Source organism: Callionymus lyra, chromosome 2 (assembly GCF_982586985.1).
Source record: "Callionymus lyra chromosome 2, fCalLyr1.hap1.1, whole genome shotgun sequence".
NCBI classification, from domain to species: domain Eukaryota; kingdom Metazoa; phylum Chordata; class Actinopteri; order Syngnathiformes; family Callionymidae; genus Callionymus; species Callionymus lyra.
In genome coordinates this window covers 43,602,372-43,865,423 of record NC_141819.1, presented here as the reverse complement: position 1 = coordinate 43,865,423, position 263,052 = coordinate 43,602,372, and the positions used below count along the sequence as shown (strand labels likewise).

The 263,052-nt window shown below is 38.9% G+C and overlaps 7 protein-coding genes across 25 annotated transcripts; 2 read left to right on the top strand and 5 right to left on the bottom strand.

The window, feature by feature from the left end:
* Positions 1 to 14,554: 14,554 nt before the first annotated feature.
* Positions 14,555 to 17,420, bottom strand: fkbp2 (FKBP prolyl isomerase 2). Its single transcript, XM_087783123.1, has 2 exons — positions 16,906 to 17,420; positions 14,555 to 14,779 (listed from the first exon to the last, which is right to left on the bottom strand). The coding sequence occupies exon 1, from the start codon at positions 17,353 to 17,355 to the stop codon at positions 16,939 to 16,941; it is 417 nt and encodes a 138-aa protein (XP_087639249.1). The 5' UTR covers positions 17,356 to 17,420; the 3' UTR covers positions 14,555 to 14,779; positions 16,906 to 16,938.
* A 516-nt stretch (positions 17,421 to 17,936) lies between these two features.
* LOC148087212 (protein NCBP2AS2-like) lies at positions 17,937 to 18,628 on the top strand. Of its 2 annotated transcripts, XM_087783122.1 has the most exons (3): positions 17,937 to 17,963; positions 18,073 to 18,088; positions 18,138 to 18,628. In XM_087783122.1, exon 3 carries the CDS (start codon positions 18,144 to 18,146, stop codon positions 18,447 to 18,449), a length of 306 nt encoding a protein of 101 aa, XP_087639248.1. In that variant the 5' UTR covers positions 17,937 to 17,963; positions 18,073 to 18,088; positions 18,138 to 18,143; the 3' UTR covers positions 18,450 to 18,628. The 2 variants fall into 2 exon arrangements, with proteins under 2 accessions (XP_087639248.1, XP_087639247.1); XM_087783121.1 differs by having other exon boundaries at positions 18,073 to 18,628.
* An 815-nt stretch (positions 18,629 to 19,443) lies between these two features.
* meltf (melanotransferrin) lies at positions 19,444 to 27,383 on the bottom strand. The gene is made up of 16 exons (XM_087783120.1): positions 27,331 to 27,383; positions 26,616 to 26,770; positions 26,222 to 26,321; positions 25,883 to 26,068; positions 25,120 to 25,273; positions 24,553 to 24,614; positions 24,318 to 24,481; positions 24,085 to 24,250; positions 22,880 to 23,025; positions 22,719 to 22,815; positions 22,462 to 22,656; positions 22,179 to 22,332; positions 22,044 to 22,111; positions 21,480 to 21,667; positions 21,217 to 21,409; positions 19,444 to 20,006 (listed from the first exon to the last, which is right to left on the bottom strand). Exons 1-16 carry the CDS (start codon positions 27,377 to 27,379, stop codon positions 19,948 to 19,950), a joined length of 2,136 nt encoding a protein of 711 aa, XP_087639246.1. The 5' UTR covers positions 27,380 to 27,383; the 3' UTR covers positions 19,444 to 19,947.
* Positions 27,384 to 28,101: 718 nt separating this feature from the next.
* LOC148087210 (discs large homolog 1-like protein) lies at positions 28,102 to 115,790 on the bottom strand. Of its 2 annotated transcripts, XM_087785412.1 has the most exons (23): positions 115,553 to 115,790; positions 111,782 to 111,952; positions 109,653 to 110,334; positions 109,252 to 109,327; positions 56,527 to 56,580; positions 53,357 to 53,407; positions 51,747 to 51,871; positions 50,409 to 50,578; positions 50,212 to 50,348; positions 49,022 to 49,166; positions 48,737 to 48,869; positions 46,882 to 47,038; positions 46,394 to 46,496; positions 39,458 to 39,572; positions 35,654 to 35,839; positions 35,517 to 35,580; positions 34,396 to 34,411; positions 33,350 to 33,400; positions 32,317 to 32,418; positions 31,943 to 32,115; positions 31,769 to 31,878; positions 31,472 to 31,563; positions 28,102 to 30,148 (listed from the first exon to the last, which is right to left on the bottom strand). In XM_087785412.1, exons 1-23 carry the CDS (start codon positions 115,569 to 115,571, stop codon positions 30,042 to 30,044), a joined length of 3,039 nt encoding a protein of 1,012 aa, XP_087641538.1. In that variant the 5' UTR covers positions 115,572 to 115,790; the 3' UTR covers positions 28,102 to 30,041. The 2 variants fall into 2 exon arrangements, with proteins under 2 accessions (XP_087641538.1, XP_087641540.1); XM_087785414.1 differs by lacking the exons at positions 109,252 to 109,327; positions 109,653 to 110,334; positions 111,782 to 111,952; positions 115,553 to 115,790 and adding an exon at positions 71,591 to 72,090.
* Positions 115,791 to 122,214: 6,424 nt separating this feature from the next.
* lrrc7 (leucine rich repeat containing 7) lies at positions 122,215 to 206,019 on the bottom strand. 14 transcript variants are annotated; one of them, XM_087785401.1, is made up of 34 exons: positions 205,872 to 206,019; positions 195,312 to 195,604; positions 150,841 to 151,043; positions 149,104 to 149,221; positions 148,745 to 148,823; positions 148,404 to 148,493; positions 148,265 to 148,321; positions 147,631 to 147,694; positions 146,886 to 146,960; positions 146,680 to 146,824; positions 146,498 to 146,570; positions 146,304 to 146,321; positions 143,531 to 143,660; positions 142,972 to 143,087; positions 142,244 to 142,313; positions 141,224 to 141,323; positions 141,034 to 141,158; positions 139,829 to 140,077; positions 139,637 to 139,759; positions 139,423 to 139,534; positions 138,769 to 138,985; positions 136,776 to 137,282; positions 135,690 to 135,914; positions 135,395 to 135,623; positions 134,796 to 135,140; positions 134,211 to 134,456; positions 133,386 to 133,598; positions 132,405 to 132,572; positions 131,409 to 131,528; positions 130,993 to 131,335; positions 130,674 to 130,933; positions 130,396 to 130,491; positions 127,205 to 127,279; positions 122,215 to 125,779 (listed from the first exon to the last, which is right to left on the bottom strand). In XM_087785401.1, the coding sequence occupies exons 3-34, from the start codon at positions 151,027 to 151,029 to the stop codon at positions 125,669 to 125,671; spliced, it is 5,088 nt and encodes a 1,695-aa protein (XP_087641527.1). In that variant the 5' UTR covers positions 151,030 to 151,043; positions 195,312 to 195,604; positions 205,872 to 206,019; the 3' UTR covers positions 122,215 to 125,668. The 14 variants fall into 14 exon arrangements, with proteins under 14 accessions (XP_087641527.1, XP_087641523.1, XP_087641521.1 ...); XM_087785397.1 differs by lacking the exons at positions 195,312 to 195,604; positions 205,872 to 206,019 and adding an exon at positions 176,408 to 176,698 and having other exon boundaries at positions 141,040 to 141,158; XM_087785395.1 differs by lacking the exons at positions 195,312 to 195,604; positions 205,872 to 206,019 and adding an exon at positions 176,408 to 176,694.
* Positions 206,020 to 210,043: 4,024 nt separating this feature from the next.
* Positions 210,044 to 214,225, bottom strand: LOC148087208 (histone-binding protein N1/N2-like). 4 transcript variants are annotated; one of them, XM_087785392.1, is made up of 14 exons: positions 214,076 to 214,225; positions 213,772 to 213,822; positions 213,596 to 213,706; positions 213,323 to 213,403; positions 213,112 to 213,215; positions 212,186 to 212,238; positions 212,060 to 212,130; positions 211,903 to 211,976; positions 211,370 to 211,558; positions 211,149 to 211,315; positions 211,022 to 211,093; positions 210,903 to 210,965; positions 210,356 to 210,520; positions 210,044 to 210,208 (listed from the first exon to the last, which is right to left on the bottom strand). In XM_087785392.1, exons 1-14 carry the CDS (start codon positions 214,111 to 214,113, stop codon positions 210,170 to 210,172), a joined length of 1,278 nt encoding a protein of 425 aa, XP_087641518.1. In that variant the 5' UTR covers positions 214,114 to 214,225; the 3' UTR covers positions 210,044 to 210,169. The 4 variants fall into 4 exon arrangements, with proteins under 4 accessions (XP_087641518.1, XP_087641519.1, XP_087641520.1 ...); XM_087785393.1 differs by having other exon boundaries at positions 210,401 to 210,520; XM_087785394.1 differs by lacking the exon at positions 210,356 to 210,520.
* Positions 214,226 to 215,578: 1,353 nt separating this feature from the next.
* On the top strand, positions 215,579 to 260,751 carry LOC148087207 (glypican-5-like). Its single transcript, XM_087785390.1, has 11 exons — positions 215,579 to 215,838; positions 219,524 to 219,685; positions 223,824 to 224,371; positions 224,449 to 224,631; positions 226,650 to 226,816; positions 226,959 to 227,018; positions 227,458 to 227,580; positions 238,607 to 238,727; positions 244,400 to 244,541; positions 257,507 to 257,610; positions 258,247 to 260,751. The coding sequence occupies exons 1-11, from the start codon at positions 215,661 to 215,663 to the stop codon at positions 258,337 to 258,339; spliced, it is 1,881 nt and encodes a 626-aa protein (XP_087641516.1). The 5' UTR covers positions 215,579 to 215,660; the 3' UTR covers positions 258,340 to 260,751.
* The last annotated feature ends 2,301 nt before the right edge of the window (positions 260,752 to 263,052 follow it).

Below are 263,052 nucleotides of genomic sequence, written 5' to 3'. Positions count from 1 at the left end.
GAATCCCACACCGGCCGTGAATCCTTGATCAGACTAATGAAGCAGACAAATGTCTGAGAGCCACACATTATTCATGTCTTTCCCTAAAAATATTAGCCAAAACATGATGACCATGTGTATCTAGGTCGCTCTATTACAGTATTTCCATCCAAATAAGACTTTTGTTTATGATGCTGTTTTTTGCCCCTCGTTGGTCCATCAGAGCTTCTTAACACATCATTTAACGAGGGGTTAAATCAGAACTGTATATTTAGAGGAGGAAAGAAATGACACAACAATCATTATGTGTATCTATCCATCTACAATGTGAATTGATTATTTTATTCTACATTGTTTCTTTTTTTAATAATTTTTTATCAATTTATGTGGTCGTAATTATGTGATAACATCACCATCTAACTGATGGTTATGGCACATGTATGTAAATGAGTACGGGGAGGAGTGTTATAAAAGAAGCTCTGCTCAAAAACTGTTTAGGCTGCTGACTTTTCTATAAATTGACGCACTGATTTAAAGATCCGCAAAATGCAGTCTTTTACTGCGACTGGGTTCCAGACAATCCAGCTATGAGAGAGGAATCCAGGGCGAGGAGAGTTGGGAACGTACTCAAACTGACTCTCCTCCTCTCATTCATTTTATTATTTCACCTAAATGTAAAAAACAAATTAAACAATTTCCCGAAGGAGACCTCCTGAGGGATCAATAATAAAGTTCTACCTAAAAAATGTTCAACCTTTCAATTACTTTGAATTTTTGAAGAATTTTTGTATAAGTGTGTTATGAATATAAGAGGTTTTTATCCATTGTCATTTTGAATTCATGAAAGTTTATACAAGTTTGATTTGTGGACATATATTTTAGACTTTTTTCACTTTTGAATATTGACGAATTTTCTTATGCCACTTATATTTTAGTATAAATAAATAAACAATACAAACAGGGATTTAGTTCTGTTGCAGCAATAGTGTAAATAACATTTTTAAATAAAACAGAAAGTTTGGCCGAATCTTGATTTGTATCAGGAGAGACCAACCTCTGCAGTGCTTCTGTACGCCTATGAGCGCCGAGTTGGAATGAGCTGCAGGGCGTCGCTTCATTTCCCCACTGATGCGTCCAAGTGCCAACATTGATGAAGCTCCCACACAATCATATCCAGCAGCAACACCTATGATAACTGGGGTAAAAGACAAGAAGCGACACGCCATCATATGTGATGACCACCGCCGAGAACAATGACTCAGATGCGCGTGGAGCAGTGAGATGTGATGAGAACATACTCACACACTCCAACATAAGGCTGTTATCTGTCGCCGCTTCACCAGCTGACAACACAGAAAGGAGTCACTGGAGAGTGCAAAACGATGGACGTATTATAGAGACAAATAGCAAACAACCGGGAACCGTTCCTTCACCTGAAAAGTCCTCAGACATTACTTCTTTCCTACAACTTCTTAATACAAAAAGAAGAAAGAAAAACTTGTGAAAACGCAAAATATTGGTTACACTTTGAGTCTGACCATGGATCACTGGGATTCTATCTTTTCTTCAGCTCGACAACTCCCTGTACCTGTAATCTTGGCCTTTTACTCACTAGGCACAATTGATGTCCACGAGTAAGAGTAGATATCCACTGCAAAAGGGAAAACTTTGAGTTTTGTCTCAGTTCTTTTTTAAACAAACACAGACTGATACAAAAGTCTATGTCCTCGCCTCACTAGGTAAAAAGTCTGTAGGGAAACTGCAGCGAGGAATGTCTAGACCAAAACATAAACTTGAAATTAAAAGTCGCCTTCCTCAAAGTCAAACAGAAACATTACCTGGAGAGGAGTGCTGGATTATTTATATATTTTTGAAAATAAGATCAGAAGTGAGAATATAAGAATAAGTGCTGGAAGAAACATACGACCTGTGTTGATTGTTCAGTTCAATTGTGGAGGTGTTCACTCACTAAGATAAGATAAAACACTCTTATCTGTCGTTGTGTGTGTGATGTTGTGGTGTGCTGGGTACCCAGGTTGGTAAGGTCATCTAAAAGATAGTGCTTTTTTAAAAATTCAGAAAACAAGGGCATCATACGGAATTAGAGAGACGGGAGTGGATCAAATAAAAGCTCCTGGACTGACAACATTTCACATCTTCTGTGTTTACTCGTCAAGGACTTGTGTTTGTTTCTTAACAAGATTACTGAAGGAAATAAACCAGAAGATTGTCAAAAAATAAAAATAAAGACAAACCACGCACCCCCCGACGCCACGCGTTGTCTTGATGGATTCTATGTTTGTGCATGATGAAATTAATTTTCAGACAAAATGAAGTCATATTAAATTGTGTGAAAAATCAATTCACACACAAGAGAGTTTGTTTTCACGTGAAGTTAATTGTTCCTGGAACTGCTGCCTTGAGACTCTTGGATCAAATATTGTGTGAGGAAAGATAGGAGAACAATGATGTGTAGAAGTTGGAAACGGTCACATGCTGGGTCTTTAAAATGTTCTGTGTCTCACATCACATGGAGTGAGGTAAACAGGCTGGCCTCGTGGTGCAAAGACAACAATCTCCACCTGAACGTGGAGAAGACTAAGGAGGTCATTGTGGACTTCAGGAGAGTGCACACCCAGCATCCACCACTAACCATCGACGGAGCTGTAGTGGAGAGGGTGAGCAGCACCAAGTTCCTGGGTGTACACATCTCTGAACATCTGTTATATCACTGGCCAAAAAAGCCCACCAGCGCCTGTACTTCCTCCACAGACTGAGGAGAGCAAGAGCCCCTCCACCCATGATGCTCACCTTCTACAGAGGCACCATCGAGAGCATCCTGTCAAGCTGCATCACCGTGTGGTACGGCGCCTGCACCATGTCCTGCCTGAAGACCCTGCAGCGCATCGTGAGAGCAGCTAGGAGGATCATTGGTGTCTCTCCCTTCCCTCCTGGACATTTATAACACCCGCATCACCAGCAAGGCCATCAGGATTGCTGGTGACCCCACTCACCAGTCCCACAGCCTCTTCAGCCTGCTGCCGTCAGGGAGGAGACTACGCACTCTTCAGGCCAGAACCAGCAGGTTAAAGGACAGCCTCTTCCACCAGGCTGTCAGGAGACTCAACTCCCTCCCTGTCTTACCATCACTCTCACCTCCGCTTGCACTACCTGTGCATCAACTTTGTTTTTTTGTTGACATTATGTTTATTAGTTGATTATTTAAGTTTGTTGATTATTTATTTCATTTTGTTTGTTACTTATTTTATTTATTTACATGAATGTCTTAATTAATGTCCTTTCAACTGTATTCAAGTTTTGTATCATGGGTCAGAGAGCACAATTTCAATTATGCTGTATGTCTTAATACATGCATATTTGACAAGCAAAGAACTTTACTTGACTTGACTTAATGTCCTTTCAACGGTCTACCTCATTTTTTGCATCGTGGGTCTGAGAGGACTACAATTTCATCTATGCTGTATCTCTTGCAATCATGTATATTTAACAATAAAAGAACTTGAACATGTTCCAAACACATCATCATCATCAAGCTCTGTCTCCCTCAACTATTTAGCTTGCAACTTATATTCAGAGAATTCAGTGTGTGTGTGTGTGTGCGTGTGTGTGTGTGTGTGTGTGTTTGTGTGTGTGTGTGTGTGTGTGTGTGTATGTGTGTGGGTAGGTGTGTGTGTGTACAAGTGAGATTAAAGAAAATGGATATTTGAATGTTTTTATAGTTGTTTATTTTAATCTCTGTAATACTGCATAACAGTCAACATGCATTTTTGTTCTTTTTATTCATAAAACAGCACTTTATCTTAAGTGGAAAAGATTATTTAAGGTTAATATTTAAGGTAGATTTGTATAACAAAATTACATTTTTATATGAGAGCAGTTTTTGTTGATGATTAGTACATTTTTCTTGTCTATTTTATTTATGCATTCTTTCTAATCGTAATGTAAGCCAGCAACGTTTCTCTGGTGCTAAAATAAATAAGTTGTTTTTACCTTTTTCCCCTCTTTAATCAATCACTTTATTTATGTTGAAATGAAAGATTATTTTTTCTGTAATGTCACATTTTATAATTCTCACATGTTCTTCTGATGACAACCACTTTCCAATAAAACTATACTTCAAAATTGGAGTTTTTTTAATTTACTTTTTCTTTTTTTTTGTTTAACCTTCTTAGTTGATCCAGCTTTTCACTTAATGTAAGAACAATTCAGTTTAAGGTTTTTTAGTGATGGCCCAATAAAGCTTCATGAGGCAGGAAGATGCTCCATCAGAGATGATCCTTTCTCCTCTGTCTAGTTATCATATAGTGCAAAAGCCTCTTGGAGGAGCTGGTGAAAATAATTGCCTTATTCATACAGACATCTGTTGTTCTCCCATATTGATGTCTTTTTGTTCATTAGTGTTTCAACAGATGGGTGATTCCTGAAATGTAATGCTGAATTCATGCGAAAGACGCTGCTGGTCCTTTGACATGCCAGATATTTACACCAGCGAAAAACAGATTGCCCCCCCACTGCTTGTCCTGTTTCCTTTGCTCATGTTAAAGTTCAATTCAGTTCTATTATTGTAGAGGAGTAGTAGAACTGATACCAACAAAACTTGCATAAATCTTGTTGCACTGTCAATTTTGTTATCTAGTCCCCCCTGATTTTAGCCTATACTGAGGATTCAAGTTATGTAGTTGATTTGTACTAGTATGACCTGTTTATCTTGACCTATTACTAGCCACTTACCAGCAACAGCTATTAAGTAGTCCTATGCAGGGGATCCCTCAAACATCCCTCACAGTGTTTAAAGCCATTTTTTTCTTGATGATTTGGTGCAATTTCTTGGTATACTTCTAACTCTGCAGGATCCTTTGAAGCTTAATCATTTCACAAATCCTTCGTGGATTTAAAGGTGCCATTTGAGTATCTGGGTATCCAGCTATACCAGCAGTATGGGACCAAATAGCCCATTGGTCATTGGTGGAGGGTATTCTGAATTTTCTTGAATATTTTATAATTTGTTTTGTGTGAGGCATTTAGACTGCCTGAAAGCAAGCCGTGTCTGGACATTAATGTCATTGTATTCTACGTGTGATGCTGACCTTCCATAAGAGGAGAAAGCCTATTAGGATGCATGGAAGAAAACAGTAAACATGTAAAGCAGTGAAAATATACTCTGTCTGTCCACAATTTCTCTTCTTTTAGTTTTAGGAGTTTGTTCCTATTCCCAGGGCTCTTTTTCATGCACAAGGAATTTATTCTCACGTCCTGAAATGGAGCTGAATATTATTTAGCCATAGCTCACAGCAGTAATAGATTTAACTTTCAGCAGAAACGTGTTTGAATTGGGGCTATTTCACCTCTGTGTCCTTTATGGTCCAGTTTAGCTGATAAGAGATGATGAAATTTCATCTTGCGACTCATGATGGTGACTGTGCACAGTGATAATTGGATTGCTTATGAGCAAATACAGGACTTGGTAATTGGAACTGACTGTCGCTAGAAATGAATGTCATTTGGAAACACAGTTTTAAACCATCAACGCGCGACTGAAGTGGCTGTTCTGGTCACAATGAAAAGTGGTTAAAGGTCTTCATACTTTTAAACCTTAAAACGTTTTTTTTAGTTTATTAAGAATTAATCTTTTTCCTCACTTACTCCCATTTTACAAATGATTCTATTTGTATTAAGTCCTATAATCATTTTGGCTAATTTATTCTTGCTTTTCAATTGTCATCTTTAGAATTAATGTTTTACACCATCCCAAGCATCCGCAGCTGAAAAGTAGGTGTTGTCAGTGATAGAGAGTCAGCAATCGAACGCTAAAGCCTTTCTCACATCTTAGAACACATTAGCACTTTGGAAGTCTGCACCAAAAATAGGAACTGTAATAGAAGCAACTACAAAATCGCAATTAAGCTGTGTGTCTGAAAGTTAGCAGCCATAAACTTTGTTCCAAACGTTGTGATCCTTTAAACATTGGATGCGCTCAACAGGTAGCAAACTCAACAGCTATTTATTTGTGCAGGCTTTTTTCTTAATTTTATAAGGGTTTCCTGTGTTTGCCACTGTGTTTAAGTTAGTTTTTTTTTTGTATTTATTTTAACTGTCTATGTTTTATTGTTAAAGTGCCTTTTTTTTACTTTAACTCATCCATGTGTCTGTCCTTTATTTTCCACCATCACGTACGAGACTGGGGAGGGGTCGGTTCACAGGAACACAAAAGGCGCTTTTAATTACTATCACACATGGCCTCCCTATCTGCATGTTCTTACACAAGCACACACTAGAGATCTGCGGTCAGATGTTGGTCCTCAATGGTCTTCACTTGTCCCAAACAATTTACATCTTCCTTTGATTTTAGTCCCTCTTCAGTTTGTGTTAAACAAACACTACAACTTTCCAAGCCTGACTAGTTGAGACATATTTGAAACTTTTGTCAGCCTCACTTGTATTATTCCTTTATCTGCCCAAATCTGCTAGCTGGTGTTCGGGGCCATGAGGAGCAGCTGGTTGATCCCAGCATGCATCTGAGTCAACCAGCAGCAGGTCGATGTGATGCCTTCCTCGGACTGTATTTACTTCAATCCCACTAGTGAATGTAAACAAGCTTTCGATGAGGATTTAGACCTCCTGCCGCTTTCAGTGATGAAAACAAACTGATTCAGAGGATGAGGTTGGAACTCTAAAGTCATTGTGCAGTTCTCACATCGCCCTGTGTGATGTTTCACAGGATTACAGATTTACTCCTCAGCAAACAAGAGGTGTCTTCTTTTTATCTTACCGAAGCACCACAACACAGCAAGACTGCCTCACGTGGTTTTGTGTCAAACAAGGTCATTTTTTGTATTATCTGAGTTTGGATGTTCATTTGGTGTTATTTTTGTTCAACCTTGGGCATGACATTCTTCTCCTCTTTATTAGTGATTACATTTATTGATTCTCTGTTTTAAAAATCTTTCATTCAACAACCCTATTACTGATTTTTTTTTTTTGCCATTCTTTATTTAGTACCCTGGTAAGACGTATTTCTTGATAGATTTCTATTTCCATTATACTTTTTTCTAAGAAATCTTGTTTCCTGTTTATTGTTTTTACCCTTGGATATCTGATTCTTTTTTTATGTTATATCCTTTCTTTTTTTAATTTTATTATTATAAATTGTTAAGACTTGGAAATCACCATGTCATCAGCAAACCTCATCATCCATAAACACTCCTCCCTCATAATGTCTGTCCATCACTATAAGCTCAAACTTAATTACAAATATAATCTTATCTTATGTCAAAACTTGATAACCTTTTTATTGTCTATTGCGCAATTAATACAACCTTTTCTTGTTTTTTTGTTTTATTTAAAGTTTCTGAAAATGTAATAATTAAACATGCTTCTAAATTATTATTTATATTCTTAGCTTCTAGTGTATTATTGACTGAGTTCCTTGATGCACCATTGGTTTGCTGTCCATTAATGTATTTATGTTTGATTTTCATCATGTTGTGTATATTGTTACATATCTCAAAAAGTAGATTGTGGAGATAAGCATTTTACAGATGATCACCAAACCACTTCCATTCACTTGCAGAAATAAGGCATACAAAGAAAGACTCTCTTCCCATGTTTATCATCCACCTTGAACACTTCATCTTTCCGCCTTTGCCTGCCAAAACCCAGAGCAGCGGCAGTGATTTCGACTTTTAATTGGCCCCATGTGGAAGCAGCAAGAGGATTTTGTCCTGTACACAACCCCGACAGTCCGGACGGACAATTCACAATAGGATGAAGTCAGGTCTCAGGGATTCACAGGCTGATTGAGTTAATGTGAACTCCGAAGACAAGCGCTGTAGGTTTCTGCTGCGAATCTGTGTAGTTCGACCTCTGGACCACCAACAAGTTTCTACCTTCATGTTGGCTAATAACGCCAATCTGCTGATGAAGCACATTTCAGATTTTTTTCTACAAAAAAACTCCTCTCCTGTGATTTCTCCTTCCCCAAAATAACTAACAGTTACTCTTGAGATTCTTCTCACGCCTCAATTTAGAGATTTATTACAGAATAACAACATAAAGAGAAGACAGGAAAAACAGTAGAACATACAAATGGAAAAACAATAAAAATTGATGAAAGGATATAAGACCAGGAAGTAGAAGAGGAAGAAAGATGAAAGATACGGTGAAAGACATAAGGAAAGCCAAATATTTGAAACAGAGAGAACAACACAAATATAGGAAACATTACATACAGTGGCCTGGCTAGAAATGTGTTTCTGCTCAAAGTAGAATTTAACTCGACTCATGTGAGAACCTGTGAACCTTGACATCAACATGTTTTCACAAAATTGAGAGAACCAGTGAGTCCTCATCTTCGCCCATCATCAACAGTCTCGGAGAGGTTTTGCTCGGTGTCCTCAAACGCGCTGGTATCATTAGAATCACAGTCTCGTTGAGCTCATCGTCACGTATGAGGGTTGAATCTGCAGTCACCGTAATGAAGTGCTAATTCATTCTGAGCTAATTACTCCATCTATTAATAGAAACCTCGGTAATAACATCATTTGTTGCTGCTCGTTTACACTTACAACAATTACATTTCTGCCGCTGGCTGAGCATCTCTGGTCAGATGACTTTTTTCTGTTCCAGAGACAAATTTCTCACAAAACTTTCATTGAAACTCCATCAGATAATGAGGGAGTTGAATGAGAGGCTAGTCCAGTAGTAAGTCCAGAAGTTAATGCCTTCTTTTGGAGCTCCGAGTCTTTCCTAGAGACACGTGCAGCACTTTATAATGAAAAACAAGGCAGTGGCTCTACACTGAGTGTCTCTTGGATGATTGAGATCTAACTTCCAAGAGATATCAGCAGATATAGCTCCTTAACTGAACCCTCCGTCCCTCAAGGGACCACTCCTCCAGTAAAAGGAGATGAAGGAAACACAAAGCTGTTCTCTATATGTACCACGTCGACATCACTTCCACCAGCAGGTCTGAGCTTCATCAGGTTTACTGGACCTGTCGGGTTTCATTCTCCCCTCAGTCCACCACATAAGCAGCTCATTATCTGGATTCTACAGAGCCGTGTTCGTTCCACAAATCCATCCTCGTCTTTTTAGGAGAAAAGTCTGTACTCCTGCATGATTATGGCTGAGAGTCGCTGAGGCGTCACACAATCTGGACTCCGGTGATTTACAAAAATATCCGTTCTGGTCGTCTGGTTCTCAAGAGGTCGAGTGAGAATTACCCGAGTCGGCGGTAATGAGTCGTGAGAGGGCTGTTTGGTGTACAGAAGGAACGAGTGTGAGTGGAGTGAGAATGCGGGAGAGTAAATATCACAGTCAATAAAGAGTTCAAGATATCTGTGTTTGTCTTTTCCTATTTATTTTTTTATATACTTTTTGGTTAGGTTTTTTTTTTTCGGGTTTTTTTGTTTCTCAATTGTTACAATAAAATAGGATGTAGACTATGCTTTTTTAATCTTATTTTTATTTTACTATAATCAAATAGTCACTTTTTTGTGACATTAATGGTGTTTATCTTCCACCAAGTTCATTAGTTTTTAAATTAATGGATGGTTGCATTTTCTTCTACTTTCCAATTGTTATTGTTTGTAATAATATATTGTACAACATTAGACCTTTTTCATCTTTTTTCATTTTTCATCTTTTGTTTCCTCTTAGAGGGTGACAAAAAGGGTAGATATTCTGAAAATGATCAGTTTGATAAAGATCGTTTTTGTTCACGTCAATGTTTCATGTGTGGTGAAAAAAACAAAACATTGATGTCAGATTAAATAACGTTTTTGAAAGCAATTTGTAACTGATAAATAACCAAAATGAGCCTCAGCTTTTTTTTTTCCATTCCAAGGCTTCCTTTCGATCCTGGATTAATGTGCCCTTGCTCACCTCTCCCAGTGAAGGTTGTTCCATTACTTAGAACAGCTGAAGTGAACTTCATGAAATCCCCCCTGGAAGGCGGTGGAATCATGAAAACATGATACATCAGAGATTTACAGTTGAAAGTAAAAAAAGAATTAGAATATTGTGCAAAGGTTTGTTTATTCCAGCAATTAGATTTACAAGGTGAAACTAATGTATGACATCTTCAATTTCAATTTGATTTTATTTAAAAGGACAATGTGCAGTTCCATTAAAAAGATGGCTGCACCAGATTTAGCACAATGCTACTTTCCATCTGTAGTCCTCAACAAAGCAATGCAGACAGTTTACATACAACATCACATACAAATAAAGCAAAAACACAATAATATACAAAAACACAGTACAATCTAATAATGTCAATGAGGGCCAAATACCCGTCTGGTATTATTAGTGCGAGCAGGACTGTCTAAAAGCCAGTCTTTGACAGCCTGTGAGAAGCGATGAAAATCTGCCTTGTTTACTAGATTGTCTAGGAGCCTGTTCCATTCTTTGATGGTTTTGTATGAAAAAGGCTGATTGAGAGAACGCAGACTTTCTTTTGGGAACATTGCAGTCACCCCTGGACACTGACCTTAAAGCTCTGCTTGTTAGTTGAGAGCGTGGCTGTACATAGGCCTTTAGGGGAGGAGGGGCAGCATCATGAAGGACTTTATGTACCAGACGGATGTTGGAGAATATAATAGAACATAGGTTCATAACATGCAACTCAGCCTTCATTTGATTAAGAATCTAAAACAATTACAATATACACATACAATTAACAGAGAGCGATTTCAAACAGAGAAATATTGTCCCTCTTAAAAGATTAATCTTACATATGTACTTGGTTTGGGCCCCTTTTGCATGAATTACTGCGGTGTGGCATGGATGCTATCAGCCTGTGGCACTGCTCAGGTTTTGTGTAAGACCAGGATGCTTTGATAGCGGCCTTCAGCTCTGCTGCGTTGTTCAGTCTCATGTCTCTCATCTTTCTTTTGGCCATGCCCCATTAATTCTTTATGGGGTCCAGGTCTGTTGAGTTTGCTGGCCAATCAAGCACCGTTATCAGATGGTTGTTCAACCAGGTTTTGGTACTTTTGTCAGTGTTGGCAGGTGCCATATACTGTTGGAAATTAAAGTCAGCATCTCCATAAAGCTTTTGTGCTGAAGGAACCATGAAGTGTTCTAAAATCTTCTGATAGACAGCTACGTTGACTTTGGACTCAATAAAGTACAGTGGACCGACACCAGCAGATGACATGGTTCCCCAAACCAACACGGACTGAGGAAACTTTACACTGGACTTCATGCATCTTGGATTGTAAGTAAGTAAGTAATTTATATTTATAGAGCGCTTATCTAGACCAGGGTCACAGAGCGCTTAAACAATCCAAAAAAAAAAAAAATACTCAAAATGATATACTATACAGATCAAGATAACACCGAGAACAACTGAGGAGTCCCAGAAAATCAGGGAACAGCCTGCAAAAATAAAAAGGTCTTTAGATGTTTCTTGAAGGAGTCAGTAGAATCCATTGTGTGCATCTCCATTCTTCCTACAGACTCCGGGAGCTTAGTTTTCATGATACATGATATATATATATATAAACCAATATTGATTGGTTCCATTATATTATGAGCCTCTCATTTAAACATGGAATATTGGGCCCTAACACAGTTAACACTAAATGTATATAGTTAACAATTCAAGTTGTATCATGTATTAATTTAGATTACATTAGATAAGATTAGATAGTTTAATGATACATTAGTTATTTCATGATTTCATTATTTATTTTATATTTGTCCTGCTTTAAGGATCAGGAAATAAAAGTTCCCTTTCTGTTAAATACATTTGAATTTTATTGATTTAATGACACTGCTCTCCATGTCCTGTTCCACAGACAGACTGAAAAAAACGTTCTTCCTTCAACACCTGAAAGAATGAACTATACAGCTCTGGGAAATAACTGTACCAACCATTATTTTTATTACAACACTCTATTATAGCACATTTTTCTTCTATGTTTCCGATTTTTATTTTAGCGTCTTATTGATTTACATTTGCACAAGAATGAATATATTGTGATATATTGTGGTATTTGTTCAATGCCACATTATGCATTCCACAACAATGTGTTTTATTGAAATAAACATTTATCTTATTATTTAACCAAGTTAATTACATTGTTTTTATTTTTGTCTTTTGGATCCCTATAGATAATGAACGCAATAGACTTGAATTAATCGACAATTTCGGTTGAGATGAAGTCATCTGCTGCCACCTAATGGCAAAAATGTGTAGTTGGAGTTTACTTCACGCTTTGTCTTGGGAAAAGTCACAAGATCAGTAACACGTTTAATTAATATATCCAAACCCTACATTTAAATTAACACTTAAATTAATTTCACATCAGGGCGTGGCATATGAGGTGGTACTGACCAATTATTTCATTGTACTTGGACGCTGGTTCAATGACAATAAAGGTGATCCTTAATGAATAATATAAGTAAGCTCATTCTTTTATTAAATCCAGGAGGTCAACCAGATAGTTTGGGGAAAGGTGGGGGGCTTAAATCATTGATGGTGAGAGGTTGTTGTTAAACTCAGACTTCAGAGTAGAGCTGTTGCTTCATGAGCTGTTGCTATTATGGTGGCTGAAAATAGAGGATTTGTTTAAATCTTCATTATTTTTTCACCTCCCCTTGAACACTTCATATTGCACATTTTTTACACTTCACACACCCTGTTAACAACTTGATCAAATCTTTTGTGACCATGTCCATGCTGTTCATTTCTGTTTGTTGTCGTCTTGTTACTTTCCCGTGTGGCCTCTTGTTCTATTCTGCTTCCTCACCTCCCGGAATTAGTCATGGATGAAGCTTGAACACATAGTTCGTTCTATCAAATACAACAAGAAATCTAGTTTGTCTTATTAATATTAGATTAAACCTCAGATAATTGATGCTAGTCTGAATACTAGAAAATCCATTCAAGGATCCTTCTGAAGATCTTGCGCTTTCCTTGGAGGATCGAAAAATACACTTGATTTAAGAGAAATTTACACAACACTGGGCTCAGTAGGAAAATGTTTAGCCACCCTCTATCTATCTTAGGTCACACTCGTGCATTCATGATAAAACGTCATAATAATGTTAAAGATCATCATTCAAATTACAAATGAAACACTGATGATTAACCTTGTCTGACTCTTGTCTTGTCTAGATCACTTAAGAACCTCCACACTAGCAGGCACATTCCAGGAGCTTGGAGTTCAGTGGTGTCACAAAACACAACCATCACATGATCAAGAGTTGGTTGCAGATATTATGAGCCTCTCATGCCATCGTTCATTTAGTCTGCATCCAAATCAACTTGAGCCAAGATAATACCAATAAATCTCACTGGTGTCAGGTCAGAAAAAGTTTTACATGAAGGAAAACAATAAACCAATCATCAATGTCAGAAATAGCACACTTGCTTCATTTCCTCTGTTGTCCTAGGGCAGGTTATGACATTAAAAGGTAAAAAGAAAATCAGATTCAAATATCAGCACAAGTCACACAACAGTACACAGAAAACAATGTTTTAACAAACAATACATACAGTACTTAAAGTGTACAAATCAAATAGCTCGCAGGCAGTAAGCAATGGAAGACGAACAGTATGAATTGACGACCAGTATTAAACTTTCTCTTTAAAGGTTAAATGGTTATTCCTCTTTCTGACTCCTGACTGGTAAGCTGTTCCAAGAATGTGCACCTCTTACAGACGCCACCCTCTAGCTTAACATTGTTGTACGCCTCTGGGTTTTTCCGCGTATACAGTATTTAGTTGGCAGCAAGCCCAAAACTTGAAGTTGAAACATTTTCCTGCCTTCTTGATAATAGATGTGGTTGTTTTATTGCACCTAATGGTGTGCATGACCAAATTTAACTACAGTATTTTATAAATGATTTTGCTGACTGTTGTGAGAAAAGGTCTAATATGACAACACATTTGTCTGTCTCGGCTAGTTGGGGAGAGAAAGCAAGAGGCACCCTGGAAAGCCATCCAGTGTAGCACAGAGCAGATAAAGATGGACCAAATTTATATACTGTACACACCCATGCAATTATATACGTCTTCAATAATCCTCCGCGTTTTGGGATGAGGAAAGACGGGGAGGAAACCCACACTGAAAAGGAAGAGTCAGTCTTTAAACATAAGGTTATCGCAATTTCACCAACATTTTGGAATCATATTCTTTAAGGTCTATATCGTAGAATATAAAGTATCCAGCAACAACAGAACATTGCTCAGACTCCAATAAATGACACAAGTCTAGTCACTTTGTCTGGTTCCTAAACAACGGTTCTAATAAAGTGCTCCATAAAGGTCGCATATGAAACATGCAACGTTAAACTTTGTGTCCGAGGAAAATGATTGTGAATGAAACATAACTTCAATTCAATGAAATTGTCAGTATAAAAATAAAGAATGTTAAGGATTTTTGGACATGGATAAAATAAATAAGCAAAGTCCATATTCATTACAAATTCTGAATATTTAGACAACATCCATTAATTGTTATAATAAATAAAGGTGTGCCCAGAATACTAGAAATGTGATTTAAAGACACTTTTCAATCTCACAAGAATGAACTCAGACCACAGGTTTTCTTTATGATGTTTTATTTTACTATAACAAATCAAATATTCAAAATTTCAATGAGTAAAATTCACCCTTCAAGAGAGTCTGAGCTTTTTTTTTTTTTTTTTTAAAGAAGAGATTACAGAATATCTTCCAATACCAAAGTAGCCATCAATTCTTCGCTTCTCTCCATGTGGTGGTCAACTTCACTCCCAGGTCTGGTCAGCAGAGGCCATGCGGCAGAATCTCCTGCAAAATTAAAACAAGTAGAATATGTTAAAAATGAAGTCACAAGGAAAAATGTTGGATTCATTTTAAGGTTTTTAAATGACCTAATAATATATTATCCAGCACTTAAGATTAACAGAAACAATATACATTTAGTTAAGAACTGTCTAGGTTTTGAAATGAAACAATCGTTACAATGATTCAAAAGCCAGAGCAGTGAAAACTGATATATTAAAATAAACTTTGCTTAAGTCTTTGATCTCTCTTTAAACAGTCACACATGTTACATTAGCTCTCGTCAGTCAACACGTTTAACAACTTTTCCAGGATATTTAACTACTGCTCATTTAAAATTAGACTTCAAAAGGTTTCCAAGTCGAACCATAACTCAAAGAATAACTGCAAACTTTTGTTTCCGAGTTACAATGATGATGATCCAAAAAAAAAAAAGTAGACTGCTCTATATGTTTTTTTTTTTGTTTTTTTTTGGACTTGACCCAAGTTAGGGGGAAGATCGAGCGTCTGATGGCTTGACAGATCGACTAGAACCATCAGCGCTCTGTATCTCTATCTAATGGTGAAGGAAGCTACAAAATCATAAGACGTCTTTGGAGATATTTTATTTTAAAGGCAAAAGCTTGATCTTCCAGGCAGACTGGAAATAGTAACACTGATTCTCCGCCAGGACCATCAACGCATTGTGTCAGGATGTCTCCCGTGCACCTCCCTAGAGGGCGGTTCCAAACAACTAACTTCTTTAGTACTAGGTTGCCAGGAGGAAACTGTCAACACTTTCACCGTTTACTGGTGATACGTCGTTTACAAGCAATTTTTTATTAACAAGTCTTTAAAATCATTGAAAACATGAAGTATTAAAGAGCGACTCAATTATTTCAATCATGCACACATGTTTCTGATTGCTAACAATTGTATTTCGTTTATTTTTAATGATGGCTAGTGAATAACTGAATTAATTAACTTAATATAAATAGCTAAACGTCTTCTTTTTAGGACTTTTCTCCAGAGCATTTATTGGCTTACAAAACCCATTAAATGGATATTTAAAAAATGTTTTTTATAAATGTTGTATAAACTACAATGCAATTAGAATTTAGGATATGTGCGTAATTACCAATCTCTTAAGATACTAATACTTGACTACACTTATCCATCATATCTTGGCCCTTCTCTCCTTTCTTCTGGATCAATTGCTCCTCCTGCTATATAATGTGGCCCCTGGAAAAATCCACTTGCCTATCCGTGATCTACACAGTATAGCAGAGTTGAAAAAAGTTTCTCTTGGAATGTCATCTGGTGCCACCAAGTGGTTTGGCACTAGAACTGTGCTGGATGAATTAAAAGACTTGTTCTTTTTGTTCCATTACTGTACTTAGTCATTATAATTCTTATGGATAAGTGTAATCAAGTATTAGTATTTTAAGAGATTGGTAATTACACACGTATCCTAAATTCTAATTGCATTGTAGTTTAGACAACATTTATAAAAACATTTTTAAATATCCATTTAATGTGTTTTGTAAGCCAATAAATTCTCTAGAGAAATTCGAAACAATTTCCCTAAGGAGACCTCCTGAGGGATCAATAAAGTTTTACCTTACCTTACCTTATAATGATCTTATTCGCCCATCAATACAATTTACTTCTAATACACATCAGATGTTTAAATTCAAATATATTCATTTGTCATTCCCATAGACGGACAAATGCATTTTTAAGTCGGGTCTTGGGCGACCAGAGGCAGATATTTAACAGGATTCTAGCGAAGATAACTTGACTTGAGAGCGTGAAGTAATAAAGTAAGGTAAGGTAAAACTTTATTGATCCCTCAGGAGGTCTCCTTCGCTTCGGGAATTATTTTTTTTCCAATAGCCAATACATACAGCAATTTTTTTAATAAAAAAATAAAAAATAAAATAAGAACAAGAGAAATAAAGAGAAAGAACACAATTACACAATCTAAGTCGTAGTATATCTTATATATACTAGTATAGTATAGTATATATATAGTCTTATATATATATACAAGTAGTGAATATCAAAAGCAAAGTAATGAGTTTTAATCGATCTGACACGATAACATTGAGTTAAAGTGAATAACGGTGTAAAGTTTGTGAAAAAGAAATTACCATCGCTCAGAAAAGTAGCCTCTTCTCCGGCCATCAGAGGTCGGACCTCCGCTCGATGCTGAGCAGCTCCACCTCGAAGATGAGCGTCGCTCCTCCGGGGATCTTCGGCGGAGCCCCTCGGTCTCCGTACCCCAGCTCGGCGGGTATGACCAGCTTCCTCTTCTCTCCCTCGCACATGCCCAGCAGACCCTGGTCCCAGCCCTTGATCACCTGGCCGCTGCCGAGCGTGAAGGTGAAGGGTCTGTCGCGGGGGATGCTGCTGTCGAACTCGGTTCCGTCCTCGAGCTTCCCGGTGTAGTGCATGTTCAGGACGTCTCCGTTGCGGGACTTCATGGCACAGTTGTCCACGCGCTTCTTGATGCCGATCTGCAGCTTCTTCCGCTCGGCTCCGCGGACCAGACACAGGCTGAGGAGCAGCGTGGCCGCCGGCAACAACAGACCCACACGCATGTTCGGGTTCGGGTTTGAGTCTGAGATTGTTGGGTTGACGATCAGTAAGATGACGAGGGGGAAGTTAACAGGAAGTGACGAAGCTAAACCGGAAAGTGCATTTTGTTTGCTGAGCCCGGAACGTAGGTAAACATTTTATAAAATTCAAAACAACACATTTAGTCCAAACTTTATTTTCTCCAAATAAAAATTATTTAAAAAAAAATGTAACAAAAAAAAATTAATAGGGAACCCAAGTCCGAGAGCAAAAGTGAAACTAAATACATATTTGATTTATACATTTTTTGCCTTAACCTTTCCCATACTTTTCTTTATACTATATGGGTATCTTTCTAAAAGAGATATGAAATGAACAGTATACGTGGAAAAACTTGGTATTATAAACAGGATACCCTCTGCTTAAAATATGATATTGTTCGTCTTCTTTACATTATGATTTGCTATGCGATCCAATTTAAAAAAAATAAGCTTGACTGTGGATTCAGTGAATTGTTGTGTGTTTTAGTATATCATACAATAAACAAAATGTGCCCGGAACCATTTAATGCTTTGTTGTTTTCGGGGAGTGCATTTCTGACGTGCCAAAACCTACACTTGGAACCCTCCAGGTTTGTTGTCTGCTTTTTCGTGTATATAGACACAACGAATTCGAACATAACGTCGATGGCCGGTTGAAAACGAAACAATACTTATACATAACTGTGTCTTTTCCCCAAGATTGGAAATCCCGGGACGTTTCTGTCAAGTTAGCAGGGTCAGCTAACCGTGACAAGGACGTCTCCTTCACTATGATCATTCGCATCCTGCTCCGGCTCCTCAACAACGCCCGTCTGGTGGAGCAGTTGGCGGAGTCTCGTCCGATCCGCAGGGCCGCCCAGCTCACCGCCTACGCCATCACCAAGGCTCAGATAGCGGGACGGGACGCGTCGGGGCGGGTGTTGAGTTCACAAACCATGCGGCAGGTTCGCAATGAATCCGGTAAGCTCCCTGAAGACATGGGAGAGTTGGGCAGAAGACTGCGGAAAGTCAAGAACACGTTCGTTCACGAAGTCAAAGAAGGTTGGAAAGACTCATCAAGAGGGATAAAGAAGTGATGAACACTGACCGAATAATATTTCTTTTTGTTAAATCAGCCTCTTCTAAGTGGACCCTTTCTCCATTTCTCAGATAATCAAACCTAGGGCAAACTGAAGATGGGGAATAATGTAAAAGTTGTGTGAGGATATATTACTGATTTTGTGGAAATAAAGATTATTTATGATGAAAAACAAGACACATGTGGCGTCTAGTTTAAATTATGCTTTATTTTCTGTTTTTTTTCTCAGTCATCTATTGCCACATATTTTAAGATATGACCATGCTTTAAATAAGTTTGTAGCTAGTTTCTGAATTTTTCCTAAAACCTAAAAACCAGGAATATAAATGACATCAATAATCAGATAATTTAAAGAGTGAATATGGTATTCACAAAAAGTTTGTTCTGTACCTGAGGTACATTTAAATTATGATGCCAATAAAAATAAGAACATTGATTTGGTGTACCCTTTACCTGCCCTAATTACTTTAATCTTTGAAAATGTTGTGTAATTGACCCACTTACACAACAAGGATTCTTATCAGCTGTTTCTCAAATGCTTTTGTCCTCTAAACTTGTTTATCAAATCATGTTGGCCTTAAAATCAGTGTCGCACAACCAGGGACAATTACACCGTAGGTTACATTCAACTAAGGCCTGGGCATGGGAGGTCTTTTTGTAACGACATTAAGAGTTATTGTTTGCTGGATTACATGTACCATGAGATGTGTCTGAAGTCATTCTGTATGCCTGGGAGAGTTTTAAATGTTTGACCAAAATATAATTCAATATTATTTTAAGTAATTATAGTGTAATTCAATTGATATATATAACTACAGCACTAATAATGAAATATATATATATATATATATATATATATATATATTTCATTATTAGTGCTGTAGTTATACTGTTATCCAACAATTATCTATAACTTTGCAGACTCTGGGGACGATTTTGATTGCATATATGTTTGTTCTTCAAGGTAAATGAAAACACAAGACCAAAGTAGGGATGCTTTAGATTCCTTTATTGAAAATAGTAATACTTGTGCAGACTCACTGGCCTGGCAACTAAATATTAGTCACTATGACGTCATTTCAAATTGAAATAAAATCTCCATTGTAGAAAGAGAAGAATAGTTTCTGGCTGCACGAGTCAGTACATATACACTGATATGGCACCTGAACTTCATATAAAAATACATCTCTGAAAATAAGAAAATAAACATTTAATCATCAGCTTCAGAACAGGAAGAGACTGTTAAATCGACTGAAGCTGTGTGACGCAAGGTGGCTGCCCCCACTAGAGCAATGTAACAGGTGGCAGCATACACACTGATATGGCTGGTCACCTTCAGTAAACATGAAAGTGGCGGCAATCCACACGTCAGATACATTCAAATCACCCAAAATGGGCTTGATGAGAAAACAAGAAATGTGAGGTGTGATTATATTGCTATGCATGAAAAGAAAAGGAAGAAGTGATGAGCTGTTTATCCCTGATGTGTGGAGTCTTTAAGACCAGACCAAACAGGCGAGCAGTGGCAAGAGCAGCATCCCCAGCGAGGAAAGCACTAAAACACAAAAAAACATTTGTAATCCGTCAAATCTATCCATCCATCCACCCCTTTTGCATTCTTATCTGAAGGCAGCATGCAAAAGCTAAAGCATAGAGGCTCAGACTCCCTCTCCCCACAAACCTTTATGCTAGCTCATCTGGGAGAACACTGAGGTGTTCTAATGCCAACTGGGCGAAATGGTCTCCACCGTGTTCTGGGACATGGGATCCTTAAAAGCTACCCATGCCACCTCAACTGGCTTTTCTCCATGTTTAGGAGCAGCAGTTCTACCATTTAGTTTCTACAGATTGACTCAGCTTTTCACTTTATATGCGGGAGAGCCCAGACATCCCATAGATACAAATAAGTTTGACCGCCTCTATATCTATGTTCTTTCAGTAACTGCTGAAATGTCGCTTCAAATTTCAACTTTTAGATTGTATTTCTTGTTTGTCCGTGTGGTTTTTAAATTCAGAGATTGTCTTCATTGACTAGGGATACATTGGAAGTAGTTTCTGGGGGCCTACATTAACAGCAATACAGCAATTGTTAAGAGCACCGATGTTTGGCAGGAAGAGTTTTGTCTCCATCAGCAGGCATTGTTCTTGTTAAGTTTCGGTCTGCCTAGTTCCAAGCTCTGTTATTGTCAGAAAAGTTGAGATCTAATAGTCCACAATCGTGCTGTAATGTGCGTTTTAAATCAGGAGCTCTAGAACTTGCTGTGTTGACAACCAAAAAAAAAAGGGGTGGAGGAAAAGATCGTCTTCCATTTGGAACTGCCCAAGAGGGTTTGGGAGGGTCATTCTGAAAAACTAGATCCAGGAATAAGACCTTCCTATTGTGATTATTGAAATATACATTGACATTTTTAGAGGGGAAGTATAAAAGCCACACTGCCCTGAAGTAACCCACGCTAGCACACAAAGATCACACATTCAATCCACAAAGGAAGGAATGTATGGTAGTACTCTAAACTAGATAAACATTTCAACAATTCAAACATTTTATAGGGCAATTTTAATTTGTCATTTTTTTATGTTTCTTAAAAATAGTTTTTTTGGGAAAGTGTTCATGTGTTCCAGACATTGAGGGCCAACCCTGCCTCAATAAAGTTCAATTCTAACTCATATTCACTTCAAACCCAGCCTTGCACTTAAGACTTGATGCAGCACTTGTACAGCCGAACGAGCCTTGGCAAACTGCTACGATAATTGTGTAAACTTACCTGCATTTGAGGAGTTACACTGCATATTGACCAGGGCCTCAAGGTAGACCTGGCCGAGCCACTCCTTGTAGGTCTTTTTGTCTCCGACTCCCACCAGACGGACGGTGGAGTCCTTGAAAATGAGGTCCGACCCCTGATAATCCTGCGAGTCAAACATCTTGAACTCCGTCCCGCTGTCACTGCCAAATAATTTCTGTGCAACAGCACAGGGATTTAAAACAGTTTATCAAGAACAGAGCAGAGACCAGGGACATGACTGGTACCTGAGCCTGGTCCAGAAGTCCATAAACGGCGTGGATGTTGGTGTCGGGTCGAACCATCACTGCGTGTGAGGGGACTCTAGCTAGATGGCAATATTGATACTGGTTGATTTCAGCTCTGGTTCCTTCTGGGCACAGAAGCTGGTAGTCTCTGGAGTTCAGGCCAGACGTCCATGGATCAACAGAGTTCCCTGGACAACAAATTCTTGTAATTTTAGAAATGGTATACAATCTGTCCACTTTGAGATTTTTTTCTACATTTTCTGTAAAATGTATGGTTAACTCTTCTTTTATGGACTGACTAAATTTACTTTTTATATAAGGGAAAATGTTTTTGCTGCCTTTTTCTCAACTTTTTGATTCTAATATTTATTTGTTTGTTTTTGTTTTTCTTTATTCTGATAATTTATGATTGTACATCATTACCTTGGATATAGACTGATTCCCTTTTAGTTTTACAGACCGTTAACACAGCAAAACCACAGAAACAAAGATGCAGTGGAATATTTGAACAATGCTATAAACAATGACAAGGAATCAAACTTAAGATCAAGTCAAGTCTTTTACCATCAGTGTAATCAGGGACAGTTGAATGTTTCACAAAAGCCACTTCTCCTTGTCCAACAGCCAAACACCTGAATAAAGTCAGTGTTTTAGAGGAGAACAGGATTCTAATAGACATTGATTTGTTTGCATAGATACCTGAAGGCCCCGCTGTATCCGTCGTAGCGGTCCACACCTTTCTTGCATTTGTTCAGACCCGCGTCATCTCCTACACAGAGACTGCAGAGTTTTCCTGGAAAGCCCTTCTGGTCAGCCCCGGGCACACAGCTCTCTCCAAAGAACTCGCTCATTGCTGAGGCATCATGTGTAAATGAAACAGAGGAAATCGTTTGCAGTTTGACTTTTGGTAATTCCCTATTTTCCATTCAGATTAATTCCAACTCAAATCATTGTCTGCATACAAGTTCTGGTCGTAACTGACCTTGAGGCATCTGACAGTTTTTCGGGGTGATCAGGCCTTTTTCAATCAGCACTGCCAAGGGAATGTTCCATCCAGCTGTACGATTAAATCCTGTGTGACAGGATTTTCGGCCCCGTAGGTCTTTCAAAGAATAAATATCACGGTTGCTTTTTTTCACCACCATGACAGCGTAGTACGTAGCTCCATCTTTGTCCCCTAGAGCAACATCAAATCAGTAAGAAACACTGGGAATTAGAGAAGGTCTCTGGTCTCTTTACCTGTGTAGCTCTCTCCTGAGGCAGGAACCAGGCCGAAGTCTTTACCTGCTGTGTAAATGTCTCCCCCGTCCAGAGTGATGGCATCCGCATCTTTGTTCTGTATCACAAAAAGATTGTCAGACACATGAGGGCATCCATCGATGCTTATGTTGACTCTAGACCTTGATCTTCTCAAGACAGTCGGCCACAGATGCGCCAGTGAGACACATAATAGTTGGAGACAGTCCTTTGTTCTGGAAAGCATTTGCCATCGCCACACACTTCCTTTGCTCGTAGGGGGTCAACACACACCAACGCAGAGGACTCTCTGTAAACAAATGGAAGATTCTAATGATTAGGTTGGAACATTGGGATTGAAAGAAAGTTTGTCTGTGGAAATCCCAAATAGTAACGCGGTTTTCGAGATGTTTGTAAATAAATGTTAGGTAGAATGTGTATTAGAAAGAGACGGGTGTATAGGAAAAGAGAAAATATGTAAGTAAGTCTATACAAGGGGTCAGCAACCTTTACTCTGAAAAAGAAATGAGTTTGCTCATCTACTCTGTAAAATCATTTGGAGCTGCAGGAATATAGGCTTAAAACATTTCTAATATTTAAAAGAAAAAGATTATTTTACTTTTTTAAAAAGCAGAATACAAAAAAGAAACAATGTAATCCAGAACCCAGACTGATCATAGATGGACTGCTGCAGCTGTGTTACTGGCAACCAAGTAAGTATATTTTATGAAGCTGTCTCGCTAAGCTCATCAATTTTGAAAGCAAAACGGCTTGCTGACCCAGTTCTAATTGGATGATATTACTATATAACCATATAGTTCTGCATATTAAAAAAAAAAACTATAATTCTGTATCTGAATCCTACTCTGAATCAGCCAACTTGTATCCTGATATGGTCAGTGAGCAACACAGCTTGTTTTGGCTAAGGGACTCTGATCCAAAGTTACTTTATAGCCTTTGTACTGAAACTATAGTTTTCCTATTGTGGCGTTCCCGGCTGAGAAGGCTACAGGTAGGTATGAAGTTTTTTTTACTCTATTTGCACTAATGCAAAGGCTGCTGCTTGTCACACACAACAACACAAATAACTCTCAATCCTTCGCCTTATCCAGGAAACTAAAACACACTTTCTTAAACTCCAACAATCAGATTCAGTAATAGACGACTTCACTGACCTGTTTAAAAAAAATGTTCATACAAAAAGTTGGACTTCTTTCAAGCTTTGTCCACTAAATGTTAAGTAATCATTTAGAATATCATGCTGTAAAAATGATGTAGGTCATTGAGAGTGTATAAACTGTGTTATAATGTGGAATCTGTTAACAACATTTATAAAGTTTTTATAAAGAATGCAAGGTAAACATTTTACCTGCTGGTTTGCAGTCCATGGCTGCCAGCACGTTGTAGTACTGAGCACCCATCCAGGATATGGGGTCGGTTGATGCAGGTGCCAGAAATGTGGTGGAAGAATTGGAAAAAAGGACTGTTCCTCCCCCGTAGAGAGTGGACGAAAATATCGGAAAGCCAGACTTTTGCTGCAAAGAGATAGTCACAGTTGAGGTATCTCATATTGGAGATATTGTGTTGAGGTTTTCATCGTACCATCCCTTCGTCAAGCATGTTGTACACTACTGTAGGTTCGATGTCATCACGGACTACAACCGCTCTGAATGGGATCCGCACCAGATGGCAGTTTCTCCACTGGTCAACTGGAGCTCTGGTTCCATCCCGACACAGCAGCTGGTAGTCTGATGGATTCAGACTTGCTGGTGACGGAGGAACATCAGCAGGTGAGCTCCACACACAGGAAACAGAATATTAAATATCAAGAAGATACCGTTGTCCCCAACTGTAGTGTGCTTGATGAAGGCCACATCTCCTGCACCCTCTGTCAAACACCTGGACAAAAAACAAAAACACTGCGCTGATGCTTCGGGCCTTTAACGTTCCATCAAGATTTTTTGTGGCTTGACTTTAGGCAGGTAGACTGGTCATTAGGACCGAAGAAGGTTAAAAGTAAACATGTGTATACATGGGTAGAAAAGTAATTGGGTTTAAATGAAGGTACGAGGAAAGCAGGTGGAGACCAATGGAGTGTGTTTTGTAACAGTAAAGGTTGGCTGTTTGACATATACAGTGTATGCAGGAAAGAATGGAAAAAAACAAGTTCTCCAGTGATGTGGGTAAATCAAATAGATATCATGGTCAAGGGTCCTGCATCTACACCCCACAATGACTAATCTGTTACGTTTGCGGTTTTAACTTAGGGAGCCACCAAACTCTGAGGAGCGGAGTTGAACAATCGTCATCAGCTTCATCATAAATGATTTTTTCATGACCTCTATTGGATAGGAAGCCAGCACTTACCAATAGATAGCAAGTGTACTGTACTAATGTCATTCACCTTAAAGCTCCATTGTAGCCAAAATATCTCTCCCTCTCACTCTTCTCGCATTTTCCCTGTCCGGTATTATCACCGACACAGAGTTGACACAGAGACGGAGGATCAGGGCTGGTGGATCCTGGGATGCAACTGGCATTGAAAAACTGTGACACACCTGCTCGCACACACACAAAACAGCAGCATTATACATTTTGACAATTTTGTATTTAGTAACAAGTACCAGTAACAACACATTTTCTCCATGTTTTTAACAAAAGCTTCTGAATGGGTAAGCAAAGCTGGAGATGCTTCAGTTTCCATGACAGTTTACACTGTTCTAGTCTACAGATCAAACAGTCGGCTGTGCCGGAAAAAATTGTTAAATCGTCTTTAGTGATGCTTTAATGCAACTGTCAAAGAACAATAGTTTAAGTCAAATCATCGTCTATACAACAAGGCAACATTATGCTAAGCTACATTCAAGTTAATAATCATGTTATATAAACTCAAAACATACAAGGACAGGGTTGTAACACAATGATAGTAATTGGTTCATTCTAAATGTATAATTGTTATGTGATGAAACACATATGATTATGCAGCATATCCTATTATTGACTTATTGACGAAAGACATGAGATATTACTACAAGTGTTGATTTATATGAAGCACTTAATACATAATGTTTTGTGGCAGTAATTAAACAATTCATGTTAGGGTGGAGATTATCAGATATTGCAGCGTCATTTCATCATGAACGGTTCTATTGAGATCTTTTTCTCACCTTGTGGGATGTCACAGCCCATCACTGACATGTATCCCTGGTCAATGAAATATCCAATTGGCATGGTCCAGCCGGCGGTTCGCCCTTTGCCTGTGTGGCAGCTCTTCTTCCCAGCCAGGTTGTTAATGTTGATGGCAGGGTTTGCCTTCTTTACCACGGCGACAGCGTAGTACGACGCCCCCGTACCTGAGAGGATGTACATTTCAAAATATATACAAAATAATGCTGTAATTACTTTATTACACATGTCCGGAATCTCACAAATCTTTTGGTTTTTATCTCTTTGGGGTCACTCACCCAGTGTTGGAAAATATTTAAATGTTTTTTTAAATCTCTCACCGTCATTCTTGGACTCAGCAGCTGCAATCTTGAAGGAATACGTTTTCCCCAGACTGTAAACTTCAGTGGCGTACACGGAGAAGGCATCCACTTCTTTATCCTACCAGGAGAAGATCATTATTCAATAGGAATATATATAAATATAAATATATTTCTATCTAATATAATAAGTCCAATAATGCCTTATGCTATCTTAAATGATAAATAAAACAAATTATTAAAAGATAAATTAAAACACTGTCAGTCTGAACAGAAATGCATTTGCTGACCATTAAGGGGTGCAGTGTTCAATGTTACCTACCTTAGAAAGGAAATATGTAATCTATCTTTGACCTTAATGCCCTTTTGAGACATTATTTGAAGAGAACATGAATAGAATCTTGGAACTTCTCACCTGGAGTTTCTGGGCGCAGCCTTCAACTGTACCCCCTTTTATGCAGCTGAGTGATGGGCGAATGGCAGCACTGGCAAAGGCCTCAGACATGGCACTGCATTTCCTGTCCTCAGCATCAGAGATGGTGCACCAACGGATGGAGCTCTGACCGCAGACTGAGAGATGAGGACATGGAAAATTAACTAAATTTTATTATCAGATTTTCTAGCCGATTGCATCCATGACACAGCTATGTTGTCATCAACAACAACATTATTATTTATGACCTATTTTTTTCCTAATCGTTAAAATACTAGAAGTTATTACAAGAAAGTTAATTTTCATTTAAAATATAAACAAATAAAGTTTGCGGATATGTTCTGTGTCCAACAATCTTTATTTTAAAATGTATTCATTTAATCTTGTATTCTTAATTTACAATATAATAAATAAACATTTTTCTTTATACTCTAGAAAGTAAAATAAAAAATCTATATATATTTTCTAGTTGTAACACATAAAACATCATAAGAAAATTAAATTAAAAGACTATTTTAATTCGAGATCTAATTTGAAAATGAAAGAATGATGATAATTTATAAAAAGAAGATACAAAATTCATCACAAAGACAATTTTTAACAACTACAATTTTATCATCTTTGCTGACTAACATATATTTGAATGAACATATTTATCATGGAATGACATATCAAAATAACTATTAAATGTATTCACCAGTCTGCAGCAAGAGCAGGAAAGTAGCTGCTGTCCTCCACATCGTCATGTCTTCTCTTTCTCTAGGTCTCGTCTTCCCTCGTTTCTTCTTTATGTGACCACGTTGGACTCCAAGGGTCAACTCTTATCAGCAGCAATGGGCACAAAGGTCTGATGAAATGTGCTGCTTTCACAGCTTCCCGAAAAGTCCAAAGAAACATGGTGGGACCAGAGACACGTGTGACTGGCTGCAGACCAAAGCTGAACAGAAACCTCTTTGATGGTCCAGACCCTCCTCAACTGCCCGACACACGGAATCTTTTCCACTCACCAGGAAAAAAAACACTAGTGAAACCTAATGTTAGTTTAAGGTGCAGTCGTAAAGAAGTAAAAGTTTAACTTTGATTATCAGTTTTGAAGGACAACTGCTCAGCTTAATGACGAGAATCACAAGAAGTCTTGTGAGTCACTCAATCATAAATCTCTTCTATGATACATGGAACATTTTACAGTGTGCCCTATATTCTTGTGAGCAATCCTTTTCCTATGATCTTTTCCATACATACGTACTTGCCGCTGAATTATTTTCTGTTGCTTTTATCGCTTGTTAAAACTGTCAGAACCAACTTGCATAACAGTACTGACATTCAACAAGGGTTTAGTCTTCAGCAGACTTTAAAATATAATTTTCAGTTGAACTTAATTTATCTTTAAAATCTTTAATCTACGGCATGGAAACCCAGCAATGAACCAGGATATGGATATGTGCCCCTCAAGGAGAATCAGACTCAAGTTGTTTTTATTTTTTTTATTTTTGTACCAAAATAGGCAGTTAGAGCAGGGATAAGTATTAGAATATGTTAGATATCGCTCCATCTCTGTAATAAGATTCTTTGCATCAGTGCTTTTCTCTAACAGACTGTGACATGACCCCGGGACGTCAACACAGAGTCTCACAGAGATTCCAAGTCTGAGACGCATGCTTCTCCACACCACCTGTAACTCTGGAGGCAGGAAAGTGAGCTGGACATTCTTTAAGAAGGTGATATTAATCCTTCCTATAAAGGAGTGTGAGAGCGACAGGCGCTGAACAGTCCAAGATCCTCTGTGTCTCTGGTCTCCATCTGGAGTTTGAGGGTGAAGGATGGGAAAATAATTTAAAGTTGTCCAGGCAGAGGGCTGCTGTGTTCCTAAAAGCATCTCAGTTATCTTTGAGCCTTCAGATACTGCAGATGTCAAAATTGGTTCTATCGCCCAGAGTAGCTTTCTGTAAATACACTTCCACCTCCCAACATTGCTAGCATTTCCTGAGCCAACTTGACTGTTGAATAAACTTATTTCTTCATTCAAAGCCAGTTCAAATCTGGGAGTAGCTGGGGGATATACTCGGGGATCAGTCCACCACAGGAACTGGAGGAGGTATCTGGAGCTATCAACTCCAGAAGTTCCTACCGACCTTGATTATGACCCACGATAACTCTGCTGAGATGCTTTGAGGAATAATCCAATATGAGTCCAACTACAGGGGAAATTTGGGAGTTATAGCGATGCTGATTATGATCGTGATGATGATGATTAAGATGCAGGGTTTTAAAAAACATTTCACTGCGTTAGAGAGAGGGTGAGGTGACTAAAGACTTGGGAATAGAGAGAGGGCTGTGTGGTGGATTAAAAGTCCTTTTATGTAGTTTTATTTTGATAGAGCCTGAAGTCATCAAAAGTGTGAAATGGTTCCAGAAAAAAATTATTAGACGGCAATCCTTTATAGGGTTTCAAATATTTAAGGAATTGCTTATTAAATTATCATAGGCAAGTTGAAACACGACAGTACCTGTGGTATTTCAGATATCTCTAATCCAAATTTTGTTCATACTATTTTCAGATGGCAGTTATAACTGATAATCCAACATATTTATTTGCCCCCCTTTGTATTGCAGAAGCCATCCCTATGAGTCAAAAGCATGAAAATAATCCATTGAAGTTTTCCACATTTTATTTCCTTTTAATATTTAAACTATTATTAAAAAATATATAAAATTAGTTTAATCTTGTTTGCCAACAAATATTTAAACGAAGTACTGTGTAAAAAATTTGTATTGAAATACTTTACCCCACATTTGTTCCGTTTTGATAAATACAGGCTTATTTGTTCAATTCAATGTTAATATTAAATATATATTGGCTTATCAATCTTTCTAAAATACTATAATCAATTTTTTCACATGTTACACCTTTTCTTTATCATAAGGGCAATCTAAAAAAAGAGAGTGATGGATGAATAGAAAGAAGGGCTGGAGGGGAAATTCCAAAAGAAAGAGATGGCAGACGAGAAAGGTAGAAGTATTTGTCCCAAAAACATGCTCTTAAAGCTACAGCGTGCAAAAGTCTGCCTCTTGGTGACAATATTACCGTTACAAACCCAAACATGAATGCATCACCCTTTGTTAATATGAAAACAACAACGACGACGACAATAAGAAGAACAAAATCTGAAGATGGTGCGTGTCGATTGAAACCGCCTCCTTAAACATTAAGGAACTGAGCTGCAGGAAGATCCGCTAAGCGGCTGTTGGGCCAACGAGCTCCCTGCGTTTATTCAGGAAGCAGCATGGCCAGAAAAGTCTCAGCCTTCCTCGACTTCAAGTGTGTGTGAACATCGAGGCGTGTTGTGTGTGAGTGTGTGAGATAGGAGGATAACTGATAACAGAAGGAGGGAACGTGTGATGGGTTCTTCAGAGTCGATCCTTGGTAGGAACCCAGATGTATGGACCCGACTGCTCCTCAATGATCAGCTTCACCTGCGAGTACACCTCCTCCAGAGTTGAGCCCTGGACGATTGCTGCAGAGACACAACAGGAGTTCCAAAAAGTTACATCCTGTACCAACTCAACAATGTGAGGTCAGATAGCTCCTTGCTCACTTCCTGCAGCAATAGAAAGATTGGTTCAATAGATGATTATTACAGACCAGCTAGTTATACTAGTTTTACAGCCTGCAGTTAAAACTCTGCAACGAGAATTCTGACCTGCTCTAGTAGAAGAACTCACATTTCCCTGATCTTTAAAACTCTGCATTGGCTGCAGGTTTCAGAGCTGTTCATGGTCAGTCTCTACCTTACATGAGTGATCTGATCCAGCCTTACACCCCAGCTCAGGCTCTGAGGTCTGTGGATCAGAATCTACTGATGGTTCCTCGCACACGGTTCAGGACCAGAGGAGAGAAATCCTTCCAGGCTGTTGCTCCTAAGCTTTGGAACGATCTCCCTCTTCCTATTCTTTTGATGGAGTCTACTGACTCCTTCAAGAAACATCTTAAGACATTCTTATTTGTGCAGGCTTTTTCCTAATTTTCTGGGACTCCTGTGTTTGTCTTATGTCTTGGCCTTTGAGAGTTTTTCTATCTGTAGGTATTTTTAAATGTGTATTGCTTTTGATTGTTCAAGCGCTTTGTGACCCTGGTCTAGGAAGGCGCTTCGCAAATAATTATGACTTACTTACTTACTTAATATCAATGAATTGAAAAATACCATTAAACATTATTCTCTTAAAATTGATGTTTTTTGTGCTCATTGACCAACAAATGTTCTTCTATCGTGTGCTTCTTTAAAAATAGAATGCTACTCTATCCTTCCTGTAAATACCTTATTTGAACAGAGAAGCTGTTAACCTAACAATAAAATAGGTCTCAGTCCCCTTAATGTTTATAAAACTGTCATTAACAACAACTCTCTGCTAAAAAGTTTAGAAATTTAATTGTTTGGCCATGGTTTTTAGCATGACGCTAATGACAATACATTAAGATAGACGGAATAAATCATCGGAATCGCTAAGTAGTAAGTCTTCCTTACTTTCTACGGAAACCATAAACGACAGAACTAATATAAATGAATGTACTGAAATTCCAACAAAACAACCAACCACCAGGGAAAAAAGCAACACTGACAAACAATGGTATGATATTTAAAACTTCTAAAGTATGGTGTCGTTCTATAGGTGACATATCTGTTGTTAATTCTACACTTCATCTGTGTGTCTGATTTATGCACACTTTAGATTGTAAATCAGTCCTGGTGGAATATTTGCTCTCTAATGAGCAAGAAGAGAAATGGATGCTGCCTCCTGGCATGCAGGGGTGTGTGTGCTTGTGTGAGATTAGAGCTAACCGGTAAAGAACTCTGTGAACTCCAGCTCCAGTTTGACAGCTCTGTCGAAGGTCTTCCTGGCCTGCTCCTCGCTCAGACGCTTGTTCATCTCACTGCAGAGACACACAAGACTGTAAGGAGGTGCCTTCTGTTGTTTCCCTGCATGTGTTTGAAGAACATTTCTAATCAAAGCTACTATCTATATGGTTGACACAATAGATTCATTGAAATAACATTGTAATAACACCACTTACATATTCACAAGAAATTACTCTAAAAGTACTGTTTACAATCACAACCTTTGTCTCCCTGACTTACAGGATGTTGTCGACATTGCGTGGTCTAATAAAGATGGCGATGGGATGGAGGCTGGCCAGCTGAAGACGCTTGATGGCGTTCCCTGATACGTCCAGTATACAGTGTTTCCCCTGCGAGAAATCAAGTGGAGACATCAAGCTTCCTCCTCCAATGAGTGACTGTTTTCTTCCTCACCTTCTCGGCCACTTCCTTCACCGACTGTATGCTGGTTCCATACAGATGGTTGTTATACTGCCCGGCCTCAATAAACTTGTGTTCCTGGATCTCTCGTTCCATAAGTTCTCTTGAGGACATGAAGTGATAGTCTCTGCCGTCTACCTCATAGTCTCGCCGTGTTCGTGTAGTATCTAAAGGGAGAATTTAATTTTGTTTACCTCCACGGCATAAGTGACCTATTTTACAAAACTGTCATTGTCAGTGAATTTAGACTTCTTGAGTTTATGAAGCTGACAAGACAAGAAGTTCGTGTGACCCTCAATAAAGATCTTTTACAGACTTTTTATGAGGCATTTCATGTAGGCATTAATTGACATTTTCCAAACACTCACGTGGGACGCACGAGCCAAACTTGTCAGGGAACTCAGAGATGAGGTCATCGTTCACTCTGTCCTTCATTGGACCGAGGATGATGACCGGCCGTGTGTAGTTGACTGAGAAACAAAAGCAAAATGAAACAAAAATTAAAGGAAGATATGTTACACAGGTTTATGTACTATACATCCAAACATTTCAAAAACCATATATCCATCTATGTTTATGTCTATCCATTCATTAATATATCTCGTCTAGCTAGCTGCCTCGCTAACCAGGTAGTATGTGGTCACTTCTACTAGTCTTGAAAAGATTTACATGCAATCCTCACATATAAGTCAGATAATAAAAGAATATAATATTTTTTTTTTTAATTTGGGTTTTTTATGTTCTTGCAGGCAAGTTCACTAGTTGAGCAAATCATGTTTTCCCATTCAATGGTTCCTCTATGCTTCTATTTCTCTGTTAAAATATTTTCTGATTAAGAATACAAAATATAGTCAACTGAATTTGAGGTTATGTGATTTTCAGAGCATACATTTAAAATTGCCTAGCTAGCCTTGTGTTTGAGCAGATATTTTCTGTTTGATGCAAGTTAATATCTTATTACCATTTCTGTACATTTATATCCTCTTTTATCTTCATTAACATGAACAAAAATAAAGTTAAAAAGAATGGAAAGTATTTATTTATATTTCATATAATGTAATTTATATACAGAGTACATAAAGCCCTGGCTCAACAGATTTACATTTGAATTACAAAGCCTTTGAATAAGATACATTAACTTGACTTCATTCAAGTTTCATCACATTCCTTTTTTGTGTTTCAGGCATCCTGTCTATTGTTGTAGCATTTTGAATGAAGGCTTCAGATATGGCCCGTCCTCAAAAGAAGGCATGTAAGTACATGCTTAATTGAGACAACATCCTAACAAAACTACACAACAAAGTATGAAAGAGATCCAATACTACAACAATATTTATATAAGTTGAGGTTTAGGTCACAAAGCGTATAAGATAATCATTTACTGTGGGATGTTGGACTGACCTTCTTGCTGCATGACGGGTTGATAGGTGAGGAAAAACTCATCGTGTCCAGCTAAAAAAAAAAGGATCCTCTTTATATTAATTTGTTTCAAATAGAGGTTCATAGTTCAGCAACATCTCTGAAAGGAGGCTGAAGAAAAGAGGAGCTTGTACAAACTGTTGCACACAAAAACACAAAAACTGAACCAGCACAACACACAAGTGCAAGGAAGGGTGAAGCCCACATTGAAGTACGTTAAGATTTACACAGAAAGAGAGACAGATGACGGATGGAGAGAGCTACAGGCCAGAGACTTACAGGAACTACTCTCACTATCGCTGGTGCCAGAGGTTACCAGCTCTGGAAGGACAAGACAAGTCAAAGTCAGCGACACACAAACATGGAGAAGCAAAGACAGGCGGACAATAACATTTACGCACAAACACACAGACACACACACACACACACACACACACACAATTGAACTGAATCATGAATCATTACTAGTCTTAAAAAACAACAGTAGGTAAACAACCATAATTAAGGGGGGGTTGATGTGGTTTCATGATACACTGTTAAAGTACTTTTCTGAGCTCTAACTCAGTAGGTGGCGCTCTCAGATTCAAATAAGGTTCAAATTAGTGGCTCAGAGCAAATGATTATGCAGCAAAGAGATGAAAATGATTAAACTACATAGTGAAACTTCATTGTCTGTTTCATGAAACCTCATCAACCAATCTCTAGCCTTTGTTTTATTTCAGGGTCAAGGTGACCTGTTCACTCCAAGGCATTATAATGATCTAAACATGTCATACTCACACTATATTGAATTATTATATTATCAAATATCATTTATTACTATGTGTCGATTTGTTTAAATATATGCATGTAACCCAATAATGTACTAAACAACAATGATTATTAACGGAATCAACTCTAAATCAATAATTTCAGTTATTCTTTTAAATTGTAAATAAAATAAAATGTATATGGAATCGGCCAATCATGTTCAAAGTTGTAGTGTAAGTGTTTGGCCTGACGTTGTAACTGTTGGACGGAAGACTCACCCTTGTCCTCCTGGTCCTGCAGAGGGAGGTAGAGAGAAGGAATAAATCAAGTCAACATGGATTTGTACAAACTCTTGTAATCTTGTTTACAAAAAGGAATTCAAGTAATTAAAGAAAAAGAAAAAAGTATGGTCATGACAGAAAAGTAGAGGCTATCTTCATAAATAATGCACATCATAAATAATTATGATGTGCATCAGCGCCAGGTTGGTTGATGGTTGCCTCTGACATTTTCCACCAGGGTTTGGTGAACATGTGACTTTTAATCAGAGCTGAGATGAGGAGACGACCTGCTGTGTTTCACAGCGACTTTGGATAGCTCCTCTTTGGTCTCACTGTTTATTCACACAATGAATCAGCAGCTTTGTGATCCTTAAAAAAAAATATGCATGCACACACACATCATAATCTAGTGTGTGTGAAAGTGTAAGTTATATGAGAAAATAAGAAATAAGTTGAATTGTGTGAAATGTATTTTTGAATTCCATGTCATTTGTTTTGCCCACCTTTGAGCTCATTTGATTCCCACTTTGAAAAAGTATTGTGTGTTATTTATAAAAAAAACTTTAATGACTAATATGATGAAACATTATGTATCTTTTAAACAAGTGTAATAGTGTTATAATAAAATAAATTATGAGGGAACTATTTATATTATGAAAGGTAAAAAAGAGTCATGAGGATTGTAAAATTGTATTTTTGATTGTGTAACGGATTATTTCAATTACATCGTTTTCAGATTTTTTCACGTCCACCACGTCATCGGATCCAGAGTTCTCTCCAGCACCTCCATGGACTCTTCTATACTCTCCTCTCTCACTGTATCCTCCCTCACTATTCTCTCCGTCCACCTGTCTTCCCCCCATCCTTCCTCCTAGCCGATCACAGCAGAGGGCCGTCAACAATGAGTCTGGTTCTGCTCGAGGTTTCTGCCTTCTAAAAAGTTTTTTCTCGCCAACGCCACGCTGTGCTTTACTCATTATTGATTTGCTGGATCTGTTTTTGCTTTCTCCACTATATGCTTACTTCAACTGTAAAGTGTCTTGAGATAACTTTGTTATGATAAGACACTTTAAATAAAATTGAATTGAAAAATTGAATTGATTTTAGTTTCAACTCACCGATCTTTCCTGAGATCTGCTCACTCTGACTGTCTTTAACCTGGAGCGCTCCTTCTTCTCCGCCCTGCACATGGACACCAACCTCAGAAACATTCAATACATTCTAACGTGATGCTCTTGACAGAGATAGCCCTCACCTTCTGCGGCTCGGGATGACCCCGACTTCTGGGCAATTGGGAGGCGGGGGGCTGAGGTGGCGGGCAGGCCACCACTCCTCTTCGCCGGCGCTGCTCACATGTAGAATCTCCCCAAAGTGAAAGGGAAGGACTTGGTTGGGCGGGTTACTCTGGTCTGTCACGCTCCCGTCATAGTCGAACAGAGCTCTGCAGGGAACATTGTCAGTAAGACACATATCAGAGAGAAAATATTGAAAATATTGACATTGGGTAAAATGCTGAAGCTTAAAATGTAGTATCTTACACTGCATTATGCTTAATTAACAGCTTACAATTGTGTGGATCCGTCTAAACAAGGTTGGTTGACTAGAGACAGCTGAGCAGCCGCACTTGACCTGAGCGACCAGGAGTGCGATTCAACACACTGTTAGTGAGAGCTTACATCTGTCTTTGTGAATGTGTTAATCTGTTCCTGTGACCACAAACTCATCCAGAGGGAGAAGACTGTGAAAAGTAGGGCAAGAGTGTGTGTGTGTGTCTGTGGGTGTGCGTGCGTGTGTGGGGGTGTTTTTGTGTGTGCAAAGTAAGTAGAGCTTAAATAACAGGCTTCCCTAAAGTCTTCCTCGCCTTCATCAATAAAACAGAGCTGAGACATGAGACTGACAAATCAAGAAGAAATCAGGGAGACAGGCAGTGAGATTGACGTCACAGAAGGAGAAGAAGACGTGTTTTAATGATAGAAAACAAAGAGATAAAAACCTCCGTGAGACACAAACAGCCTTGAACAACCAGATCTGGACACACAGCTGTTCATGACTGATTATGTAACGAAGAGCAAGCGATCCGATGAAGTCTGCAGATCAGCAAGCGACCGGATCTGAACTAAGACAGCAAAAGAGCAAGAAGTCAAACAGAACTAATCACTAAACTACAGGCCAAGTAAGTCCAACAAATGAACCAGTGGAGGAGCTGTGGAAGTATATAACCTACTATAGGCCGAGGATCGACACTTGAAACAAATGAATAAACTGGACAAAAAACAGCTGCTACACCAGTCAAACATTTTTCAAACAGCTAACCCAACAACGAGCACCTTTCAAACACAAAGACCTGTAGTTAAGACCAAGACTGGCGAGTGTAAAACCAAGTTAACCTACCTAGTAAAACCTGGAAATGAACCAACAAGTAATTCAAACAGATGAAACACCCTCACCACAAGTCAACCACTTAATAAGACCATCAACTTAAGACAATTTCATTATCTAGACGTTATTATTCTGGGCTGAAAGAATCTCTTTATTCAATTCTTTAAAACCTCAATTAGCATTTAAACCCCAGGCGCGTCTTATTATAAGACATTCAATTACACGTACGAAGGAGCACAGATGTTTTTACGACATCTTAACACAGAACCCACAATATTTTCCAAGTGTGGTGCCTCCATTTTTACCAGTACTTGCACAGTCAGCTAATTTTCAATACAGCTTGTGGTAATTATATACACAGCTACCTTTGATATATGTGCAGGAATGAATACAACCTGACTTAAATTTTGTAAAATGTGTAGAAGCAGTAAAAGTTGTTTGGAAACATGATGTTGTTGATAATAAGGAGTTGCAAAAAAAAACATTAATTGTGATAATTATTGAAAAAAAAAGGAATTTGAGGGAACCTATGTTTTGTTTTTGTTTTTTTCAATTTAATGTATTATTTAAACAAAAAAATGTTGGCAAGTGTAATACACTGTACTTTTTTGAAAAAACAATATCCAAAAATAAGCGTTGAAAAAAATTATAGCAAGGAACAAAATAACTACTTAAAAATTAAATATTTACATAAAAAATAGGTGTTAGGTAAATTGAAATGTTGTAACAGAAATTAAAACAAAAAATAACATTTTACTCAAGCCAGTAGTCGCTCATATCACAGTTTTTATTGAGAATGTTTATATTAGTTTCAACAGATTCATTAAGTGTGTTAGTCAAACATCTGCTTGACTTCATCATACATTGATTTAACTAACTGCAGTGATGGTAGCATTTCTGCAAACAGCTCAGGAATCGTTTCAAGGTCTCAGGTATTTAAGGCAGTGAACCCATGACCACCTGGATCATCCATCACTGTCAGAGGCCCACTGGCTCTTGTATCTGGTTACTGCCACGCCTGACCAATCATCTTTGCGAGTGCTGGCAGCTGATTGGTTGAGAGGAAGCAATTGGTTGTGCAGGATAAAGTGCTGCAGGCATCAGTGTGTGTGTGTAAAAGTGTGTATCTGTCTATGGCTTTGTGTGTGTGCACCGGTATGTAAGGAAAACTGACTGATTCTCAGAGGAGTTGTAGCTACAGTATAACAAGGTGACCTATGTATGGCTGAAGTGAAAAAGTATGTGCGTGTGTTTGTGCATGTGTGTGTGATTTACCCTCACTAAGAAGGACATCTAATTCAATTTTATTTTATCTACTGTTTAATACATTACAGGATATCCTCTACATTGCTCAAATAAACATATATAATACAGAATGACTCCATAAGTTTCTTATTGACACATATTACTCTTTTTTTTTCGACATTTTCCTTTTTTATGCAATAAAAACTGAGTTTGGTGATTTTTTGTTTAGCTAACCTCCTTTTTTCCATTAGATTTTGACTCAATCACCATCAGAGTGTATTTACCATTGCGAAAAGGATATTCGTTTTCTGGGATTTGGTAGATGAAGGAGAAAAGTCAAAATCACAGGGAAAAGAATAAGGCGCCAGCCATCTTTTTGGACTTGGAGGAACTGTTTATACCTCCAGCCAGCTGCTCTGAGAACCTTGAAAATAACCAACTCTCCTGTATTATGGATATAATGGGTAATAGTTTTCATCCTTCAGCTAGCACTCTGTGATGAGGGAATGAACGAATGAATGAATGTCTTTTTGTATCACCTTTCCCTAATGAACTAATGAACTAATGAAAAGCATTACAGAATTTAACCCTAACCTTTTGTTTATTCTACCTTAGCAATCATTCAAATCTGATTTCCATCTAAAAAGGGAAAGATGACTGTATGCTGACGCTTAATGTTTAAACTAATATTTGATGATAATGACAAACTCTCCTCAGACCTCTGCGTGACATTAAAAACTAAAGAGAACCATGTCAAGCATCTGCGACACCACATGTTCTCCTCGGCTCCCAAAAGAGAGGGCTTGTCTCTCTGTCCACACAAAGATGCAAAATGAATACCAGACCTGACATCGACCAGTGTGCACAACGGCCCGGACAAATAAAAGGGTATCAGATTAAATGCCAGTCGACAAACAAGCAGACGACAATTCACAGATGAGCAGGTCTGACCTTTAGCTTTTCCATGTGTTTGTGCCTCCACTCTTGATTTATTTTAAACCAAACCTTTGACATTTGAACGTTGAAAAACAAGTACACACAAATAGGAAAGGTAAGGAGCATCCATTCGCATGAGTTAGCACTGAGTCAAGAAGTGTCGAATGTAATGAAGTCTATTTTTGTCAATTGAAATGCACATCGTAAACACTATTGTGTTGAGCATGATAGATTCACCCGAATGGATGAATTTGTTAAAAGTTATCGGAGAAGAACGATGCAAAAGTGTTATGTTTGCAAGAACAGTTCAAACCAAAAGAGTAACAATCAGCAAAGTGTGTGAGACATTGAGCCTTAAATTGTGATTCCAGTGGTGATAGTGTCTCTTTCAGCCTCTTGCACACACAAAAGAGGATGTGTGGACATTGCCGATAACAATGATAGTCGCTGTGAAGGGCACTTGACAATCCCTCACCTCTGGGATTCTGTTTGTGCGTACCTGACATAGAGTGTGCGTTTCTGTGTGGAGCGCAGCGATGTGGAGCTGGAGCTGATACTGCTGGTCATCATCTGCTCCCTCAAGTCGTGGATCTTCGCCTCAAAACGACTGTATTCTGAAAACACAACAAACATCAGAACACAAATAATCCACTGTGGACCACAAGTTATCAGATTCTGGTCACAAAATAAAACGTGAAGATATGAAATACAAAACACAAACTGAACTGTCAAAATCAAAATACGTTTAATGATTATTTTAACTGGCAGCATGGTGACCTTTTTCCTTTCAACACTAAACTATGTTACTGTGTTGCAGGAGCAGCTGGCAAAGTTACTGATCAAGATTGTTCTCTGGATATGGAGTATCATTGCAAATTCAGTATCTCCTGGATTAATTATATCCAGTCTCTTCTAGACACATTAAACTAGTTTCTGCGTTTATAAACTTATTCTAGTGAGCACTGTCAGTACAAGACACATAAATAGACCCAGCGGCAGACTAGCAAGCTCTGGCAAGCCAGAAAAGCACGTGTCGGTGTTGAGCCATGTTAGACAAGTCTGATGTCAGCCGGAAGAACAATCTATCTGTGCTGATGCGCCGGCGTTTGCATTAGACACGCACGCTGACTCCTACACGGGGAAGTTCAGCGACAGAGTAGAGTCGAGAGCTTTGTCAGCCGGTGAGCAAGAGAGATGACAGGGACATGGCAGGGAAGACACGTGAATCAGACTTGATTTTGAGCAGAAAATGTCATGTTTTACTCCTTTACCGTTTTGAGAAAATGGAGAAGAAAATTGGATGAGTCATCGTGTTAAGGCAGTCATATGAAATTTCGCAGAAGGGAATTAAGTAGCATAAAAAGATGAAATACTTTGAGGGAATAGCAGATATTTTTGTCTCTCCATGACCTTATCACAGGACGCTTGTTACAAAGTAGCACGACATTCCATGGTGCTGTTTATAACATCTTCAAGTCGTTCATAGCAAAAGCATAAATAAAATGTTCTCAACTCATTTATGGTCCGATATTTGAGGGATTTTTGTTCGATTTATAGCTACTCTACACAAACTTACGCCTAAAAAAAATAAAATAATGAATTTCATAAAAAAAAGTTATTCATAACTTTTTGTTCAATTTTCATGATTTGGGTGGAAGTTCGTTGTCCAGGATTGCATTCACTATTTTTTACCATAGACATCTCTTTCTTTAGTCAAACCATCATATGCCTTGACACTCTTTTCGTGGATATTAATCAATATTTATTCACCTGTCCTGTGCGTGTGGAGTTAAAGTACATGGAAATGTTCTAATATTGTTCTGTGCAGCAGCTACACTTCAATCTCATGACCCAATTTTATCTCAAAGTGGCCTTAAAAATGCCACAGTGCCTCTTCAATTATGTGCATAATTCACAGACACGCTAAAAGTGGGGAGGAAAAAGACCGCATACATAATGTGAATAGAACCTTCTAGTGACGTCAGCAACAGGGAGGGTTAAATATACAAGAGAATAAGAATAACGAAAAGAGAGTCACATGTGGTAACAACATGGCTGCAAAGAGGATATTAGATCCTGAGTGAACTTGTGCGTGTCCATGAACCATAACCACTGACAACAGAATCTAATTAACCCCTAGTAATTCAATCAAACCAGAAGTACACACACTTGATAACAAACCAGCACACTTATACACACACTCTCTCATTTTGAACCCCTCTGCTTTATTTGCATTTACATTTTTTTTAAATTCCCCCTGCAATCTTAAAAACACGTACACTGACCTATTATCTCAATAATTTGTTACGTTAGTCAATGCAGTGAAACCAAACAGATATTAAGACAAAGAAATTTACAGTTTATTTTTTAAAGCATCTAGGAGTATATATTGTTTAACAATAATAGTAACATACAGGCAAAACAGAAAAAAAAAACTTGAGTACATGCTACATTGTTCAATATTAACCAAATAGGATTGTGTATTGGCAAGAATCTGGCGATAGGATATGTATCAAGATACATGTTTGAGGTAAAGATATAGTGTGATAATGTAGTAACAACGATATATTGTGATATATTGCGATACTGTACTAGCAACAATATATTGTTTCTTTAAAATAAACTACACTTTTTCTGGCTTTTACAGCAAAAAATGTTTGCATGTGCAAAATTGAAATCCAAAATAACTAATTGTTAGTAACTTAGATGTAAAAATAAGCTGTGGAAGGGAAATCTAACTTTAGATAAGAACGTCACAAGCATTTCTTCATCACAGCTTTTTAAAAATAACATTACAAAGCAGAATCAACAATGGCAAACAAACTAAAGCACATGCTAAAACATGTTTTAATTAGCTGAAACTAACATCAATTACTGTACAGAAAAACATGGAGAAAGCGAAGATAAACCTAAGGATAATATGATGGATATTTAAAGAATAGAGATTAAAAAGCAGCATATGAATGGAACAAACCTGTGTGGAGATTAAGAAACTGAATTAAGATAAGATGAATGAGCTCATTTTGATTCTTTCTAGCATCACTAATCCGTATTTTGTGCTCAAGGTAAGCTCACTAAAATCTACAAATCTGAAAGAACAAAGCAACATTACAAACTCACCAAATATAAACCAAAACATCAGCAACAAGAAGTAACGCAAACATTACCTAGCTTATTTAAAGTGCAATTTTATGAAAATACTTCATTGACCTCACAGAGTCTGGGATCTACCTTAGATTAGGCAAGTATTATAACCAACCATCCCATAACTTGTCAAAACAATCAAGAGCTTCACCAGCAGAGTTTGACTGGCTTATCTCCATGTGATGGACGGCTCTACTTTGAGTCTCTCCAAGATCGTTCATCTCAAGTCGGACACACTGCAAGTCAAACTGGGGAACACAGGTGAGAGAAGAAACCCCTTGATAAATGAAGAGCTTCGTCTTTTGGCTCAGCTCTTCCTCCAACATGAGAGACATTTACTTAGTTCTCATGACGTAAGACACTGATCCATCTGTTCATCCCACGCTCTATTTTTCCTTCACAATAACAACTTCAAGTCACCAATATAACTCAAAACAATTTGTGTGTGAAACATTTAACTCAAGAGCAGGTCAACAAAAGAGGGATGAATCATAATCTTAAAAGCACATTTCTACTCCAGATGTTGAAATATGTTCTGACTACTCAACTCTACACAAACACAAATCCGTAATTCTGTCCAGTGAAAAATCATTGGCTATTGAGCGAGAATCATCAACAAACTGAGATGTCTGGAAATTAATCAAGCAGAAAAAAAGTCACAAAATCACATTAATCAACAGCCAAGTTCACGGATCGGAGCTCAGTCGTACTCACACGCTGCTCAGAGGCGTCCGTGGACTTTAGGGAAGAGGAGAGCGAGGGAGCAGTGAAAGAGGAGTTGATGGAAAGGATTTAATATGAGCGTGAGGAGGAGAGTCAGAGCGTAAAAATGTGCGGCAGTGCAGATGCTCTTCCTGCCTCTCTCTTTCTACTACACTTGTCCTTTTCTGCTTCTGTGGTGTGTTCACTGACTCCTCCCACTATTTTACAGCCACACACACACATTATATCCTTAGGTCACTCATGCAGGAAGCTGAGTCGATGCCAGGCTCTCCTGCCCTACTTTGGCCACACACATACACACAATTACACACACACATGGCAATCCAAAACCAAGGCTACTTCATGTTGTGCTTTCAGGGATGCTTTTTTTGTCAGCCTACTGGTTAGATTTTCCTCATTGATGGGAACAGTTTTTCACTTCAATTTGCATTTTTATCAGTTCTTTTTGAGGCTACAGATAAGAAATGAATTTAAAATCGGCACAACCATCTTTTAAAAAAGATAAAAACTGCTATGGTATTCTATCATCTAATAATGTTCACATATTAACTTAATTTAATTAAAATAAAATTCTTTAGTTAATTATTTAACTTTTTTAAATGGATGTTCAGATATTTTAAGCTAATCTATTATTTATGAGGTCTTTTATATGGTTTTATATTGTTGTTTTATTGTTTTCATATTTTTCAAATGCATTTGCAGATATATTTCCTATTTAAAAACACAATTAAATATTTTGGTTTTATTAACAATTTCATATTAAGTTTAATGTTTTGTTGTTTGTTTTGTTTCATTTTACTATCAATGTTAAATGCATCATTTAATTCATCCTATTAATTAACGCAAACATGTAAACTATATGGTTTTATATTTATTGTTTATTATATGCTTTAGTGATTTTTTATGTTCTATTTATCCAATGTATTACAGTTCAATTAACTATTCAGAAACTAAAATTGCATTATTTGAAATTTCCTATAATTTCAATAATGTATAATAATTAACATATAGTGGCATAAAAAACAATGAAAGGATGAGAGGTGAAGAGTGGAAAGAGAGGAAAGCAGTAAGAAAGGAGGGATGAGGATGAGGAAACAGACGAAGAGTAGGGGGAGGGGTGAAGACAGAGACTAATGGCTGTAAGGCTCAGGTTCACTCTCTGCTTCCTCTCTTCATTCACCTCCACAGTTCCCCTCTCCCTCCCCAGAAGAGCATTGTTCCCCTCGTTCTCTGGTAGCCCCTCTCCTGCACCTCCACCATCAAGCAACTTCCCTTGCAAGATGGTTCACGCTGGAGAGGAATTAATGCTGGGAGATGAACGATCGCCTGCTCACTAATATTAGAGAGTCATTTCATGATTGTTATTCCAAGTTCAGTCAGATGTCTTAAGTGCAGCAGAATCAATAGAAGGCAACATATCTTAAAATAGCTTTTGCTGGATGTCCCTCATAAATAATTTATGTGACCGTGTAATCTATACTGATGAGTGGATATATATCATGAGAATCCAACTCAAAAAATCTGAATCACAGTGTGCTTCCAAGACTGTTCTGGTGAAGGTGGTGAATAGCTCCATCTATTGTCATGAAATACAATTATCAGCTAAAGTCAAATGAAATTGCAAACAAAACACATGTTAAGTAGATCTAATGCATACTATTGCATGTCTGCATTTACATTGTGTTGTATTGTTTCAAAATGCAAACTTAATTATTCATTAATGACTGCATTAAACGTGGAGCCAGCCTCTTCTTGCAAAGCTGACCAACGCACCTGACATAATGTCATTCATAAAGGGCTCATGCAACATGTCACATTTAACTAAAACCTCAGTGGAATTATTATGAACCATCTTACAATAGAAATATGAGAAACATTCTAAAAATAATAATTGTGTGACAGATGAAAAAGAGAAGTCATATGAAGTGACAGAAAGCGAGGGAGACATTTAGAAGAAGCAGTAAAAGTCTTGTAATCTCAGACGTAACAAAAGGGAGAGGATGACAATTATCCTCCAACATCACCACAGAGTTGCTGACAGCATGCACGTGCGTGTTTATGTGTGTGTGCTCATGACTGACAGTCACAGCAGTGTGAAATGCCAGTGATACAGTCAATACCAGCGACACATAGGAAAATGTCACATTCAGACAATTATTAGCTTCGTTTGTGGAAGTAAACCTAAACCCCATTTATTAATCATTCATTTATTTTTGCTAGGTGTTGGTAGTCGTTGAGGTTTAATGATACACTGTTTTCATTTATCAACACCATTAGAAAACACTCTGCTACAATTTCTGTCTCTAAACTGATAATAATAAAACATCACATTATTTTAAACCGTGAGCACCACCTACTGAGCTCTAAAAATGACTACATTGTAAGATTACATTTCATTAGCTGTTTTATGAAACCTTAAACACCAGATGTTAGGGCTGTACTCAGTGTACTGTTTTCCTTTTCTTAAATTCCTGAAATTAATCTTAAAAATCAAAGTCTTTCACTGTTCCAGAGCTGCAGGCAACAAAGATGACGCATTTTCAATTAAAAAAAAGGCGATCTAAGCGAAAGAAACCTGCAGACTTAATGCAGCATGAGTCCATCTGGTGTCCTGGAAATAAACCTCCGGATCTATAACTGCTGCATCAGCTAAACTCAGCACACACAAACACACACACTCACATACACAAATGCACACTTATATCTTCAGCATGCTGTAGCTGTAACTATATTTAACATGAATAACAGACCTTTTCTCTCCTGGTCATGATGAGTAAGTCTGTCCCTGGCAGGAAGTGAGTGTGTGTGTGTGTGTGTGTGTGTGTGTGTGTGTGTGTGTGTGTGTGTCACTGCTCTATCGCCACAGGACCTTTTCATCAGCAAACACGTAGATCACAGCTCAGCGTGGACAGAAGGTTGCACATGAACGTGGGTCGTCTGTCAATATTGTTGTCTGCGGGACAATCACAACACATGCACACAAACATGCTCACACATACAGTGCAGGCTTCTGGGAGCTGACCAAGGTGCTGACCAAACACAAGGCCAATCGACAACACTCACGCTGACCTCCAACTATTTTGACAAAATAAAAACATATTAAGGTTTGAATGGCTGTAAGGACAAACACACTTAAAAGTAACCCACACATGTGTATACGAAGGCGCACACACACAAACACATAATCATTGCTATTAAACCACAAAAATGATCACAAACATAAATTGGAAGATGATGCACGAACATAGTTGCAGCTGCACACATCCAAACTCTCACAAAGTAACATCAGAGATCAAATAATAAAAACAAACAGGCACACAAAATGTGGCTTGCTTACATACAATTTGTAAAACGCACAACAATGCACAAAGGCACAAATATACATTTACTCACACAAATAAATGAATCCATGAACATAGACACTTACATGCGCACAACATGAGCTTATGCAAATGAATTGCTGACAAAAGCAGCTTTCTGAGCGCTATCCATGGTGCTGACCACAGATGTGGGCAAACATATATATATATATATATATATATATATATATACACACATACAGACTCACCTTCGGGTCGATACTGTGCCACTATGTTGACGGTTTGTCCAGCGTTCTTTAGCGCGGCAGCGGCCTGTTCATGTGTTGCACTGGACAGATCAACGCCATTCACCTGAAAAAAGTGTTTGTAAATTTGATTATTTTTTTAAATATACAGGTTAAATTACGAATATTAGATATATTTCAGTATATTCAAGGTTTTCCAGCAAATTATAAATAATATTATCATCAATTAATTGATCATTCTTAATCAAGAACAATGCTAAATGAGTATTATATATCAAATGAACCACAAAACAATTCACAATACCACATTGAGTTAAAATAAAATGACATTTTATTTATGTACTTTTAAATATATAACTTGTCTTGCACTTTTATAAAGTAAATTATGTTCACATTATTTGTTTTCTTGCAGCATGACAACTCATTTATTATACTTAATTGGACAAAACTAAATCCAAATTAGTAAATGAATCAACAGAGTCTGGTCCTACCGAGAGGATCCGGTCCCCCTTGTGCAGCTCTCCACACAGATCTGCTGGACCTCCGGCCAGGATGAAAGAGATGAAGATCCCTTCTCCATCTTCACCCCCCACGATGTTAAAGCCCAGACCGGTGGAGCCTCGCAGGAGAACCACCCGTCGTGGATCCCTAACACAAAGCCACAATCATTTAAACGACAAACACCTTACTTGTAAGCCACCCTTTGTCCTGCAGATGTCAGTGTTGCATTGGTTTTCACACACACTCTTTAGAGCATGTGATTTAATTTCTGCCTTTCCAAACAATTCAACCGTAATTCGGACTTCATGAATAAATAGCAGACAAAGAAGATGCTGAGAGACCACCATCTTTGAGCTCTGTTGTATGACTTAACATCTTGAGTTGTCAGGTAGTTTGGTTGTCGAAAAGATTATGTATGAGACTCTGAAAAAGCGAACGTTGAATTTCAAGTGCAAACTAGGACATTCAGCAAATGATTAAGTTGATGATTAAACCAAAGCAAATATCTCAATAAAACTACACTTGTTACAGTGTTTCTTTCATACATAAGCTTTGTTTGAGAATAATCCCAATGATCCCAACAGAAAGAGAACAGCTGCCTAAGTCAAAGTTGTATAATGACAGTTTCTCAACAGAACTTGTGCCAAACGGAGCAGGAACACACATTCTGCTCACTTACAAAAAACATATGGTCATCAAAAATACATATAGAGATATGGAAAATACATATATGATGTTGTGTCAACAAGTTCAAAGACACACCTACACTAGTTAAGGTCAGATTGGAAAAAGACATGCAAACACATTTCACAGATATGTGAAAACGCAACCCACATGTAGTCAACAGTGAACAGCAATTAGATGTTAAAAGATGCAAACAACACTTTCTGACCTGCTAACACACCATAATGTAGAGGAACACAACAGACATGCACATACACATAGAAAAAGCATTACATAAAAAAACACTTGTTGCCACAAAAAAATTGCAAAAAAGAGAACATAATACACACTTTGCAAACGTAGAAGAGCAACAAACAGTTGTTGAAAAGTGAAACACACACATTAAAATGTCTTCAAAAGCAGAGAGATATACACAATGTGTGGGTGCGACTCTGCTGAAGAACTACTCATTGATCAGCTCTGTCCTCCACCTGAGACTCAGAGAAGAGCATCATATTCTCCACACACACAACAATTGAGAGCTTGACTCTTCAGTGAACAACTGTCTACAGTCTACAACAGGATCGTCAAGCAGTCATCACAAAGACAAACAACTGACTCTTTCAAAATAGAACACAAGGGTCAGACATCAAAATGTCCATTCAGCAGTCACTCGTCTGCAGCTTATCAGATTTGTTGTCGTCAGAATGCTGCGATTGGCCAGAGAGTTTGTGATGGCGTGAGTCACGCTCTGGTCACCACGGTGACGCTGCTGACGACAGATTATAATCTGTCCATTAAAGTTGGATTAAAGACAGTGGAGCATCGTGTGTGTGTTTGCATATGTGACCTGAGTATGAATGCCAGATAAAATTCAGAACTGCCATCTGCCCTTTTCCTGCCAAACACACTCTAATCACACACACACGGCAGTAACAGAGGTCAACCGGTGTGTTTATTTTTGGCTGTCAAGGAGAGAACGCTTTTTATCATTATGTAACAGTTCTCACCGCAGGTACAAACTTGTGGCTTTCTGTGTGGAGTTTGAATGTTTCTTCCTTCACGCCTGTTCTTATGTTCTTATATTCTGTGGGCGTATCTCATGTATTGAGTCATATCATCAGTTTCCCCGCTGATGGTGTCTTCTTGGTATTAATTATCGTGAGAGAGAGAATTTCTCACCTGGAAACGTCTTCCTCTCCAGTCATGGTCCTGGACAGCGGCGAGTATCTGGGAGTGGTCAGTGGGGCTGGACTTACAGATTGACTCCCGCTCGTGTAGGGACTGACATGGTTGTCCGGGTGAGGAGAGTACGCTGGAATCACAAACACATCCTGATCCTTCAACACTTTAGACGTCCGTGCAGTAACTAGAATTATAGTTGACAAGTCGGTGAAAAAAGTTCAAATAGATGATAAGGTTTTCAGTGACAAGAGTAGAAACAATACAAATATGTATGGCACTCACAGTTGGTGACATCAGGAGGTGGAAAGTTGTCATTGATGAAGAGGGAGGTGTGTTTGCCCACACGCAGGTAAACCACATCTGGGGTTGACTTGAGAGCCGCAACAGCGTCCTCGTGACTCACCTCCTCCAGACAAGCACTGTTCACCTGCAGACACACATGGTAATCACTCATTGGGATGCGATCACTAATCCAGCTTAGACTCAGGTCAGAGCCAGACACACCTTAAAAAGCAATCTAAATCATCTACAAGAAACATGTTATAATTTATATAACATTCATTCATTCATTTATTTTCAATACGCTTATTCCCTTATGAGGGTCACAGAGGGGTTAAACCCTAAAACCTTCCCAATAAAATCATAAACCTTCTTTTGCCTACCATAGTCAATCAGCCAGGGTAATGTTTGACGCAACAGATAAAGGTAAAGATATGTAAACAAAGAAGGTGTAGGGTTTACACAGCTACAAATGTCATGAACTATAGACTTGAAAATGTAAATACACACCATCAAAGAAGGAGGATTTAGAGTGACTCTCACATTTAAAATGAAAGGCCTCCTGATAATGAGACGGCAGCATCACTGCAGTAGTACTGTATATGCCCCTCACCACATTGAACCTTTGAAAACAATGTGCAACGCTGTTTTGATTTTTCTTTTAATATCATAATAGTTATTTATATCATGTATAATAAATTATTTTCATCGTCATTATCAGTAGAAGTATCTGTAGAAGATGTTATTTGTCTCTCTGTAACCAACAAAATGTTTGCTGCTACTTAAAATAGTATCTGTAATGTTGAAAAAAAGAGTGATTGCAGTGATTACAGACTTAGACTTACGTTTAGCAAGTTAGTTAACAAAATTGACTTTGTTGAAATGTCAAAACATAGAGATATATATATAAAAGAGGATGACTATTAAATGAGAGTGTACATAAAAAACGTATATATTTCATCAAAAGTGGAAAAAAGCATTCCAAAATTTTCCCAAGAAATAAACAAATCCCCCAAAATTTCACATCAAATTGGGTAAAAAACAAGAACAAGTTTCATAAAAAAAACAGTTTAAGTTAAAATGATTGACCCCATCAATGGCATTAATACAAACAAACTATATATTACAACTCTCTTTTAATACTGTGTGTCTGTGACCTTTAAAATAAAATAATGACGTTTTTGTGCTCTTACCCCCATGAGTTTGTCTCCGATCTGCAGCCGTCCATCTTTGTGTGCAGCTCCGCCCTCGATGATCTTGGTCACGTAGATGCTGTTGTCTCCCGGAACGTGCTGGTTCCCAACTCCACCTGCAATGCTGAAGCCCAAACCTGCGAGAAAAACACAAGTAGAATGTAGCGACTGACCTTGAGCCAACTTGACCTCCTCACCTTTAGGTCCTTTCACCAGCTTTATGTCCAGGACTCTCTCAGCATAGCTCTTCTTGCGTCGTATACACAGTCGTACCAGACCTCCGGCGTCCTTCAGCGCCTCCACAGCACCACTGTGGGTCACTTCCCTCACATCGGCCTCATTTACCCGCACTATGCAGTCGTTCACCCTAACCAGTTATTCAACAAGGAAAAACATAGACCTTACTTGTTTGCTGTGGCTTTTTTAAATAACTTTTACAACACTTAAGTTCTGACGAGTTATATCAATAAAGAGAATTAATTGTGGCTAGCTTGTGGTGCAAATCTCAGGCCAGGTAAATTCCACATAAGCTACTGCAGCATTTCTGCAATGCAACATTAAACACCATTTCAAATTCTTTTCATGCTTGAAAACAATATTATCAAAAATATTACATTAATACCGAAGGACCAATGATGCATTCGGATCAAACCATTTATAATAATACAATTTCAAACAAGGTTGATAGAGTTACATTACATTATTAATCCCAAAGTGGGAAATTAGAATAGTGTGCCTATACATAAGAATTAAAGAAATTGTAGTAGACAGAACGAACAAACTCTTTCCACTTGATAAATTAAAGTTACAAATACCTTTGGGAGGAAGAAAAATAGTTAAGTTAAGCAATTATTCGGCAAATGTGTTCAAGTGATTTCTCTGTTATCAACAAATGTTTGCTATTTTGAAAACAATTTTTTTGGAGATGAAATCCAGTTTACAATAACCACACCAACACTGCTGTGATTGGTCAAGCATCAAGGTTTGTCATCGCATGTCATCAAACCTGGAAGTCTTCACCTCCAAGGAATTTGTGAAGCCATTATAACGTAAAATTGACTTTGCTCTCGTAACCTCTCATTCGCCGAGATTTCATACTAGGGAGAACTTATAAAAGTGATAGCTTCAAAACATGGTCATGATGAGGGACTTATTGCATCTTGGAGAGGAGGACTTCAACATTTGAAACATGTGAGTCAGTCAGGAGAGTAGAGTTTTCACATCAGTTGCCCTTTAACATGCGTTGACATGTTAAAGGGCACATATGTTTATAAAATGCTTAAATAGCACACACAAGTGTGACTCACAATTTAGTATATATTAGGTTTTTGTACAAGCTTGTGATAAACAAGTGTTAATAACACAGAGAAGGGCATGTTTATTGTTTCTACATTAGTCTTGAATTAAAAAGTTACTTTTAGTTTTATATCAATATGACTCTTCACTTCATTCATTCGCTCTGTATAAGCATGTAGCATTGTTAAACCCCTGATTTGCAAAACCAGAGGTTTTGACAAAATAAATCGTGTTTTTACCTGAGCCGTCCATTTTGGGCTGCAGCGCCACCTGGAATGATCTTGGTGATGAAGATGGAGGGGTCTTCTCCAATGTGGGGGTTGTCTGTACCTCCTGCAATACTGAATCCCAAACCTGAGTTACCCTTGACACAGAAAAACACTTTCAGTTAGAGTCACAAGAAAAGAGGAAAGGTTCAAAACTTCTCAATTTAACTTATTTTGTTCATCATCATTAGGATGATTAGATATAGAGATCTAAGAGGCACAATGTCTCACATGTCTCATTTACCACATCTATTAGCCCTAGTGGATATTTTTATTTTTTCCAAAACCTCCACATGTATGAGCCATATCATTTTGTGTCTAGCTAGGACTTCCCAATTCACTAATGCTACACTCACTGATTTTCGTTTTCCCACTCTTTGTTGATTAAGAGCAAAATATACAGTTCTTAAAATTGTAATTTTCCATAAACCACTTTTTTTCTTTCTTATTTAAATGCTACACAAGAGGATAAAATCTGTAAAAAGTAAAATAAACAATATTATCCACATGTTTTTGACATGAAATGAGATGAATCATAGTTTCTGCTATAGTTTCTAATAGTGCAATAAGACAGTGTGAGTGAGTGTCCCCAATCTATAGATGGGGACAATCTAGAGACTACAAGTCCCACTCTTATATAAGTGGAAGAAACAAATGGACAAAGTATGTAATGTATCTTGACATAGTATCTCAAAGTTTATAGATACAAGGGACTTTTCTGTGAATCAGTGACTGCTGTCATCACGTCTTCTCTGCTGCTGCTGTGTCACTCTGGATGAAGACACGCTAGTATATCTGCCCGTGTGTGTTTTTAAAGCAGTGCCAGTCAAGCAGACAGAACCAGGTCACTGGAGAATAGAGTGCGAGAGAGAGGGATGGAGCTTCAGGGGGAATACTAGTGAGGGTAGAAGTGAGTAAAAATGGTAGGATGGGTGAGGGAGGGAATAAACCAAGTCACTCATGACTGACAGCAGAGTGTCATGATGTCTTCCTCAGTCATTTTATTTTGTTCTTCCACTTCCTGTTTTGCCCACTATTCACACTGCTGACATTTGTCGAAGGCGGTTCCAGACAGTTGGTAAGCACTTTTTAGGAACTACCTGGTCAACTCTGGCTTGACTTTGCACTACGCATGATGGTCATGGATTTGTTCCACATATTTGTGTTTCACCACAACTACGATTATTCAACTCACCAAACTTGCATAGTTTTTTTTTAAAAACAATCTCTCTTTTCTAACACATATTAAAGGATCATTTTTTTCTTGTAAATTACTAGTGAAAATCTGACAATGGTCTCGTCAATGTGTAGGAAACACTGGATAAATGTTGCCACAATAATTATAGACAATAACTTTCTGAATTATAATATATATCTGTAACCTATAATAATGTATTGCCGATATATGGGGCTGAAAAGAAAAAGTCAACACATGTATTACTTCCAGTGAGAGCATAAAACAACAATTCACAACTCATTTGTATAATATTAGGCCCAACTTATTGAATCATACTGATTCAAATATCTCGTTCAGATTTTTATAAATTATTATTAAAACACAAATCTAGAAAGCGTTTCCTCACCCGCTCCAGCGTGATTTCCTCATACTCATAGTCTGCTTCTGTTCCATTGACCTGTTGGAGAGAACACAAACAGTTTAATTCATGTATCCTTATTATAAACACATACTTGGAGGAGTTTGGTATTACACTTAAAATAATTATAATATTGGAAATTCCATTTTTATACTATTAAACAACAGTGCAAGTGATGGATCCAAAAGAAAGAGAATATTTTAATTGAAAGTCAAAGTCCACCTCAGACTTTTTAATATTGTACTAATAACAAAGTATTTGTTTGTGTTACTCTATTAGTGAAACATGTGTATTTAAGGTGGAACTTGTTCAGCTTTAACTTGCCTTTCCTGGTTCATTGAGGTCTGCTGTTTTTAAGCTTTAACGTTACAAATTTTAACACAGTCAAGCAATGGAAAAGTGCCCTAGAACTTTCTTCGAAGCTCAAATGATTGACATATTTCAAAGTAGTAATACTTTATTTATAAATATATTAAAGTTTATTTATATGTGAAATATAAAGTATGCTGATGTACCTTGCCTAACCCCATGAGCCAATATTGCAAAATCAATCAACCATGTACATTTTAGTCAACTGGAGTTTAGATAAAAACTGAGGGACAAATATTTGCAAGCAAAGTGGAAATGGGACCAAAATATCAAGGAGTGTGTTCATTGAAGCATACTCTTCCATCCATCTATTTTCCACTTATCGGAGGGTCGTATCCTGAGGGTAACAGCCCATACAAGAGGACAAAAACTTTACTCTCCCTAGTAACCTTTTCTGGGAGAATTCTGTGGCTTTTGCAGGCCAGGAGTCACAGTCTCCCCAACATGTCCTCCGTCTGCCACTCCATCGATCTGTCCATCTCAAGGTCCATCTTGTCGTCACAAAGACACTTGGCACTCCTTTACATTACATTTGTGTGTTTTGTGTCAAAACACATACACTATTCCTCCTTTACCTTAAACATTAAATTCCCTTCCATCTGCATATATTTTTACAGTTTATCTTGCAGTTCTTCTTTGAGTCTCAACAGGTATACCAAATAACGAAAAACATTTTAGATTCCTGTAATGGTGATCTCTTCTCTGTTCCCCCACATGGGTAGAATTTTTCAGACTGTAAATCACGGCTGAAAAAGGCAGATGAGATCCTGGGGTCACCTAAACTGTATTGAGAAATTCTCAACTCAAAGAGTTAAGCTAAGTTAAGTTATATCTTGAAAATGTCCAACAAAGTAGACCTGTGTGGACCCTCAGAGCTATGTTTTCTGTTTAATTGCACTGACTTCTCTTTTTTTTGTAAACTTGTTGAGATGTCAAATATTCTCTTATTCTTATTCTGACGTCCTAACCAAACAGCATATGGCCCTACATTGATCCTCTACTCTCTCTATCATGACAGACGTCATGGGCTCATTCATGAATGATGCACGCATGCCAGATTAAAATGATAATTTGTATCTACTGATGATGTATCTGTGATGTCACACATAAGAATCGTCCGCCGGCCAAATCTTAATGTTTCATGACTGAATGAAAGCAGCACTGATTTAAATCTGATCTGAGCAGACTATGTTTTATTTGTGGTCCACCCAACCAAGAGCGCACACACACACACACACACACACACACACACACACACACACACACACACACACACACACACACACACACACACACACACACACACACACACACACACACACACACACACACACACACACACACACACACACACACACACACACACACACACACACACACACACACACACACACACACACACACACACACACACACAGTTGAAGTGGCATCCCAATGGCCCGTGTAATCCCTTTGGCTGTAATCTGTGTCTCTGTGCAGTCAGATTAGTTGAGATTTTGAATTTCTGTCATTTCAAACTGAAGGCTCTCTATCTGCTGCAATATTTCAGTGTAACTTTTCATATTACACACAACCTCTTTTTTTCTATTAAATTGTCAAAAAAGTGCTCTGTAAATATACCAGTAGAGGCATCCAGTGAAAATTATGTAAAATACATAACAGGCAAATTTAATTGAATTCAACTTTATTTAAAGTGTCATATCATAACAAAGGACACTACAGTGTCAGTTTAAGTAACTATAAATGCAAACTCAACAAACTTCCAAGATAAGATCCACTTGTCACAAACCTTGTTTACTGAAATGTATCTCTACTTATTTTATTTATATTGAGATTGTTTTGCAGAAAGGTTATGTGTAACTTAATTCCACAGAAATGCATGAGTCATGAAGTCAGAAAAGTATGAAAGTTTTACAAGATTTAAAATATGACCAAACCAAATAAGAATATATGTTGATAAGAAAAGTGCAGAGGGAAAAGTAAAGGCCAAACAGAGCTCTCGGCATGGAAGACTTCTGCACTAATTACAAAATAAACTCATCCAACGGCTGCAGACATGAGTTCTGTGCAGCAGCTGTCCTCCAGTGGAATCGACATCTGGAGCCATCTCATTCTGGACAAGTGCTGTCTGAAAGCTGCTGTCGATGGATTAGATCGAAATGTGGGCAGTTTGAGGATATTAATATACTCGCTCTGCTACACAGTATGTCTTTGTCGATAATGTCTCATTCAAAATGCAGTAATTGCTCCGACATGACCAGATGTTTTAAATAAATTGTAATTATAACTTGGTGGTCACCACTATTGGAAAACATGTACAACAAACACCTAAGTGAGAACAAAAACTAGAGACACCTTGTGGGATACTGTGAACCTGAATTCATTAGGTCCATTTTTAATTCAATTATATATAATTGTTCTGTGTGCGTATACCAACGTCACTCGGACCTTATTAGGTGCAACTGATATAAAGATATGAAGCTTCTAATTTCCCTTTCATATTATCTGCTACTACAACGTTAAATCCAACGTACATCCAAAAGATCCAAGGTCAATTTTCTCTCACAACAACTTCATGTTATCAAACCTCAGATGGACTAAATGTTGTTCAAGTAACCAAGAGAAAATAATGGGAAACGCAGAGACCCATAGTGCGACCATTCTTGGACCCTTTGGAGTTAACAAAACCTTGTTCTATTCCATGATTTTTGTAGGGAAAGACAATCCAGTATCGCTAGCCTGTGACAAATGAATGCAAAGCGAACGCTATCTTCATGGCAAGTACTTACGTATGGGGGGGCATCGGCGCTGTCTGCGTTGACGACCACTGGAGGGGGATTGGCCTGAAAGACACAAAGAAGTGACAGGTTACTTTTAGGAATAGGTAACAGCCAGAGCACACAGCTCAACACTTACTCGTCTCATGTTTTGGTAGAGCATGTTGAGAACATTTGCTACAGATGACTACCATAAAGAGACTGCAGACACCGCTTGACATACTGCTGGGTCCTTGAAAGATCGACCGGACTAGCTTAAGAGCGCTTTGTCGTGTCTAAACGACCTTTTTCGAAGCCGAGTCTGAGCCTCCATCCTTACACAAGCGTGACCTATAATAAAAAGTTTATAAAAGCAATTCTGGTCTCCCTTCCATCGGCAGCTTTGGTATTTCTCCTCCACAAAGTATAAAGTTGTGAAATAGCTCCCAAACAGTCGTTAGCCACCCAACATGCTAGCGGTCGAAATGGACAGCACGGTTGTGCATCAGAGCTGCATCTATCCCTCTAATCTCCTTTCACTCTCATCCTTTCCTACTCTCTATCGCTCTCTCTAGCTCTCTCTCGCACACACACAAACACACACACACACACACACACACACACATACACACACACACACACACACACACACACACACACACACACACACACACACACACACACACACTCACACACACACACACACACACACACACAAACATACTTTATCAGACTCTATCTCTCTTGACACCACATGTCCAACTGCCTGACGGTCGTGTTGAATGGAAGCTTGATCCCACATGGGAACAGAAAGTGAGAGAGCAGATCAGCGGGGATTAAAGGTGTAGTGGGTGGAGTCTGACCTGCAACATGGCTCTGCAACTTTCATTGTCAACAATCATTTTCAGCCTTTCTTCTGCTAACACTGATTCATCCACAGTCAAATGATACAATGAAATAAACAGGACTCCATATTTTTCATGGCATTGTGACGCAAATTGTAAAATAAAATCAGTAGAAATGATGAATGAAAACTTCCAAATAGCGAAAGTCAAGACTGTAAAATCTAAAATAATATAACACTATAGTAAAACACTCAATTACTTTAGATCAAGAAACATTACATACATGAACATTTAAAATTAAATTAAAATTAATGGGAAAATAGAAAATTCCATTAAGAAAACCAATAACTGTAGCCCAAAGCAAACAGTTTTGGTAATGTTTTAAATACCCCTCACCTGCACTTGGCTTCCTCCTCATATAAAGACCATGAAATTATTTAATGATATTATACATTTTCTGTATATTAAGTTTACAAAATGAAACTCAGATAGCACTAGTTATTGTTTAATACGGTACAATTCTTGCAGCCACAACTGTCTGTATCGGACTTCAAAATCAACAGCATTTCATGTCAATGTTCAGGTAAAACAACAACCACAGCTGTCAGTACTTTATTGTTTAATTATACCTTCTTTTTTTAACAGTGATGGAGTTTCTCTGACCATCGAGATGTTTAATATTATATTTTTTGAGATGCTTTAATGTTAGATGCATTCTGATTAAATGTAGTCAGATCTGCACTGAAAATCAAATAGTTTTAGTTTTTGTCTGCTATATGCTTGAAGGTGAACTTTAAAGGCAAACATCTGTGTTCTTTGTTGGTCTTGCAGTCAATAAAAGCTTGCAAATAATCAATACATCAGGTTACTAACTCAACAGTATTGAAGGAAGAACTTTGAGGAGTAAGTTTTGAGGTACTGTAAAATGATTTGAAAAAATGTATGGGTTTGTTTTGTACACGACTGGTTCTATTTATCAAAATGGTTTGAATCTGAATGTAAAGCAAATGGGATGAGGATCAGAGATTGGTCGGCAGGGGGCCGTATTGCATTCGCTCTACCTCACTGTTGTGCGTAAAAGAGAGCTGAGCCAAAAGGCAAAGCTCTCTCTATCAATCTTTGTCCTCACCCTTACCTATGGTCATGACGGAGAGACAAGATCTCGGATACAAGCGGCTGAAATGAGTTTACTACGACGGGTCGCAGGCGTCTCCCTTAGAGATAGGGTGAGAAGTTCTAGCACTCGTGAGAGACTCAGAGTAGAGCAGCTGCTTCTATGCATGGAAAGGAGTCAAATGAGGTGGTTCGTGCATCTCTTGAGGATGCCCCCTGGGCGCCTCCCTTTGGAGGTGTTCCAGGATAACCAGCTGGGAGAAGACCAAGGGGTCGAGCCAGGACCAGGTGGAGAGATTATATCGCTTCACTGGCATGGGAGCATCTTGGGATCCCTCAGTCAGAGCTGGCAGATGTTGCTCAGGAGAAACGCATTTGGCGATCCCTGTTGAAGCTGCTTCCCCCGCGACCCGGTGACGAATAAGCGGATGACGATGGAGGTTGAGTGGATTTAATCAAAGAACATTAAATAATAATAACAATAAGAGGTTAATATTTAGGAATCGTTTCATTGTATTTATAAGAATTCAAGAGTTCAAAGAATAACATGAAATGTTCAAATTTAATAGTTAATATATAATTATAATAATAATATAAATGAAAACAATGTCATCACTGTTTCTTTCATACATAATTACTTTTTTAACTAACAATTTGCATATGTGGCAAAGTAGAAATATGCATTTTTAAGTAAAACATTTGAAAAGCAAAAACATTTTTAAAAACATGCGTAATTCTGCGAAACAAGTGTTAAGGACACAGCGAGGCTCATGTGACAGTTGCAGATGCTCAAATATTGTGAATGTAAATGAGACAAATGCTGATAAAATACAGTTAACCTCAGTCGATGAACTAGCAGAACCTGCTACACTATGTTCACAAGTTCATTGGCACCATATAATCAGGTACTTCTGTCTCTTCATCCGCCTTTTTTCTTTTTTTACTTTGTTGCTTGTCTAGAGCCATAGACAAAGGATTTCATTTACTCGCTCACATCACAGAGGTTGTATTCTGAATAAAAACATTGCTTCACTCACAGAAGAATGTGTTCCTCAATCTGTTCATACAATTGTCATACTTAGTAGGGCTGATTATGTAATGCTGTTGTTTCTGTTTGTGTCACTGACTTAAATCCCAACCTTGGTTCTTGACCAATCACAGCAGAGTGGGTGTGGTTATTCTAACGAAGACTTTAGCTTGAGAAAAACGAAGTGTTTTTAGTGGGCAGGGCTTAAGCACATTTATTAAAAGAGAGTTTTGTACAAACAGACACATACTGATGAGTACAATACAGGTCCAACATTAATTTAAGAGACACTAAATAAAGACATTAGTTGCCCTTTAAAGATAAGTTATCTTTGTGTTTTATTAGTTTTATTTAATTCTAATGAATAACTGTCTGTCTGGACAGCTCAACCTTTTATCAGAGAACACATTTGAACAGATAACCAACCACTCAAACACACTCACAATTTTTGTATCATCCTCCCAGATCACCTTGAACACCGGCACACAAGCACTGAGAAAAGGCAAAAACTCCAGACAGTAAACAGTATCAATCCAAACCCAAAATTTCCAAAGTTGAATCTTGTTTATTTCCTTTCACATACTCCTATTCTTCCATGAAGTGAACAGGAGACACACATCACCATGTGACGGTATATGTTTTGTTTATTAAAGTCTTCTTTGGGATTAATCCTGTACTGTCATGTGACTTTTAGAGCAACCACCTGCATGACCCGATTCTGTCCATCGCACCAACATTATTCTGAGTCAACCACTTCTTACCATACATTGCTTCAAGCAACTCATGTCACTAAAGTTAGTGATGCATATAGCTATAAGATCAAAGTCACCACATCTTCAGGGATAATCCTGTAATAATAGGTATATACCAAAAACATATCTAAGATAACTCAGGGGCGGTTCACACATTAGGATGGCTGAAGGTGGCTCAAGTAGAAGTATTGCTCAACATCAAGAAAAGCCAGTTATGTTGGCTCTAGAATTTGTTTTAATTATTTTTGCTACTGAAGTGTTCTGGGCCACTAGGACACAGTTCATAGTCAATGTAAGTTGATCTGGGATCACCTTCTTCAAAGAAAGGTACCAGAGGAGAAGAACATTTAATCACAGTGGAAATTGGATAGATGGATGTCCTTGTAAGTAAGTAAGTAAGTAAGTAATTTTTATTTATATAGCGCTTTTCCAGACCAGGGTCACAAAGCGCTTAAACAATCAAAACAATATTCAATAAAGTTTATACTTTAAAGATCAAGATAAAACTGAGAACACAACAGGAGTTCCAGAAAATCAAGGAAAAGCCTGACAAATAGAAACGTCTTAAGATGTTTCTTAAAGGAGTCAGTAGATCCATCAAGCGCAAAGAGAGAGGAAGATCGTTCCAAAGCTTAGGAGCAACAGCCTGAAGATTTCTCTCCTCTGGTCCTGAGCCGTGTGCTGTGTCAATAAAGCTTAACTAAAAGTCAAACGCCAAGCACACTCACTAAGTTAGGAGCAGTGGAGGATTGCCTTTTGTCTCAAGAATCTATCAGTGTATAAATAAACCAGCCCCTTCTGAGTCCTGGTTAATCGTTTTCCTAGGTTACGCTAGGTAACAGTCATACATGTCAAATGGGTCTTCGAAAACACTATACTTTAAAGGGAAACTACTCATCAGTATGTGTATGATTGTACAAAACTTTTAATTCATTTACTGTATATACATTAGAAGATGTGCTTAAGCCCCGCCCAATGAAAATCCTCATTTCTCTGTAAATGTACTGTTGTTTACCCCAACCACATCCCCTCTGCTGTGATTGATCCAGCATAGTTTTTTGTTTTATAAAAAAAAATCGGGGGATCATTACAACTGGCTGGAGCAGGAGGGAAGCCCTTTATTACATTATAATGGGTTTAGCTCTCTGGATCCGTTCATAGAGATTTCAGACAGGGGATAACTTTATAAAGTAATAACTTCAAAACCTTGAAATGATGAGGGACTTACTGCATCTTGGAGAGGAAGACATCAACATTTGAAACATGTGAGTGAGTCAGGAATGTTGGGTTTTCTCATTTGTTGCCCTTTAATCTTAAATGCAAGTAATTAAGTCATTTTTATTTGGAAAGCGCCTTTGCAATGTATATTTTAGGAGGAATAAAAAAAAAATCTTTCCCCTTCTTACCTTGGCAGGAGTTTGTACAAGTGGGATACGTATGAGAGGGTAAAACGAAGGCGTTCCAGCTGAATGAGCATTCCAGATGTAAGTGTCAGGGGGTATGTTTTTGCCCCCAGCTTTTCCTTTGCCTTTACCCTTTGTTGGGCTCTTCTTCATTGAGTCTTTAAGGTTGTGGGTCTTTTTATTGGCTCCCCTTGTGGCAAAGTTGTTGGGAAGAGTACTGTACCCACTCAAGCCTTGACATAGTGATAGCTGTGGCGAATGGAATGGATGGATAGAGAGGGACTGTGAGGCATGAGGAAGGGTGCCAAGGTCATAATGGTGCTGGCACTGATGAAATGACGTAGGGTGGCTACAGGGGTTGACGTGCAACTGAGGTTGATGGTGACAGAGTTGGTTGGTTGGGGCAAGCAAGCAAGTTTGTGAAGAAGGAAAACGGTAGCTTAGCTGACTTTGAGAGAGATGGGGCAATTGGCTATGGCTGGGAGAAAGGTGGAGATGTTGGTGGCTTGAAGGAAAGGAGAGTTGTTGATGACTTGGAGACAAGTGCATCTGTTGATGGCTTTCAGACGGGTGCATCCTTTGGTAGTTTGGAGACAGATGCATCTGTTGGTGGCATGGAGACAGGTGGATCTGTTGCTGGCTTGGAGACCGGTGCATCTGCTGGTGACTTGGAGACAGGTGCATCTGCTGGTGACTTGGAGACAGGTGCATCTGCTGGTGACTTGGAGACAGGTGCATCTGCTGGTGACTTGGAGACAGGTGCATCTGTTGGTGACTTGCAGACATGTGCATTTGTCGGTGAGTTGGGGACAGGTGCATTTGTTGGTGGCTTGATGAAGGCATTAGTAAATTTGGTGATTGTGGGCGAGGCTGAAGCGTGGGTGAAGGTGGAGCAGCTTGACGACTTGGTGAAAGTGGTGCTATATGGTAGTAGCTGGGCGAAGGCGAAGGGAGCACATGTTTCGGTGAATGAGAGTGGCGCTTTGGCGAATGTGACGGAGAACGATTGGTACGGACTTGCAGCAATTTCTGGTTTTGCTTTGAGTGGCTTTTACTCAACTTCTTGCCCTTCCCAGTTTTCCCCTTAAGGCTGGGCTTCTTGGGGCTACAACAGAAATCATTGCTTTTAAAATAAGTTGTCATAGTTGCAGGAGACAAAACGCTGGTAAGTTTCTGTCTTGCTCTCACTTTTGACCCCTCCTTCTCATCTGTCTGTCAAAAAGGAGTAGCTTCTTAAAATCTCTTGTGTCCACATAATGTAGGTCATGCCATTCCAGATCAACCACACATCGCCGAGCTCCCGTGCAAACTCTAAATGCCTTTCCTCTCCGGTTGCAGCTGTGTGGTTGGAATGTCTTATTTGTTTAAAATCAAAATAGATATATTCCTGTTTTCTTGGTATTCATTTCTGTTATTCCAAAAACTCTAAGAAGTGAAAGTGTCCCCTCTTCGTCAGCCTCCTTCCCTGAGAATCAGATCATCCACAGATACCATCCTGATTCTGATCCCAGCCTGGTTCTTTTCTCCTGACAGAGATCGACTGAACTTTTATCAAGGTTTTCTCGCAGCGATCCTTGCTTTGTGAAGATTGATTAATCCAGTTATTTTGTTACTTCCTTGCAACACAAGACAACGTTAACATCCCAAATGAAAAGTACTTTCCTGAAGAGAGTTTTGGTCTGCATCTATGTCGTCGGGGTTTCCTTCCAGGACGGGTCTCTTCCTCAGCCTCTCTCATCCCTCTGTGCTACCGCTCCACTTGCTCTCTCTCTGTCTCCCCCAGCCATCTCTACAACTCTCTCACTATTCCTGGACTAGCCAATTAGGGTCTTTCCTGAACTCCTGCACATGACAGCAGCCAGGCATGACTACTCGATAGGGGGCGGTGACACAGGCTTTCAGTGGCTTGGCCGGTGCTACTATTGGAGGAGAGTAGTGTCTTCCATCCAGCTTTGTTTGGCTCTTTGAAAGCATCACATGACCCACTCGGGTCAGCTATAATGCAGTCCAAGAAATGCTCCCTTGGTTTTGTGCGTTTCTTCTATGCATTGACCTAGATGTGTCTCTGTGTGCTTCACCTCGTTAAAACGGTGTGTTAAAGGATGATCCAACATTGTCAACAAGACCAAAGTATGTGTGAACAGTTTGTGGACCATTTCTGAATGGGGGTGTATAATACTATTTTTTTCCAAAATGTTGAGCAATCAAAAAGTGATCTGAAAATTCCAAGTAGCAATAATTTCAAGCAATGTTACATTACAAATGTCTATTGAGAAAATATCTTTCAAACTACAATTAAAAGGTAAAAATGATATTCAGAATACAATATTTTTGTTGATTGAGATGATCCAATGAGGTGGGTTAGGGGGTCCATCGTTTAATCATACATTTAATTTGTTTCATACTTTGAGTAATTGGCATCTTTAAATATAGACTCCATATAAATCTTAATAGCAATTTTCACATTTAGTTATACATCCTTAATTTATTAATCTTGTAGACATGATTCTATTCAATCAACCTCCATACCAAAGTTATTCAAATAAACACACACTCTGTGTGAACAACCAGAGCACAAAAACGCAAGTGAGGGTGGCTGTAAGAAAAATATCCACTGTTAGTGTGTCACGTTAAGTGCTGTGGTGCCGCTGGCCAAGAGCTGATGAGCAAGGAGAATGGACCACAAGACCTGAATCAAGTGGCGCTAACATGGAATGCTGGAACATTGACAGTCATGTTAAAGGGAGACGGAGATGAGGATGTAGAACCTACAACTTTGGAATTAATGGATGCTGGTTCAGTTATTTATTTCATAGTATTTGTTACTTTTACATTTGATGAAAAATATATTTCATATATAATTAAATTAAATTCATAGATGTCACAGGACGACATTTTGAAGATGGAATATTGCTCGATTATGTTGATCCAGAAGAACATGGCCAAATTCAAACTGAAGTAAGAGAGGTCGTACAATAGCGCTCGCAATGAAGTGAGATGGTTTAAGAAACTTTATTTTTGGTGACACTGATGATGACAAAAAGGACCTAAATAAAAGCTAATTCATATTTTTTAAATGCTGAGAATAGATTTCAAGCATGTTTTCCATGATGAGTAAGTGCTAGACACAAATCTGATTCAGTGTGTGGCATCAACTTGCGGGGTCTCAAGGACCTGACATATATCATCTTTCCACCATGACACCGTCACCCTGCTTCCTGTCCAGTTTGATTCAGAGGCGCTGTTTCTGGAACCAGAGCTCACACTCGTAAATCCACTGACAGCTCGCTGAGGCCAAGATCCCGCTCTGCAGGGAAGTCGTTAAGTGGTTTCATTCATTAGGGAACAGGAAAGTGCTGAAAAAGCTGACTCTGATGCTGTAATGTGATGAACGAAGTCTTTTCAAATTAAAATAAATATTCATCAGAGAAAAAATAATCAAGTATCAAGTGATATTTTAAAATAAAAACATGATATTCTGACAAGCTATTTAAGCGTTATGGTAAGATGGATAATAAAAAAAAAAAGAAAAAAGAACAATAAATAATAATAGCAATATTGTGTGATACAAATAAATACAAACATATAGAATTATTAAAATATGATTGACAAACATACCAATGCAATTATTCTTGACATTAATAAATAATATTATCTTTTTCATTTATAACTACATTTGAAAGAAACAGGAATGACAGTATCTTTATGGAACGCTTTTGTATTTATAAGCAGAAAGTGAAATGACCAACATTTTTGATCAAACCAAAAAAATATATATTTTACAAATAAAATGTAATTTATATAAAATGAAATTAATACTGTGAAAATATATGTAAATACATTTCTGTGTAAAATGTTACCATTAAAAAAGAAAACAACAATATTAATAAATATTTAAAATATTTTTAAAATAATATTTAGAAAAAAATAACATTCGGAATAATGTTTAGAATGACAGCAACATTTACAAAATGATACAAATGTTACCACCAATGTTAAAATGATTAAAATGTATTTGTATTTTTTCCATGCTCCAACTAAACTCCAGGATCAGATTAACAATCTTCCTTTATTGTATTGATTCAAAGTCGTTAGAAAGCAAGCATCATTCTCTGCCCACAGAACAGTGATCACTGGGGAAACATATGTGCCTAATATTGTGTTTCCCACAGAGGTTTAATCTCTCCGTCAAGCTAAGTAACTGTCTGCGACCACAGCTAAGACCCCCTCTAGTGGACGCCTTGGAAAATGTAAGAGAAGTAAAGGCATCTGAGCACAAGCTCTAACACAAATACAATATTTACAATCTTCTCAATACAGGTGCAACCTTCAGGAGAGCTGCAGGTCATCACCAATGACCTTCTGTTCAAGAGTTCATGCTGAAGTACAGAAAGAGAATAGGCTGGAGGTAGGAAACTTAACTTGTGTGTGTGTGTGTGTGTGTGTGTGTGTGTGTGTGTGCGTGAGAGAGGGAAAAGGAGAGAGCTGAGCATCTTCCCACACACACTGAGGCTCAATGACGGGCACATACAAACACACAGAGAATGTGACACAACACACACCATCTCCAATAAATGTGACCAGCTGAGTCTGTGGAGAAGACAACACAAACACACGCCTCTATTTCCACACTGTGCCTCTGTGGTCATAGATTGCCATGACAACCATGGATGCGGTGTTGCCGTGGAAGAGCGTTGCCTTGGAATCCAAAGATGTAAACGATAGCATAAATTCTGCCTACTTAAGATATAAAGAGCTCTATATTCTCATATATGCTATTTCTCTCTGTCCTTCTCCCGAGCATTAGCAGAAAAACTTGCAGGCAGAAACCTTGGTGCCCAGAGCAAGCCAAAGGCAGATCTAAAGTGAAATAATCATGTGAGCTGCGCCCTGCTTCTACACTTCACTCCTCCACTTATACATGATGCATACATTCTGCAGTGTGGGAGGTGCAAACTCCCACTTGTGGTGCGAAGTTTCACAAAAAGTATTACAGCAGATGTGATCTATAGGCTCATCAGTGCGTAGTGATGACGGAGTTGAGGGAAACAGAGAAACATTTCTTCACCATCTCTGAGCATGTCGAACTTCACAGCATGGGCATTCACAGACCCATTTTCACACATTCTTATAGGGAATAAGAACCAGGTCACCATTATCTACCTTATGCCCAATGACTATATCTTCAAGTGCCTCAACAAATGACTGATATAAATGCAAGCTGTGGTCAACGCTTTGATTGAAGCCTGATACCTGTAGTATTTGTATTTGTATCAATTTCCTAAAACTTCTGTCCTCTTGAATATTTGCAGGAGACGGACACGTTCCAAAATTTGTCTCATTCTAGATACATTTGAACTGGTGCTCCCTTTTTTGTTCACATAGTCACTTCCCTCATGTATTTTCAGCTTTCTTCTCTTTTCATAACTTAATTAAACAGAAAACTAAATTAGCCTCTCTGTTTTTGGATGTCCAGATATGGTCCAGTAGTCTGAGTGGACCAGGGTTATTTCATCAGGAAATGGAAACTTTCAGGTCAATACCATCTGAGAGACTCATTAAGTCAAGTGACTCAGCTCTGTGACCTGATTCATGAATCTTCAAAACGAAAGTGTTTCACTTCTGTAAATACAACCTCAGCATAATCAATCACCAACGTATTGATGACGACGGAATAATTAAAAATATGAAACATGATCCAATAGCTCCGTTGATTCACGTTGTTTATGTTTTGATGTTGAACTCAATGGAGTCCACTCTGGTCTGATAGGATATACGATTCCTCTAACAGTCTTAATCAATCACTAATTCTCTTTCTCCTCCTTTCCATCCCTCCAGCTGTCTGTTCCTGTCCATCTCCCATTTCCTGTGACCACTAAACATCTCTTTAAGGCTTTTAGAGCTCTACCAGAAGAGCCTGGACGACTTTCATACCTCTGCTTTACCACTCATCAATTATAGAGAAGCCAGCGGGGGCTCAGCAGGAGGTGGGGGCTGGGACTGCTGCACAACAGCAGCGCCCCACCACTGTGATTATTTCAGATCTTTAAACAGATTTTGACAGGAAGTGGGGTCGAATCTAAAATACTTACTGTTGTAAGAAGCTCGGATAACCCCTACGAGAACTTAAAAAGACTGCTATCTTGTTTCAAAAGTCGATTTTACTGTCACAGTAGTGTTTTTATACAAATACACGTAATATTTCGATTTTGGTAATATTTATCAATTATTTGGTTATGTGTTGACGTCAAGAAGCTGACTGACTTTGACGCAGAAATGTTTCAATGAACTTTGCGGCCATGTTCAAATTATAGCATAAATTACATTGTTGCCTGCACCCGTCAACATGAACAACACTAACATAGATGAGATGATGAGATATAAGTTATTAGGACTTACATTAGTTATAACTTATTACTGAGTATTATTACTATCCTGAGGGATCAATAAAGTTTTACCTTACCTTACCTTACCTTACTTCTAATGTCATAAGAGTTACGCAGTGGAGCTGATGTCACATGTACGCACCTCTGCAGCGAGAGGGATTTTCAATACATTTCCATGCATTATAAGTGTCATTCTGTTCAAGGTACATATCTTTTTGTTTATTCAGTGAAATAAAATATTCCATGCATTATAAGTGTCATTCTGTTCAAGGTACATATCTTTTTGTTTATTCAGTGAAATAAAATATAAGCATCTAGCAGTAGTCAACTTAAGGGTTAACAAATCGGACGTACTTCCACCAAGTAAACTTGATCTGATCTTGGAGATTCAATCATCCGAGTGGAGAATGAGCAGATTTATGAACATGTGCTTGGGTTGAAAATATCAAGCATGACAGCGAGAAGTCACCGCTTTACTGGATCATTGCTTGAATTTAATCACTGCCAGTGAGGATGAAGAAAGACAACAAAACAACATCATGTGAAAATTAGCACTCCGTCTGTCATCTCTTCCTTCCAGATGTCTTGTACTCCGACCCCGGACGTGTTTATGCTTCAGTTTAATTCATCCAAAATCCAGAGAACCCCTGGATCAGCACATTTCACATCGATTCACCAAGCCAGGCATCCATCAAATAGTTAAAAGACTTGTTTTTTATCTTCCATCAGAGCTGGAAGCTGAGTGTTTGTGCCCTTCAGTGCGACGGCCCATCACTCAGCAGCAAAGTGCCCGCGGCTCGGGGGGCAGCAACACCTCTGGCCTCACAGCCAACAAGCCCAACTTAACTTCCTGTGTGCCAAGCTGTAAATCTGAAGATTAATATACATGGAGAGGAAGTCTACTCAGAAGTTTCTGATCAATGAGAGTGAACTGGCTTGATTAAAGCTGACGGTGCAGGAATGCTAAGAAGAAAAAACCTCCATGCCTCTGACCGGTTGCCTCTTAACTTTACATGAGAAATTCATTCATTCATTAAACCTAGTAAATCTAACTATTTGACAGGAGACTAAATTTAGTCCTGACTGGAACCAGAAGTCAGCGCTGGACTTCTGATTCAGCTCTTTGGGTTGGTTGATTAAATAAAGCCCAAATATAGCAGTCCGGGTGCAGATAGACGACCGAGCAGTGATCTAAGTGTAGCTGTTCTGCCAAAATGGCCTCTTGGCACCGATCTGCTTCTTGGGTTTGGTGCAGTGTGAAAAGTGCATCACCAGCAGACATGAATTTGAAAGATGGCTGACAGGAGACTGGTGCCTAAATAGAGATGAGCAGCATTAAACATCGCACCTGGACACGTGGAGCTCAATATTCACTTCTAGGGGCAGCAGTTTTGCTGATGGTAGAAAGAAGAGACTGTTGTTGTTTAAACACGCAGTTCATGATGAACCAGCTATGGAGACAAGAGTTTGACACTAGAAGACTTTTGTCTTCCCTAATTTGTTGTTTTCAAAACATTTGCTATTGTTAATTTGTTTTCTTCTGTACGCAAATCCTCGCAATAAAAACACGCCTCATCATCCCTTCTTTATATTTGACTTTAGACTATTTCTAGGAATAGAAATATAGGAATAGAATTGTTCTTGTTCCCCTTTAACCTTTGTGCTCATTGATGTACTGAACCATTCAATGCTGAGAGAGATGTCAAGTATCAGGTTTGATCAGCCAGTCAGAAGCCGTCTGCAAGGACGCATGTGACTCCTCTCATCAGATCACGCTCACTATGACATGAAGATTTTTGTACATCACTCTCCAGCTACGGCTTTGCCATGGCAACACACCACTTGCCGGGTCTGAGGCACGAGGATGCCCAGCTCATTTCCATGACAACGTTATCAAAAATCTCTCCCACAAACAGAATGCTGCTTCAGCCTCCACGCAGACCACTGCTCTGAGAATGGAGTGTTTGCTTACGTAATGACACACTTGCACACACACAGAGACACAACAATCACACTCAGACACACACATTAATACATGCACACACGCAGTTAAACACACAGAGATACAATACATACATTTACAAACATGTAGACCTACACAGAGTCATACAGTCACACACAGAGACACAAATGATACACAATAACACTCTGACAAACAAACACACTCACACATGCACACCTACACAAGACAAATAAACACAATAAACTGGCACACTAAGAGACACACATGTACATGTACCTATAGACACACACATACAAACATGCACTTGCATAGCCACACACATACATTCAAACACCCATGCACACATTCGATCACACACAAAAAATATTAACACATACTGTACATATTCACACACACACACACACACAACAAAAGCCACTCTTAAGTTACAGAGTCCCCACCCTGATCTGTTCACACCCCTCGAGCTTATTGCTCCAGACAAACACACATACACACTTGCTTCAATTTGGAGATAACACAACTTTGTGGGTCCACCTGCTAAAGACTTCCTGAATAAATGTTCAATGTTCTATTCTTGTTGCTCACTAACACTCACGTTTTTTCTTAACTCTTGTGTCCATGACTCTTCCCATTTCGAGGAACAAATGATATTCTAGAGTTGCAATTGAACATGTTGGAAATGTTCTGCATGCATTTAGGACGCCAGCTGCAGAGCAGGAAAGCAGTCTTATGTTGTCTTACCTGCTGTTAGATGTTTTCTGAGCAAATTCTAGTGTAATTTTGTTAATTCAAATTTGTTTTTATTTTTTCGAAGGCACATTTATACATAAGCAACTGGGCTACTAGACTCTCCAGCGCAGCATCAATTCCCTTTCTTTCATGACAGATAAGAAAATAACCTGCTAATATCATTAGAAGGGTTAACAATTATATGATGTGATTTGTTTTCTGTTTTAAGTTATATTTATTTGAATATTCACTTATTAAGTTTTAATAAAGTCATTTCAAGCTTTTAAGAATAGCTAAATGGTGTGACAACTGTGAAAACATCTCCCACCAAATACATAGTAAATACTTAAAGAAAAATGGGTGAATACACACTGTGCTCACTTGCAATAAATAATTGCCCGAAGAGTGACAAGGCTTTATCTTAAGCTACACATTTAGTCAGTGAGTTAACTAGCGTCTCTGCCGATGGAAAGATGTTGACGCTCTGATACAGGATCAACCAGAAGGAACATTGATTAGATTTATGATGTTTGGTTTGTTTGACAGTGAAGGATACACATAATAAACAAACATATGTTAAAAATAAACACATCCAGTTGAAAACTTGGCAAGATGAAGTTGTTGATGAAAGTGTTTGCTCAAAAGATTGTCTAACTGCTAACTATCAATAATAGGCCAACGTTTTGCAGAGACAGCATCCATATGATGCTTCTGCCTTTAGGATATCATACAAAGATCCCATCTGGTAGCAACTGTCAGAAGATCTCTGAAAACCCAAATTACAAATTCTAAAGTTTTAGAAGTTACTGGGATGCTAATATGTTGTAGAATCTGCGACGAATTCGGAGTGGATGGAACCTGAACATCTGCGTTGGTTACCTGGCCGGCTGTGATGCAGTCTGTGAAGGCGCTCCTCTTGGAGAAGAACGTGAGGAGCTGCTGCCAGCGAGAGGAGGACGTGGAGGGGGAGGACGAGGTGGTGGAGGGAGAGGAGGTGTGTGCCGGTGCCAGCTCCTCAGAGGAGCCGCGCTTGGGTCCCGGCTTAGGCTTAAGTCCCCCTCCTTGACCCCCTGATGCACCACTGACCCGGGTGCTCCGGGGATACAAAGTGTTGTTGCCAAAAATGTAGTTCATGATCTCAGCGGTCCAATAGTTCCTTCAGCTGCCCTCATGTCCTCCCCAGCAGATGGAGGAAGAAAAATATTCCACTCAAATCTTCACAAATCCATGCACCCGTCTCCCCCCTGTGTTGCTGGGAATTCATCATCCCATCTTCTCTCTAACCTGGAGGAACCTCCAGCATCATGCCAGGAAATCTTTCCTTCCTTCAGCAGAGGAGGAGGAGGGGGGCGTGGCAAGACGGCAGGATATGAGGATTGATTTTTAGTTGACTCTCTTCCTACCTCCTCCCCTCTGAGTCCGAGTAAGGAGCCAGTCCATTAAAGAAGGAGGAGAAGAAACGAGTGATGGTGAACAGAGGAATTATGCTGGAAAGGAGAGCGTCTCAAGTAGGTGGTCGTTTGGAGGAATCATTCTGCAACTCTTCTGCTTCCTTACAACATGTCTGATGCTGCTTCAGGTCTCCCGCCTCTCGCCTCTCCTCCACCTTCCCTCCCACCTTCTTTCTCTCCTTCGCTTTCAACAAATTGTCATTCCCAGTCTTTTATTGGAGCTGCAACCCGAAGCTTCTGTCATTCTGTCTCGCTCTCCTCTGCCGGCGGATATCATTACTGACACTGGCCACGCCTCCTTTACCAGGCAGCCAATAACAGAGCACACCTTTTTCCTAAATACACACACGCAGACACAACTACACACACCCTCACTCATACATACAAAACCAGGGAATATTAGACTTCATTCAAGGGTGTATATTTCTATATGGAAGACTATGTAAGCGGACAATATAGAGGGTGAAAGTAGAGAGCCAAGTTTAAAGCAGGATCAACAGGTGTGTGTGGGTGTGTGTGTGTGTGCGTGCATGTGTGTGTAGAGGTGTGTGCATGTTTTAAAATTCTTGACCTTATAATGAATTGTAACTGCAGTGCAAGTCCCCCCCATAGGTTAGTGGTAGTGTGTATGTGTGTGGTGAGAGTGTGTAAGTAAGTGAGTGTGTGTGTTTGTTTTTGTGTGTGTTTGTGGGGGTGTGTGTGCATGTGTGTGTGTGTGTGTGCGGATGGGTGCGTCAGGGCCAGTGTCTTAATAGAGTTAAGTAGCTTGTGATGGTGTATCTGTGTGTCAGTCATTACGTTTGATCGTTGTCAGTAAGAAAAAACTAAATTTACCTAATTTTGAATATGTATAATATGTCTATTTATGTCGGAGCACAATAAACTATTTGTCACATTTAAATAAATTGATATACTATGTGAAGACATGTATTTTGATTTGTAATATTATTTTTTGTGACAAACATTAAACACCTTATTACAACATGAGTTGGTTGTAACAGACATTCATAGTTACATACATTGTTAGCAATAACAGATTATGACAACTTAAACTAAACATTTATAACATAAAACTCCAGGTAGAAGCTGGTGTCTTGTTGAAATTGTAAGAGTAAAGCACCAGTAGCAGATGTAATAACTTTCTGAGAAGTGCATGGTTGTCTCACGTTTATCAGATTATCCAACAAAGTTCAACACATCCTGGTTATGACAGTGAAAGCAGCATGTCCCCTCTTCACCTTAGAACATTGTTATCATTTCATGTGCAGTGTGTGTGTATGTTTGTGTAAGTACATCTAAATATTTGCTCAAAAGATGAGTTTGGGTTGAGAGTGAGGAAAATGAAGCTCTTATCCCGAGGCTGTTGGAGACATTGCAGCACCCGGCTCTCCCACACACTTTCACACACACACACATAAACAAGATCCACAGAACTTGACTCCAGAATGGAAAGCAAGCTGTTGCCGAGCACCGAATGAGATAAAAAGAAAAGGGAATTAGAGGAGCAGGGCCGGATCTAGAGGTGGGCTGCAGTGGCCAGGCACAATCTCTGTTTCTACCTACGCAAGATTTTATTCAGGCAGAATTAGTTTCACTGCTCAATCATGCCTCCTTAAAGCTGCCAGAACAAATATTCATCTGCAGGAAGACTGAGACTTCTTCTTAAAACATGATCCAAGTCTATGTAAAGGATTTAAAAAAAAAACAACATTTCTTTAAATAGGGTAAGGAAGGACGTTTGACTCATGAGTAATTCAACAGTCAAAAGCACGGAGATTAAATGAAGAGAGGAAAAGTGTGCAGGCTGTGTTTGGATGGTTCGTTATTTAGTCTCGAAAGTGATATATCTACTGACTTTAATTATCCACAAACCAGACGGGAAGTTAGTCAGACTTGTGAGGCAGCTTAATTGAATTAAATCTGATTGGGTGTTTGTGACTGGAGTTGCTGGACAGGAAGAAGGTAAGACCCCGCTTCATCAATGACTCTGAGTCAGTCACTCATAGACTTAGAAGTTCTCAAAACTAAGACTTTTAACAGGAATTGTGTTGCTTTATCAAACATCTGAGCGCAGAGTGAAGCAGTGGACATAAGTGACTCCTCATCTTCACCTGGTTTATCTTGGCAATCAGGAGGATGTAGATATGATAGACGTCTTTAAGTATTAACTTCCCTTATCAAAAATTCTGAGTTAAGCAGAGAGAAATCACAATCTCTGGTCTTGGTACTTAAACAGTTTGAAGAACAAGTAGTTTAGTGTAACTAGTCAAAAAGTTAGTTTCTTTCTCTCTACATTGAGGCTCTGACAGCATCATAATAAAGCACCAGACCATTTAAAGATGTCATAATTGGCATGATAGAGGAGTTCTGAAGAAAAAAGAGACCCTGCATAATAAATTCATTTTACTATAAGGTCCCGGCCCAACATTAGGTATTAGCCAAAGGTTAAAGCTGTTAAAGCTTCTCTGCTGTGGCTCTGTGGTAACCGTCTCCATGGCAACAACTTTTCTGTGTCCTGAAATACACCAGGTGCTGTCTGACTAATGTGTTTTGTCCAAAACAAGTCTTTGATGAACCTTCTAAGAATAAATGTGGGTCACTGGAGAGGAAGTTGAATACAAGATTTAACGGGAGATGAGGCTGCCGATTGGTCGCTGCTTCTGTTCTACTGTAGTGACATATCAACGAACACATCATTTTCTTTCATTCCAAATTATTCTGGCTACAACTGTTTTGTCATTTTTATAGTTAACAGAAAACTAAAGACATGTTTAGATCAACTCAGCTCATTGTAGCATTTGTGGGGAAAAGATATATATTAGATGAGAAAAAATATTTAAAATAAAAAACGCTGAATTCAGATTCAAACAAATCATAAATCAAAAAAAGTTTATATTAAAATAAAAAAAATAAGAGAAAGTTAGAATGAAAAAAATAAAATGAGACAAGCGTGATAATAAAAAAACGGGAAAGGATTTTCTGCAGATTTGTTTTGGTATATTTTAATTTGAAACTTTTGGGGGGAAATAAACAAATGTAAAAAACAATTGTAAAATGTAATAATGACAGCAACGATGGCTGTTAATGATTATACATTTTAAAATCCCTTCAAATATAACACCTATGATTCCTATGATAGCAAAGATTGGGGACAAGTCATACGTTTTCACAATACCATAGTAATGGATACAATACCCGTCTAGAGAGTTCAATGCTGCGATAGACAAAGTGAGTCAATCATGTCGTGATACAACTGAGCTTTCTATGAACTAGCAGTTTGGCAACTCTGGCTTTGGAACCTACCTCCTGTGATGCGGAGTACATTGAAGTAGCTGTGAGAGGAAAATTCTGTAAGGAATAAATAGGTATAAGCATAAACAGGACTTTGGTTCCTGAACCTCTTCTGCATGTATACCAGGCATCTACAGACAAGTCAGATAACAAACGCCTCCCTCTCTTCAGTGGAATGTCAGCCCCTGAATGCTAGCTCCATTAATATTTCAGGACCAATTAAATAAAAGCAACATCATACATGTTTAATACATCGCTGCACATACTTCCCAAGATAGATCCAGGATACCGACGAATCACCCGGGAGCAAACCTTTACTTCTTGTTTGGTGACGTTGGTAGCACTCTCAAAGATGTGTGTCACTCAAAAGCTGAAGGGCAGTGAGTCAAAATCCATCTTCTCAAGTCACCAAGAATGTTGAGCAGGTTCAACTTCCTCACAAGTTATTTATCTGTAAAAGTGATATTCCGTTATTTAAATCCCTCTACTTCTCTAACTATGCAAATAAGCTCCTGAGAAGCAAAAAATGTTGGACTGCTGAGAGAGGCCGACGCCAAGCAAGAAACTATTGTAGCTGGTCCAGCTTGTGGCATCTATCCCAAAAATGTGCTCCAGTTTTAGACGATTCCATGATCCAGCTCCCAGCTGGTGAATTGAAAATGCTAATTTAAATGAATTTGTAGTTTTATTTTGGGATCGTTAAATAAGAGTTTTTAAATAGAAGCTCCCTGTTGTTAAACTAAAACTCATTAAATTGACTCACATTAACATTGAGATTTGATCAGATATTCACATATCCCTGTTTTTCTTTTTCATTTGCTGTAAACCATCTCTATAATGCAACTTTGTTCACTCAATTTGGCTGTACCCCAAAATATTCTAAATAAAATAGTCATGTTGGTTGTTTGAAAGAACTGAAGTTTTTATGAATTCCATCACCTTTTTTCAATGTAATATATGATAAAGAGGACCTTGTCTTTTGGCTCAGTTCTTTGTACCAAATTGTAGCTGAAACGCCCCCCTCACTCGCAAAAAAGTTACGAGAATGATTCTAACATTAAACCCTTTATTGAAAAACAAATTAGTTTAAAAAAAGAGAATGACTTCTGAAATCAACAATACAATGCTAAATATTTGTTATGTGGTTTGATAACTAATCGCTTTACTTAAGGGATGTTGCAGCTCCTGATCCAGAACCATCTGGTTTCTTTGACAGATGCCTTTATTCAATTAGAATAAGATTGTTATCAAGCCACCTGATCACTTTGTACCCATCAATGCAGTCAAATATAAGGGGAGGGACCTGAGTGCTGCTGTGTGGAAAATAAACCTGCCACTGTCAGACTCGTTCTTTCCTCACGTCTCCTTTAGGTTTCCATATCCTTGTAATTAACATCATGCATCAAAACAACAATATTTATTCAATAGGAAAAATCAATAGGAAAAACCAGCAGACCAAGTAGACGCCACAAAGGTCTACATCCCGGTCAGCTCTGGCAGTGTCTGGTCATCCTGGCTCCTCCCCAGCAGGTCCATTAGAACTGCCTCATTCTGGTAAGAACTATTTACAACGAGATGTCAAGCTGAGTGAGGAAACATTGAAGCTGATGGTTTCAGAGCAGCTTGTGCTAGAACATCTACTAGTTTTCAGTCACAGACAGTGTTGAAAACATACCAGAAACTTAAAAAACTGTCTAATTGCACTCGAACATGATGACTGTGTTACAAATATTCCCGCGTGATTCTACAGATGACACCTGAAATGTGTCATAGAATCAAACGCTCAAGTTGAAAAAATCTGTAGAAGACTGAAGATTGAAAATCACTGAGCCGATCGTTCTTCCAAAGGATCTGAGGTAGACCTTAATTGAGCCACTTTTTTAATACATTTCTACCATAACCAACTTGGGTGCAAGTTATCTTTAGGTAACCCACTGCATTTAATGTCAAATAGCAAATGAATGAAAGAATGAAGACACAAACTGTTCTAGCCACGTTAGATTATGGCACTCCCAGTAAGGTTGGTGGATCTTTTAAATCAATGGAAATGGATCAGAAACACAAAGGGATTCCTGGATACCCCAACAGGTTCTTGGGATAAACATAAAACTATCTAAGGCCACCATAGTACTGAGTGCAGCTGTAGATACTTTTTGTCAAACATGTACAGCAAAAGAGTTCTTCTGGAGGTCCACACAGCATCGGACAAATAGCTGCATATACAAGCACTAATTCTAACAGCAAAAGTACCGCGATTCACGATTCATTCAGGACAAACCTGGCTGACGCAACCCGATTCTTCTGGAAATACTTCTGGCCGAAAGGTCTAAGGACCTTCAGGTTGTCAGACTACCATACCTCATTTGGGTTTCTTGAAACCTGGGTTATTGACTTGCTTGAACTAATTACATTTGGTGATTCAAATCCTGTTACTGACGGAGAGAATTATATTCACTCTGGTAACCCACCCAAATGATTTTGGGAACAAACCTGCCTAATCCAAAAAGTGAACCCATTAGTGAATCCTGACAAAGTAAAATCACTAGCTAGCCGTTTCTAGAGAAGTAACAGTTCACTATTATTAGTCAAAAGAAGTTAGTAAGTAAGTAAGTTAGTAATAGTCATTTGTAAAGCGCCTTTCTAGAGAATATATACCAAAATATTAAAATATATACTTTAAAAGGCCCAGGAACATAAAACAAACACAGGAGTCCCAGAAAGTCAGGGAAAAGCCTTCACTAATAAAAATGTCTTAAGATGTTTCTTGAAGGAGTCAGTAGACTCCATCAAATGCAGAGAGAGAAGAAGATCGTTCCAAAGCTTAGGAGCAACAGCCTGGAAGGATTTCTCTCCTCTGGTCCTGAACCGTGTGCGAGGAACCATCAGTAGATTCTGATCCACAGACCTCAGAGCCTGAGCTGGGGTGTAAGGCCGGCTCAGATCACTGATGTAAGGAGGATCCTGACCATGAATAGATCCATCCAATAAGAACCAGAACTTTAAAATGGATCCTGAAAGAAACTGGCAGCCAGTGATGAGATTTAAGGATCGGAGAAATGTGAGTTCTTCTAGAGCCAAAATTCTTGCAGCAAAGTTTTGTAGGCGAGACAGCTGCTTCTTGTTTAGACACCAAAATAAAGTGTAACAATAGACTAAACAAGAAGACACAAACGCATGGATTACAAGCTCCAGATCGTGTTGTGACATCATTTCCCTAAATTGAGAGATTTTTCTCAATTGAAGGAAACCGTTTCTGGTCAGATTTTTGCAGTGTTGAACTAGAGACATGTCTTTGTCAAATACAACACACAGGTTTCTCAGGCTCAGTTTGTCAGACTGGCCACCAAAGTACCGACTCATCCATAGAACCTTATCATACATTATCATTAAAATATTTTAAATACTCTATCTTCTTCATCTCCACTCTCTGTAGCCTCATGGTTCCACTTGGGTTCCTCTCATTCACACACGTACTTTGTCTTGCTGCAACTAACCTTCATTCTTCTGCTTTCTAGAGCATATTACCACCTCTACAGCATTTCCTCCACTTGGTCTCTGCTCTCACCACAGATCACAATGTAATCAGGACCAACTGCCTTTCCATTCTTCAATGCCTTCATCACTTCACCTTTACTAATCTGCTACTAGCTACTACATGGTTCACAGTAGTCAACTCATCTACGCTCCCTTTCATTTTCCTCATTCATCAGCTCTTCAAAAACAGTGTAATGTGTGACAAAGTGTCCCTCTCCATCCTTAATCCCCCGAACCTGCTGCACATCTTTCCCATCTCTATCTCTCTGTTTTGCTAACCTGTATAAATCATTATCTCTCTCCTTACTTTCCAACTTGGCAAACAAGTCATTATACGCCCTTTGTTTGGCTCTTGCCAAAGTAAGGTAAGGTAAGGTAAGGTAAGGTAAGGTAAAACTTTATTGATCCCTCAGGAGGTCTCCTTTGGGAAATTGTTTTTTACCAATAGCCAGCAATTTTTCATAAACAATAAAAAATAATACATAAAAAATAAAATAAGAAGAACATAAAGAGGAAGAACAAGATGACACAATCTAAGTCTAAAGACAAAGACAAAGGACATAGGTCAAGGAAAGAAAAACAACAAAGACAAAGATACAGAGACTAACATGGAACAGAACATCCAGATACTTTCACTCCACTCCTGCCCCCGAACTCAGAATTGTACAATTTAATAGCCCGAGGGATGAATGAGTCCCTGAGTCTATTTGTTTTGCACCTGGGTAGGAGCATTCGTGCACTCATTCTGCTTCTCTGCTCACTGATGACAGTGTTCAGAGGATGACTGTCATCATCCATGATGGACAGTAGTTTGTTCAATGATATCCTCTCAGCAACTGTCACCAGTGAGTCCAGCTTCATTCCAACCACAGAACCAGCCCTCCTGATCAACCTGTCCAACCTGTTGACACTCCTCTTGGACACATTTCCACCCCAACACACCACAGCATAGAACAGGACACTGGCCACCACAGACTGGTAGAACATGCAGAGGAGCTTCTTGCAGATGTTAAATGATCGAAGCCTCCTCAGAAAGTACAGTCTACTCTGAACCTTCTTATACACATGGTCTGTGTTGCAGGACCAGTCCAGTTTACTGTCCATCCACACACCGAGGTACTTATAGTTGTCCACTATCTCCACCTCGTCGCCTCTGATGGACACTGGACGTGGCTTTGTCCTGGACCTCCCGAAATCCAAGACCAGCTCCTTGGTTTTTGAGGTGTTCAGCTGCAAGTGGTTCCTCTCACTCCAGTCCACAAAGTCACATATCAGACTCCTGTACTCGTCTTCGCTGTTGTCCCTGATGCATCCAACAATGGCAGTGTCGTCAGCATACTTCTGGACGAGACTCAGCTCTGAGTTGTAGCAGAAGTCTGAAGTGTAGATGGTGAAGAGGAGAGGGGCCAGTACTGTCCCCTGAGGTGCTCCTGTACTGCACACCATAGTGTCAGACTTGATGTCCTTCAGCCTGACATACTGTGGTCGATCAGTAAGATAGTCCGTAATCCAGGAGACCAGACCAGGGTCCACATGCATCTTAGTCAGTTTGTCCTGCAGCAGAGTGGGTTGGATAGTGTTGAAGGCACTAGAAAAGTCCAGGAACAGGATTCTCACTGAACCGCTTCCTTTATCCAAGTGGGAGTAGGTCCGATGCAGGAGGTGAAGGATGGCATCTTCCACACCAACTGCTGGCTGGTAGGCAAACTGCAGGGGGTCTTGCGCGTGCTGGACTTGTGGCGTGAGATGTTTGAGGACCAGCCGCTCCAGTGTCTTCATCAGCTGCGAAGTCAGTGCCACCGGTCTGTAATCGTTCAGCACACTCGGTCGGATCTTTTTAGGGACTGGAACGATACAGGAAGTCTTCCACAGAGTTGGTACTTTCCCCAGCCGTAGACTGAGGTTGAAGACATGCTGGAGTGGCTCAGCTAGTTCAGCAGCGCAGGTCTTTAGCAGTCGAGCAGACACCTTATCAGGACCAGCAGCCTTCCCTGGACGAATCCTCCGAAGTACATCCTGTACCTGGAGTGAGGTGAAGCTGGGAAGTGGTTCTGTGGAGCTGGGGGGGGCACAAGAAGGTGGGGCAGGTCCTGAGGCGGGCAGCAGTGAGGGTGAGGTGACCTGCTCAAACCTGTTGAAAAAGTTGTTCAGTCCATTTGCCTCATCCACCGTGTCCACTGCAGTCAGAGAGGCCTTGGTCTTGTGTCCAGTGATGGTTTTAACACCATCCCAGACCTCTCTTATTTCTTCTCGGTTCAGCTTCTCCTCCAACCTCCTCCTGTAGGTGTCCTTTGCCTCCTTCAAGCATCGCTTCACCTCCTGCTGAGCTGACCTCATGGCGTCCCTGTCTCTGCTCCTGAATGCCACTTTCTTCCTGTTAAGGACATCCTTGACCTCCTTTGTTACCCACGGTTTATTATTAGGGTAACAGCGGACAGTCTTAGTAGGGGCGACAACGTCCAAGCAGAAATTTAAATAATCTGTTAGACAGTGTGTCTGTCCCTCGATGTCCTCACCACTTTCTGATTGTCTTAGTGGTCACAGTCTGTCTCTGCACCAGAGGAGTGTACTGTGACTGAAGGTGGACCAGGTTGTGATCGGACCTTCCAAGTGGAGGAAGAGGTTTGGCTCTGTAGGCGTCCTTCAAGTTGGAATAAAGAAGGTCAATTGTCCTGTTATTCCTGGTGGGACAATCCACGGCCTGATGGAAAGTAGGCAGAGTAGAGTCCAGGTTGGCATGATTAAAGTCTCCAGAGATGATGATAAACATGTCAGGATGTTGATTCTGAAGTCGAGCTGTCATTGTGTGGATCTTCTCACAGGCAGATGCAGCCGCAGCGCTCGGAGGAATGTAGACACACAGCGCGATCACGTGACTGAACTCACGCGGTAGATAATATGGACGCATGCTGACAGCCAACAGTTCTAAATCTTGACAACAAGAGACTTTCTTTACAGTAACGTGTCCCGGGCTACACCAGCGTTTATTCACGTACATGATCAGACCTCCTCCTCTGCGCTTCCCACACGCGCGCGCGTCTCTGTCCGCTCTGACGGTGCTGAAACCAGGCAGCTCCACGTGTGAGTCCGGAGTCAGTTGAGTGAGCCACGTCTCCGTGAAGATCAACAAGCTGCTCTCTCTGTAGATCCGCTGGTTGTTGAGGGCAGACAGCTCGTCGATCTTATTCGTCAGTGAATTGACGTTCCCCATCGTGATCGTTGGGATCGTTGGTCTGTGACGTCTCCGATTGTCCGATAGCTTAGCCTTTAGCCTCCTCCCTGCCCGACAGCCTCTGTAACGGCGCTGAAGTGAGAGGTTTACTATTTTGGTAACCCAGGGGCCAATTACATCCAACACTTTAATAAAGAGCCTGCACAGAAGGACGTCGGACGAGCAAGAGGAGGGTTCATCTTGCTCACCAGTGCCGAAATATCAGCTTATGTTACAGGCTTAAAAAAGGACCACAAGGTAGAGACAGGCTCAGCGACAGGAGGGGTTCCACATAGAAGGGGAGGGATGTTCTCTCTGATCAGCTCTAACTTTAAAATATCTGTGAGAATGTTTTGTAGACTTATGTTTATTTTGAGTGTTTATTTTCTGCAACGACATTATGTCAACACAGCAGTCATACGAGGTCAGGTGGGTAAAGGTAAAGCGCCTTACACATGGACAGTGGACGGCACTTTACCCACCTGACCTCGTGTGTTTGAAAGCGGTTGGTTGTATGGCTCATTTGGCAGCCATGTTAATTTAGTATAAATACGGTTTCTGTAACCTGCTTTAGGTATGGTGAAAAAGCCATTCTAAATATGACCAGGGTCTACAGGTCAAATCTGGGATAGTCACTTGGGTGGAGACCTGGGAGTATAACGTTCACCGTCAAAATCTTGGCAGAGAATGAGAACAGCAAACAACAAGGCGATGGTAAGGTAGCTAGTTTTTGTAGTAACTTATTAGTTTTCCGAAACAGCGTCTTACTCTCTGGTGTCTTTAAGAAAGAAATAAGAGGCTCTGTCATTCAAGAGGGTGGAATATTGTGTGGAAATGACCTTGATGAGTAAGAGTTAAGGTGATGGAAAGTCACAAGTCGCCACATGGTAGCAACATCACGCTGTGCAGTGTGAACCCACAATAACATGGGGACGGACACACAGTAATAGTTTACGACTCCACAATGAGTCGAGATTTTAGATCCAGTGCCAGCTCTTGATTTCTTGAGAGCTTTTTATTCTATTAGAGGACGAGTGATTTGGCAGTGCGACAGGATGATTAACAACCACAAACAAATCTGCTCTCTGTCTCTAAGCCGGTCTGTCTCCGACTCTGTGCACTCGCTCCTGCTTCCTCCATCATTAGCTGCATTAGCGTAATGACCACCGAACTCTCCGGAACCCGTGTGGGTTTGTGTGTCTCAAAAACGGCAAGTGACTCTTTAACACTTTCTGTTGTCGCTGTCTGAAGTGCACTCTGCGTTTGGTGTTTATATTTCAGGTGGCTACTTCCCTGAGTGCACCACCCAAAATAAATTAGGAGCCACTGAGTTGAGCTGAATCATCCTCTGTCACATGACTCTCTGAAAGTTAAAAGCATTTTTTCATGTTTAAAATCTCTTCATTTTGGAACTGTATAGAAATGTAAAGAGTTACTCCAGGGACTCTTTCTGAAGTTTTCTTAAGTCAAAAAGGGAACAGAGTTGTCTGTCACCTTTTGAAAAAACAAAGAGTTTCAAGGTTTATCTGCATGACCTAACTGTTATTGAAAATGATGATGTCACATCCCAGGCTATCTTTCACCTGAAACTTGTCTATGGTGAATTATAGAGTACAGTGCATATGTCCTATAGCCTCCCTCCACTTCCCTAACACAGATCCAGGAGACATCTTGACAAAAAAACAACTGATCGACCACAACTGGCGTCTCCTGAGATGGAAAAACACTTCTCCTTTCAGTCTCTCCTGGATGGCTCAAGCTGGAAGAGAATCCAGAGAACCTGCAGACGGAACTCATTTTTTATGCTGGTATCTATTTACTGTTTGTTTGTTTTTTGTTTTTTCACTACTGCTTTCTTTTCTTGTCACATCACTGTCATGATCTAGCGGCTACAACTGTCAAAAGAAACGTCACAAGAAATGTGGGCTATCACATTTTAATTTCTCTTACTATGGAACACCTGCCACTCCCATTTCTTAATTATCCATCTGATCGCAATAAAAGATATTTGTTTCATTTTCTTTTACAGTGGATACAAATCACACATTTTTTACAAGGCCTCTGCTGCCACCTGCAGTTCAAACATGTACCTACAATAAGAATTTTGTTCGAAAACATGCACAATGTGAGACCCGATCACACAGTTACTAAGTGGATCTGATCACAGGTACTTCCAGATGAGTCAGTGCTCCAGAAACCTATCAGGCATGCTGCAGAAGGTTCTCACACACATTTCCCTTCGATTGCCACCTCGGGTGTAATCATCAGAAATGTCCTGCCAGACGACAACATGCTCCGACAGGTCACGACACGACAACGAAACTGGATCTCATGCTTGGCAGCTCAGTGCCGGCATTACCTGGTAGTAGCTGTGAGAATAGAGGGAGGAGAAAGGCGGGACTTCACTCAGTCCTTCTCCCTCCTCGTGAGGCCAAGCCTCGTCATCGTACTCCCCGTCAGGAGACTCAACCTACGATGTATAGACACAGCACTTCAACTCACATTATTGTGTACCAGCCACACCTGGAAATAGAAAGTTCTGTGAGTGCTGGCACATTTTAGTTGAGCAATCTTTGACTATCAAACCTTTTGATTAGTTTAACCCTTTCGAAATGACCAGAAGTTTTGTAATATCACAATCAAGAAAAAATATTGTCTGAGTTAAAAGAGCATATGGTATGAACACACTTTTAGAAAGAAGCTCAGTCATTCCTGACTCAAAGAACTAGAGAGTTGTTGTCATTGATGTCAGTTTTCAGTAGTTTCAACATTGAGATGTGTTTTGGACACTGCAGAGCAAGTATTTACCCCCTTTCCTTCCATTTGATTCCTCATTTTATGTCTAACTTTTATTTCCTTGACTAAAAATTCACTTGATCAATTTGCTTAGCTCTTTAAAACTTAATAATCTACTGACAGTCGATCACACGTGTTTATACTAACATCCTTTGGTTTTTTTTTGTATGTATTTGCTTTTTTTCAACCTTTCTCTTGGTTTGACCGCTCATCACAATAGCACAGGAGTCTTCCAAATTAAAAAAAATAAAATCTTGTAGCGAGCAAAGATTCAAACAAAGTACATGAAATAAGCAGCATTTAAGAAAATGAGCACAAAGTGTGTGCTGAGAGACAGGAAGTGAGATGGTGAGTCCATCTGTCCGATGTGAGCGAGCCAAAAGGTCTTTCACACTATGGGATCTTAAAATAACCTGCATGGTTGAAGTAGAGAGAGTTCATTTTGTTTGAAGGATTTTAGAAATTAAAAGTCATTTTTGTGACTGGAAAAGGTTCACACATCACTGGTTTTCTCAATAAATTGTTTTATGTTTTACATTTGTATTATACATTTTAAATAATTTTGTAACAATCCTATTTTGTGATACTGTAACACTTTCATCTTGGCTGGTGGTTGTTTATCTGATGAATAAGGAGATGTAAATTAGCTTTTTATTTTTACTCTTTAATATCATAATATTCATTTAGTGCATTATGTATTCCTGCAGTATATATAGTCATTTATCAAATTATATTTTGTAGGCGTTATTGGGCCAGCAGGGGGCGTAAAGCATTAAAAATTGCAGTGAAGCGATAGCAGCGACTAAATAATTGTTATACACATTAGATCCTAGGATTTAAATATATCAACTTCCCAATCCGAAAATTCTGAAACAAAGTGTAACAAAACAATATAGATGTGTTATAATTATATAATATTATTTTGATGATCAGATTTTTATTTGCATAATGAATTGAATAAAGACAGAACATCTTAATGAAATATTTATGAAGAAATATATTCCAAAATCTGTTTTAGATTTTTATTTTATTTTTAAGTAGACTGTTAAGGGGAGAATTTTAGGCAGATAGATTCTGATGAAATCTAAAATCTAAAATCAACATCATGCATGGATGCCCCTCACTCACAAACAAAACCTCTGTTGGAGACCCATCAGGTCACACCAGGGAACAAACAAGGACAATAAAGTGTAATTTAGAATTCTTTGAATAATGCCTAATGTCCGCCGATTTGCAAAATTGATACATAATTGTGGTGCGTCTCTGTGTGTGTGCATGCATGCTTGGGTTCTTGTGTGTGCATGTTTGCGTATATGTGTGTGTGTGTGGGAGTCAGAGAGGGATCTGCAAAACCTTGTGTGTGTGCGTGATTGAGTGCTTGTGTGCAGATGTCAACGAATGATCTGCAGACAGATCCAGTTCAATCATCAGAATGAAAGTTGGCATCACAGATAGTGGACTGTGAGAATGGGTCAGAAACAAAGACGCTGCAGCAGACACACACTCACACGGGGATACAGACACTCCAGACGTCTCTCATTACTTGAAAAATGGGGCACAGTTGACACTAAGTCTTCATTCACACTGGAAACAGTTAACGCTTGTGTCGGATGTTGAAGGTGCAGTTTGTAAGTTTGACACAACATTCAGGTGTACAGAACAGCAAAGGTGTGTTTGCACATGTATGTTCACCGGTAGGTGTTCATGTGGATAACAAGTTATGCATTAAGTAGTGTAAGGCCCTCAGTCTTGTTTGTGTACACTTGTCAGTGTGACTCCACTAGTGACTTTTTTCCATAAGTTAGTGTGTCTTTTAATGGCTATGTGTCCTGAATTTGGTGCATGTCCTTTGATGAACATGTGAGTCTTTCACGTTGCACTGTTATACATGTGCGGTGTCACATAAAAGTTTGCTTTATCTATAGGTGTGTGTTTTTTACGTAAGGATGTGTTTCCAGTGAAGATGTGTGTTTCACATTACGTGCCTTCAACTTTACAGCAGCTGTGTGTTTTACATTGATATGTGTTACTTTCAGGTGTGTTTACATATGGGTGGTCTTATGGGTGTTTGCTAGCATATTGTGAGTTACCTAAGTGTATGAGTGTTAACAGCCTGTAAGTGTATGCAATTGGTTATGAATGGCTGTATGTTGTATGAGTGAGTGTTGATTGGTGGAGAATCATGTATCAACCCTATCAACCTGATCAATTTAACTGAAGATTCAAAACATTGGGATTCAAACCATAGACCTCACAGTCTGAAGACTTAAACAAAATGGGGGTTGTCGGGTCAAAACTAAGTGTTCTGTACCTGGGCAGGTGTGACATGTGCTTGAGTGACGTATCCGTGCACGTGCTGAATATGCGACAGCTGCCGTTCCGCCACTTGCACGAGCTCAGCTCCTCTCAGGTGCCCACGCCGACCCAAAGACCCGTCCCTGCCCAGCGAGCGATCCCGGTCCCGATCCCGCTCCCTCTCAACGGTCCCTCCGCCGACAGAGCTCCGCCTCCACGTCCCCCAGTCCCTGCCCTCCCTCCCCAGGGTCCCCACGTCAGTCAGTTCTCTGACCATCTGGTGCTGGTGGCAGGGATGGAGGTGCAATTTTGGGGCGCCTGGTGACGCCCCGTCTTCTTCGTGATACCGATACTTCTAAAGTGAGGGAAAACAGGCGGTGGAGAAAAGATGGAGGGAAAGACAATGGAGTAGAAGAGAAAGTAGTATTAGATGAAGAAGCAGAAATCAGATTAAATCAGATTAAAAAAAAGTCACTCCAAGAATGTGTCTTTTTCCAGAATATACTGTATATTTCCTGGACATCAATATCTTTGTATTTTACAATTGTAACTATAAAAAATATAGATATTGAAATAAATAATACTTGTTTCTACGGAAGAAGTATGTAAGCTTGCTTATCTCTGACATTTTTGGTCAATTCTGACTTAGTGCTAACTCTTGGAGGAGTAGACATGAATAAACGGCCAACCAAGAGGTTCCAAAGCAAATCAACTGGACTGTTCAGATTCTGGGAAGACATTTCACCTCTCATCCGAGCAGTTGTTTTCAGTTTCAAGTGAGCTGATGTAAGGACCCCTTCAGGGTGCTAGGCCTGATGAGGGTTGTAGAAACTATTCAGGGTACAAGGCCAGTGAGGGTCATGGAAAACCATTAGGGTGCTAATCCTCGTCAGGGTCATAGAAACCCATCAGGGTGCTAGTCCTGGTAAGGGTCCGGGGGAGGGTCATTGTCACCTGTGTTGTTGACTTTCAATGTCCAGTGAGGTGTAACCATTTCACGATCCTAGTTGTGTATGTTTGGGGACTCTCTTAGGGAGAGATCTGAGCACTGTCCTATCAGTAACGGAGAGGTTATGCCTACCTCTGTTTAAACACCTCTTTCAAACCATCCCTTTCTCTCTAGCCAACACTTGTAGGTTGCTGTTCTCAAAAGACCTGTATTGTGTCCTTTGAGTGGAGAATCCCGGCCAGTGTATGCTGTCCAGTGCAGTAAGGAATGCCCAGACTTGTGCATTGGGGAAAATGAAAGAACCGCTTCACAAGCGTATTGCTCAACACAGGAAATCCACTTCCCTGGGTCAGGACTCGGCTGTCCACCTCCAATTAAAGGAATAGGACATTTTTTCCCAGGACAGCAACGTAGTTAAAAAAATCTATTTTGACTAGGCTCAGATAAGACGTGAAGCATCTTTCAAAAACTCTACCCAGCCCAGTTAACGCTCTTGAACCACTTGGACAAACATGACCTGGATATATGAGAACCCACACAGACATTAGAATAAGTGGTTTTAGTTCAGCAGAAAGAAAAAGGAGAGAAGGAAGTTTGAAAAGAACAAGTGTGTGTGAAAGTATGACAGGTGTAAACACAGCATGCCATTAATTGTCATCAGAACTTTTCTACAGGACATCAATGACTTGAGGCGAAGAAACACAAGACACACAAAAAACAAACAAATGACCTGCTGTTCATTTTTTCAAGCTTTTTTCTTGTCTTGATCTTGTTTCTCAACCAAGCAACTTATTGGTCATCATCCTCATTCTCATCCTCTTTTCTCTTTTTCAAAGGTTTTAAGGCCGGGACACACCAACCCAAATATTAGCCGTCTGACGCCGGGTGAGGTTGGTGACTCGAGTCGGTTTGGTGGCTGCCGTGCCGTCATCATACCTTGGATACTTCCTGCATTATGACTCTGTAGATCGGCGCCCTTGAAGAGGATCTATTCAACATGGTTTAAGAGAGGCTGCCACTCTACAACATAGTTGAAGATAACTATTTCAAGTTAATAAAGGCGGACTGCTTTTATAATGAATTAATAGAGTGTTTTGTGGCCTAGAAGTGACATCAAATGGTGTTAAACTTAAGGGCCTGGGGAACAATTGAAGCTGCAGAAAATCCCATGTGGATTAAAATACCCAAAGTCAATTCATTACTAACCCAGACATTTTCTAAAAGTGAACAACACAGTTCAACAAGATTGAATAGGTCAACAATTAATGAAGAAAGACGGGACAGTACGTTTATGCCTGAGCCTCAAAATGACAAACCAGGGGGTCTCGTGTACTAGGTAAAGACGCACCACAGAGGTGCTTCCATGCTGCATGACTCATTTCGACACTTCCGTTTCTTTGCATCTGCACTCTATTGAATAAAACTTGACTTGTCAACATTTAGTCATTGTGTCACACTGATAAACAGAATTTGTCATGTAAGTAAAAATGCTCTGTGACCTTTCAAAAATAAAATTCTAAGTATAAACAAATGAAGAAAAAAGAAGAATTGTCTCACCATTTATCTTAATCAGAGCATGATGATAATACATTCAGGGGCAATGGTAAATTCCAATGGTTTATTAAACTTCTTGTTAACTTAAGAAAATCTATAAATTAGTTATAAAATAGCATTTTTTAAATGACCACAAATTAAATTAACCAAATATCTAAGAGTAAACCACTGATTCAAAGTCAAGGGTGTTTCTCAGTTAATCAAACTATGAAGTCAAGTTGCAATTATTGTCTCCTCCCTCTGTTACCGTCGAGGGGGCAGCAGTCAAAGTAAAGCAGCCTAAATTTGCCTCTTCTGAATAATCTTCTGGAGAACAGAGAAGACTCAAGTTGGTGCTCAGTCAGGATAATTCTCTTCACCCTGAGGTCAGAGGGAAGTGAGACAATGGCCTGTGTGCGAACGAAAGTCTATCGAGGGATTTAAAGGACTTGCTGGCTCAGACATTTTGGCTGCTGTACTTGTTTAGATCAGAGGGAGATCAAGAGTCTCAAATAACTCTGATCGTGTTCTTTTATTTGGTATTGTGGATCATTCCTGAAACATAGATTAAGAATAATTGAGCAGGTCTCGATCACATCTATTCAGAGTGTGGCAGGGCATTTCATTTGTGCTGCCCTTTGGAGTTCAGAATAAAATGAATTTAGAAATATCTTGTTATATTATGATATGTCATGAACCATTGGTTCAACTCTACATACAGCTTCTTAATTTCCTTGAAAAACCTTTTCCCTTTTGTTATTCTTATTGCAGGAAAATATGAAGAGAATTGAAAATTAAGTTCCTTAGTGCAGTACATGCTATTTATTAAATTCATAGCTATTTAGATTGTAGATTTTGCTGAAGGCATCCAAACCATGAATTAATGCATGAAGAATTATGTTCTCAAATAATAACTCCAAATTTTACCTTTTTTTGATGAATTGATGAGATCACTTGACACGGTTTTCACTTGACAGGTGTGTCTTGTCTGGGGTACTTTGTGGATTTTTTTGACTTCTTAATGGAATTGGTCGATCATTTGTCTTGTGCATAAGTCAGGTTGAAACACAGCCAACAGTCTTATATGAACTGTTAGAATGTATATTATGACAAGAATCAATCAGATCAATTATTAACTTAGTAAGTAAGTAATATTTGTATAGTGCTTTTTTATGACCAGGGTCACAAAGCGCTTAAACAATTAAATGGAGCAACAAGTGACCATCAATATTTCAAGAAAACATTCCAGAAAAGTGCAAAAACTTTGAGTGAGCCTGTAAAGATTGTCCAAACTTTTGGCCTGTACTGTATAAGTTATACATTTATTTAAGATTTATATTAAGTAAGTACAACATTTGAAAAAAAAATAGTTAACAGTAATTAAATGAATACTTTCAGTTCTGTAATATGACTTTGGATTTATATTCAACTGTTCCAGTATAATGTGACCCAATAGGGGATTGAATTGCCCATCCCCAGGTCTGTCGGTGTGTCTCTGATATCTGTGCCCTACCTCTGGCATGAGTAGCTGGAAGAAGTTTTAAATTCACAAAAGTCATTAAGATGATCTGAATGTCTCTTGATGCGTTGATTAAAGAGACGTCGCTCCTGCAGCGACCTTCTGTATCAGTAGCTTCTCTGCCAGCAGTCTTAATTAAACTTCCTCCTCAAGGGAAACATTGAACCGGCATGTGCCCGGGCCCTCAGGCCACGTCTTGAAACAACCGTAGCGTTCCTCTGAGACACTTCAAGTTCAAGTGTGTTTTCTCAGGTGTAAAATAGGCAGACGGAAGATGTTACTCCTCCGAAATGACTGAGAGTGAACTCACTACATGACCTACAAAGCCCCCTCCTTCCTCTCAGACATTTTGATTCACTCACTAATTAGTCACAAATGCCCCAAAAACCCTCTCGAAAAATGCTTTTAACAGCCAGGAACTGAGACCCTGAAGACACTCTGGCACAGACTGTTGTCACAACACAGACACACACTTCTAATATTTTGGGCATAGATGTGTGAACACAGTGTTATTTGCGAGGAAGCTAAACACACACACTTTGCAAAACACACATGCGTGCTGAAGACAGTCTTGCAGAAAAACGTGACTGGATTTGTAGCAGATTCAGCATCCCAGTGTGTGTGTGTGTAGGTGTGTGTGTGTGCCAGAGAGAAACCAAGTGTTAGTCATGCTTGGCCAGATACGAAAGAGCAGGGGATCCTCTGCCGTAAGGGACTTCTGGCACGCTCACACACCATGTCTCTATGTCCTCTTTCATTCCCCGTCTCACATCGTTACACTCATGCCTCGCTGGTATCAAGAATTAAAGAGCCCCACATAGCAGCCGATGACACAACTTTTGCTACACCACTAGATTATATAACACCAGGAATTCTGGATAAGAAGAGAAAATAAAGGAAATATGTGGGATCATGAACCCACGAGAAGACGACAAATTAACTCTAACAGTCAACCCAACGGTAGGACACAAAAGAAGCAAATGACTGCAAACCAAATGAAACGTGAAACAGTGCACAGCGAGAGAGAAATTCGTCAGACTATTAAACAGTTACTCTTAACATCTCATATAAAATCTTCGTTCCCTGTCCACCAATATTGCATCACCACAACATACTTGAATCCCTCCTAGGTTCAATCAACCAACCAGGACATTCCAAGTGTCGATGGTCATTTTCTTCCCAACCCATTCACAAAAGTCTGCCTAAAAGAACCACGTGGACCTGCTCTCTTGCAGTCCCACCACCCTTTGTAAGCTTCATGAAGGCCATGTTCAGGGCAGGGTGGGCACCAGCCAGGTGTGGTGGTCTCGGTTGTACAACCCCTGATACCTGGAGTGACTATTTTAACATAGTTGACATTTGTCTTATATTGGGATGTTTACCCAACTCTTTTAGATATGTGTAACATGCCCAGATGCTCCAGATGACCAGGTGTAAATTCTAGTGCAACACAGACTTGTGATCAGCATCTTTTAAGGCGGGAGGGGAATTAGCACTTGCTTTTTCATTATTGTTATTTATTAATGTATTGATTCCTTTCTCAAAATAAACCTTAACACCCATTTGTTTTCCCGCCTTCAGGTCACCTTGACCCTGAGATAACACAAGGCTTAAATTGTGAAAATTTGTATCATTTCCTTTCCTTTGGACAATACATTTAAATGTATACTAATATTTAGATGGAAACTAAAGTGTTTATTTATGATTCACTTAAATTGATCTTGAAACATTATTGTACTCATCAATATGTGTCTGTTTTTACAAAACTATCTTTTAATTTAAATATTTACATTCGAAAACGTGCTCAAGAGATTCTGCTTCTGGAGATTAAATCTGTTTTACCAAAACCACACTTGGTCTACAAGGGACTCTTCCTATAAACAAAGAGGTACGTGATGACAGCTGGTTGGAGGAGGAGTATAGCCATTATTACATAATAATGGTCTCCGCTCTCATAACCTCTCGTTAGTCAAGAATTCAGACAGGGGAAAACTTTATAAAGTAATAACTTCGAAACATCCTCACAATTCATTCATTATACAATAAGGGACTTACTGAATCTAGGAAAGGACTTGAAACATCAGTTAGTCAAGAGAGTTGGAGTTTGACATTAGTCGTCTGTGACATAATGTCAAACTCCAACTCTGGATTTCACTGGTAGTCTTCCTTGCCTTCACCTCCATCTCTCCATCTCCCAACTTGAGTTGTGTGACTCGATGATATTGTAAGGAAATGACAACTTTACTGTAATCAATCATCTAGATTTAACACACATTTCAAATAGTCACTTGATTAACTGATAATCTTTCATATTTAATTCATATTAAATAATCATTTTCTTTCATTGCATTCACTGACTGCAACAACTCACAGGCCAGGTCACAAAGCCTTGCACACACACAGAAAGATTAAACAATCCCAGATTCCCAGCAAGTCTCTGGACACCTGTTTGAGAACTCACACTGAAAGACACAACAGGCCAGCAAGTCGCTGGGAACAGATTCTCTCCAGAAAACAACAACCTTTGGTAAGTTTCCACTATGACCACATGCGACCGGCCATCTTAGAATCAAGTGTTTACAGTTACTGACCAATCCTACATGTACATTTGACTAGAGGCGTTAACCTGAATATTCTACTATAAAGATCCACCATTTTGTGAGATCTTTGCGTTCTGGCATTCAAAGACGTCTGCGATAGATCTCTCTGCTTGCTAGCGCCCGTGTTCACGTAAGTATGTCTCTGACTTTTGCATAATTCACTAAACGAGCATTTTTCTTAAACTCATCCATGTGTCTGTCCTTCATTCCACCACCACGTACGAGACTGGGGAGGGGTCGGTTCATCGGAACACAAAATCCCCACAATATTTTGCAGAAATATAAGTTTTTGAAGATGTCTGTTAAGAAGCTGCCCATGGATCAATGTCACAGCAGCACATACTAGTGTTTAAAAAGCATCCGGTTATTTTCCTTCTTCTCCCCCAAATGTGAAGCTCATTGATCTAATTCAACTGAAGGGAAATGAAATGCACAGGTCTCCGCAGGGCTAAGTTTTTCAGATGACGAGCGATCAAGTCCCACATTTCTCTGTTTAATGAGAACAGTGAACTGAGCAGAGCAGTCAGACATGTAATTATAAATGTTTGATAACTTTAATAGACTCTGGAGTTTTTATAGGTGATTAACTGATGAGTTTGACGCCCGCAGCTAAAATATCTTCTCTACAGAAGATTCTAATATCCACCGGGTTAATGTGAACAGGAGTAGGATAAAAAAGAAAACATTATTATAAAACCTGAAGACCAGAAAAGTATGACTTTGATAGGTCTGTTGTTGTAGTTTACAATATCGTCATCATTAGGGATAACTATGAAGATGAATTACTGAGTTTTTATTCTTTGTTGACAAAGCAGTAAAAAAATATTACATTGCGTTGACAATTGCGATGTTCGGTTCTCGAAAGACAGACGGACGGAAGGACGGATAGATATATTTGTTCGTGTTCTGAGCTTGTAATAAACATCTTCAATTGTTCGAAGTATACCTTCATCAGATGAAGAAAGGAAGTTTCACACTGATGCTTTTCTGTTTGTATTTGAATGAAAACCTTAGATGTGGCCGTTGGTTTCAGAAATGCTTGTGGTGAACTTTCGAGGCATTTCAGTCTTCAAAACTTTCATGAGGAAATGAGTCATTTTGATCATCCAGCTAAATCTGTGGATAAAATAACGTCTGTTCGTTACATTATAAGAAAGAAATCTCAGAATATCAAATAGTGCAACGCAGAACTGCATTTTTATTCACTTCTAGTTTTTTGATTGACTAGCATTGAAAAGGAAAAAGAAATTGAAGTGAGTTTCATTAAACAAAAAGTTTGAATATTTCTTATATGCAATGATTTAATGCCAAAAAAAAACATACCAAAAATACCATTTTGATCTGCCACAACTCATTCATCATAAGGACATAGAAGCACTTTAAAAAACAGTAATGTAATTTTTACCAATTTTTTTTTTACCATGCATGTTTTAAATGTTGGTAAAAATTTGACAAATTATAAGATAAATTGAAGTCAGCTGGATGACATCATTTTAAGTCACCATCAAAGTGAGTAAGTAATTAAGAAATGTATATTTATAGAGCGCTTAAATCAAAACAATACTCAATAAATATATATACTTAAAAGATCAAGATGTTCAGGCACATTATCACAGTAACTTGTGTGATAACCAGCAGCAAATTAACAAATGATGTGTATCTCTGACTCAATCTCGAGAATCCTTCCATCGCAGGTGAATCAGGCTGGAAAAGCTGTACTAAAGCTTGAGGGTGAGTGTGTGAAGAGGCACAGCTGTGTGTGAAAGTACAGCACAACACTGCATTCAAACCTAACATTAGCATGACGAGCCTTGAAATAGCCAGGCCATCATTAATCTAAATACCAAGCCAGATATCAAACGGTGGTCGTTGACCTGAATCAGTCCGAAGCACATCGTTATTCATGAGGCGGATTATACGACGGTCGCTTCAGATCTGTCTCAAGAGTTTTTATTCATGAGGTTTCAGTTGTACAATCGACTGACTCTGATCTTTCAACATTACTAAGCTTAATCGTTTCTCGAAAACATCCATTGCATATTTCAGTCCCCCTGCTCATCATCTAGCTGTTTTATTCTCACAGCTGACTAAGCACAGAGTTCTTGTGATGATGTATCTAACTAAACAAGTATTTTCTATAAACATCTTTTAAATGAGAATCTTGAGCGAGTTTAAGTCAGTAGAATCAATTTGATTGAAAAAACAATTTAATAAAAAACCTCCAACATCCAGAGTACAACATTTGACAGTTCATTCTTTTTTTGCGAGGTTTGGCTTTTGTTTGCTAAACAGATCTTAAGGATTTTGTGCAAAAACTTTGATGTAAAATGTTCCTTTAATCACAAGTGGTGGCCTGAAGTCTAACCTAAATGTAGGACTTGGTGACTTTGATTCATACTTTCATCCTCTACTCCTTCCATCCCTCCAGTAATTGTCTCCATGCCCGACTCTTTCTAAAGAGCTGACACAATGAAGTGATCTAATAGGACAGGGGAGAAGTCTCCGCACTTTAATGGCCATAGCTGCTGAAGTGGACAACAGCGTCCGCGTGCTCACACTTGGCAGACAAACACACTCCACTGGTGCTACTGTACTTTCAGAGAGTTCCAAACCTCCTGAACTTTCAAACTACTACAAAAATAACGTGACAGCAAAGACCCTGACACAGCATCTTACTAACCCACATTTATAAAGTTGGTATCAAGGAGGCTAACAGTGCAGTCACTTGGATAGAAATGGGAGGTCGTGTGGCTTCAGTTGTTCCAGTTAATTTTTAGCAAAAAAGACAGCAGAAATCAAATTCTGAATGTTATCGCCTCACTGATCCCATATTTGATTTTTTACTTACTTTAGACTCCCCAGTGAGTGACTTTTTTATATAAACTAGAAAGACTGAGGGAATCCATGTAATGATATGTAAAGGTGAAACGAAAATTTTAGTTAAAGACATTTAGGGGAACACTGTCAGCTTACATTAGAGTCAGATGCTATAGCTGCAGTGGTAAATGATCCGTCTTTGCGTTTCTATTTATCTATATTTTAGTATTCTATGAAGACGAAAACTGGAAGAAGTAGCATTTTTTTTGGAAGAAATGTAACAACACAACTATACAAGATCACTGAAGATGCATATGAGAGCCTAGTGGCCGCCAAAATCTTTAAATCTCCTTCTTCAAATATTCTGTTCCTCATCATAACTTTTAGCTTTAAAAACATACAATAGCATTTATGTTTCTTATTTATAGCCCATTAATGTTTACAATATGTGCAATATTTTGTTTGTTAATACCAATTTAAGATAAAACAAGTTTTGAACTTCAGAATAAGATGATTCTTGCTTTAACAGCATTTACTGCTTTATTGTGATGTTACCTGACAGTTGAGAAATTGCATAAAACCATGAAGAACCTGATCTCTACTGTCAAATAACACAATGTTTCAATCAGCACTTAAAAACTCCATAGCAGTCAATCTCTTCATCAACCTACATCTAACTGATTGCTTTTGTGTCTTATTGTTATTTATTAGTTATTTAATTTAGTGTAAATGGTAGGAATATAGTCAGAAACTATGATTCTGCCTATATCCAAGAGAGTCAAAACTACAATTTATGAATCACTCAAAGCACGAGTTAGAAAATAAAAATAAGTCCATGCGTTTATCATGATACAAAATAGGTCACAACTTCTAAAATGCCAATAAAAAACTACTATTCATACTGTACTTTTACACTTTTAAACTTGTTTCGAAAAAAGCTTTTATTCTTTATGAAACACAAATTAGAATACCTTGTTATATTGAAGCCTTACAAACTTTTAAAATAATAGCTTTTTTAAAATAAATAAATAATTCAAACTAAATTTTGTTCGCCAAGAATAAAACTGAGGCTCTTATGTATGAAACTTCAAATGTCAAAACACACTTAGAATGAGTTGGAAGACGGAAATTCAGTAACTTTGCTTTCAACATCTAAAAGCACGCCTGCCTGAGTCACTACCACCTAAAGTCTGAGCGAGCAAGACCATACTGACAAAAACAAAACCTCTTAGGCACACTTTTCAGATGCATTTGAGGAGCCATTTTTAGGTTTAGGAGCTGTATATTTCATGGCATTTGAGGGTAACAGTGAACTCTTTGTACATCAAACCAACAGTTCCTGAAGCTCTTGAGTGCAACTTTAATATTTGATGTGTTGGTTTTCAGCCAGCACAGTTTCTCAGCACGTCAGAGGAACACAGTTCTAGTTTTCTCTTAAGTTCCCTGACGTTGCCCTACATTATGTAATTTGGTAAACATAAGATGATGCATGATACCAAAGATTTGCAGAGAGTCTTTGGTTTTTTATTATTGTATATCCGTTTAAGGCTAGTTTTATTTATTTGGATTGGGTGTCATAAAATCATATGATTCTTCTTGGGATTTTCACAGTTTCTAACCTAAGAAAACTCCTCAAATTCAAGTCAGGCAGCAATTCACAGGTTTCAATTTTTACTATTCAGGAAACTAGAAGACCATTATAAAGCAAAATTCAGATGATTTACAAACACATTGGTAAGTGTTTTTCAATCCCACAACACAAGTGAAAACTTCTTCAGAATAATCAAAACAATAGATAAAAAGCATTAAGAGCTAAAAATGCCAACTACTGCGAAGCTGTTTGCTAGTCAACATCCAGATACATGGAAATGCTCTTGGCCTTCCTTATATCAAGATGTTACTGTTGTAGACGTGACAACGTACAATCTGGATTGAGATTGTTTTAACAACTACAGTGAGCTACCTGTAGATGTACATAGTGAACAGAGTCAGCGGCGGTAATGTTTGTTATATTTAATTCTGGGCATAATGTAAAAAACATTGTCTGCTGGATGTGCATGAAAGACTTCATACATTTTTTAATGTAAAAAAATAAAAGAATAAAATAAAGAAACCAATTATAATTGGTATAAAGGCTGAGAGATGTTACAGTTGCTCCTCAGTTAGCTACAGTTTCCTTGGAAATGCATACGTCAAAGTGGTGACTTGAGGAATGCCGCTGTTGGATAGCCAAACATGAGTGCCTTTCGTGGCTTTATCTTTGATATTCCACCAATTTTTCCAACAGAACAAATTCACATCATTGATATCTTTGGAATTAACATGAGCTTTGCTTCAAGGTGAAGTCTGAATGGTATAGCTTATATTAATATTTAATAACACGATGGCAAAGAAGACAACGTGTGTTTTTATTCTATTGAGGGTAACCGATTGAATATATACAACTGACAACTGATGCACCACAACTGTTTTCTCTAGTCCGAGCAACACGGTACACACCAAGGGTTCAATGTTTCAAAACAATACTATGTTTTTGGGGTGATTTTTTCAAAAAAACTCCAGGTCAGTATCCACAAACATTCACAAACACACTACTCCTGCCTCGACCAACTTTCGTCTCGGTTCAACTCACAGGTCCCTGACAAGCCCCCAACTCCTGCTCAGAGCTCATTTAAAGTCAAGAAAGTTTGCCTCCACACTTGACATTACCAACACAAACTCACACACATCCCACCTACCTTGCATCCAAACATCAACGATATGGTGTTGTTGGTGCATGCTACTTTGCAGTGGCACAACATGTGGCTAACGGTTGCTAGCTGGCCCTTCGCTGGGGGGGCATCCTAGCCTTCACACACACATTTCACACACACACACAAACATGTGTTCCTTCACACCATCTTGTCCCGTGGTCCTCGATCTGCCCCCCCCACCCACCCACCGCCGCCACCAATCCCTGTCTGTGGTCCTCAGCTGTGGCAGGCCGGCGTCCCCTTCCTCACGCTCTTCATCGTCCTCATCTTCACCATCATCTTCATCAGAGTAATCCTCATAGATGGTCAGGCTGGAGCATCTTGACAGTGACTTTATGAGGAAGTGTGTGTGAGTGTCTGTCAGCACGTGTGTGTTGTTGATGTTGTCAGCATTTGTGGTGTGTGTGTGTATGGACGGCCAGTGTCCAGCTCTGCTGCAGCAGCAGTCCCGTCCTCCTGCTTCTCTTTCTGAATCTGTACGAGTGCACGCCTCCCTTGTTCCATCGCTACCCTCTCTCTCTTGCTTTCCCCTCTCACTCCCCCCTCTATCTCTATCCTCCTCTCTCTCTATTTTCTCTCTCAGCTAGTTTGCTGCCTCCTTTGACCCAATAGCAGATGATGGGACAACTAGAACGTGGAGGTGAACGAAGGACTCAGACGTGTCATCTTTCACATGTCTTCCCCGTCTTGTCTTCTCTCACGTCTACCTGCAGCTGCAGCTCTCTAGACACACACACGACTCACACGCAAAAAGACAGTGCAGAAGAGAGCTAGAGTTTTATACGCACGAGTTGAGATTGAATTGACCAAACACAACGCAAGCAAGGCAAGCAATCATTGATGGGAGTTGTTATGTCACATATAGCACATCTGATCACCTAAAGCACTTGTCAAACTGATCGAGTCCGGCCGCCATATCATTGTATCGCTCCAGCAAATTCTTAAAGTACAGTGACAAATAGGATATATAAAGGGTTTCAATTTACTCCCATCAAACACAGGGAAGGTGGGATTCTGATCATTCAAAATATTTAAAGCCCAACAAATTCAAGGTCATCTTCTCTGTGACTCTAAAAGACTCTAAGCTTTATCATTTAACTGACTATTTTCCAGAAAATCCAGATTGACTCTAATTCAAATGGAAAAAGTCAAACATATGGGAGTGATTATGATGAGAGTGATGGCATATGTATTGTTCAATTCTACATATATTCTGATGTTATAATTAAAGTAACAATATATTTTGAGGTGAGACAATAGATTTGCTTTCTCTGCAGGTGGAAACTGGAGAACCTGGAGTAAATCCATAAGGCACAGGGAGAACATACAACATACAAAATGGATTATGTCAGTGTTTTTCATTTGAAAAAAATAAAATTTAGAGACAAATTAGGCAAGGCTTTTGTTGACTGTTTAGTCAAGTCTCTTTGATCAGGAAAGAGGAGATAAACATGGAGCTAGAAAAACACCAGAAATATTTGGCATTGTAAAATATGAATCAAAATTAAAAAATTAAATACACAAAATGTTACGCTAATAACTTTCTTTGTTATTTGAATGTCACTTTTTCTTTTTGGGGAATGGATTAGTGCGTCAATCCCTGGCATGAATGTAGAATGTAGAAGGTCAGTGCAGAAGAGGAAGAAGCAGCAAGGTACATAAAGTAGATGCCATTGGGCTGAAAAGATATCTGATGTAAAAGATAGTAACTGAAGCACTCATAGACCGAGGACCTTGTTAAATCAAGCTACAAATATTCACAGCTTTCAGTCAGGTAAAACGAACAGCTCAGCAGATGGAGAATGACAATCTGACAAGCATGAAGGTCATGGCCATAGGTCATCTTGTGGTCAAGTCAATATCTGAATGTATCAGTAGTGATCATGTTATTGATAATGAAGCGACATTGATTTTCACAGAGGCAAAATCAGGAACAAAAATGGGTAAAACTCATTCACATTCCTGTTGAACTTGATTTACTGTAACACATTCAGGCTGATTCAATTGAAAAGTTCAGTAAAAAGTTGGTTGTAAATGTTGCCAGTTGCCAGAAAGGAATGTTGCGAATGATAATTGTACAGAATAAAACTGCTCTCTATAAATTTCAGAAAACAAACTCATCTTGCAGTGGCACGACCTAGATTAACCTCATCAAAGATAACTAGAAAGGTGCCAGATTAACCCTGTTTAACCCAGCTTGCTCTCAACTTTACCCAGAACATTCCAGCAGGAGCTACCGGATGAATAGTGAATCAACAACGCTACTGATTAACACCTAACTAGTGCTGACAAGGGTAAATGTATCATCCTGGATGAGCTAACAGCAAGCTAGATATACCATTAGCATTAGCATAAGATTAAACCTACCACCATTAGCTTTGTGACAAGATGAATCCTGGATTCACATTTAAAAGTCATAAAGCAGCCACCCATGGTGAGACGCAAAGATACACCTTTGGTTTTTAAACCTGTTTCTATAAACAATTGTCAAGCAAAGGTTATGTGGTTTATCTCTGTCACACAAAGTTCTCAATGAAAGTTTTTGTTTCCATTGGTTTTTGGAAATCTATTCAAAAAGGAACAAAGTCACATTAAAGGAGGTGAAAGTCAAGAAAGTCAAAGCCAAATTCCGTCCTGTGGCTGTGGACGGTGACGTCGCAGCCATCTGGACCTTCTCCCGGGCGTCGACATGCACAGGAAGTGTGTCTCTGCGGTCTCCTCTCTCCGTGTCCTCACCTCCACTCCAAAACAAACAACGCAGCATGACAGAGAGGACACGAACAGCGTGTGAAAAATAAGTATATGACGTGGGAGATCAGAGACACTTGACAATCTTCAGGAACAAGTTGGTGACAGGTTTTCTCTCGTATAAAAGATGCAGATTTAACAGGCCAATAATGTGCAGAGGATGATGCAGGCGGACAAGTTTGATGAATAATGCAGGGAGTGCAGAGGTTGCACAGCGGGAAATAAGTCACATATATATTTATTTGAACTTGTCAGGTTTTGAACACAACAACCAGCTGAAAGAAAACTTTTATTGGAATAGAAGCTTGCTAATACTGGATGCTGATATGCCATTTCTTTACTTTATTTTTCTGCACACATTTTTGACATTAACACAAAATGAAATTTGCTAGTAGTTGTTGCACTATGAACTGACAAGTGGTCATTGGTTTCCTGCAGTCTCACGTCTTCCACATAAAGAAATTTAGACTGCTGAGTTCTTAATGTAGTCTTAATTTAGTCAAAAAGTCTAAATTAAAGATTGAAGCTGCAACCCTGTCACCATTGCAATAGTTTGTAGTATGTAACTTACTTACTTATAGCAGCATCTCATAGACGTTACATTTAAAGCAGTTGCGTTCAACAATGTTACATCGCATGTGGTGTGTAAACATTGTGTTCAACAGGGTTTGTTGTTTCCGTCAGCTTGTCAAACCACACAGTTTTAAACTTTGACCCAACTCCCTCAAAGACATCAATGAACCAAAACTATCATATCACACATTTTCCCCATGACTAGACTTGTGAGAGCTCATGCCATGATGGTTCAATGTTTGATACATAAATAGACCCTAGCCTCAAAGCTAACAGTTAACATCTTTACCATGTTGTTCAATATTAAAAACAAATGACAGTCGTATGCCTTGTTCAATTGCTTCGCAACTTATCATAGTTTCGCAATGCGTCCTGGGAAATCCATCGTATCCCTTGGTTTCAAGGGCAATCTGGCCCTCCATATTACCCTATCTCCTTCATCCAACAGAGAGTTAGGATGGTGGGCTAAGGGCTAAGGGGAAAGGGTAAGGGCTAATATTGGGACGAACCCTAAGTCCATGAAATATTTTACTGATAAAGTCCACTAATTCAATACCAATGCAAAATATTGCCAATAATCTCACACACCTCATCAGTTTTTTCGGGGGTAAACACTGAGAGCTTTCTGGCAGGCTGGGATTGAAGATTGAAGAGTAAAAAACTGAAATCTAAGAGAAAAAATGTGATTCTCAAATTAAGTACAAAATGTACTTTCCTGCTCTTAATACAAATACAAAAAGTATACAAATAGTGTAAAAATGAGTGCCTAATGCACTTTTTGGATGAAGTCTTGCATTATATGCTTTAAACAAAGGTAAGAATACTGAATATTTGGAGGGAGTACCCACACTTCAATATAGACAATAGTGCAGTGAATCCAGTTTAAATCCTGCTGAGAGCCCACACTGCAACCCAGCCGTCTCACCACCGCACCAGTCTTGGTTTATATTTGGCTTTTGCATCATGTCATATAAGATCAAATCATGTTTTATCAGTGGTAATTTCCACACCTGATCCTTCCGCTATTCTTCTCAAGAGCTTCCCGAGGTTAAGAGACTGAGGGAGCCCCACAGTGAACAGATGGAGACCCTGCTGATGTGTGTGCATTTATATGACGATACATCTGGGGTCGCTACAGGGAATCCAACTCAAGCAGCTTGTGAAATATTAGCCAAAAGTCAACATTGAAATAATAATTATGTAGAGTGTGCATGAAATCCGCCAATAAAGTGGGAGGAAAGAGAGAGGAAGAAGAGATAGAGAGGATGCAACCTCATGTGCCTGGCAGGCATCCACTACATGTTAACATTAGTAGGTCAGCCAGCACAAAAATAACTGTGTGTGCGTGTATGTGTGTGTGTGTCTTCATGGGTTTGTGTGTGTGTGTATGTGTGCGTGTCTGTATGTGGATTTGTGTTTCAGTTCTGACCAATCAGCAACAAGGCATTCTCTCCTCTGCTCTTCAGCCAATCAGGCACAACTTTATACATCTACGTTACAGACCTGGTCACATGACCAACTCTCGCCAGCTGTGCGTTGTAGTTTACGCATGAATGAGTTTTCCTCTAAAAATATCTCCTGCAGCTTCTCTGAAATGCTGAGCAAGAAAAAAAATGAACACTGCTGATGTAACATTTGCAGATACAATCACAGAGACTCGTTTTTGTGATTAGAGTACAGTGTTTATGCAAAGTGGGTTCAGAAGCATAAAGATAAGAAAAAAAGATACAGCACCACAGTGTGAATGACTTAAAGATCATCAAGCTTTACATACATTGATATTGACACAGGAAATAGAACCATATCTCATTATTTCATATATTTTATAGTTCTTTTTACCTTAAAAGGCAACAAATATGTCGATTTAAGAGCCTCTGAAATTGATCTTGGACCTCTATTGCACTCATTAGTATCCGTCTGTTTCAGAATCAGAATCAGAAACTTTTATTGCAGTTTTCTAAACACAACATAGGAATTTGCACAAAAAACTTTAATTGAAATATGTAAATTAGAAAATTGTCTTAAGCCCCGCCCAATAAAAACACTAGTTTTTCTGAATATGAACTCTCATTTACTATAACTACACCCACTTTACTTGGATTGGTCAAGCATCAAGTTTTTCACCATGGGTCATCCATCCCCGAAGACTCCACCTCCAAATGACTTGTTGTATAAACCATTACCACGTCATAATGGGCTCAGTTCTTGTTCGCTGAGATTCAGACAGGGGGAAGGCTGATTAAGTAATATCTTCAAAACATCGTCATGATGAGGGACTTACTGCATCCCGGAGAGGAAGACAGTAAAGTTGAATGCTGACATTAGCTGCCTAGTAGTGTCAGATTAACCACAAAGAGTTATCTTAAAAAATATATTGATTTCCTAATATTTCCATAAGTAAAAAAGTTGGGTTAATAGACACATTAGTGGAGATCATATTTGCTTTTGGAATATTAATATTGCTATGTTGCTTGTTATTTATTTCATATTTAATTTGTTTTGTTTTTTTTAAATTACATTTTAAATCAAAGACTATGCCATTATGATTTGAAAATGCCCCAGCATAACTACTGCTTTTACTATTCTTATTCATCCTTACATTCCAAGACTTCCCATTTTATTATGACTCAAAAGTCATACTCAAACTCAAAGCCCCTTATTAGAATTTATTTTTGTTTTTTTCACCCTGATATTGACAGTCTTCTGAATCCCCCCCTGAATATGTGTTTGTTCGTGATTGAATGGCTCTGCAGAGATTTGTCACCTGCTCTAACAAGATTATCTGTAGTGGCTGCACAAAGGGTGAGGAAAGAGATAGGTGCTACCTAGCTGGCTAACTGAAGGTGTTCACATAACGCTTTTAAAACAAATCACAAAACATGTTTGTTGAATCCTTAACCTGATTTGGGGAAAAAGCTCCTGGGAAGCGACTGCATCATGATCCTGACAAACATGAGCATCTTCACTTGAGTCCCAGACAGATGGAGATTTTTTATTAGCTTTTGTTTTTAGCAAAACTAAGCCTCCCCCCAGAAGGGTCTGTGGTAACAAGCCAGCCTGCTAAACTGAAAATGCAGATAAATCAATCCTTCTAACATTATGGGTCTGTTTGTTCACATTTTTTCCTCTTCTTTCTTTCTATGAACGTCATTGTTAGTATTGCACTTTTCTATGTGAGTGCGGGATCAATATCTGACATATGTATAATTTATATTTAAAAAAAGGATTGATAGAGGTTTTGGTAAAGACAAAACAAACCTGTCATTTAAAACATTTTTTTAAAGACGGTGGGATCTTTGTTCTCAGGTGACTGCACTAAGTTATGCTCAACACGAGTTAGGAAGGATACAAGCAGACTTAAGCAGTCCTAAAACAAAAGACAACTGCAGGAATCTAAAGCAAAGGGGGCAAATATATACGTTACATGGTTTGAGCAGGCTGAGTTGGGACGCTCCATGTCAACATCCACCTGCACGACTGTCCCAGCATCAACTCTGAAACACAACTTCTTGTTCCCACGGGTGTCCATGAAGGTGTCCAGGCTTCTGCATGGCCCTGCACTGTGTCACCTTCATACACCTTGCTCTATGATTAATGAGTGCTCACGGAGACATCGTCGCGCCAGCTGGACCGCCAGAGAGTTAAAAAAGCTACGCAGCAGAGGAAAGGCTGTGTACATCCCTTTTCTTCTTTTCTTGCTCTCTATGCACGTCTGAGAATAGCTCCACCTCTGAGAAGACTATGAGCAGCCTAAGGTAAGCCGATTAGGGAGACGACCCTTGCTCTGTTGGAGCGCAAGAGGCCAGCGACATTCATTAAGTCTGGACAACAATCGCACACAGCCTTTAATACAGGATGTATCTGAGGGGCAGAGAAGATTGGAATATGGATACAGGATAAACCCCACATGCTGCAGACTATTGTGGATTACTAGATTAATAATACTTGGTTGTCAGGTATGATTGTAAAAAAGGAAGTAGGTTGTATCATAAGAAATTATAACTGTGGTTTACCAGTTCCAACAGAGAAACAAGTAAAAGCGTTACTTGTATATATATATATATGCTACTAAATAAAGGAAGTGAAAAAACATGGATGAGCTTGCAATTGTGTAGATCAGTTATGTGTTTATTAAAGCTATGTAGTCCAACGGTTATCAGCAAAGAAGATTCTAATGACCAGTCATGTCACAACCAGTGATTTAGGGGACACCCTCTGATTCAAATCCTGTAGTCTAACCAGAACAAGGAGATTATCTAGATGAATGTGAGGTGGAATCCTTGCAGTCTATGCCAGCAGACAACAGACACATGTGGTTAAGTCCTGTTCTGATCCAACCCTCACTCATCTGACAAAACTCCTGTCCACAAAAAAGCTGAGTCTGAGCTGGACAAACATATTAAACAGGAAAAAATCTGTTGGATCCTTTTGGGGAAGAAGAGGTGAGATGTAGGAAGATTTTAACAGAACAAGTTTGAAGTTTGATTCCAGTTTCATCCCAGTTGACGACATGGAATACATATTTTTTTCTGAGCCTCTGGAAAGATAACAAAAATCATCATAATCAACAACACAAACAAATGGCAAAAAACAACAAAGCAAAAAGAATCATTAAGCAATGACAATACAATACAAACTGTGATCATACTATTGATTACAATATGTACAGTAAGTGATATGTACGTCATACTGTATATATATGTGTCTGTGTGTGTGTGTCAACCAAGATTGTTGACGAGTGTTTATTCATCAAATACGAAGCTAAAGTACATCAACAAACCATTGTCAGTAATCACACGCCCCTGTTTCTTCCTTGACGTGTGCACACCTGACAGGTGAACATTTTAACAAAAACCAGAAGGCTTAGTCTGACGTCATCAGCTGCTTCGCCAACCACATGATCAGATTGTCTGACATAGCGATCTCAATCTACAACAAATCGTTCAGCCCTAGTGTCACATCAACCCATTGTCTGCCTTCTGTACTGCATATTGTCAGAGCAACACCAGAGAATTCACTTTGTGTATCACTTTTATTTTGTAATGAAGAACTTTTGAGAGATAAGGTGACCATTAGGATACAGAACATTCTACTTCTACTAATGAACTGTCTAATCCCAGTTTATTTGTTTTACAGCATTTGCCAAACAGAGACAGACAGCAGCCGACCTCAGAGGGTCCTACCTTGGAAGTGACGATACAGATGCACTCCATCCCGACCAATCAGATCTCCGATCCTCCACTAAGACATCCTGCAGGAACAACTTCCCCAGTCCTGCCCTTCCAGACGCTTGTTGACTTCCCTAACACAACCGTCAGTCTGCCCTGGTCTCCTCTCCATCTGCCTCTTCTTTCTTCAATCTGTCTCCTCCCTTTTTCCTGGCATCCCCTCCACCTGTCTCTCCATCACAGCAGCCAGAAACAGGACACCTCCACCTCCAGCTGCTGGCCTGGATGTCAGGCAGCTGGTTACTGAACGTTGACCTCAGAGAGCCTCTGGACCAGAGTTAGTCTCGGCACACGTGCAGAGCAGTAGCCAAAACAGGAGAAAGTGAACAGAGCCAGGTGCAAGATAGCATATATACGGATGAACTAACACACTCACAGATGTGAAAACACACAAACAGAGCAACATCAACTACACACCGATGCGTTATCAGGTCAGCTGCTGTGTAGGAAATGTAGGGATAAACAGCACCAAAGCAGAGGATTTTATATTTTCAACTTTCACTGAAGATACAAACCTTTTTTATCTCTCGGAATTATTATTTTTCAAGGGGGGTCCATGCTCAGGACTTAACCCCTTATCAAGCAAAACTTGAAAATGAAAGTTTCACTCAAAAATATATTTTTATTAAAATGTTCATTCATTTTTTTTATTTACTTACTTCCCCTTAGAGTAGAAGTTTCATTTAATCCATGATAAATGTGTGGCAGTGAGAGATTGAAAACGTTGTTTTGCTCCAGTTTTCTTCAAAGTTTTACTTTTTTTGTATCATTTTAATTATTTTACTTAATTTCATTATTAAAACTTTGTATTTGTATTCACTGCTTTTTCTACATGGTTAAGATATGTAATCTATTAACCTTTGAAGCTTCGATTTGTTTTACTTATATTTGAAGTCAACTTAAGAATAAAAAATAATATTTCTCTAAAAGACAATGGTTTCAATTTTAAAATGGCTGTATACGGAAATATAAATACAGAGTTTCTATGGAAGCAGACAAGCCATATAGCCACAAATTCTTATAAACCAGACACAGAAATCCGGTCCTGTGATGCTCTTCTAAAGATGAAGTGATTCTTCTCGTCATATTAGACCGCTAAAATCTCTCTTGAGATCTTACAAATGTCTCTCCAGCAACAAAGCTCAACCTAACCGCATCATGATTCTGCACAATAAACCATTGCTAAGCCACAAACAACTGTGTGGATGAATTTAGCACATCTGGACAGTAGCAGGATCTTACCTTTACAGGGGTCAGTGGCACAGCAGATCTGCCCAGTCTCTTAGGTGAAACTTGTTGGGGTCCAGGGCTGGACGGACTAACAACAGATAAAAGAAGAGTTGGTGAAGTAAAGGGTACAGAAAAAAGTGTCAAGGATTGCTTCTGCTACACCTGGTCAGTCGCTTTTATGATTTCATGAAATTAATTTGAATTAAAATAGTTGTATTTCTTAACTATTGCCTTTGATTATTGATTATCTTTTTATATATGACTCACAGGTTATTTAAATAACTTTAGATGTAGATTGTATTTAGAGTCTGATTCAAACTGACTCAGAGAACAAAAGCTCTCGGTGTTAGAGTAGTGGCCAAACAAGTATCTAGATATGATGTCCAAAGATACAGACCATGAACTAGACTTACCTCAGACGGGATCTTTTGTAAGGAGTTCCTGGGGCGTTAGTCGGGGACGGGAAGAGGAACTTTCCCTGGCTGGGGCTCATTGGACTTAAACTGGGAGTGACAGTTCCTGCTTCCCTGCCTGTGGAGAGAGCCGCAGTATCTGTGACTCTGTGGTGACCTGGACTGGAGCTGGAGGTTCTGCTGTCCGTGGGGCTGAGCTTGTGCCGTGCTGACGGTGACACCAGACCCTGGATAGTGCCAGACACCAGAGCCGAGATTGTGGTCATGCTGTGGTCACTCGATGGAGAGGAGGCCACGGAATGTTGGGTTCCATTGGAGGATACTTGAGTGGGTGTTGATTCACCTGCAGATGGTGAGGAGGGTTGAAGAGATCCAGTCTGGAGTGGTGGGAGAGGGGCCCGGTACTTTACTTTGCCTGACTGTGATGTGCTGGACTGTCTTGAGAGAGGTTTTACTGGGGACTCTCCAGGTGGTACTGGAGGAGCGGGGTACTTCAAGGATCTGGGTTTAGGAGTTAGAGGTTTTGAGGGAGAAGGTTCAGGAGTCTGCAGATGCTCAATGGTGCTTTTAGGTCTTTCTAGAGTGGGATCAGAGGGGGCAGGAGGGCTGTCTGGAATGCTGGACGGGTCAGAGAAGGACTTGCTGTCAGCAAGAAGGGTCAGCTCGTAGAACTCCTGGATGTCTAAAAAGATACCAGAGATCTATGAGGGATATTGCAGTAACTACAAATGTAATGACAAGAAGACTGCCTGGACTCGGTAACAACTCTTAGAGTTAAAGTTTCTTAGTTCCTATTTGACACTAAATTGTTCTTTTATGGACTGATGAACAGCTCATTGTGTCCACTTTACACGGCGTAGATGGGACAGCCAGAATAAAAATATCAAAAGCAACAGACAAAACTCGACAAATTATAGAAACATGAGAGATGTCTAAGTAAAACTAATTCTATAGTGCCATCTGGTGGCTGTAAGATTATCATGCTCGATTAGACGTGATTTAAAAAAAGATAATAAAAATAACACCGAATTATTTTTAAAATAGATCACAATCAAAAAAGTCACAGTAGACATAATTTTCTCAAAGAGAAAAGACTTATATTTTTAACCATCAGCTAAAAATCTCTTTTAATAATGATACATTGATTAGTTGGAAAAACCATGAATTATTACCGATATATATAATAAAACATTAGTAAAAGATTGAACGTCTTTTTTTCGATTAAAAAACAAAAGCAATAATAATGTCAGATTAATGTAATATCATCTAAAATGATATTTCCAGATTCTCAATATAAACACAGATACAGACACATGAAGTAAGAAAGTGAAAAACAGATTATATTATTTTTCTACAATACAGTATAGCAAGAGTGCAATAAATATAATTGAATGAAAACAGAATTTTGGTTGATCTGTCAGAAACATTTCTACAACATCGGTCCAGGCGCCCCCCTGAGGGCTCGTGGCGCAACGACAAGAAACTACCTATACGTTTTTGGTGAATAGAAAAAATCTAAACGGAAAAAACACTAATAACAATAGACCACATTAAGCATAAAATTGACGAAAAAATAGAAATATTATCTTATTTAGACTCTTAGCATCATGGAAATTATGTAATCCAACTGATGAGTCACTCGTTTAATACAGTTTTATTCCTCCCACTTTCCACTTTCTTTTATTTATCATCTCATTACATCACAATGACAAGCAGGGAATCAGCACGCCCAGTTAATATGAGCGTTTACAAAACAGATGAGGAGGTAGCGTGGGAATCGAGACAGAGGTGGAAGGATGTGTGACAGCACGATAAAAGGAATAAATGATTAGTGTGACAGTAATAAACACTGAGAGAGTTCATACAAGTACGATCGCGCCTCTGCAGACAGTCTCTTCACAATCTCTTCTTAAAGACAATAATCCATGTAGCAGAGCAAATAAAACAAATTTGTACCAACTTTATGAGACGTGCAACAGCTTAGTTAAAGGTCAAAGTTCAAAACTTATGGCACAAAAATAAATGACTGTTTGTGTTGAGCATGTGAGAACACAAACCTGTTTCTGTTGTTTGGCGAGCAACAGATTAAAACCTTACAAATATGAAAGGTTGTACACTGGGTGTCTTACCGAGGAGAGCGCTGAAGAGCTGGCTCTGGAAAACATTGATGACTCGGTCCAGACTCTGCTGCAGCTGCTGGTCCTCCTCCACACCACCATGCTTAAGACTGTTCTGACCCTGCTGCCTCTGGTCCAGCTTGGCCCGGTACTGCTGAAGTAGCTCTAGAGCTCGCTGAGCATCTGAACAACACACAGAAGATAAAAACAATGACACGCTAGTAACACCACTACTTGACTTTGTCCTCTTTGGAGTAGAGATGCTAAATTTAATTTAATGGTACAGCACAGTTTTTGCATTTTAATAATAAATATATTTTATTATATTTCTACAACTTAGGCTACAAGTAACTTTACCACTGCTGCTACATTATATGATACAAGTACTTCAACAACCACTTGAAGCACAACTTTGGCTGGAAGTCTACTATTATCTTATCACGATTACTATTGTATAACGACTACTTACATCAATACAGCTCTTACAACTTCAGAAAATCATGTCAACAATATAAATCAGTTATTATTATCACATAAAATATAATGACCAATTCTGTTATCACAGACAGAATCAGAAGGAGACAACACTGGGGTGTTGGCAACTGGTACAGATCACTCCCCAGTTGACCGTGGAACACCTCATTGAAGAGCTAGAGTTTTCAGGAGTGACGGAAGTTTGAACCCATCCACGAAAGGGTACAAAAAAATGGCAAGGATGACTTGGATTTTGTACAATGTTCAAGCAACAGATTTTATGGAGAATTCAAACACTGATTTACAACTTATAGTCAGTAAATCATGATTTAATTTAATGTAAACAAACTGTTAAAGGGTAGCTATTGTGAAAACCCAACTCTCTTGCCTCTTCCTCTCCAAGATGTAGTAAGTCTCTCATCATGATGATGTTTTGAGGTAATTTCTATATAAAGCTCTCGCCCGTCTGAAATCCTGGCAAATGAAAGGTAACAAGAACATTTATGACATTAATCTGGTCTTCACGCGTTCTCCAGCCAGCTGTACTCACGTCCCGCTTTGTTTATACAACAATTGAGAGGTGGAGAATACAGAGATTGATGAGGCGCGGTGACAAACCTTGATTTCTGAACAATTACAGAAAAGTGGGTGTGATTATGGTAAAAAAGATTTCATCTCTAGAAAAACCAAGAGTTTTAGGTGGGCTGAGCTTAAGAACCCTTGCTATTGTAAATATATTGAAAATAAAAGAGAGTGTTGTACTATAGACACATACTGATGAGAACAACTACAACTGAGTCCAAACCCTTGAAAGTTAGGTCTCAGAGGCTTGTCATCTAAGGTGATACTGCAGACAGTTTTTCTGCTATGTTGGACCCTCTTTTCTTCAATGATTGCCTTAAATTGGACAATTCAATGATTCACTGTTTCACTAATCATTGTGTTGAAATACTGGATCAGGTGACACCTGTTAAATCGAACTTGACAATTGAAGATCTCCTGAGTCTGAAGAGACTTTGTCAATGACTGAGCGTCTCTGGAAGTCCACTAAAATTGCACAGACTTCACCTCAGGGATCTAATGGTCTAGAAAAGCGCTATATAAATACAAACTACTTACCTACTTACTTACAATAAGATGATGGAAACTGCCAGATCTGATTACATAAAGAAACTGGTAACAGTAAATTAGAAAAACCCCAAAGTGTTGTTTGACACGATCATTTCTCTCATGTGTCCTGCTGCTCCAATCAGCTTTGGTGAGATTTTTCACTGAAACATTAAATTGATCAAATAGAAAATCTCTCCCCTTTTGTGTTGAACCCCTGCTGTCACTGAGCCTGTCTCCAGTTTGTGGGCCTTCTTTAAGGCTGTAACTCTGGCTGATATTTCGGCACTGGTCAACAAGAAGAAACCCTCCTCTTGCTCGTCCGACGTCCTCCTGTTTAGGCTCTTTACTAAAGTGTTTGATTTAATTGGCCGAATTGGTTACCAAACTTGTAAACCTCTCCCTTTCCACACGTTTTTTTCCCAATACATTTAAGCATGCCATTGTGGAGCCTTTGCTCAAAAAGCCAGGCTTAGACCCGACTGACCTCAATAATTTCAGCCCTATTTCTAAGCATACTTTGCCAAGATCTTAGGGAAGGTGGTGTCTAAGAAAAATCACTAATCTTAGGTAAATGTTGTCACAACATGATCTGGAGCTTATAATATAATAATATATAATGGATATCATCCATGAGTTTGTGTCTTCTCGTCTGGTCTATTGTAAAAGTTTATGTTCGTGTCTAAACTAGAAGGAACTGTCTCGCCTGCAGTTAATACAAAACTCTGTAGCAAGAATTGTGACCTGCTCTGGTAGAAGAACTCACATTTCTCCGATTCTTAAAACTCTTCAATGGCTGCCACTTTCTTTCAGGATCAATCTTGAAATTCTGGTTCTTACTTTCAGAGCTATCCATGGTCAGGCTCCTCCTTACATCACTGATCTGATCCAGCCTTACACCCCAGCTCGGGCTCTGAGGTCTGTGGATCAGAATCTACTGATGGTTCTTCGCACACAGTTCAGGACCAGAGCAGAGAAATCCTTCCAGGCTGTTTCTCCTAAGCTTTGGAACAATCTTCATCTCCCTCTGTGTTTGATGGATCTACTGACTCCTTCAAGGAACATCTTAAGACATTTTTATTTGTGCAGGCTTTATTTGTACCTTGATTTTCTAGGGCTCCTGTTTTTATCTTATGTGTCTTGGCTTTTAAAGCATTTATTTTAACTGTATATTGTTTTTGTTTGTAAAACCGCTTTGTGACCTTGGTCTAGAAAAGTGCTTTACAAATAACCTTATTTTACTTACTTTACTTTACTACAACATTGATCCAAGATCAATTTAAGAGATGCTATAAGTGGAATGTAATTATAACAGTATATGAGATAATTTATGGTATATTAACTGGTTTTCAATATTGAAAAAGAAAGAAGAAGTCAACAGAAACAATAATAATGAAGTCTCCTGACCTCAAATTGGTACTTCTATGGCCTTGAGCTAGATGTTGTGTGAATTAATGAAATTGTTGTAACAGAGATTCCAGAGATTTATATCGATCAATAATATATATATATATATATATATATATATATATATATATATATATATATATATATATATATATATATATATATATAATTGTTTTATTTTTTTGGTTTATATTCTGTCTATTAGTTGATTATTTAAGTTATTTGATTATTTATTTAATTTTGTTGGGTATTTATTTTTATTTATTTTCTTGAATGTCTTAATTAATGTCTGTTTAAGTATTTAACTGTTAAGTCTTGTTTGAGGTGTTTAATGTCTTTAATTTTCATCATGTATTGAGACATACAGCATAAATTAAATTGTATTTATGCTGTATGTCTCAATACATGCATATTTGACAATAAAAGAACTTGACTTGACTAATATGTCTCTTGTCAAAACACAAAACCCAACATCCTCAGCCTGGCTGAAGAAGTGGAGGAACCTTCATCGACACAAGTGTCAAACTGGAGAGCAGAAATGATATCACACTTACAACGCGCACGTCTGTAAACAACATTATTGTTGATTTTTATACGCTTTATTTGCAGTTGTATTCAGAAAAAAACAAAATATATTTGAAAAATGATTCTATTCGCGTGGTGAGTTCAAATGGAACAACCGCGTCCAGAACTTTCACCACAACGTCAGACACAATGTTAGAGTGACAAATAATTTTGGTTTCAGCTTTTGTTTAGTGACACTCGTAAAGGGCGACTGAAAAACAACAACTTTACCTTTCTGTCGCACAGGCATGCTGGCATCCACGCTCCTCCGTGATCTGGGCGGGTTCGTGTGCGCTGCTGTCCGGCGAGAGTGGAATCCTTGTACAAGTGTGTCCAGGCAGTGACCGCCGCCTCCCGGACTCCGAATCGGGTCACAGCTCGTATGGCGTCCAGCTGCGCTCCGATGGAAGAAGCGTCTGAGAGAAGTTTGGAAATCCGGCGAGCGTCAGTGCGTCACGGTGAGCTGGCTCAGGCGGACTTAGAACCCGGAACCTTCGGGAGAGAAACTAGTTCTTCATTTTCGGAGCTTCACAACGCGGTCCAACCGGTTCTCAGCCCCGTGGGATGAAAACACGCACACGCCTGAAAGCTGCCATGTTTACAAAAAATTGCATTTAAGTAAAGATAAAAACAAGCATTTGACAGAATCTGATTCTGTCATTACTATAACAGGAAATATCAAACCCGGCATGGAGTTATTTACATAACTTTTATATTTATTATTAATGTACATTAATTGTTAATGTTAAGGATACATATATATATATATATATAGATATATATATATAGATATATAGATATAGATATAGATAGATATAAATATAGATAGATGGATAGATAGATAGATAGATAGATAGATAGATAGATAGATAGATAGATAGATAGATAGATAGATAGATAGATAGATAGATAGATAGATAGATAGATAGATAGATAGATAGATAGATAGATAGATAGATAGATAGATAGATAGATAGATAGATAGATAGATAGATAGATAGATAGATAGATAGATAGATAGATAGATAGATAGATAGATAGATAGATAGATAGATAGATAGATAGATAGATACAGTATATATACATATACTGTATGTATATACATAATACAGGAAAGAAGGATAGAAAGGGAGCTTGGTGTCTAAAAACTCCTCCAATAATTGAAGCCTATAGCAGCATAACAAAAGGGCAGAGTTTTTGACATATCTATATCTATATATATCTATATATATAAATATATCTATATATATAGATATAGATATATATAGAAAGAGAGAGATTTTGTAAAACGAATATATGAAACGCCATGCACATTTGCTTTGGTGTCCCTACTTTGAAAGAAATGTTTCCCTTGGTGCCCTTCCAACTTGCCTTGGTGCCCTAAAGTTTATACTGTTCTTTAAGGCAACACTTGAGCCTTGACCTTAAAAATGTTTAAATTTGAAGCCTGCATAGGTTGGTTCCACAGCAGAGATGGCTCCAAACCTCCAAACAATACATGTATGGTATAACTAATGGATCTGAGTTTAAGGATCATAACATCCTAGAAGGCTGATATGTTTAGATTACATCTGGGACGTATGTTGGTGCTAGACCATGTGAAGCTTTGTAGGATAAGATACTTAATTAATAATTAATAATAATTTAATAATTCTAAATTATACTGGAAGCCAATATAGAGAGGGCAGCAAAAGAGAAGAGCATCCTGACTGAAGACCATGCAAGTCCCGCCTGGAGGTAACAAAAGTATGGATGAGCTTGGATGAGGAAATGCCTGATGTTTGAAATAAGGGTGAAAGTATGCATTCTGTGAGATTTGTTTCCAGCAAACTACAAACAAGCGTTCAAATTCAAATATGGCAAATCGAATGTTCTGGATTATAGATACAGAAGGACAAATTACTGTATGAATAATAAGTGTACACCTGGGAACATGGACACTTGCCATTATTCATCATGACTATGTCACCTTTTTTCATTTAAATTTAAATTTTATTTATTTTTTCCAACCAGTGTACTGGCTGTGGTGTGCTGTTTTGATATCATGAACTTAGATGCTCTCTGGCCCTCCATCTCGAGGAGTAGTCACGGCAGACCATCAGTTAGATTTCAGTGTAGCAAAAATGTGTACAGTTATTGACATTACACATGGGGTGATTAAGTGTTTAACAATATTTAAACATATACACAAGTCAGAAAAGACTTGTTGGTTCAAGCATTCATAGAACATACATGTTTTATACTCTAATTATAGTGACTTATATAGTGTCTTATTCAAAACCATTCAATTTGAAGCCTCTACACACAGAAAACAGAAGATCGCAAGAGATGTTAATGTGATACATTTCAAGGGGTTTCTCTCGAGGCATGACTCTTCCTTGACCTCCAGGAGCCACAAAGGCAGGTTTGTGAGCAGCTTTTGTCATGTTAAACACCTGTACTTTATGCAGTGGACGAAAGCTCCAGGATTTAGACCAGACCGACATGTAATCCACTCAGTCCTGACAGCAGTGATTAGAATGTAGTACTCTCGTTTTGACCCTGTCCGGCTCCGATACTGTATAATCCTATTTGCTGTTTTTAAAAAAATGTTGACTCTTGACACAAACAGGCTAAAACCAAGTCACACGCTCCAAGGTGTAATCTCAGGTGGATTGTCATGGAACGTTGAGTAGATTAAAGCGGTTTGTGCTCCATCTCTTGTTCATAATGTTACGTTAGGATCGTAGATCCAGAAAACACAGCTGCAAATGATGGTCATTGTTATGTGTTTGTAGTTCGCCCCTTAAAAGCAATGGCCCACAATCAAATCACCAACTACAAACCCATCTCTCGTCTCAGTAGTGGCTCTGTATTACATCAACGGGATGGAAAACCTCTAACAGACTCTAGTCTTTACAAATTACTTGTGTAAGTGATTCAGGTTAATGGCTGAATCTCATCCTATAAAGGGTATTTTGCTCCTTGAGGTGTTTTTTCTTTGTTATTTTTTCAAGTTTTCTCTTAAAAATTCAGTTTTAATTCAACAATTAATAAACATTTACCAATGACTTGAAATAGACTGTGTTCTGCAAACATGTGAAAGAGTATTTGTATCAAAATGAGTCTTTAAATGAATAAAATTCTACCCAGGATAGACCTGCTCCAGTTTAGAATGTAAAAAAGTAAAAGGATGAGTTATAGTAGGTCAGAATAACATTAGCACTTTGCGGATCAGATACTTTGGAATTGTGACAACTGTTTATTTAGTTGATCCTTATCTTCTGAGGTGTGACTTTAATTCTGTGGATGTCAGTGGACATCTATCATAGACACTCTGAACATGTTGTTACAGGACAGATAGATTAGCACAACAGCACAAGGATGTTAAACATGGTGAAGCGTTTCGGCGAGTCATGCCCACTTGGAACCGCTGAAGAAATCTGCTTAATACTTTGGTCACAGTTCCATTTAAGTATTAATTGAGAATCAGTCGTAACCACAGTCACACATACTCTCTCAGATAAGACAAGAAGATACATTGGATTTCTGAATGAGTCTGACTAACTAAATTTAATGTAATAAATGACAGCAAAGCTCAACTTCAGTCCAGACACAGAAAGGAGGTTCATATTGATTTGTACATTGATTCTATTGATATTGATTGTAATTTGCTTCAAAAAAATATATGCTGATTTATTACAATTGCGTATTTGTTTTTAGGGTTGTTGAAAGTTTGCTGGAGAGTGGCTTGTCTGAATTTGAAAATAAAGAATAAAAAGCAGACAATATACAATCAGTTTTCAGAAACTAAAGCATCATCAGCATACTGAGACAAACACACACACACGCACACAAACACACACATTCACAGAAATTCACACGCGCACACACACATGTACAAGCACACACACACATATACACACACACACTGGATAGAATGCAGGTCATGGACTTGGTCTGGGCTGCAGTCATTGATCAGGTCACTGGAGTTGATTGACTTCTATGTTCACCAAACTCAAACAGGCGCGCTGCTCTGTGTCGTCAAATGTGGGCGGAATTTATGCATGGTTGTGTAAGTGGGTTGGTGCATGGACACACAGATGCACACATACACACACATGTATTATTTTGTTCAACGCAACAGCAGAGGAAATGCAAACACAAAACAAAGACAGTCAGACACTGTGTGTGTGTGTGTGTGTGTGTGTGTGTGTGTGTGTGTGTGTGTGTGTGTGTGTGTGTGTGTGTGTGTGTGTGTGTGTGTGTGTGCATGTGTGTGAGTGTGCCACTATTGTGAATTGTCAGAAACAATCAGCAGAATTGTTCTGAGAGCTTCACCAGTCTGCAGACATTTATATAATTTTAGATTATTCTGTGGTTTAATTAATAAATAGAGAAGAAAGTGAACAGTTACTGTTGCAGTCTTTGTGGAGAATATTTATAGCTTTATTAAAGGTTGTATGTGTGTGTATATACGTTATTTATTAAAAATTTGGCTATAACTATTTTCTTATTATACTTTTTATACTTATTTAACTTTGAAATACCCAGTCTTGTCACGTCTTACAAGTTCCTGGGTGTTCACCTCAACAACCGCCTGGACTGGGTGGATAACACTGCTGCTCTTTATAAAAAAGGGCGGAGTAGACTCTACCTGCTCCGGAGGTTGAGGTCGTTTGGTGTCCAGGGGCCACTCCTGAAGTCATTCTATGACTCAGTAGTGGCCTCTGCCATCTTCAACGGCGTGGTCTGCTGGGGGAGCAGCATGACAGCAAAGGATAGGGCTAAACTGGACAGCCTTATTAAGAAGGCCGGTTACGTCCTAGGGCGCCCCCTGGATCCTGTGGAGGAAGTGACTGGGGGGAGGATACGGAGCAAGCTGGGCTCCATGAGGAGGAACTTGTCTCACCCTCTCCAGCACACACTGAGGGCATTGAGGAGCTCCATCAGTGATAGGATGCTCCATCCTCGGTGTGTGAGGGAGAGGTACCGCAGGTCCTTCCTCCCTGCTGCCATCAGACTCCACAATAAGAACACAGCCAGATAATCGTCTAACTGCACCTTTCTTGTTATTTTTGTAAATATGATTGTGTATATAATATAGTGCAGATATATTTTCTATTCTATTTAGATTTTTTCTTTTCTTTTTAATATTTTATTTCTGTGTGTTTTATTTTTCTTCTGGTATATTGCTCTTGCTGTTTGTTAAAAAGAATTTCCCCTCGCGGGACAATAAAGGGATTCTGATTCTGATTCTGATTGATTACCAAATAACTACCAAAACTGACGGGGAGCCTCCGTTTCCTCGATTTGATCAAGTTGCCCATACATTCACTGAGAGGTCAGCAGTCTGGACACTCATTTTCAAACAGTTTAATTTTTCGTTTAATTTCCTTTTTTTTTTAACCATGTTGTCATTTATTTTTTTGTGTTTCATGGTCAAAACCATTCTTGGAATAGCTGTATTTTTCCAGTAGTTAAACAATTCTGTTTAAATGTAGGTGATCTGTAGTCTTTTTGTCTATTTGTCATGCCCACCCTTTCATTCAACACATATTTTTATGATTGAAGGACTCATTTTTACAATTGTTTGAAGTCCATGTCATAATCCGTTTTGTGTTTGGTTTAATTTGTTATTGTTTCTTGTATGTATGCTTCTTTCATCTGACTCTCTTTTTCTATGTTCTCTGTGAGTGTTCTTTTGATCATCCAGCTGTATTACTTTTAGTTATGCTATTTTTTTTCCCTTTTTGATTGTTCATAAATGAATACATTTAAGAAAGCATTTAGTTTAGTTAAGTTTTTTACTAAAGTTAAACCTTCTGTTCTGTGGGTCTTTTTGTCGAATTGTTAATGTTAAAGGTCATAAATATTTTTGCCAGCCATTTTTTTCCCACCTCTAACTATTGGCATTTCTTGTTTCAATATTTGAACTGTTCAGGCATACTTGTCTTTTCCTAACCTTGGCATTACATGGCACCCTGGAGAAAAACAAGGAACCTTTTTAACCTTGCTTTTTTGCAGTGGCATTGAACCATTATATGTTTGGTTTTCTTTCCAGAAATGTAATCTTTTATTTCCTTGCTAATAATTACTAACCACCTGTAAAAAAAAAAGTGTGTATGCTTGTTGCTTTCTGGAACAGATCTCTGATCCTCATGTCAGATCCGACAATGAGATGGATGATGACGAGGGTTGAAGTAGTGTCAGCGTTCTCTTGCTCACTGATGAAGAGAGACAAAAGAGCATCTGCTGAGATAAAGATTTTAATCCCATGGGGAAGGAGTGAGCTCCCAAATCTGGCTTGATCCATCCCATCATCCTACCTCTTCTTCATCTTGAGATCATCACCTCAGCTCCATTACCTGATTGGTTTTGGTTTTCAGACCTCAGATCAAGGGTTTTCGATGTCATTGAAGTCTGGGGATCTTTTTATTATATTTTATTTTCTGGTAAATGGGTGTCTTCTATTTTGGAGGACATTCTTCTTTCACGTCTGTTGGTGCACCCCCGCTGTCGCTCATTGCTATAATCCCACAAAAGGATGGCATCAAACATTACACTTAGTCACTTGACCTCTAGAACATCTAGTTAACACGCTTTTCATGAGACGCTACATGTCAATTGAAACAAAGTATTACTGTCTTATTAGGACGCTGGATGGATATATAGTTAAATATTTTAGTAGCTAGCAAGATTAATTTCTAGATGGACTGATGGATATTCGTAATAGGAAAATTGGTAGGGGCTTTTATAGGTGCCTGACTGAGCCACAGTAACATTTGTGCAGATTGTTATTGTGACTAGTGACATACATGTAGGCTTTTAAGCTTACTTTTAAATCAACAACATCTGAGTCTGTGTATGTATGCGTGTGCGTCACACCCAGGGAAGAAGATAAAAAGCCACACTACCAATAGTGACATTTTTATTATTGTACAATAGAGACTTTCATACATTATTCAAAACACTTCTTATATACTGAAAAAATGGTACGTCCCAAAGCCCAAAATGGCTCCAGTACAGTTGCTGCACAGCATCTTTTCAATTTTATACATATATTATTAGGATCTTCTGTAAAAACCGTATCTTAAATAGTATGTACAGATAGCGTCTGCAAAATGCATTCTAAACACATGATATATATATTTATATAGTTTGGCAATTATACTTCTCCGCAATAATACTCAAACTTAAACTGGAAGGTTCAACTTGCATGTGCAAATAAATAAAGAATAAATAGTCCTGTTATTAAAAATCTAACTTTTTTTTCGAGGTTAAAAGTTCTTTTTTTTCATCACACAACAGAAGAAGCAGCATTCAAGTTGGGAGGTGAAGAAACTGCAGAAAGCATGAGTACATTCACAAAATGAGTCTTTAAATTCATTCACAGCTTTTGTTGAGCGACCTCAGCGATCCCACAACTAAATGACCATCTTGTAGAGTCATGTACATATTTATATTCATATATATATAATATATATTTATATGACACAATTTCACAATTACAGTAGAAATACACTTTGTACAGTTTTGGATGGGTGGCTCGCCAAGTGTGTATACTTTCATCCTTCACTTGTGTTTATAAAAGATCACTGTTGTTTGCTGAGCAAAGCTAAAGGTTCGTCAATACTGTTTATATTTAGAAAGACCTGAAACATGTAGTAAAAAATCCCTATCAAAGATCTCTCCGCCAAGTCTTTGATATTCAGATCCGAGTCGACGCGTTGGGTCACATGTTGGGTGATATTTTGGCACGTAAAGTAGAGAAGAAGAAATGAATGCATGAGCTTCTGTGAACACAAGAGTTACACATTTCTCATACCAAATAAAAGTCACAGTAGTTTGACTTTAAGGGGCCACAGACACTCATTTTCTTTAATGGTTTACTCAAAAGGGTTCTAGAACAGTTCTATATGGGTTTAGAAACTCGTTGTTGGTCCCTTCATGAAACGGCCATTGAAAAGTTTGGTAGTTATCTGATGCTTCTACACAATAATTGTACACTTGAGTCCGTTAAAAATGTATATCTGACTCTCACACTCACACATACACTGACTTGAAATATACTCTAATATCTCTTGCACTTGGCTCTTTCAGACACACAATCATAAAAAAACACACAAATATTTTATCCACACTCCTTAAGTTGAGCAATGCCACATATTGATCTCAAACACACACTTAATCGCAATCACACATGTGATTTTAACACAACAGTTCCCCATACATACGTTGTGAACCTACAGAGGTCATTCATTGAGATATACACACACTCCGATAACAGTCAACGATATAAAATAACATGTCACACACTCAAATACACACCTACGGCCTCCTTTTACCAAGAGGTCCTTCATGTATCTCACTCAGGGTCCTCTCCACAGTGAGCGGTGCCCCACACAGCACCAACTCCTGGTTCTCTCGCTCACACCCGGGTCACATCCTGTCAAATTTGGGATCAATTTCAAGTTTGATCTTTCACCATAGATTGTTTGAGTTCTGTGGCCACTTGAAGTTGTCAGGAAGGACGTAATACTCATGTGATAGTTCTATGATGTTTGTGTCGCACACTTTGGCAGATGAAGAGGATCGCTGTGGCACCGCAGAACACTGAATAAACAACAACTTTGATATCGTCCACTAGCAGGTAGAAAATGTTTACAAACAGGGTCGTCTATGTTTAGTGTATCACAATGTATCATAAAGAGGGGCTCACTGTGCAACGGTGTACGAGCGCGTACCTGTTTGTGTGTAAACATTAGCATGAGTTGCTCATTAGATGGCACTGCAGTGCAGGTCGAACGCTGCCAAACAAAAAAAGCTGACTGGGCAGAAATATTGCTTTGAGCTCTTCTCGGCACAGCGAAGACGGAAACGTTAGAAAAGCGGCGGTGAGAATGAAAAGTGTCTATAGTTGATGGAATCATCCCTGTACAGTCAGAGAAGAGTTCTTTACAATGTAATAACAATAACTGCAGCGACAGAAAGCTGCAGCTCTGTATAATTACACAAGGCAGAAGAGTCTTAATATCTATGTACACCAGGAGGCAACAGCAGATTATGAAATACAAATCAAAGTGTAGGAATTGTCAAGAATCTGCAAACAAACACTAAAACAACAAAAAATAGCAAAGAATGTCAGTAAATCATTAAAAAAAAACATCATCACTTAAAGTTGACGTACACTGCACAACTTTAAAAAGCAATCGTTTAGGGGATTTGTGATGAAATATGACGTACACATATAAGAAACCCTGTTGACTATACAAAAGTAAAACAAAAGTTACAAATATGAACTTGATTTACGCCAAAAAACTGGATTAATTCAAAATCATGTGCTGATCAAGGTCAGAAATCTGCGCATTTTCTTCTGAATTGAAAATGAATGATTTAGTGAGAATTTTTGCTTGAATCGAACTTGTACTTTAGCTAAAAAGCAGAATTGTGTCTTTCTGTCAAAAGAGACCAGGAGTAAATGCGGAGCCAATAAGCAATGTATTGATAATTAACTATCCTTTTTTATTTATAAACACAATTTTAATTGGTTTCAGGCTGAATATGAAAACTGTCACTCAAACACAACAATAACTCAAAGAGACATTAGGAAATATGTTGAAAGTTCATGGCCTTCTAGAAGCAAGGGGAAAAACTATATATAAAAAAAATATAATAATATTATACTATTCTGACCTTCAGTCAACAGATCTATAGATGAGGATGTTTTGGACTTTAGATCCAGATATGGAAATATCTATTTCAAGTTCCGAATAAACACATTTGATTACATATTCTTTTACTTTCAGTATGACAAAAAATGATTTCAAATATCAATCTTTTTTTCCACTGTTGAATCCCGCAAATGGGCAGATTCCCGACTTATCATCTTAAACATTGATCCAAGAATGTACAGTAGGTGGCAAAAGGTGTTGCCATGACAACTCGCCATCATCTGACACTTTGGCAAAAAAAAATGGCTGAGCATAAATAAGTTTTGGACTGTCTCTTGTTCTGTATTAAAGTGGTGTAGTGTGTCTGGGTTTGAAGGACAATGAGTAAAACAATCGATACCCCAAAGCTCCAGTCAGACACAAGACCTCTGTAGTAAAAACCATGACTAAATCCAAACTACAGCAGCAAAGTCAGCTCCCGACCGCCGATTGACAGAAGAGCCAAGATGTTTACTCGGGCTTCATTTGGCACTCGTTATAGCCTTTGGTCCAGCAAGAGGCAAATCTCCTTAGAATGGTGTTTACAAAAAGGCGGCATATGTACCGGGTTCACTAGCCTCCAGCAGGCATGGTTACGAGGTGGCATGATGAGCAGAGCGGAAAAGCTATGTTGTGTGTTTGTTATAAACTAAGTCTAGCGCCTGCTGCGGTCCCTCAGAACCACCAAGTCCACGGTCCGTGGGAAACTCTTCAGCAGTGAGACGGCTGTCTCGTGCTCCAAGTGTAAAAAACTATGTCCATTAGCCTGCAAGGCAAACACGACGCACAGTCAACAGCATGTGTGTGTGTGCGCATGCATGTATAGTCTTTTTGTGGAAGGAAGGATGGAGGGTCACTGCCATCATTATCTCAGTAACACATCACTGTTGGGGAAAAGAGAGAGAAGAGGAGGAGCTACACAGTCATGCTGCAGGAGAGAGAAGGGTAAAGACACAAAAGGGTTTTTAGATGAAGTTATCCAACTAAACAACAAAGCTGTGGAGAGAAGATGAACACACGAGAGAGAAAGAGGGGAGCTATCAACCTGCAACGCTAAACACCGTTAAGAACTCACTTACATAGCCTTGAGTTGTTGTGTTTTAGCAGAAATGTTTTTTTTTGTTTTATATTTTCTCTGATGATTTGAAAGACTCACACAGAAGACTTATACTATGTACTCTTACTCTCCTTCTCAATTAAGTTGTTGTGTCAGTTCAAACTGTTGCACAGTGAAAGGAGTCAGAGAAATTTTCCATAGTGCTGCTTTAAAAGCATTAAAAGTAGGAAGAGAAGGCTTGAACTCATCTCAACTCAGAGTAAACCCACAGATACATATATTAGCCAGACAATCTCTGACTTTGACTAGTTACATATTAAACTGTGAGAAGTCTTGCCATTACAGTTCAATTGTTAAATCAACCCTTTCGCGCTAGGTGATTTGTCAAAACTAAAGCTAAATACATCTCTTTTCACAAATGACTTTTTGTCCAAGAGTTTATGTTGTAATTTTAAGTGAATTTCAAATGAATAATAATACTTGCAGGTCCACAGAAATGCACTAAAAGTGGTCCCTTTGCACTTTGCCCAGCTCTGCTTCAGATCATGAAACATTAAGTTAAGTACTCACTCATCTCTTCTAGAAATGTACAAATGAAGACAATTCAGTCAAATTAATCTTAAAGTAACTGACAGAAAAGTTTCTAGGATTCTATTATCCATGACGAATGAAATGAAAAAATAAAGCAGTGGAACATCTCTCACATTTCCCAGCTTTTAAAAGATGTTTTAACATGTTATTATCTCATTGTTTGTAATGAAACCACACTTCAGTCTCCGCTTCCTTCAGATCCTGTTTTCACTCAAAACTGATTCCGATGACAGCAATAATGAAACGTATCCTGGTTGTCATATTTTTCTTGATAAAGTTCTTAATTTTGTGGCTCCAGTTGTGTTAACACTGACACCACTATCATCATCATGCATGAACATTATCTTCTTCAGTGAAATCTAGTGATTTGTGTTGTTATGTAAACACACAACATAAATTATTAATAATTGTCTGTCTCTCAATGATAAGACAACAGAGGCTTTATTTTAAGTTTGATATCTTAACAAGATTTCAATGATTGTATGGTTTCGGGGAGGAGAGGAAGGGTAAAAGACACAGGATCATCACACTTGAGGTATTTACCTGCAGAATCTTGTCTCCAGGATTTAGGGCGGCAGCAGCGGGCCCGTCATGCTGTACCCTAGTGACAAAGATACCCTATAAGTCAAAATGATACACCGTTAGGACGACACAGGGACACGATGGTTTAGAATCTTTGCCTTTTTTTTTTAAATATGACTATCCCCTGATGAATGACATCCTGCCACAGTTCAATTTGGAAATGCATGCAGGTCTTTAGAAAACTGCAGATAATGAATAGCTATTGAGCTGTAGTTTCATTTTAAGGGAAAAAAACCCAATTATCCAGTCAAAGTAAAGGAAAGACAGTTTGGAAAGAGGACTGGTGGCTACTGCAGAGAGGAAAGAAGTAGATGACTTTTCTTTTTGTCCCTAAACCACCCAAGGCAGAGATTGTAAAAACACCAACATCTTTTCACAAGTAGTTGAAAGATGCTTTCTTGAACACAGAAAGTGCGGGACAATGTGGCCACATCCGCTCCTCGTGCTTCAACAAGCCGTTGAACGCACAGCAGGAGTGCAGGGATGCGCCGGTGACATGGTGCGGCAGCGGTGAGCACACACCACACGCTGAGGGCATGAAAACATAGACGAGACAAGGAGACTGCAGCGGGGGGAGTGCTGGATGTGTTAGCTATGTTACTGCGGTGTGGGGAACAGTGAGCTTCATAAAATTCACAGGTGACATTCAAAACACATTTTATAAATATTACAGAGCTCGCTGTTACCAGCCTGTTAGCAAGTCCATTAGTAATTGGGCAACAAATCATTTGTGTTCATTTGACTTTCAAAACTTAAAATCCAAAGTCAGAGTTCTGCCAATTTTCCTTTCAGAAAATTAACTTACTTTTTTAAAGAATCACAGATCATAAAATTGTTAATGAACAAATAAAGTATAAAACAAACCTGTGAATTTGTTCTGCATTTTTCTGTAACTCTTTAATATACCAAAAAAAACCTGTTTTTATTTTATTTTCATAGGCGAGAAGGTTTTCTGATGTTGTAATTCATAGAACATTGTTCTTGAAGAAACTAAAACAGAATAAAGTGAATCCCTTTGAAAATGCAAACACGTCTGACTTTGGCTTCCATGTTTTATTAGAAGTCAAATGACAAAAACAAACAAACAAAATGGCAATTGGTGTCATTTGCTAACAACATAGATAATGTCACTCAAAGGTATGTCCCTGAGGATTATCTTATATCTTACAAGATCAGGTTTTTGAATCATATTATTTTATTCAGACACAGAAGATATTTAGATAAACTATAAATTAAGTTGTTTTGGTTGCTTGTTATTTAGTTATTTATTTCAGGTATGATTTTCAAAATGGAATATATTTAATATTCCAGAGAGGGTGAAAAAATTGTGTTAGTACTGATTAAGATTCAAATTGAATTTGTATCAAGTTTTAACTTTGAAAAACTTAAAACAATATGAAAATATATTATTTTTCTACCATTGAATGAACATGCTGCAAAAATCCATAATACATCAAATATATGTATATAATCTTTTGACGTAGATCTAAAAGATTGTGACTTGAGATTGTTTAATACATGATTTATAACAGAGAAAAAAAAACCTGTTGTCTTCCTCTTCTCCATCTTCAACAATCTCAATAGTTCTTGAACTTGAACTATATCATAAGAAAACATCATTCCTCCTTAACGTTGTTAGTCCATCAACACTAACTGAACTCGTCTAACTTCCTATTAAAGTTCCTTAACCCGCCTCATATACTTCCTCTCTATCTCCACTTGAAATATAAAGAATGTTGTTTGAAAAATGTGTCAATCTGCAACAAAATGTAGGTTAGTGACAGCCCATGGCTCTATTTAGGGATTCCCCAAATTTCAAATGAACATCTTTGATGCCTTAGTAAAAGTAAAACCTTCAAAAACGTTAACTACAGCATCAATTCCTTTTCAAATAAGAAGCTACTCTGTTAAGTTCATCTAGTCTTTCCAGTTTGACATCATCTGAAGAGCTCTTAAGGAATACAGCAATTCTGATTCGTTTTGAGAAACTGTTACATTCTGACTCATTTGTATTAACACCTATATCTGCCTGCACAAACTGCAGCTGGCAAAAGCTTGAGACACTGATATGGAAATGCTGAACAACTCAACGTGTCAGCAATTTAAACACTTCTTTAAAACTTGTATAAATGATGAGTCTGCATTTTCTGTGTTGTCAGCTCACAAGCCTGCTTCAGTTCATTGGCCGATTATAAAGGACGTGGAACAGATGGTGGACAATAAAGGTTTGCCTTTGGTAAGATACAATTCTGACATGCTTTAAGGCGTGATTGTTTAAATTCTAGAACTTAAACTAGAAAGGTGGGCTGTAGGTTTGTTTTATATGATTATTTTGTTTAAAGGATGGGCAGTCACAACTAATACTTACAGTATATATGCTAACTGCAGGATCTCATCACTGCTTGGTGCAGATGATGTAGTGCTGATAGCTCTCTCAGGCCAGCACTGATGGTGCCTGAGTGGAATTTAAACCGGCTGGGATGAGAATGAGCTCCTCATCGTGTATTTGCTCTGCTAAAAGAAGAAACTATCAAAGTCCTGCTTGTGTGCTATACAACAGCAGCATACACCTTCAAAATGTATGATTTTAATTTTATTAATTATAAATCTAACCAGATTTTCACAAACCTAATCAACCCTTGACACCTTAGACTCTTGTCTCTTTTTATTAATCACATTGTTGCAAAGAAACCCACTCAGAGACCTCAAAGATTAAGCATTAAGGTGAGATTTTTCAAACACGCAACTTTTTTTTCCGCAGTCGTGTGATTTTAGTTTTTTTGCCATACTTTGGGGGCTGGGCCTTGGGGACCCGACTATATACCTCTTATTTCATCGTCTGTTACATCATGTCCGGAGCTCATTATATAAATATATTCATGGGGTTAATCCCAAAGTGGGATTAAACCACCATAATTCTCTCTCAATGACAACAAGTTGTTTGAAAGATCTTATCATGATAAGTGTAGCCCTCGAAAAGAGTAGATCCTTCAGAGATACTTGAACTTTGCCGTGAACCTCATTTCCACTTTGGCTCAGTGGATCTGATTCATGACACTCAAAGACTTGACTGTTAACAGAAGCCGATTCCATGGAAACTCTGACTTCAGGAGGCAGCCCGAATGGTGGGCAGGTCAGGTTTCAGGTCGTACCATGTCAGAGGGCTTGAAGGGGTTCCCCTGACCGCTGATGCCCCCGGAGATACTGAAACCAAGACCTGGATTCTTCTCTATTCGTACACACAACTGCTGAGAAAGAAACAGAGATAAGGAGGAAACACTGAAGGGGTTATAGTTGCGTCAGGTGAAGAAGTCCACGTTCTGAGATGTAATGGTGGTTCATAACACAAAATAATTTTTTTAATTAAAAAAATTAAAAATGTGATTTTTAGGTGGGGTGTGACATGTGTGATTAGCTGACAAGCATCTACCTGGTCCTGGAAAGCGTCAATGCTCTTCTGTCCTTTAGTCTGCAGCAGACAGCGAGCACTCTGTGGCCGCGGGTTGGTGTGAGTGGTCATGACAACCTGGTTGCTATGGACCATGCCCTGGTTGCTATGGTACTGAGGATTGGTGGAAGGCTGATGTGAGGAGTGGGAGATGTGGGAGTCATACTGGGACTGGTTCCCAGACGAGGCGTGGGACATGGGGTGTCCGGCGCTCTGGTAGACTTGACCCTGAGAAGTTAGGGCTGGGAGAGGAACACGTGTGACGCTCATGACGTTACTCACCAACAAACTATATTCTCACCTTGAGACATGTTGCCTTGATACTGGCCACCTGCGGGGACGACAGACAGGGGCATCCCCGGCTGGTACTGGTTCGCCTTGTTCATCATCCCGCTGTCGTAGCCCTGCTGAGTGACCACGCGATGAGGAGTTGTGGACGAGGAGGACGATGAAGAAGTCACGATCATGGCGTTGTGGGATTGGTGAGATTGGTGTGATTGGTGAGATTGGTGTGATTGGTGTGATTGGTGAGATTGGTGGGATTGGTGTGATTGGTGTGATTGGTGTGATTGGTGGGGTTGGTGGGATTGGTGGGATTGGTGGGATTGGTGGGATTGGTGGGAGGGGTTGTGTGGATGTCCGCCCTGTCAACATTGATTATATTTACACATAAAAGTGCTACAGAGTTTCATAAAACTAGACGTTCATGGTCTTCACCTTCTTCATGAGGTTGTCTGGGGGGACATCTCTCCTGCCGAGCGAGTAAGGAGTCCACTGATTGTTCCCTGTCACCATCTCCTGGTCGTTGTCTAGTATCGCGGCCTGCTGGGACGGAGTCTGAGAGAGAAGGCAAACAGAAGGAGTAATCAGCACGATGGGAATATCTTGACCTCTCGAAGGCTCAAGATGAAGAAAGATCATCATTATCCAATGAAGAATTTAGAAGGTTTAAGATTATTCTTCTCTCCAACTCGGAAGGAAATCTACTAAGAATGTTCATCCCCCCAAAAAATGTTACAGAGACAAATTATCAGAATAATTAATATTAAAAAGTAAAACGTTTTTGAAATCATAAATAATGAGTGAATCACTACAATATTTTACCAACTACACATTCCACAAAATGATTTATTTTTGTGTTAAGGTATTCAATTAAGCAACACCAAAAGGTGTAAAGGGGATTTTAATGAATATAGTAAAGATTTGATGTCTCTTACTGTACCTTTAAGCTCAATTTAAACTTTGTCTCTCATTTTTTCTTTTGGGATGTGCGAACATTTGTTGCTTGGTACGTTTTGGATAATGGGTCTACTACTCCAAAATAAAAATCAAAAATCAAGGAAAGAACCCTCTCGACCTTTATTTTTTCCACACTTTAATTTCTGTGTTTTCCAATTCTTTCAACGTCTGTATCATGTTTGGGAGAATATACATATATCTATTTTTTTTTTTTATCATCTATGATTATGACCACAACTTTGCTATTTTTATTTTTATCATGTTAATTAACAGTTGCACTTTTGTTTGCACTAAACAGGCCATGACGGGTCAAAAAACATCATCGTAAACGACATCAACTTCACAAACCATTGTTACATTTTTATAAATGGCATACGCTGGAAGATGTGTTGATGAATGCTGGAGTTATATGGTTCATATAGATCCTGATGTGAACAGTGCGAGCAGCATTGTGGGTCTCTGCGTGGTACTTACAGCGTTAGCAGATGGCGGAGGAGGTAGTGGCAACCAGCGGCCAGCAGGGGGCTCATGCTTAGTGTTATTGTATAGGTTAAAGTTCAAAGTGCTGCTGCGCCCCTGGCTGTGACCCCCGCCCTGATAGAGCATGCCCAGCGTGAGCGTGTTGTGCTTTAGGACACCACTCTGATTGGAGAAGACGACATCACATGACACGGGTGAATGGAGGGGAAGGGAGGGGTAGGGTCCCGTTGTCGGAGGCAGCAGGGGTGACAACACACCGTGAGCTCAACAAACAAACATCGATAACACAGATAAACAACAGCCGTTGCTGAAAGCACAGAGAAATGTTAGCATGTGATCGATCAAACACACAGTGAACATTTTGTCATTCAAGCAAGTGGACATCCTATAATAGCTTCTGCCGATGTTACTTGATGAATATAAATGCTCAGCGTAATTGTTGTTCCTGATTATGTTTATGGGTTTTATTTTTTTGTGAAAACTCTACCGTAATGACAGCATGGTAAAAATATGTTTTGTGGTGCCTTAAAATATTTAAAAGGAAAATGTATAGTCAGAATTTTCATTTAAATTTAAGAAAATGTATATTTTATAATTTTAGGTGAATTTACAAAGAAATCTATGGAATAGAAAGATAACATTGAATTTGTTACATAGCAATAATAACAAAAATAATCAATTTTAATTCATATTGTAATAATTATCTTCCCTCTTGCTGAGGAAAGTTAATAATCTTCCTCAAGTATCTTATGTTGTTGTGTATTCTCAGCAGTAGTTTGTGTGGTGTACTAAGCAGAGTGTGAGTGCAGTTTGCTGACAGGGCGACAGTGTGGGGTGGACATGCAGCTGGACACAAACCTGCAGAGCCTCAAGACACACACTTGCACAGATACAGACAGGGAGGGATATCATATGGTGTGTGTCTGTGTGTGGATTCTAGCCTTGTGTTCTTGCTGGAGTCTGGGATGAACATACCCTGTCCAGTCGTTTGGCCTCTATGTGCCTCAGCAGCTGTTGTCTCCAGTCAGCAGGCATCTTGGACGTGATGTCTTCTGGTTTCTGTGGCACGACCGGTCGAACCTTGATGGTGTCTTCAGAGGGCTTCTCTGGACAGGTGGCCAGGGTGTAGTCAGGGGGCATTTTCTCCAGCAGGGCCGCCATGGTCGGACGTGCTGACACTGGTCGAGCCTGAGCAACGCAACAGCTTAATTTAGTCAAAGGTATGGACCGTCGACCCTTTCCACTCGAGGTCCTCATGGTCAGAAAATTCCCGCACATAATATAATTTTCAACACCACAAATGTCTCTGAGTTTCTTCATTCACATAATCCATTATAATCGGTATTCTGCTCAAACTATTAAAAAGCAACTCAACATAAAAAGCTTGATAAATTAGTACAAAAATAAACTTAAACTTTAAAATCAAATGGACTTGAACAAATCCTCTGCAATAACCAGTTGGAGCGTGAAAAGACAAATGGAAAACTACCAACTTAATTTCGGAACATCAAGGCTGTAGTTTGACGGAGCCGCACATGATAAATGTTGAGGTTTTCTCCTTCATGCTGAAAGGAGTCAGACGAGGCTTTGAGCAACTCATTTGTATTTCCACGAACCTCCCTGCTGCTATTTAGAGAAAGTCTGACTTTGGGCAAACCTAGAAAAGGCTGTAGAATGTGTGTCTTGAGATTGTGACTGATGCCATCACTACTACTTCCACCTTGAACCCTGATACATGCATCCTTCATTCATTATAATTGACTGATTTAAATCATATATACAAAGACTATTATTTCATACCTGAGAAGCGCCATAGGTCTCGGTACTGTAGCTCCTGGCAGACAGGGGGCGCCTCTGAGTCAGGCTCTTAGTAGGGTAACCGATCATGGGCTTCTTCTGGTCCTGGTAGTTGGAGTAGTCATCGTCGTAGCGACCGTTTCTCTTGTTGTGCATCATTTGGCTCTGGTTGTCAGCCATGTTGCTGAGGTTGGAGTGCTCCATGGGGCTGGAGTAGGCGATGGCTCGACTGTAGAGGGGAGGGTCCGCCTGCAGGGGGCGAGGGTGCCAGAGTTAATTTATCTCATAAAATGTCAATTTATATTATAAAGCAGAGTTTGGATCCATGAAATCAAATATCAGACGAGTGATCCCTCTTTTCTTGTGCACCATAAAAATATTGTTAGCAGCTAAGGCTCTCCCCTTATAAAGTCATTATTTTATAGTTGTTATAAGTTGTTTCATTCGGGATTATTGTTTGTTTGGTCGGAATGATACTATTTTATAAAAACCAAACACATGAGAAGAAAAGACAAGTCACACTAATTGTGTTTACGTTTCTAATATAAATGAAGCAATAAACAAACACATTGAACATAACTGTTTTACCTGTTGTCTGTACTGAGCTTCCAGTGCTTCCTGCTGAGCTTCATGTACTCTCCGGAACAAAGCCAATTCCGTGGAGCTCACCAAAGAATCTGCTCGCCTCAAAAATCCTGGCCTGGACCGTTGCGCCGGGATGGGCTGTTGCTGGGTGGGAAGGCCGTCCTGGTTGATGGGGGACTGGGGGAATGAAAACATCTCCAGCGGAGGGTATGCTCGATACCGAGGGCTCACCAGCTCCTTAGGTAGCGTCTTCCCAGGCTGGCTGATGTACTCCAGGGCTTTGGATGAATGGTTGATGTAATCGGGTGTGTTTGGGAAAGGAGGGGGGGCCCGGCGGTCCATGGTGACCTGGTGAAGACAATTATTTTCAGATATAGTTTCTTAAAAACATACAGCGCATAGGCCATTTGAGGGCAGATTCTGCAGCCATCCTTTGATGTTTAAAGTAGTTTGAATGCAGCCTGAGCAATGAAGCTCTCTGTATAATGTCAGAGAGGCTAAGTTAAAGCCAGTAGTCTAAACAAACTCTAATCACAACATGAATCAGTGTGACAACATGTGAAACAGGGAACCTCAGGCATGAATCATTTTTACAGTTTCACCTGTGGGTTGTAGTTCTGGTCAAAGTGGTAGGCCTTGTGTGGTATGGAAGGTTTTTGGTTGTGGCCCTGCTGGTTCTGGTTGCCGTGTCCCGGAAACACCAGGTCGTCATCTAACATAGGTGCTGACTGAGACCGGGACATGTTGGTCTGCTCCATTGAGCATGGCAGTTCTTGACGGTCCAAACTAGTCTGCTGCTCGATAGAGGAGCTGTAACTGTCCATGGGAATGCTGTGGGGAAGATCACTCTGTCGTAATCACATTCAGATCAAGCAGAACCACCACTCTCCACTTTACCTGTAAACTTTGTATGAGCCCATGTCGATCTCGTCGATGCTCTGGGACTTCTTGAACTTGGACCTGGTCTCCTTCATCATGGGCGACAGGCGGTCCGAGCTTTTGCTCATCACCACGGTAACCTTATTCCCCCCACCAACTGTGAGCTGATCTTTCCTGGTCTGGTCGCCCTGATTGTCGTGGTAAGACCAGCTGCCGGGCAGAGGTCCAGACCCCTGTTCCATCCTGGATTACACACAGACGATATGAGCCACTGCTGACCATTTATTTTTATAACCCGTAAATTATACCCAAGACTTTAGGGAATACCAAACTTAATCCCTCTTAACCTGTGTGAAATGTGGATTTTCTTAATTTGAAATGAAAACTTATTTCAATGAAAAGAGAGTTTTGTACAAACAGACACATTCTGATGAGTACAATAGAGGTCCAACGTCAATTTAAAAAACACTTAAATCAACACATTAGATGCCCTTTAATAAAGCTATTCAACTTAAAAGACTATAGATTAAAGAGTGCCACCAAGTGGAATAACAATGAAGCGACAATTACGTAAAGCACCATCTCATCCTCCAAAGAGTGAAAATATGAATATTGTTGACTTCATTTCCATGAAAAAAAAAGAAGATATTTTCAAAAGTTCAATCACTTAATAACAAGCGAGCTACAAAATATGTAGAGGTCCAGTAAAATGATTGAAGAGACTGAGTTTAGAATTAGATAATAATGTACAACACATATCATGTTGAATAAAATGGATGAATTCCACTACGAACTTTAATAGTTCCATTCATCACGTCTTGAACTGATATTTTGAATGCAGTATTTTGTTTGCTTAATCCCTACATCTTGTCCACATCTTTGATATTAGGATAGATCTTTCAATGATTGATATTATTTTATTCTTATATCTTTCCTCATTGGGAGCTCAAAATCTTGATGGGTCGAAGGTTGATGGGAATTTGATACTCCCTGATGAAATTGGTAACTCTTATCAAACTGTAAACATACAAATATTTTGTCATTTTTCTGTGTTTGACATCCAGCATCCAGCAGTGTTCTCACGGTTACTTAAATCTCACTCACCTTGAGTCTTTTGTTTTCCGGTCCGGGTTCGGGCTGGATGAGGGTGTCATATCCAGTTTGGAAGGGAATGCAGTCCTGTCTTCTAGGGGACTTGGTGTACGGGTCCAATTCTGCCAAGGATTCTGGGAGGGCAGACCTGAGCCTTGTGGGTCATTGTCAGGTGTAGCCCGCTGGTTGCCATGGAACGGGAGTGTCTGCGTGTCCAGCTCCAAGGGGACTCCTACAATTCTCTCCTGCCTCATGAGGGGCCGGCGGCCATGAGTGGACTGGCTCCGAGGTTTAGATCCCAGTGGTGGGTTTCCCTGGCTTGTATTGGAAGAAGACGGATCCATGGGCGACTCCTCAGCGTCGAAGCCTGTGTTGTCATAGTGAGGGGCTTCGGACCAGTCGAAGGGCTCGCTTAGTGGACGTCGGTCACCACGTTGTTGGAGCGTCCCTGATGGTGGGGTCTCTCTTTGTGACAGTAGGGGCTTGGAGTCGATGGGCTTTGGGAAAGACTGGGCAAGTCTGGAACACAGAAATGAAGTCAGTGAGTGTGTAACGAATCCGACCAGATTATGTTTAATTTCTCTAACATAAAAACATAGAACCCACTAGTTCCCTGTCATAGATTTCTAAAACTCTTTTCTTGCTGCACAGGTTCAGATTGGGATCACAACAACACCCTGGGGTGTGTGAAAACAACTTCTGGAAAAATAACAAAGAAGAACTTTTCTGCTGCAGGTGAACAGTCTAAGATGCTCCAGCTAGCGATCTGACACACTCAGCAGATTATTTTTTTCACCTCCTCTCTTGCTTCTCTGTCAGTGTGAGGCATAACACACTGAGCATACTTACAGAAGTTTGCTCAAGGGCGCTGACAGCATTATTAAGAAATAAATGTAAGAATCACTGGTTTATAAATAGCTTGATTTCCGATAAAGACGGCTGTGATGAAAGAATCTGCATGACCCTGCAGACTATCTGTCGACTGGATGACAGAATCAGACCAATATACATTTTATCCATTTAACTCGAGTCTTTTTAGACACCAATCTGAAATTGACAGAAGGTTGTTTACTTAGAATTCGGTTAAAATTTTGAAGTTTAAAACATAACTTTTCTAAAAACCTTTCATGAAACATTTTTGGGAAACCATGACATGAAAATCCAAGTATGCAATTTCATTAAGTTTTTTGTTTTTTTTTACCTCTGCCAAGGAGGTTATCTGACGTCTTACTTTTATCACAATTACTCAAAAATGCAGGAACACGTTTCCATTTAATCTTAAGGAAACCAGGAAAAATATGTGTATTGTAAAATGTATTTCTGGTAGTACTCGAGATTACAATCTGGATCTACAAATATTTTGGAAGAAATCAACACACTACGTGTAGAGAGAGACTTCTCATTCATCCGTCAGTTGTGCAATCCAGTTCCACAATCTACTGTCCGAGGTTATGGCTCTCCACAATAGGTATTAAATGACAATGTATAATTTTTTCAGGTAAACTATATGTAGGGCAACTATTTAGAGTGAAACTCAGTGTGTACCATGTAACAGATGTAAAGTCACTATCCTATCCTGCAGCAACTTGGAGTATGTCAGAGAACTTTCACATGCAGGACACATTCTGTGTGTTGAAGATCTCCCTCCTTCATGTCTTCATTTGCATTTATTAATCTGTTGATGTTAACAATAGTCTGTCTGATGTTGGGGTGGGACCAGCTCTGAAGCAGCCGAGTGAGATGAGAGAGAATCGTGAGCAGAAGTCTAATGAGTTCCGCTATGACCTTGACGTAGCGATCAGAGAGATGAGGATAACAGAGAGGGAGAAGGATAGAGGGAAGAAAATGTGAGGAGGAAGGAGAGATAGATGAGGGTGATATATGAAGGAGATTGGACGTGTGTGTTTGGGGGTGATGGTGATGTATCATTGAAGGGACAGAGTGAAATGAAATTGAACATGGAGTGTGTGTGTGTGTGTGTGTGTGTGTGTGTGTGTGTGCGTACCTGTTTGTCCAATGTGTCTGGGGAACTTGATCCTTGCTGGGAGCCGGCAGTGCAGGATTGTGTTGGTGCGCGAGGTTGTGTGACGCGTGTGAGTGTGTGTTGGCAGGCGGGTTGGAGGACCCGGAGGAGCCCTGAGAGGGAGAGTAGTCAGAGTAGGTGGCCGAGGAGCCGCTGTGATTCAGACAGTGCATCTTGTCCACCTCCTCGTCTGTGGACTCTAGACAAAGACCAGAGGCAGAAGGGGAATATCAGTCTCATGGAAAACACATCTTTGTTCTCATTTTTCTTATACAACACATACAAATGCTCATAATGACATAGCACAAACATAAATCAAAAGTAAACAAACACCATTAAAATAAGAACCTCTGGAACTCCGTCCCAGCGGACATTCACAACATTAACACACTGACTGTTCTAAATACCTTTTAAACTGGCTTATTCACTGTAATTGTTGTTTTATAATTTCTATGTTTCATAGTTCCCTTTAAAAAAAAACTTTTGACTTTTGTATTTCACTTTTGTCTTACGGTTGTCTTTTTCACAGTTGTCTTATAATCCATCTGTATGGTGTCCTCGTGTGTTTCGAAAGGCGTCTTACACCCTGAAGGTTTGAGCTCTCCTGAGGTAAATATAGACATGTGGTGCAATTACCTTTCTTATCTTTGCCCAGGAGCACCACCTTGGGCTTGTACATGGGGGGCTCCACCAGGGTGGGTCTCATGTCAGAGATGCGTATGTCGTTGGGTGAACCTCCCATTGAGTCCTGTGTGAACAAGGTAGAGGGTCACTCAGATGTAGAGACGGTTGAGCTCTGGCAGTAAGAAGAGGCACGAGCAGTGAGCGGGAGTGTGTCTGAGTGATGAACCTCTGAGCTCTCTGTCAAATCCTCCTTGTCCTTCCTCTTGGGAATGTCGATGCCAGAGTTGTGCATCGATCCCTGGTCCATCATCTGCGTCTGAGAGAAGTCCTGCATCTCTCTGTCTGTCACCTGGAAAAGACACAGTTGTTACACTTAACTCCCTGACCCCTTTCTCAGTGGGGGTCACAGGATCCTCACCTCTTTGGGAGGCAGTGGCCACGGCGGCTCGTACGGCTCCTTGCTGTGGTGCGTGAGCTCCATGTTGGTGCCCGCAGAGGTGGCCGAGCCACCGGTCAGCTGGTGTTGATGCTGGTGTTGCTGCTGATGTTGGTGATGGTGCTGGTGCCCGCCATGCACGTTCTTACCCACAAGGCTTTGCACCGACTTCACCATGTTCTTGAGGTCTTCTGGGTACGGAGTCGGGTAGCGCTTTAGATTGATCTCCACCTACAGAGAAAAACAAAGTTCCTTAAACACAAGATGTTTAAAATCAGAACAGGATTTATTTATAGATCAGCAACACTGACAAGTTGATGATAACCAACTGGCCTGCCACCATACATACCATCTTCAATAAAATATAATCATAGATGCACTTAATTTCTAACCATGTCAGAGGCCTTGTGACTTCCTGCCCAACTATTTGTCATTTATTATACACAAGGACTGTGCAGCTTCTTAAAGGGAGATGCTGACTTGGTTTTCTCACATTGTTTATGTATAGTTTGATGAGATAAATTCAATTTCAATATAATAAAACCTTAAGAAATTAGTGTTGTGAATCAAAATAAGAAATATACTTAAAACATACTCATTAAAAGGATTGGTTTATTTAAATAACCATAGCTATTAATCTGTACATTTACTATTATTGAGGATTAACTAGAATTTTATTTTGACAAAAATAAAAAGGCATCTGTACCTTTGTAGGAGATAAATTCAATTATAAAGGTTAGACGCTTTTCCATATAATCGTGACTGCTAAAAGAAAACAAATGATATATTTAATGATATATACAAAACAAAACAAAATATATACACTACATACATTGTATTTGAATTATCATATTTGGATTTATATCTTTACTTGGGATTATGTTGATTTTTTAAATTATGATTTTTTTTTATTTTTATCACTGATTGGGAATTGTGTTGAATTGTTAAAGTGTTTTAACTTCCAACTATACTTTTTACTATATTTCCAACTATACTTTTTAAAACTAAAAATCGTTTTCAAAATAAACACACAATTTAAAAAATAGAAGTATGTTTCCAGCTCATGAGAGCTAAAAAAAACTGCTGAGAAGCTGCCGAAATGTATTAAAAACATATTCAATCTTTTAGCTCTTGGAGTCAGAGCGATCAGAGCTTCTATTCATCTTATGGTGGACATGAAGTCTGACCTTGACCTTTCCAGATTGGTCTTCCTCTTCCTTCTTGTCCTCGAAGTCAAAGGCCACGGTCATCCTCTGCTGCCTCTGCTCCTCCCACAGGGTTGGATTGAAGCTGTCGCTGTCTGACTGGTAATCTGCAAAAGATTCTTTAAAATCTCCACTCATGATGAAGAGAACTTTGCTGATGTTTGAGTGCTACCTTCGTCGTGTCGAGGTTGTTGAGGGAACATGTAGTTGGTCAAAACCTTCTGTTTGGTTTCAGGGTGGGCTTCGGTCTGCAGCGGTATCAGAGCCTTCGACTGCAAAGAGGTATTGACTTAATTGATCATGATAAAGAGGTGATTATGAGTGTAAACCAACAACATGACACATTTTATTTAGTTTATTATTTGTTCAACTGGCTGTAGTAGAAGACCGTCACACTAGTCTGAATCCTCTCTGAAGAGACAGCATCTGTTGTTGCTACCGTGTATCTGAGTGGCTCACCAACATGTTTGTTTTTGTCAGATCACCTGGATCAGAAAATGGTAACATATAATAATCTAGTGAAACATGCATGCATTCGTATAATAGGTGGGATTCAACACTGCACTGGTCAGATTGAACCTTGATTTTACATGAATGCGCTAAATTAAGTCGTTCGTCACCTGAACAGGATTCGGGGTTTGATGACTGCACAGCAGAAATAATGGTTTACCTTTAATCCAACCATACAAAAAAATGAAATATGCTTCCTGTGGCTTTTCTTTGATTAATTACACTCTTTTTGATTAAACCGTACATTTATGCAGGCATATTTATGAATAACTAAAAGTGAAGCTCTAAATGAGCTCAGGCTCTAAATAAAAAGGGACGATGTAGAAAAATCCATACACATAATATTGTATATATCATGCATTACAATTATATGGAAAACTTAAATGTGCATTTGAATTAAGAATATACTTTAAATTAAGCCTTTATATGCATACGCTGAACATTTTAAATGTATTCTTGAAAAATCGAAAATATATAAACATATTAAGTGAAATGAATAGAAAAATGTGCGAATGCAAGTAAATGACTAAAATTATAACTAAAAGGAAATATAAAACAAAATCTGATTATTTATTCAATTTGACAGAAATGTCACAGTTGCAGTGCAGTGATAAAATCCTGAACACCTATTTGAAATGTCAGTTTTCCCAGCATGATTTATGAACGTGGAAGTGAGAGATACCTGATTGTCAGAGAGCCAGAGAGCTGCCAGGTCCTTCAGCTTGGTGAAGGTAAACGGCAGATTCTTCAACCTAAGAGAGGGAGGGCGGGGATGAGACAGAACAGAGATGTTTCCAGGGCCCACGCAACTGTACAGGCTGCCGAGCTGGGTAACCATGGCAACACACTCATCCATTCCCATAGTAACTGCTGGCTGCAAGAGCAGAACCAGAGCAGTCATTGACAAAGTGTTCTACTTGTGTGTGCAGCTGAAATGAGTCATAGCGCTTGTGCTTCTTTGAAGATTTGACTCTTTTTAACCAAAGATTTAAGAACATGTGATTTTTAAAGAATTAGGTAAGAACATCAGGTGTGTAGCAAGGATCATCTGCTGAATGCTTCTGTGATAGATGTGTAGTGACCATGGCAACTATGTACCTCTAACATGAATCTCTTCGCTTTGTAAGATCTTGTCGTCACACTAAATCCCCCAAACTCTGGAACATTCATGGAATACCTGGATCCAGTTCAATTCATCAACGCACTGTGTCGCTGGTGTGGCTGAAGTAACTACAGGACCGAAGCCTACTGATCTATGTGAATCGCTTGTCCTTGTTTGACTCACAGAATCATCTGATAATAATTAGATATAAGCAACTCATTTAGCTGAGTAATCAATTTACTCAGAAGCAAATAAATCAATGGTAATGTATCATGCAACAGAGTAAACACAACCGGATGTGTGTGTACCTGTTGTCGCTCAGGTTCAAGACTCTCAGTTTGGTCATTTGTCCGATCTCGTCGGGCAGAAACTCCAGTTTGTTGGAGCGCAGCGACATCACGGTGACGTTCCGACAGTTGCCGATCTGCAAACACGCATTCAGGTCGTCCGAGCATTTAAAGAAAAAATCTATAATGTAGAATGGTTTTTAAAAATATTATACCAAATAAAGACATAATTTGAATCGTCTAAGCCTATTCGACTTGTGGTGGAGGAGATAGGGTCAATAAGAAGAGCTTTTTTTCACCATGACGACCAATAAAGATTCTTAATGACTAAAGCTCAATCTGTTCAATCTGTGAACTAACCGGGAACAAGACTGCAAGATATTTCATATATTATCTTCTACCTGGAGATTATTATTCACTATTTTTCTGATTGAAGACCTTCGTGTGGAACCTAGAGCAGCGTCTTCTATGTGAGCTGAAGGTGTGAGAAAATACAAAGCTCTGGAAGATGCATCTTGTGAAAGTTTGGTTATCTGTCTTTCAGCAGAGGAAACTCCTCATCACGCATTCACGTCCTCACCTCGCGGGGAAGCTCTGTCAGAAAGTTTTCATCAGCAGCAAAAGTCCGCAGGCTGTGCAGGTACCCGATGGTGGGGGGCAAAGACTCAAGCTCGTTACAACTGCAGTCCAGCTCCTCCAACAGAGACAGGCTGAGAGGGAGGAACACACCGATTATTTTCTGAGGGTTAACATAGTCTCTCAGGCACAAGCACATGGTGACTGTCTGTGTTCACTCCAGCACTGTAACCTTCTGATCCCGCTCTTCTTATGTCCACTTCATTATCATTTTAATTCAACTCACAAGGTGTCTGAAGTTTGGTTTTCATTTGGACTTTTGCAATCAGGAATTGACACATCCGTGAGCATTAACTCACACGTAAAGAAGGTGTACATTTGCACCTTGGGAGTTGAATAGATCATGTTAAGATCGAAATAAGATAGGCAATGTTTTATCCTAAAAATAATAGACCATGTGAAGATTTCTTTATTGATTTACAGTTGACACTTTGTGTCATCAGGTACTAAGATTTAAGTCTGTGATGTGGAAAGACAGAAAAGGTGGTAGCTAATGATAAGCATTGACAACCGAAAGAAAATAAACTTACTGGGAAATTATTTTATCAGTAAATTGAAAAAAAGATTGTCATAATAAATTATTAGTCGATGAATTATAAGAGATGGCAGTAGCAATAAAAAAAACAAAAAAATAAAAATGTAACCTGACATAAAAGATGTCACTGCAGAAAAATGAAAAAGTGTGTTGAAAAAGTATGAAAGAGAGCCAAAAGAAATAATCTTGAAAGGTAAAAAAAAGAAAAGAGAAAACAAAAAAATGCCCCTTTGTCTTTATATTTTATGAATATATTTAGCAAAAAGCAAAAAAAATAATAAAAGAAAGGACTACTGACACTGTTAGAATTAAAAATTAGAGGGGTCCAAGAAGGTTTACATTAAGGATATCTACTCTTAAAAAGAGGAAAGTGTCCAAAGAATATTGAGGTCAAGAAGGAATTCACAAAAGAGCACCAAGTGCATGGTTAGAAAGCCAAAACCAAAAGTTTCAAAACAGACCAATGAATAAAATTGTCTCTAAAATTAGCTTTGTAGAAGAAAATCATAGTAAAAGAAAAAAACAGAAATAGAAAATTAATATTTAACTTGAAATTGCAACAGCGAAGGTGACAGAAAACAAATGTAAATGTATCCTTCCTTTATTCTTATTTAAATGCAAAAGCAAAGCAACATTTAAAAAATGTTCTCAGAAGAGATTACCAGACCAGATATCTTCACACAGCCCTTAAAATGGACATGTCATTGTTATTTACAGCCTAATCGAGAACATCTTGGATCAAACATCCCAAAAAAGGAAGACTAGTTTGAGCAGAGTGACAGAGAAACACAGAAAACCACCAGCGACTTTAACATGATCTCCTATAGGTGGTTACCATAGTGACAGAGATGGCATCACATTGAAGAATCAGATTTCATAATGTAAATTTTGATATTGAGATTCTCCAACACGACCACCCTGTTTGCCCCCCCTTTCCCTCCCCGCTTATCCTCCCTTAACTACTGTCCTTGGCCTCTGTGAACAGTAACAGCAGGCTAATGCTAATGAGACAAGGTTTTCACATTTGCGTTGTGTCATTCTAAACATTGTATCATTCTGCTATTACTGTTTCCGGAGACCTGGACCATCTGGGCTACCACACGGTCTGGGAAGAGAGGGAGGAGGAGAAGAGCGGAAAGCAGTAGTAAGCGGGGCTATTGTGTCATTGAACTAAAACACTGCAACAAAATGCTGTATTTAAGAACAAACTGTATGTTGTTTTACATCAACATATCTTAATAATCTCATGAAGAGATCCTGAGTGTGGTGATGTCATCACATTTTAATCTTATTGTTTAGAAACTAGGCAGAGAAAATATATGAATGTATGTTGAAGCATAATGATACTTTTAGACTAGAAAATGTCTAATACAAGTGTTATTCTAATTTATTTCTGGTGTAAAAGCAACTACAATGGAATTCTCAAATTATGCAGCTGTCCAGACTTTTATTATTGGCTATATTAATTATTGCAAGTTTTGATGTTTTCATTATGGCTGTCCCCACATTATAGTAGTTTATTTTGAACATTCTAACTTTTCTTGTAGTTTTTAGATATGCAAAATGTTCAGCTTTTTAAAATATTTGTTTTTCATTGACATATCTGCATCTTAACCTACATTCTACAATCATGATGTGTGTAAACACAGCCGTTGCCCATCCTTCCCTTCTGATGAAATACAACATTAATGACTTCTTTTTTTTTTCATGAACATATGAGGATAAACAAGGAACCAGAAGTCAATTATCTATCAAGGTTTCACTTATTCCAGCTAACACCAGGGGTCTGTTCAGTAAAACAAAGTGTTTTCAGAGCTTCAGATAAAGAGTCAATGATTTTGCTTGATGGCATCTTTGTGCTAGATTAACATCATAATCCATCACATTATTCTCTCCGATTCTCCGATTCTAATCCAACTTTTTCAGTTTGAATGAATATTTGATTTGTGTTTCAAACATGCTTCTGGGTTGGTCTTTGTAATTTCCCCCTGAAACTAACCAGATTACAATAATTTAATCTGCCAAGTGATGGATTGTACTCTAAATATTACTGTAATCCTCTTATGTTTGTGTGTCCAGGATTTGAGACCAAATATTCTACAAAATTTTGGTTGGTTTAAGGTTAGAAACTCTGAACACATTCTGCCAATGATCAAGACCTGGAGCCACAGTTGTTACTCACCCGTGCTTGGGCTTCGCACTAACGCCACGGCAACGCAGCATACACAACACACAAACCCCCCGATCATCAGCCAGCGTCACATCAAACAGTCAGCAGCAAACAACAGTATTGAAGTGAACAACAACTCTTGCTGGAAATGTACAACATCTGGCTCTCTGTTATTGTTGTGTAAGTCTGTGCATTCATCTGTTTACCTCCCGATGCTGTTTGGCAGTGAGGTCAGCTGGTTATCGTCTACCTTCAGTGTTGTCAGCTTCTTTAGCATTCCTGCACAGAATCCAAAATGAAAAGCAGTCGATAATCAAGCCTCAACTAAAATCGAGCATTAACAACTGAAACTCTATTTTAGAAGTGAGTGTGTAGCAGCCCATCTTACCTATGGACTCTGGGAGGTGCTGCAGCATGTTGGAGGAGAGAAGCAGATCTTCTAAGGACTCGCAGCCGGAAACATCTGTGTCCAAAGTCTCGATACGATTCTTTGCCAAGTCCAAGTACCGCAGTTGCCGGAGCTTGCCCAGTGACTGTGGAGCCAGAGCGTTGTTTCAATACTGAGTCACATGACACCTTTGTCTGCGGACTCACCCCAGGTATGGACTGGAGCGAGTTGTTGTCCATCCACAGCTCCTTCAGGTTGTGAATCTGTTCCAACACTTCTGGCTGAAATATGAGAGGGACAGACAAGAGCCATTTTAATGAGCTGTTTAAGCCTTAAGAACTGTTGCAAACCTGATCCAAAACTTTTCTAGCCTTTCTTCATTAAAGCAATATATCAAAAACATTTTCACAAAGTCTAATTATGCTTTGAACATGTCTATTGTAACAGACTGTGAGTCATGTTCTGTCAGTACATTTGAGGCTAAAGTCTGTGGATGCGTCAGTTTGCATTTGTGAATATTCGTTGAAGGTCTTTTTTTGGACAAAGATGTTAACAGGGAGAATAAAATTAATTCCAAAATTATGTCAATATATATATATATATATAAAGTTCAACAATGTCTTGACATCTCCACTAAGCCTGGTAGGACGAAAATTAGGCTTGACCATGACTGGCTCGGAACGTTGAACAGGTTTAACCCCAAGAACTTTAATCATTTATGCTAAAAATCCAGGACAAACTGGATTCTTGCAAGCGGCTACATGATAGATCATAAATAGTTGAGGACTTTAGCTTTTACAAAATCACCAGAGCATTTCATCTCACTCTCCTCGGGTCTTGGTTATGTGCGAATAAGATCGTCTACTCCTATTTGTTCCCTTTAACTACATGCATTTTCAGCAGTTTCATAATTTCCTCATTAACATATTTCACGAAGACAACGTTTCTCACCATGTCAGAGAACTCGTTGCTACCAAGATCCAACCGCTCCAACTGGGTCAGTCTATGAATGGACCTGTGGACACACACACACAATTACACAAAACAAAGCATATAATAATAATAACAATGATTGTTTTTACAGGAGTGGGGTTCATATCACTTAACATTAAAATTGACAGCTAGACATGATTTTTTTTTTTATTTCAATTCTTTGCAACTTTTCAACAACATAGACACTAATGTGGAATACTGACTAACACAGGATAGTTGTGCACCTGTGGTAAGTGAACATGCCAAAATAACACATTACACAGCTCCTTTAAACGGTTAACCTCAAAACACTCCTGCGAAAAAACACATTATCCCAATTTGAACGCACCTGCAGGCGATAAATATAGTTTTTATCTTCCCACCAGCAAACAGGACCAAATAAAACATGCTGTGCTATTACACGACTGTGGCTAAATTGTCGATCCTGTTTTTGTCTGTTTTGTCTCTCCGACTGTTGTCAGGGTTTAACTGAAGAACCAACAGTCCACAAAAAGGAATAATATCATGAAGGTTTCTAGTTTCTAGATTTATAACTCCCATTGGAACATACTATATGTGTGAAACAACACTATGGTTTGGCTCACACACTTACTTTGGCATTGTCTTCAGGTGGTTCTCTCTCAGCTCCAGGATCCGTAGTTTAGAGAGTCTGACATAAAAAAAAGTAAACTTTGCTTTCATAATCCTTTTCCCAGAAGTCGAACAATTACTTGGCAGGTGTGGATTTTTACCTGCCGAAGTTGGCCGGAAGATACTCCAGGAAGGCATCGTTGAGAAAGAGCTGGGTCAGATTCAGGAGCTGTGTGAAACCATCTGGGAGTCTGAAGTAGAAAGTGGTGAGTAAAAAAAGGGAATGAAATGTGTGTCCTTGTAGACCCTCATGGACCTGAAGCTTGTTACTATAACAACAGTAACAGTAGCAACTGCATGATGACTCATCGCTGCTACACACAAATATACACACTCACACAGATACTGTAGAGGTTCCCCCATCTCTTGCACTTCACGGAGCAAGGTTACATGACAGAGGATAGGAGGAATATTTCATGGAATTATATTTTGGGGCTCTCACTTGGTGATGGGGTTGACGCTGGCTTCCACCACAGACAGACCTTTACAGCATTTGATGTTGTCGGGAAACTCCTGGATACCTGTGAGGGAAACATGTTAGATCATCTGCCATAATTCAATGTTGAAATTAAAAATGTGAACTGTAAAACCTTAACTTTCATCCATTATCTATTATCCAGGTTAAAAAAGAGTAATGGGGCCACATTAATGGAGTGATTCAATCTTCTTTTTTTTTAGTGACGCTTTAATATATATGTAGTGTGTATATATACAGTATATGAACTATATATAGTCGTGATTCTACCACCAGAAAGTCTGACAGACACAACTTTGGAATTAACTTCTGAAAATAGAGCTAACCGTTTTTGCTGATGTCCAACTCCTTGAGGTTGACCAGGCTGGCGATGGTGGTGGGCAGGTTGGACAGGTCGTTGTCAGGCATGCTCAGCTTCTTCAAGGCTTGGCAGTTGAAGAGTTGCTATGGAAACAAATAAAAGATCAAAAAGGGCATATAATAATGCCGGATACTTAAAGTGCTTTGTGGAAAAATGGAACCGAGGACTGAATCACCATTTAGACATACTTTTATCTATGAATAAGGCACAGCCACAATTCTGGCGGTGGCCCCTAAGGAGCAAAAACATGTATTAGAGAATATGTCGCATTACTAGAAGTGGCAAAATAAGCACATTGACTCACAATTGAAATGGTAAAACGTAAACGCTCCAAACGGAACACACACAAGTTTGCGACTTTTGGTTCGACTTTTTGGATGAGAAAAATGATCCAGGATTCTTTGGCCATCTTACTTCCCTCAACAACAATAATTTGGCAAAGGCAGTACTAAGGTCAAATTAAAAAAGCCATAAAATAAAGTCAAGGGTTTTCATTTCTAGGCACAAGTGTCCAGGGAACAGTTTTATCAAGTCTCATCTCCCAAATCTTATCACCAGACTCCGCTGCAGTTTGCTCATAGGCCATAAAACAAAAGAATGTTCTTTCATTGTGAACGCTTGTTTTACGATTTTCCTAATAGAAGCTTCCCAATCGAGCGATTCTGTACAATTTATGGACCTGCTTCCATACGAGCAGGATCAAATCCGTTTCTGGGTTTGAAATAAAAGCTGCTGTGAGCCCGCGGGCAGGGTAACTCACGAACAAGCCTTGCTTTTGCACACACATGGACTTTAGGAACCCTCCGAATCAACATAAATAAAGCCTGTGTACCCTTATTAGCATTTATATAATCTTGGCACAAACACGCGAGGCTGAGCAGATTGTCACTCACTCAGTCCTATTAGACACGCCGGCTAAATTTAGAACCCAGCTTGTTTAAACCGGGACAGGATGTCAATACAAATTGTGGTATAAACAGCACCTGTAATTCCCTTTGATTTAATGAAAGGTTGTTGAGCAGCATTTTGATTTTTGTTAAGTCTCCCACAGGACCTGATCGAGGCAAAAAGCTCTGCTATGCTGGAATGACCTAATAGGCTTCCGACTCTAGACACAAATAACATTGTACTGAGGGTTCCCGGTGGGGTTCTCATTTTCTTCCTGCAGCACCTGGTTGAAATCCTTACCTGGTTCCAAATGTTACTGACTTTCACTTTTATCTCAATTTTACTGCATTACATTGATTCATATTTCAGAAAAAAGGACTTGCAAAGCGTCAGGTTAAGAATTAGAACTCCTCAAGCAAACAACTCAGCCTTGGCACTTCTTGAGACCAAACATTAAAACATATATTTTGTGCTTTAATAAGTACATATAAATACATAACTTGAAATTTTTCCAGTAAGATTTGGGTCCCTAAAAGTGTGGTTCCTAATTACCCCTTTGACTACTCTAATAAAGAGCTATGAAAAGATGACTACATTTTGGAATGTATGATTCAATTTCCATAACCCTGGACAGCTCTGTGGAGGCTCTGTTAACAAAAATACAATTTCCTATATGGCCTTGCAAAAGAAGTCCAACTGGGGCCCCTCTGAACTAGGAATTGTTTCATCTATTGTCAAGTCAGAAAACACCATCGTCAACTAAGTTCCTGCTCCTGACCCAACTTTTTTACTCTTCTGTTTCAGTATGGTTTACCTTTGGTAGTTCCTCAATCTGGTTGGCATCCAGGTAGAGTTCCTCCAGAGTCCTCTCAAAGCTGAAGATCTCCTTGGGGACCTGCTGCAGACTGCAGTGAGAGTAGTCCAACACCGAGATCACCTCCTCTTCTCCTCGAAAACATCGGCACGGCACTAGCCGGCCAATCAGCTTGCGTTTGGTGGTCATTTCCAGACACTGGACTGTAAAAGAGAGAAAAGTATAGATTTACATGTCGCTTCATTTCTGCATAGTTTGACTTAACCTTTCACTTGAGTCAGTGAACGAGTTTAATTGACTGTTCAATTCACGCCTACATTCAGTGTTGAGGAAGTCATACCCACCCCCTTCATATGCTACCCCTATCTCTGTTATCAAACAACTCTGACCTTGAATTGAGTTCACTTAGTTCTAAATCAGAATACCAAATATTTTTTACTGGCAGCTTTGTTTTACAGCTAACTTTCTCAATCTTTTTTTTTTTTTTTTTTTTTTCACTTGGATTAGAGGGGTCTTTACCAGGTTTTAATATTAGTGTTATCATGGCAGAATACCTTGAAGTGCCTGTTGGACTCAAGTGGGCAACCACCTGGACCTGGAGAATTATTGATGGGCATCTTATTTGGAGCTATGAAAACTTCCTCTGGTGATATTGGCCTGTCTAAACTAGTTACCTGTTCTCTAGAGAGATGTGGTCATTTAAATCCATTAAGGAACTCTCATAATGCATCTTTGTTTGGGTTTAAATCTGCATCATATAACCGTTATCATAAGTCCGCTTAATATATTATTTATATATTCATGTGTAAGAAAATCCTAGGCTCTTGAACGCACCATAGGAACCACAACATCGTTGAATGCATCGTTCTTGTTGTAAGCAGTGTAGCTGAAGTTAACAGATATGATTGTGTTTCTTCCAGTTTATCTCATACCTCACATACTTTATTTATGAAAGCACTTAGATAGAAGACTACCACAAGAAAAAAACTACTGCTACTAAACTGGAGATCTGCATTTATTGCAGCGTTCTTTAACAGGAATACCATATCCATTTTCCATGATCAGAACAACATGTTTTGGCCATGTTCTTCCAATTATAAAAGTATTTCGGCCAAAACACGAGAATTCAGTGCATCCCTATTTATTTATTTTTTAAAGGACTTCAAGAAACACTCCCTTAACTAGTACCAAAAAGGAAAACCATACAAATATAAAGGCATAGTATAAAATCAGCACAATTAAAAAAGGCAAACAATTATTTTGATAAGCAATTTAAGTTTAAAGGGTTGAACCTTTAGTTGTGTAGTGTGTTTTCCACAAAGTCGACAGAAACCAGGCATAGGATAAAGGGGCCAATAAGAGCCTCACAGGGGCCTAATTTTGACTGGATGACCACTGGGCTAGGGACCAAACACTTAATGATAACGTTACCTGACACAATTTGCTTCATATGCGTGCTTTGTTATGACAAACATTTGATTAATTATTAAAAATTGCATGTGATTGAACTAATTTGGAAAATTCAATAAGAAAATTAAGGTTCATGAGGCATCTTTTGAATCTATAGACCTTGGGTGGTCATTATCTATTCACACATCTCAATCCAACAACTCTGTTCTCACCTCCGAAGACAAAAAATGTTTTGACAGGTGGGTGGTGAACAAGCAGAAACATAAAGACAGAAAAACTAGTTCAGCGTTGAGAAGAGAGATTTTATCAAACACACACGATGGAATCAGGTGACAGGCAGGTGATCTTGTGAGGACATGGATGAAGCGATCAGATAAAACACTGCGGCTCCTCTGGGACTGTTTATCTAAAAGGCCTGAACCATTAAAATCAATACACCAGCAGCCTCAGCCGAACTCACGGAGAGCGTTATGAGGTCGACGAGGATTTATTCTCCTTCAGCAATGTGTGGGGAGCAGGCGGTCGCCGGATTTCTTTATTGCATATGGATGAGAGGGTTGGACTGCAATAATAATGTTTAAACATCTATAAACATCAGCTCCAACATAAGGCAACAGACACTGCAAAAAAAGGTAACACATAGCACTTTTCTGAATACCCTCACTGAAAAGCTTTTCTACTCTTTCCATGATTTTGCATTGAAAAGCTTCTGCTACTATAAGTCTGAGGTCATGGTTTCAACCATGTTTTGTCACTTTAAACTAATCAATTGAGATTGAGAGAAAACTGCTCAAGCCTCAAGTGAAAAAAAAACAAAAGTATGTGTCCCAATGTTGAGGATTTTTACACGCATAATACATGGGAATAGAGGGGCGTGACACACCTGGGGTTTCAGCTAATAGATTACGTCACCTCTAGCAATGAACTTTTAAAAGAGCATTAACCAATCACAGTCCAGATTCAACTTGATATATCCAGAGAGGGATAATTAACCAAGAAGAAGGAGAAAAAAAATCTCACATATCTTTAAGAACCTCTTTGATTCTCTAGTATCTTTAGACAGTTAATAGAACCTCCACTCAGGGCTGAGATTTCTTGAAAGAGTATGGCCTTTTTTAACCCCTGCTGCCCCCATGACCAGATCGCTGACAAAGGGCCACAAGTCAGACCTACCTAGGACAAAAAACAACATCCCCATTGTTACCCCCGATCTAATGGAGGAACGTTACTGTTTTGACACCAACGGCACACCACGGTCTTCCCCAGTCTTTGCACAAGCAACAAAATAATGGTGCTGGTTCACTAATACAGCTTTTTTGTAGCATATCTGAAAGGTACTGATCAGTGCAGAGCTTGGCGCTAACCTGCTAACAGTCAGCCAAACAAAATAATTACTTATATAGTAAAACTGGGATGTTGGTTCCCAGTGAGGACACACGTTTGGTGGCTATGGAAACAAAAGTCTACTTTGGACATCTTCACTGTCTTCTTCCTTTACAGTCAACAAGTCTGGATCTTAATGACATACATGAAGACTGTGTGTTGACATAAGCTACATAGAAGGTGTCTGGCGTGTATCCTAATATTTGGGGTTATGTTTTTACAGTGTTGAGACTGATTTGGGGGAAGTATTTACAGTAACAAGGGAGCTGTTAGCACGCGTACATCAACGTAGCAAAGAGCAAACGGGGATGCTTTCTATGTTAAATAAATAAAAATAGTCCATTTGTTACAATCATGCTAAGACACTTACAATCTACATTTTGTATTGTTTCCTGTGAGCACACGTTTCCCTTCTTTGTTTTATAAAATCATTATTTTATCCCTCACAGTTTTGATGCCGAGTCTATCGTCTTTAAAATGTACAAGAAAGGAATCAGTAAAACTGTGCTTTGTAATTCACCCACTATCAATATTCGTGTTGTGTCATTAATTGAATATGGCCTTCATAAACACACAACGTTGATTCTTGTCCTCACTTTTGAGGTGTGACAAGGTTGAGAAACAGTGTTCAGGTTGAAGCCCAGTAACTGGTGATCATCTGATTGTTGATTGGCTGAGCGTCCTCCACAGGGACGATGACCAAGGGTGTGAAATCACTTTAATTTGTCCTCTGATCAGACGCATTGGCGTCTCAGCCCACAGCCAGAGGCAGTGACCAGACTCCACCTTTGTGCTCCACACGACTCACAATTTTTTTTTTAATACAGTTTTTATTCTATTGATACTATTTAACTCTTCATGAAAATTGATTTCACAGTGTACATTTTTATTTTACGTTGGAAGAGAATATTGTGTGGTCGCTCTAAATTGTATTTAATTATTTGTTATTCATGTTATTCATAATTTCTATTGTTGAAGTCAATATTCAGCTAAAACCTCCCAAAAAGGGAGTAGTCTAGGCTTTATCCATACTTGTTGTGCCTATGTAACTCAAAGGCTGTTTGATTTTTTTAAAACCAAAACAACAGCACATGTTGAATTCAATATATTGGGGAGCCCAAGCTTTTATTTTTCTGGGAAAACATATTCGTTCGTAAAGGCTTCCCAGCATGCATTGCATGACTAAACGGTTCATATAGCATTCACAGTAGTTTTATAAAACATCACTTTAAAATCCATATGATTTATCAGTTAAATATTATTTGTAATATATTTGTTGGCTATTTAGAGGAATGTAAGAGGAATGCCTAAACTTCGCCTCAAGATTTTATAATTAAATAAAAGTAATATATTGGGGTTGGGATAAATTAACTTAAAAACTTGAAAACTATTCTATCGGATGAATGTAAAATCATCATAAAATCATGTTAATTTCTTAAAAAACAAGTTTATGAAACTTAACTTTAAAAACTTAAGTGAATAAAATAAATCAATACAAAGTTTATGGAGTTTAATCAAGTAATTTGTTTCCGAAAAACATGGGGTTTCTACTGTTGAAACAGAATGCTTTAATAAGTAATAACATGATTACAAATAATTTCACAAATGTATTTTAATGACAGGAAATTAGAGGAAGCTATATGGAATACACAAAATATATCGAAGAATCATGTTTGTGGCTGGAGTGACCACCAAGTGTGTGTGCATTCTCTTATATCATTCAGTGTTTCTGGCTTATAATAATTTCATGTATTTGTTTGAAATTAATACAAGAAATGTTCTGAACAAAGCAAGATAACTTGAGTTGATCTTCTATTCAGAATATAAAGAGCTGATGGAGGAAAAGCCGGCACCAATCGGGTGAATCTGGATATGAATGTGGTTGGCAGTTTTGGCTCGGCTGCTGCCGCTGCTATGGAAACAATATGACGGAGCAGACTGACTCTGCAGAGGCACATGTGGCCAAATGCACAGCACACACACAGACACACACAGGCTTAATAATTGATATTGTTGATGCTCGAGATATCAGGATGAGGAAATAGATACATAATAGATGCAAACACACACACACAGAGTCTTCCTTGAAGATTACCTCAAATAGTCCCCACTGCTGTTATTAAAATCTGTGTGATGAGAGGGTGAATCCCCCAGGGTCTCATGATAGCTATCACTTCACGTGCAACCTTTTTTTTCTGTCGCCATAGTAACCGCTGCCATAGAGACCGTCTCCCAGGAGCCGGGTGTATTTTTACTCTCCCATCATAAAACGGAACATGCTGCACTCAGTGGGCGACCGCTCCACATTTGGCAGTGCTCAGATTGACTCAGATATCTCAGACGCTGTGAATGCACCTGAAGGAGAAGCTTGATTTCGGGGAGGGGGCGAGGGAGAGGTGTGAATGCTTCCCCAGCAGCTCCCGCCGCCAGCCACTCACTTAGTTACAGCCCATGTGAAACTGACTCTTTGATACGCCAGAAACCATGAGAGAACCAGTGTGTGAAGTCGTTTCAGGCAGCCGGTCATTCATGTTCCCATCGAGGGGATAAAATACTTACCACTACTTTAAGAGACAATAAACAAATAATAGAAGACATTATGTGGAGGCCCTGGACTTGCTGGGAATGTTAGAGGTTCCAGATTTTCTGGGGTTGTGAACTTAAAACATACCCCAGCAAACTAGCCTCAGACAAGCAGAATAAAATGCATGTTCAAATAAGGGTCGCCTTCACTGATGAGGCAAAGCCCCACATGGTGTTATTGAGATTAATTCCAAATAAAAAACTCAATTCATTTTTGAATCACTACTGTTCGAGGTCCTAAACCAACATTTTAAAAACGATTGAACTAAATATTTTCAACCATGACACTGCTATAAGACAGTAGGAAGTCAGTAGTTCTAAACCATGTGCATACAGTACCTCACCATTTCCTTGGCTGATTTGATTTTGCAAGAACAAGACTACACTCATGGGAGCATGTACACAACACAGTGATGGTGCTTCATTTCCAAATTCTGTGTTGATGCATCTGAAATATTAAACGCAGTATCACTCTCCAGCTCCCCTCCACCACAGTGTGATGAAGTCATACAGTTGTTTTTCTCCCAACTCATCTATCTCGCAGTGCAGTTTTCATTTCACTACACCATTGCTATTCAGTGTTGAGTGTATTTGTGCTCAACAGTATTTAATAATGCCTTTTCAAAATAAAAGTAAGGAGTAATCGTCTCGTTCTAATCTCTTAGTGTATCTGTGTATTTCTTGAAGCCGAAGGCGGTATGAATAATTTTAAACTTGTGTTGCGAATTCTTCCCACTGTCACCATGGAGACAACATATACAGTCCATAGCCAGTTGAGCCTCTGAGCATTGTAAACTGAAAGTGATCCAAACCAAACTTGCTTCTGAATTATGAATTATATATAGTTCAGATGTTTTCACAGAAGTTCCGCTCTGCTCCTGGGCAGCTGACAATTAAAGTCGCTGACCCCCAAAACTTGAACTATGATTTACAATCATCCAGCTTGTGTCGTCCTTCGAAAGCCTAAAATTTTAGAAGCCACTGAGATGAGGAGCTTACAGAGTGATGTAGAAATTTTGGCAAAAATAGAGAGTAATAAAGCGAATAAACAAGCAACCAGACAGAGGAACAGCATGACTGATTGAAACTGCAGAAGAAACTACTCTGATTGGCTGAAGTTCAAACACAATATATCCCAGTAACTGAATCTCCAGAATAGTTTCACCCTATGCATGGCAGGTGAGAAGGACCCTTTGGCCAATGTAATATAAAGAAATTTGTTAAAAATGGAATACAATTTTGACCAAACACAATCTTCACATCATCAAGAATTCACCCAACAACTTATAGTCAGAAAACCATTTACCTGGCAACCGACCTCATCTTCTGTCATCCAACATTCATACTTTGTGATTATGTCTTTATTCTAGACTCCTGACCACCTGCCTGCATGTCTCTGACCAGATATCTGTCAAAAGCACAACATGACTTCCTGTATTTGCTGAAACATTTCACCCATGCCACACGTGTCCACCCCCAACCGCGCCCACCATCTTCAACGACTTCCTGCATGCTCAGATAAAACAAAACAGTAGCATTATGCTAGAAACATCTTTTAAGATTTGACTTATTTCTGCTTTAGCTTTGCTTGGCTATATATTTAGCTACATGCTGATGTTTGGTTTATACATTGTTTTACAAGTTCTGGATCGCTTCCTGAAGAAACGTGCAAACTTAGTATATGGAATCTGAACCCAACAAGATTTACAATATGTCTGACTTCATATCTCAATACATCATAAACCTCAGGTCAGGAACCCTTAAATTAATCAATTGATCATATGTATTTAATATTGTCAATATGTTTGTATTGAGAGGCTCTAAGAATGCCTTCAGAAGAAAAGATGAATCATTGACTTCTCATATGTAAGGCATATCCATTTGAATTGTGTAATTATTTGCTAAAGAGCAGTTATGTTTTACGTGTGTACATGAATGTTCCACACATATGTGGATCTTGTCAGAAATTTGTTGATCAACTCTTCATAGACTGTACATTATAAATGGCAACAATGTGTTTATCTGGGTGTCTCTTAAAATGATGAACCTCTATTGTACTTATCAGTATGTGTCATCAGTTTGTACAAAACTCTCTTTTGATATTTAAATTAGAAAATGTACTTAAGCCCCACCGACTGAAACCACTTGTTTTTTCTAAAGCTAAAATCTTGCTAACCACACCCACTGTGCTTTTATTGGTCAAACCAAATGAGGTTTGTCGTGCAGTGTCATCAATCCCGGAAGTCTCCACCTCCAAGGGACTGTGTACAGAAAAAAGCAACACTGCTGCAGAAGGAGTGAAGAACATTAATACGACATAATGGGCTCCGTTCATGTAACCTCTCGATCTGCCAGACTTCAGACAGGGGAGAACTTTATAAACAAATAACTACAAAATGGATCTACGTCATGGTGAGGGACTTACTGCATCTTGGAGAGGAGATATTAACGTTTGAAACATGTTAGTAAGTCAGGAGATTTGAAGTTTCCCAGTTCAGTTGCCCTTTAAAGCATCTGTCTCATTTGACACCAAGTCCAGAATGAGGTCCCCACTTTAAAACAGGCACAAAACACACTGTTGAGTCCAAACCTTCAACAGCTACCTTGTTAAGGGACACATTAACAGACCTGGAAGTGGGAATTGAACCACAAAACTCTCCACCACACAGCAACTACTTTTGCATCTGAGCTACAGTATGTGGTTAGAAAATTGATTGATTGGATTTTATCTTAGATATATAGCAGTAGCATTACTACTACATCAGAGAAACATTTTTAAGGTTTTACAATTAAGCCGGTCAACAGTAAAGATAAAAAAGGAATATTTTTACAATATAAATTAGTTGTCCTCAAGGATGTACGTAGCATCTGTATGTTTTTTGTTTTTTTAGCAAAATTTGACTCACATGTATTAAAACAAAATCAAAGGTCAATAGTTTGTTGTCAACATAGAGAGGTGACAACCAAACCAAGTAAAAGTTTCACACTCTCTCTTGCTCATGTTTCCAGGCCAGTCGGTTGTTCTCTCCATTCGTCTCTGTTTTTAGAGGATTCTTGCTCGGTGGCCCAGATTTGCCAAGGATGCCCAGCATGTCTCTTCTTCATGTCTTCCAGCATTCACTCTTATATCAAAGGTCCTCCTCAGTCTGCTGTGTTATTGATACTGCTCTCTTTAAGAATAAGAATGTTAGAATTAGAAACTTTTTTAAGTGACGTTAACTGAAGAGAGTCACATTAATGATCTTGATCAAACATTTCAATCATTAAAAAATACACTATTTTACTTATGTATTCAAACTGTAGTAAGGTGCATGAAAAAAATAAAACAACAAAAAACAAATAAAAGAGTTTTTGAATTTGGTTCCGCTTGATCTGAATCTGTCGCTGCATTGTTAGACCTGCTGCGAATTTGGAACATCCTCATAGTTGGTTCTTGTCTCTATCTGGCCAACAAGCTTTGCCATCTGATCACCATTCACTCCATCCATCACCTGCTGCTCTTGTGCAAGTGAACATGCCACAACATTTATAATCCACCTTCTCTACCACAGTATCAAACCGGTGAGCTCCTTGCAACAGCCTCACTGTGTGAGTGTGGCCATTAGCATAAACTGCTTTTAGCAAGTGTTAATCTCGATAGCTTGAATTGGAATTTGAAGAGAGTAGTTGCTGTGGTAACCACTGACTCAACTGCCCTGTATAACAATAAAACCATAATTAAAAAAGAGATTCATTTTGAAAAGCCTTGCACTGTTGAACTGCTGGTTCCTTAGGTGCTGAAAACGATCAGATGAATTTCAAATCTGTAATGTAAACGTTTCATTGTAGTGACAGTGATTCCCTCTAATGATGAAATTAAACAAAAAAAAGGTTTGAAACCTGTTTGCTCTAAAGAAGGTACTGATAAGGATTAGTTGATTTCATAGACAGATTGATGTTTGTGGGATCAAAAAGCAGTATGATAGTTTGTACCCTATACTCTGCTGCCGTCCGCTTCTATTGTGCTTCTGAGTTGTTACCAAGGGCTGTGATCACACCTTTCTATGGGCCACCACAATCCTAATATACCTTTAGAGTAACCCTTTCAGTCAACTGCTGTCTGACAGTGGCCTTTTAGTTGCAGTTTAACTGCTTAATTATTGAATATTAAAGTAGACCACTTAGCATCAGACTATATCAAAATGGTTCTATCACAGGTATAGAGTAGTAGTCGTATAGGTTCAGAATCAGCATCAGAAAACCTTTATTAGTCCCGCGAGGGGAAATTCGGTTTAACAACAGCAAGAGAAATAAAAACACCCAGAAATAAAATCGAGAAAGAAAATCTAAATAGAATAAAAGATAAATCTGCGCTATATAATATATAAACAATCATATTTACATAAATAACAAGAGGTGCAGTTAAATATTTATCTTGGTGTGTTCTTGTTGTGGAGTCTGATGGCAGCAGGGAGGAAAGACCTGCGGTACCTCTCCCTCACACACCGGGGATGAAGCATCCTATCACTGATGGAGCTCCTCAATGCCCTCAGTGTGTGCTGGAGAGGGTGAGACAAGTTCCTCCTCATGGAGCCCAGCTTGCTCCGCATCCTCCCTCCAGTCACTTCCTCCACAGGATCCAGGGGGTGCCCTAGGACGTAACCGGCCTTCTTAATAAGGCTGTCCAGTTTAGCCCTATCCTTTGCTGTCATGCTGCTCCCCCAGCAGACCACACCGTTGAAGATGGCAGAGGCCACTACTGAGTCATAGAATGACTTCAGGAGTGGCCCCCGGACACCAAACGACCTCAACCTCCGGAGCAGGTAGATTCTACTCCGCCCTTTTTTATAAAGAGCAGCAGTGTTATCCACCCAGTCCAGGCGGTTGTTGAGGTGAACACCCAGGAACTTGTAAGTCGTGACAATCTCAATGTCCTGTCCCTGGATGTTCAGTGGTGAGGGGGAGATGGAGGGACACCGCCGGAAATCCACAATCAACTCCTTAGTTTTGCTGGAGTTGATCTGAAGGTGGTTTTCCAGGCACCAGTCAACAAAGTCCTGGACAAGTCCCCGGTACGGCCCGTCATCCCCGTCCCTAATGAGGCCGACGATGGCGGAGTCGTCCGAGAACTTCTGCAGGTGACTGGTGGGAGACAGGTGTTGGAAGTCTGCAGTGTACAGTGAAAAGAGGAACGGTGCTAACACTGTTCCCTGGGGGACCCCTACACTGCACAGTACAGTCCTCGAAACACCATCCCGGGTCCTCACGAACTGTGGACGGTTGGTGAGGTAGTCCACAATCCAGTCCGTGAGGTGAGTGTCCGCTCCAGACAGCTCCAGCATGTCCCTCAGGATGTTTGACCTGATGGTATTGAAAGCACTGCTTAGATCCAGGAAAAGGATCCTCACAGTGCTTCCAGGCGACTCCACGTGAGAAAGTGCTCGGTGGAGAAGGAAGATGATGGCGTCCTCCACGCCGATGTCAGGTTGGTAGGAAAACTGCAACGGATCCATGGAGGAGCGCACCAGAGGACTCAGGTAACTAAGGACCAGCCGCTCCAGAACCTTCATAAGGTGGGATGTCAAGGCCACAGGTCTGTAGCAGCTGGGATCCTTAGGGTGCTGAGTCTTCGGCACCGGTACCACACAGGATGTCTTCCACAGTAGTGGAACTCTTCCCAGGGTCAAGCTCATGTTGAACAGAAGTCCAACAATTTCACTTAACTGGTCAGAGCATGTCCTGAGTACTTTGCCACCGATGCCATCTGGTCCAGGGGCCTTGGTTGTCTTGGTTCTCCTAAGCTGATTTCTCACCTGGAGAGGTGTGAGGGACAGGCTGGGGTGGGGGGGCATTGTCCCCTGTGGAGTCAGCGGGGGGGCTGAAACAATACAAGCTCGGGGGGGAGGAGAAGGTAAGTGTAGAGGTGAGAATGGTGGAAGAGCAGGGGGGGGGAGCCGACACCTCAAACCTTGAAAAATAACTGTTTAAGTTGTCGGCCCAATTTTTATCCCCCGCTGCTACAGAGAGCCTGGTCTGATGTCCGGATATGGATTTCAGACCTCTCCAGACATCTCTGGTGTTGTTGTTGGCCAGACTCTCTTCCATCCTCCTCCTGTACCTCCCCTTTCCCTCCCTGATCTTTCTTCTCAGCTCCTTTCTGGACTGCCATCAGATCCTCTTTGTTTCCTGACCTAAAGACTCTCTTCTTCTCCTTTAAGAGATCCTTTATATCAGGATTAATCCAGGGTTTGTTGTTGGAGAAGCATCGTACAGTTCTGGTTGGTACAATGCTCTCCACACAGAAGTTTATGTAGTCCGTGACACATGAAGTTAGTCCGTCAATATCCTCCTTGTGGGACTCACTGAAGATGCTCCAGTCCGTGGTCTCAAAGCAGACCTGCAGAGCTTCCTCAGCTTCTTCAGACCACTTCTTGACTGAGCGAGTCACTGCTGGTTGCCTGCTCACAAGTGGCTTGTAAACAGGTAGGAGATGGACCAGACAGTGGTCAGCTCGTCCCAAAGGAGGAAGGGGGGATAATAAATAAGCGTCTTTAGTGTTCGCATAAAAAAGGTCCAGTGTGTTATTGTCTCTGGTGGCACAAGTGACGTACTGCGTGAATTTGGGCAGACAGGAGGAAAGAGATGCGTGATTAAAATCACCGGAGATGATAAAGAGGGCCTGAGGGCTCTGAGTCTGTAAGCCGTTCACTACTCCAGTGATGACGCCACATGCTGCCTCCGCGCTCGCCGACGGTGGAATGTACACAAGCACCGCGACAACATGTGAAAACTCCCGTGGCAAGTAGAAGGGTCTCAGACTCAGCGCCAAAAGTTCAATGTCAGGAGAGAAAACGTTAATTCCTGTCAGGATTCCAGTGTATGATTCTGCCTTTTTTCCTACCCTCCACTAGTAACTGATGTGTGGTATTTCAGAACTCACCGAACTCAGGAAAACAGTTGTATTACAAAATTACCACTCGCTTGGCTTGTAATGAATCTTATTCAGGCACACTAGGAACTCACAGTTTCAGTGAGACATTTTACTGAATAACTTGTAACAAGTTATCTTTTGACAACCCTTTCTACCATTCAAATCATTTGGGTGAAAAGCAATTTAATTTGTCACCTCTTGGCTAGCAACAGAATCACAACTAGTCACTTAGGTCCTGTCTATAACCCCAAGATACTTCATCCTGCATCAAAGAAACTGTGATACTCACAGAAATGGCATGTCTGCACAAATAAATATACAAGCACTATTTTAAAAGTAGTCAGGTTTCTTGGGGTCTTGTTCATGAGCTGAGACATAAGACCAACTCATTTGTACTTTCAAGAGCAGTTATGAGCTTTGAGGAGAGACTGAATAATATGACTAATAGTTCCTTAACTTTGAGAAGGTAAGAAGCTCTGCCCTCACAAAGCTAACAAAAGTTAACTGCTTTAGTCAGATGTTTAACCCGAAGGAGGCACTCGGACATGCCTAGGACACACTGGCTTGACTGCATCTCTCAGTTGACCTAGGAATAAACTTTCACTGGAATAACTGCACAGCCAGTAAAATTAAGTTAAGGACACCAATAGACATTGTATTACTTTACAGGTGGTAGGAAAATAGGAATAAATTATTATAGAACCTTTTAAAAAGATGTTTTCCCTCTGGAAATTGCATCCCCGTTTGACTTCCACTTGCTTAATATAGATTGATTTCTTGAATTGACAGCTTCTTTGTGCCTGCTCTATTGTCGCTTGATGTCAGAAGCATTCATAAATGTCCTTTTCAGTGACTGCAGAAATGGTTTATGGCTACTGTGAAACAGTTAAACCTAGAAGAGGCATCCAAAACATGGTCAATGTCAAGTACCATGGAGTGGAACACAGCGGCAAAGCAGAAATCCCTACCGGTGTCTTCGTCGTAAATGTCAACCGTGCCATTTCAAGACAAGCGTCGACCCAGAACGACATCTGTCGAGATCTCCAGACAAGCGCTGGAGCAGATATTCATATAAACAGGTGTTGGACACATGGTGTCACTATCTGGACATGATGCCCTGCACAATATATTCTAATCATATACAACAGTATAAAACGTTCATGTACATTAAATGTCTGTTAAGTAATGACTTGTGATGCATGCACTGGTGGGTCAGAAGTATACTTCAAGTTCATTCTTCATACATATTAAGTCCCTCTCCAGCCAAGTACAGAATGAGGTATTCATTTAGTAGAATTCAAATTACCTAGATTTTAGATATACATGTTCAGAATGTTATGTTTATATAACTAGAACACCAGTAGTATATAGAGAATATACTAATTGCTAAGCCAAGCCATAATGTTAGTAGGGAATGTTTTTTTTGCAAACTGAGATACACCGTGTGTGCCTTGTCCTGTGTTGGCTATCTAGCACTCGTTGATAAGTAGTTTGACAATATGCACTGAATAGAAGTCGCTGGAGCAGCAACAGTTGTAAAGTTCCCCAGACTTCCCCCATCTTGATATTTCCTACAACTCTTGTGAAAGAAGACTGAGGTCTTCCCGGGTCAACCTGAATTCTGCTTCAAACCCTCTTCTCCTAATTAAAACTGAGGCTGCTGACAACTGCGTCAACCGAGCTCTTCTTCTGAGTCAAAAAGGAGGTGTCTTTTAGCTCGTAAAGACAGACAGTTGGGTGAACGTGGGTTGTATGACACATTGTCATCAGATTAGTCAGACTGAAGTGTGCTTAGGTGGACTTCCAAGTCCTGTCTGTCCACCCACGCATTAGCGCTGACTACTGCTGTATACTCCTGTATCAATCGGATTCCCCATTTGATGCTTACATCAAACTTATCCTAGACATCCTCGCCCTGATCACTTTCGGAACAAACCCCTTGTAAGCCAACAAGACTCGACAACAAGATGGCCATGAGACATTCGATGGACACTGTTTTGGTCACATGAGCATGACCTGTTCCTGTAGTCATTTGAGGGTGTCTGAAGAAATAAAGGCCGCCCTCTGGTGGACACCTGTGTCTTTATATTTATAAACCTTTCTAACAAACACAATGTACGAATTTTTGTACATCATTAGTCATCAACCTCTTTAAGCACTAGTCTGGATCTCCACACTTGACCTACGTTATCTCACACATGCTAATGTCGGTAGCTCTACGTGACAATACTTTTGAAATTAACAACGTGGGTGACAAGTTTTCCAAGTTTCACAAATAGCATGACCCAAAGAAGAAACTGAGCCCTAGCGAGGAGGCAACTTCATACTAATGCTGAGGTTTGAAGCCCACCAGTCACGACATTATTGCTGTTAGCACAGAGCCGTCACCACGGTAATGTGGGCATCACAAGGCTAAATCAGGCCAGTCAGTCAGAGGTCAGACTGTTCACTCCCACATTTCTGGGCAGCGTTGATCTTCCTCATCACGAATCACAGAGGGAATATGCAAATGTTGTTCGGAAACATTCCAGGAATAGAAACTGAAGTTTAAAGGAACTGAGCTTTAAATATGAACAAACATTTAGAGGGAAAAAACATGTGCACTCACTGAAGGAAATATTAATTCATTCATTAATTTAAGTGTTAAGCATATATTTGTAAACATTTTAGGTGGGTGTTTGAAAAACTTTTTCACATGAATATATCTCATTAGAACAACTACTATCAATGTTTTTAATAATATTATTACTTTAAAATTTATCATGCGGGTTCATTTTATGTGTGTTCCTAGTGTGCCTAATTAACATTCATTACAAATCTGACAACAATTAGGTTCATTTGACTGGACCTGAATAAAGCAAAACACTCTGATCGTAAACACGTGAGTTGTTGATGAATCCCAAACGTGTGAGCAGCTCATGGTAATGAGTCATTTATATCCTCCAATGAATAGATAATGATGACCATAAAGGAGTTGAAAAGGATCCTGTCCCCTTGTCAGACACACCAATGTATATATATTTTATTTTCTTCTGTTAGTTGAGGTTGTTACAGGGAAGTTAAAGCGCAGAGATGTTACGGATGCCGTTAATCATCCTAACCTAACTGTCATATTAGACGATAAATATATAGACGATCGAATCATATCCCTTACAGACAAACCGCAGTAGCTTAAGAGGTTCTCAGACGTTCGACCGGCAATGATCGGTGATCTAATTTCGGACATGTATTGGACAAAGTCTCAGCTGGTTCTGGAGTGAATATTCAATTTCAAACTAACTTTACAGCTGTCTATTAAACGTGGTTCTGTAGAACGCAGATGAAACACATTTATGAATTTTATTTTTCTAATGTTCAAATCTCTTACTCACTTTGTTTTTTTTTGGTTAAAACATATATTCATCTACACTACAGTTTGTGAGTATGTAATACAGGATCAGCGCTACTAAGATATTGATGAATGGCAAAATCCTGTTCATCAATCTGTTGTTGTTGTTGCTGTTGATATTATATATTATTATTATTGTTATAAATTATTATTATTCCTCTTACTGGCCAGTAATGATGATGGACGGAGGAATCAATCAGAGTAAGGGAGGCGATACCTGGAATTACTGGGAAGTCAAATATTCGATGTTAGCGATTTTTTTTGGTTTGTTTCTAATTAAAATTAAAAAGGATTTGAATATTGTATGTAATGTTTATTAACATCAGTAAGACTTTTATCAGTAAGACTTTTATTTAAATGTAATATTAAACTTCTATTTAAGGTCAGGAGTGTTGGATGAAGTGAGAATATGTTTAGGTGTGTGATCTGACGTTGAAAAACAGCAGCAGCCCTCTTAGCAGTGAATGTTGAAGTGTGTTCACACCGTCACATCTGACTCAGTTGTTTTCATGGCTAGTAAAAAAAAAAAGACACATCCATCTAAATATCTTCATTTTTCTCCTGCAGCAGTCGCAGCTGCTGCCAGCCTTCATGCTCCAGTTAAAACTTATTTCAAGGTGGTTATTTTTGGTTTTCTGCTACATTCTGTCAACATGATTCAGAATTGAATCATCTCATTTGCAGTCAAAGATATAATGCTCATTAACACTAATGAGTTCAGCTATGTGGAATGACTAAAACCAGACCAATGGTGTAAGACTTCACCTCAGCAGAAACATATATTATAAAAAATATATATATTGGTCTTAGATCTTTGAATGTAAAAGAAGAAAACATCAAAATTATTTTAAAGTCAATAAAAATATCTTAAATAGATCATGAATCATCATCATTTCATGAATGTATACAATCTTTTTCACCAGTCATTAATATTTATGCCATAGCATGGACACCTATAGAGCCATGAGACCTGTGGGATCTGCTCTACATGCACTAATGCATGCAGATAGTCCACAACAGGCGATGAGGAGCCAAAACTCGATAATGCAATTATCCCCCCGGATTAACAACACACTCGTGTGATACGAGACTCGATGCCAGGAAAGCCAAAAATCCAACATCTGGATAATTCTTGGTCAGCAACTTCCTTCCATCACACACACCCACACACACAAACCCTGTCACGTGTAGCTTCACACATGAACACACGCACATTAGCAGTGGTTACACACACACATTACAAACACACACCAGGGTCCATTCGCGTGTGCTGAAGTGGTCACACATGAATGACCACGGCCCCGGAGGAGTCAGACATTAAAGAAGAGTCAAACATTATGAATCTTCATTTCAGAGACAGCTAAAGTTGTTTGAATTCATTTGAGAGAATCCGCTCATGCTGCTGAGACACTGCAACAAAGTCATGAGGCGTAGCTGCCAAACACATTGTTATTATGGCTCTAATTGATAACTATTATCTGATCTGTGTGTTAAATCTCCATGAAATGCTTTGACAGAACATTTTCAACCTTCACATTTGTTCATTTTCATAATAACCAACCAGATCAAGGGACTTTTTAAAATGTTGCTGGGCCACTCTTATCCAGTGTTTGCGTGAATAGTCAGATACCTGAAAGAACAATCATGTGGATCTTTACTTCTTTAACCGCCAATCATAGCTCAATAGCTTTAAATGTGTCGGCAGAAGCTTAGGTAATGTTTTCCACTTAACCAAGACAAATCAGACTACATTCACAGTGAATTAAAAAATCATTCGAAAGCCCTGGTGAGTGACAGAACTACATTGTCCTGTGATCAAGTTGAATGACTTATTATTCAACTTAACTTATATTCTCAGAAGAACTAATAGAGACTTAATGCCAATTAGTTTTGCCGTGAAGAAGTTATGAGTCGTCATCACGTCTTTAACATCCATCAGTAATGGCTGCTCTTTAAATTGAGTCATTAAATGTCACACAGGAAGATGAATTTAATTTGTCGTGAGGTCATTAAAACTGAGATGTGTGACTGACAGCTGTTTTAAAGTAAAATTAATGTCTGCCTGAGCAAAGTTTCTTTCCCAAGTGGTTACCTGAAGTGACTCTTTGGAGTATTAGCTTGTGTTAGTGGCTGATTCATGCAGAGCATTAATGTGACTGTTGTCCTGCCTTACTTCCTACCTGTGTTCTTCTCTATACCTACATCTCTCCCCTGGTTCCTCTCTTAACTCTTTAGAGATACTGTAGATACCAACACTTACCATAAAAGTTCTGAGATTCTTGAGCACATGTTCTGAGATGAAATGATCCCATGTGCTTGGCGTAAGAGGAGGGGTACACTCTGAACAGGTCATGGTTGTCACGGGGCACACAGAGACACACACTTACACACTCACACCTTGAGGTAAGAAGTTTATGAAAAGAGAGACAGTGGTCGAATGAGTCACTCTTCTTCCTTTAAAAGACAGTGTCAATGTGGGACCAGTAAGGCTGGACATTAACTGCACTTATCATCTCTTCCTGTCTAATAGCATGACAGGAATAGCGAGACATCTGAATGGAACCAGTCGACAGATGCTGGCAATGCTTCTGTTATTTCTTTACTTTTTTTGTGTCGTCACTCTCTTAGAACACCAGCATCTCTTTGATTCCTCTCCTGTCCTCCTGGAGCATCAGTGATTGGACTATTTTTAGCCACCGACTCTTATTAATAGACTTAAAAGGCTCAAATTACCTCCGTGTTTAATGTGGCGAAATGGAGGGGCGGACTTGAAAAGCAGAGAGCTGCTGCCCGAGGGTCTCTCTCTGTCTCCCCCCTCACTCACTACAGGAATCACAATCAAACATCCATCGGACTGGTCGCTCTAATAAAAAGCTCAGGCCGGAGGCTGACCGGGCTTTTGTCCCATGAAGAGGAGCTTGTGTCGCCCCTGGCAACACAAGGACCAACCAGCTCAGGAAGCTCGCAGACACGCCTCCTCCATCTCCTGGAACATCCGCCAACTGGTCATTTTTCCTCTGCGGGGCAGGACAGCATCAACTGGTAAATTCACGGTAGAAGAATGATTTTTAACAGTATGTATGAGGAAAATCATTTATGAATGTCCAATTTACTCTTTGTTCTACATCCTGGTAGCCTTCTTCTAAGAACTGAAACGAGATTGATGTAGGATTTAAAGGTCAAAACTAATTCAGGGGTGCCCATTAGGTCACAAGTGAAGCTCAGGTTCATGACATGGACCCCCATGTACTGTGCTACAGTACATTTTGTACAAAAGTTGAAGAGCCTTGACGCTTCATGAATGTCCATTATGACATTTCTAAGGCCCCCTAAAGTGGTTGCCTGGATGCTGTGACAAGATGACTTGGATTAGAAATATGGCAAAATATAAAGCAATAAATAGGGAACAAAATTTATGCAATTTCATAGATCCCTTTCATCAAGAAGAGCTCTCAATTTATAAAGTTAATGTCAGACTCCACAGTTCTTCTCACAAGCCAGATAACCTTATAATCGCTACCTAATGTCCATCTTGTCCAGTATTTCATGACTACCTAATTACATGATCCAGACCAATTCTTCTGCCTGCTTTTAATTGCTAATCTAGTTAGTATCCTTGACCCTCTGAAATGACCGGATTCTAAGTATATTATATATGAGTCGTTGTTCTACTGAACACGTCTGTTGGTGACGGTGTTTTAGCTCAGATAATCCAAGCTGTAGGACATTTTGACTGTTTATTAAGTGACAATGCCTTAAAAATATAATTTTATACCTGAATTCTGTAAAAATAATTGTATACCTCTATACTTGATCCATCATCACGCCTTTGCTGAATCTCATATATATTCCATAACCAATGTAATTCCACTGAACCATCTTTCTATCTAAAATACTTGCTGTCTGCGTCTCAAAACCCCAAATCATGGCCCATTCTAAACTAGTTTAAAGCGGTTGGCATGGAACCTAAATATGATTTGTAGCAGTTAGCATAGATCTTCCATATCCTACATTTCTCTCATCACTGGAAGTAGAACTTGAACTAAATGTGTGTGTGTTATAAGAGTGAATAAGTTTAACCTTGTTGCATGAAGAAATAATAGAATGTTTATTTATTTTTATTAAATGCCAAACTTGTGCAGCCAGTTTAAACAAGCATGTTGAGATAAAAAAAAAAAAGAACGTGGAAAGTTAGGATATAAAACTAGGGAGACCAGATAAAACAAGTTTAGAGTAGTGACAGTAGGAGACATATGATTCTATTGGAGCAAGAAAAGACTTGTGTTCTCTCCATTTCCAACATTCCCAGAAGCCTTCTTCAATTTGACCCATCACTGCTGACTAGTTGCCACCATCTCTCCTGTTCTTGCAGCTGTCATCACTAATAAATAATGTCAAGGAGTTTTTGTTGTGATAGAGAAATACCAGCAGGGCTGACATGGTCGGCCCTGTCAGTGTTATAAATAAAATATGCTGCCTGGCGATGGCCAGATGTGGACGCTGACTCTTAAAGGAGGCCTGAAGGGTCTCTTGACTCTGAGATGGCCGTTTGATATCTTAGGATGAAGAGATGGCTGTTTGATAAGGTTGAGTATTGAGTTGTTTTAGACACAGATAGGAATCAACAAAGGGCTTTTTTCATTTGAAAAGGCTGCAAGGAAAGTTTTTGCAAGTTGTTAATCTTAATAGGTAATCAATGTATATAAATCTATTTAGACTCGGAGCACATTGTGACTGTTTTAATGTTTTTAAAAATTAAGTCAATTCTTCTTCACTGAATATAAACTGCGCAACAATGTGTTTTAAATTGTGTATTACGCAAATCCAAGAAGAAAAGTAGACTTGATGGACTTCAAAAAAAGAAGAATGTCAAATGTAGACCTCATATTGAAAAAAACCTTTCCACAAAAATCTTTCCCAGAAACCACGGCTAAAGAGAAGGAAATCATTAGGGAATAGCAAGCCTTTCTTTAGTTTTAGCCATGTAAACTAGACTTGTTGAATATGAGCAGCATAACAAGATTGAGATTAAGAGATAAACTGGTTACCTGCACAATGCAAACTTCCAATATAAACTACCAACAACAGTTGGATTGGCTTTCAAAGACAAGCCATATGTCAATATGTCGATTCCACGACTAAAGCATATCTTCTTTCATCTGGTGGATCTTTTATTGTTGTATGGAAAGAAACAACACCGTTAAAGGAAGAACTAGTTAGCCCTAGAGAAAACAGCGATCATGATGCAACCATGGCAACTCCACCTCCCACACTGGAAACAAATCATGATTTTATGCTTACATTACAACAACTAAGTCTGTGAATCAGTTAGCATAAACATAGATTATTATATGAAGCATTTTAAATAAATGATTGATTTGGACTAATCTCAGTCCTTTTCCATTTATTTATTCCCAGTCAACACTCGTGATGGCTGCACATTAACATGCTCTGCTTACTGGCTTTAGTCAGTGTTCGGGGTCACTTGTCAATGACTGACAGGTCTCAGTTAACAATTTGTATTGTCTGTAATAAATAGACGAATGAAATCAATCAGCAAAAAGCTCACTATCTCTAGTTAAAGATACATATAATGGCCAGACTTTTAGCTTAGTCTACAATGCTTTTTAAAATAAGTGTTTGGAAAACACAGAAAATACAGTATTTGTAAGGATTTACAGAGCAAAGTCACGCTACGATAAATCAATAAAAGTGGATGAGAATGAATAATTGAAGAGTCACTAGGGAATTTAATATCGACTACTTTCATGCACCTTGTGTTGGTGTTAGATACTCAAAAGCTGTGACAAAAGACACACTTAAATGCTAAATACTGCAAACTGGACAATTCCTAAAAATACATCCAAATTATATGTTGTGTTTCTCTATAATTATGATCTTAAAAATACATGAGTGGTTTTATAATGAGTGGTCATAATATTGTTTGAGACAAACATAGATTCATTAGTTAGTTGTATTCCACGTTGTGTTACATAAAAATACATGAAAGATGCTAAGTTAATTGACATTATTCAGGTGCCGGCCAAGCATGTGGGATTTGGCAGCGTTTCCGTGTCTGTTGATCTGAAGCATCTCTGGAAGTTACGTCTACGTCTGATGAAGATATCAATGTTTCACCTGCAGCAGTGTTTTAAGCTACACTGCCGCATGAATTACCAAAGACTGCATGAACTTATTCTCAAGAGAATATTTATACTCTTTATGGCACCAGAGAGCAGAAGCTCAGAAGATACTGATAGCACAATTATGAAACTGGCTAATTAAAATGTGTTCTAATGAAATTGCCGAAAAAGCAGCAGAGGAATCTTGAGATAAATTTGTTATGATAAGACACTTAAAAAATGTTTTGAATTGAATTGAAATTTAATTAATCTAAGCTGCTGTATGCATCTATCACAGAATTCTGCTCATGACTTAGAGTGACATCTTTATCAGGTATCATCCTTACTATTCATCATCATCATCATAAACATTGCGGATTGTATCTTCATATCTTTCACTCTCTATGGGTTTCTCTTCTGTCACCATGACGATGAGCTTCATGGATACAGTCACTAGGCAACCAGCAGCATCAGCAGGAACAGCGGCATCGTGTTGTCAGAGCGCAAGAAGGACCTGGAAGCTGCATGCCATATTTCTCTTGGCCGAGAAAAATGATAATGCATTTCTCATGTTTCTCACTATGTTGGAGAGTTTGAATGGACGTAAAGAGACTCTGTGTTGTGCAGAATGTTTAATTCAGCAGCAGGAATGTTGCATTAAAAATTGCGGGAGGAGATTTTTAAGTAAACTCTAGAGAAACGAGGTTAACTGGAGGGTTAACACTATAATAAAAGGCTGTATAGTACTATATATGAAAAATCTCTATCATATATTTGCTTTTACAAATTCAATCATGTCAATTCTCATTATCCCATCAAGTCTCTTTTTTCAGTCTCACTTTGCTAGAAAAAAACAACACGGCTGAATTGAGTCCGTTTTTTCAGTGCTGCTACAAGAAGAGGTCAAAGAGATGGAAATAGGGCAATCATCTATTCCTCTCTAGAATCTAACTCTGCTCCAAATTAGACAAGAAACACCTCATTTTACAGAGCGGGACAAATCACTACTTTGTATCAAATGATACAAGATGGAGCCTGTCAGTGTATTTCTTCTTATGTTGGAAGTTAATGATGTGTCTTTCCAGACTCTGCAAGAAATGCTGTTGGCAACTTACACAGCCAACATATCTTTGTTACTACATAAGAAATGGTTTCCTTTAATGACAAGGTTGCCCTGCAAGCGAACACAATGTAAATTCTGCATTACAAATACTGTATACTAAGAAAGAAGATGGACAATCCAAGGCTAGACGAATGTGCAAGAAAACATCAGTTCACTCATTTAACTAACGATTGACCAGTTACTATCAAAATGATGTTTGTTATGTGTTGGATTGAATCATTTGTAAAAAAATAAAAATAAAAAAAAGAGTTTGACCTTGTATTAATACACTACCCAAAGACATGTTTCTATGAAGATAAAACCAAATTGATGCATGTGAACTTATGGTAAAGCAAGACTATCTAAAATAATTTGTATTGTTTTCTATGATTCACTTTATTGATTATTGTGTTTGTTATTATTGTTTTAATTGTTTTACTATGTGTTCTGTATGTCCTAATATGTGGAATGTGATATGTTTGCTGTTGAAACAATTAACATTTCTCCAATGTGGGAAGAATAGAGTAATTTTAAATATTACTGAGTGTTAATGTAAAAGACACCAAGCTGAACTACAATAGAATTTTCATTCTACCAAGATAAACTATGGCTAAACATAAAGTGTGTCATGATAGACTCAAAAAGTTATGTTTTGAAGAGAATTTTTGTCCACAATAAACATTCTGCCGTCGTTTTAAATGGTCACAGTTCACTACATACATCTTGTCCAGTGTTGAACAGGTTTTGGACATTAACTGCTGCACTGAGGGAGAGAATCTGAAGTCTTGAATGTCTATGAACAACCATGAACAGACACGTGCTAATGCTTTGTTGACAAAACGATGCAAAATGATTATCTGTAATGAAAAGCTGGAAAAAGGTTTTAATGGAGAGCAACAAAGAGGCATGGCGGACCAAGCAGCTCTTAAAGATGTTGTACTGATGATAGTGATTAAATATTCTCTTTGATAAGAAGCAGCTCTGGGTGTGTGTTGCATTAGTACCCTGAAACAAAACTGCACTTGAACTGTGGTCTAAAAAAACCCCATTAAAAGGCACACGTATGATCCAGAGATTCAAGTCTCCCGATGTATAACAGCTGCATAAAACTATGAGACAGCGAGCAGTATGTCGTTACAGCCCGAGGCAGATTGAAACAACAAAATAATTGGTGACGATACACTGTGTGGTGATTTACCAGATGTGTGCGTCGTTTGACAGTATGTGATGCTGATGACAAAGGCAGGAGGTTGCACATGAGATGAATAGCACAGGATCACAGCGCTAGTATATACCATTATGATGCTTTATATAAGACCTGCTATCTTTGAAAGTAATTTTTTTCTCATCATATATTGAGTAATTGAATTTGCCATTTTTTGCATAAACTGTAGTTCAATTAATACAATGGAATGACCTTAGATTAAATCAATACAAATAAATTAAACAATACAATAAAGTTGTATTGTTTTAAAATTAAACAATACAATGAAATGAAATATAAAACTTAGCTTGTGCTTGATTGTTTCTTGTCTTTGTCAAATTCTATGGTTGAAAATGTGGTTCAAGAGATTGGAATTAATTCTTATTTCCCATCAGTTGTCGCAGCAAGTCAGCACCCTTCACCTTCACCTTGATACTTAGTCACACTCATTTCCTCATTTACCACATTTGGTTCATAAATGTTGTTCTTTTTTGTTTCTTTTCACTGGTCCAGCACTGCCTTTCCTCCAAAACATCTGCCCTTCATTTGTCACCAAATGACTTGAGCCTGTGCTGTTCTCCTGACTAGTTGGAGTGACTCACAATTCACAATTCCCAAGTAATAATTCCTGAATGGATTGAAATTTAGAACAGATTGTTTTCCTTTTTTTACTTCAATTGTTTTTCAATTGTTCCAATCATAGTTCTGGAGCAAATATTGCACTAATGAACATGAAAATGTTAAGCTCAATCGCTTAAATTGTAGTTGTCAAAAACAGTGGTAAACACCAGGGTCACTAGCTTTGTGTAGTCAAGCAGTGAAAGTGACAAATTGTGCATGCGATTGAATTAGATGAATTATTCAGATGATAGTCGAATCCACTTGTACATGCCAGTTCGAGAGATTCATCTTCAGTTAAGAGTAGAGAAATAAAACATTTGCTTCAATTAAACGGTTCAAAATGAATTTTGACTCATACATTAGAGAGATTGACAGCGTAAGAAACATTAAGTGTAAATCTAGAATCATTCTTGAAGAGGAGGAGAATGCTGGACTCAAATATAGAAGTACACAATTCATCATCATCATCATGCTATTGAGAAAAACTATGAAAAAGTGTGACAACAGATGGAGTTTATGAAAAGGCAGATGGATGGAGAGATGGAGATCTAAATATCATTTCATTTCCTCTTGAACACACACACTGCAGTCGTGTCTCATGATCTCATCACTCTGCATCTTCGTGTAACGAGCACATCTTCACTGGATTGTGGCTGTAAAACACTTGCGTTTGTCGCATGACACCTCCCTCATTAAACCAGATGACCATGGGAACATTGCTCAGTCGTGTGTGCGCTATTATCCGACTCTGTGTGTGTGTCAGGTCGTCAAAGAAACCATCGATTTTCTCGTGTTCGTTTCATTGATAATTCATCGACAGGTATTACTTCTGCTTCTCTCTTACGTTGCAGGGCAGAGTAGTTGTCCATCTTCTGGGCTGCTGCAGGTGGTAGATCCGCTTTTGTATAAACCAGGACAGACTCTTGGGCGACACCGCAGCAGAGGGCTGGATCAGCCGGACGAACCGAGCCGGACGAACCGAGCCGGCGTGACCGTGTGTCAGGTACCGACTCCACCAGCCGCAGCTGCTAACACCCTCGTTGCCGAGGTGATCCGAACGCCTCGATCCCGCCCGAAAGACTCATTTTGGGAGGAAACATGTAGAATCCCAAAAATGAAAGGGGAAAAAACAAAGATTGGATCCGTGTTTTTAGTCCTTCGGTACCGTCCGTGCTGCTCCGCTGCATTCAGCAGGAGCGACTTCTTCATCTATCCATCCCCGGGTAGAGAGTGAGGGAAGGAGAGAGGAGGGAGAGTGAAGGAGGAGAGGGAGGGATGGGAAAGTAAACTGTGCATGATTACGTAGACGCCAAGAAGTAGTAGATTATTCTCATGTATCTTTTTGATTTTTAATTCAAGTAAAACAAAAATGCCTAAACCTTTTTACCAACACAACAAAGATCTTCCCAATGCGTCCTGGGTCTGCCCCATGGCCTCCTCCACCAAAACTGGATTTACACAATGTTGAAGATCAGAAGTTCAAGTTTAGTCTCCCCTGAAGGGCAACTAAACCTCCAGACTGACTCACATGTTTCAAATGTTGAAGTCTTCCTCTCCAAGATGCAGTAGGTACCTCATCATGATGTTTTGAGAAAAGTTCTCCCCTGTCTGAAATCTCAGCAGTGAAGAAGTACAAGAGCAAAAGTCTATTATGATGTAGCTGTAGTCACGCCCACTTTGTTTATACAACGAGGAGGTGAAGATATTGGAGGTGAAGCTATCCGGGGACTGATGATGTGTGGTGAAAAACCCGGATGCTTGATCAATCACAGCAGAGTGGGTGAGGTTATGGTAAAATAAAGTTCATCTCCAGAAAAAATGAGCGTTTTCAGTCAGTAAAATTCTCATGTAAATATTTCAATAGAAAGAGAGTTTTGTACAAACAGACACATACTGAGTACAATAGAGGTACACAATCTATTTAAGAGACACTTAAATTAACATAATAGTTGTCCATTAAGGACTAAGCTTCTCACCCAACACTATTACAGTACGGTCAAGTTATACATTTTTTGTATTTCATGATCGTCTTTTAAGATTTACCACACAAAAAGTCGAAATCCTGAAGAACCAAATTATAAAGGAAAAAATGCTCCATCGCTCAAGATTTCAGGGTAAGAGTTTCTTACTCAAACCACTGAGAGTCCTGTATTAAATCCAAAATAGAACGTGAGTCGTCAGCTGGTGAGAGACTTTTGCAAATCACATTTCCATTTCCCATCCTAGCTTCCTTGTTGTATCGAGGATAAGTGCGACAACAGCAGATATTGACAAAGCTACTCCTGAGACTCTTAAGTCAGCTGTTCTCTGTGGCCGGACCGCCCTGTTGGTCGTGACAAATACCCTGATCCTCGTGTCTAGAGTCATCTCTGTGCCCCATTCATAGCGGAGATATTTTTACATTTTTACTTAAGAGGACGTAATCACTGACTGTGGGATAATCCAGTCATCCCTTTCAGAGCGTAAAACCGCAGCTGCGGCATTTTCAATTCATCAGATGTGACCCAGAGAGCCGGCTACTCTCATCCTCGACTGTCTTCTCTGCTCTCATATCTCGTCGAAATGTGTGTCTTTTTTAGTGTTCACTCTCTGAGTCTTCAGTGTGTCCCAACAGGCTGGATAGTATTGTTTTAAACCATGAAGCTGAAGGTCATCTGGTCCTTCTTGTTTTTAGAGAACAACAGCAGAAGATTTTGTTTTTCTGGAAAGTCATTAACCTGCCATCACAACTCACATATAGAAATTTCTTAACACGTCTAAATTACTTGCTATAACGAGTTACTATTTATCACACTCACTATTTATCTGAAACCTCTGGAAGGCAAAGCCTCTTACACACATGTGAAAACCTTTTAACACTTTCATTATAAAGTTGTATAGTTCAAATAATAAGAAAAAGAATATTATAAAAAACCTCTGGCTCATTCATAAAAGACAATACCTGCTGCAGTCAACCCCAGACGCATTGTGAAAGAGGCCGAAGACTACCTAAAAATGGTGATGTAGATAAGAGATGAAATCTCGTTTACCATAAGCACACCCACTCTGCTATTTGTCAAGCATCGATGTTAGTCACAGTGTGTCATCAATCCCAGAAGTCTCCACCTCCAAGGGACTCATTGTATAAACAAAGCAGACGACACCACCCTCATTGGACTCATCAGATAGGGACGAAGGGAGGTGGACCGGTCGGTGTCCTGCCTGGAGCTGAAGGCCCAGAAAACATTGGAGATGACCGTTAACTTCAGAAGAGAGCTTCCACAGCCCTGCCATCGCCCTAAACCCTGGCAAACTCTCCCACTCACTTCTCCACCGTGGACTCCTTCCACTAAAAAAAAAATCCTATTCTAAAATTTTGGTTTTAACCAGATCGAAAAATGTCCTTTTATTCATGGCTTTCTATTACTTTTCAAACTAATGTAAATGCATTGTTACCAAAATGATCAGTTACACGGTCCACATATGCAATTGTTTATAAAACTTGATGGACCAGTTTCCAATGTCATCTTTCTGTAAACTTTAAAAAGTACTTTCACTACCTCAATCATTATGGAAATGAATTCAAACACTCTGTGTGTCACCAGGCAGGTCAAAGTAGTATATGGGACTACTGCAGTAGTCATGAATCTTCAACTGAAACAATAATTGTGTCAGACACATTTATTTTAAATATTGCAGTTTTAAGGAATCTGCACTTTTTGTATTGTACTTTTCTCACAATGTAATTTAAAGTGCAAGAATGGGCAGTGAGAAAGTATCAATGTAACAAAGTGAAGATCTAGGGAAATGATGACGATGATTTTAGACATTTAAAAAAATGCATTTGGTAGGCAAAACGAATCTCATGTGTCATCATAAGGAAGTAAATATTGTGTTTATTCCAAAAAATCAAACCAATTTCTGAAAATGCTGCTGATACCGACTGTTCCAGAGTTTACTGAGAAAGGACATAGTATCCGAGCGCCATCTGGGCCTATTGGCTGAGCCTGTTTGGCTGCAGATGGCGGTGATGGTGGGAATTTCCGAAAGTTTAGCAACAGTCTGCGAGACAACAAGAGGCTGGCCAGCCTGGTCTGTCAGCTTCCTCTGCTGGCTGTGGTCGCTCTAAACTACCAGAGAGGAAGAAGAGTGTATCTTAAAACTGTTTTTTGGTAGATTGTAGCAAGGTACATTAAAAGTATTCAGCAACAAGCAAAATTGTTTTGGCGCTTAAACTTGTTGCATAGAAGGTATGCTATGATAAACACTGAACCATTTTTCACCTGTTTGCAAAGTGGGTTTATCTGTAGGAAATAATTGAATATAGCTTTTTATCATACATAATCCCAGTGACAGTGGAGTATTGATTGTGATGATTGACCTAAGGAAAGACAATAAATATTGTCTGTGGCTGTGAATAAATGAGGATCCATTTTGACTTATTAAAATTATGTTGGGCAATGTGTTCCACCTGAAGTATTTGAAAAGTCAGACTCGAATCATATTTTCTCTTGCAGTACTGAATCTGGAGAACGAGCAATTGGACTTGAAACTTGGATTTGATCTGATCTGCAATTTTCCTTGTCAGGGGTAGCGTGTCATTACTGTGTCGCTGATAACAGAGAGCAGACGCCAAATTACACCCTGCAGAGGCAACGTGGGAATGATAAAATTCCCTGTAGTTAGCCGAAAGTCGCAAGGAGCGTTAAATCTATGGAGCCTCTACAGCTGTTCCTTGTTTGGATCGCTTGGGTCAAGAAGGTTAATGTTGCTGAGCAACAACAGCCTGTTTGAAGAGGGTGAGTTTTACAGTGAGTGCTTCATTTAACTGTTCAACCCATCATTAATTATTGTTACGAAGCAACAGAATACTGTTACATCCACCAAGATGTGGAGATTAGGCACAGGTGGAAAAAATAGGTTAAGTAAGGGAAGACATTAACATACACTAACTACACATACATAGCTTATATATTCATATTCAACATATGAGTTGTCATTTCTATTCTTATATCACTTGTTTATTTTGTACATTGTGTTTTTTTTATTTCATTAAATGTATATTTATTTATTGATTTTGTAATTTTGTGTTTACAGCAGTGTAGAGACGCTAAACTGAAATTCATCGTAAAGCACTGTTGTTGCAGTTTGACAATAAAGAAATTCTGATTTTGATATAATGCGTATACATTAACAAAACACACAACATTTGTATGCCACTTTCCCTGCACGGAAAATGGCATACAAAACGTTTTCATTTCTTATGGCGCTAGCTGGTGTAAACATGAATCAAATATGGTCTTATACAAGCATGCACCACATTTTAATCCCATGACATTTAAACATGTGTTCCAACACACATGTACCAGGACATTTTACATACATAGAAACATACACACGACACATTAATATACATAGAAACATACATGTTAAAATATCTTCACATGAAAAATAAGTCACCACAAGCTTAAAATCAGTTTAAGGGTACACAAAAACAAACGCATGCACTTAATTAATATAGACATAGGGCATAAAGAAACACACACCCCACATGTAAAAACAAACATAAAATATATAAGTCAAGGCTGTTACTATGATACCCAAAAAAACAAAGCCCCAATTGTTTCAGAAAGTTAAAAAAAAGTTATTGTAGATTTTTTGTTAATTCATTAATGTTGTTTCAACTTTAAACACTCACACAAAGTATAGTATCTTATTCCGCATTACTGCAGCAACAGCCTAGTAACATCCCTGTGAAAGGCTGAACTATGGGGTCACAGTGGAGTAGAGCCGGGCACATCAATTAGTTGGGCTGAAAGATAAAACTTTATAAAAGTGCAGACACGAGTGTACCACAAGACATGTCCTTGTAGGCCTACGCTCATTCAGGTTTCTATAATTCATCGCGTCATGAATAAGTTACATGAGATCATAATGTCATTGGCATTAACTCTGGTGCACATTAAATTGAGCTGAATATGCTGAAATACCTTTCTCTGGTTTCTTTTCACTGGCTCATCTCAATTTATATATTCCATTTATATGTTCAGTTTTCACTTCGTCTGAAAAGAGGGAAAGTTTAGAGGAACATAAAAACTTAGCAGTAGTGATTTCATGAAAAAAAAAACATAACTTTAAAGGAGGAAAGACTCAAGACCTCATAGTATCCTCTGCTACAAACGTTTCAGCTTTACTGGACACTAGTATCTTGATAATAACAATTTGACATGTTTTGGTCTAGTTTTAACACCATAGCACAGAGACCTGCTAATGGCCCCGGACCAGGGCTGTATTCCAGTACTATTTCTTCCAGACCTCAATAATGCATTTGACACTGTTGACCCAGAGTCTCTTCGACCGAGACTACAAAACCAAACAGGTGGAACTGCTATCAAAAAGGTTCAAATCTTACCTGATTGACAGAAAAGATTATTTACATGTCAACCACCTCTCATCAACACACACTTGATATGGTGTCCCACAAAGATCTGTTCTTGGCCTGTTTCTTTTGACAATCTATATATAGTCTATAATCTATATATAGGCAGTTTGATCCAAAAACACTCAAGACTATACATTTGAATTGCTATCTGCACTATCCAACTGCGATTCACTCATTGACTGAAACCTGTTTTTCTTTTCTCTCATATAGTTAAGGTAATTGTAAAGTGTCTTGATATCACTTTTTTAAGATTTGACACATAATATGGAATTAAACTGTATAGTAAAACATTATAAAGACATATAATAAACAAATAAATATGTTTTGACTTAAACATGAAACATAAACAGTGATGTTATTGGAATGGGAAAGTCAATGTTTAGAATTTACTTCAAGTCTCAGTTTGTGGATTAAAAACATGTTCAGGTGGTTATTCATCTGTGTATTAGAATTTAGACATCCCAACAATAATTGAACTGAGGAGCAGATGTGAAGACAAGAGAGGAGCAGAACTGTAGGAAGTCATGTTCCACTGTCTTGTTCCTTGCAATGTGAAGAACCCACCGTTGCCATGGTGACACTCCATTCATGTTATGTTATGTTTATTTCTGAGGCCAAAAGCTGCAGTTGATGACACTGCTGTTACTTACTGAGTGGTAAGGATCTGTGAGGGAAGAAAAGTTTACTTTAGACGGAGGCGACTAATTGGCCAACGAGCCACTGACCAAAAATGGGGAAATAAATGTGACAAGTTTGTCGCTACACAATCCCAGCGATGTTCCTGTCAACGGTTTCTATATATGGCAGATTTATTTCAACCCAGGCTTTACTACAGCACCTCTCAAGCATGCAGCAAGAGACTACGTCCCAATGTCAACCATTGGTTTATTTTCAAAACTACTTTATTAAGTATGACCTTCAATCTAGACTCAGACCTGATGAAGACTATAACGAATGTAGAGAACATTTTTATCAACCATGTTTCAATAACCATGATACAGATCAACCGGGGAAAAATGTGGAAAATTCTGCTGGAATGAAAAACATAATCAGTGTAAAGGTCTTCAAATCCATATATTCGACTAAACTACTCCTACTCCTACTTCAAATGATCTTGCATGGGAAAATATACATAAGAGACAATATACATTAACAGACAAATAAATATGTTTGATGCACTAAATTCATAATAACATAAGTAACACTGTTTATTAATACATGACACATCATGTTCACATGATAAACATAATGATCACATGACACACTTACGGCAAGTTATGAAAGTAATAAATTAACTAACACTATAACATACATGTAATAATGGAATACATATTTTGCTTAATGAAATAGACAAGTATGAATAAGGTGCAGAATAAACAAAAACTGTTCTCTCTCTGATCCTCTTCAATCTTAATAGATATCTTGTCTGATCATCTAAACATTTTTTGAATGTAGTTCATCTTTTACTGTTGTTAAAAATTATACGATTAAACATGCATGATGTACATGTGATACAAATTGTCTAAAATATGATTAATAAAACCATATAAAGTCAGAGGAAACTACAGTTTGGGTGACAATGAAATAAGGAATTTACAGAATCTGTTCATTCCCACTGATGTTCACTCATATCATAGACACAGAATAGTTTACTTTTACCTAACTCACGCACTGCAAACCATCAAAGCGATATTGCCTTTAGAGGCCCAAAGCTTTAGAATGACCTAAGCTTAACGCTGCGATCAATGTCTTCTTATACTGCATTTAAAAAGCATCTGAAGGAACTATTATTATCATCCTAACATTATGAATCACTCTTGATTAATGTTCTGTTCTTCTGACTTGTAAACAAATTTGATTTTTACCTAGTTTTTCTTAAATGCAATGAATGTGTTTTTGTTGTTTCTCTGATGTATATTTTTGTTTTGCACTTTCTTGGATGTTTTTCGATAAATGTTTAGCCTCAATGTCATAAATCTGATTTAAGCAGGTGAGGATCTCTGTACAAGCCCATAAGGGCTTCTATCCCACCTTGCACAGTTTTTTTTCCTTTACTTGTGCTAAACAATAAAAGAAAGAAAGTAAAAAATACCAATAAAATGCATTGAAATCAGATTGATTGACAAATGGTCTCACACTGGATTGTAAGACACATTCATTTTTCCTTTAGCATCAGTAGCAGTCTCCATCTGAACTTTATCTTATCATATTTTCCAGCAGAGAGAAGTTCTTTGAAAGGTTTTCAGTCAGCCTGCTTCCCATTACTTAGACCGCAAACCTGGTTTTGTGATGCGGTCCAGTAATTATTTGAATGAAGTCTTTGGGTTTGCTAGCTATGTTGGAGGGGTTACTTCTGAAATCGTTTAATTCAACAGTGTCTTCAGTATCTGAGGCCACTAGATGCTACTGTTCTATTATTATTGGATGTCAAGTAATTGAATGTAACCCTACATCGCTTTAAACTGAAAAGGCCACAAAGTGTCCTCTAAGCTATTCATGGTCAGGCTCCTCCTTACATCACTGATCTGATCCAGCCTTACACCCCAGCTCGGGCTCTGAGGTCTGTGGATCAGAATCTACTGATGGTTCCTCGCACACGGCTCAGGACCAAAGGAGAGAAATCTTTTCAGTCTGTTGCTCCTAAGCTTTGGAACGATTTTCCTCTCTCTTTGCGCTTGATGGAGTCTACTGACTCCTTTAAGAAACATCTTAAGACGTTTCTATTTGTTCAGGCTTTTCCTTGAATTTCTCGAACTCCTGTGTTGTTCTCAGTATTATCTTGATCTTTAAAGTATGTACTTTTTTGAGTATTGTTTTGATTGTTTAAGCGCTTTGTGACCCTGGTCTGGAAAAGCGCTATATAAATAAATATTACTTACTTACTTACTTACTTACTTACCATGAACGTTAAGTAGGCCATGAAATAGCGGAATAATTCTGCTTTAAATTAACCAGAACCATCACTCATCTATCTATTGATTTGACATTCAAAGCAACACTCACCCATTAAACTGCACTTAATTCCCGCCACAAACATGGTATTACACATGAATGCATCTTTTCGATTATAAAATACTGCTTGTCAAAACTGCTTTTCCAAACTGATTTTATGTTGTTCATATTCTCATAAGCTACACAAGAACACCCTCCATACATCATGACCTGACGTTTTATGAATGGGAGTTGCTAACAAGGGGGATTAATGAAACGACTTAGACAAGGGAGTAAATTGAGAATTACAGAGAAAAACATTTTATTATCTGTAATCTTGTAAAATAAACTTAAACTTAAGTGACTAAAATGAAGAGAGTTTTTCAAGCATGGTGTGTGAAACCATGCTTGATGGAGTTTGGCAGAAATTTCCATATTTCAAAAAAACATCTTTGCAACAACTGGTGAAGCAAAGACACAATCAAACAAAAGAGTGGTGCATTAGCAGTGTAAATTGAGTGCAACTGAGCACATTAACTTGCCCCTCCACACTTCTTATCTCTTTTTCTTTTTGTCTTCACTGATGTCATCACCCTTTACAGTTCCGTTCTCTACAATGTCACACCGTGTTAGCTTCGTGATCCCAGCTAACTCGCGCCACGATGACTTATGGGCGAAGACCGACTGAACTGTCACGTTATGCCTTTCATACCTACTTCTGCTTCGGTTCTCTCCTCACTCCCACCTTGTCTCGCGTGTCCTCAGTGGCCTAAAATAAATTCTGTGATTCGACTTTGGTTGTTCTTGTCAGAATAGATACAAACATAAAAAACACAACCTGTGAGGTAAATATAATTTGAGAAGACACATATTCATATTCTCATTACTGAACAATGTTTCTACAGATCACTTAAATGTTATTTTATGCTCCTCTCACTGATACGTCTTCTCTCAGTAAAATTACATTTTGATATTTATCACAGATAAATCTACTGAGCATTTTCTGACCAAACACTCAGATGTTTTGATTCTATCGAAAAAGGTCATAATTACAATGTGATGTTTCCACTGTCCTGCTGATGTTACCACTGAACACAGCTGTTTCTACTAAACACTTTCATTTATTATGAACACTGATTTGTTTTAATAATATACAGATGAGCCCCAGATGAGTGTATTTTTATTTATATTTATTAATTTATATGATTTCTAATTATTTTTAAGATATATAACTTGAGTGGTGAAGCAAAATACTGTATATTAATGTTCATCTGACCAAACTCATGTCACCAACTAACTGTTAAATTATGTATAGTATTTAAAATGTATAATAATGTACACTATATTGGACAATGGTTAAACAAAAGAAAACAAAAACAAGTGAAATTAGTATTTATAATGACAATTACAACCGCTCAGTGATGATAACATTTATCTTTGACAAATTTCTCTGCATGAAGATGTAATTGTGCCTAAAATCACTGCCAAAGCATGAGCGTGATTGATAATTGAGACTTCTTAAACTGCTTCATGTGGCCATTGACAAGAAGAAGTGACATTGTGATTGTCTCACAGCTAAGTGGTTACCGAGGCGAAGAGGAAAATATAATGAAATAAATGCATTAGAATATGTCCCATTTGAACTGATTTATTTAATAAATGGTGTTTACTGAAGTAAAATAATAGGTAATAACTTGAAAAAACATAGAAAACAAAGACATTAAGACATCTCTGGGCACATCAGATGCTACAGACACTTTGCTTTGCTGTATTGTCACAGCAACTCACTGAGATTTGAGAAACAAGAATTACAGGTTACTTTTGTCCCCAGAATTTGACTTAAAAGGAAGGACTAGGGAAAAACAGCCAACCTAGTTGTTACGCCACAATTCTTCCTGACAGCATGTCGGAGACATGTAATGAAGCCATTCATTGGACTATGGGACCCTCTAGTGGGCACCACTGCTTCATAGAATATAATATCTCCTACCACCGATGGACAATCCACGCTCCAATCCCTCCTTTTTGACCCTTCCTGCTAAATGACTAAATAAATGCATTTATTTTTTCTCTTGGAATATCCAGGTTGCCCCAAATGGAGGAGTTCAATTCTCTTTGGGTCTTACACTCAACTGGTGGAAGAATGGAGCGTGAGATTGACAACTGGATTTAAGCAGTGTCAGCAGTTATGCCTAGGCTCCACTGATCTGTGGTGGTGAAAAGTCAGCTAAGCTGAAAGGCAAGACTGTCTCTATACTAGTTTATCTACAACCCTACACTCAGCAATTTTCAGAAACTGTAAGTAGTGAGCTGAAGATTTAGATTGCATGAAAAAACGGGTAAAATCTGATCCGAATTGATGAAAAGATGCCCCTATACACCTTGCTGGTAAGTTGTTCAAGACAAAGCTTGAGTAACTTTGTCTTTTAAGTTAACCCGGAAACGTCGGCGTCCTCAGGATAAGGTGGATGATATAGCTGGGGAGAGGGTAGTCTGGGCTTCGCTGCCAGACTTGATGCCCCCGCGAGCCAATCCAGATAAATGGAAGAAGATGAGAGAAGCTTCCCCTTGTCTCACGTATATCAGCCATTTTTGTCATCTAATAAATAAATAAATAAAGGAGGTCACAGCAAAGACAAATTAGCACATGACTTCTCTGTGCCACACCTAAGGAAGAAGCTGGGTTGCAGAATGGTCCTTCCTTACTATGCCAGGAAGTCCTTAGTGCAGGGGTGTCAAACTGGTTTTCACCAGGGGCCACATCATCATCATGGCTGCCCTCAAAGGGCCAGATGTAACTTATAAATGTAACTAAATGTAAGCTAATGTAAAATAAATGTAACTACTCCTTATTGTTAAATGACTTTGAATGTATTACTTGAGAGGCATAACTACTGTAAAACCAACAATTGTGAGCTGCTAACATGTGTGATGTAGCATTTTACAATTAAATAAAAATGGCTGCACTCAGCCTTGCATGTGGTGCACTAAATAAGATATATAAGGTAAGGCAGGCGGGCCACATAAAATCACATGGCGGGCCACATTTGGCCCGCGGGCCTTGAGTTTGACACATATGCCTTAGTGGATGCCCCGGCGTGTGACTTTGTTTCAACAACAAGAAAAAGTAAATAATGCAGCTAACAAGCAGATTTACCTCCAGCAATGTTGTGGAGGAGGAGCTTTGCTGCATTTACCACACACGAGGGATCCAGTTCTGTGGATCATGAAACATGTTCCTTAGTCTCTGAAAGTATAATTGGCCCTTAACTCGGGTACACAGGCATGCACAGAGGATTACAGAAGAAACTGGTGAGAGGAAGCTGAGACAAGCTCACAAGAAGCTCTAGGAGACCAATCTGGAGTTTAAACTGATGAGCAAGCTATTCAACAATATAGCCTTTCCTTTTCTGTCTATCGCTTCAATGTAGGCACTCTGTTGCTATGGCGACTGTTACTGCCATCGCACAGGAAGAGTGGATACCTGTGGATAGGAAGTGCAAAGCAGCATAATGAAGAGGACTAGATGCTCACACAGCAGAGAAGTTACGCTGACAATTTCATCCAAAGAACGACGTTGTTACTTACTGTTTAGAAAACACAACTTCTAAAACAGAATACTACAGCAGGGATGAGAAGGCACAGCGTTCCAGACCAACAGTGGAGCAGCCAAAAGATAACCAAATACTATTGAAAGTAAGTAAGTAGGTAAGTAAGTAATGGATATTTCTAAAGCGCCTTTTTAGACTAGGGTCAAAAAGCGCTTTAACAGTCAAAAAACAATACACAGTTAAAACTATAAAAGGCCAAGACACATAAGACAAACACAGGAGTCCCAGAAAATCAGGAAAAAGCCTGCACAAATAAGTATGTCTTAAGATGTTTCTTAAAGGAGTCAGTAGACTCCATCAAACACAGAGGAAGAGGAAGATCATTCCAAAGCTTAGAAGCAACAGCCTGGAAGGATTTATCTCCTTTGGTCTTGAAGCTTGTAGACGGAACCATCAGCAGATTCTGATCCACAGACCTCAGAGCCAGAGCTGGGGTGTAAGGCTGGATCAGATCACTGATGTAAGGAGGAGCCTCAACTAACACAAAGAGCCTTGACAAAGGTGAGGCAGTTCGAACCATGTCTACATTTAGCTCGTGACAACAGTACGTTCACAAATACTTGTATAAAGAACTTTAAAAAAAGAAGAAAAAAAAAAAGAAAAAAAAAAAAGCTCATACCCAAATCCACAAACTATTTTTTAAACCAGCCTGATTAATAGCTCTGAAAGTAAGAACCAGAATTTTAAAATTGATCCTGAAAGAAACAGTAGCCAGTGAAGAGATTTAAGGATCGGAGAAACGTGAGTCCTTCTACTAGAGCAGGTCACAATTCTTGCCGCAGTTTTGTATCAACTGCAGGCAAGACAGCTCCTTCTTGTTTAGACACGAAAATAACCTGTTACAGTAGTATAAACGAGAAGACACAAACGCATGGATTACAAGCTTCAGATGGTTTTGTGACATCATTAAGTTTAGAGATTTTTCTCAGTTGAAGGAAACAGTTTCTGGTCAGTGTTCTGTGTTGTTCTAAAGACATGTCTTTGTCAAATACAACACCCAGGTTTCTCAGGCTCAGTTTGACAGACTGGCCTAAGTCACCCAACATTTTGTTTTCATGTCTTAACAAGAAGGAACTGTCTCGCTTGCAGTTAATAAAAAAAAACTCTGACCCGCTCTAGTAGAAGGACTCACATTTCTCTGATCCTTAAATTTCTTCACTGGCTGCCAGTTTCATTCAGGATCAACTTTAAAATTCTTGTTCTTACTTTCAGATCTATTCATGGTCAGGCTCCTACTAACATGAGTGATCTGATTCAGCCTTATATCCCAGCTCTGGGTCTGAGGTCTGTGGATCAGAATCTACTGATGGTTCCTTGCACACGGTTCAGGACCAGAGGAGAGAAATCCTTCCAGGCTGTTGCTCCTAAGCTTTGGAACGATCTTTCTGCATTTGATGGAGTCAAGTCTACTGAGTCTCTGAGACTCCCAAGAGAACCAGAACAGTGTATATATCCGAATCAGCCAACATCATGATGTCACTTGACCCTTTCAGGCTGTCTCCATAGAGTGAAATTTGGGGAAGCCAGACTAAAACTTCAAATGGATGCCGCTCTGGTCAAGGAACAAAGACAGCTGCTCAGACACCACCTTCTCCAAGATCTTGGACAAGAATGGGAGCTTAGAAATAGGTCTGAAATGACTGAGGTTAGTTTGGTCTAAGCCTGGCTATTTGAGTAAAGACTCCACAATGGCATGCTTAAATGCATTGTGAAAACCCCTGTGGAAAGGGAGAGGTTTACTATTTTGGTAACCCAGGGGCCAATTACATCAAACACTTTAATAAAGAGCCTACATCAGACCTGGGTGTGGCCGGGGGGCACATGTGGCCTTTTGACTGCATTTATGCAGCCCTCTTAATGTCAAAGTATGATCATGTATAAATGGTTCTAATGCATTAACAAATGTATTTTGTATTTATTATTAATTTACATTTTCCCATAACACTTCCCTCCTTTTGGTGTATAATTTTTCGAGTATATATTAATCCCTCAGAACATTTTTTTTAAGTTAACTGAAGAACTGTTTTGAAAAAAACTCATCTTTACAAGAATAAATTGCAGCATATTTAGCTTAATAAATGTCACCACCAAATGACGCATTTCCTTTTTTTTTAGGGGTCTTTCATTTTGCTTGTCGGCTCCTAACAACATTCACAGAATTGAATGTGGCCCTTGAATAATTTTAATTGCCCACCCCTGGCCTACATGGAAGGATGTCCGATGAGCAAGAGGAGGGTTTCATTTGGCTCACCAGTGCCGAAATATCAGTCAGAGTTAAAAAGTTAAAGGAGGACCACAATTTGAAGACAGGCTCAGTGACAGCAGGGGTTCCACACAGAACCTGTTTCGCTTATTGCTCATTTTTGAATCGCTGGGATCTGTTTTTCCTTATCTACTATAGTCTTACTTCAACTGTAAAGTGTTATATAGTTATAGTGATAAGACACTTTAAATACAATTGAATTGAATTGAATTGAATTGAATTGAATTGAATTGAATTGAATTGAATTGAATTGAATTGAATTGAATTGACAGCTTTACAGAAGACATGCGTGATTTGAGGAGCAGGAGACACGAGAGAATTTATAGTTTCAAACAACACTTTGGGGTTTTTCTTATTTGTTGTTACCAGTTTCCGAATGTAATCAGAACTGGCAGTTTCCATCAGATCCCTGAGGTGATGTCTGTGCACCTCAAGTTTAGCGGACTTCCAGAGACGATTAGTCTTTTGACAAAGTCTCTTCAGACTTAGGAGATCTTCATTTGTCCAAGGGAACTGTTTTTTCTGCATTTTCAAGTACGATTTAACAGGTGCCACTTGATCCAGTATTTTAACACAATGATAAGTAAAACAGTGAATCAAATTCTTCACGTTAAGGCAAAAATTGAAGAAAAGAGGTCAAACACAGCAGTAAAACTGTCTTCAGTATCGGCTGAGATAAGATGCTTCTGAGACCTTGTGTGTGTTACAGCTAGTTACGGGTAGTTCTGGTGTAAACACCGAATTAAAAAGAGGAAATTAAAACATCTGACCACCACTCGTTGAAGTCCAGACAAACGGGAATGATGACAGGATGTCACACACATCACAGGGAGGAATGTTGCGCAGACATCGATGCCTGATGGCGTTAGAGTCCAGGTGAGCTGCAGCCGTGGCACGTCTTCTCTTGACTTGTACACCAGAACGAGAGCTTTTCTTCCTCTATTTCTTGTGGAACTCACTCGGTATCCGACAGAAGAGCCGGTATTCCGGAGAACCCGTGTCAAAGAGAAACGGATGAGGAAACGCTCGATCATAATTGTCCTGTGTGTAAAAATCCTCCATCGACTTTCTGATGCTAAACAGAGAGTCACGATCATAAATCCATAATGCTTGAGACATATCCTTAGAGAAATGAGCAAAAAATCTGCATAAATAGTATAATTTTTTAACACTCAATAGCAGGAGCCGACTTGAGGAGCAGCCGATCACAGGCCACGCTGGAAGCGGAAACAGCTTTTCAAGCAAAGTAGATTCCTAACAATGTCTATCAGTGAAAACTTGGCAATGTAATATAGGGAATAGTTCCAGTAAAAATAAACACATGCCAACTGTATGTGTTGTACTTGATGCCTGTACATTAATATTTAAAGAAGGCAATTCACAATTGCAACTGTATAGACCTACGCTTAGCTAACCTTGTTCATGTATAGCCACAAACAACAAACCTCACTGACAGTATCTATTAATCTATTAATCAATCTGAAATTATTGATTAATCTAATAACAATGGTTCTGGCCTGGGTTTTTCCTCAACCATCTACCAGACAACATATGTTTGCTGGTGATTCATAGATTGTATTTTCCAGTTAGATTCACAAACTACATACTGCAACAGTCCCCAAGTGAAGTCAAAAACTCAAATTGCTTTCTAAAGTAGGATTAAAATGGGATTGTAGTCCCAGGAGTGACTCATTTGTGAGTTTCTCAATAAAATCCATTAACTCCAGAGCGCCATTCAGCTCAGACTGAGGAATCAGCCCAAGGATTCATTTGAGATTGCCTCATTTGCCACAAATGTCGGTGGTTGGCTACTGTCCTTCTCGCCGAAGAGAGAATGCAATCCCAAACCAAGTCATTACTGCAAACTACTGTCACAATAGAGCCATTAGAGAGGGTTGTTCAGCAGTGAGAGGTGAACGTGTAATTTACAGGTTGAACAAGTTGAGGATTATCTTTTTAAATAGTCAGACTTCAATAATTGAGAGATGCTGAAATCCCAAAACAGTTTTTTGCAAGCTACATCAGAGTGGTTGTCTTTTTGGAGGTTTCGTACTCTGGGTACAAAATATACGTTTTCAAAATGGTAGATTTCATGCATTTAGATGTAGATGGAAAAGTAATGTTTTAAAGGGCAGGCTGCACTGACAAACAAAATGTACACTTACAGTACAAAGTACAAAGTACAAAAAAATGCCTTTTTAAGTTATTTAACCGAGCAATAATAACACAGCACCTTCAATGTTTTTGGTAATATATATATATATATTCTTTTTTCATGGTGACATCAATGATATTTTTTCTAGCACTTGCCAGCCAGAATAATAACGAAAAACAAGGTGTATCTTTCTTTTATCATATTTCATTCATTAGGACTTCTGATTGGACTGATTATACAATCAGGATGTCAATCAATTAGAATCATCTGTCTCTTTTAGACCTGGTATGAACTTCATGAATCTTTGGTAAAGTCAAAGCTATGTAAATTGGTATGGAGAGTGCTGTAAGTGGCAAGTTGACCAATCATAGTTTGGTTCATCGTGGGTGAGCCAAAGACAAAAGATCCTGCATTCCTCATAGTCATCTAAGCAGAGTAGTTAGATGGTGGGGGGATAGCAATGGACATTAGTCGTGTTGTGGATGGTTTGGTAGCATCAACTTTTTTAAGGTGACCATCAATGAATAACTGTTAATAATTCAAAACATGGAATGCCATCGCAAATTATCCATCTTCGCTATACATGGAAAACAGAGTAAATTAAGCTATTCTGCGTGAGTTGTGTTTGCCACAGGCGAAACATCCAACTGAGTGAGTGGTGAATTAGTCAGCTTTTCCTTCTGGCACACCTACAAGCGACGATGTTAACCCCTTTTTTTAATTTTGTGATATTGGTTTTACAGAGTATGTTTATAGGTCTTTATGTAGGCTAAATGAGCCATGCCTCAGCTGTGGGTCCCAGTTCTCCACAAGCATATGCAAAATGCTGAGTGAAACAAGTTCATGTTGTGCATCCACCAGTCAAGAGTCGTATTCATCGTGATTGAAATAAGATAGCTAACACATTTGTTTGTTGTCTATGAGGAGAGGAGACCATTGGGCAGTTTAACTAGAAGGGAAAGAAAGAAATTTGGAATTAGCACTTTAAACTGTATATTACTGTTTTCCGTTCTATCGTAAATACAATACTATACTATACTATAATAATAATTGTAAATGGTTTAAGAATGCAGTCTAACCTTTTAATCTGTTGAATTTCAACGTGTATGAAAAGTGCTTAACAAATGACTCACGTTGGCAGAGTACCACTTGTTCTTGCTTTATATCTGCTGCGCGGCCAGATGTAGCTGAACATTTGGTGGCATTTATCTGCGGTGTACTATTTGCTCTATATAACATGGGTGGCCATTGTACTTTTGTGAAGAAGATTTTTCAGCTGAGCTTTAAATTAAATTGTTGGAAGAGAAAAATCATTTTTTAATTTATCATCCAAACATTAAGCCTTTAAATCAGACAGACAGAGAATGTTAAATACATCACCAAACCAATTGTGATATAATTCACTGCTGTATTTAGCTTTGGTTTAAAGCAGAACAATGAAGATTCCAGAGCATCAGAAAAGTTAAGTTCCATTAGCAGAGCAAAATATTTGTGACAGTTATTATTTAAATTTTCAGTAAAAAAAACATTTCCTGTAGTTTCTTGAACAGCTCTGACATGCCACCTAGTGATCAAGCTTTATTTTGTTTCCCTGAGTCAGCGAACAATAATTTGGACAGGTTTCCATGGCAACAACCAAAAGAAAAAAGAGAGGTCGGGTTGTGTAAGAATGAACACAATGAGGATGATATACCTGGATGTAAATGGAGATCAAATGGATGAAGCTAAACCTATGGAAATATGCTCGGGGTTTTCAAACGATCCAAATTAGACGATTAGTCGATTATTTCCTCCTGGCTTCTATTTGATAGTTTTAATTGCAGAGTTTTAAGATGACAAACAGACTTGGCAACCATTAGGAAGAGAAACAAGGGAGATTGGGTAATATGCATGTATGTAGTGGGACTAATTGACAAAATAACTTAATCTGTTATAACAATTAAAGTGACTTTAATGTAGTGGTGAAATATTAAGCTTTTGATATAATACTTATATTATATTATATTATCAGTTATTATATATTATATTATACTATAATACCAAAATACTCCATCGACTGGGACTCTGAAACTCGTTGAAGTCGTGTCGGACACCAAAGTAGTATTCTCCATCTACTACCTTCATTCATTTCACAGAGATTATGGATTGAAGATGTAGACAGCAGTCAGTTCATCAGCATCAATTATGGGCTCTGTGTCTTGCTCAAGGAGGCTTGAAAGAAATTCCCTCACAGCAGCAAGGCCACATTAACTTGTGAGGCCTGCGAGTTACGTTAGTGGTGGATTTACTCCAGGTACAAAGACCATGAAATCATAATTTCATCGAACTTAAAAAACATAAAAAAATAAGTAACATGTAATTTCCTACCGTTGCCGTCAAACGATGAGGGTTGAGATTGTTGAAGAGGAGGTTACGGTTGAACTGTTAGTCACCCTGGAGATTAGTGTTGGGTGAAGGTTAGATCCCCAGGTGACTGCCGACACCTGATCAGGTTCATCTCCACTCCTGGTTACTCCCCCCTCTGGACTCCCCGACACGGCACTATGGGTGCGACATCGCGCCGATCATGTTCCCGCCGTTTATCTAAACCGAGTCCCCGTGAAAATCCTTGTTGGTTGAATATCTTGTTGATTTGTGCTTTACTCGATTCATGAAGTTCTCTGTAACAAAAAAAAGACAAACAGATAAAGAAAGATATCACCTCTAGTCCTCCTTATCCCAGACTCACACCAAAAGCCCCCATGCATTGTGGCAACTCACACCAAGAGCGACTTTCTGTCTATAGAGTGATGATGCGAAACACTTCATCAGTTCCCTCAATATCCTCACTCTTGTAAAATATAGCATTTTTTATCGTTTACACCCCACTACACGATCGGGGAAGCAATGTTTGTGAAGATCCAGCTGATTGAATACCCCCGCACAATACAATACACTGTATCTAAAAGTAATCCTGGCAATAAAGATTTTATTCCCAATCACGAACGCCTGGCAGTCTCAACTGTCCAACCGACTAGTGTTTGTGAGAAATAGCTCATAAACTCATAGGAACAATTTCATGATGATGTTTTGTTACATTTTGCTGCTAAAGTGATCTCTCCTGCACTTACAGGAGACAATTAGAGTCTTTCAAAGAAAACTGCGATGAAAAAGATGTTAGAGTTATTCTTAACGATAATACAACAGTTATTATACGATTCAATGAAGAAAAAAAACTTGATGAATCTGTTATTTGTTGAAAAAACTACTTTGAATGAGGCATGCACATATTTATATTCCCTATGTATTTTTTTATAGTGCTGTGACTATCTGCTTCTTTAAATAGAAGCATAAGCTTACAAGCAAAAAAGTAGCAGATGTCTGTTATATCGCTATAAGTAGGACACTGAGTAAGTAGTTAGTAGCACCAGCAGCTGGCAAATAGAAAGCTACTTAAATAGGTAGCTCCCATAATGCTGATCTTTCGCTGATAATATGAATATATGCGAGTTACAATCTTGAAATACATTTGCTAAGGGCTAGCAGTTAGCAGTCACAGAAGCAACGGCAAAATAATATACAAAAATAAAACCTAAACACGATCATATTTTTGTTTATACACATATTAACAGTGAGAGAAGTCATCTTTTAGCTAAATGATCGTAGAGAAAGTTGGTAAAAAGTTTCACACACCAACAGAGATGGTTCCTGGCTGTTGGTTAACAAGAGATGAATAATAACTATGCTGCAAATGACACACAGGGAGGGTGAAAAGTGCAACTGTCAGGTAAAGAAAAGAGCTGTCAAACTCTGAACTCTGATTCATTTGAGCTCTAATGAAGCATCACGGGACGGAATATCCCGAAACTGCAGAGAGCTGGTTAAAAAGAAGAAAACTATTGGAAGAGGGGAGTTGAAGGGGCATCAATCATTTTTTTTGTTGTTTGTTCAATTGACAGCATTGAGGGTACATATTTTTTGTGGAAAAAAAGTAGTAAAATTGATTAATAATAATAACGCAATAGTTATATTAATATTTACAGTACAGGCCAAAAGTTTGGACACACATTCTCATTCTATGCTTTGTTTACATGATTGTTCACATAATAGATTATCACTATTACTATGAATAAACACATGCAGAATTATGAACTCAAAACGTGTCTTGTAGTTCCTTCATAGTAGCCACCTCTTTATTTGTTGACTGCTATGCAGACCTTTGGCATTATTTTTGATTACCTTTAAATTATAGTCACCAAAAATGTTTTTACTTCACAGGTGTGTCTTTTCAGGGTTACTTATTGGAATATTAAGCCTTATTCATTGTGTTGTGACCAATCATTGTGTTGTATAGAAGTCGGGTTGATACAGCCCTTATGACTATGATTCATGTATGGAACAACCAATCCGCTAAGTTAAGACAAATTAATGGCTATCATTACTTAATGTATGTACTTATACCATTATAAGAATGCATATTAATTGACTTTTATGTAGGCTTGTTGTAAAGAGTGTCAAAGGCAAGAAAATAATAATAATAATAATAATAATAATAATAATAATAATAATAATAATAATAATAATAATTATTATTATTATTATTATTATTATTATTGTTGTTGTTGTTGTTGTTGTTGTTGTTGTTGTTGTTGTTGTTGTTATTATTATTATTATTATTATTGTTATTATTTATTATTATTTTATTTTATAATTTTTTAATACTATTAATATTACAACAACATTATGTCAATCAATCTATGTGTAGTGGGCCAGAAAGAGATGTACACTTGTGTCATGTTTATCATTGATAAAACCATGGCCTATTGTCCTTTGAAACAACTATAATGGCCCAGGCTCAAATCACCTGAGAGACCTGAGACCCATTCCCAAGACCTTCAAGACAAAGATAGCCAATAATTGTGTTCAAGAACTACAGTACCAATGTTAAGTAATGTGGTATTAGTAAGCCTGTCTTTTTTTGTCTTATCTTTTTTTATATAATGTGTTTATGTATATATCTTTTACATATAATAACAATCAAACAAATGTTTTTATTATCGATCAAACTAAAAGCCAACCAACCAATGTATTTTCTGCTTAAACATATATACAATATACTGTATATATATAAATATATATACACACACACACACACACACATACACACATTTCCAGGAATCTTCATTTAAAGTCTGGTTGTACTTTAACCAACAACAAAACAAAGCACGTGCCAATTAGTCCATCAAAGGAGACAGAATTATTTAAATTCAGAATTCAGGTCGCCATGGTGATGAGGCATTTTCAGGTTGGTTATGGAGATAAAGACTTGTGTTGAATATGACAGCAAAGTGAAAGCCTAGATAAACACGTACGTTCCAGTATTGTGTTGGCGGCTATAAATAATCCTGAAGCAAAACAGCTCAAATACACATCCGGGATTTTCTTCAGGCGTCTGAAGCGACATAATTCTGTAACAATCCTGTTCCACACTTGTCAATGGCTTTTTAAAGTCAAATATAAAGAAAGCAGAGCAGCCTGGGATTACATGTTGTGTAATCTTTCTAGAGTTTTATGTCTTAGTCACATAGTTTTCTAGTATTATACCACATGTTTACCTCTACTAAAGAGGTGATTGTTTTTAAACCGTTCATCCATTTCTCTGTCTGTCAACAAATAACTCATAATTTCAATCCAATTTTTAAGTAAATCTTGCAAGATTAGATTCTTTATTATGCAGTAATAAACTGTGTCCTATCTTATCACAGAGAAATAGAGTTGTAGCTAGATATTAAAACAATCTGTTCAATGAACAATCAAATATATTAATCTAAATGTGTTTTTTGGAACCAAGATTTGTTTAAGTAAGCTTCGTAGCGGGTCCACAACTTAGTAGTACAAACATATATAGTGATTTGCTAGCTATTATAGTTATTTAATTTTAGTACAGCTTGATTGAAAATGACCATGATATGTTGGATTCAGCAATCCATCTCCATTTATTTTTCAATAAGATGTACATCAGTAACCTTCATTGCTCCAAGGAGCCCTCTGCTCGCAACCAAAGTAACCACATGTATAGAACTTCAAAACTGTGGTTCATTGCAGATTCACAAACTGATACAGAGCAACTCCACCAACAGTCATTTAGTCAATTTATATGTAGTCATTTCTGATCGTAAAAGTCGGCCGAACAACATATTAGTTTACGACCTCTCTCTCTGATTTGAGTCTTGATGTCCTCCCCTCCTGCTCCCATCTGTCCTGGCACGCCACCACGAGAGCGACGGGTGAATTAATAAAGGAGTTAAAGTGGAGCACAACTCCCCGAGGTCTGGATTTTCTGGGACGCTCACACAGAGCAAGTGACACACATGATGACACACGATCTACATAAAGACACATATATATACACAAGGCCTAAATCCGTAAAACCTCAGTTTCCTCAAGGAAATAGTAGAAGGATTAACACTTATGTTCCCTGGGGGGGGGGGGGGGTGCAGGAGCAACAACCATCTGTGGAAGAGTTGCAGAAACTCTCCTGTACTCCATTTCTGAATGTAGAAAGAGGATGGTGTACGTAGTTTTAGCGAAAAACCAATCCGGTCAAAGCATTTCTACAAACATAAGCAAAATGTTGAGCACAGTTGTGTGAGCCTGATGAGGAGGTAAACAGGACAATATGAAGTTTAATCCCTGCATGGACATAGAGAGTCTTTGTCCTCAGACATGTATGCTGAGTATGGGGTGAGTAGAGAAGAAGAGTAAGGATTGTACAACTTTACTATACTGTTGCAACTACACTTTTATTACTCTAGGGGGAGCCAGCAACAAACATGTTCAACCGTCTGTAGATTGAGCCGATCCACGTATAATAATGGCAACCAGGTGGCATTTTTTGTCTATGCAGCTCCACTCCAAGTCCCTGACAAATAATTACTCCAAGCCTCTACAGTCAATCTCAGCACCAAAGTATGAAAACGCTTTTTGCACACAAATGTCCTTGATTTTGTCTTTCATATCTTACATTTACAATCCTTTGATGTAGTTCTGCTTTAGGATCTACTTTTAGTTGGACAAGCCTGAAAATAATATGTTTCTAAAACAACCACAATAGATTCAACTACACTAGATATTTCATCAGAAGTTGGGCTTCCTGATCATAACTCCGAGAGAGTCAAACTCTTCTCTCCCTCCTCTCGTCTACCCTTGTTCTTTCCGTCCCTCATCTCCTTGTCCAGACAATCCTGCTGACCGATGGAAACACCAGAACTTGGAGGCTGAGTGGACTTTGAATGACAGATCTGGTTCAAGTACGAAGTGGAAATATGTTGATTTCATGGATTTCACTGCAGTTTGGAATATTTTAATTATTTCTGGATGGGAAGCGCAGTGGTTAGCGCGATCGCCTCACAGCGAGAAGGTTGCCGGTTCACTTCCAGGTTAGCTGGGAGCCAACTTGTGCTGAGTTAGTATTTTATCCCCGTGTTGCCTGGATTTACTCTGGGCACTTCGGTTTCCTCCCAGAGTCCAAAACATATAGAGGTTTAGGTGGAACTTGGGGAAATTGTCAGTAGGTATGAGTGTGTGTGTGTGAATGGTTGTGTGTCTTTATGTGTCCTGCAACAGACATTCAAATATTCCTATGGTTTCCTTTTTAGGCTGAGTAAAGTGACAGGGATGATTCACACTGTTTTTTTACTTATTCTGTGGGAAACAAGAGGGGTCCAGCTGGGGGTGACCAGCTGGAGTTTCCATCTTTCCCGCAAACAAATTAAAGAATTTGTGGGTCTCCAGATGCTCTGAGTGACTCATAGGATGTATGATCGATTCTAAATCTCACAGCAGCACAAAACTCGAGCACCCACTCAGGGCACTGCGGAGACAAAGACAGAAACAGAAATACCAAAGTAGGTTAGTGCAAAGCATTGTGGGATGGCAGGATACCCTCTGGGTTTCTGCAAGACTCTCCTTCTTGCTGGTTCTCCATCTGACTCTTTTCTTTCTCTCACCTTTCCCACCCTCACGTCTGTCCTCTCCTGCGCTACACTTCTGCTCCAGAAGGCAAAGACATGTTGATCAAACCAGCAAAGCGTCTTTAGTGGACGCAGACTGGAAAGTTGCTCTTAAAGGCACAAACTGTTATTAATCTTCTTTAAGGATAGAAAGGAATTTTTTTACGGCCATAAATGTTTAATTTGACGATTGTTGACGATTATAAAATCTGAGTTTCAATCTTTAATTGCTTTAAATATTTTTTAGTTTTTTCATTGATGGGGTGCCTGGCATGAGTTATTTTCTATTATTTTACAATAATATTGTTATTGTTATTTCCTTTTAATATGTTTTATCTTTCTATTCCACCTCCGTTTGTCTAACTGCATGCGTACAAGCGAGCTTCACCTACACCTGAATAGTTTATTGATGTATCCATGACCTTGCCGAGTGTGTGTTTAAGAGTTGTGTGAGCTGAGTGGGCAGCCTGGCGACTAGCTCAGCAACAGTATGTTGCTATGGAAACGCACGGAGGCAGCAAAGTAGAGATGTCGGTTGTTAAAGTGAATTATGAGCTTCACGCTTGGATGTTCACTTGTGTCACTGTGTCGAATGCCAACAAATGCTGAACATCATGCAACCACACACTTAATTTGAAAAAAGGATTGTAAAGAAGTTTCTTGATTTCAAACCCTGAATAAACTCTTTATTCACTTGTCAAAAAAGTAACAAACAGGAAGTGTCTAATACTCACATCAGTTCACAATCTGTCTCAGGGAAACATATACAGTCACACACACACACATGTTTACACACACAACTAAATATACAGTACATGCACTCAAAAAAAATCACACCTACTCATATGTATGTGCACACACACATATCCACCCACAAACGCATGTTCACGCACACATGTTCACAAAACATGAACAGTGGCCCAGAAGCGCAAAACAAATGTAATAACTCTGAAACGACAATACAATTTACTGGAACAAATTATCTAACTCATAAAACAAAAACTCACAATGTCTTGAAACAAATTCAAAATTTTAGGAAATTGTACATTTGTATGAAGAGTTTGTAAATTTGTTTCAGGAACCGTAGACTTTTCTCAGAATATTTTTGACAGATTAGGACGGTCATATATATATTTTGGTAAGAAAACAACTTCACAAAGTACAGACAAATTCTAAATAGATATGGTTTATTCTCCACATCAGGGAGCCCTCTGGTGGACACAAATGTCTAAACGTTAAACATGATCCCACATCAAAACAAATATTTGATCTTCAGCTATAATTATTTAACCTGCAGCTTGCTGTGACTGAAGCATGGCTACAAGTTGTCATCGTCATCTGCTGGTAACATTAGAGATAAATATTACAAGTAGCAGGTTGTGTTTTTCAGTTAGTCTACAGATTGCCTTGTAGTCTGTTGCAGCAACATACCATACGGTGATGAAAGATAATTCTTGAAACTGACTGGCTGATGGCTCTAGTTAATAAGATGAGGACAATTAAACGTTGATGCAGGACGTCAGAATGTGTCTATTTTCAGTCCTTCTTGATAAGAGTGAGGATAAGTCTACGTTCCCAGTGGTTACTCAATAAAGTCTCTCTCACTCTTAGGGAGCATTACTTTTTTATTTTTTGGTTTGCATTTTGTTTTGTCAGTATTATTTTGGGGCTAATTAATGCTAATGGGGGGGGGGGGGGGGTCTCTCAGAGAGTGTCACTTGACTTTCTTCACTCTCAGACAACGGGTTGAAAACAGGCAGGAGATGGTGGAGGATGTGACACACATGCTCCGTGAGAAGACCTTCGATACATTGGATGTTAGTGTGTCTGTGTGTGAGTCTGTGTGTGTGGGTGGAAGCTGAGTTTGTCATGCAGAGAGAACATTTCTGCATATTCATATCTATGCATACGAGCGCACGCAGCTGTCAAGGTGCACACAACTACACCTCTAAAAGAAAAGGAAAAGAAAGTCCGTCCGGAGAAGCGGAGGAGAGCAAGTGTGGGTCGTTTTAATGCTGCTCTGACATGCCTATGGTGACCCAGACTCGGCGAACATGCTTTTTGTTCGAATCCCCCTCAAGATTGTTAGTCGTCGAAAATGAAAGCAGATTGTGACTATGAGCAACAACTGTGCATTCATCAGAAGGAACATACAGAACATCGATCGCTTCTCCCATCAAAGACTGCTATGGCTCCTGCTGCATCAGATGTTCTATTCCCTCACTGCTGTTGTGTGAAAGTCCATCTCTCGTCTTTTTTTGTTCCTCTTCTCCCTCAGTCTGTTACATCTTTGAGTCACAGGGTGATGCAACGGAACAGTAACTGACAGGGAAGATCTTTGAGGTGTTTCTTGGAACATTTTAGCCTCAGTTAGCCTCTAACATACACTACAACAAACATAGATGACTTGGTAATATCCCATAAGCGTGAGTTGCTAAGATGACATCCACTAGTATCTATCTATACTATCGATCAAACCATGTAAATCATTGTATTTTTTATATATAGTTAATCGAGTGAAATTCAAGCTCTATTTCAGCCACTTGATGAAGACACTCAACCTTACAGTTGAAGCGTTATGCCTGTTGTTTCTTTGGGTTGCATTATACTTAAATTTAAAAAATAAAAAAGAAAACTTTAAACATAGTCATGTTTTTACTTTACTTAAAAAAAAGAATATATATATTTGTAATGTGTGTGTGGTTGAGTTTGAGAACGTTGACACATTGAGGCTCAGTCATCTTCTGATCTTTCAGGCCACCATGATTAATTGAAACATCAGCAGTCGGCTCTGGTCAGAAAAACACTCATCAGGACGTCACCATGACGAGTCTTTCCCAGTTGAGCTGAACAAAACCGTGTACTTGTGAAGCAGTGAGATCAGATCTTCCCCCTCAACTCTCCCAGTCATCCTCAAGTCCTGTCTTTCTCGAGCAGAATTAAATCCTGATGCTTCGAAAATGCAGTGGACGAGCTGTAGATGCAATGGTTCCTCCTACGCAGCAGAAAGAAGCTCCAGAGACCAGAACACCTCCGACTGATCCATGGAATATCTTGCACAACCTGCAGCAACATTCTAAGCTGAGGGGTGTTTTTTCTCCAAATCTTTTGTGAGTGTTCTTCTGTTGTGAGCTGAGTTTTTAAAAGGATTCTTTAAAAGCTGGCCAAATATTTAACCAATTCAAAATCAATAGTTTGAAGCCAAACACTTTTAAAATCAATAATGCTGCATCGTTTTTAACCATTTCCATATTTTATCTTTGTTTTCATTAATATAAGCCTTTTTTTTTTTTTTAACTATTATTTTTTTAATTTTTTTTATCTTTTTCTGACAAATCACCTGTGTTCGCGTTCTACTTTACTCTGGTGGCTGAATGTAGGGTTCTCAATTACAGTATTTTTTTGTTGTTGTATTTTTGTCTTAGTTTAACATCATTTATTTCAGTACCTGATGGAACCAACATTCCCTAAACTTCTTTAAAAATATTAATATTAACTTATTTATTTTCGTTTTAGGTAAATAACCATATCTCTTTTTGTCTCTGTCTTCGAAATTGTGTATCCCTCCACTTTTGTTTTCTGGTAGCAGGGTTTATGGTCTAAAGTTAGCTCAATTAAGAAGTTTGAGAAGTATTACTTTGAAATAAAATAAATCTCATTCTTTATTTTTTATTTAAATCGTTTATTTGTAATAGTAATTAACATGTTACATTCACATGGAGCAGCACTTGTACATCCTGTGGCTCTTTTAAAGTTGAAAATCTAAAAGTTTAATTTTCATTTTTCATTATATTTTAATTTAAAATTATGTTTGTATTGTTTTGTAGTTGGTGTATCTGGTGAAAGACACTTTTCCGGAGCTGCCTCATGATAAATCCTTTGGGACATCAGTTAAATTCAAATCGGCCTGAACATCTCAAGTCAAGCTCCGGTATGAGGAACACCTTGATGTTTCCAGTTGAACTGAGAAAGTGTAAAGGGTCTGTTCCTGGCCCCATCCCAGTTGAACACCTTGGGATGGTAACAAGACGCTTGAATCGCCTTAACAGGCCTCCAAGCATCTCAGACTAGTCACTTTGTCTTCTAGCTCAGCTCTTTCTTCACCACGACAGTGCCTGAAGATCATCTATTCTCACTGGAGAACAAGACTTCAAGATACTTATTACTTACTTTTTGCAAAAAAGACAAACCATACCGACAACAAGCGACACAAGGAGACATGGTCATTTGCTAGGATGTCTCAGCTAGTCGGACAACACAGAAAAAAAACCTTGTGATTGACACTTTCACTGAACTGGACATGAATATTGAGTGTGGCTGGAAGTCATCGTGCCTCTCATGGTGTGAACTGAAGTAGAGAGATGCTAAAATCCTGCAGCGCTCTCATGAATCCTTCAGTAGATGTCTCAGATTCATATTTCATGGAGGTCCACACTTCAAGCCGGAGCTCCAGGTTGCCACCAAACCAAGAAGCAGTGATGACCATGTTAGAAAACTTGTGGAAGTCTCCTCAGGTGGTTGATGTTCGAATGAACGACTCCGAGAGGGAATTCTTCCTGCTGCACGGATCCTGACACCAGAATATAGATAAACTCTTATATAATTGATACTCCTCCGCCTATGCAGATAAAGACCAGCCTGGAAATCCTGGCCCGGTTCTGACTGAAGCCCGGAGGTCCTTCAGATGTTCAATCATTCAGGCTTGTTGCTTCCAGCAATTCTTCAGAAGACATCGGGGGAGTGAAACGGTTTTAACCAGGCTTTTAACAGAAATGTGGCTGCCACGCAGCATGCAAACAATCTTCATCTCACCCACACATCATACATGCTGCAGTCACAGCTGAGAGAGATCCTGTGTTTCTGCCTCCGGCGGTGACCAGAACAGGTGACCAGCACAGACAAGAACATGACAGAAAGTCTGGAGGAGATTCCTTACCGGCTCCTGGAAGGATGCTTCTTCCTACTCCGGCGTCAACCGGTTTCTTCCATCTCGTTCCCTCGGCCAGGAAAGATTTGAAATAATGAGCATTCCTCCTGCTCCGGCTCCTCCAGATCGCTCCACAGTCTCCGGAGGAAGCTGGAGCATCAGTGATACACTGCCGCGCACTCCACTGCAGGAGGCTGCACGTCAATCACACAGGTAACCTAGGGAACCGCTGCGCCCTCCCCCTTTGCCGGCGCTGATTGGTGCGCGGATGGCGGAGCAGAAGTCGCGAGTCCGCGCGGATCCACAGATGGAAGCTGAAAGCTGTGCCGGGATCATGTGGAGAGCCGAACAAACAGAAGCGGATTTAAGTACTTGTGAATTCTCTTTCTCGCGTCCTGCTCCTCACTCCCGAATGACTTCAGAGCCTTTACTTTACAGTTGCCTGGCAACCGACAGGCGCGGGTGATGCAAAGAGAGAGACAGAGAGGGAGAGCGGATCCTCTGCGACTCTGGGGCCAGCAAGTGGAATCAAGTTTTAGATTTAGAGAGAACCTTCTTTTCCTAATGGCTTGGGAGAGTTTTCCGTTTGGACAAATACAAAAATACAGACTCATCCAGCACGCTTCTCACATATCCAGGGATTCAGAATCATACACTTTTATAACCAGTGTGGTACACAATATTCTTTGTGGTGGCAGTAGAGAATAAAATAATAAAATTATATGATTAAAATACAATTTATTAAAATAAAACTACTAAGGACCCTGAGTTGTGCTTTTGAGGATCATCAGAAATCACTTTAAAATGGCAAATATGTACAGAAAAATTTAGAGAGCCAAATTGATGTCTTTTGGATCAGACTAAGTACAGCCGCAGTCAGTCTCTCGGTCAGTGGCGAAAACAAGATATCTACCAGGGCATTGATCAACAAGTCATTCGAAGTGGAATGTTTTTAAGCTCCTGGAGCTAAAAATAAAAAGCGCCAACCATTGTAATTGATGTCACTACTGGCATATTTTATACTGTACTTAAATGTCCTTTTAAGATAAGAAATATTATTTGTGTAATAACAAAATGAAACAATGGCAAAATAAACATAACCAAAAATTATGTAACAAAAAATTAATACGACCCACATTCTTCTTGAAAGGTATTGTCATGAACAATATTTTGATGAACAGTAGTCTTTAATGTTTGTAAATATACATCAATATCCATTCAATAAAAATCATCATAATGGGAGAAATATTACCTGGAAAAAAGCAGAATTCTCTCTGGTTCTTGTTTTTTCATTTTCAGACTTCAGCACAACACAGAGTTGAATATTGAAAAAGGAGCAAGAAGGAAAAAGGAATAGGGTTTTTTCTTTCAGACATTTCATATTAATATATTAATCATACACCAGCAAACCATTTTATTCAGTATTTAATAATCTAGTGTGAGAAAGGAGCAGAAATATAGATATCACTTATTCAACATCTTCGAGTGCTTTTGTTTGTTTCCAATGCAGACTCAATTTTTGAAACAATGATTGTTGTACCGTGCTATTTATATCATGCCCTTTTCTTAATGAGAGAGACGACCATTTTTTTAATGAATACGTGATTGCATGTTTCTTAGTAATAGACCTATTTTGTCAAAAAAAATTACGCTTAAATTATGAAAGCCAAACTCCAAATCAAATGATCTTGTTTGATTTCAAGTCCCAATCATAATTTGTAAGGTAAATTGTTTTAAATAATTTGAATAGACGGGGCTAATATACTTTGTTAAATATTGATTTTCACATGTAGACTGCACCTGGATATGGTTACCTAGGCAACCATTGTAAAATCAATTCCAACTGACGACTGAGGAAGCTCTTGTATGAGTGTCTTCTAGTGTCCGAAATTCTCATCACTATTCTGCAGTGAGCAGATGCAGGTTGATAGATAGGTGAAATAAAATACCCTGGTCAGTGGATCAGTGAGACGCATCTTACCGAGTAGCTAAGACAGACTATGGCAACTAAAACTATGTATAAAACCAATAGTTAATGTTTAACTGAGATGTAGCAAAGAAATAACCATGAAGTTAATTGGAGTTCACATTTTGCTTAAACTTTGCATTGTTTAAAAAAAAAAAAATTCTGCTTCATCTTCCACTGTTCGTGTTTACTTTAACAAGGTGAAAACTAATACAGAAACTATATCGTTTGCCTTAAGGCAGAGCAAACACTTCATACAGGATTTCACTAGAGGGGGCATAACAAATTTCAGGCAAGCTGAATTGACCGAATGGAAAAGCTTTTTAAAGTTTTCCATTGTACATTTACTTTTACATGTACAGTACATTTGCATTGTACTGGACTATTGCAACAGTTTAACAAGAAGGATATGTCTCGCCTGAAGTTGATTCAGAACTCTGCAGCGAGAATTCTGACCCGCTCTAGTAGAAGAACTCACATTTCTCCGATCCTTAAAACTCTTCACTTGCTTCCAGTTTCTTTCAGGATCAACTTTAAAATTCTGGTTCTTACTTTCAGACCTATTCATGATCATCATCAGGCTCCTCCTTACATCAGTGATCTGATCCAGCCTTACACCCCAGCTCGGGCTCTGAGGTCTGTGGATCAGAATCTACTGATGGTTCCACGCACAGGGTTCAGGACTAGAGGAGAGAAATCCTTCCAGGCTGTTGCTCCTAAGCTTTGAACGATCTTCCTCTCTATGCGCTTGATGGAGTCTACTGACTCCTTCAAGAAACATCTTAAGACGTTTTTATTTGTTCAGGCTTTTCCTTGATTTTCTGGAACTCCTGTTGTGTTATCAGTTTTATCTTGCCCTTTAAAGTTTAAACTCTACGGAGACAGCCTTACTGAAAGTATCCAGTGACATCATGATGTCGGCTGATTCGGGTCAATACACTGTTCTGGTTCTCTTGGGTCTGTCCTCAGCCTTTGACACAGTTGATCACTAGATCCTGCTGAGAAGACTGAGGGATGAAGTGGGACTGTCTGGGTCTGTGTTACATTGGTTCTCGTCATACCTTTCTGGGCGCAGTTTTAGTGTATCTGCCAATCAAATGAGGTCTGAATCGGCAGATCTGTTGTGTGGAGTCCCTCAAGGTTCTGTTCTTGGTCCTTTGTTTTTGCTGTACTAGATTCCCCTGGGTAAAATCATTCAGAGATTTCCAGATGTTTCTTATCACATTTTTGCTGATGACATCCAGCTCTACTGCTCTTTTGATCCAACTGAGCCCCAAAGGCTGAACAGCTTAGTCAATTGTTTGCTAGAAATCAAACAATGGCTGAGTGAAAACACTTTTCAGCTAAATGTGAACTAAACTGAAACTCTGGTTATTGCTCCTGATAAGATTCCAGGGTTGAGTCAGTACTTGGGTGACTTAGGTCAGTCTGTCAAACTGAGCCTGAGAAACCTGGGTGTTGTATTTGATAGTCATGTTTCCAGTTCAACACTGCAGAAACTGTTTCCTTCAACTGAGAAAAATCTCTAAACTTAGGAAAATGTTGTCACAGCATTATCTGGAGCTTGTAATCCATACGTTTGTGTCTTCTCGTCTTGACTATTGCAGTTTTTTTTCATGTCTTAAGGAGCCGTCTCGCCTGCATTGATTCAGAACTCTGCAGGGAGAATTCTGATCAGCTCAAGTGGAAGAACTCCTATTTCTCCAATCCTTAAAACTCTTCACTGGCTGGCAGTTTCTTTCAGGATCAACATTAAAATTCTGGTTTTTACTTTCAGAGCTATTCATGGTCAGGCTCCTCACGTCACTGATCCAGCCTTACACCCCAGCTCGGGCTCTTAGGATCAGAATCTACTGATGGTTCCAAGCACACTGTTCAGGACCAGAGGAAAGAAATCCTTCCAGGCTGTTGCTCCTAAGCTTTGGAACGATCTTCCTCCCTTTGCGCTGGAGTCTACTGACTCCTTTAGGAAACATCTTATGTTTTTATTTGTTCAGGCTTTTCCTTGATTTTCTGGAACTGTCGTGTTATCAATTTTGTCTTGCCCTTTAAAGTTTACTTTATTGAATATTGTTTTGATTGTTTAAACGTTTTGTGACCCTTGTCTGGAAAAGCGCTATACAAATAAAAATGACTTGCATTTATTAAAAAAAAACAAAAAAACCCAGCCACAGACTTATGGGTTGATAGACAGAAGTCAGGACTCATGAGGGTATGTATGCAAATTCTTTATTACTACAAGTATACAAAACCTGACAGACAAATCTGAAAATGGAGCTTATTTACACAATTGTGGAAGAGGCATGCGGTGCTGGTCTGGGGATCTGGAACGATGTGAAGATCACGATGAAGACTGGACTGAGGCCTTCTGGGCTGCAGGCTGGATAAATAAAATTAAAAAAAAAGATCAGGGGTCACTCAGTATCACAGGAGGGTCTCAAACCAGCGCCCAATCATTACAAGCGATTAAACCTCCACCATTTTTGATTTGCGCCGCAAAATTTAAAAAAAAAGAAAAAAAACTGACTAGTTTTCTTGGCCGGCTCCTAGGGAAACAAATCCTAAAACTCGCCTCCTGTGACTTTTGCTCCTCAATTCCATTGCGGGCACTAGTGTCATCACTGCCATTAACTTCCTGTTTGGACTGTTTAGCATCAGCATCCTTTACTGGGCTCTCCTCCTCAGGTTTCCTCTGTGTAGAGACACAAGACAGGGGTGGGTGGGGGAGATTTTGGGAGCTATACTGAACTGCATGCCACACCAACATGCCAAGACGACAGAAGCACAAAGCCAAGGAGGTCCACCCGAGATGCTTCAACGCAACTCATGATTAGAAATATATCTGGGACCAAGTTATCAAGCAATTTCCATGGACTCTCACCAATGAGAAAACAGAACCAACAAAACTCAAGTTGTAGCCACATGTTGAACTATTAGACAGACTGCAGAGGGGTACTGCAAAGAAATCTGGTTCAATGAGTGACCAGACTTTTGAATGTACAATGGAGCCTATACAATGAAATAAAACTTGAGTGACAAAGACTGGTGTCACTCCATACAACCATTTGCTTTACCTTTTTCCTGACCAGGTGAGAGATGTTTGAGACTTTAGAGCCATCTGCTGATTTGACCGGAATCTGAAAGAAAATGTGTGAGCATCAATCTTGCTTCTGCTCTGTGATTTCAGCATTACCTGACTGACTGTAGTGAACGCAGATGAAGGACCTCCGTTTTCAGCAAATGCAGACGATGTTGAAGCCCCACCCTGAACAACATTCCAATGAGCAAGGGTGACATGAATGAACACCAAGTTTACTGACCAGCGTCTGTTTGATGGCTTGAGAAGCAGTGAGGGACGTTCTCTGGCTCTCTTTGGCATCCTCGATTTTCTCCTTTATGTCAGGCAGAAGTTGCTTCAGCTCTTCCATCTCCTTCACGTCGTCTTCCGACCTGGCAGCTGCAGAGTCAATGGCCTTCTGCAAAATGGCTACACAGGAGGAGGGTGAGATTCAGGATGATGAAAACCATCCCACAGTCTTACCAAGACGGGCCTCGATGACGTTGACCGAGCTGTTGAAGTGCTCGATGGCCTGGTTGTACTGCTCAATGTAGCAGAGTGTGGAGGCGACATGGTAGTGCGTCTCAGCTAGCAGCCGGCTGTGAGGAGGAAGGTGCTTCTGCTGCAGCGTCAGACACTCCTGGAAGTCTTCTAGTGCCTGAGCGTAGTTGTCTGAAGAGAAAAGGTTTAAAAGAAGGTCAGAAACCGTATGCAGGAAAGCGTGGAAGGTTCAAATATTTTATAATAGAAGCCTTAAGTTGCACAACATTCAACTTATCCTGGCCGTGAAAGACCTTTTAGATATAATTCAAAGCATAAATTATCAGCTGAAAGTTTAGTATTTAATTGTCCATAAAATCGTCAGATTGATCCATCCCTCAACCATAAATACAAACACGACTAGGATAACGTTTAAAATAATGTCATTTAGAGTATCATTTTTTTAAAGTCATGTAGCATAGAGTCCATAACAGGCTTTAATTTGTTAAAATGTAAAATCATGTTTCCAGTCTTACCTGATTCAATACTGACTTGACCGAGGAACAGATAAGCTTGTGCTGCCATCAGTTGATCATCTTTGTTCTCCTTCCTTCAAAGAAGCAAGAGACAATATATTTTTTAAATGGCAGGTATACAAGAAAAAGCTCATGTTTACACCAGCCCCCTTTTCACCTCTTGTAGATAACTTTAGCCAGCTCCAACATCTCCCATGACAGCTGCAGGTTTCCAACTTCCTCCTCCTCCTACAATCAGACAGAGTCAAACAATCCTAGAATCAATGTAATTAATAAGATTTACCTTGTCTCCATTCTTCTCACCATCTTCCTCATCACTCTCGTCATCATCTTCATCTAAACACATCATTTTGATTACTAGAGGCAACTTTACAGGTCAAGTGCACACAGTCAACAGGAGAAAACATCAATGCACCTCCAGAAACCAGTGAGCAGAACCCTGTGCCACCACATGACCAGTGTTGCTATGAAATAAATCAACTTCCTGCCCTCTGATTGCACAGCTTCATCTTCCTCCTGATGCTTCTCCACATCACCTCCATTCTGCGTTGTCTCCCCTTTTGCAGGAGATTCAGGTGAACCTTCCGCTTTTCCATTAGTCACTGGACTCTTTCCAAGCCCGTTCACTTTTGCGTCTTGGGTTGGACCATTCAGCTTAGGTTTGACCTGTGACTCTACACCATTTTCATGGTTCCCCTCAACACCATTCACTGCAGCAACCTCCTGGGACTTCTCTGCCATCGCCTCATACACCTGCTTACGAAGCTCATCCCGAGCCGCCTCTGCCAGTAAAATACATTAGATTGAATGATTCATATTGTTGCAGCCTGACCACATTCATTCCATAGTCATGAAATGATCATTTCAGAAGGTTAAAATATTTATCAAGACCAGTTTTCCACTACAAATGTCATTCTATCAAAGAGGAATGAGAAATAAGCTCATCAAGCATCATGTTAATAGACCAGTTGGGGCTCTTTCAATGCATATAAAAAGATATAGCCTTAATTTAGCAGAGGGTTGGGTTTTTTTTTTGCAAATGTAGTTTACAGCAAGAATTCAGCACTTACAGAATTATGCCTTCATTGCTGCAGAAACATTTGACCAATATTTCCTCTTTAAGATAGTTATACCCTTTGATTATTTGATGCCTATCCAAAAGCTGATTTGGTGTATAACTGAGGCTGGCATTGACAAGTTAACAGTTACCATCAAGGTTGTCTGCACTCTCAATGTTTGAGTTGCCCGCCTGTGGCTCTTCTTCAGAATCTGGGACTCCCTCCAGAGCATTCCCAAGGACTGTGTTCTCCATCCTATTAGACAATAAAAAAATTAGATTATCTTTTTTTTAAATTAAACACAAAACCTTGTATGTTAACCATTTATTTAGAATTTGATCATCAAAATGAATACAAATTACCTGGCGAGTTCTAGAAGCGACTTCCCACATAAGAACAAAGCCTCACCACACTCATCAGCAGTGTCACCATATCTGGCAGCCCTGAAACAAACATTTTATCAAAACATTTACCACTTGATATCCATCATTTAACAATACATGCATGAATTCATACGCAACACATACACCCCATGAACAAGCCGATATACACAGAATAAGCAGTAAAATAAAAATCAGAAACTGGACTCATTAACACCTAAACTACACATACATGACACTGAAACGAGCACTTACAAAACGCTGCAGGCCTCCTGGAACACAGCAACAGCTGAGACGACGTCACCCATTACTAGATGTTTGTTTCCAGTGCCTATCAGCTTCTTCGCCTCCTCCATGACGTCAGCACTGCCAAAGGACAACACGTAACGCAGCTTAGTTTCTGACCCTCACCTGTGTGCTTCTAGACTCACCTGTCTGCAGCAGCAGCAGAAGAAGTGGAGGAACACGGTTGTTCTTCCGCGCTGTGGAAGTAAACAAAAGTGTTGGTTGATGTTGACATAAACGGCTGTTAGCCAGTTAGCTTGAAGCTAAGTGTCTTCAAAGAAGATGTAGCTGCACATGTAACGATTGGTCCGAGGACAGCGACAATCACTCTTTTATGCAGGAAGTTCAACAGAAGTGAGTGAAAGAGCATTTGAAGCTAACACCAGACAATTTATCGTCATTTGCTAACTAGCTGCATCATAAACACGCGCCCGGCTCGTCATGTGTTACCTGGCAGCGCTGGAAGCGGCGGACGTTTCCTCCGGCATGTTGGGAAGACGACGAGAGCTGGAGAGAGTCAGGCGTGAAGGATGGAGAAGCAGAGATGTGTTTGTCTTTGTTGGCGCGCTTAAATACGGAAAAGCAGTCCTTCTATTTCCGCTCAAGTTGGAACGCGGGAGATTCTTCTTAAAGGAGCCGCAGCACGCATCATGGTGCGTTCAGTAACGAGCAGTAACGACTCTTGATTTCCTCAAATGCCACATTTCAAGCTAATGTTAGCGAAAAGTTAGACGGAATTTCTACACTTAATTTATTAGAATTTGTACTTGAACGATTAATATATATTTCAATATATTTTTTAATAAATGTTATAATAGCTTCCATTTTGGCGTCCAGGTGTTTAAGGCGTCTGTTCATCTATTTATTACGCATATTGCAACATATATTGTCGAGTAAGTTTGTTAGTGTGTGGATATTGTTGGTTTGAGTTTATTTATTGATACATTTCTCACGTTAAATAAACTAGTATTGCAATAACGAGTTAATACCAGTAGATGGGGCTATTGGTGTCTCGATCGAGACGTTTTAAACCTTTAAACAGTAAAAACTTAAAAAACAATCTGGAAACTTAATTTGACCACGATTTCCTCAAATGCCACATTTCAAGCTAATGTTAGCGAACATTTAGACGGAATTTCTACACTTAATTTATTAGAATTTGTACATCAACGATTAATATAGATTTCAATATATTATTTTATCAATTTTATAATAGTAAGTAAGTAAGTAAGTAATATTTATTTATATTCAATAGCTTCCGTTTTGGCGTCCAGGTATTTAAGTAAGTAAGTAAGTAAGTCATTTTTTATTTATATAGCGCTTTTCTAGACCAGGGTCACAAAGCGCTTAAACAATCAAAACAATACTCAATAAAGTATATATTTTAAAGGTCAAGATAAAACTGATAACACAACAGGAGTTCCAGAAAATCAAGGAAAAGCCTGAACAAATAAAAAGGTCTTAAGTTTGTTTTATCTATTTATTACGCATATTGCAACATATATTATCGATTAAGTTTGCTAGTGTATGGATATTGTTGGTTTGAGTTTATTTATTGATACATTTCTCACGTTAAATAAACTAGTATTGCAATAACGAGTTAATACCAGTAGATGGGGCTATTGGTGTCTCGATCGAGACGTTTTAAACCCTTAAACAGTAAAAAGTAAAAAAACAAACTTGAAACTTCCAAAAATCTTTAGATGCATTTTTAAAATTAAATTGGGTATAACTTGTAAAAGTTGATGTTTTTCTTATCTATTGTTTTAATATTGAACACATTTCAAACAATAATAATTATGAAAAAATATCACTTTTTATAAAAGTCCCACGGTCCACATGCGTTCCATACTGTTCTTGATTTAAAAGCATGCATCATTCACGATGGACCGACTGATCCCAGCATTGTCAGCTGATGGGCCCTCAAGGACTGGGGGGCACAGATCGCGTCACAGGCGGTCTCAGTCCGCTGCTGGACCTCAGGGGCTTCACACCAAACCTCCGTCTCTGTCCCCCCTCGGACTGACATGTCGCCATGTTCCGCGCTGTCTGCTCAAACGTGGACTTGTTGTGGGTGACTTTGTGCTGTTTGAGTCTGGCACCGACGGCTGACTGCTGGGCCGCCGACCCGGACAGCTGTCATGAGGTGAAGACCGCGTACATGATGCGCCAAATCGGCCAAGTGGAGCTGGTGCCGGACAGACCCGGGACAGGTCAGTGATATGTGCAGTTGAACCTGGGGAAAAACGACCAAAGTTAGTTAATCAAAACTTTATTTGTGTATTTTTACATGTACATCCTGAATCTCACCCTCCTCCTTTATATATGTATTAATTATACTTTTAAGTCTTAATGATTTATTTATGCAGTAACTAAAACTCAAAACTAAATGGAGCAGGTGAAAAAAAAGTATGCATGCGTTTAATTATGTTTTATTGTAATACGTTGCTCATATTCTTGAATAATGTTTAAAGCAACGCTTTTCCACCTCTAGTAATCCAAAGAGTTGATACAAACTTTTGTTACCTATAGGTATGATTATAAAGACACTTGTCTTTCCCTTTCAAATGTCAGAGTAAATGTCAGAGTAAATCAAATCTTGCACCAATCACCAAAGTAATTACTTGCTCAAAATAGCACATCTAAAATGATGTAGAAAATGATATGAAAACTAAGACCTGGAGCCAGTGCAAATTATTTTAAATGTATTAATTAATTTGGTTGTTTATTTTAAAAATCGATATCTTATATAAAAAATGCATTTTGGCCAATAAAACCTAATTAGATTTGAGTGTCTCTTATACATACTGATTTATTTTAATTAATATATTTAGAATTTTGAATAACTTAAATAAACCGGTGGGCTGATTTCTTAAAGTATCAATTTAGATAATCTTACACAATCTTACATTTTTTTCAACTTATATAACATGATAAATCTTTAAAATAGATGAAATATTTAACTTTAAATGTCTTTTGAGTTTAAGGTTTACATATACAATTATAAATTACATTCAAGTGTATGATTGAAAAGTTTAAATTCTTTATTTTGTTATTTAACTTAAAATTAACTGCAACAACTTTTATGCCATCCAGACATATGAAAACCATCTAGGATGTTTGTCCAGATATCTCAGTTCCTACAATAAACACATAAAACGTTCAATTATTAGTTATTCAGAAAATATAAATAAAAGAAGCTGAAATATGAATTCCAAATAAAAGAGAAAAAACACAACAGCTTTATATATACATTTCAAAGTTGATGTTCATTCATTGCTTTTTATATAGTCGGCTGCTTGAATATAAGCTACGTGACATATCATCAGAATCACATTTATTTTAAAAGCATGATTCATATCCATATGGTTGACCGTGGCTTTTGTGTAGTTGGAATGTGCATCAGCTGCTGGGACTCTGGGATGCTTGATGGATAAATAAAATGATCTGAAACATGATGGGAAAAGTTGTTATCCCTCTGAACACTGAAGGATATAGAAGCGAGTTTGGGTAATGGGAGCAGCCGTGGAAGCAGAGGCTGACCTCACTATTCCAACAGAATCTTCCTCCAGATCTTCTGTTGGAATTGTGAGGTCAGCCTCCGAGCGACACCTCACTAGCAGAGATATCCTAAGGCGCTCTAGAAATAACCATTACTTACTTACTAACTTACTTATAAGATGCCTGGCACTCTCCAGATGGAAGACCTACTTTAAAAATCTTTTCTGCTGATTCTGCTGCTGACAGTGGTCCGGCGCCATGCAGGGAAAATGACTTATGTCAAGACACTTTATATTTAAATATGCAATTTATGCTCTATTATATTGAAGAAATAAACATCTTATTCACAAGCTCCAAATATAAAGTGTGAATATTCAAATATGTTCTGAATATATGTATGTTTAATTGAGTTGGATCCAGGTTGAAGTAAAGAAAGTGCTCTTGGTAAGATTTTCTTTTTTTTACCTCGAAGTCAGGCCTCTTCAGAACACACATTTAAAGGAGATTGAAGATTTGGATGAAATTAATCAAGCATGTACAACACCATTTGCAGTCATCAAACATATTTCAAACACTGTCAAGCAGAGAATATATTTGAAGCTACAATCTGATGTTCTAAAAGTTATATCAGGGAATGTGAGTGTGTAAGTGTGTGTGTGTGTGTGTGTGTGTGTGTGTGTGTGTGTGTGTGTGTGTGTGTGTGTGTGTGTGTGTGTGTGTGTGTGTGTGTCCCTAACCTCCCGTTGTGACTCCAGCCCAACATAAACTTGTTGAGGTAAAATTAAAGAATAATATGGAAACGATTAATATTTCAAATAGTGAAATTCCTTTAATAATCATGGTGATAAGAGCCATTTCTTTCTTTACATCACAGTCATCATGGTTTATCTTGTGCCCACATTTGCCTCCCAGGGTTGTGTTAAACCCAGATTATAATTATCCCCACACGTTAATAGATTTTTTATAAATTTGAGGATTAAAATACAACTTCAATTTTCCTACAACAATAACTGTACACTGCCTACAACAGAGACAACAGTACTCACGCTTTTCTGTTAAACAATCTTTTTAAGAAAACAAAGATTATAAATCATAACAAAAATATGTTCCAAAATGTTGTGGAGATGAAAAGGAATTTACCAACTAGATTATTTTTACAGGACTTCAGTTGTGGTCACTGCAGTGGTGAATACAGAAGAAAAAAAAGTCAGAGTTGAAGATAATTGAGTTGTCTTTGGGAGTGACGTGGAAGGGTACATATAGAAATGAGTATATCAGAGGGACATGTGGAGAAGATTGTAGACAAGGTTGAGGAGGACAGGTGGTTTGGACATGGCTGGAGATAGAATAAGAGGGAGACAATCATAGAGAGTCATGCTTGTGCAGAAGGAGAAGAAGTGAAAAGATCCACCAAAGACCTAATCCAATTATTGGTTAACTTCAGTCAGTACAGCTCTCTGGACAGCTCAGCTGTCCATCACAGGTCAGATAGAAAGTGTCTTTCAGAGTGTGTGTCAGGTCAGCCATAGGTGAACAGTCCGTTCCACTCATCTCCCTCCCTTGATCTCAGTCAGCTGCTCAACAGCTTTGCTTACCACACACACACTCACACGTGCACACACACCTACCCATTCACCCATACACGCAAACACACACACACACACACTGTAGTGTAGTTAAGTGTTGATATGTCAGCACATTCAGTCCCTAAAGGCACATTTAAGATTTTTTTTGTGATGATGATGCATTAATAGTCACTAGAGTATAAACTGATGGCACGTGTTTATCAGTGAGTTAATTTTTTACTTAAACCAGATCAAGCAAACATATCTACATAGATGTATTAAAATAACCACATTATGCCTTGATTCGGTTGTTTGTATGCTAAACTTGTGGATCTAAATATTTTATCTCTTTTTCCGCCACTTCTTCCTCCTTATTTTCATGGTCAATTGTTTTCTTTATCATCCATTTCATCATTATTCTTCCACAATCTTTGAATCTAATAGTTTGTTCAACTTTGAGATTAAAACCTTCTTCATCTGCCTTCTAAGCTTTGGAACGATCTTCTTCTCCCTCTGCGTTTAATGCAGTCTACTGACTCCTTCAAGAAACATCTTAAGATGTTTTTATTCGTGCAGGTTTTTTTCTTAATTATCTGGGGCTGTTGTGTTTGTCTTGTATTGTCTTGGCCTTTTAGTGTTTTTTTGGTTGTATGTATTTTTAACTGGGTATAGCTTTTGATTGTTCAAGCGCTTTGTGACTCTGGTCTTGAAAGGCGCTTTAAAAAGAACTGTTACTTACTTACTTACCTGCTATTTCTTCCCCTCATCCTAAACCTCTGTCTTCTTCTTGTTGTTTGCCGCTACAAGTAAACATTTCCACCTGTGCTCTCAGGTGAGTCGCTGCGAGTGTGTCAGTACGACGGGCCCAGTTGCTGCACCAGCAGGATGGAGGACGACTACATGGCAGCGGTTCGAAGTGAAACGCAGCAGAAGATGCGATCTTACAGCTTCGAACTAAAGTATCTGATCAACGGACACACCAAGGCTTACCAGGGTGAGTCAAAGAAGGCGTTATTCAAGGTTTATTCTACACTAGTGTTGCTAGATCAATGAGAGATTCGGATTGATTGTAGCAGGAACACTGATTGTAAATTCACATGAGATTTATAGAGGAACATAATAGGCCTCACTGTTGGCAGAGATCATGTCCCAGCCGTTCTGTCAAGTACCCACCGTGCCCCTGCCAATCACACTCTGTGTGTGTGTGTCATAAAATAGCTAGTTTGTGTCATGGTGGTCGATGTGGGGGTCGGCTTGTTTTGTGTGGCGCCGCGGTGGCTAGCCAAACAAACAACGATGCCCGATGGAGTCTTTGAGAAAGTGAAACTCTCAGAGGGAGCAGCTCAAAACTTTGTTACTTCCCCGCGCTCGCCCTCTCCGTCTGTCTGTCCGTCCGTGCGCTAATCAGGTTTTGTTCTCGACCAATGAGACAGCGGAGGACCAAGAATGTTTACATTCAGTACGTATCCGCAGCAAAGTGTTGTTGCCGTGGGCAACAGCCGGTCTCTAATGGCCGGCTTTGAATAGGAGGAAGAATACTCTGCTTGTCCACTTGTCTCTCAGAGCTATTCAACGCAGAGTGAATGTGTGTCTTCTGTGTGAGTGTGTGCGAGTGTGTGAGAGATTCGCAGCTCCGAGCAAGAGCATGTCGTGCACTGATTATTGGACGGATCGACTCGAGGAAACACGACGAATGGAAACTTGTGTTTTTCAAAGTTACCATCTCAGTGTGTGCTGATGTTTACACAACAGCGAGGCAGCCATGAGCGGAATAACAGAAGACACCTCCATACAAAGAAGGCCTTCACAAGGCCACGACTCACACACAAGTGTTGACTGTCTTGTGTTGTCCTGATAATGTAATCATGGTTCTGAAGAGTGTTGTTGTGACATTTACCCATTTGTACTGTACAAGTGCAGCAACTCCATTCTATAGGTGAGAGTTTGTGAGAGAGATTGTCTTTTGACACATACTCTGCGATGAACATATTACTTGTCCAGGGTGTCCCCTACATCTTAGCCTGAGTAGCTGGGACAGAACCCTGTGACCCAATTGGGAAACAGAGAAATATGAAATAAATGAATGTTTTTTGATAAATATATAATGTTTCCCTTCAATTATCTGTGTCTCAATTCTCAAGTTTGTCAAGACAGGTGATCACTTCATTCTTTATTCTAGTTAAATGCTAAACTTGGGACCAACACAAGACGAACACTGTCAGGAGGGGAGGAATGCAGACTTGATATTAAAGATGATGCCTCCCTGAAAACGTTCACATACAAGAATTTGTAATATGAACAGGAATGTTGTGTAAATACACCATGAGTTTATAATCTCAAAGGTGAATAAAAATAGAGGAAGGCGTTCTCAACAAAATCATGGATTTGTTAGGGTTTGGAATGACACCTGTCAGGATGTGATGAGCAACTGCATATACATCCTGATAAAATCTAAATGAAACAAACAATAGTCATTTCTAGACACAAATTGAGAATCAGATCATTTGTTTGTGGCTAATTTCAGTTTTGAATTATTCTTACTTTCTGATGTTTGTATAAACCTGGTTACACACATGTTTGATTAATTGATCGATCTTTCATCATGTTTATCATTTTAAATTCCGTGACTGCGGTGGTCTTCAACAGCTGAGCTGAGTCCCAGCAGACCCCCCTCCACCCCTTTCCAACACGACAAACCCGCAGCAGCTCTATTTACACCCAGAGGATTACTTTGGTGTGTGTTTGTGTGAATGTGTGCCTACATGCTTGCATGTGTGTCTCTTGACTCTGTGAGACCCCCGTGACTTCTCCTCCATGTCCCAGCTGTTACCCAATCAGAAGGGTTGGAGAGATAATCATGTGACGTCCCCAGAGTTGCTTTTACCCTGTCACTTGATGCGGCCTGTGTTTGAGTTACGGTTGGCAGGACGTGGGCATGCAGACACATAAAGGACGCACGTCATCACCTGGTACATTGTGTTCGCACAGTTTATTATTTGAAGATAGCATTTAATCTCCTCACAATGAATGTGAGTCCACCACACATAACAACACAATCTTTCATTTTATCCCTCCCTCAGCATTCATTTTTTTCTAGAAAAAAAAAGCTGACAGTGGAGACGTGGGAGGCCATTGGATCATTAAAGTGGATCTAATCTTAGGCCAATAGAAGCTTCAAGTTACAATATAATTTATTTAAGACTATCAAACACATCCAGTTACCACTTAAGCGACACCCAATACACACTCAGCTTTAACCTGGGAGAAAAAATGTGACAAACTTACCTGCTAAATATGCTGGACTTTCTTCTTACCAACGCTTTTGGAGAACCCCTTTTCAGACAGACCAGCTATCACCCTGACATCAATCAGCTCAACGTTTAACTACCTGTTCCTCTGATCACTGGCGACCAACCTCTTCATCTGCTCTGCTTTTCTGTGTAAAAAATATGTTTTTTTTATACTCCTGCATGACTGACTATCTTCCTCTCTTTGACTCGATCTGTTTATTCGATTATTTCAAAACCGTATTAAGAGCTATATTCAGGTAGATTCAAATCAAAACTATCCAACAGATGGTCCTTATCTTTCATTCGCTTTTCACACACACTTTCTATACAACAGCTCCTCCATTAGATATGAACCATATCCAAGCCAGTACCAGAATTGGGTTCAATCTTTGCCAACCGAGACACCATAAGAAACAATTGAAGGATATTGGAAAGACGGCGCCATCACTTGAGCCTGTTATCGAAAAAAACCCACCAAGTTACCAGTCTTCACAAAAAAGTCTTGCTGGTTTCGAAATTTATAGTAAAGGTGTTAAAAGCTGCCAGAAAGCATGTGACATATGGAAAATGTCTGAAATACTTGTTTGGCTGAACAAAAGAATTAACAAAAATGATACACTGATATTTTTAGTGTATTTTTAAGTGTTTATTCACCTGTTGGAAAGAAAAAAATAGGATTTGTATATATATTTTTTTATTTTTTACCAAATAAGAAATGGTCTCAAAGTAGTTATTATGATAATCATGCTGTAATTGTGAGTGTGATAAAAAAAATCAGCAGGTATCGACAACAGATGAAGAAGTTAAAACCTGTGGATGAGACATCCCTAGCCAACATACTGAGTATCATTTTTGATCCAAGTTCAATGACACCGGGCTTTAGTTTTTAAATGCAAAAACAAACAAACAAAACTGATTGAAAAAAAATAAAATATTAGCCACAAGCACTAGCAAGCACAATTGGCTGGCCCTTCAAAGGTCAAAAGAGTGCGTGATGGGGTTCCCAACATACAAGAATACAATAGTGAGCATCTGAAGCTACACTTATCCTTCCTTGTAGTATGACTATTTAAATAAAAAAAAGTTTTATAGCATGGCTTTATTTATTTCCGTTTATCACACTTGATCTTTCCTTATTTATTAACAAAAATCCAAGCTACTTTGAGTTCTTCACAAACTGATATCGAACATCCAATATTGACTTTATAAATCCTTATATATATTAATGCATGTGCTATTTTAAAATCACAAACCTGGTGCAGCTTTGACAGTTACTTTCAGGTCCAGAGACTCGCTTGTTACTGACGGGGACTTGAAAGCCTCAGCTGAATGCATTTCTCTCTCCTTTACACCCAGTTGTCCCGGTGAGAGTCAGAATGCCTTTAGATTGACATCATCTTTTTATAGATGGTGTGTTTTAAACTTAGACCAGTGCTCATCGAGGCGCCTGCGTTGTAGGCAATGTGGATGGCCACTTTATAAGATGTAGGAAACAAAGCGGATCATAGGATTGGGCAGATCATTATCACCTGACTAAAGATAACACGGCAGTGAAAACCAGCGCCAGATGAATCAAGTCCGAGGCTATTTCCACTTGTTTGTTGCAGGACGAAGTTGGGCCAAGGTTAGTCAGACATGTGAGCTTGGCTAGTCCATGAGGTTGGTCATTAAGCGAATCATTCTTGGGTACTGTCTTACATTTGGAAGGGATGTACAGTACATCCACTGATGGGAATTTATGCTGAATATAATTCAGTCAAAATGTTTAGGATCAAGGCGATAATTCCATTCTCCTCTATATGACAGATTGTAATGCTTTATTCTTCTTCTCTTCTCCTGCAGAGACCTTTGAGTCACTTCTATCCTTCACTTCAAATCTGACCAGCACCTTGTTGGACAGCGCCTACTCCAGCCTTGCATCCGACTGTCGCCCCCTTGTGTTTCGGCTGTTCCATGACATTAAACTATATTTGTCCGGCGATTCGATATCCTCCCTGGACAACAGTGTGCAACAATTCTACAATGATCTCTTTCCCCTGGTCTACCGCCGTCTTCTCAACCCCGGAATCGGCCCTGTGTCCCATCATACCTCATCACCAATCTCCCCCGGACACGACGACTGTCTAAGGATGACGCGGCAAGATGTAAGCCCCTTCGGACCCTATCCTCGCCTCTTAGTGGCAAGCTTGTCAAGGGCACTCGGTGCAGGGCGAGCATTGAGTCAACTTCTGAGGTTGGCCGGTGAGGTTGTGAATGCCACAGAAAAAGCTTCCCTGTCCAGAGAGTGTGTACGGGGGCTGGTGAGGATGCAGTATTGCTCCCACTGCAGAGGCCTGACCCTGATCCGGCCATGCACGGAACTGTGTGTCAACGTCATGAGAGGATGTTTGGTAACAACCCTTGTATTCTCCTCACCCTGCTCTACCATATAAAGTAATCAACTAACCTGTTTTCTTTCTCATGTCAGGTGGGGGTGTCGGAGCTAGCAGCCCCCTGGACAAGTTTTGTGCTCACACTGCAGCGGTTATCTGCAACTATGGCTACCAGCAGCAGCCACAACAGCATGGAGCTCGCTCTGTTAGCCATCCGTAATCACGTGAATGATGCCATCTTGCATGCTCAGTTACATGGACCGCGCATCACAGCCACGGTACGATCAGAGAAAGTCACGCATACTTGTTTACAGTTCATGCACATTGATAAACACTGAGAGTTTGACGAACGGATGAGGAGGAGACAACACCACTTCTAGACCACCACTCCACCACTTCAATTTGCGTAATCCCCTTTACTCAAATCAGATTTACAATGTATATAACATTGTTATCTCTCTGCTCTACACAATCCAAAAGTTCAACAAGACAAGATCCAGAGTTGGAACTTTTTAAGACTTATGTTCCAGTCTAACACTCACTAAACCCCTGACCTGACCTGCAGGTCTAGCGAAGAAATACTTTCCGAAGATGATAAATGTTGCGACAACAGCTGACTCATCCTCGCTCATAAATCCCTCCACTGATAAAGACATTCGAATTTCCGACAAAGAGTGAGGAAAGGTTCCTTTCACACCGGCAGTTGCAGCAGGCTCACAAAAGCCTTGCACCTAGCTGGTCTAAAAACAGCCTCATTCTTCACCCAATCTGGGGTTTCCCTCAGTCCGTGTGTGTTCGTGCGTGTGTGCGCGAGTGTGAATACAGATCCAGTGCCAGACAAAAGCTCTGGTTGGCTGGACAACCGATACCCAGAATGCAGCCTGATTCTGGGTGATGAGAAAGTTTCTGTGGCTAATCTCTGGACAAACAGACAACACACAAACACATGCATGCGTGCACACACTGCTGAAGGAAGGAGCGGCGGCGCTGTCCAGCGTTGACGAGAACACTGTGGACTTAGTGGAGTAGATTCCTGAGAAGTAAACAAACCCACAGAGGAATAATTGCATGATAATTGTGGCTAATAAGAAATAGCACTTCATTAAATGTTTGATAGAGCTTCTCATTCATTCCACCCAAAGCAAACATCAAACCCCTTTTTGTTCTGCACCAGCAGCGATTCAGGAATAAAAGATGATTGCTGCCAGCCTTTGAAGACAGAAGTGTTTGCTCTAAATAAATGAAAGAGAGAAAACTGGAAGCTCTTGCTCTCCGCTTGCCTGCATCTTTAGGTTTGCTTCAATTAGAGCTTCAGTATTTTAGGAAAAGCTCTCAATATCCTTTACTACTACCTTTAACATGTAAACTACAGATTTTTACACTTTTTCATGTGTTTCAAAACATTTGCCTGCAGATTTAAACTTTATTCTTGCTTCATTTTCCATCCAGACCTTCAACAGGAAGTCCTCCACCTTGACCTATCTTCATCATCCTCCAGTCACATCGGAATCAGAAACTTTTATAGCCAGAGTTGTAAACACAACATAGGAATGTGTTTGTAGAACAAATTAATGAAAAATGCACACAAAATAGCAATCGAAAAACAGAACCAAGCACCAAGGCATCATGCACTTCATGTGCTCATTCATGAACCTCATTGTTGTCTTCCTTCATCTCCAACATTCTTGGTCCAACACTGTCTCTTCTTGCCAGACTTCTCCACATGTCCCTCAGATATAGTTCTCCAAGATATCAAGCTCAGTATCTTCAACTCTTCTTCTTTAGTCTCTTGCAACAAAGTTAATCACATTGAGAGAAGTAAGAAACAAAAGCATCTCCTAAAGGAGCTTGCTGTAAGGTTCATCTCGTGAAATATATCATGCTAAAATCAATATAGAGCACCAATATCCTTCCAACAACACAAACACAACAACATAATAGACAAATACAGTATTGATTTACAGGATAGCAGTCAACCTCTAGCATGTAATGCAAGTCAGCAGGATTAATTTCGATTTTCCTCTTCTTCATACATCACTGTAAAATCTGGCCTCTCATTGATCGTAATGTGCAGGTCATTACTCTTTACTTTTCTTTCTTTTGCAACATGTTGTTTTGTGAGACACGCGTTGAAGCTGTGACCAGGTCTCTGCACATGTCACAAGCCGTGCTCTCTTATGGTAGTAAACTGTATCCCCTACAAATCATGACTTAACATGTAACCCAGTCATTAGCTGTGTTTGGTGTTGGAAGAAACCGCCAAACAAAATAGTTGATGTGAATTACGTCTCTGCAGGTGGAGAAGGTGTGTGGGCCCCTGGCTGCAGGGCCAATTACACCCATTTCCAATGCTAAAGCCCTGCATAAGGACACTTTTGTCACCTCAGAAACATCCTCATACCAGTTGTCTTACACTTCGTCTTCCTCCGAGGGACCTCATCGTGCCAAGCTGCAGCCCAGCAGGTGAAGGAAGTGGATTGACTTTGCATCTGTTTCTGTTCGTTAAATGTTGTAGTCAAAGAAAGACTGATATATGTGCTCAATCCTGGATGAAAACATCAGGATCCAGGATATTTCTATTGTGACTGTTGTGTTTTTCCAAAAGGTCTTTTCCACTTAAAGGTTCTAGAGTTGACAAGAGCCGAAGTCTGAAAAAAATATCAAGGTAACTTCAACATTTACTAGTACTAGTACTTCATTCATCATCAATTAATTTCAATATATATTCCTTCTTTTTTTTTAAGCATGTATTCATTTAAGTCTTAAATGTTTTATTAGATATTATTAAATAATTGCACCTTAAAAACATTTCAATGTTTTAACCATATTTAAATGGTTTGCCTGAATTTTTTTAATTTAATATTTGTATTTAACTTTATATAAATATTAATGTTTTTCATTGTTTTAATTTATTCCACACATTTCAAAGACTAATATATAAAAAAAATACAAAGTGTGCTATGTACCATAGTCCAGTCCAATATCAGAATAATACATTGAGCTTGAGTTGAAGCAGTAAATCACTGGATCTACTACTAAAAGAAAATGTTATGAGCATCTTAGACACTGTTTTTCTTTAAAATGAATTCTGTTCTATGTTGCAGGGAATTTGAGGGTTCCATCCAGAGGTATCTACGCTTCTTCTCAGAACTACCGGAGATGCTTTGTGAGAGCGAGATGGAGGTGGAGCAGCACTCGTGCTGGAGTGGGCAGGACGTGGTGGAGAGGTGGGTGATAGTCCAGCGTGGGTCTGTGTTTGGTTTGTCTTTAATCGAACCATGTCAAGCTAACTTAGAGTTGGGTTTAGTGCTTGAGATTAATCAAGGTGCCCTCCAAGCATCTTACTACACAACCTGAGCTACACAAAACTTTATAAATCAGCAAATCCAAGTTGATGTCCATCCTTGATTGAAGTGTTATGGATGGTTTGTTGACAGTTAAATCATAAATAAAAGACAAAGTCATACAAAGTTTGAGATAAAGCTATCAGTGTGTGTGTGTGTGTGTGTGTGTATGTGTGAAGAAGGGCTGTAAGGTTAGAGAGTTTGTTTCCAGACTCTTTCTCATGGTGATCACATTGGCAGTTCCAACACGTCAAACGGGCACACACAGCAACAACAACATGCACACAAAAAGATACATGCACAATTGCACACACACAAACACAAACATTCATACGCCAGCGTCACAATCACAGCGAAAATGAGCCTTTATGGGTCAATCACGCACAGATCTGCGTAGAATCACTTGTTTGTGTGGAATGAAAAGTTGATCAGAATGACGTAACTCTGAAGACACAAAAGATGGATTATCATGGCAGAGATGAGCGACAACTATGATGCTGCTGCCGCGGCACACACCATGTTTGTTTTAAGTTTACTTCAGGGCAGGAAGAGATGGAGTTGGACGTGGTCCACATTGTGCCACTCTGACCTCTCTACATCTTCTCTCTCTCCCATCCATCCATCCACCCGCTCATTCATTCAACGCTTCATTCATCTCACCATCCTCCCATTCAGACCTCCATTCATCTCCTCCAGCCTCTGACCCACTTCACTTACAAACGTCTGTGTTTGGGCCCAATCAAATTAAAGAAATACCCGCTCACACGGCTACACAAAGTGAAGGCGTTTGCTTTTCATGAAAAGAGTCGATCACTTACATTGTTTCTCGAAACATCAGAGACATACTTGTAGCGTATTGTTTCAGTGAACACCTGGTATGACGTAAGTCTCAAGTTTCATCAGGACAACTTTGTTTCTCAAATGACAACCTTCTGACCTTTCTTCCACCTTGTTGGGCAATCATCTTCTTCATAGGCACAGCACTCCTCTTCTCAACTGTCGTTGTGTCCTTGGGCAAGGTACTTCACCCACCTTGCCTGAGTGAATGTTGAGGGACAGTTATTGTGTCTTGGTGGTCGGAAGGGCCGATGGCGCAAATTGGCAGCCTCGCTTCTGTCAGTCTGCCCCAAGGCAGCTGTGGCTACAATAGTGGCGTACCACCACAGAGTATGGAGTGAATGAATAGATATCCTTATCAAAATAAAATGAATTATTATTTATTATTATCATTATTATACGTTTTACGAATAAAAAGCTAAATGCAAAATCAGTGTGTCATCTAACCCTCTGCATTTGAATAACATTTTTTATACATATTTGAAAGTATACAAACATGAATTCAATTAATATTGTTCCAAAAAAAAAGAAAAATATGTATTGTTTTGAAAAATTACATTATTGCAATTACAAATCATACCCAGTAGAGGGAAGCATTTCATCAACATTGTTGTTTAAAATGTGACCTCCGCCACACCCTTGTTTTGTTCGGATTTTTCTTTTTTTTTAATTCATCATCGCTGCTGATTAAAGAGCAGGTTAAACAACCAAACCAGAGCCGGTAAAATAGTAAGAATTCGGTGCCAGAGCTGCACAATGAAAATGAGTGACACAACATGTGCTATTGTTCTCAACTGTATATATTTAATTCAGTATTGTTTTTATTGTTTAAGCGCTTTGTGACCCTGGTCTGGAAAAGCGCTATATGAATACAAATTACGTACTTACTTAATTAATTATTGTAATTTTGTAGGAAACATCACCACCTAATGTTGTATATATCTTTGGTATATTTAGATCTAAATTAGTACATTTCTGTGTATTTCTGTGTATCCAAATTCAAACATATATATGTTTGTTGATGCTATTGGTACATTAAACCATTTTAACTAGCACAAGTACTAGTACTAGTAGTTGAGTACAGCAACTCAAAAATAATGTACAGTATCACTCTGTCAATCTTTGCATCTGTTTTGGAGGATGGTCCACTGAAACATTTTTTAGAAATAACGATTACTTTTTACTTTTGTCGTTATCAGTCGTGGCCATACTTATTGGCTAGTCTGTCATCTGAATTTTAGCCAACATTGTTCTATTACTGCACTACCTTTCCTCAAATCTCTGTCTATTTCTTCTTCAGTTTATACAAATAAAGACGTATTTTTAAATTTTACATCTTCACCTTCGTCATTCACCTCTTTGTCTTTTGTATGAAGTATAGATGGTTAGTGCTGAAATGACTGTCGTTTGAGATCATTATTATCGTTTATCTTGAATTCCTTTTTAAGGTGTTTGAAACAATGACTCTACAAACAAACTTCATCTCAGTCTGAAAGAACAATGAAATCAGTCTGCGCTGTTTAGAATTGAGCGTTCTTCTTTTCTTTTTCGTGTTCTGCCCGACAGCCAACTGATTGATTTGTCTGCCACAGTTGATCTTTTTTCTTTCTTTTTTTTACCTTGTATGCATGGTGGCATTCGAGTCAACTTATTTCTTATTTGAAGGAAGTGCACACAGAGACGTGTTCTAGAATAAAGGCATAGATCAAGTGATTATATCAACCTAGATATTTTCTGCTCTAATATATAACTATCTAGAACTCACTGAACGCTCTCTCAGATAATTGCACTCACATGTAGTGGAGTACCCACAAAACCATTTTAACTGAGTACAGAAACTCAAAAACAAAGTACAGCATCAAGATATTTTCTCTGTCACTCTGTGCATCTGGTTTGAAGGATTGTCCATCGAAACATAAGCCTGCACATCCATAAGTGTTGTCCATGAGCAAGGGTGGATTAATATAACAGTTGGACAGCACACCCTGAATGACTGAATCGACCATTAGGGCTGATAAACAAGTTGAATAATTTGGCCAACTTCCCTCCTCACTGTCAAAATCCTTGGGAGTTGCCTCTCTGGAGCACAAAGACGGTGGTGAGACCGACGCCAGCTGTTGGGTGAGAGTGTATTAGTCATAGAACTCTCTTTTGGAGGAAATCCAGGTGAAGTAGGCTTTTAGGGTGTGGACATGCAGGGTCATCTGTCCTCTAAAGACAGGAATACACAATGATTTCTTTTTGAGCAAGCTGTGGCTGAACAAGCAAATTGATCAAACTCTTGGCTATGTGGCAAACTTTGTCAGAGTTTGTTTGTGTGTTTTTTAGGCAATTACTGAGATATAACTTTGGATTGCTGATCCATATTAAAGTAATTTGTGTGCATTGTTTCTGTTTAAACATCACTTTTATTAAGATATGTTTTTTATACATTTTAGGCTTTTACTGATTTCCTTGTGGCTATTTTACTGTTACAGGTCTAGTACGAGAAAGCATTTGTAGTTTTATTTTAATTAGTCCATACAAGATGATTACATGTCAGTCAGAAAAACAGGTCAAGAATGGATTTAATTTATTAAAATTTGTCATATCATAACAGTGTTATGTCAAGACACTTTACAATTTAGTCTTTGTATATAAGTGAAGAGAATAACATGTTCAAGATAACTACATTGTGTGACCGTTTTTAACAGGCATTATAACAGGCCTTACGCAGGTTTTACCAACAAATAGAGTTTTAAGATGACTCTTAAACATACAGAGGGTGTCTGCCCTTAAATGGTACTTGCAGAGGGGCTTGAAAACTGAAGGCCCTGGCTCCATATCTACATTTGGAGATTGGTGGTATTACTAATTTATCTGAGTTTGAGGGTCAAAATATCCTAGGAGGCCGATATGATTGTGATGTTGTGAAGTTAAGAGTGGGATCTTACAATGATATAAATTCTACTGGAAGTCAATGTAAAGATGCCATCACAGAAGAAATGTGATTCCTCTAAGTCAGAACAGTAGTTACAGTGCATCACAATTTGGTGAGGGATTGCTGGACTTCATTAATGCAAATATGGCTTGTTCTTAGCAACACTGGGTTAGGCATGCTAATAGCTTCATTCATATAAACACTCTTGAAGTGGTAAATAAATATATATTATTGTTTTTATTGTGTTTTACAAGCAAATATTTACAGAAGCCTTAATATCAATTCACCTATCCATATTCCTCTTCTATTGCTTCTCTAAGCTTGGGTGTCGAGTAAGTCATGGCCCTTTTTTACTATGCTGGTAAACCCGACGCCCTACCCTAAACTAAATTTTAAATAAATAAATGGATAGAGGGATGGTGAAATTATTAAAACAAACTTTGTTGAAGTATTTTTACCAATCATGGTAATAAATGAAAACATGGCCGAGAAGAAAAGATAATATTTCGCAGCCCTATATTTAATGTTTAGGTTGTGAGTGCAGGTCTTGCAAGTGACTCCATCTTGGACAGCTGGTTAGGGAATAAAGATCATTAATAATTAATATAGATTTTATTACAGTTTAGATGGAACAGATTCAGAAAAAACGCACATATGATCTGACAAAAATGCCAAATTAACATTAAAATCAAGTAAAATAAACCAAAATTGAATCAAATTTGGCTCAAAGATGTGCAGAAAAACCTTGGTCTGTTCCAAGTCCCGACCAGAATTTACCTGTTGAGTTTGAGCCCTGTGACGTTTAGCCAAGGTGAACACGACGCTTACGAGTATTGAATCCACACAAATAGTCTGCAGTTGTCAATTTGTCGGTTTCTTCTCCTCCTCTATCTCCTCTCCAACAGTTGTTTGTCTCGGTGACAATGGCGCTGTCTGTTCTTTCTGTTCCATACTAATGTTTTTCTCTTCCCAGTGATTGATTTGGGGTTTAGACATTAGAAAGGTGGAAAGTGTGTGTGTTACCGCGAGCAACCTGGCTGTAACCGAGGGCAACAGAGGAGCAAAATTGTCAATTCGGTGCCGTTGATTTATGTCTGCCATTCCCTTGGTCTTATTAAACGTCACTCACAGTCACGCGTCTCACAGATCCTCTCTGTAGGAGATCCAAATAATTCCGCTCCAATCTTGTTTTCACCAGCACAAACATAATTTCCATCTGATCTTTACAAGCTGCTGAACACAAATTAGATGTTTTTTTGTATTTATGCACAGTCATGTTCCTCAATATCAGCCACGTCTGATTTATCTGCTCTGAGCTGGTAGAGAATGATAAGCTTTTCCAATGCTCAGCGAGATCTGTTCCCAGGTCTGTGTGCAGCTATGAACCTCAGACTGTTAAGTGATGGTACTGAGGACTATGAAGTAGAAGTTGAACAACAGTTCTTAGGAAAAGGATAACCAGATTAACCAGATCCAGATTTCATGTCAAAACATTTCTGTATAGCAGGGACTCCTCTAAACTCCGGTGTAACCATTTCAGTTCAGGAGAAAATAACTACTTCAAGCAGGAAAGACTTGGACACAGTTTAGAATTTAGAAAAACCTTTTAATGTAATGACTTAGTAAAATAACTTTTAATTTTTAATTTTTATTTTCCTTCCTGATGCGTCTTTGACACTGGTTGTGGTGAGTTTGCTGCATCTTGGTAATCATTTTCAATCATAATTAACCCAAGGTTATTCATCTAACACTAAATCTAAATCTGGATGAAAACAGGTCCGAGATCACACAAGTTACAGGGCAAGGAAAAACTTCCTTTTAAGGCAGGCCTCGAGCAGAACCAGACTGTGTAAACAGCCTTCTGTTGCGACCCGCTGGGACGAAGGGAGATGAAGGGAAAGGAGAGCGAGAGGAGGAAAATTCTGAGAACAATGGGAACAGAGTAGAAGTATAGACGTTTAGAACCTGAAGATCAATGCACCGATGAGGATCAGAGCTTGAACCATGAAGACTGGAGGTTCATGGGTAGGAGGAGGGACCCGTTGCGCGTCTGCAAGGAAGAACTGTTAGTAGGTGACTTTTTAACTTGACAGTCGTTGATGAACTTTCTACAGATCAGCAGTGATCATTTGATCAGTGGGAGGAGGAAGTAGCACCGGTCAGCTGTGATGAAAGAGTGATGAAAATGAACGAGTTTGTAAAGGTTGTGAGAAGGAAACTGAATTTTTCTTGATTGAACTTCCGCTAAGATACATTAGTTCCTTATTCTCTGAACTTGCTTCACCCCTATTTTACGAGAGATTGTAATCTTTTGAGAATGAGAAAGGTCTTCTGGGGTCAATTGGAGCACGCAACATGTTAGGATTTCTTCACTGATGTGGAATCTGAACTGTTGTACACACTGACAGCACATTCTTCAACTGAAAGGCTTTCTTTTCATTATGTCATTAAGGCACTCAGGATACTATTAAGTGCAACAAGAAACATGTATAAATTCTTAATATTATATAGTTATTATTCATATTCAATAAAACCAAGTGCATGAACAATGTAAGATAATTTCTTACGTAAAATCTATATATATAAACAGTTCGAACATTGTGTTACTGAAACTTACTTACACTGTTTTTAAAAGAAATGAAACAATCAAAAGTAAACAAAGTGCTCCTGTCTTTGCTCTGATTCTTGTACTGCGTACAGTGGGTCTTGACCAAACATACTCAGAGACCAAAGTCCTGTTCTTGTTAAGGATGCTTTTATTTCAGGGCTTTTAAGGATCTCAGGGAATTTTATTGTCATTCCATTTGTTGGGGTTTTGTTCCAATGAATCGGCCCCTCCCCGGATCGACACGTGGTGGTGGTAAAGAAGGACAGACACAGGAATGAGTTTAAGAGAAAATGCTCGCTTAGTGAAATAAGCAGAAGTTAGAGACACACTGACATGATCTCGGGCCTTGGCAAAGCAGAGACTATCAAAGAGACATCTTTGAATGCCAAAATGCAAATATCTAATGAAATGGTGGATCTTTTATAGTATGAATATTCAGGTAAAAGCCTCTGGTCATCTGTGCATGTGTTGTTGGTCAGTAATTCTAAACACTTCACTTCTAAGATGGCCGTGCCACGTGTTGCAGATGTCTGTCCTTAGTCCAGAGATATGCTGGCACCATCTACAGATTGTTTTGTGTCTCTCAGTGTGAGTGTAGGTTTGACCTGACCTGACAAATAGCTGAGCATGTGGATTCTAAAGAGAGACAATAATTATTTAATATGAATTCAATATGAAAGATGATCAGTTAATCAAGTGGTTATTTGAAATGTGTGTTAAATCTAGATGATTGATTACAGTAAAGTTGTCATATCCTTACACATTGAAAGACAGAATAGAGTGAAGTTAGTTTAGGCCTGAGAATGACGGCAATACAACAGCACATCAAACAATACATGATGGAAGGATGCATGAAGTCCTGAAGTAGGCATCAGCCTGCATGGAAGTACTTAAGACCCTTGATCTGGAAGGCTGAGTCCAGCAGGTTCTTGTTGTCCTGAACACAGATGTTTATCAGGAAGTGTTGGTATGTACAATGCTTTGCAATGGCTTTGATGTGTCTTTAATCCCCACGCTGAACTCCAGCAGGCTGAATGTACTGAGGAGATTCAAGTTTAGTTCAGACTAGACTTAAAATATTGATCAGCTGAGCTGTACTTCTTTTGATTACATCATTTCCATATAAGAGCAAATTAAGGACAACGACAACATGTGAGGTGTGTGCACAATCAATGACCCTGACATTCACTGAGCTTCTGCTCAACTGGGATTTATATGTTGGACCAACCTAACTTGCTGGGAGACAAATTAAATCCAACGGCAGCTCCTCTGTACTGCGGCCTCCATAAATCTGATGGCAGCAGAAACTCATAATCATATCTCTTCGCCTTTCGGCAGCCGTTTCTCGGCCTCTGGGAGTCTGTTTTAAGAACGCCCTGCAAATAGATTAGTGTGCCCAAATCTGGTTCTCTATTCAGCTTCCTGATGATGTGCCCGAGGTCCTTGGTGTGGTCGTTAGAGGACTGATAAGTGAGGACAGAGTGAGGACAAGTGCTGGGGTTCATAAATAATTTATCTTTCCATTACATCTTGCATCGTCAAAGTCATAAAAACTGGTTGCACTGTTTATAAGCGGAGATTGCATTGACTTCCTTAACTGTCAGGGTGTCCCAGAAATTGGTTATCAATAATAGCTGGAAGGTAGGTATGAACGCTCTGCCCTTTCTCTTTTCATCTCTATGGTTGAAGGTTTTGAATATTGTGGTTACAATCAGCCAGAGATAAAACACCAAATAAACCCACAAGAGCTAAAATGTACCTAAGAGACTAAATTGACATATAGAAGAGTAGGAACCTCAAAATCCTATAACATTTGCATACCAATGGAAGCCATGCAGCTTTCAGAGCCACAACAGTTACTATAGATAACTCAAGGATGGCACCTGTCCTTTAGGTAAGAAACTCCATCTTTGTCTCATGAGCTGTAATTGATCATGCTCTTCTTTTAGGAGATATTTCCTTAATCTCTCCATTTATTGATCAGCTTGCGAAACGACTCTCACCTTTAGTAACAAGCTGCTGCCAACATGACATTCTTTTTCATGGTGTTTTCAATCCCCTTCCATCAAGGAAATCCGCTCAAAGGTTTTCAAATCATTACAAGTTTGTTTTGTTTCCTTTATTGTCGGGATAAAACACTAGTTTTTTAGTAGCAGCCCAGATTAAAACAAATCCTTCTTATTTGTCTGTGAATGTACGCTACAACCACTTTACTGACTGGAGAATGAAAAAGATGCCTCACATTTATTGAGTTCATGGGCAATATTGTGAGTTAATATGGAGCAGTAAGTGCTGGTTTGAACTACAAGTGAAGCAGAGAAGCAATTACTGGGGATGACATTTGTGGACTGATAACACCAGGAGATAGTTTACACTTTTTCTTCTCAGCCACGTTTTTCTACTCCACCCTGGAACCAGAGATACAGTCTGGCAAATACTCCAAAAACATATTTCTCACAAGGATCATTTTCTTTTGAATTAAGGCCAAAACCTTGTGAGGAACATTGTCAGAAAGTTTATGTCCTCAGGCCTAAATCAAGTTAAAATTTGAGGCCCTCATTTTCACACTCATGGAAATACTGTACTTGTCACTGCAGGACTTTATATTATTTTCAGTCTATAGGCACCCCAGAAGATGACAGCAAATGGGTGGTACTACAATTACAACTACGTCTACTTTAAATCTCTCCTGAATGACTGGTCAATCCCTTAGGTATATGTTGCGACTAGACACCCTCGTTGCATCTGTGAACTTGTTAATGTGGTCAGTACCCAAAGCTTGTGACCATAGCTGTGTTTAGGATTGACCAGTAAATGAAGAACTTCATCTTTTGTTCAGCTCTTTCCTTGCCAGTACACAATAATACAGAGATGTAATGACTGACGACCATTCTGCCCACCAATCTCTTGTTCACCTGTGAACAAGACCCCAATATATTTGAACTTCTCGCCTTTACAGCCTTGGACAGGGCTTTCCTGCCTTTTCTGACTAAGGAACCATGGTTATGGATTTACTGTAGAGGAGCTGATTCTCATCCTGGCCTAATATTCATATGTTAATTTAACAAGTAAGGAGTGATGCCCTGGCCGTCATGTAGTCACCAAGGCAGATACCCTCTCCAACCGTGACTGTAGACCTTCAATCCAAAATGATTGTGATTGTAACTGCTTCTACAGGTCAGCCCTGGTCAACCCTCAATGGAAGGGATCTGATATCATACCTGGAATGCCTAGTTCCCCACCCTGCTGATGTAGGAATTAAATAGACTGCTAGAGAACCCCCTACATGCAAAGCTCTTGTAAACTGCTTCAGAAAACTCACATGAACATTTGAAGATACCTTAATAGAACTTACTGCATCAGTGAGCCAGATGAGTTTCACTCCTCAGTAGTTGTGATACACTCCATTCTCACTTTTATTTAAAAAAAAGAAGCATATCTTATATATGTACTGTTTAACGTAAAATTATGTTTTCTTTGCACCCCAATTTATCTCTCACCTTAACAGAGTTTGGAGTAGATGGTTAAACAGGTTAGTGAGTAAAATGTCAAATAAAAAAATACATTATGCAATTGATATAAATATATCTCAATTAAATAAAACATTTTACATTTTTTTTTGGATATTTATTTTCATATATAAGAAAGGTAAATATTACAGAAGATCATGTTATAGATTATATATATTATATAAGAGTTACAATATCCTGCTAATCTCGATATTTACAGTTTAGTGGTCTGTTTGTCTTTTTTTAAGGAGATAATGAAACCAATCAGGGAAAGAATAATACAAATAATAATTAGAATACAGATTGAGTGTCCAAATATAAAGATTATTTAAGATAAGTGGAAGCTGCCGATCACATGGGACACAAAGTCCACAGTAGAAATGAAAATATGTGATGCAGAATATAAACTCATGAATGAGCTAATTAAACACGTCCAAACCAGCCCTCAGGAAAAATAATTAACGCGAGTGCTTGTGTTTCATTCTTCCAGTGGAGCTGCTTTGCCAGCATAGACAGGATTAGCAGAGAAAATGATTGAATGTAATGACTTGTGCGGCTAAGAAGATGCGCTCACGACATAATGATGGAGCGAAATAAGCCCGGATGAACTAAACCAGCTCGCCAATATACTTTTTGCTAACATTGCGTAGCATTAGAGACAGAACTGTCTCCAGGTGTGTTCTAATGAAGAACCACTCTGAAGAAGAAGTCATACCGCGCCGAGAGTGTTTTACTGGAGTCGTGTCATGGTCAGATATGTTAGACGTCAGTTAAACTCCAGTGGCCTGATTCCTTGCCCTTTTTTCTACTCTAAAAATATTTTATTGAGTAAGAACTCTCAATGTACACTTGTATCCATTACTTTCCATGTGTTTGGTGTCAGGTGATGTGACCTGCCTTGTTCAAGAACAAAGGTTTTTCATTTTCCTGTGTTCGTGAACATAAGTGTTAAACAAGAGCAACAAAACTCCAGGAGAAGTGGGTCAGGATGGAACTGGGACACAAAGTACCGAATGTCTCTCTCTTGTTCTGCAGTTATGCTGGTCGTGTGGTTGGCAGCAGCCTGAAGGCCCAGAGGGAGAATCCTGAGATGACTGTCCGCAATACCGATACTGTCCTGAAGGATGCCAAAAAGAAGTTGGAGCAACTCACTCAGGTGAGAACTTGCTGTCAGAGCAACTTGATGAATTAAAAAAACAAAACATATGAGCAACATCTGTACTTACCAGATGAAAAATGAGGCTTTCACTGACCTTTGTTCTATTTTCATATGGTCCAAATAAGAACTCTCGTCACATGCAATGAACCTTGACATATTAGAAACTGATCTTTGCGAAAGTCTCAGTAAAGTTTCCCAGATGAAGAGGATTTTTTTTCTCGCAGAAAATAAGATCACACAGATGGAAACGATACTTTCTCCTCAGTCTTTTATCAGCTGCAGATGATTCAGATTTCTTCAGAAATCTGATTTTTAAAAACGTCTGCATCATAATTTAGTTGAAAAAAATTCCATCTGCTCAAATATCCTTGTTTCACACTTTGTCAGGTGTAATACAAAATCAACACTTTATTCTGTGTGTTTGCGTTTACTGTCTACACTGGGAGAGCACACAATATTTCCCTGGAGTGTTTCCTGTCTTTTATCATGTTAGCCTTTTAGCTTCTGCTACAAACAAGCTTGAAAACAATTTCTCTTGTCGGGGGCTCAAAACACAAGGGACATTACAGCGGAGCCGTTTAAAGGTAATTGGATGTTCTTTGGTCTCTCTTTTTGGACATATAAAATGTGGGCCTGTCAAATGGATGTACATTTTTGCCTGTCATTAAAAAAAAGACACATTCTTACTCACCTTATACACCATGAGGGTGAATAGAAAATCAGTGATTTCAATTGATTACTTTGATAAGGATTAACACTTGCCATATCAAACAAAAATGTATATATTAATTTGACGAAACAGATCTACTGAACTTTCAGAGCCACACCAATTGAGGACTTTTTAAGACATTCAAAAATCACCTGCACACTTCATCCAGTTTGTGTGTGTGTTTGTGTGCGAGTGTGTCCTCCAGCTGTTCACTGATAAACACATTAAACAAGATGTTGACACATCGCAGAAACATGCCAAACATAAAAGCAACAGTCGTAATTTTAGGTTCAAGTCATCTCCAGGGGGAAGAAATCTGCTGTGACTCATGCTCAGCAACACGCCTGAGAAGTGCTTGATTCATGAACACTTAATGACATTTGTTGTTGTATAATGGCCAGCACAGTGTGTGCGGGTGCTACTGCCATCTTTAATGCGGACCGAGGGGCTTTCTCAGGGACCATTAATCATGTTGCGTCCACAAACGCAGAGTCAGCACCTACTTCGTATGTTCACAAACACACATGCGTGATATCATTATTTATGTATGAGATTTGTCCTCAGCACCTCATTAAGTCTTGCTGTGTTGGTTTGGAAAGAAGTATCAGTAGAAAATCCCAAAAAGCAAAACAAGCTCAGAATAAGAGGATTAGAAAAGTCATGTTTTGAAGCCTCACACGGATTAAATTGTGAACACGATGCTTAAAAGAATCAGATATGCAGGTAGTTTTTGTGACACATATAGAAACCATCCCTGCACTTTGTCTCTGAAAACCCAGATTAATCAACATAGTTATCAGAATCCATCAATACAAGTACACAAGTAAGTAAGTAAGTAAGTAATAGTTATTTGTAAAGCGCCGTTCTAGACCAGTGTCACTTGAACAGTTAAAAGTAAAACATCTACAAATTGAAAAACTCTAAAGGGCCAAGACATAAGACGAACATAGGAGTCCAAGAAAATTGAGAAAAATCCAGCACAAATAAAAATGTCTTGAGATGTTTCTTGAAGGAGACTCCATCTAACGCAGAGAGAGAGTAAGATCATTCCAAAGCTTAGGAGCAACAGCCTGGAAGGATTTCTCTCCTCTGGTCAGGAAGAGTGTGCGATAAACCATCAGCAGATTCTGATCCACAGACCTCAGAGCCCAAGCTGGGGTGTAAGGCTGGATCAGGTCACTGATGTAAGGAGGAGCCTGACCATGAATAGATTTGAAAGTAAGAACCAGAATTTTAAAGTTGAGCCTGAAAGTAACTGGAAGCCAATGAAGAGTTTTAAGGATCGGGGAAATGTGAGTTCTCACTGCAGAGTTCTGTATTAACTGCAGCCGAGACAGCTCCTTCTTGTTAAGACATGAAAACAAACTGTTACAATAGTCCAGGCGAGAAGACAAAAATGCATCGATTATAAACTCCAGATCATGTTGTGACAACATTTTCCTAAGTTTAGCGATTTTTCTCAGTTAAAGGAAACAGTTGCTGGTCAGCTTTCTGCAGTGTTGAACAAGCGGCATGTCTTTGTCAAATACAACACCCAGGTTTCTCAGGCTCAGTTTGACAGACTGACCTAAGTTACCCAAGTGCTGACTCAACCCTGAAACCTTATCATCAGGAGCAAAAAACAGAGTTTTAGTATTGTCCACACTTAACTGCAGGTGTTTTCACTCAGTCATTTTTTGAAATTTATTAAAAAGGATGTGTTTTTCCACATCAACGATGAAATAAATATTAATTTTGGGGTCTAAGCAAGTGGATGAAAGAGTCGTGTCCCTCGCCTTAAGGTCAGAGGTTGAGTCCTAACTGTTGCAGGCAGCAGTTTAGAGTATCTTCTCTCTCTGGATTCACCAGAGAAGTACTGCAAACTGAAACTCTGGTGTCTCCATTTTTCACCCAAAGACACCTAAATTAGTTTCCCTCAATGAAAGGGGGGCTTTGTCTTTTGGCTTAGCTCTTTCTTCACAATAATAAAGTTACGGTGGTGACGAGCGCCGCATTACTTAATAGCTGTTATTTTTTTCGTCGTTCTTTGTCTAATCCATGACACGGCTCTATTCATATATAGCTCACGTTATTTTTGAGTTCCTCTCGTAAGACTGAGGCTGTGCGTCTTTTGTTCCTCGCACACATTCATTTGAAAGCGTTTATTAATTATAATTCAGCCCTGTCATTCGTGCCATTTACACTCTTTGACAAGCCAAGAAAATAAATATGAAGCAGCACAAAGAAGCATCCTTGGAATTTTAATGAAGTCGTAAGATGAGTTTTGGAGGTCTGCTGCTCCGTCTTTGTCTCTTCTTATCGCTCACTGTCCCGTTGTGTGAGGCGTTAATTGGCCCTCCGGAGCGCGGCTTCTGTTTCATGCTAGCTTTGCCCTCTAATGGATTCTGCAAGATGACTCATCCACCTTTCTTTGCAATTAGAAAGTATGTTAGCAGGTTCGGCCAATTGGGATGAGCCTGTGATGAGGGGAATCTCACCTCTGTTGTGTTTTAAACTCTTCCGTATCAAGTTGCTGTTATCGCTCTGAGCTAATTAAGTTGAACTGTTTTTGACAGCCGAGGAAATTGTATATTCAGTCTTGCTCAGTGGTGAAGGTGTCATTGTTAACACTGTCAAGTCTCAAAGTCGCCCGGAGTGTCACCCCTGCAAGATCTTTAACCCAGACACTCGCATTGAAGAGAAGCACGTTTAGATGATTCTCGATTTAGATAAGGGTAATTTACAACGTTTATTTACTTATGTATTCATTATTGTTATTTATTCATCTGATGTCATTAGAATTATCCTTACTACAAAGGAGACTAAAATGTCTTCTATTGGGGCTTTAAATGTCAGAAATGACTCAGGATGGAATATATTACATCGAGTATTTTAATCGGTGTGTCACTGTGGAAATTCTGTGTCTGATGGCTCTGAGTCCGTTTAAATTACAGATGTTTGACATGTGAAGCAGTGGAAAACAATGGGAGTATATTTTTAACCCCGTTTGTAGTCGGATGGTTCAGTGTTGAATCGTCTTAAAGGCCAGTAGATGTCCAATTCACTCAGACTTAACCCGAACCAGAACAGCCTGCTGTTGTGTAGGATTAACTGCGTGCAGAATATGTGAGAAAATATATTACAGTTTCAACCTCCATTCATCAAAAATGTTGTTACCTTTTTCTTTTGGCAGTGGTGGCTCCTCTGCTGGGCTCTTTGTGACAAGTCAGTGCTGGATTTTCTATTAATTATTTATAATTGAAGGAATAGATTCTTTATCATTTTTAATTTTTACTGAATGCTGCAAGTTCATATATCAGAATCAGAATCAGTAAATTGTATTGTCAGTATTGCGAATGCAACATGGGATTTTTTTTTTGTGGTGTCAGTACTCAGCAATAGAAAAACAGATCCAAGCAATAGGGTGTCTATTATTTATATTACTGTGAAGTGAGAAGAAATGTATAAAATCAAATGATTATCCATATAGATATAAAAAAAGTTACAAGACTACTTGAAGATGTAGGATTGTGAGAGGCTAAATGTTGTTACCTCTTAATAGTAAGCTTCTCCTTTGTGACTTTGTATATTCATGTTCCTTTTATTTTGTCTCAATACGTTTAAATGTTTGTATTGTATTTCAACTGTTTCTTCCATAACAAATAACTCCTAGAATTCAAATCTAATTCACATTTATCAATTATATTTTCCTGTTTCATCCTTTCTGCTACTCATCCTGTTTTTTTAGTTAAGCCCACTTATAGCATTACATACTAGTTCATTTGTTTTAATGCTAAAGTTCCCTTCACTCATAGTGTTAAGTGGTGCTGTTAAAAATAAACTTTTTGGTGTGTGTGTAATTCCTCTATACAAGATGCGATACAGAAACAGCTCTTTCTGTATGTTTGTGCATTAAAGGGATTACCAGCTGTAATGCAGAGTAAGTCTTTCTAAATATCGTGAAGTAGATTTAAGCAGCAGCAGCAAGTCAACGACTGACGCAGCAGTACTCTTCACCTAAAGAAGCATTTATAGGGTGTTGATTTATCATATTTGCTCTCATCAGAACTGATAAAAACTCCAGTTGGTATGTGTGAACTAAATTCAAGTGACAATTTAAGAGGAACATGAATGTAGATCAAGCTAAATCTTTTGGTAATGCTAACAATATATTTACATGGGTTATCATACAATCATACAATAAAGTCTTTATCAACAATTAATGTTACCTGTCCTGACTGAACCAAACTTGTTTTTTACTTTTTTTTTTACAGATCATGGGTTATGGAGGCATTTAAAGTTTAAAAGAAATCCTTCTGTTTCCTCTTAGTCACTCCCAAGACAACTGGGACAAAATATCTCGCCCACATGTGTACTCGTCACATACTTGTGTATTGGCTCTGCACCAATGAGTTCCATCTTTCCCAGACATCCTGATAAAATGCACTAGTCACATCAATTTGCTTCTCTTGAAGTGATTAAACAAGGTGGATAAAGAATGGAAAACACATAAAATCTGTAAAGAAATCTTTTTTCACCCAAAACAATATTTTTTCTTTTTTAAACATATACATAACCAATTGCATTTTAAACATGTTTCCTCTGTAGAAGACTTGGTTTTCATTTGTGTATGGTTAAATAAGGTTATTTCATATTCGTAGTTGATTGGTTGCTGTGATAACCAATTCTGATATAGCTGTTTAAATGCATTTTGAAGTTCTGTTTGATCATAAGGTGATTTTGGTCTGCCAAATTTGCCAGTTTCGAACAGTCCAAGATCTCAGAGTTTCCCTAAATGTCTTTTAAATTCTGTTCAGTGATTGAAACATCTGCAACGTCAACATTGTTCACCAGAGAGAGGTGGACTAGGAATTTGTTTCTTAATGTTTTTTCTTACAAGAAAGTCCAAATGTCTCCCAGCATCCGAAGATTTTTCTCTGCTATTCGTTTTATTTTGGACTTCTCATTTCCCGTCCTTCAGGAGCTGTTAGCAGAGCTGGGCTGGGCGACCAACACCAGAGGGAGGGCGGAGGACGAGCAGGAGGGAGGGAGCGCACAGAACGAAAGAGGCAGCGCAGAGGAGTGCGATGATGAAGATGGCTGTGGAGCATCTGGTGAGAACGGTGAGTCACACCATAATTGAGGCAAAATTCCGAAGGAAACACACCCACTCGTCCGGCCTGGAGATGTAATGCACAGACTCACACGGAGCATGTTGACGCACACGTATACAGTAAACATAAATCTATAAACACACTTCATGGATACAAAAACAACAGCAGGCCAATTCGCTCAGCAGTTGGGGGCTTTTATAACAAGTGCTGCTGCCTCCATGAATGCAGGACCAGCAGGGGAAAGCCTGAAGGGAGGGGGAGCACTGAGAGATGGATCTCACTGTCCTCTCCATCGCACTACTTTCTCTACCTCTTTTTCTCTTCCATCGCTCTTCCTGCTGCCTTCAGCAACAGAGTGAATGTATAGATTCAAATTTCTAATTCAACTATCGGTGTGTTGGCATCACATTATAAATGAGATTCACAGTGAGCGGAGGAATGTAGGGTGGTTTAAATCGTGATGAGGTTTAATTAATATTTCCTGCCTCTTCAACATCATAACTGATGGGATTGGAGATGTGGTGAAACAAAGCTTATATCGTGACAGTCATTTCATCTTACCTACGACTGGTCAAGTTAATTCTGGTTGACTGCCAGAGAAACTCATAACCACGTTGCACGTCCACAATAGCATAAATCTTGCCATAATTGTGTCCATGTGACCCACCAAACATGATGTATGTGTTAAATGTGACCTATTACAGTATAAAGTTGTTACTACAAGCAACTGTCGTGCTACAATATGGGATAGGTTTGATGGGTTATTCAAACCCAAATAGAGATTTAAAAAATGTCCTACCGACATTAGACTACATTTGCTGACGTAAAACCGAACCTTTTCATTCTCTTTTCATATTCACATCCTCCAGGTCAGAAACAGGCAGATGACCTAATGAATAACGAGGCATCAAATTCTTGATGAGTGCAAAAATATACATTAATAAGAAAGAGTCGGACTAAGTAATGGGCCCATTATTTCAATGTTTTAAATCATCATAAAAAGTTATGTTCCAAGTTGATTATTTTGACTAAATTTAACACCTAACATTTCAGCTGCTTGTGTTTTCACTCTTTTTGAGTACTCTGAAACTAAAATATATTGAAAAAGTTTACAAAACACATAAATGATTTTAAATCTTCTGAGTTACTTTAATGGATGTACACTTGTGACCTCATGTTCTGGACCTCAGTCTACATGTAAACAGACAACATAAACATCCCGGTCTGTGTACAACAACTTTACATTTTCCCCTCTGTATTATTGAATCTGAAATTGAAGTCTATCTGCACACAAGTCCAGAGGTAGTTTTTTTTTTGCCATTTTGCCTCAATTGATCACTGTTTCCCTGTATTCTAAAACGTTATATTATAGTGTCGTTGTTTATATCTTCTCATATCGTTGATATAATTTACATTAAAAAATGTTGTGTTACACAACAAAAGTAAAAATAAAGAAACACTTTTCTTTGTTCATAAAACCGAATCTTTTTCTGTCTTGTTTAGAATAGAGACGACATGAAAAGGGTGTTTAAAAAAAGTAGATAGTAGCCTTAAACTTCCATCCTATGTCCTAAGGCAGGATCCTCATAACACTGAATTGAAATCTTTTCTTGCTAATATCAACTGATTAAATCACATTTTAAATGCAATGTCTGATTTGTCAGTACGGAAAAGCATATAGCTTTCAGTGCCATTCGATTTATTTTCATTATTGTATTGCGCTTATTGTATTTTGCACAGTCCCATGGGTGGAAACCCAGCTATTATCTGGGTCTAAAAGAACCCAAAGTGTGTTTTGAAATCAGTCCGTTTCTTTTGTCAGTCGCTTCGGAAGGCTTATCTTCATCTGGAAAATCATATACAGTGATTGACAACATGACGGCTGCTGCTGAAGCGTCGAAACATTCCATGACATTCGCTGACAAGGACCAATTATTTTCAGGCCAAATCTATAATGTCATAACGGGCGGTGGGTTGTTTTTATCCTCTAATTAGACAAACCTTTCCACCATGGGCTCAGTATCGGAAAATTGTTTGTTTCTAGGAATTGATATTTTCTATTGACTGCATCATCACCTCATTACTCAAGAGCAGGATCTGGCCATCTCTGTCATGACTGTGGGTGGATTATGTCACTAGGGTGGGATGTGTGGGCCCAAGGGGAGTTTGTAATAGGGTCACTGCCCTTATCAGAGGTGCGAAAACAGGGTCATTGGTGATCGTCAGACAAATATCAAGCGCATATGAACAGTTAATTAGGGTCACTAGATCTAGAGATTTGTGATTTGGATTTAACAAAAATAATTGAATGAAACTACAGTTTGAAATATCCCTTTCGAATATCCCATGGATAGTACGTTATTTAAGGGAAACTAATGTGTTAATTTAAGTGTCTCTTAAATGGATCTGCATGCACAAAACTCTCCTTTAATTTAAATATTTACGTTAGAACTTCTGCTTAAGCCCCATCCACTGAAAATGCTTACCACCCACTTTGCTGTGATTGGACAAACATTGATGTTTGTCACCACGTGTCATCCAACCCGGAAATCTTTACCTCCAAGGGTATAACAAAACAGGGCGTGATAACACCTGAGTGGAGAAGAAGTGAAGACCGTTATTGAGTCATAATGGACTTCACTCTCGTAACCTCTCATCCTCCGAGATTTCAAACGGGGGAGAACTTTATAAAGTAATAACTTCAAAACATCATCATAATGAAGGAGTCAGGATAGTTGGGTTTTCACATTAGTTTCCCTTTAAAGCCAATTAAATAATGTCTAGGAAATTAATGATAAAGTGATCAAATGTGTCCGTCTGAGTTGCATCTCATTCTTGTGGTTATCTGTATTTGTATATCTCGTGTTTCTCCGGTGACCTATCCAAGGCATCTGTCTTTGTTTGGCCCTTGCTTGTTTTATGATCCATTTTTACAAGGTTTGGTTCAATCTTACCATGTCTTCAATGTTCCCCGAGTGTTCATATAATTCCCCGTCTCTATATTGCACATGCCTAAACAAGTATATGACACACATAGCATCATTTTTCCTTTAACCTTGATGTGTCAGGGCTGAGGAAAGTCCCTCCCCGCTGGGACCCAAAGTGGTGCATTGGCAATTTTGCAGAGAAAATTGCCAGTTATGATTTAGTGAGTTTGCTCAGGCCTCAGCATATTCCTGTGGAAAAAAAATCACAATATAGGAGGACAAAGTCACCGTGCCTGCTCGCTGGCATCTATATGCAAAGAAAAAAGCTTTCACCGGAAACAGGAGTCCTTATCAAGTTTTCTGCTCAGTATAAAAATGTGTTGTTGGTGTGTAAGTACAACTGGGCTTTACTTGAATTCTGCACTAACTGTCCTTCTATTGTTGGAAATAATAAGATGTAGGGGATAATTGCTTGAGAGAGCCTTTCTTGGTCAAACATTTGTTGAGCAATCTGTTATGTGGGCACTGATTACTTCTGGTGCAAAACCCACCACATCATTGATTTTCAATGGAACATTGCATCAAGTTTTGTTTATGTAGCCTATTTTCATGACAGAAAATAAAAAACTGTTTTAGGCCCGGCCTTTACTTGACCATTATTGAGCACATTATGCTGATTCACCAAAGAATAATTTTCTTCATGGTATGTATTCTCCAGCAAGTATTCACCATGAAGGATTTATTTATGGAGGATACATTTAAGGTTTAAACGGATTCTATCTAAGAAAGATGTGTATCTTGTAAGAAGCAATTCATGGTTTTCTTTCCAATTACTGTATATAGATAGCACTGAAGAACCTGATGTCAGAACTGTAAAAAATAAGAAATAGGCCCAACATCACATTCTGTATCTGTGTCAGTGAACAAATAGAGAAAGGTGAAACCCTTACCTAGCCAGCTTACCTAGTCTTAGCCTTTCAAACGATTTTCCTGCCTCACCAAAGAGCCCCACGTTTGTTTGATAGATGTGGAAATCCCTCACTCAGGGCTAGGTGAGGCAGTAAGGAGACTGGGATTCCTTTTGAAAATGTTTCCTCCTTCCTATTAAAAAATGAATGTCTGCCTCTAGTTGAAATGCAGCCAGCACCTTGTCACGTAATCATAGATTATTATTCCATGTTGAGTCTAAATGCCAACACTGAATTCTGATTGAATTGAGCAGACGTTTTGTGTACAGACATGTTTGTGGAGAAGTGCCTGGTCAAAAGTGCTTTAAGAGTTTAAAGTGTTTTGTTTGCATTGATGCATCACACTGACGCAATTCTCTGTTAATATTGGTCTCAAGATCTTTTTAATCTGTCTTTTTTAGAGCCTCATTTATCAACCAGGCGGTGCTATTGAAGAAAAATATTCTGTCTGATTCCTGATTAATGATTGCGACACTTCTAGTTTATTAAGTACAGCAAGACTTGCCCTCTTTCATAACTGCTGTTTAATGGTTTTAAGTTATTTCAGACACGGCGAGGAGGTTTACACCCAGTTATCATCTGATTTAAGGGCCTAGCCACATCAATGGATGTTTATCTCTTTCCAGAGAGGCGGAGAGTCAGCAGGCTTGCAATGTTCATGGATAAAAAAAAAGAAAGAGAAAGCTGGGCACCTTGAATAAAGGATAGTTAAGCTGTCCAAGCCCAGGTAAAATACCTGGTTGACTCATTTATATTTTTCTTTGCAGTGCAGGTGTTTACAGAAGGCTGTTCTGAATTGAATTTTGTATCTGAAAGCAATTCAAAATGCATGTATTACAATAAAGAGCCATGATAACAACCCCCACTTGCCCCTATGAGTACTTAGGTTAAATCATAAACATTTTGGTGTATTGTTGATCATTTTACTGCACAGGTAAATAATACTTCCTGTCACTGCACCCTGATTCAAAGGACATATTAATCAAAAAGATTCATTAGAATGTGTGATTATCTACTCTGCGATCTGCTAGCCAACCATGTCGTTACATGTGTAGAGCTTTATAAAGTACCATTTGTCATGTTGCTGTTAGCCTTTAAAACTGTGAGTTTTGGTCATTTTTAGCACACTTTAAGCAGCGCTATGGAAGATTTGACATATTTGTTACTAGTTCTTCCGACAAAACAATTTAAATTAAAAAAAAATAAAAATGCTTTCTACCGAGGCTTCAAAAAGACTTCTCAGTACTTAATTCTTCATAATAATTAATTCAACCTCCTTCAAAAACCAACAGCTATAAAGCCTTTTGGTGCTTATATTGGTTCCAGCAGGGTTGCTCAGGCAAAGTTGGTAAATGAAGGGTACCATTGGCAGGTCGAATAAATGTGTTCCATCTATTTATTTAATGGCCAATGCTTAAATCTTCATGAAAACTATTCCATTAACAACAACGTCATGTAAAATGTTAGAAGATTTCATACAAAATAAGAAAATACATAAAGGGCACATGTATCTGTGAAATGTATTGATGAACTAATTACATTCGGGCATGTTGCTTTCCATACTCTGTTCATTTTATTAGTCAACAAACCTGCTTGGAATTCACCATCATTAAACAGATTGATTTTCCTTCTTCAGCTCACTGGTTTGCTCCTCAGATGCCCGTGTCTCCCCAGACATCCTGGTTCTATCATGTCAATAATGTTAATGTAATCACAGCTTCTCTGGGCTCATGCTCTTCTCCTTTGTGCAACAAATAAAACACATCGTCACCAAAACTTTAATTCCTCCAACTGTGAAACAAGGCATCGATGAACACATCATAACCCTTAATTTGTGTTTTGTGTTTTTTTATGCAAGCAGCTTTGCCCTCCACAGCTAATAGTTGGTATTCAGAAGCAGGTTGGAGGATATTTCCATGTGTGCAACAGGAAAAAGTGAATATGTACTCCCTGAAAAGCAGTCAATCCTGGTTACCATGGATACAAGGTGGTCTGCCCTCCCATGAGTCCATTTCTGATGACAGTAAAAAAAAGCTTGAGTGTAAGAAAAGATAACGAAATGAGAAGTCTGGTATTATTTTTTTTTGAGTTGATATCTTGGAGTAGATTTCAAGGTGTAAAATCATGTGATCAATAGATGCTCTGAGCATATATCACAGGATATTGTGCAGCACAAGCATTTATTGCCTCCTCGCTTCATTCTTTTATCTCTGCCTTGCTCATGTGTATCATCCTGTAATTCCACCGGGCAAATTCTCACATTCCTCTCGCATTGCCTGCTGTATCCTAAAGGGGAAGGCCAGAGTTTTCCATTTGTTTAATATGATTCTGCTGAGCTCCAGGACAATCTGAGCCGCATTCAAACATCTATTGATGTCTGAAGGGAGACAAGGGAGAACAATAAACACTCTGCCGGGGCTTCTAATCTGAACCCAGGACTGTAAGAGTTCCCGTGGTGTACCTTCAAATCAGACTGCACTGTGTCATAAAAGTAAAACGGCTTTCTTTAACATCCATAAAACACAAGGCTTCCAGTTAGAGGAGTGGGGGATGTTCAGAGTTCTACTTTAAGATCCTTCTGAACAGGCTCTAAAAATGTATTTGCATTTCATTTTATTGATTATCACTCTTTATTAGCAACCATCTGAAACTCAACTTACATAATTCATTCTATCGTGCTCATCAATCATAGACATTTCTTAAATTATATTCCCTAGTTTGAAAGAAATAATGACAAAAAAGAAAATGAATGAAAAACTCAAAGAGCACATAGCTTTATGAAGAAGATTGCACGAATAATAAAACACAGCACACAACCAAATACATAAAACAATTTCAATAATTCAACATATGTCATACTGTTCACACAACTCAATGTTTACAACAGCACATAATTTTTGATGTTTTATAAGTGATTTAATTATATATTATGTTCTCCACTTCAGAAGAAGCCATACGAGTTGTTGATCTAGATATTATCCTGAAACACTACATCTGGAAAAAAAATCTTGAAACATTTCCTTAAAATTTCATAAAATAGGTTAAGGACCTTTCAAGTTTATTTTTAAAATTTTGGAAAAGACATAACCGCCTTGGCATATATAAGAAATACCACTATCACAAGCCTGAGGTACAACACAGAGTTCAACTCTGCAAAAAGAAGCATGAGCTGGCCATTGTACCGTTAGACTTTGATATCAAGTAAGAGAGAAGAAAACAAATGCTGTACAATTAAATTGTGTAGGTCATAATATGTGTGTGAAAATGAGTCGTTTGGCAGAGATCTACTTCTTCTCACTGCTTCCTATACTAATTTAACAGGATAGTTCGATAGAAGTAATAATGAAAGGTATTTTTAATTAGTCAGTTTTAGTCTGTGTAAAATTAGCCAATACAATAACTAAAGAAGCAAGTAAGCATTTCACTCTCTAAGGTGTGAATGTGCAACATATTTTGTGGTAGATTGAGTTCATTGGCATGAACTGCACGATAATAAATGAAATGTAAGTGTCAGCCCCTCTTTCATCGTGACGTGAAGTTGAACGTCCAACAATTACGCTCGACCATGGCTGCCATTCATGCATGCTCTTTGTACTTGATGTTTTTCCATTCTGATGCTATAGACGGGAGTATTCCTGCTGCTGAACACAGCAGGAGTGAGCGGTGTGTAGGCGATCAAGGATCGCGGAGTGTGTGTGGACAGCATGTGGCAGCGGTTAACAAGCAGAATGCTCCACGCAGGAGATCCGCCTCATTAAAAACTCTCCTGCTTCCGTTTTGTTCAACTAGCTTTAAAACAATTGGTTTCCAATGAAACCATCACTACAGAGTTGAATGCTACCCACCCCTCGATTAACCACCCCTAGGATCTCTAATAGAAACTGTCACTGCCTGTCAATCAACCTGTCTTTTTGCAAGGTTTCCCTCCGATGAGTATGTAGAGATCTTTATGGCTTAAGTGTTTATTCTGATGTTGCTTAGTCTCCGTGTGACTTCACCTCCAACTCTTCATGTATGAAGCGCAGCTCTGATGTCCCTGTCGGCTCAGGTTGATCTACAACCTTCAGCAAGATACCAGAGGCAAAGCTTGACCTTGAAGAGCATCGCCTGCCAATGTAGCATGTGTAGCTTTTATATTCATCGCAAGACAAGTAATCACCATAAAAGGAGACTTTTACTTTTTGACCCTGAAGATGGATGGATCCAGGACAAGATGCTACGATCGTCTCCCGTTATTTACTCTAATAGAGATGGAGGTCAGACGCCAGCATGAGCAACAAGAGATTCTTGACAGTAGAACTCTCTTGCCTCCTGGTTGACAGATCTAACACAATATATAACCCACACAACGAGATACATGTCAAGTCACCACTTCTCTGGGGCACAAGAGTAGACGCACTAGACACACAACACTTCTTTCTTGCAGTGTGATGTTCTCAGGGTCCGTGTTATGGAAGCTTGGATGAAGCCAGTGCTCTATTTATTTTCATTTGACACCTGCTTATACAATAAATAGCACAGAGGATGTTTCTGAATTAGCATATTCCCCCTCATTAATGTACAGTATATTAATAATACAGTGACCAATTTAATGAGTGTCATAGAACTTTATTAGAAAAATCAACTCTTTTCCACATGGAAAAAAACAGCTTAAATGTTTACTCTGTCCTGAGGATTTTATTTACATGCCAACGTTTAAGTAAGAAGTCAACACCACCAATGTTGTATGCCTTCTGAGTGAGGTGTTAAACGGAGAGGAAGCCCTGGGGCAGAGCCAGGTCACGTACGAGAGAAAGTCTCTCAGTTGACCCGGGATCACAGCACGAGAATAGCTGGAGGAGGTTTCTGGACGCCTTCTGCCGCACTATATCTACCTCAGGAAGAGGAGGACGATATGCATAAATATGACTTCACACGCTGCTGAGTTCAACTCCAGTTGACTCCTCTGATGATTTAACAGTTCTAAAACACTTCAGAGTGTATTAAGATCTACCATCTCTAGGCTAAGTCATTTTCATTCGCTTGAAAACTGAATGATGCTTCATGGACTTGAAGATGACTTTAGTGGATGTAAGTTTTCATCTGTGAGCTGCAGGACGAGCAAGATGAACTCTTAATGTGACCACACCACCGTGGTGGTAAATGTTCTCAACGCCACGAAGGCTGTTGCAGATGAGCATCTTCAATGCTATTTAATGTTGGCTCCCTTCCTTTTCCTGCTATCTATTATAAAATTTGAATCTGATAACTGCTGCTGCTCTCATCTGCCTCTCTGCGTGTCCTTTCTTCCCGCGTGTAGGCGTGTAAATGTATCTGCCGCATTTCCAGCTGAATCAGTAATGAGCATTTCATTACTTCTGCCTCAGTTCCCTAGGGAGGATACGCACACACAGACACACACACCAGCATCCAGACGCTCCTCAAGGTCACCTCGCATCCTTTATGCATGTGTGTGTATGTGTGTGTATCGCTTCTCTGAGTTGAGGACCAACACGATGGGGCATAATTAGAGGTCCAATTGACAGTTCTGTATAATACACCACAGCCGTTTGATCATAAAGCATCCTCCCTGCTCTCTCCTACACTCGCTCAATTATGATTCACATTCACCTTCGTCTCACTTCACCCTCTCACATCCTTCTGTCAATATGGACACAGAACTATGCACATCCAGGACTCAAATATTTAACACGTTTGTGGTTCTAGTCCAAGACAAGACACGACTAATGCACAGCTTCCTCGTTAGACACACACTACAAAGCATAGCTGACATTCTCCGATGACACACATTGTTTATACAGACGTATAAAATTTTGCAGCGCTATTAGCAAAGCCGCGGTGTTGACAGTGGGGGTTTTGTTACATGTGCTACAGAGGAGAAACTGATGAAAGACAGTTAGAGCACAGGTTGTTTATTGGGAGAAGTTTGTGGTGCAGAAATATCACCAGAAAATGATAATAACATCATAATAACCCCGTTGTTATCTTCCTCTTCTTCATCACAGCATTCCTCCTCATTCACTGTCTCGCTTCTCCACGTGTCCAAAACATCCGTCTCCAACTCTGACTCTTCTAAGTTGGCTTTCTGTCATTTTTAGTTGTTTCCATTAAAGGGCAACAAACGTGAAAACCCAACTCTCCAGACTCACTCACATGTTTCAAATGTTGAAGTTTTCCTCATCAAGATGTAAGTTTCTCATCATGACGATGTTTTGATATTATTTTAATAAGTTCTCCCCGACCTGAAATCTCAGCGAACGAGAGATCATGACCAGAGTTCATCTCTAGAAAAAGTGTTTTCAGTGTGCGGGGCCTAAACACATTTTCTAATGAAAATGTTTAAATGAAAAGAGAGTTTTGTACAAACAGACACATACTGAGTACAATAGAGGCCCAAGATATATTTAAGAGACACTTCACAGTCTAGCTATTGCTCAATTCCTAATGGATACCCAGCTTATAGAACCCATCATATGGTCAAACCAATCACGTGGCTGTTTTTTGTTATTTTCACATTGATTGAAAAAATCTTTCAAACTGTGGTGTTCTGACCCAATTCAATGCAGGATAACCAGCCTATCAGGAATTGCTAGTAGTATGACAGTGGTGTAGAAAATCTACAAAATCTAAAATGTTTTACTCTTTAATTTGTAGTGGTTCCTTTATTTCAACTAACAAAGTATATCAGTGATGATTAACAGATTATTCAAAAACCCATAATGATTCATGTTTTTCTCTGGGTAACTTTATCAACATGTGTGTCACAATATCTGTGGGTAATTTGATTACTTCTGATTTAATTTGCAAAATACATATTGATATACTGTATATCTTATAGCTTGTTATGCTTATATGAACATTTTCACTTTGTAGCTTTTTAAAAGTTGGTAGTTATACATCTTTTTGTAAAACTTCTGGTCTGTTTCAGTGACGAAAAGAGAAAACTTCACATTTTTGGTAACTTTTTTCGTTCTGTAAGAGAAGAAGGGAAAGAGCGCAGACTTAACCCTATCTCGTGCTGCACCAGGTCAAGGTGAATAACTTCACAACTGCATATATATTTCTGTAAGCCATAGATAACACAAGGGTTAAGTTTCTCAGTTAACCTGCTATTCAGCAAATATTCATTTTAAAAAACAATTTATTTATGATTTCATTAGTAAATAGGACAATAAAGCTTGTGCGTGTGTGTATGTGTATGTGTATGTGTGTGTGTATGTGTGTGTTTGTGTCACATTGAGGAGGTTCTCTTACATTTGGCAGCAGACCTATTTCCTGTGGTCCACCACAGCTCTGATTTATGACTCTCCTGTGCCCACACGGGACCCTCACTGTCACCTAAGAGCCAAAACTTCACCTGCATATCCATTACATCATCTTTCCCTGTGAAGAAACACCTGAATATTAACACAATTGGACCAAATATGTTGTTGTAAATTTGAATTAGTGTTGATGTGTCACCATCCATCTGTTTTCTCCTTCTTCTTCTTCTTCTTCTGCTTTTTCTACTTCTTCTTCTTCTATGGTACATATGTGATGACCAAGTGTTTGTGAGTGAAAACCCTCTGCGGACACAGACGGCGTGTGAGTGACGAGTCCAAAGCAGAACTGGACACAAGAATGACAGCAGGAGGGTCTTCTTGTTATTCACACACATAGACACACACACTCATCACTCAGCACATGAAAGGTCAAACTGCCCCATGAGGAGTGCAGCCACGATTGTTCACCGGGTCTGGCATGACAGGGATCGTTGCTGAAGGACATAAAAGTGACTTATAACAACCGAAGACATCGCTGTCCGACTTAATCAGTTAAGGGTAAAAATGACACATTGGAAAAATCGGGGATCAAAGTTTGTCATTTGTAAATCTCCATTTTTAACAAAACCTTTTTTTATTATTTGAGGGCCACATGGAAGGACTTCAGGGACAAATTTTTAACTCAAACACAGGGTTGTGAAGAATGTTATTTCTAAAATAATATCACATGGCAGTGTTATGGTTAGCTGGAAAAAAGGCTGTAGGGTTCGATTCCAGTTTTGGGAGCCAAATCAACAGGAGCTACCATCAAAACGCCTCGTAACGAGTGAGTGGATGAACTTTTGCTCACCGAAGACAGTTGAGTCTTCAGATCACACCTGTGACCCTGAATGAGCCTCATTGCTCAACATTACTGCGAGATTTCAGATGAGTTGAACACATGCAAAGAAAAAATCATTTTGTTTTTAGAAAAAACTGATAGAAAATGAAGATAATTAGCATAATGCTCAGCTTTTAGGAGCGGCAAAAAAAAAAGATTTGCCTCAACGCACATTAAGACACAGATGTGTTGTTGGTAAACAAACAGCTGCGTGTTTCATCTCCCAACGTTTACACACACTTTCTTAGAAGACACACAACAAGCTGCCAATTATCTCTTTTCACCATGAGTGTGTGTGTGTGTGTGTGTGTGTGTGTGTGTGTGTGTGTGTGTGTGTGTGTGTGTGTGTGTGTGTGTGTGTGTGTGCTAATTGAGGGTGCTTTCCAAACGTCTTCGTCAAGAAGTGTGTGAGGCTCATTCCTGAGCACCTGAAGGAGCTCATTGTCTATTGTGCAGCAAGACAATGTCTATTGTGAGGCCACGCATCAGATTTCTCTGTGTGTGAGAGACTTACATTTGTGTATGTGTGTGCAACATCAGAAAGAAGATGCAGGTTTTTTTTTTGCAGTAGCACAAGTGAATGTGTGGCTTCATTTGTGTGTGTGTGAGGGTGTGTGAGCTCATCGCCGGCGGCACAGTCTGTCTCCGTGTCCTAATCCGCTCATTTACCTGAGTCCCACCCACTGGGGAACTGGAGACGTTCCAGCACACACGGCTGAATTTGAAAGTGGAGGAGCAGCTGGTGACGTCCAGCTATGTGCCCACTAAATGAGGCGTCAATCTCCTCATCTGTGTGTGTGAGCGAGATCAGTCAGGTGTAAACAACAACAAAACATCCATTATTTTAACGACAAGATTAGGGATTAGAATGCAGAGCCTTGGGGTCATAATCTTTCGGCTGTTCCGTGTGTATAAATAATGTTTGTGTTCTGTTCAGGGGGAGACACAGATGACTGGTCCAGCGGTCACCGTCCAGAGACGAAGATGAAAGCTGGTCCTCCTCAACATCTGGTTCCTCCTCCTCACTTCTCCCCGCCACAGGTCGGTTTGACACTGATGTGATCCTGTAACTGTATCTCATGAAGGCCTTAGAGATTCTATGAAACAAATTGTACTTTTTAACTTTGATTTCTAAAATTGTAAATGTCTTTAACCTGTTCTTTGAAAACTAGATTTTTGTAAAATGTTTGATAAAGCCAATTAGTTTAACATTTTGTTCACATTCTGTTTGAATAATGTTCCTTATTGATTTAAGTTAATTCTTTCTTAATGTTTACACCCAATTATACATCAAAAGTTATTTGTATTGTAATTGATAAATAATATATTTTCTTTTGTTTCTTTTGTTGTTCTTATATAATATAATTTGCATGAATACACTTTTAAATATACTATTTTTATAAATTCCGAAATTTTTGTTTGTGTTAAAAAATGCATCTTTTTGATCCCCCCCTATTTTTTTTATATATCTCTGTTGTTGATTTTCCAGTGTTTTAAATTACTAATCATTTTCAGTAGTTGTTTTTCCTTTGTTTCCATTGTGTTTTAAATCCTAAATATTTCAAATGTATTCATTATGTTAATGTTTTTCAATCATTTTATTTTTCAGTACATAATAATAACAATTCAAGTTTCCAAATTCAAAACTTTCACAATAGTTCTCTCTTTGTTATTCAGGGAAGCATTCCCGGCTCGGCTGATTCGTCGACAGTTTCCCCGGCGCTGCTGCTGTGGCTGCTGCTGCTCTGCTCGTGTGCTGCCATCTCCTGAGCTCTGGACTAGAGAGAGTACAAAACTGTACGTCTCATGCTTGTGTAGTGTGTGAAAGAGGAGTGACACACTAGGCTTCTCAGACCGTTCATCTTTGAGGAGCTGCTTGACGGTTAGCTGGGAAGAGTTTTGTATTTACTGACCTCCACGTTTGTATTTAACTCGATAGACGGCACTGCTTGTCGGACGAAAGATGTAAATACAAATATATATTCTATATTTATATGAAGAGCTCTTATAGGTCTGTAAATAGATTCTAACAGAACAGATTGACATGGATGTTGGAGACATGCCAAGCAGGCGTTTTGACCTTTTCATCATGTCTCACCCGCAGAGAGGATCCGTGACAGCTACTGTTCACACTGTTAATGCAGCAGTGGGCTTCACAGCACTTGCGATGATTTATTCATGGTACAGAAAACATGGGAGCTGAAGGAAGCAGGACACACATGGTGCCAGGGTTGATTGCTCTTACTTTCACTCAAGGAGACGCAAACAACTCGCTTCATTTCAAATTTCAAAATATGACTCTGATCAAGAAAGATTGGCGCAGAATTTCAGTAACAGTACTAACCAGACCTCCTTCCACTGCTGTTTTGAAAATATTAAACATATAAAACCTATACCCACTGGTTCATTAAACATGATGTTGACTGCCATTGAATTATGTGCTTTAGTTTGAAACGGTTTGTCTGGCACTTAAGCATCTGAATTTTCTTTATTATTATCAGTGCAACAACAGTGCTGTACCATGAAACTATCTGCTAGCAGCCCACAGTACAGAGTGTGAAATTCACACATTAAATAAATGAATACAATGAAATTGGTTAAAAAACCTTTTTTTCGTAGGTAAATGGTCTTTAAAATCAATAAATATTATTAATAATATTTGCAGACATTTTTGGCCAAAGGTAAAAATAGAAAAACTCATTAGTAAATGAAGAATTCCGTCTTTTTAGGTAAGCTCAAGTCCTTAGACCAACACAGAGACTTATGACTGGATCAAGATTCAATCACTTAAAAGGACTAGTGTTTTTGGCTGTCAAATCCTCTGTTTTACTCTGAAATGGCCCTATTCAAGTAAGAGTTAGAAAATTATTTTCTTCTACGTTTGCAGCATTTCTCACCAGGGTGGTCATAACAGATCTTGTCTTTAAGTGACATGTTACAGAGAAGGTTCCTCTCTCTGTAACATGTTCCTTTGATTCTTTCTAACATCCCAGGCAGATTTCTTTGAAACAAATTAAAGTCCTAGCAAAGGTCTTGACAAAATCTTTCTAGTCTGTATCCATATATTGACAAATTGCTGGTTCAAAGTTAACATTTGGTGCCAGTGGTTGTGCGTCCAAATGTGCCAGGAGCAAGTTTATTACAGACCACACACAGGCAGCACTGACAGAAGATGCTAGAATCCACTCACGCGGGTGCAAATGAAGACAAGCAGAACTTTTATTGGACCTTCTTTTCACCCAGCTACATGTGCAGTCTTCCACCTGTGATGATGTCAGTTTTTCCTACCATCAGATGTTCTTATTTAATTAACATCCTAGAACTGTCGCTGACAAATTTCTAAATCTTTTGTTTAGGAGGAACGTGACAGAATGATCTGGCAGATCGCCGTGATCGCGTGCTATCTACACTGATGTTTTTTTTATCTTCTTAATCTGTCCTGCTGTCATTTAATTACGCTTTAAGACAAATTAGATTTTAGATTCAAACCTTCCACAAGCAGCAGCTGCTCAGTGATCCGTGAATTTGAAAAGAAGCCCACTTAAATGAGGAAAGTAGATTTGAAGCTAACTGGAGCTAAACTGGACAGAAATAGAGATTGAATTAGTGAGGAAGAAAAACTGGACTGGTGATCCATCTAGACCAAAGTGTTCTTCCTGTGTAACTGCTCATCACTGTAGCTTTTCTCTAAAACACAAACTTACAAACAAAAGATGCTAAAATTGAAAAATAACATGTCATTTAATTGTAAAGCATTAACAGCCAAGACATGAAAAATAAATAAAAGTAACTGACCTGATAATTTTAAAATATTTAGACATTAGACACTACATTAGATTTATTTTGGATTTTCTCATGTAATATCTTCTCATCATAAATTGTGAATTATTTATAAAGAAATGGTTCCCTTACCAAGTGTCAACCTGCCAATGGCTATATCTTTAACTGCAAAATAAGTCAGTTTTTTAACAAATTTCTGTAATCAAACTCCCTAATACTTCCTCAACCTGCTCACTGCTATCATCAACATTTCAAATACTGCGTTGACTCCAGTGTAGCTTGTTGTACTGTGATGCAAGTGTTCCCCTCGTGTTTTCATCAAGCAAGTCCACCACCTTCATTGTCCCCAACATGTGGTCGTAATGATATGCAGATTGGTTTGGATCTCAATGGATCTCTGGATCAGTTTGTCACGCCTAAATTGTGAACTAGTGTACAAATGAACAATTGTCTTTTAATGTTAGCTTAACAATAAATGTTTGGGTTTTTTTCAAATACCAATCTACTTTTGTGTTCATGTTTGAATTTTCTCTTCATGTTTCATCACTTTAATTCAGTGGTGGGCCGTGCATTTTTTACTTAAGCCAGTCCAACCTAAATTAATACACCTCATAATAGCATTATTATTTGTTTTATACAATGTCTAAATGCAAGAAAATAACTGTAGTGATGCTAGTAGAAACATCTGCTAGAAAACTCCTGACTAGGCATTCCCTTTAAGGATGCTTTGAAAAACACACCTTGACTTGAAAAGGTGAGTACATTTTACAATTCTGGACTTCCTGGTCCAGGTAATGTGGGAATGGATTCACAGGTGGTGATACAGGAAGTGCTTCTGCAGTGAGTTTCTGATACATCCTCCTGAATCAACACCGATAAATCCAGTCACTTTTCGTTTTTGTGCCATGTAATCATCCATTTACGTGACTTCAGAGTTTACATATAGACGAGGCGCACAGACCTGGCTCAGTGAAGGATTACTGTGATTGGTTTGGCACAGTCAGAAAGTTGGCTGCGTCCTCCTGCTCTGCACAGAGGAGTGCCAGAGGATGATGGGAAATAAAGACGTCGCTGAATGCAAATTGCTTCAGAAAGGAGGATCAGGACGCGTGCGCTGTGCTCAGCAGGAAAAGCATCTTCATCTCAACTGACTTACTCAACAAGGTTCCATTAAGGAAATTCATTTTGCTGAACAACTCTCTCTGCCAACAGTCTGGTTCTCTTGATGTTTCTGCTCATTAAACATAGATGCTGGTCTGTGTCATCTAGGATGGAAGATCATTCAGTCTCCAACACCAGCGAGAGCTATGTTTGATGAATCATAGTTGGGAAAAGCCAAGTATAACCTGCAGTCTGTTGAGTCTTCTCTCGTTTTTAGAATCAGACGCTGGCCTTCAGCGTTGCACTTTTCAGGTTCCAGCAGGTTGACTTTGGACTGGATTCCTGCCAGTCACTCACTCCCATCCAATTACGTCGATGTTTGTTGGCTCCAGCTCGAGATTTTATCTTCCATGACAGATAGTTTGGAATGAGAGTGACAGCAAAGCTATTAAAAAAAGACGTTGTCTGGTCGTCCTACTGATTTATGTGTGTGTGTGAACGGCCTTTAAATCTCTTAATGAGCGAGAGGGGAGTCACAGCGCCACTGGTCCGTTTTTTAACATCTACAGTAGACACCTGCCTGGAGAGAGACACCTGTCTGAGTCTTCTGACAAACAAAAGAGCAGAAAACCCTTAGTGCTGCTGAGTCATCGATCAGACTCCAGGGTGAGTAGAATATAGAGCTCAATGTTTGGCAGCAAAACGCCTGGAGGGGATTTTTCAGGATAAACGTGTCGTCTGTATTTGGGCCAATGATGTCTTGAATACACTGAAGTGCCTTTCATGTTAATGCTTCACAGGTGTCTTGAAAAACAGTCCTTAAAAGTAATCTGGACAATTTTTAATTTTACTTTCACATCATTTAAAAATAAAGCTCAGCAAAATTCAAATTTCATTTGATTAATAGTCTGATCCTTTATAGACCAACATCTATGTCCATTCCAAAGTAAGGCCGTTGACTTACTTAAAAACCTTCAAATACATCCATACTGCTCGTCTTTAATGTCCATTTTGTATTGAAGCCTCGACAAAGGATAAACACATAAAGGGCCAAAATAACAGTGACAAACACAGCAGCCCCAAGATAAAATATATATATGTATATCCGATATATAAAAGTATAGAATTATTATTATAGGATTTGTATTGGTTGTTGAAATTTTCAATGTTCTTGATAACAAAATGAAAAGTGTATATGTGTGTTATATCCACAATGACATTGAAACATCATATATGATTCAAATATTTCAATGTATTTGGATACATTCACAAGATGAACTTAAGACAAATCTTTAATTTAAAGACTCTTAAAGACTTTTCACTCTTTTATCCATCCATCACAAGTTGCAAAGGCATTAGTTAAAGTGTAGAGTCCCATAATGTCTTTACCCAGAATCCTAGGAGTATCATGGTGTGTTTCCTGCAGTGTGCACTGGCTCTGTCCAAAGACCTCCTCCTATTTGGGCTCCTCACAGACAGGCATCCAATTTCACTAACCATCAACTATTGAACATTGAGTTCTGCTTGGTTTTGTACGACACATCAGTCCTCTTAAGCCAGACACACTGTGTCGATCTTGGATAAAGAGTGCACCTTCTAGAT

Excerpts from the sequence above, each read along its gene's own strand:
- lrrc7 (XM_087785395.1), bottom strand. The coding sequence starts at position 176,432 with ATGGACAACTACTCTGCCCTGCAAC. Across the intron at positions 141,159-141,223 it reads ACAACCTCGACACGACGAAG|ATTACCAGTCAGACAGCGAC; the intron begins GTAGCACTCAAA and ends AATCTTTTGCAG. Across the intron at positions 130,492-130,673 it reads TTGACGCTTTCCAGGACCAG|CAGTTGTGTGTACGAATAGA; the intron begins GTAGATGCTTGT and ends TTTCTTTCTCAG.
- meltf (XM_087783120.1), bottom strand. The coding sequence starts at position 27,379 with ATGACGATGTGGAGGACAGCAGCTACTTTCCTGCTCTTGCTGCAGACT. Across the intron at positions 24,251-24,317 it reads ACATGCTTGACGAAGGGATG|CAAAAGTCTGGCTTTCCGAT; the intron begins GTACGATGAAAA and ends ATCTCTTTGCAG. Across the intron at positions 22,657-22,718 it reads CTCAGGAGAGAGCTACACAG|GGGACAAAGATGGAGCTACG; the intron begins GTAAAGAGACCA and ends ATGTTGCTCTAG.
- fkbp2 (XM_087783123.1), bottom strand. The coding sequence starts at position 17,355 with ATGCGTGTGGGTCTGTTGTTGCCGGCGGCCACGCTGCTCCTCAGCCTG.
- LOC148087207 (XM_087785390.1), top strand. The coding sequence starts at position 215,661 with ATGTTCCGCGCTGTCTGCTCAAACGTGGACTTGTTGTGGGTGACTTTG. Across the intron at positions 215,839-219,523 it reads GCCGGACAGACCCGGGACAG|GTGAGTCGCTGCGAGTGTGT; the intron begins GTCAGTGATATG and ends CTGTGCTCTCAG. Across the intron at positions 227,581-238,606 it reads GGGCAGGACGTGGTGGAGAG|TTATGCTGGTCGTGTGGTTG; the intron begins GTGGGTGATAGT and ends CTTGTTCTGCAG.
- LOC148087210 (XM_087785412.1), bottom strand. Across the intron at positions 51,872-53,356 it reads AGGAAATCACGCTGGAGCGG|GGTAACTCAGGTTTGGGATT; the intron begins GTGAGGAAACGC and ends TTCTGTGTCAAG. Across the intron at positions 32,116-32,316 it reads GTTTGGCTCGTGCGTCCCAC|ATACTACACGAACACGGCGA; the intron begins GTGAGTGTTTGG and ends TTCTCCCTTTAG.
- LOC148087208 (XM_087785391.1), bottom strand. The coding sequence starts at position 214,113 with ATGCCGGAGGAAACGTCCGCCGCTTCCAGCGCTGCCAG. Across the intron at positions 212,131-212,185 it reads GTGAGAAGAATGGAGACAAG|GAGGAGGAGGAAGTTGGAAA; the intron begins GTAAATCTTATT and ends GTCTGATTGTAG. Across the intron at positions 210,966-211,021 it reads CGTTCACTACAGTCAGTCAG|ATTCCGGTCAAATCAGCAGA; the intron begins GTAATGCTGAAA and ends ATTTTCTTTCAG.
- LOC148087212 (XM_087783122.1), top strand. The coding sequence starts at position 18,144 with ATGATCATTCGCATCCTGCTCCGGCTCCTCAACAACGCCCGTCTGGTG.